The 288,358-nt window shown below is 40.3% G+C and overlaps 8 protein-coding genes, 1 long non-coding RNA gene and 1 pseudogene across 28 annotated transcripts in view; 2 read left to right on the top strand and 8 right to left on the bottom strand.

Annotated features, from left to right (window-relative positions):
- MITD1 (microtubule interacting and trafficking domain containing 1) overlaps positions 1–1,574 on the top strand; it is an 8,809-nt gene extending 7,235 nt beyond the window's left edge. For 2 of the 4 annotated variants that reach the window (XM_059675418.1, XM_059675417.1), the window contains 2 exons: positions 1,202–1,262; positions 1,358–1,574. In XM_059675418.1, the coding sequence (XP_059531401.1) occupies positions 1,202–1,262; positions 1,358–1,453 (157 nt within the window). In that variant the 3' untranslated portion in view covers positions 1,454–1,574. The other 2 variants (XR_009449927.1, XR_009449926.1) reach the window with 2 other exon arrangements.
- A 2,361-nt stretch (positions 1,575–3,935) lies between these two features.
- Positions 3,936–17,226, bottom strand: LIPT1 (lipoyltransferase 1). 5 transcript variants are annotated; one of them, XM_059675408.1, is made up of 2 exons: positions 17,111–17,226; positions 3,936–5,275 (listed from the first exon to the last, which is right to left on the bottom strand). In XM_059675408.1, exon 2 carries the CDS (start codon positions 5,110–5,112, stop codon positions 3,994–3,996), a length of 1,119 nt encoding a protein of 372 aa, XP_059531391.1. In that variant the 5' UTR covers positions 5,113–5,275; positions 17,111–17,226; the 3' UTR covers positions 3,936–3,993. The 5 variants fall into 5 exon arrangements, with proteins under 5 accessions (XP_059531391.1, XP_059531392.1, XP_059531394.1 ...); XM_059675409.1 differs by lacking the exon at positions 17,111–17,226 and adding an exon at positions 9,332–9,477; XM_059675411.1 differs by lacking the exon at positions 17,111–17,226 and adding an exon at positions 8,992–9,262.
- On the bottom strand, positions 11,160–17,228 carry C18H2orf15 (chromosome 18 C2orf15 homolog). Its single transcript, XM_059675424.1, has 2 exons — positions 17,111–17,228; positions 11,160–13,013 (listed from the first exon to the last, which is right to left on the bottom strand). The coding sequence occupies exon 2, from the start codon at positions 12,947–12,949 to the stop codon at positions 12,674–12,676; it is 276 nt and encodes a 91-aa protein (XP_059531407.1). The 5' UTR covers positions 12,950–13,013; positions 17,111–17,228; the 3' UTR covers positions 11,160–12,673.
- A 10,328-nt stretch (positions 17,229–27,556) lies between these two features.
- Positions 27,557–66,436, top strand: LOC132221092 (testis-specific gene 10 protein-like). The gene is given in 16 exon segments (XM_059675018.1): positions 27,557–32,222; positions 33,610–33,777; positions 34,758–34,910; positions 38,706–38,876; positions 38,964–39,041; positions 40,358–40,509; positions 45,203–45,318; positions 48,242–48,396; positions 49,006–49,061; positions 50,359–50,527; positions 52,552–52,662; positions 54,845–55,003; positions 59,669–59,878; positions 63,758–63,960; positions 66,026–66,130; positions 66,286–66,436. Coding segments are annotated over 16 exon segments (2,196 nt in total). The 5' UTR covers positions 27,557–32,183.
- A 4,628-nt stretch (positions 66,437–71,064) lies between these two features.
- On the bottom strand, positions 71,065–92,510 carry LOC132221255 (membrane cofactor protein-like). Its single transcript, XM_059675423.1, has 10 exons — positions 92,446–92,510; positions 90,014–90,199; positions 89,567–89,675; positions 84,544–84,629; positions 81,968–82,165; positions 76,950–77,132; positions 73,910–73,957; positions 72,300–72,350; positions 71,822–71,857; positions 71,065–71,135 (listed from the first exon to the last, which is right to left on the bottom strand). The coding sequence occupies exons 2-10, from the start codon at positions 90,165–90,167 to the stop codon at positions 71,065–71,067; spliced, it is 936 nt and encodes a 311-aa protein (XP_059531406.1). The 5' UTR covers positions 90,168–90,199; positions 92,446–92,510.
- Positions 92,511–93,890: 1,380 nt separating this feature from the next.
- LOC132221245 (complement receptor type 2-like) lies at positions 93,891–116,589 on the bottom strand. 2 transcript variants are annotated; one of them, XM_059675390.1, is made up of 18 exons: positions 116,397–116,588; positions 110,890–111,279; positions 109,259–109,447; positions 109,074–109,173; positions 108,761–108,843; positions 107,339–107,746; positions 106,589–106,765; positions 106,419–106,509; positions 106,060–106,136; positions 102,972–103,379; positions 102,426–102,602; positions 102,266–102,353; positions 101,631–101,713; positions 100,560–100,952; positions 99,752–99,775; positions 99,033–99,108; positions 96,371–96,465; positions 93,892–94,625 (listed from the first exon to the last, which is right to left on the bottom strand). In XM_059675390.1, the coding sequence occupies exons 1-17, from the start codon at positions 116,515–116,517 to the stop codon at positions 96,378–96,380; spliced, it is 2,973 nt and encodes a 990-aa protein (XP_059531373.1). In that variant the 5' UTR covers positions 116,518–116,588; the 3' UTR covers positions 93,892–94,625; positions 96,371–96,377. The 2 variants fall into 2 exon arrangements, with proteins under 2 accessions (XP_059531374.1, XP_059531373.1); XM_059675391.1 differs by lacking the exons at positions 108,761–108,843; positions 109,074–109,173 and having other exon boundaries at positions 93,891–94,625; positions 116,397–116,589.
- Positions 116,590–121,191: 4,602 nt separating this feature from the next.
- On the bottom strand, positions 121,192–246,694 carry CR1 (complement C3b/C4b receptor 1 (Knops blood group)). Of its 3 annotated transcripts, XM_059675377.1 has the most exons (40): positions 246,123–246,663; positions 241,243–241,419; positions 240,530–240,629; positions 236,181–236,266; positions 228,018–228,410; positions 226,960–227,136; positions 226,771–226,873; positions 224,893–224,978; positions 222,545–222,763; positions 220,249–220,428; positions 219,327–219,426; positions 215,580–215,665; positions 213,110–213,502; positions 212,350–212,526; positions 212,161–212,263; positions 210,797–210,882; positions 207,686–207,913; positions 205,290–205,469; positions 204,591–204,690; positions 201,783–201,868; positions 197,919–198,317; positions 196,062–196,238; positions 195,873–195,975; positions 194,866–194,951; positions 192,269–192,487; positions 151,810–151,986; positions 151,107–151,206; positions 149,467–149,552; positions 143,560–143,952; positions 141,503–141,679; positions 141,316–141,418; positions 139,071–139,156; positions 135,709–135,936; positions 134,578–134,754; positions 133,185–133,376; positions 131,397–131,420; positions 130,334–130,406; positions 129,514–129,618; positions 129,079–129,173; positions 121,192–122,164 (listed from the first exon to the last, which is right to left on the bottom strand). In XM_059675377.1, the coding sequence occupies exons 1-39, from the start codon at positions 246,238–246,240 to the stop codon at positions 129,098–129,100; spliced, it is 6,159 nt and encodes a 2,052-aa protein (XP_059531360.1). In that variant the 5' UTR covers positions 246,241–246,663; the 3' UTR covers positions 121,192–122,164; positions 129,079–129,097. The 3 variants fall into 3 exon arrangements, with proteins under 3 accessions (XP_059531360.1, XP_059531358.1, XP_059531359.1); XM_059675375.1 differs by lacking the exons at positions 121,192–122,164; positions 129,079–129,173; positions 129,514–129,618; ... (10 more) ...; positions 151,107–151,206; positions 151,810–151,986 and adding exons at positions 179,496–180,503; positions 183,657–183,751; positions 183,841–183,945; ... (2 more) ...; positions 188,256–188,447; positions 191,172–191,348 and having other exon boundaries at positions 192,260–192,487; positions 246,123–246,694; XM_059675376.1 differs by lacking the exons at positions 121,192–122,164; positions 129,079–129,173; positions 129,514–129,618; ... (10 more) ...; positions 151,107–151,206; positions 151,810–151,986 and adding exons at positions 179,496–180,503; positions 183,841–183,945; positions 184,661–184,736; ... (1 more) ...; positions 188,256–188,447; positions 191,172–191,348 and having other exon boundaries at positions 192,260–192,487; positions 246,123–246,694.
- On the bottom strand, positions 167,932–169,768 carry LOC132221257 (uncharacterized). Its single transcript, XR_009449928.1, has 2 exons — positions 168,282–169,768; positions 167,932–168,068 (listed from the first exon to the last, which is right to left on the bottom strand). It is a non-coding gene; the product is annotated as an uncharacterized LOC132221257 (long non-coding RNA).
- On the bottom strand, positions 169,772–173,441 carry LOC132221045 (UDP-N-acetylglucosamine transporter-like; annotated as a pseudogene).
- A 5,731-nt stretch (positions 246,695–252,425) lies between the features above and the next one.
- On the bottom strand, positions 252,426–282,196 carry CR2 (complement C3d receptor 2). 10 transcript variants are annotated; one of them, XM_059675379.1, is made up of 27 exons: positions 281,985–282,196; positions 277,047–277,226; positions 275,636–275,735; positions 275,136–275,224; positions 274,094–274,492; positions 272,998–273,174; positions 272,805–272,907; positions 272,047–272,132; positions 270,490–270,879; positions 268,755–268,943; positions 268,570–268,669; positions 268,257–268,339; positions 266,835–267,242; positions 266,083–266,259; positions 265,913–266,003; positions 265,542–265,618; positions 264,329–264,736; positions 263,772–263,948; positions 263,612–263,699; positions 263,171–263,253; positions 262,246–262,638; positions 260,997–261,182; positions 259,793–259,981; positions 259,113–259,136; positions 257,919–257,994; positions 254,845–254,953; positions 252,426–253,204 (listed from the first exon to the last, which is right to left on the bottom strand). In XM_059675379.1, the coding sequence occupies exons 1-26, from the start codon at positions 282,040–282,042 to the stop codon at positions 254,860–254,862; spliced, it is 4,425 nt and encodes a 1,474-aa protein (XP_059531362.1). In that variant the 5' UTR covers positions 282,043–282,196; the 3' UTR covers positions 252,426–253,204; positions 254,845–254,859. The 10 variants fall into 10 exon arrangements, with proteins under 10 accessions (XP_059531362.1, XP_059531363.1, XP_059531364.1 ...); XM_059675380.1 differs by lacking the exon at positions 263,772–263,948; XM_059675381.1 differs by lacking the exon at positions 277,047–277,226.
- Between the last annotated feature and the right edge of the window lie 6,162 nt (positions 282,197–288,358).

The following is a 288,358-nucleotide window of genomic DNA, read 5'->3' as shown; positions in this document are numbered from 1 at the left end:
AAACATTGATGTGAGAGAGAAACATCAATCATTTGCATCTTTTACATGCCCCGACCAGGGATCTTACCTGAAACCTGGGTATGGGCCCTGACCAGAAGTCGAACCCACAACCTTTTGGTGTATGGGATGATGCTCCAACTGAGCCACCTGGCCAGGGCTCAAGAGTAAGTTTTAATGTAATTGTTAAACTCTTTTATCACTTAATCAAATCAACCCTTGGTTTCTCTGAATGTTTTGTTTCATTGTAGACACAGCCCATGAGTTACCCCAGGTTGCCGGGAGCCGGTCAATCCTTGCTGTTTCAAGGGACCTGGCATATATGGCATACGGTTCTTAATATGTTTGCTCACCTTCTTGGCGCTGTGTTTTAACCAAGGTCACCTCTCCGAGAAAGGTTGAATCCCCAGGTAGGGATTTTCCCCTGAAGTTAGGGAGGGAATAAAACCCCTCAACTAAGTGCCAGGCGGGTAACTAATCACTTTAACTATGAACAATCATGCTTAAGCTACATAATCTTTACTCCCTGGAATGGAGATAAGAAACGCCCTAACCTTTGTAATAGAGATTGATAGGATTGAATCAACTGGTATAAATACAGATGTAACAAGACAGCAAGACACAGAACTTAGAAGACAGAACTTCAGAGACAGGGCTTGGAAGACAGGACTAAGAGAGACAGAGCCTAGGCACAGAACCTACACAGAACGTTCTCTAGAAACAGAAGGACTTCGCTGGAGAGAACATGGCAAAAGATCCTGGACTGAACCTGACTACAGAAATATGGCAAGAGAACCTGACTAGAACTTGGTGACCGAACATGGCTGGACATCTCAGACAGAACCTGGCTGGAGAACCTAGCGAGGGAACATGGCTACAGAACCTGACTGGAGATCCTAAGCAGAAACTCTCTGGAGATCCAGACCAGAACTTGGCTGGAGATCCGGGCTAGAGATCCTGGCTAGGCTGCTGATCAACTGAACGCTGTCTCCGTGTCATTCCTTCTTCGCCGACTCCGTCTACGCCTTTGGGGACCCCTGGACCCGCTGGGGTTGGACCCCGGCACCAGGTTTGGTTCAACTCATGCTACTGGAGGAAATGGTTTTCTTTTAGGGGGAGATTTGCTGATACTTCATACCCTACAGCTTTGATAATTGTCTGGCATAACTTTCTGGAATATTATACTATATACTTATTTCAATAGGTTCAACAATGGATGGATGATTAAGATTGGAAGGGGACTGGATTATTTTAAGAAACCACAGGTAGGATATAGCCTTATGGGTAGGTAGCACTCTTTTTGTATCATTTTAGCATGGCTTTGGTTCTTTGTTAAAAAATTCTTTTCTTCTCTTCTTAGGGTCGTTTTTCCCTTGGATATTGTGATTTTGATTTAAGACCATGTCATGAAACAACAGTGGACATTTTTCATAACAGGCACATGAAAAAAATATGATGGGCAGTAGCTTAATTTACAGTGTATATTTCTATTTTAAGTGAATATTAGTTTTTTATACTTTGGACATATTATTCCTATAAAATGTGAATTTAATAATAAACTTGTACATTCCTACTAATTTATGGATTCATTATTCAGTTGTGACCCATCTTAAATATCTTTGTAAATACATTACTTAGATTTACAGTGTTTTAAGTCATACAGTTAATTTAAACATTTTACCAGCTTTTCTACTACTTGGGTGTTGGAGAGTGAATCAACAAATAATGAGTACCTGTCATAAAGATGAACTGGATGTTATATTGCCCCTGGGAATTTAGAGTCCAGGAGGAAAAAATATGGATAAGAGTACTCTTAAGAGACAGATGGGCTTGTGGGTTTAATATCCAGGAAAAAAAGTACAATGCTAATTTTGTTAAAATTAAATGTCTTTGGCAGACACTCACCAATATTTACTTATCCACCATTACCTAACTCCATAAAGGCAAATCCACTTATTTAGTTATCCAGATACATTTTGCAGCTGGCACATTTATAAAGATTTGCAATTTAGAATCAATTGTTCTGGGTAAGCTCTTCCATCAAGATGCCAGTTGACTGGTTGGGAACAAAGACTAGGTTGTATGGCCCTAGCTGGTTTGGCTCAGTGGATAGAGTATTGGCCTGTGGACTGAAAGGTCCTGGTTTTGATTCTGGTTAAGGGCAGATGCCCAGGTTGTGGGCTTTATCCCCAGTGGGGGGCATGCACGAGGCAGCCAATCAATAATTCTCATCATTGATTGTCTCTCCTTTCCTCTCTGAAATCAATAAAAAATATATATATTTTAAAAAGCATCCTCTTTAAAAAAAAAAAAAGAAAAAAATTAGGTTATATGGAGTTAGACTAGGAGAGTGGGTACAGGTAGAAGCAATGGGCAGTCCAGAAGCTTACTAGTAAAGACTAAGTTAACCCAGAGTCTACAGAGAGAAATAGAAGTACTGGTGTTAAAGAGTGCTCATAGAAACATCAGGAGAAAAATTGAAGATTATATTCAAAATTAGTGTGGAAGCCCACAGCCAGGGGGGAGGAGCCATGGTACTAAGGTTGAGCATAGTAGCCCTGGGTGTCTTTAGATGCCAGGTTTGCTTTACCCATGTGAGCCAGCAGGCGCAGGATTGAGTTGGCATAAAAGAACAAGAAAAGTTCCTGATGTTCTTTGATGTTTTCAGGTTCAGGTACTGATAGTGCTGAACCTGAACATGCTCAAATTAGTTTTGCCCAACTTTATTATGTGTCACTGGTGAAGGGGTTCTTGTACCCCCTCTTCTCCCAAGATGGAAATCAAGAGAGGAGGTGAAATATTCCAAAAAAGAGGTTTACTGAAAACAAGGTGGAGGGAAAGGGGAGAGGGAGGGAGCTTGATGCGTCAAGGAAGCACACACTAATGAGGAAGGTGGCTTGCTGAACTGCTGTTGGGGTCTGGCTTATATAGGGCTTGGTTCTTCATTCAGGCACACTTCCCACTTATTTATGCATTCATTGGTCGATTCTTGTATGTTCCCTGGCCAGGGATCAAACCCACAAACTTGGCATATAGGGACAGCTCTAACCAACTGAGCTACCTGGCCAGGGAAGTGATGTTACTCTTTCTAGAAGTTTGGTAATGAAGAAATAGAGCAAGAGAGTTGTGTTCATTCACTATGGGTAAGGATCCAGTGAAAGCCGCGAGAAAATACCAAAAAAAAGAGAGAAATATTTGATAGTACAAGGCCCAAGTAGGCTGGAGAGGACAAAATCTAGGGTACAGTTAGAGGGGTTAGGTTTAAGGAAAAGGAGGTCTTTCTCTGAGATTGGATGAAATGAGAAATATTGAAATAGACAACATGGGGGACTAAAGGCACTCATTTCTGAAGACCTCTGCTATCACATCATGAGTCAAGGTTTGTGACAAGATTAAGAGTAGTGGAATTCTGAGCTCAAGTAGAGTGAAAACATTTAGGAATAATGCCTCTGAAAAATGATAGGGAGTCATCGGATGAGTTGAATCTGACACCACAGAAAAAAAGAAACACAAATTGAAAACTAAATATGAATTGGGTTCATGTGAATTTTCTTCCCATTTCGGCATAGGAGTAAAAAAAAAATCAATTGTTGGAATTTAAAACAGGCTTGATTTAATGGGAGAGGATGGAAGGATAAGATGTAACTAAAAGGGAGAATTTTAGAGTTTAAGGTATCAGAGGTGGCAAGAAGCCTGTGCTGTATTCCCCAGAAGTAAGAAAAATAATTAAGGTCAGAGTGTCCGATATGGTAAACATTCCCAAGATGGTAACAAGCAGGAGCTAAAATATAAATGCATGCCAGGTATTAAAATCAGTGCAGAAAGAGACAGAGTATCCTGGAGGTCACTAGGAAATATGGACAAGGATAGGGGATAGACACAAATGGGGAGAAGTTACTCAGAGAGACTAGACCCTTTTAGTTTTAAGAGACACATAATGCACATTGAAAATATTTATTTTCTCACTGAACCTGCCAATATTAACTTTACTTGCAATCACATTATTCCCTTAATTTTGTCACAGACAATATTCCATTTACTGTGTACTTCATCGTCTTCCGGACATGTTTCATGTAAGACATTTGTTAGCATAGTAGTTTCAATTGGGCAGAACTTACTGCCAATAAAAGTTGAATTTAATTTGTCACATAATTTCCGTGGCAACCAATGATCAGGGGCTTCAATGTTACAGATTTCAATTCTCCCCTTCTTTACATCTATGAGTACCTTAATTTCCAAGAGTGACTGTTCATGTAACACATTAAAGGAAGTTATTATACTGAATTTCGGAGTTGTGCCGTAGATCCATTCCCAAGTTTGTAGTTCTTTGGCTTTGCTATTTATTCCAGGAAATCGTGTCTCATCTGCTGGGTTTATCAAGGTGATGTGATTCTCAATGTGATGACAAGCAGCATACTCTGCCGCAATAGCATCTGTCAGTATTTCACAGGTCAGAGTGGGGTCTTTTTCCAACAGACTTTTTACTACGGAAGGTATGCTAGCAGTTGCATTGCTCTTGATCCCTTGGTAAGGGCTCTTGAGCAAAGACGACAAGAGGGTCTCATCAATACTATATAACAAAGTGCAATGGTGATAAGCAGTCGTCCGGCCAATCTTCGAAGCTGTTCCTGAGATTTTAAACTGTCCATCAAGTAAAAGGTCAAACCTTTTGGTAGGCTGCACATCCAGCTGGGGTTGGACAGCGTTCAGAGCTCTCACAACTAACTTTAGATTTTCCATCCTATTGTACATTTTTTTGGTTGTAAAAAAAGTCAAATTGATATTGCCCATATCATGGTAAACTGTGCCTCCTCCACTTCTTCTCCGAGCCAGTTTTACACCTTTTTCTCTCATCAGATTCAGGTTACATTCCTGCCAAGGATTTTGATGCCTACCAATGACAACAGAGGGGGAATTTCTCCAAAATAACAGAATCGGCTTGCTTTCTAGGTTCACATGGTCATGGATCCAGTCTTCCAGAGCCAGATTTTGGTAAACATCATTGGAAACTGACTGTAAAATGAGCCCTCTTTTCACTGTGTTTTTAAAGCCAGTTGCTGGGACCTTGAAGTTACAAAATAACTGTAAGCAGTTTTTTGAAAATGGGATCAGCATGCTTTTAAAGATGGGAGACAAACAAATTAATTGGTTGAGAAAAGGAAAACTGTTTTTCTTTCTTGGTTATTTAATCCAAACTTATCTAATTCTCTATCCAGGACAGTTGCTTTTCTTGCCTTTTAGCTTTACCATTTGTCTTTAGCAATTCGACAAGAGAGACCTAGAAATAAATGAAGACAAACCTCAAATCATTTCCGTTGAAATGGCATAGGGGCACAGATTTTGCAAACAATAAATTTTCAAATATATAATAATCTCAAAGCCAAACCAGTTATTTTGAATTTATAAGTTCATTGAGAAAAATGAGAATATTATAGTTAAGTAAAAAGAGCAAACTAAAAGACTCCATACTACCACCTGGAGATAATCACAATTTACAATTTGGTGTGTACTCATTTTTCTCTGTGCATGTGTAAACACACACACTTTTCTCCATAGAAGTGGAACGGTACTATTATTTCATTCAATGTTAAATCTGTTTTCACATCAGCTTTAATGTTGTGTAATATTCCATTGTCAGATATATCATAGTTTACTCAATCTTAGTTTGTAATTTAGGTTGTTTCTAGTTTTTCTGTTATCAGCAATGTATTTATGAACATCTCTGTGGAAAGCTTTATGCTATTATAATACTTTATTTGACTGATTTACTGGCAACATAACTCATTCAGATCAATATTAGATTAGGACGGACCCCCTGAGGTCAAAGGGAAAGGCAATCTGATTAGCAGGAACAATCTAAATATATAAAAGCCTAAGGGACCGGCCGACCCCCCCATTGGCCAGTAGCTATGACACGCAATGACCAACAGGGGGCAGACGCTCAATGCAGGAGCTGCTGAGCCACAGTGACTTGGCAGCTGTGGTTCTTGGATGATGCACCCAGAACCAGAGAAGAGGGAGCCTGATTCTGGGGTGCATCACCCAAGAACTGCCCTCTCACAATCTGGGACCCATCGGGGGATGTCAGAGAGCCGGTTTTGGTCTGATCCTTGCAGGCCAGGCCGAGGGACCCCACCGGTACATGAATCTGTGCACCAGCCGTCTAGTTTTATTATGTTTGGACACTATATATTTTTTTTTTTTAGCAGTGCTCATTAAATATTAGGTGGCAAAGGGCTGAAAATACTAGCTACACCAATGAAGTATTTTGACTAGTTATGGTCATAAAGAAACCATCCTGTCCCAATTCTGTTTCTTAGGATAGCCATAATTTTTCTTTAGGTCCAAGATAGAATGAATTATTAAAGTCCAAAAGTAGGCCAAAGTCTTTTGTAGTTAGGTAATGTCCTAGAAACACAATTCCCAAGTTAAGGAGTTTCAGATTTTCATCACTCTTGATATATTTTGATAAATTATGCTACAGAAAAGTTGGGCCAATTTACACCAGAGAGGTCAGGCTAGTTTAATAGAGGGAGAGATACTTGAACTATCTTGAAATCTGTTGGTGTTTACCAAGTGGATGGGAGTAGCATATTCCAGACATAAAAAGACAAGGAGTCATCTAAAAGTAAGGCATGTTTTGGAGACTCCCTCCCCAGGGATAGTTACACTTCAAGTCTTTTGGCTCCACTGACGTCTGTGGCTACATTGCCATAGGAAGTCCCTTCTTTGGTTAAACCCTTGTTCTTGGTTCTGTTTGACTGAGTTTGATATAGTCCCTCATTCACTCAACCAGTATTTATGGAGTGCCTACTAGGTACAAAGCAGTAAGGGAATAGAGGGAGGGAGGAGGCAAATTCATGTGATCCTAAAACATTTGGACTTTTTCTCAAAGCAGCTGCGATTTATTGAAGTGTTTTAAGCAGGCAGGAGATAAGTCAGGCATTAAACAGAACTACCACTGCCAGCAGTGTTGAGTATGAATTAAAGAAAAGCTAGATCAGGGGTAGGGAGACCAGTTAATAGACTCCTGAAGTTGTCCAAGTTAGAGATAATGAGGGCCTGAACTAGGATAGACATAAAGAAGGGGATGAATATGAGAGACATTTAAGGTCATACAGTGGTTCTTGTCTTCCAAGAACTCAAAATCTAATGGGAGATACTAAAAAGCAATTAAAGCAATGATTAAAATATATCTATACATATAAAAGCCTATGCAAAGCGTCCCCTCGGGAGTTCGACTGACCTGGAGTTCAATCGCTTACTATGACATGTGCTGATCACCAAGGGGGTGACACGGAACAAAAGAAGGCCCTGGCTGGCAGCCAGCAGCCGCTAGGGTTCCTACCTGTGCACGAATTTTGTACACTGGGCCTCTAGTAGTATCATAAGTGCTGTGATAGGGTATGTACACCAGAGGGCCATCTATTCCTCAAATTAGTGCAAGTGACATTGAAGCTGAGCTATAAAAGGGATAAGGAAAAGTATTACAACAAAGTATAACAGCCTGGAGGAAAAAAAGACCCATTCAAAGAATTCAAAAAATTGAATTCCATTGGCTTATACTTAAGATGCACAAAACTGCTGAACTTAAGAGTGCAAGAATCCTAGCCGGTTTGGCTCAGTGGATAGAGCAGTGGCCCTCAGACTGAGGGGTCCTGTGTTCGATTCCAGTCAAGGGCATGTACCTCGGTTGCAGGCTCAATCCCTGGCTCTGGTCAGGGCACATGTGGGAGGCAACCAATTGATACCGATATTTCTCTGTCTCTCCCCCCTCCCTTCCACCCTCTCTAATAATCAATGGTGGTGGTGGTGGGGGAGAGTACAAGAAAGGAGAGTTGCAAGAGATAGAAGGCTGGAGAAGTAGAGGTCAGATAAGGAAGAGACTTGAAATTCATGTTAAATGCATAACTTAATCCTGAGGGCCATGGAGGAGGTGCTGAAGAGTTTTAAGAAAGCAGGAAGATCAGATTTATACTTCAGAGACACACCCTAGAGATTTAAGCCTAGAGAATCTGTAATACTTGGTAAGTGGCATCAACTATAGGACAGGCATTGGTCTTGGCATGTGGGGTTCATTAGTGAACCAAATAAATAAAAGTGAGTAGGCTATAGGAAAAAAAAGCAAGGCTTGGAAAGGGAAGACTGTGTAAGTAAGAGGAACTGGGCTGATATTTAAATAGGTTTGTCAGGCTTAGCTTCATTTAAAAAGTGACATTTGGAAAAACAAAGAATAAAACAAAACAACAACAAAACAATAAACAAAAAATTTAAAAAGTGACGTCTGAGCAAGGATTGAGAGCGCTGAGGGAGTTAGGCTGAGCGCCTGTGGGCCAGAAACTGTTCTAGGCAACTGAACGCAACAGGCGGCCCCTGTGAGGAGGTAAATTCCCAACTGAGCCCTGGAGGATGAGAAGCAGAGGGAGAAAAAGTGGAAACAAAGGGATGTCTGGGAAACACACACAACTTGTAATCCTATTCATTAGTTACAAAGAGAACCGTAGGCTGTGGAAGGGATATTCAGATCAGCCTCTCCCACCTATCGTGATGTCGCTTGGTGAACACAGAATCCGAATAAAAGGAGTGAGTTGTGCGATCTCAGTGTCTGATGGGATGAGCCCTTTGGAAATCACATTCTCAACTCCCGGGCTCTGGAGAGCTCCCTGGATGAAAGCCAGGCCACCCTCCCTCTGGGCGGGGGTCGGGGGGGGGGGGGGGGCTTGGTTGCACCTCCCTTTCATTCCATCTTCAGTAATGGCGTGGTGCTCGGACTGAATGACACTCTTTCTTTAATCGTCAGGATATAATCAAGTCTTGAAGACCTGGTTTCTTCCCACCAACTTTGCATATCTCCACTCTCACCTTGCACTGATGGACTTTATAGTGTTTCCTCAGAGGACACTCTTATTCCCATGTTCCAGGGGACACTCTGCCTTGCCAGACAGGCTTCGTTTCATCACCAGCCAGAAAGCAAACAGCAACAGTCACACTTACCCACCCAGGCTGGCCCGGCTCCTGCAGGGCACGTCTCCGAGCTACCCTGCCCTTCCTGACGGCGGCACTGACCCAGAGCCTCAGGATGGTCGTGCGCACGTGTTATTTCGCCTCTCCGACTCTGGGATGGCACCCAACGCGTTTTAGTTTTCACCCTCCGATATCGGGGAGAGACGTTTTCCAGCCTTGGAGCTTACTACTCGCAGGGGCTGAGCGCAAACTGCAGCGCCTCCAGCAGCTGCGCGGGTCCCGGCCTGGGGCCTCCCATCTTCCCGCCCGCCCGCCCGCCCGCCTGCCCCGGCTAGCGGCGCCCCAGAACCACGCGGCCGGGGTATCCCACCTGCTGCTCCCCGCGCGCGGATTCGTGCCGGGGACGCACTGCCGTCTCCCCGGTTTGCAGGCTGCGCGCATGGCAGCCCCGCCCCGCCCCGGAAGTGGCGCTAAGAGCCACCGGAAGTGCCCGTAAGAGCTGGGCTTTACTCTGCCCCGAGCGTCCGGGCGGGCGGGTCTGGGTGACCCAGGAGGATTTCTGACGGACCCGGGAGTGGCCGAGCCCGCGCCAGACCGGACGAGAGGCCGGGACGCGGGTACGACCGGACCCCAGAGCCGGCAGCTCAGACGGACACGCGCTGCGTGACAGCCGGAGCGAAGGCGGGAGGGGCGGTCGTGCCTGGCTGGAGCGGGCACTTCGGGGGCGAGTGTGGGCATGGCGGCCAGACACCCGCGGCACCGGGTCACCCGCCAGGCCCGGTGCCAACACATCAGTCCTTTCCCTGCGCGGCCAGGCATTGCACCGGGTCCCTAACGGTCTCCTCGCCACGCCCCAAAGGCAGGCAACTCCACTTGGGAGGCGAGGAAACGAAAGTCAGGTGGGAAAGACATTGCATTTAAAGGAACAAACCCTGTACTATATATGTATATATATATATACACACACACACACACATATATACACACACATATGTATATGTACATATGTACGTATTGTATACACATATACAATAATATACATCTATATACATAATATACATATATAAAAATAATATATATATTTTTAATATGGAAAACTTACTTATCAGAAACAATAGCACTCCAAAAAGTGCTTCCTTGAGGATTCCACTTATAGAAGCCTCCCCCCAAACAAACACCTAAGTGACTAAACTTGTCCCGTTGTTCCCCTTTCAGGAAGTCTGGGGATTTCCCTTCCCAGGTGTGCTGTCCAATTCACGACTTGGCTGGGATTTGGGGATCCCAATCTTATGACGTCTTAGTAGCCGTGGTGCTGGATGAGGGTAATTAATGTCTGTCTTTTTTGTCATCTCAGTGACTGGGTGTGCTACTTACTACATTCGACATCCTGCAGGGCACTGGGCATCACACACAAGGAAAGATCACCCCCAATTCAACATCCGATACAAATATCCAATGTCCTGTTGGACACTGTGGACGTGGAACACCAGTCTGTCAATGCCTGAGTGAAGTCCCCCCCCTTTTTTTTTTCTAAGTGGTTTTGCTAAGGTCACTGGTGACATTCATGTTGTTAGATCCAATGGACTTTTCAGTCCTCCTCTAACCTTTCAGTTGACGCCCTCCACCTTAACGACTCCTGTGGGCAATCTTGACATTTCCCCGCCTTGGTTTTCCGCCAATCGCACTGCCCACTCTCGGCCCCCTTCGCCAGCTCCCCCTGCGATGACCAGCTCCTAAATCAGTGATGGCGAACCTTTTGAGCTCGGCGTGTCAGCATTTTGAAAAACCCTAACTTAACTCTGGTGCCGTGTCACATACAGAAATTTTTTGACATTTGCAACCACAGTAAAACAAAGATTTATATTTTTGATATTTATTTTATATATTTAAATGCCATTTAACAAAGAAAAATCAACCAAAAAATGAGTTCGGGTGTCACCTCTGACACGCGTGTCATAGGTTCGCCATCACTGTCTAAATGTTGGAGTTTTTCACGACTTGATCTCAAACTATACGTTCACCTTAAGCCATATCATTCATGCCTATGGCTCTAAATAGCATTTCTTTGAAACGTTTATGTTTAGCTCCATCCATACATACTTGCCTTGGAAACCCGGGATGTCCAAAAAGTGTACCCCTGAGCACACCTGTTCCCCAGGAACCTCCATGCATTTAGCCTTTTTTTTTTTGCTAGAAACTCCTTCTTTTTCCTCACTCGCCACTTTCAAACCATCTGTACATCCTGCCCAACTTCACCTGGACTACATACCCTTCTTACCACTTCAATCAGCACCATCATCTCACTTGGACAACCACGTCCCTGCAAAAGCTACCCCTGTCATGTCCTCAGGGAAGCCTTTCTAGTTCCATTATGAAAAATCAAGTTTATGTGTTACGTCTCCTCATCTGTCTCTCTGAACATTTTACTTTTTCTTCTTGGCATATCACAAGTTGTACCTTACATATTTACTATCTGATGTTCTATTTCTCCACAGCCAGACAGTAAGCACTGTAAAGGCCGTAGCTATTTTACTCGCCACTATATCCCCAGCACTGAGTACAGTGCCAGGTTAGGGGAACAAGTGAATGGGTTGTGTATTTGTTCTCTTTCAAACAATTCAGGTTAGGTGAACAAATGAATGATTTGTGTATTTTCTCTCTCCCAAAGAATTATGTTCTGTAAATGATAAAAAGCATCATCTTATTGGTTAGGTCGCATTCAACATCTTTTTTTTTTTTTAACTCCTGGTTTAGTACTGTTTAATTTATAAAATATTGCTTCCCCTTAAAGAAGCCTTTTCCTTTTGGTTTATTTTGAGAATATGAAGGAGATTACTCAATTGGGCATTAGAGATAGTCATTAAATATTAAAATACAGGAAAATGTTCAAAACATACATAATACAGTTACAACTCATTATATGTCCAGCTACAAAATGGTTTTAATTTCATCTATCATTATTTGAGACAGTACTGCCATTTCAAACTACTACATATTTCAAGAAGAATGGCAAAATGATATATATTAAACAATAATTTTAAGGCTATTTTCTTATATTAAATATTGGTGCTATAAAATGGTTGCAATTGTAAGATAAACTACTACACTTTGAAATAGCTATGTTGTCGTTCTGAAATGAATTCGATGTGGAGAAAATAACAACAGTTTAAAAGGATGATTTAAAATGTGAAATGCTTTTTAAAGTATGCAATTTACTGTGGGATTTTTTTTTTTTTGCATAGTTTACCTAGAGTGAATGTCTATATAACAGAAATGCAAAAATGTAGAAAGATAAAGTCCCCTTAAGCAAAATCCCAAACTGGAAATCTAACATACAAAATTGGTGCACAAGAAATAGTGTGACATAATGATGTCAAATTGTTTGGGTACTGTTTCATGTTTTTTGATTATTAGTTAAATACTTTATCATTAATATGGTTTAGTGCCATTTAAATACTTTTAGTCAAAACTCTGATTTTGACAAGGATAATACCAGAGAAATCTACTTTGAATTTTGGAAAGCTTTTTCTCCCTAAAGCAACTGTTTTGAGTAAAAAAATGCAGTCTACGGTGATTTATAAACAGTGGGGGGGAAAAAGCAAACATCTTCCTTCATTTTGTTAGGTTTTCCTATTGAGGTTAAGTTCTCAATCAATATGCCCTCTTAGTCAAAAGCAAGTTTTGATTTCTGTGGTAATAGGTACAAACAACTTCATTCCACATCTGTCATTTCTATTCCATCACTTTCTTTAACATAAACCACTGAACCCACGGCTTTCTCGGAAAGAGAGCCTGGACCAGACTCTTTCTCTCTTGTAAGGTTTTCTTGGTTTGGGTCTTCTAATCTTATTTTCTTAGTGTTTTGAAATAACTGAGTTACTGGTTCCAGCTTGCTTTTCTCAGCCCCTTGCATTAAGTGATCGTCCACTTTTGCATCCATACACATTGCAGATAACTGAGTAGCAGATTTACTAACAGAAAATCCCATGGGAAGAGCTGAATAAATATAGTAGTGGAAACGTTTCTTCAACTTGATTGCTTCAACTTGATTGCTTGAGAAAAAAAAAATGGAAACAAGTGAATACAATGGGAATTTCAACCAACTTCATGGCACTGTTAGTGTTAATGGAATATCATGGTGATGGATCCATAAATATAAAGTAAAACACTGCTACATCTCAGTGTTTACTTTTTCTCTGTGGGAGGGATCACAGATTCTATAGATTCTTTGAAAGTGTTTTAAAAAGAATTGATCAGATTTTATGTTTCAGCACCTTTCAGAAAATAGAACTTCTCTACTTAGCCCTTTCTATCATTCTTGCTGTCAAAAATTTTAATTATTAATGGGTTAAAGTAATAATTACTGAAGTCCAAACACTTTGCTAGTTGTTCTCTAAAAAAATAAAGATGGCCAAACAATTATAAACATTTACCAAATAATAACACACCATCAAAACATATGAGGCAAAAACAGACAGTACTGAAGGGAGAGAGAGTTCTGCACTAACAGTTGGAAACTTCAATACTCAACTCTTAATAATGGATAGAACAACCAGACAGAATACAAGAAAATATGAAAACCAATTAAAATAAGTAGATTTACCAACATATATAGAACATTCCACTCAACAACAGCATACACATTCTCCATACCCATGGGACATTTTCCAGGATGGACCACGTTTTAGGCTACAATATGGCTTTCAACAGATTTTAAAAGATAGATATACAAAGTATCTTCTCTGATTACAGTGGGATGAAGTGAGAAATCAACAACAGAAGTAAAACAGGAAAATCCACAAATCTGTGGAAATTAAACAATACACTCTGAAACAACCAATGGATCAAATAAATCACAAGGGAAATTAGAAAATATGTACAGATGAAACTAAAATAAATAAAAATGCAACATAAAAATTTATGGAATGCTGCAAAATCAGTGCTAATTTGGGAAATTTATAGCTATAAACACCTTAAACAAACAAGAAAGACCTCAAATTAACAACCTAACTTTACAACTTAAAGAACTATAAAAAGAACAAACTAAATCCATAGTTAACAGAAGGAAGGAAATAATAGAGATTAGAGCAGAGATAAATGAAATCGACACTAGAAAAATAATAGAAAAAAATAAAATCTTTGAAACAAAAGTGGTTTCAAATGACAAATCAGAAATGAAAGTCGGGGACTTAACTACTAATTCTACAGAAATAAGCATTATAAGAGAGTGCAAAAATAACTACATGCCACAAAATTGTATATACTTGCTGAAATGGGCAAATTCCTAGAAAAACAAAACCTACCGAGATGAAGTCATGAAGAAACAGAAAATCTGCCTAGCTGGAGTAGCTCAGTGGTTGAGCATCGACCTGTGAACCAGGAGGTCATGGTTCGATTCCCAATAAGGGCACATGCCCAGGTTGTGGGCTCCATTTCTTGTGGCAAGCATGCAGGCAAGAGGCAGTTGATCAATGATTCTCTCTCATCATTGGTGTTAATATCTCTCCCTTGCCTTTCGTCTCAAATCAATAAAAACATATTATATAAAAAAAAGAAAAAAAACCCAGAAAATCTAAATAGACCTATGACTACTAAGGAGATTGAATTAGTAATAATAAAAAATCTCTAAACAAAAACGAAAGCTTTTTTAAATTCTATTGTAACATTTAAAGAATAAATCATACCAATCTTTTGTTTTCAAAAAGTTAAAGAGGAGGAAACACTTTCTAACTCATTCTGAGAGGCCGGCATTACCCTGACACCAAAGCCAGGCAAACACAGTGCAAGAAAACTACAGACCAACATCCCTTATGCAAAATCCTCCACAAAATACTAACAAACCAAATATAACAGCATATTAAAAGTGTTATATATCATGACCAAGTAGGATTTATTCCTAGAATAAAAGGATGATTCACCATATGAAAATTGATTAATGTAATACACCACACTACAGAATAAAGAAAAAGAACCACGATTGTTTCATTTGATGCAGAAAAAGCATTTACAAAAGTCAGCACCCTTTCATGATAAAAACACTCAACAAACTAGAAAATGAAGGAAACTAAATAAAAACCATTTGTGAAAAAGTCACAGTGAATATCATATTCAATGGAGAAAGTGTTTGCTCTAAAATCAGGAATAAGGCAAGGGTGCCCACTTTTGCCACTTCTATGCAACATAATACTGGAAGTTCTAGAGGAAAGAAGTAAAAGGCATACTAATTGGAGAGGACGAAATAAAATTATCTGTCTTCACAGATAATTGGATCTTATATGTAGAAAACTCTGAAGATTCCACACACAAAAATTGTTAGAACTAATAAATGAATTCAGCAAAGTAGTAGGATACAAAGTTAACATGCAAAAACCAGTTGCATTTCTATCCACTAACGATGAACCTGAAAAGGAAATAAAACAATTTCAGCCCTTGCTGGTTTGGCTCAGTGGATAGAGCATCGGCCTGCAGACTGAAGGGTTCCAGGTTCAATTCTGGCCAAGGGCACATGCACGGGTTGCGGGCTTGATCCCCAGTGTGGGACATGCAGGAGGCAGCCGATCAATGATTCTCATCACTGATGTTTTTATCTCTCTCCCTTCCTCTCTGAAATCAATGAAAAAAAAATTCCTTTACAGTGGCATAAATACAATAATAAAATATTTAGAAATTAACCAAGGAAGTTAACCCAAAGATTATGACTATCCAATAAGAATATGAAAAGATGCCCACCAGACAGACTGGATGGAGCACTGCATAGAGTCCTCACAAAGATATTGGTTCTGTAATGGGGCCAAAACAGCAGCCCTAGGTAAAGACTGTTTTGGACCTAACAGCTTAAAAGCAAGCTTCTAAAGCAGCAGTGTCCAATAGAACTATTTTCAATGGTTATCCAATGTAGTAGCCAGTAGCTGGGTGTGTACATTTGAAATGTACAGAATACAAACGAGGAACTAAAGTTTAACTTTTACTTAATTTTATTAACATAAATTCAAATAGGCATTTGTAGCTAGTGGTCCCTATTTTTGACAGGGCAGCTCTAAAGGATCAAACTGTTTCCAAGTAAATTTAGCATCTCAGAACAAAGCCTAAATATACTTAAAGAAACACAAAAACCTCCAGCACCTAACAATGTATAATCTGCAATGTCTGTAGGCAATAAAAACTTATGAGCTATGGAAACAAGCATAAAATATGAATGATAAATAGGAGAGAAGACTTAGTTGACAGAAGCATAAGTAGGAATGACACAAATGATAGAATTAGTATGCAAGGACCTTGACAGCTATGTTAATATATATTCCACATTTCCATGAAGGTAGAGCAAACCGTGAGCATGATAAGGTAAGAAATGGAAGTTACTAAATGAAAATATACTTGATGTGAAAAAAATCCCATGTGGATGGGATTAACACCACCAAAGGAGAATAGTGAACTTGAATATATATAATAGAAACTATCTAATTAAAAAAATAACACACAGAGCACCAAGCAGCTTAATATATGTGCAACTGGAGCCTCCATTTTTTTTCTTTTTTTAGGCAACCAGGGGTCGGAAGAAAAAAAAGGCAACATATCGATTTTTCTTAGTAAAGTTTGTGAAATGATAGAGAAACTAAGGGAATAGAAAACTCAGACCTTAGCATTTCAGTCAGAAGGAAGGGCGCAGAGGTACTATGAAAGGGTTAATTGGGGCACTCTGGCTTTTCATTGAGGGAAGAACATTTTTACTTTCTTGGGCTGGGGAAGAAATTAATAGTCCTTAATATATTTTTTTTTTTAAAAGGAAAATCTTCACATCCTGGTTTGACCACAAAGTGATCTTTCCCCTACATTATTTCCTTAATTAGGTATAATTATATTTCAGAGGAAATGTACCTCTTGGGACGTCTGACTTCTTTATCTAAAATAGCAGCAACACTCAATTTAATTTTTAGTATCTTGCTATACTTACAAAGTATACGATATGGCAAAATAAATGCTACAAAATATGAGAAAATGTAACCACGCAAAATGATGAAAAAAGCCAGAGCAGAGAATGGAAAAATATATGGCACTTATATTTAAATGTACTTCTATGAAGAAATATGTTCTAACATGAAATTTGTTTATGCTCTGCAATAATTTATATTGGGAAGAAATGAGTACTTACCCGGCAAAAACAGGAACGGTTAGTCTCTTCAAATGTGAGGTTACTTTTGAAATACACAGGCGAATACTAAATCAAGATACTCAGAGCACAGCTTTAAAAACCTAGTTATCTATTCCATCTGTGGAAAAGACAGGGAGATAAAGCCACCATTAAAGTTCAGAAACCTGCGGGTTATTTGAGAAAGGTGGGGCATATTAAACATTAAGAAACAAAGACATTTTTTTTCAAGTTGGGCTCCCGATTCAACCCTGCCTGGACCGTGCCAGGCTGACCGGGGCCGCGGGTTCGCAGGGCTCCCCAGGCTGCAGGCCACCGGTACTCACCCATCAGCCGGCCCTTTCCCGGGTGCCGCTGCAGGACCCGACCTGGGAGGCGTCCCGAAACCACCGACTGCGGCAGCAGCGCGCCAACCTCCCAGCGCCCAAGAGCAGCTCTGGGGAGTAACGAGTTCACGGAACGTGGGTCCCGAAGGGTGCTTGATCTCCGGGAAAAGCGGCTCAGAGGCGTCGCATCAAAGAAGCAGGTGTTCAGAGCTCTGGGAAGGTGGCGGAAGGACGCACAGGCCTGCGCATGCGCCTCCCTTCCTGCGCGGTGGCCGCAGCAAGTACAGTATTAACTTTGAGTGCCAACCAATATCCTAGGAACTATGCTAAAATTGCCAATTTTAGCAGTTTAGGAAAAAAATTATGAATCGCAAGTAAATGAAGTTACATGTTCAATTTTAGAACTGCAAACATTCATCATCATGCGTAATCTGCACTTTAGGTGCCATCTGTCAATAAAGAGTGAACTACTAGCATCTAATAGTGACGCTGCAGCAGGAGCTCGGTCGCGCTCCTGGCACTTTTGGGGAAAGACAGGAGGAGCGCGATCGCGCTCCCCGGCACTCTAGGGGTTAAGAACTAAGTGGTGGGAAAGGGGTGGCGGCTAGTTACTAGGAGACGGGACGCTCGGTCGGGGGTGGGGGCGTGGTGGAGGGAGACGAAGAGGCTCTGCGCTGGCTTGAGCCTGCGCGGCCTGGCTGGACCGGGAAAGGGTAGCCTAGGGACCTGTGAGGACTGGGAAGTGGGTCCACGCGGGGCTAGGTGCGTGGGTGCGCGCGCAGGCCTCGCAGTCCCACGAGAGCGCGGGTGGAGGCAGGTACGCGTGCGCACAGGGCCTGCGGGCGCGGGGCTGGGAGGCGGAGCGAACGAGGGGAGAGGGGAGGACCAGCCCGGCTCAGGTAGAGCGGGAAGGCGGGGCCCTGCCGCCCGGGGCTAACCGCCCTCCCCCCCCCCCCCCCCCCTTCTGGCCGGGGCCGGGTCGATTTCGGGTGGGAAGGGCGGGAGAGGGGCGGAGGATGGAGGTGGGTGGGATCTGGGTCCCAGGCGGAGGTGGAGCTCCGAGGAGGGCGGCTGGCTGAGCACCGCGAGGGTGCGTTTGGAGCTCCAGGTAGCAGCCGGGTGATGCGCCCGGTCGGTCGGCGTCCAGCAGCTTCTGGGCGGAAGGCCCCCGAGAGGGCAGCTGCCAGAGGGAGTGTGTGTGTGTGGCGGGGTCGGGAGCTGAGGGTGACCCCGAGGCAGGTAGTCACTGCTGCAGCGGCGGTGGGGGCGGTTGCAGGCGGAGTTGGGGTCCGGGGAAGCCCTCCGGGAGCAAACTGCCCCTGTTGCCCTTTCGTAGGGGTTTAGGCTTGAGCCCAGTTGCTGTGGTGTCCGCTACGCTTCTTGCAGAAGCTCTCGGCTTGGATGTCGGGGTGGAGGGTGAGAGACGGGGGACTGTGCGGTTTAGAAACGCTCTGGAGTGGAGCTGAGGAATTTGCAAGTCAGATCTGTGAGTTCAACCTGGTTTATCCTGACTCCTATAAGACCTTGGGAGTTAGAGACGAGATTACAAAGGCATTTGCATGGAAATCTCCTATAATTTCAGTAGAAATTGTACACAGGAAAGGCAGGGTAAGCTGGCTTTTGTTGAAAAAATAGTTGAGACAAATGGACTAATGGAAGCGATCAAGGACCTGATACCTAAATACGTATAGGAACACCTTTTTCTTCTTCTTTTTTAAATAGTCAAGAATCGCAGCTTCAGGGAAAGTTTGCAAAGATGACGGCGTCCAGGAGTTTTCCTTGTTCCATGCATGCCGTTATATCTCAGAGTATTCGGTGTTTTAAATGTCCTCTACTGGCATTTCAACTACACTGTGTGTGTGTGTGTGTGTGTGTGTGTGTGTGTGTGTGTGTGTCTGTGTGTCTGTGTGACATTCCAGTAAGGAAATAAATAAAATAACATGCGGTTTTTAAGTAGAAGAAAATAGGTCAGTTATAATATATAATATAAAAGTGTCAAATCTGCCTCCAGGATAAAACTGATTTTTGTTTGCATTTTGATGAATGAATGAACGAAATCGGTCTTAATTGTGGGAGATAATTCAAAAGGTACATTAATGAAATACAGTGGGGCCTTCGAGTGTCCCGACTTATGAGTTTTTTGAGACACCAGCTGTCTCTCGGCCGATTTTTTGCATTGAGTTGATAGAGTAATTTGAGTTAAGGAGCTCCTTAACGAGTTCCTTAATAAGCTCGGTCTCGGAATGAATTAAACTCGTAAGTCAAGGCCCCACTGTATTTAATAAACTTTGCTGACATTATTTAATGGCAGCTTCCCAGGTATATCTTATTTTATCTTATGGAAAAAAAATCACCGCTTTAGTCCAGCTTTTAATCAGTTGTAGAGATTTTCTGGACTCTCTTCTTTTTAGTTGCTTAGTGCAGTTTTAGGTAATTTGCTTTTAAAGTACTCCAGATACAGAAGCAGTTAGAGCAGGTCTCACTTATTCCCTTTTCTCATCACACGCCCTTCTCCCCAGATGTAGGCACTCTGACAGGCACTTCCTTGATTTTCCTTATAGTTCTTCCCTCTTTGTATGTGAACATACACATTCTAGTTTGGCTTGCTTTTGAACTTTATATAAATGGAATTTTAGTAAGTATTTCTTTGCATTGTGTTCCTTTATTCGACATTTAAAAAAAAATGTATTAGGGAGCCATTGGTCAACATGAACATGTAGGTTTCAGGCGTGGGTTTCTGTTGTAAGATCTGTATATTGCACCATGTGCCCACTGTTAGAGTGGCCAAAGGAAGAATGCACGAGGCCGAAAGGGGTGAAGAATTATACATTTATTTTTTATTTTTAAAAAATATATATTTTATTGATTTTTTACAGAGAGAAAGGGAGAGGGATAGAGAGTTAGAAACATCGATGAGAGAGAAGCATCGACCAGCCGCCTCCTGCACACCTCCTACTGGGGATGTGCCCGCAACCAAGGTACATGCCCTTGATCGGAATCGAACCTGGGACCCTTGAGTCCACAGGCCGACGCTATTCACTGAGCCAAACCGGTTTGGCAAGAATTATACATTTATTGTTAACATCTGCGAGCAGAAGAGCTGAGACCAAGATGGCATCAGTGGGGCAGGGTAGGGGGAGCAGGATATTTATGTCTCTTGTAAAGGTCAGACCAGGTGCAGGTGGGGGTCAGGTGTAGATGGTCCACTGGAAAGTGGGTGAGGCAGTTGACAGGAAACTGAAGGCTGTTAATCATGAAACCTATAATGAGAATAACAGGAAAATGACCAGAAGGGGCTCTTGCCAAGCCAGGCATCATAGAGCACAAGAATGCCTAGCACCCACCACCCAAAGTCAGATCTTCTCCTATCGGCGTATATTGGGACCTCCTTCTTCCTCCAGCACCCACCACACTGCTGTTTATGTTCACAAGTGTCAATTTTATATCCCACATATGAGTGAAGTCAGCTTTTTCTGACTTATTCATTTAGCATAATGTTCTCAAGGTCCATTTATGTTGTTGCAACTGGTGCTATTTCATCCTTTCTTATGGCTGAGTAGCATTCCATTGTGTATATGTACCACATCTTTCTCCACTCCTCTATCGCAGGAGACTTTGGTTGTTTCCATGTCTTGGATACAGTGAATAATACTGCAATGAACTTAAGGGTGCATATATCTTTGCGCATACGTGATTTTGAGGTTTTCGGGTATATACCCAGGAGAGGAATTGCTGGGTCGTATGGTAGCTCTATTCTCAATTTTTTGAGGAATGGCCAGACTGCTTTTGGTAGTGGTTGTACCAGCCTACATTCCCACCAGCAGTGAATGAGGGTTCCCTTTTCCCCACAACCTCTCCAGCACTTGTTAGTGCTTGTCTTATTGATAATGGCTAATCTAGCAGGTGTGAGGTGGTATCCATTGTAGTTTTGATTTGCATTTCCCTAATTGTCACTGAGGTTGAACATCCTTTTATATATCTACTAGAGGCCTGGTGCACAGATTCGTGCACCAGTGAGGTTCTTTGGCCTGGCCTGCGGGGATCAGGACAAAATGAGCTCTCCAACATCCCTTGAGGGGTTCCGGATTGCAAGAGGGTGCAGGCCAGACCGAGGGACCCCACCAGTGCACAATTGGGGCTGGGGAGGGACTATGGGAGTTTGGCCCCCCTGGGAGGGACTGCAGGAGGGCTCCAGGGTGTGTCTGGCTCATCTCGCCCAGTCCCAATTGGCCGGACCCCAGCAGCAAGCTAACCTACCGGTCAGAGCATCTGTCCCCTGGTGGTCAGTGCACGTCATAGTAACTGGTCGAACAGTTGAATGAACGGTCGGACACATAGCATATTAGGCTTTTATTATATTGGATTGGCTGTTCATATGCCTTTTGGGAGAGGTGTATATTTTTAGCTCCTCTACCCATTTTTTGATTGGGTTGTTTGTTTGGTATTGAGTTTTATCAGTTCTTTATATATTTTGAAAATTAAACCTTTGTCAGAGCTACTATTTGCAAATATCATCTCCATCTGGTGGGCTGCCTCTTTGTTTTGTTGTCAGTTTCTTTGGCTGTACAGAAGATTTTTAGTTTAATATAGTCCCATTCATTTATTTTTACCTTTACTTCCCTTGCTTTTGGGGTCAAGTTCATAAAATGTTCTCTATGACCAAGGTCCATAGGTTTGGTATCTATATTTTCTTCTCTGTAACTTATTATTTGGGTCTTATACTTAGGCCTTTGATGCATTTTAAATTATTTTTTGTACACGGGGACAAACTGTAATCCAGTTTCATTCGTTTGCATATGGCCTTCCAGTTTTCCCAGCACCATTTACTTACTTACTTATTTTTAATTTTTAAAAAATATTTTTATTGATTTCACAGAAAAAGGGAGAGGGAGAGAGAGAAAACATCAGTGATGAGAGAGAATCAACCATTGGCTGCCTCCTGCATGCCCCACACTGCAACCCAGACATATGCCCTGACCTGGAATCACACTGCAGCCTCCTGGTTCATAGGTCAATGTTCAGCCATTGAGCTACATAAGCTGGCACCAGCACCATTTACTGAAGCAACTATCTTTACTCCATTGTGTGTCTGGCTAAATGAATATTGTATCTTATCAGATGCTTTTTCTGGATCTATTGATAAGATCATATGTTTTATATCCTTCCTTTTGTTAATGTGGTATATTACACTGATTGATCTGCATATGTTGAACCACTCTTGTGCCCCTGGAATGAACCCCACTTCTCCATATATATTGTGTCAATTTACGCTGCCGCCAGTGATATATAAGAATGCTAAGTACCTCCAACTATTTTATCTTTGCCAATGTGATGATTAAAAAATAGTATGCAGTGTTGTTTTAATTTGTATTCTTCTAAATGGTGAGATTGAATATTTTTAAATCTATTTAAAATCCATATATATGAAATATACATATTTTGCCAATTTTTCTACTAGGGTATTTCTTTTCCTTTTTTGTTTATAGGAATTATTTATATATTAGGGAAGTCAGCCCTTTGTGATATGGGTAGCAAACATTTTTGTTCATATCCCAAAGCAACAATAAATAGGTGGTGAACGGTGACCATTTTGGAAAACACAGGCCTAGCGGTAGACTACTTAATTTGCTGCTGACCCAGTGTTTCCTTAGTAGAGTGATTAACAAGAGGATGGGATGGGGTATGTATTTTTTTAAAGGCATGTTTAATATTATAGTTTTATATTTGAAAAACACAAAAAAAGTTTTATAACAAAATTTTAAGAAAGTAAAGCTTGCTGAAATCTTTGCTGGTGTGACAAGGTTAAAAACAATTGAAAATGTATCTAAAAATGTTAATTTTCAAAACTTGTGAGAAATCACAAAGCTGTTTTTTATTATTATTATTTTTACACTAAAATATATTTTAATCTCTATTGTTGAAAGTAATTCATGTCCCCTTTCCCCCCTCTTCTAGATGGCCCCTGTCCCCCGCCCCAGGCCTTCCTTGACTGAATGCCTCAGTATTATGCCCATTCTTTCCACTAGGTTGCCAACAAAGAACATGATTTCGGTCTAGGGACTCCAGTTTCTGAAACTATAAAACACCAGAACACTCTCCACTTGAACAAGAAGTCAGAAATCAAGATAAATTCATCTCTACACTGAAATTACAGGTTACATTTAATTTATTATATATGTATTTCTCAGAATTAATTTGGACTCGGGTGTATTTTAAATTAAGGAGATGGAGAATAAATATTAATTCAGTGCTGGTTTTATGTTTTTTTATGGGTCTAAAATGATTTCATTTTTATCATAACCATTTTGACACACATAGCTTCAGAGTCAGTGAGTGCAAACTATGTGCCCAGTGTTATATTAGGTGCTTTCAAGTACATAATCTTACTTCATCCCAGCCTTGTGAAACAGTGATGCTACTTCTATTTTTACAGACATGGAAGCTGAAGTTCCAAGAGGTTAAAGAATTATGATACTGGACTAATGAGCTAGGATTCCTCTGAACTCCCCAGTGAGCTAGGATTTGAACCCAGTTCTCTGAACTACAAGTTCGGTATTGTTTCTACTTTCCTGGTGCCTGATCTGTGGGGTAGCTCTTAATACATGCCATTTAAGGAAACGGCCTCTTCTAGGAAGAAAGAGTAGACTTACTTTTCCCTATTTTCCCTACTAAGTACAGCCAAAAAACCCTGAACATTATGCATAAAACATAGGACAGTGAGAGGTGAGAAGAAGGAAGTCGAGTTAGGGACCTCAACGCACAGTGAATGACACATTCATGAGTTCCTGGATTTTTCTGTTTGCCCCATATATTCCAGACAGAGTGCTGGAGAAACTGGCACTCAAAACAACAGGTGCAGACAAAGAAGGATATCAGAAAAGCTGTCTTTTTCTTTAGCCAAAGGACTCAGAAAGGGACAGCCTAGCAAGGCTGACTACTTTTAGACAATAACTGCCTGCCCTAAGCAACACAATGGAAAAAACGATTCCTGCCAGCAAGGGCTAAGTAAAGAGCCTAGACTTCCACCCTTGCCAGGCTGCAGTAAGGAGCTCCAGCTGCACCTCATAGCTGCACCCCAAGCCCTGCCAACTTCTCCATCCCGACAAGGTGGTATCAAAGAAGCAGGCGGAGTTGAGAACTAAAACTTTTGTGCCTACAAGGCAGTAAGGGCAGTTCCTAACTCCCTACTGCCAGTGGAAACGACATGGGGAGCCTGCACGTCACCCCCAACTGGCAGTACGAGGTGGCCCCTATCCTCCTTGCTGGAGTGGAGTCAGAGGAGACATAATGCAGAGTTAGGGCTTTTACCGTGACCCAATAGAAACAAGCTCACCCACCCACAGTGGCTGTGGAGGACTCGTCAGAGCAGTAACGAGGCATCCCTGTTCTTCCTGCTGTTGTGGTATCAGCAGGGGCCTAGTGAGGAGCCTGAACTTCCATCCCTGCCTCGCAGCATCAAGGGGCCTCACCTTTCCTAGGTGTCCCTGAAAGCCTCGGGTGGAAATTGGACTGCCACCCCACCCAGCGGGATCAAGGCAGTGTCCCTCTTTTCTAGCTGAGCAGTGTCCCAGGAAGCTTACTAAAACACAAGAGCCAGGTGGGAAGTGTGGAAACAACTCAGTTATTCTTCAATAAGTGAATGGCTAAACAAACTGTGGTACATCCATGCCATGGAGCTATAAAAATAAATGAGTTATCAAGCCACAGAAAGATGTAAAGGAACCTTGAAAGCGTATTGCTCGGTGAAAAAAAGCCAACATGAAAAGGTTACATACCCTGTGATTCCAACTTCCTGACCTAGAAAAGGTCTCTATGTTTTATCTCGTAGGTCTTTGCTGAGATTTTCTGTTTTTTTTGTGTGTGTCTGAGGCATGCCCCAAATTACTTGCTGTAGCGTTTATAAGATGGCCGATGTAAAAGCCTTGTCAGATAAGTGTAATACCTAATTCATCTCTGTGTTGGCATATCTTGATTGTCTTTTCTCATTGAAATTGAGATCTTCCAGATTCTTGGGGTGAGGAATGATTTTATTTACAGTGGGGCCTTGATTTACGAGTGTCCTGACTAACGAGTTTTTCGAGATACGAGCCGTCTCTCGGCCGATTTTTTGCTTTGAGTTGCGAGCTAAAATTCAGGTTACAAGCCAGCTTCAGATACCCCACCGCTAGTTGGCACAGCGAACATCACAGTAAACACCACAACATCAGCCCAGCATCACGTGTCTCACTCGTTCACTTTTTGATTTGACATACGAGTAATTTGAGTTACAAGCTCCTTCACGGAACAAATTAAACTCGTGAGTCAAGGCCCCACTGTAAATTGAAACCTGCTAGCTTTAAGGCTCTGGCTCTTGTCCTAAGGGACCCTGGAGACAGCCCTTTCCAGTGGACACTCATGTCTGACCGCATGCTGTTCCCAGTCTATATGGTGCTTTTGGGAAGCCCCAGGCCACAGTGACCAGGGTGCATATTGGCCAAGTCATGCCCATCATCACCATGCTGCAGAATAAGGAGTATGTGAATGAGGCGGCCCTCCACAGGGCCAAGGTAAAGTCCATATCTCCAAGAAGTGAGGCTTTACTAAATTTAATGCGGATAAATTTGAATACAATTAGATGAGGGACTTGCAATTTTAGATGCTTCTAAAAGACCGAGACTTTTTTCTCTCATATTTTTACATCTTCCAGAGAGTACTAAAACAGTGCATGGAATATAGTAGGTGCTCAAGAAATGTTTGTTAAATACACAGTGAGAGGCAAATACTATAGAGAAGGATCTCTGTGCCATTTATCTCATAGGTATTTCTTTTATGGCACTTAACGTATTTTATTGGTATTTTCCCAAGTAAACAATAAATTCTCTGAAGGCAGATACCTAACCTAGCTTTGTATCTTTGGAATTTAGCATAGTTCCTGACATATATTCATTGTTCAGTGGGTCTAATACATACATTTTTCCCCTTAAAGGCGTTTGGATGTCTTTGTGATAGAAAGGTCTTTTCTTCATTCCTTGGTGGTTTGATAGTGGGCTGGAAAGGAAATTTGTGATCTTCTGCATTAGTCACAAATATTTGATTGATTTGGTATTTAGCTTAGTCAAGTAAGTTATTGATGCGTTCAAAAGGACTTTTGTGAACAGTTAACATATTTAGGTAACAACAGAAATTTAGTTATAAGGAAGGCCTAATTGATGATACTAATTATTAAAATGAAATAATCTTAAGACCATGGTTTCTTTTCTTACAGATATAAATATTTGACAATTTTTCTAATAGCTTGTTTGAAAATCAAAAGTAATTAAGTTCTTTTTTATTTCTTCAGAAGGGAAAATATTCACATGGCATAAAATTTATAAAGCAAAAAAAGATAGATAGTTCAGTCTCCTTGCCAGGGAAGCAAACCTACATTTCTGGTTCCTGTCACCTGGTTGTTTTTAGAGGGGAAGCTAAGGAAATATTTTAATATGATTATTTTCTTTCTAATGTTAACAGATTGAAGATCTCAGACAGACAAATCATGGTTTGGAAGATATGTTAGCAAACTCTTGGATAGTGAGGAGGTGGTAAGCAGTCAATAGACAATTTAACGAGCCATAATGAGCATCTTTGTAAAGAATTGATTAGAATTGACCAACTAGCAGAGCAACTAGAAAAAGAGAAAAGTTTTGTGGTGGATATCCTCAACAAGGAAGCTGAAGAAGCAAAGGTATTAGATTTACCACTGATAGGTTTAAAAAATTGATGTATAATTGACATATAACATTATATTAGTTTTAGGTGTACAACATAATGATTACATATGTGTGTGTGTGTGTGTGTGTGTGTGTATATTTATTAGAGGCCTGTTGCACGAAGATATTCGTGCAGTAGGCCTTCCTGCTGGTACCAGTTTTCCTCTGGCACCCGGGACCCAGGCCTTCACTCTGGCTGGGCTCCAGCCAGAGGCCCCCCCCCCCCCACCCCCACCCGCCATCAGGCCTCGTGGCTCCGCTGATCCCGGGGCCGTGAGGCCTCGCTGCTCAGCCAGCTTCGGGGACGTTTGGCTTTGCTCCACCACTTGGAGCCTACGTATGCAAATTAACTGCCATCTTTGTTGGCAGTTAATTTGCATATCGCCCTGATTACCCTTTTTGTCTTTTATTAGATTAGATAGGATATATATATATATTATTGAAATGACCGCAGTCATTCTAGTTAACATCTGACTACTGATGAAGATTTTAATTCTACTTTACATCATGTAATTCTTAAATGCAATGGAAAAAGTGACATTCTCATATCATTTGAAAGTTTTTTAGGTTTGATATTATATTTAAATGTCTGTTCTGGGATTAAATTATATTGTGTCTTACATTTTATTTTAAAAATTTTTGCTAAGATAATTTCCTAAGTAAGATGTAGTAATGATAAAAACTTTAAGCAATAAGAATATTCTGTATACAGGACATTTCTCTTCCTCCCTAATCCTTCTCTCTGCACAGATGGCTACCAATATGATACATATATTCCTATTCTTTTTTTCTTTTCTTTTTTTGTGTTCACACCCAAAATATATTTTAGACTTTAGAAAAAGATTTTTAAATCAAAGTTGTATATTTCTAGGTAGTCATGTTGCCAATCTTTTAATTGTTTTATTCTTTTGAGGTTCTCTTCCTGTTTTTAAAATTTGAATAAACTTTATGTTTTAGAGCAGTTTTAAATTCATAGCAAAACAAAGCAGAAGGTACAGAGATTTCCCATATACTCCCTGCTCCCATACATGCATAGCCTCTCCCATCATCAACATCCCCCACCAAAGCAGTACATTTGTTACATCGATGAGCCTGTGTTGACACGTTATTATTACCCAGCATCCACAGTTTACATTAAGGTTCACTCTTGGTGTTGTCCATTCTGTGGTTTTGGACAAATGTAAAATAACATTTATTTATCCACCATTATACTATCAAACAGAGTAGTTTCACAGCCCTAAAAATCCTCTGTACTTTGCCTCATTTTGATTCTTGTTTAGGAAGGCTTTCTCACTTCAAGAACTACAAGACTATTTTCTAGTTTTCTTTTAATACTTTTTAAATAATTTTTAAACAGTGTTAATCCTCTGGGATTTCTTTTTGTTCTACTATGAATTTGGGTTAACTAGTCCTTTCTTTAGTCACTGACTTAAGTGCCATTTTACAGCTACTGAATTCACATATGTGTGTGGCTAAAAATTCTGTACTGTTTGGTTTCATTGATTCATGTGCCACTACTACCTTATTTTAATTACTGTAGCTCTGTGACATTTTGATAACATTTCATTTCTTGATTGAGTTTCTATTAGTACTCCGCCATGAAATTTAGAAACTGAGGATTTCAACACTATTATAAAGTGGAGACAGTTTCGTTTCTCATTGCTGATGGTTTATAAGGAAGACACAGAGTGGATTTGAAAGCTGAAAAGCAACCTATTGAATTTTTAACGTGCCTATTTGACTTGATTTCATTAGGCACCAAATTAGTAAATGTGTCTGTAATAAGGTAGTTTTCCCCCAAAGCTAATTGTCATTAGATGTTATTTCTTAAACATCATTTTAATGTACTACTGGTAGCATATGATAAAAACAATTAAATGATTAGGCTGAGAACATGAGTGTTCCTGAAGGTATTATTTGCTACAGTAATATAAGAGCTGAGTTAATGAACTTGAGGATGGTGTTTATATGCAGTAAACTCACTTATTTAGAAAGAGTAAGTAAGTTTAAATTAGTGGAAAGTCTGAATAATGGTATATTTACATATGTGAAGTTACCACTTTAATGTAAGGACACAGTCTTTTTTAACACTGCTGCCTTGAGGGGGTTCTTAGCCCTACTTGATAGCGTAGGTAAGAATGGTATGCTTTTAACTTGTGAGTTTTATTTATCTTGTCATGGATGCTACTAAAGTATTTGAAGGACGTTGAAAAGCAGCTTGAGGGATGCAAGATGGCTGCAGCTTAGCTGGAGACTGCGTGCACCTGCTCCCAGCGCAGTGCAGAGCAATCAACTTGAAAAACTTGAAGTGTAGCTGATCTGAAATATTATATCTCAGGAGCACTGAAGAAGCCACAGAGAGACTGGTAAGAGGAGCACAGACACGGAAAGGGCAAGCCCCTCTCGAGCAGGTGTGGCAGCTGAGGCCAGAGGGATATTGCAGCTGGAAAGCTCCCTCTGCCTGGGAGTGTGGGGTCTCAACCCCACTCAGGGCTCCCCAACTCAGAGTGAGAGACAGGAAGACGAGCCCGTGAAGCATTGGGCAAAGGGGATCAGAGGGATTCTGTCTGCCTGGGAGACTTGGACCTCACCTTTTAAGTGAAGAAGTGCTCCTGTTGTTAGCAGCCCCAGCCAGAGAAGCTGGCTCTAGACTCCAACTGCTGCACAACCATGTTTGGGTCCAGCGAAGAAGTCTATGGGCTGCACCCAGCAGTAACTTTTAGAGACCCTCTATTTTCTGGAAAGGCATTGGGCAGAGCCCTAGTCAGTGACTGAACTGTGTGGATTGGGGAAAAATGGAACAGTCTCTCCCACCTTGAGTCCAAAGTCAGAGCACCTCCCCCCACCTGTGGAGCCACCAGTCTTGCCCCGTTCTGCTGGGGACAGGAGCAGTGCAGGTCCGGGATTTTTAGCCTGCACTGTAGGGTTTGGAGCCCAAGCAGAACTGGGAATTTGGGCCCTGCTTCACTGAGAACAGCCACATAGAAATCAGAGTTGCATGCAGGGCTGATTTTCTGCTTGGTTTAGTGGCTCAGGGTCATTGTTGCTGTGCAGAGCTGGGCTTTTTGGACTGTCTACTGGGGAGGCTTCTGTCAGGGAGACAGATGGAACTAGAGTTGGAGACTGTGGTTGAGACAGGAGTTTGTCTTTGAAGCAGGGACTGATTTCCCTTCACTGAGTGCCTGGCTGTGTAATCCCCAAGCAGGGGCGTACTAGCCTGAGTTAGGCTCGCCTGGGTTAATCCTACAGACCTTTTTCAGAAGGCTCTGCAGGAAGACCAAGCAACCTCAGGGGAGAGGCAGAATAGCTGACAGGTGGAGAGTACCTCAGGTAACCTCTGTCTGACCACAGATATGCCCTGACTTCTAAGCTTGAAGAAGCTTACCCATTACACAGGTTGACCCCCCCCTCCCCCCACCGACCTCCATCCCAGGTCTAGTAGACATAGACACAAACAGAAAACAGAGTGATAGCTGTAGACAGGTAGTCCAAGGCCAGTGACCTTTATCTGAAACCTACCCAAGAGGACCCAGAATCAACACAACTAGTGATGGGCTTCAGACCACACCAGAGCTGACCCAACTAGACACACAAATGGCACACACAACGAGGGATCTCAGGCTCCAGACCCTCGGAGAACAACCTCACTTGAGTTTGGGGGGGGGGGAGGGGAAGTGCCTGCACAGTGTCTCCTACATGGTGATCAGGTTTACCTCTATAGACAACCAGCTTGAAGGGTTAATGATTGTGTCGCTGAGCCTAACAAGACACGTCAAGACTGCACCTGAACAGCAGTTTACATGCCGTGGTTGGGTTGAGACTCATAGCCAGCCTGACAGTTGATCCCACCCACAAACAGGCCAACAGCAACCAAGACCCAATTACAACAAGAGTTCCCAAATAACCTACACAGAAGACATTCCCTAGAGCAGCCAACTCAGGAGTTCAAGGAGACTGCACCACTGAGCCCTGGCCGGTATGGTTCAGTTGGTTAGGTGTCATCCCATGCACTGAAAGGTTGCCGATTTGATTCCCCATCAGGGCACAGTCCTGGGTTGTGGGCTTGATCCCTGCTCGGTGGATCAAAACATCTCACGTCGATGTTTGCTCCCTTTCCCTTTATCTCTCTCTAAAGGTTAATTACCTTCTTTTTTTTTCCCTTTTATTGAATAAGATATTACAAATGTGTCCTTATCCCCCCAATGTCCCCTCATCCCCCCAATCCTGCCCTCACCCACACCCTCACCCCCTGTTGTCCACATCCATCACTTATGCTTATATGCATGCATACAAGTCCTTAATTACCTTCTTAAAAAAAAAAAAAAAAGCAGGATAGTTGAAGGGAACTTTGGGACAGTATAAAACATAACATCCGCATCATAGGGGTACCAAAAGGAGAAAAAAGTAAGCAAGTGAAAGAGAACCTGTTTGAAGAAATGACAGAAAACTTCCCTAGCCTGATTCAGGAAAATATCACGTGAGTTCAGGAAGCACAGAGAGTCCCAAGCAAGATGAACCCAAACAGACCCACACTAAAACCATCACAATTAAAATGGCCAAGGTTAAAGACAAAGAGGAAATCTTAACGGCAGCAAGAGAGAAATAGTCATTCACCTGTAAGGGAGTTCCCATAAAGCTCTTCGCTGATTTCTCAACAGAAACACTTCAGGCCAGAAGGGATTGACATAAAGTATTCAAAGTAATGAAAAGCAAGTACCTGCAATCAAGACTGCTCTATCCAGCATGACTGTAATTTGAAATCAAAGATGAAATAAAGTGCTCCCCCCTCCAAAGTGCACACACACACACACAACTACTACTAACACCCCCTTCTCTCCCCTAGGTAAACATAAAGAGGTAGTGTATCTTTTCTTTTGTAAATTATTCACTGTCTGCATGTTTTTATTTTTAAGTGGCTTACTCTTTTGATGCTCTCTTTCCAGTTAAATCAGCTCAAATATTTAAAATCCAAGTATTTTTTCTTTTGGCTTGATTTTCAGATTGACTTGCCAACAAAATAATATGATAGTATTGGAAGATACAATAGGAAGATTTAGATCTGTAAGTACATTTTTCTTAAATAGATGTTAAGGAATAATTTTTATTTTGTTAGTATAGTAAAACTACAAAAAATTGTACATATGTTTTGACTCTCATGAATTTTGTGAGCAATAAAAAATGTTTGTGTTCTACAGTCAGCCTTCTCTCTGCCGGGTGCACAAGGGTACTCCCATCTGTAAGAGCAATGCTGTTCTTGCTTCGTGTCATCATTACTCCTAGAGGTGGAAAGAACTTTTGGTTGTTTTTTTTAATGCCCTTAGCTGTTAATTGATTTAGAATAATAACTGAGTAATTTAATTCTCAAAATATAACATGAGTTTGTCTACACATTAACTTTTTTAAAAAAATATATTTTATTGATTTTTTACAGAGAGTAAGGGAGAGGGATAGAGAGTTAGAAACATCGATGAGAGAGAAACATCGACCAGCTGCCTCCTGCACACTCCCCACTGGGGTTGTGCCCGCAACCAAGGTACATGCCCTTGACCGGAATCAAACCCGGGACCTTTCAGTCCGCAGGCCAATGCTCTATCCACTGAGCCAAACCGGTTAGGCTACACATTAAATTTTATTCTTAGTAATAAATTTCTGTAAGGCAAATTTTTAGTTTAATTCTAAGTAATATGTTTTCTTTAACAATGTGAAATGAAAACTGTTGTTTAGATATTTTAATGTTATTATTTAAAATATTTAAAACACCTCTGTAAATATATTTGTCATTTCCTCTCAATATAGCTTTGGAAAAATAAATGTTGTGAAAGAAATGTTTCCAGCATTAATTTATCCATCCCTTGAATACTTAGTGAAAAAAAAAACTTAGTTGCTATACAAGTTATTCTAAGTAAATTAATTTTACTTCTAGGATTTGCAACCATATCTGTGGACATTTCTGGCCTCTCTGAAATTTCTTTACCATTTTTTCTTCAAAATTATTGGATAAATTTTGGGGTATGTTTTAAGTTTAATAAAAATATAGAACATTTCGGGAGGGGGAGGTAAGAGATCAACCAAAGGACTTGTATGCATGCATGTGAGCATAACCAATGGACACAGACAGTAGGGGGATGAGGACATGTGCTGGGGGGTGGGAGCGGCCTGGGAGAGGTCAATGGGGGGAAAAGGAGACTTATGTAACACTATAAACAATAAAGAATTTAAATTAAAAAATAATGTCAAATGTTATGTCACAATAAAAAAATATATAGAACATTCAGAAAAGCTGGAGAAGATATCTAACTGCTTTTTTAAAATTATGATTTTTAAAAATTATTTTCAAAACTCACCACATTTATTGTTTTTAAGGATTCTTTTTGTGTTCGACTTCATGTAGTAAATGATGCTGAAGTTTAGCTTGAAATAATGGCTTAATTTTTTCCTTCCTGGCAAGATAATTTTAGAGATTGAAAAAGCACAAAATAAATCTCCTTCCAGACTTGATTCCTTTGTCAAGACTTTAGAAGCAGACAGAAATTACTACAGGAGTGAAGCTCAAAATTTGAGAAAGATGATCAAAAGTACATCTGAAGGTCCAAGCCGCCCGTCTCCATCTTCTCGGGTAGGTTTTGGAAAGTTATAAATAAATATTTTGGAGTTTGTTGCTCAAAGACTGACTTCTATTCTTTGGCTTATCTGGAAGTAATTCAGGTTGATTAGCATAACTTGCTATATCAAAGAGAGGTCTCTTTGATGGACAGTGGATCATTGAAATTGGTTCTCTGTCCCTAGCATTTGTCATGGTTGGGAGGTAATCAGACAAATGTGGAGCGATTTGGGGGGAAATTGTTTAAAAGAGGGGTAATTTGGCCTGGGCCAGCTGCTCAGTTGGTTTGAGTGTCATCCCTATACACTAGGGTTGTGGGTTAGATCTCCTGTCAGGGCACATATAAGAAGCAACCAATGAATGCATTAAATGGAACAACAGATTGATCTCTCCCTCCCAGCCTGCCTCTCTCTCTCTCTCTCTTTCTCTCTTTCTTTCTCTTCCCCTCTCCCTCTCCTTCCATCCCTCTATCACTCCTTCTTTTCTCTCTCTCTAATACCAATCAATCAATACAAATTTAAAAGAGATGAATTTTAAACTTTCTTTCATCATTTCCTTACCTTATATAGTCATTAGAGGCCCAGTGCTTGACATTCGTGAAGGGGGGGTGATCCCTCAGTCCAGCCTGTGCCCTCTTGCAGTCTGGGACCTCTCGGGGGATGTCCACTGAGGGGTTCTTAGTGCTGTGTGGAGGTGGGAGAGGCTCCCACCGCTGCTGTGCTCACCAGCCATCAGCCCGGCTTCTGGCTGAGTGGCGCTCCCCCTGCGGGAGTGCACTGACCACCAGGGGGCAGGTTCTGCATTGAGCATCTGCCGCCTGGTGGTCAGTGCGAGTCATAGCGACTGGTCGTTCCGCCCTTAGGTCGATTTGCATATTAGGGTTTTATTTATAGGATGTTTGCTTAAGTGGAGACTGTGTACTGCCATCAGTAGTACTTTTCTATTCATACTACAGGTCAAAGAAGAATTTCAAATTTCTTATATAATAATTGTAGGGTACAAACTGTGATGTAGAGGTTTGGAAGACAAGAGACCGTGAAGAACTTAAATGCATGCTGGAAAAATATGAGCGTCATTTGGCAGATATTCAGGGTAATATCAAGACTCTTACATTTGAGAGAGACAAGACCTTCCTTCTTTATGAACAGGTAAAGTTGTTTATAAGGAAACAATATATGTAAGTAATTACAGTTAATTGTAGAGATATATAATTCTTTGGGTATGCTTAAGTCTGTCAATCAAATTAATTTACCATTTGGAAATACCTTTGTTTTTAAGATATTTTTATCGAAATGTAATATATTTTTTCTAATACAGTATATGTGCACACACACATATATATGATATTCCCATGCCCATAAAAGATTGGGGATTAAAAATGCTAACATATCATTTTGATATACTATCAGTCACTTTAGAAACTGCCATATAATTTGTTTAATTTCAGAGAGTAAAATCAGTTTGTAGTTTCTCTATTTTTAGTTTAAAATTCATTTCTTCACTCAGCAGATATTAAACTCCATACATTACCAACATCATCAATTACAGCAAGTTTGTGCAGGTTATGAGCTTGCTACTCTAAGGGAATAAAGTGATAAGATGCAGATACTGTGTGTGTTTTTTTTAAGTTTTAGAGTTTGCCTCAGTGGATTTTACTTTAATTTGAAGTCAAGGTTAATAATCTGTTTTTAAATAACCAAAGTGACTTTGGATACCATGATTGTACGGCCTATTTGCTTCATATTATATATGAGGAGGTAGGGCTAATAAGGTTAACTGATTTGCCCAAGAACAGCAGGATTCAGAGTCCAAATTTTCTGACTCCTATTTGGGTCTGCTCTTTGCCATTTAGTTAAGCTTGTTGAAGATGAATTGGCCCATGTGGAAATGGATTATTCTAATATAATAAAACCCTAATACGCAAATTGACCTAATGGTGGAATGACCAGTCACTGTGACACACACTGACCACCAGGGGGCAGATGCTCAATGCAGGAGCTGCTCCCTGGTGGTCAGTGCGCTCCCACATGGAAAGCACTGGTCAGACAGAAGCTGGGCGGTGGCGGGAGCCCTAAGGACCCCTCAGGGGATGTCCGCCTGCTGGCTTAGGACACGGGCTGGGCTGAGGGACCCTCCTCCTCCAGGTCACAAATGTCGTGCACCGGGCCTCTAGTATCTTAATATATAAAATAAATGCCCAGTGTATACTATGTCATAGCATGGAATCCTTTTGGTTAAATCACAGTACTGTTTTCTTTCTAATCTTAGTCTTGTTCATTTCTTTTTCTTCTCAGCATTTTAATAAGATTTTATTATATTTACAATGTTAAACATTATATTAGCTATTTAATGGATATTCTCTTCTATAATTAGCTTTCTTATTTGTAGTTTGAGCAGTTTAAAAAGCACTTCTACCACTTCTAAGTGTGTAGGTGATTACTTTGCTTTGATTAGAACTCCCGGGTGTCTTTCTGTGCCATGAAACCTGAGCCAGTGTATGTATGCAGGATTATAAGACCACTGCTGGGAGGCAGGAAAGTCCCTTAATGAGAAGCCTGTGTGCATTAGTGTAAGGTGTGAGATTATTTTACTGAAACCTCTGCCTTGTAAATCCTATACTTGCATACAGTATAAGTGATTTTCAAATCGTTGCCATATTCCTTTTCTTCAGACAATTTTATATTGAGATTTGAAGTGTAGAATAGTTAATGAAAAGCTGCTGTGATCCATCCCACTGCCTCATTAAGCCATGGAGTACCATGGAGCACAGTTTAAAACATTCACAGACATTGTTTTCTATGTTGGCAATCTAGTTAGGGAGATAAAGTATTTTGCCTTGTATTTATTTTTTGTTATTTTAGTGTAAATAGTCTAGGACCGTGGTTGGCAAACTGCAGCTCGCGAGCCATGTGCAGCTCTTTGGCCCCTTGAGTGTGGCTCTTCCTAAGCCTTTGGAGTACCCAAATTAAGTTAATAACAATGTGCCTACCTATATAGTTTAAGTTTAAAAAATTTGGCTCTCAGAAGAAATTTCAATTGTTGTACTGTTGATACTTGGCTCTATTGACTAATGAGTTTGCCGACCACTGGTCTAGGAGATAATTGTAAAAAGAAAATAAGTGGATATTTTTATTTACGGTGATTAAGGAAATTTTTCCTAGACTCAGTAGAGTTTGAGTACTGAGGGATGGATGAATGGGGTTGGATTTGGCCTATGTGCCAGTGTAGTTTACCAGCTTCTGGACTATATAGAGAAGGCTGTTCACTGGGCCTTACAAAGGGTTTATACTTTGCTTTATAAGCAATAGGCAGTTTATATTTTTAAAGCAGAAGAAATATGACCAAAGTCACAGTTTTACAATTTCAACAATTTTGTATTATCTCATACATCTTTATATGTTATCTTCTTTATAACAATCTCTCCTTTAAAAGAGCTGGATGAGGGAGAAAACATGGACTTTTTAGAAGGCTGTTACAGTTATCCATGGGAGGCATCAGGAACTAAGCTAGAATGCTAACAAGGAAGACTTGACAAGATTTGATTTAAGCAAAAGGGGGGATGAATAGAAATGTTTGAAGTTCTGTTTTGAGTGACTGAAGAATTATGATAATAGAAAAAGAATGAGGAAAGTCACTGATGGAAAAGATGTGTTTGGTTTCAGAAAGATGGAAGACATTCAGGTAGTAATTGCCATCAGGTAGTAAGAAATGTGGGACTCGAGTGGGGAGAAAAGCAAGAGCTGAATAGGTAAATTTTTAAGTCACCTGCTTAGAGGTAAGGTTTGAGCCTTCAGAGGGGGTAAAGTCTCTGAATGAGAGCTAGGGAAGTTTTATTCAATGGACAGAGGAAACTATGAAAGAAGACAGGAAACTAAGGCAGAACTATGGTATAAGGCCAAGGGAGGAAGTAATTTCAAGGATTGTGTTGAAGACAATGTCAAATGTTGCCAAAATATTAAGAACCGGAACTGAGAAAGAACCATTAGATTTGATGAGGTCCTTAGTTGTAAGGACCTGCGAAGTGATGGGTGTGGGAGCCAAGTTAGAGTGGGATGAGGAAGTGTGTAGTAAGGGACAAGCCATGGTAGAGACACTTAAATGAGAGAAAAAGATAGTCATAGGATGGTAAATGGACACAAGAGGAGTAAGTGACAGTTTTCCAAGATATGAGAGCCCTTTGCATGGTTGAAGGCAGGGGAGAAAGAGCCAGGGGAGAGAGTGCTATTTGAAGTGAGTGGAAATAATCATAGTTGAGTCAGGGATATCTTAGAAGACACTTCAGGAGATGAATTCCAGAAATTGGGTGAAGGCTTATGGAAATTGGGAAGTAATTTATCTTCCTATGAGACTTGGAGACTAGCTGAATAGATAGTAATTACAATTGGGAGGAAGGAAGATAAGGACTTAAGCCACAAGGTAGGAAATATAATCATCTGCAAATGTAGAATAGATTTGAAACCGAGGATGCTTAAACAGTATTAGAGAATATGTTGGGTTGTCAGTAAGGATTGGTGGGCCTTTCTGTCAAGGTAAAGGTAGCTAGGAATGACTACGGTATGTACACTTATATAGAGAAAAACTAAAACACTATGATAATATTTTTAAACCAGTATTCTACCTGAATTGTACTGAATTCATGATTATATCACAAAGTGAATAGAGTATACCATATGTATTTCTTAGTAAATAATTTTCTCTTGCATTGACTGCCTCCAAATTAATTAAAACATTTTTTTTTTGCAAAGCAAACTTCTATTTGTATATATCCATTTGTATTTTGGGGGCATCTCTGGTATTTATTTGTATAAAGTGAAAATTATGCCATTATCCTACTCCATGCATATTGATAATAGGTTTGGATTTTAACTGACTGGATATAAGATAGCTATATTTATGTTTGTTCTAAAGCTTGTTAAATAGGAGTCTACCTATTTAAATAATAGGCACAGGAAGAAATTGCTCGACTTCGACGAGAAATGATGAAAAGCTGTAAGTCTCCTAAGTCAACAACAGCCCATGCCATCCTCCGACGAGTGGAGACTGAAAGAGATATAGCCTTCACTGATTTACGAAGAATGACCACAGAACGAGATAGTCTGAGGGAAAGGCTAAAGGTTTGAAAGAGTTTTATCTATAGGAAAGTGTGAAATTCAGTGCAGTGACATTGAAAGCACTGTGTTTTGTTTATGTTTTTTAACCAGATTGCCCAAGAGACAGCATTTCATGAGAAAGCTCACTTGGAACAAAGGATAGAGGATCTGGAGTGTACAGTTCCTAATGTAAAGAAAAATCACTTTTGCACTTTGGGCTCTAAACTGTCAGTGACTTTCCCCTTTTCCTTTTTTTTTCTATGTTCAGAGAAGTTATTTTATTGTTCTAACTAAGGTTTGTAATCCTAAAATATTGAAGGTGGTATATCTGGTGTAAATTGTCAATTCTTTGTTGTTTATTTTCTTTTAAAAATGTGAGCAAAATCTTTTTTATGTTAGATTGCAGAGTGAGTTCTTTTTAAAAAAATCATTAGGGCTGCATTCTCAGAGATTTTAGCAATTTTTTTATCTCCCTGTTTCATTAAAGATAACAATGCCAGATGCAGGGAATCTGGATTATTCTACCTAAAGAGTAGCTAGGATAGAAAAAATTATGATGAAATAAAAATTAAAGAGAAAAATATATGTAATGAACTTAAATGTGAAGCATCACTTTGTTTTAGTAATCAACGATTTGAGATACTATAAATATATATTTGAGATAGTATGACTATATAAACAATTAAGGGAATTTGATTTTCTGTTACCAAATTTAATTCAATATGTTTATAAATGTATCTATATTATGTTGTTATAATTGTAACTGAACAAATAAACGGAGGCTTGGCTGCCTGGCTCAATAAAAGCCAAATTTGTGAGACAGATGCTCATGCAAAAGGAAAGGGCTTTTATTCAGGAGCCACATGACCTGGGAGAATGGCAGACTCCCATCCGAAAGACCAATCTCTCTTCCTGTTCAAGCCCGGGGTTCTGATAGGGCTAGGAAGAGGATGGCTTTTTTTATTTTCCTATCTAATTATCTTGGTAACTTTTGGTGTGTTTGGGGCCCATGCATTCATTTTCTAGCTTGTGTTGTACTTGGGTTCTATCCATTCATATTTCTAGCTTTTGGTGCCTGGGATCCTCTCCATTATTATTTCTAGCTTTTGGTGGTTCAGTGTAAGAACCTCTCCCTGCTGCCATCTTGGCCAATGGGGGAGAATCTATGTAACATAATGATTAATAATAATAATGATAATAACAGATGGGGAAATTTTTTCATAATTCCATTTTATATCTATAATTAAGGTTAAGCAGCAAATAAGTCATTTCTGCAAATAGATATGTATGCTAAAGTCAAATTGAACCAGATTGAAATGTAGATGGATATACTATTCTTGGTCCTACTCCACAATACTTTGTCCATATAGCCTTCACAGTATTCAAGTCTAATCATTGTATGAATCTTGTCATATACCAGTTTTTACAAAGAGAGGATGTCTCTTTAGGAAGATCATTAAAACACTTTTAGTGATGGCAGTAACCTTGTCATTTTCCTTGTATAGCTTGATGATGAACTTATGGAACAAATGTCAAATATGAGTCTGACGAAGAAAACAATAACCACTGTGGGAAAAGAAATGAAATCACTAGCAAGAAAGGCAATAGATACAAAAAGTGAACTTGGCAGACAAAAAGCAGAGAATAATTCTTTGAGGTAAACTAAATTGCCTTTGAACAACTAATAGTTTATTATAAATAACTCTGCTTTTTGTAGTGTATTTTATAACGGTAATTAAGTTATTTGTTGACTTGAATTTTGGGGAGGATTATTATGAAACAGTTGTAGAAAACTCAGCATACATTAAATGATTTCCCCAAGATCAATCACAGATTGATAATGCCACACTTACCAAGGACTCAAACTTTTAGTAGTCTCAATCTTCCATTTGGAGAAAACCTCAATGTTTAACAAAAAAATAGCTTCTACAAAGCCATCCTGGGTACAAGCATGATTGACTTTGGTATTTGATTGTTAATTTACCTTTATAGCTTAAACTATGTTCTGTGGTCTGAGCAGTGTAAGAAGACATAAAGCACAGGTTTTACAGTAGCTTAGAAAATGGGTGGTTTAGAATATAATAAAAAGTCATAGAGAAATAGGAACATGTAATGGAACTTATTAACTGAATGTCAAGTACTGTGCTTAGCGCTTCCTACATACTGATATGGTAGCAGGAGAATTTCCAGGCAATAAGTGCAAGTGAATAAGTTTTTGAAGACCTCCATGCTAGTGGTTTTGTTTTACTTTTAGTATCTGTAGATGTGAAAAATAGAATTTCTATAGATTCAGTAAGGTTGAATTTCAGTGCATCTATGAACATTTGAAAAATAGTAATTCATGTGAGTGTGAAACAAATTACTAAGTTACAGAGAATACTTGGTTTACATGAGTTCCTGGAGTCTTCTCTTTGATCTTTCAAGGGTCTATGGTGCATACTTTGGAGTCACTATCAGGATAGACATTTACTCATCTTCTTTCCTTCATTTTTTTTTTAAATTGCTGCTTAAAAGGATATTGCAATCTTAGGTAAAATTTAAAAAGTAATAAAATAAAACAATCTCAACAAAAAAACCTTGGAAAATAGAGAAAAGTGTAAAGAAAATTTAAATCACCCACGATTCCATAACCCAGGGAAGACTTTTATTAATGTAGGTCTGTTTCTAACCAGAGATATTTTTATCTCTATGTATATAAGCTTTCTATGTAATTGACATCATATTGAGTGATATAGTTAAGTGATTTCACTTAATTGTATACAATAAGCATTTTCCCATGTCATTAGAGGTTTTTCAAAAGCCTTTTAGTAGTTTATTAAAATATTTTAGCAGATAGACATATAATTGGAGATTTTTTGGTGTACATTTGTTTTTTTGTTTGTTTTTTAAATTAATTTTAAGTATAAACATATTTTTTAAAATATATTTTTATTGATTTCAGAGAGGAAGGGAGAGAGAGAGAGAGAAACATCAGTGATGAGAGAGAATCATTGATTGGCTGCCTCCTGCATGCCCCCCACTGGGGATCGAGCCTGCAACTTGGGCATGTACCCTTGACCGGAATTGAGCCCGGAACCCTTCATTCCGCAGGCCGACATTCCATCCATTGAGCCAAACCAGCTATGGTGGTGTACATTTGTTTTTAATAGTATTGTTGAAGTATATTTGACAATGCATTTCAAATTTAATTGTTGTTTGTTTTTTTGTTAATTCTCACCCAAGGATATTTTTCCATTGAATTCATTTTCAGAGAGAGAGGAAGGGAGGGGGGAAACATCAGTGTGAGAGAGACACATGGATTGGTTGACTCCTGCAGGTGCCCCGACCTGGGTCGGGGATTAAGTCTACAACCGAGGTACGTGCCCTTGATCAGAATTGAATCTGTGACCCTTTAGTGTGTGGATTGGTGCTCTGTCCATTGAGCCAAAATGGCTAGTGCAAACTGCACATATTTAAAGTGTTCAGTTTGGTCAGTTTTGAGATATGTATATACCCATGAAACCATCACCACAATCATGATAGTGGCCCTAACCATCGCTCCCAGTAGTTTCTCATGCCCTTCTGTAATCTCTCCCATGCCTTGCTAATCCCTAGGCAACCACTGATTTGCTTCTGTCATAGAAATTTGTATTTTGAAAAAGTGTTATATAAATGAAATTCTACAGTATATATTCTTTTGTCAGGCTACTTTTATTCACCATAATTATTTTGAGTTTTATTCATGTTGTCACATATAATCAAGAGTTTGTTTCTGTTTATCACTGAGTAATATTCCATTGCGTGGGTAGTAGACATTTTGGTTGTTTGCAATTTGGGGCTAAAACAAAACTATTATGAATGTTCTTATATGAGTCTTTGTATGGATGTAAGTTTTTATTTCTCTTGGATAAATAAGAGTAGCTAGAATAACTAAGCCATATGATGGATATATGTTTAACTTTTAAAGAAACCATAAACTGTTGTATTGTTTTGTTCTAACGGTTTTATAGTTTCAGCTCTTACATTTAGATCTATGACCCTTTTTGAAGTAATGTTTACTAGTATGTAAGGTCTGAGATTAAAAGTAGAGGTTTGTTTTTGTATATGGGTATCCATTGCTTCTTACTTGTTAAGATTATCCATTCACCCTTTAAATTGCCTTGGCATCTTAGTGAAAAATTGACTGACCATATATGTGTGAGTCTATTTCTGAACTCTATTCTGTTTCATTGATCTGTTTTTCCATCTTTATGCTGATACCACTCTATCTTGATAATTGAAGCTTTATAATAAGACTTACTTCAAGTCTCTAAGTCTAACTTTATTCCATTTTAAAATTGTTTTGACTCTCCTAGGCCCTTTACATTTCCATATAAATTTTAGAATAACCTAAAATTAGAATCATTAGAAAATAAAAGTTAGATATAGAATCATTAGATTAGAATCTAATGATTAGAATCATTCATCTACAAAATATTTATTGGGATTTTGATTAGAATTATGTTGAACCTATAGATAAATTTTGGAAGAATTGTTGAACATATTGAGCTTTTGATCCATAAACACACAGAATATCTCTCCATTTATTTAGGTCTTTAAAAATTTCTCTCAGCGGTATTTTATAAATATTCAGTGCACAAATATTTCACACCCTTTGTTATATTACATCTAAGTAGTTCATATTTTAATGCTATTATAAATTTAAGTTTCCGATTGCTTTTTGCTAGTATATAGAAGCAAAATTCTGTATATTGCCCTTGTATTTTTCAATTTTGCTAAACTCATATTATTTATGATTAGAGGCCTGATGCACAAAATTTGTGCAAGAGTAGGCCTTCCTTCCCCCAGCTGCCAGCACTGGCTTCCCTCTGGCCGCCAGCAGGCACCTGGAACCCGGGCTTCCCTCCCAGCCCTGGCTTCATCTGGAAGGTCGTCCGGAAGGACGTCTGGTTTAATTAGCATATTATGCTTTTATTATTATAGTTTTTTTGGTAGATTATACAAAAATTATGTAGATAGTTTTTTTATGTAGATTATCATGTTGTCTGTGAATAAAGAGAATTTTACTTTTTCTTTTCCAATCTAAGTATCCAATCTTGTCTTATTGCAGTGGCTATTATTTCTGGTATAATGTTAAATAGAAAGATGAGAACAGTCATCTTTGTTCAGTCTTTCAATATTGTGGTCTTAGCTGTAGGCTCTTTGTAGATGCCTATTGTCAGGTTGAAAATGTTCTCTTCTGTTTCTAATTTGCTGAGATTTCTCATGAAGGGTGGATATTGGATTTTGACAAATGCCTCTTCTGAATCTATTGATATGATTTTTTTTACTGTTTATTTTTAGTCAGTTAATATGGTGAATTACATTAATATTCGATTGTAAACCAACTTTGTATATCTAAATTAACTCCCCTTGGTCATTATGCATTATAATTTTTATATATTCTTGAATTATATTTGCTAAAATTGGTTAAAACTTTTTACATGTATGCTTATTATTTCTCACCAAAGCATTATTGTTTTAGCTTTTGTGTTAGGCCTTTTATATATAGTGTGATCTTGGGGTCAAGATTCACTTTTTTCTTACATGGCAATCTAGTTGTTCCAGTACCAGTTGTTTCCTTTCTCATTGGATTCTTTGACATATTTGTTGAACATTAATTGACCATATATACACACATATATATATTCTGCTATTTGCATCATGTATATTTTTTTTATTTCAATTACTACATTTCTCATACTTATTTCACACTTATTATATATTTTTTCCTTGGTTCTTTTTTCACACTGTTAATATCTTTCTCTTTTAATATGTTTACTAGTCTAATTTAATTTTTGATGTATTTATCCTAATATATCTGCTCCTATTGCATTCTGTAGTCTGTGTCTACACAGACTATTGCATTCTGTAGCTGGTCTTTCAAATGTCTTATGATTTTGGCCTATGAACATATTTTTTTCCATGGAGATAAGATACTATGTCAAGCGGTGCTTTGGGGTAATCATCGTGTCAGCCACATTAACTTCACAGTATGGGGGACTGAAGTCACTGTCACTTTCTGCTTGTTGCCCCCCTGGGTTAGGCAGCATTAGGAGGCACTTCTTAACAACCTTGGCTGCACATTCGAATCAAATGAGGAGCTTTAAAGAAATAGGGATTCGCCTGGCCAGTGTGGCTCAGTTGGTAAGCATTGTACCATGCACCAAGAGGTCACAGGTTCAATTCCATGTCAGAGCACATGTGGTTTTATGAAAATGCTAAAAGGAAAATGTTTACTGTTGTTCTTAAAAGTTTTTAGATTTAAATAACTAAGAGATTGATGAAACATAAAAATTTCAGAATTAGTTTTATTATTAAAATATTTACAGACTTTTATATGAAAATACAGAAAAAGATCTTTCTAATACTCAGCGATACCTTGCAAAGAAAAAATATGAGCTACAGCCTACTCAGAGGAAAATTATACGCTTGAATGAAAAAATCGGTGAGTTTTTTTTTCTTCCTGATATTACTTTTTCTCTAAGTCTCGTAGAAAAATGTTTTATTCGCTTCAGTTATAACATAGATAAACTTGGAAGTAGGCCCTTAAATTAAAAGTTTATGAGTCAATCATGGAAATATGTTTTTCATTGATAGTAAACTTTTTACTTAGATTTAGGACCTTAAATACTTAGACATGGCTTCACATTTTTCAATGAGGAGATAACTAAATGAAGCAGCAACAGTTTATAATTTCTGACTTAGAATTCTTAAATATTAAGTGTAGGTAAAAATAAATCAGGATTCAATATTGAATTTATAGTATGGTTACTTTAAAATATGCATAATACTTGTAAATTTACAAGTTTTTGTATGATACTGTGGCTTGTTCATAGTTGTAATGAAACATAGCACACATATATATTACTTTTGGTGGAAAGTGTACATATATTTGGCTATATCTATGATATTACTTGGATTTATAGAGGGAAACATTTTTATAAAGTCTTATATGTATGTTTCTTACAATGATCTCAGAAAATATGGTTATAATTTAATATTTTTATAACTGTAAAGTAAAATTTTGATTAGGACTATAAAAGAGCCCATTTTAAAGCAGAGGGAACATTTAAGAGGATCCAGGATTGAGTAAGAAGAAGCCAAAGAAGTAGACCCATGAGTGAGTGTTATTTTGGGAACAAGAGAGCAAAGTGTTTTAAAAAGGAGGGTCGTGTCAATTAACAGATGCTTTCGAGAAGCAAAGTAAGACAAGGTTGAAAAGATGTTGATTGGATTTGGCACGTTGGAGGTTTTGGTAACACCCACAAAGTTTAGATAGAGTGTTGGATGTGGAAGATGGAATAGGTTGAGGAATGACTGGGAAGTGAGGAAGTAGAGAAAGGAGAGAGTAGAGTCTCTTAAAAAGTTTGGCTACTAAAAGTGGCAGAAAAATGGGGCGTAGCCTGAGTGGTATGTAAGATTGAGGATTTTTTTTTTTTTTTAAAGCTAGGAAGTACTAGAGCTGTTTCAGAGCTTTCATTTATGTATTTATCTTATGCCAGTGGGAATGACCTCAGATATCTGAACACTCAAAACATGTAGTACTGCCCGGAAAAGGGAATTGATATAGTCTCGGGTACTATATAGATCATCCTCTTGGCATATGATACTGCCTCTCTTAGTGCTGCACTAGATGGCCGTGGACAGGGATTAGCCTAGAGGTCCAATCTAGCAGAGCTTCCCTGGTAGAGCTCTAGACCAGTGGTTCTAAGCTTCGGTGTGTGTCAGAATTCCTGGAGAGCTAGTACAGACCACTGAGCCGGGCTCCTGGAGAAGGACATGGACAGGGCTTTTGTATCTTTACCGTTTTGCTCAAGTGGTTCTCAAGCTGTGTTGTGCATTAGAATCATGTGGGAGGGGTGCTTGTTAAAACATAATTGCTCTATCAAAACAACAATACGGTATCTCACACCTGTCAGAATGGCTATCATCAACAAATCAACAAACGACAAGTGCTGGAGAGGATGCGGAGAAAAGGGAACACTCGTGCACTGCTGGTGGGAATGCAGACTGGTGCAGCCACTATGGAAGACAGTATGGAGTTTCTTCAAAAAGTTAAAAATGGAACGCCCATTTGGCCCAGTGATCCCACTTCTAGGAATATATCCCAAGAAACCATAAACACCAATCAGAAAGGATATATGCACCCCTATGTTCATAGAAGCACAATTTACCATAGCAAAGATCTGGAAACAGCCTAAGTGCCCATCAGCAGATGAATGGATTAGAAAACTGTGGTACATATACACAATGGAATACTATGCTGCTGCTGCTGCTGCAAAAAAAATTCTTACCATTTGCAACAGCATGGATGGAACTGGAGAGCATTATGCTAAGTGAAATAAGCTAGTCAATGAAGGAAAAATACCACATGATCTCACTCATTTATGGATAATAAAGACCATTATAAACTGATGAACAAAAATAGATACAGAGGCAGAGCAGCATCGAACAGACTGTCAAACTACAGTGGGAAGGCTGGGGAGGGTTGGGGGGATAGGAGGGGGGCGGGTAAGAGATCAACCAAAGGACTTGTATGCATGCATATAAGCATAACCAATGGACATAAGACATTGGGGGGTAGGGGAGGCCGGGGGAATGTCAAGGGGGGGGGGAGAGGAAACATATGTAATACTCTTTGTAATACTTTAAGCAATAAAACAAAATAAAAAAAAATAATTGCTCTGCCCACTCAGAATTTGTCATACAGTGGGGCTGGGTTCCCAGATGATGTTGATGCTGCTGGTTGAGAAAACACAGCTTGAAAACCATTAAATGATGTACCTATAATGTAAGCCTTCGGCATGGACATTGGCTTGCCAGTGTTTCCACAAATCGAATTAGACGTCCTGGGTGATTTTCTTTTTTCTAGGACTTTTTAGAAAAAAATCAGAAAAATTTAGAAAATCAGAATATTAGACGAGATTTGATTCTGAAGATAACCTAATTGAATATTTTATTAAGCTCTATTAGTTACCACCTTATATGCAGCAGTGATTATAGTGTAGAGGGGAGGGGAAGTTAGGAGAGGAGTGGTGTTTTAGTATTCCACCCAACTTCATCCTATACTCTCCTCTCCCACCACACATGTAAATCTACTTTAAGAATTTGAAATATAGAGCTTTCCTTTGCTATTCTTATTCAAATGTGTTAATTGTGCTTTTACATTTATGAGACATTTAGAATTTCCTGATTCATCTTAGTTTTTAATCACTAACAATAAAAGCCATGTTTTTATTTGGAATACAGTACTTATTTTTAGTCATTGAATATAATATAGCAGAACTTACTTTGAAAAATATTTCAATCTGCTTGAACTGGAAAGAATGATCTTGATTTAAAATATGCCTTTATGATTACATATTTAGATAATTTTACAAGGCGAAGTATTGCCCGGCAAGAAGAAATTAGCACTCTTGGTGCAACCTTCAATAATCTGACTAAAGAAAAGGAATGCCCACATGCACGGTTGGCTAAAAAATACGAGAATATTGCATCCCGTGGAGAGAGCTTGACACTGAAAGTATGTCCTGAGAGCTGTGGTTTAAAAGAAATGTTTGCACTTGAATCTTAATCAAATAATAGGGTTCTCTCAAATGTTTTTTTTCTAGAGAGCTGAAACAAGATCTGATTTTGAAATATTTCAGGGTAGTCTTAAGAAATATGTGTCATTTCTCCCATCAGTTTGTGATTAACAGTCACTGACAATAACCAATTCAAATATCAAAATGTGAAACATGAAAATAAAGCAGTGAGACTGATTTCTTTTTAAAGCACACCAGAACTTATACCTCCAGGTAGCCACCATGGGAGTCAATATGTTTATTCTCTTAAAACTGCCCTTGTGGTTGTGTTCAGAACTAGATGCACATTTCACAACGTCCTTAGCCGTTGACCGTATAGACCATATAGAGTTGGTAAAAAAGCTGGATGATCATCTCCATCCCTCAGTTTTTGTTGTTCAAACAACACAAAAGGTGTGCCAAAAAGGCAGAGAAATGTTGATACCCCTTTCTAGCTCATAAACTGATTCTGAAGGCAATTCCAGCACTGTTTTCTATAAATGTTTTAAACTGAAATAACAGTTTAAGATAGATAATTTTTTTTATTTCATTTTATATTACTTTTCAAGGAAAAGGCCATTTCAGGCATGAAGAATATTATCCCTGAGACAAAACAGGCATCAAGGTAAACCACTTATTCAATAAGAATTTGGATACTTATTTTGCTCTAGGCAAAAGGTAGTAAAAAAACAAGGGGTTTAGTGTTAAGTATAGAGTTTGTAAGTTTCTAATATTGGAAGGAGGCCTAAGTATGTGTAGGGAAGTAAAGGATATGGTGTTTGCCAAGGAACGGGAAGGAAAGCACATTCGAAGTAGAAAGGATAGCAAAGAACCATAAAGAACCTCAGATAATGTTCAGGAGCCTCTTGAATGACAAATAGGTGAGTGTTGGAATCCAAAGTGTGAGGAGATGTGAGGGAGGAAAGGCTAAACACAGAGGCCTGTGTTACGGACAAAGGAGTCTTGACTTTATCCTTTGGGAAATAAGAATTCATGAAAGAATTTTGAGATTTTTGCATTAGAAAGATTACCCAGGCTGAAGAATGATGATAGATTGGGGTTGGGAAGTGGAGAGATGGGTAAGGTGCTTGCAAGGAAGAAAATCTAGGAAAGTGCCAGGTTTGGGGCTGGGAATGAATACTGGACATGTAGAAAGTATGGGAAAAGATGATTTTCCTCTGAATTACAAGACACCTGTAGATATGTCTTAGAAGCAGTTAAATATGAGTCTGGAGTCTAAGGAGAGGCTGAGGCTGGAGATAATGATTTCAGAGTCATCTGGGTATAGATGGGTTTTGGAGCCATGGATATGAATAGTATTTGTCTGAATGAAGGTTAGAATAAGAAGAATCAGAAGGCTAAGAGTTAAGCCAGCCGTGGATCCGCCCATTTGAAATGAATAAAACTAAAAAAAAAAAAAAAAGACTGTACCCTTTTATGTAATGATGTTTACTTTGAATTTATATTAGTTCACACAAACACTCCATCCATGCTTTTGTTCCGGCCCTCTGGTCCAGTTTAAGAACCCATTGTGGCCCTGGAGTCAAAAAGTTTGCCCACCCCTGACTCAGAACTATTAAGTTTTAAGAGGGCAGTGGAAGAGGAACCTGCAAAGGAGACTAAGCTATGGCATCTAGAAGTAGGATGTAAGCTTTCTTATATTTGAATGTCATGAGTTTTTAAATACTTAGCTAATCATTGACTATTATGTATATTTAGCATCCTCTTTTTCATTGTGAAATGTTGGCAAACATAGAGAAACTCCAATGCACTATCTTTGCCGTATTTATTCCTATAAATTTAAATGTTTAAAACTTTTTCAAATGTTTTCTTGCTAATTGTCCCTCTTCTGTCATGTGAGAATTTGTTGTTCTGTTTTGGTAAAATGTCTCCTCTTATGTACTATCTGATTCGTGCAATAGGCAGTCTACTGAAGTGCTAACTAAGCGTAAACAAGACATTTCCAGGATGCACCGCCAGTTGGATGAAACAAAAGATGAACTGGCTCAGATTGCCAGGAAAAGAGAGATCTTGGCTCGTAAGAATGACAATCTCCAAGAACAGTTTTCTAAAGCTAAAAAAGAAAACAAGGTATATTTGTTCCTAGTATCTTTTTCTCCAAGAGAATATATATTTCTTCTGTGGCTCGGTTCTCCTTTCATTCTGTAGAAAAGCTCAGGCTTTGAAACCAGCCATTTTTTACCTTTAGTACACAATATGCCACATAATTTCTAAATGAGATTCTCAGACACAAAGTGTTAAATATTAAGGAAAAGAGGGAACAGGAGATATAATAGATTTGTATTAAACCTTAGAAGTACTCAACAAATGAAGATAAAAATCTTAAGAAACTTTTGAGAAAATCATAGATTTGATAGACTATTATTCTGTCTGAGTGCATGAACTATGCCACACTTTTTGGTTCTCTTTATCACTAATTCTTTTCAGGAAAATTTCTTTTATAATTAATTACTTCCTCTCTAAGCCAATGCACTTTATCCACAGTTCTCATTTCCAGTATCATTATTTTAATTGACCACTAAAAGTGGTCAAATTTTATTTGAAAGCTTCCTTCCCTTCTGAAAATTCTTCAGTCCCAATTATTTCCCCCGTTTGCTATCACTCTCAGTATGTTTAGTTTGCATCATAAAAGTCTGTGTTTTTTATTTTTTAACCATATTTTTATGGATTTCAGAGAGGAAGGGAGAGAGAGAGAGAGAGAGAGAGAGAGAGAGAGAGAGAGAGAGAGAGAGAGAGAGAGATGGAAACATCAATGATGAGAGAGAATCACTGATTGGCTGCCACACACATGCCCCACACTGGGGACTGAGTCCACACAGCTGGGGCATGTGCCCTGACCAGGAATCAAACCATGACCTCCTGGTTCATAGGGAGGCAGAAGAGTGGGAAGTTTAAGACTCACATGAGTTTGAATCCCCTTGCCTCATTTAACTTCTCTGAATCTCAGTATATCATATGTAAAAATGGAGAGTAAATGAGATTATGTATAGAAAGCACTTATTAGAGAATCCAGCATAACCAGTTGATAAATATTTTGTAGGCTCTTGTTAGCTCACTATAGAATGATAATCACTTCCCTGCTTTCTTAACATTTTATAAACATTTTTTGTAATCAGAACAAAATTAGTATCATAACAAGTTTCATATGTTCAAGAGTACTTTTTTTCTTTGTTTGGGTCATAGGCCCAGGGTAGAAGATGGATCCCTCTGTAGACCACAGATTGAGAACCCATATCACAGATTTGGAAAACAGAAACTTTAAAAAATGTCACCCTCAATACCACGATTTTTAACAAATTGGGATGATGTATTTTTAGTATTTTATCCTGATTTTTCTTCACTAATTATAGATGGATATTTTTCTCTGTATTAAAAATTATTCCCAACATTCTTCATAGAGATGTAATGTTCTTTGTAGTTATGCCATTAGGTAGATACTATTATTTACTGCATCATTCACTTAATGTGAAAAGATATTGTTAATATAACAAACAATGCCTAATGAACATTCCTTTCCATTAAATTTTATTAGATTTAATTTCAAACTGAATCAAAACTTACGAAGTGTTTTTTAATTGGATATTTTCAAATGTAATGAATATGCAATTATCCATCTCCCATCTTCAACAAAAAGCAATATATTTGACTTTCTTGTTTTTATTAGTATTTCAAAATGTCTCTCGAGATATCACCAGATAGCAGATCACAGATTTGTTTTTTATAAATTTATGTTTGCTCCAATGATACATGGAAATGTCCATTCCTTTTATAACAGAATAACTTTAAATCCTTGCTAATTTGATAGATAAAATACTATTTCATTGTCTTAATTAGATTACTAGTACATTTTTAAGCTTTTTAAAGTATTATCCTCTTGAGCTTCCTTTTTGTGAATTATCTGTTTGGGTTCTTTGCCCATTTACTGTTTGGAATCATATTTTCTCACGTTTTATATGAGCTTTATATAGCAGGTATATTAACTTTAACTTTTCATATTATGATTATTTTAAAATTTATTTATGATGTATTTGATATAGAGCTATTTTAAAAAAAGGTTTTTTTTTTTGTAAAATCCAGCTATCTTTTTTTCATAGGCACTGTCTAAACAATTGAATGATACACATAATGAACTTAATGATATAAAACAGAAGGTCCAAGATACTAATTTGGAGGTTAACAAGCTAAAAATTACATTAAAGTCTGAAGTACGTATATATATTTTTCCCCTCTTTGCTAATGATACCCTAAGAGTGTTCACTAAACTTATTGATCAGTTCTACTCATGGGGAGAGCTGAATCGAGCCTTCCTTTCACACATACCGTATTTTAGGGTTGACAATGATGGGTTGACAATGGTGGGTTGACTATATATGTCCAGAAAGAAGCAAAGACATCTTGAAAGAGGAGAGAAGAGAAGACCAAAAGGCAGTTTCACTGTTTCTCTGTCGTTGCCTATCTTGGACCCAGGCTGCCCTGGCTGCTCTGAACAGACACAAAGAAAGGGTAAAATGTGGCTTCTTAGTTGCCACAAGGAAGGGGCACTAAATGGTTAAAGGGCAGGAGAGACGTTTTACGGCAATTATTTTTCATCACTTGAACTTTGAACCTATATCACCTAGTCACAAAACTAAATTTAACATAAAAATGAGTTCCTATCTTTGAGGAATCCTAGTTGTTATTGGGGAGACTGTACATCCATACCTAATTACATAAAGTTATAAGGCCATTTTAAGAAAATGACCTAAATAATAAGTGCTACAGAAACTTAAAGAGAGTAAAGATAGATATGGGTTATATTTAGTTATTGTATATTGTACCATGTACCTCCCAAGTACCTACTCTATATACAACTGTAATTTTAAGTAAAATGGAAAATACCCATCAGGTCCCTACTGGCACATTTGGAGTATCTGAATCTTGAAAGCCAAAACAGTAGTTTGGCTTGTTAACATATTAACAGTCTTCACATTAGTCAAGGTACATCAGGTCACAAGGTGGCGATATTAACTGACTTTCAGCCAGACTCACGACTTATTATATTTGTGAGAATTTAAATCTGTTTTGAAAGCCTTACAGAGTGGGATGTTGTTTGGTTATTTTATTTAGACCACTGTTTTTGATCGGGGAATGAACTGTTTGTTAACAGTAGGAAAGAAGGAGATCCAGTGCCTTTTAAATTAATTACCAAAATTATAAAATACTTTTTAGAATTGGCCAAACCATACTACTAAAATATGTTTTTAAATATAGCTTCAAAATTATTACTCAACATAGTATATTATTTGTGGAGTTGTTTTCTTCTAGAAATAAAATCCTACTTTAGTCAAGATGACATGTTAGAACTTTTAAGGTTTTAAAAATGTGATTCTATACCCAATATATACCAGGATGTATATTTATGAATTGTGTTTATTGACATAGGTTTGATATTGGTACTTCTGAGCTATTTAAGGCAAGTTATTAGAACAGTGAGTAAAAATGGATCATAGAACAGTCCATGATGAAGAAAATTAAGGCTGGGGTACTGAATTAAAAGAAGGATTCAGACAGGAAATGCACTAAGTCAAGAAAATTATCAGAAGTTGATGCTTAAGATATGCAGGCAGTCAGAAGCTCTGTAGCCAATACAACTCATAAAGTTGTCAGGAACAAGGGAACAGATAGATACAAATGGCCAGGCCAAGGCAGAAGCAAATATAAGAACACTAGAGGCCTGATTAACAAATTTGTGCACAGGTAGAGTCTGGCCGGCCTGCCCTGATGGGGGCCATCAGGCTGGGCTGGCAGGGGGGCGGGGACATGGGAGGTTGGCCCACTGGGCCAGCCAGGGGTGGAGCTGCAGGAGGTCAGCCATCCCCGCCCCCAATCAGGGTTGGGGGAGCCAATGGCAGCCCCTGATCAGGCCCATTGGTCGTTCTGGTCATTCCATCGTTCTGGTTGCTTGGCTTTTATATATAGAGATATTCATCTAGGTCCTGGGCAGATCCTGATCCCACTCCCTTTTGTTAATTACAGGAGGACCAGTTTTCTAAATTGAGAGGGTAGGTAGGTGGGATTGCTCAAGGTCATGATTCTCATGGCAAGCAAATTCCCAATAACCTGGCAAATAATGTTTAATTATATATTTTACATCTTTTTAAAATATTTTTTTTATTGATTTCAGAGAGGAAGGGAAAGAGAGACAGAAGCATCAATGATGAGAGAGAATCATTGATTGGCTACCTTCTGCACTCCCCCCACTGGGGACCGAGCCTGCAACCCAGGCATGTGCCCTGACTGGGAATCGAACCGTTGACCTCCTGGTTCATAGGTTGATGCTCAATCACTGAGCAACCCGGCCGGGCCATTTTATATCTTTTAAAGTAATACCTAAGATTTGCTTTTCAGGAATGTGAGAACTGGCAAAAGATGGGCCAACTCCCAAAAGCCAATGAAGATGCTAAAAACTTGGAAAATAAGGCTGAGCAAGCAGAGTCAGATAACAATACCTTCAACTTAGAACTTATCTCTAAAAAGGTAGATACCCTCAATAGAGAGGTCGAGCAGGTGAGTTTGGGAAAATGTGCTTGTAGTACATCTTGCATCACATTTAAGAGTTTTGTTTGGCTTTCCATAAATTAAATATATAAGCAAACACTTAATACGACTTAAGTATACTGTGAATGTAGCCTGGTAACTGTTCTTGTACCCACTCTGGTTCTCCTGTAATCTGCCACCTGCCCTACAACGAGAACAATCTGTAGTACGTATTAAAATTAGTAACTATTTCAAACATACCAAAAAAGTGCAAAAACAGGTAATATCAAACACATGCTTCTGCCCTCCTCCCAAGCTTAAGGATGCTACATTTTTCCTTATTTGCTTCAAGTCTCTCTTTATTTAAAGAAACAAAACATTACAAGATCCAACTCCTCATCTTTCCCCTTCTCCTTCCCTCACAGCTAGTGTGTATAAGGTTCCTGTCAGTTGTAGAACTTGTTTGCATATGTTTATACTTTTCTACATATCTATCACCCACAGGTAATGAATAATGTATGCTTTAAGTTTTTAAAAAGTGATAAAGTACTATAGCAATCCATTTGCAACTTGCATTTTTTGCTCAGTATTATAATTTTGAAGTTTATTTTGATACAGTGTACATCTAAACAATTGCATCTATATTCACTGTATAAATATTTCTTTTTAAAATGTATTATATTGAAGGAAATGTCAGATTCCTCTTTTATGAATTTTCTCTCAATTTTCTGGAACAAATTTTCTTAAACTCTATTTTTCTATTAAGTTGTTTATCTTTTCATACTGATTTAAAAGAACTATACATATTCTTTATAATAATCCTTTTAAAGATATTAACAGTTATCTTCTCCTTTTCACTGTGCTTGCAATATAAATAGAAGCTTTAAATTCTTGTGCTGCTGGAATTAGTCAACTTTTTACCCTATGTCTTCTTTAAGAAATTCTTACTATCCCAAGACCAGGAAGATATTTTCTTACATTATCATATAAAAGTTCTGAAAGTATGTGAAATTTTGCCCTTCACATTTAAATCTTTAATTTACTTGAGATTGATTTTGTATATAGTTTATCTATTATGGCTGTAGTCTTTTCCTGATTGCTGAGTATAAACCATGCATCTTTGTGTGTGTGTGTGTTTGCGCGCGCGTGCTTCTTTTTTTAAATTTATTTTTATTGTTGACACTATTCCAGATGTCCCTATCTCCGCTCCCACCCCCCTTGCCCACCTCCATCCATCCCCAGTCCTCCATTTCCTCTGGCCATCACCACACTGTTGTTTGTCTATGGGTTATGCATGTTTTTTGACAAATCCCTTTACCTTCTTTCATCTAATCCTCCCAGCCCCATCCTTCTGACAGCTTTAAGACTGTTCCATGTATCCATGCCTCTGTTTCTATTTTGTTCGTAAGTTGTGAGATCATACATTTGTCTTTCTCTGACTAATATTTCACTTAGCATAACAATCTCCAGGTCCATCCATGCCGTCACAAAAGGTAAGACTTCCTCTTTTATGGTTGCATAGTTTTCCCTGGTGTAAATGTACCAGAGCTTTTTTATCCACTGATTTATTGATGGGCATGTGGGCTGTTTCCAGATCTTGGCTATTGTAGATAATGCTGCTATGAACATTGGGGTACATATACTCTTTCATATTGGTGTTTAAGTAGATTATATTCCCAGAAGTGGGATCACTGTGTCAAAAGGCAGTACCATTTTTAAAGTTTGAGGAAACTCCATATTGTTTTCCACAGTGGCTGGACCAGTCTGCATTCCCACCTACAGTGCACTACGGTTCTTTTTTCTCCGCATCCTCGCCAGCACTTGTCATTTGTTGATTTGTTGATTCTGGCAGACGTGAGGTGACATCTCATTGTGGTTTTAATTTGCATTTCTCTAGTGATTAGTGATGTTGAGCATTTTTTCATGTCTCTTGGCCATCTGTATTTCCTCTTTGGAGAAGTGTCCACTTAGGTCCTTTACCCATTTTTTAAATTGATTGCCTTCCTGGTGTTGAGTTGTAGAAGTTCTTTATGTATTTGGACTTCTACAGCTCAACACTAGGAAGTCCTTTATCACATGTCCCATTGGCAAAATGTTTTCCCATATAGTGGGTTTCCCTTTCAATTTGTTAAGGGTTGCTTTTGCTGTGCAGAAGCTTTTTAGTTCAATATAGTCCCACTTGTTTATTATTTCCCTTGCTCAGTGAGACATATCAGCAAAAATATTGCTATGAAAGATGTCTGATATTTTACTGCCAATGTTTTCTTCTAGAATTTATATGGTTTCATAACTAACATTTAAGTCTTATCCATCCTGAGCTTATTCTTTGTGTACGGTGTAAGTTGGTAGTCTGGTTTCATTTTTATGCATGTGCCTAATTTTCCCAACAATTATTGATGAAATTGTCTTTATCCAATTGTATGCTCTTGCCTCCTTTTTCAAATATTAGTTGACCATAAAGGCATGGGTTGATTTCTGGGCTCTCTGTTCTGTTCCATTTATCTATATGCCTATTATGATGCCTGTACTAGGCTGCTTTTTTGAATTCTAGCCCAAATATTTATTAACATTTTAATCATAGTTTCCATATATTTATTCCTCTGTGTTTTGACCTTTATTTTATTCTTCCCTCTTAAGCTCTATTAGTCTGTTCTTAGATATATTCATTAATTTTTCACCTTTATGACTACTTTTTCTTTCTTTCTAGAAGTACTATTTGAGTTCTTCATATCTACTTTCCAATTTTTCTTTAATGTCTTTTAAACTGTTTTTTTTTAAAGTCTTCACTGAGGATATTTTTCCATTGATTTTTAGAGAGAGTCGAAGAGAGAGGGAAAGACAGAGAGAAATATCGATCTGAGAGAAATACATCTATTGGTTGCCTCCTGCCAAACCTTGATCAGGGCCTGGGCCGGGGAGGAGCCTGCAACCGAGTTATGTGCCCTGGACTGGAATCCAACCCAGGAACCTTCAGTTCTCAGACCAACGCTCTATCCACTGAGCTAGGGCTTTTCAATGTTTAAGCATGTTCATTTGCTTCCTGCTCTGGGTTAGTTTTCTCATTTTGGGCATGTGAGAATTTTTCTTCCTTGCAAGCACATTTATGAATTACAGAAATAATATTTTGTTTTATTTTTATCTTAGCCTTTAAGAGAAGGTTTTCCTCTTAATCAACTAACTTACTTAGAACTGGAAACATACAGAGTAATCTTTTCAAAACACAAAACTGATTGCATCACCTCCTTCTTTTAAGACCTTTCAGTGGATAAACACCTAATTTTTAGAGTAGCTTTCTGTCTTGTAAGTTTTGTATACCTTTTCAGTTGTATCCCCTATCACTCTTCCCAGTGGTCTCTAAGCTCCAGCCATACTAACCTTGTCTCTGTTCTTGGAGTATGTCATTTCCCCTCTTTCTACACACTCCCTCCAAAGCTTTGCACTTAGCATTCCTGACTTGAAAAGTGGCTCTCCCCGCAGTGCACACGGTATATGGTATATCTACTCACCTTTTAGATCTCATTCAGCTCAACTGCCATTTACTCAGGAAAACCTTTTCTGACTTCCCTGCTTCTCTCAGTTTAGGTCACTTTCCTTTCTTTATACACGTTTTGCTCTAGAAGTAGTTGCTTAATATGGATTAATATATTCACCTGTGTGATTATTTGACTGATGCATGTATGACCCCTTCATTGTCTGAAAGTTTTATGAGAGCAGAGATCATTTTGCTTACCCATTGGATATGCATTTAGGTACATTTACTGGAACACAGAATATATTCAATAAATAAAGAATGGATGGATAAATGGGTGGTTGGGTAAATGGATGAATAGAAAATTATTTTAAGAATGAGTGAGAAATAGAGTGAGTGAGGCAGGAAGGGAAGGGAAAGGTAGGAGTGAATTGTGACTAAATAATTTATTCCAGGAGAAATTTTTTTGAGCATAAAAGGAGTTGTAAAAGCAGGAAAATGTCTTTATTTGCCTCTCAGTTTTGTTATTTGCCTCTCAGTTTTGTTCTTCACATAATAGCAAATACTTCTCCGTAGGTGACAGTATACCTTACACAGACTTTTTATTTTCCTCTGAAAAGGTGCTAATTATCTTGAATGTTTGAAAGTGTTTATATAACTTGAATCTCATATTACCATTTTAAAAACATACTCTTGCTTTTCATAATATGGATATGTTTTTAATTTATATTTGCCCAGAGTCTTTTTTCCTTGGTATTATTAAGTACTAAAGTGGTATCAGCCCTCATTTTATGATATTATAGCTGATATCAACATGTTTTTCAAGAATTAGAAAATGAGTATTGTGCATGAAATACTGGCAAATGTTTTGTCACTTTGTTTTTTAAAAACAACAATAATATTTATATTACAGAATAATTGAAACTGGCAAATATAGACAGAACTGTAGACCAAGCATGTATATATCTCTACCAACTTTGGGACTGAGACTTATAAATGGGAAAAGTTATTTTCCAAGTATGACAGTTGATCACTTTACTCAGAGATTTTATATAGAGAAATGTGAAACCTCAAATTACGTTTCCCATAGTGTTTTGGACATATATTACTACCTATAGCATCTAAAATTCCTTATACTGTAAGTGTAGGTTCATTTAAAAATTGCCCCATTTTGTGTTTCATATCGTAGTCTTTTTCCAAGTTAAAAAATAATGTGGTTTTTGTAGCACTTGAATGCAGAAAGGTCTTACAAGTCCCAGATTTGTACCTTACATAAGTCTCTTGTGAAGATGGAAGAGGAGCTGCAGAAGGTTCAGTTAGAAAAGGTGTCTGCCCTTGCAGACTTGTCTTCCACAAGGGAACTTTGTATTAAACTTGACTCAAGCAAAGAAATTCTTAATCGACAGCTGGTTGCCAAAGATCAAGAAATTGAAATGGTATGTAATGCATTAAAAATTTTCATATTTCTGTTACTATAAAATTATTATAAGTTTATAAAGCAAGTTTTTAAAAATAAAATATTACATCAAGCCATGCCTTTCATCTTTAGATTCTATTTTTTAAGTCCAAGAGATTAATTTGACAGCTGTATTTGAACAATTCAAGTACAAAACAGAAATCCTCCTTTGAATATTTAATTTTATATTTACTTTTAGCCAGAAGAATTATAAAACACATTTACATACCAATCAGCTAAAAACTCATGAGGTTGAGGTTTATCCAGCTAAGTTATAACTTTAATGACATTCTTTTAAGCTAAATTTATTTACTAATTGGGTTCTTTTGAACTGTAATTCAGTTGATTATATCTACATGTCCCTGAAATTGTGCTTGCTGCTGTGAATATGCTGTGACTGTAACCTGCAAAAGATACAGGCTCCTGCCCTCAAGGAACTTTCAGTATTGACATGCAAGTAATTTGGGATGAAAGTTATACTAATAAATACTTGAGGTTTCAGACAGGGAGTTCCTATTTAGCCTGTGGCTGTTGGAAGGAGTTCACAAGGAAGTGCTAAGGAATGTAGAAGAGATGAAGCATTTCCTTCAGAGGGAACAACAACATAGGGAATATATGGAGGTAAAAAGGAATTCTTCAGTGAATAGTAAGTAATTTTCCATGCCAGTGTGGCATGCCTGGGAGGAAATGGCTGGAGAGATGCATCTAGACCAGTGGTTCTCAACCTTCTGGCTCTTTAAATGCAGTTCCTCATGTTGTGACCCAACCATAAAATTATTTTCATTGCTACTTCATAACTGTAATGTTGCTACTGTTATGAATTGTAATGTAAATATCTGATATGCAGTATGGTCTTAGGCGACCTCTGTGAAAAGGTCCTTCGACCGCCATAGTGGTCGCGACCCACAGGTTGAGAACCGCTGATCTAGAGAGCTAAATGGAGACCAGATCCTAAAGGAATATATATATATATATATACAAGTTGCATAGTGTAATTGAAGCATCAACAAATTTTGGTCACATTTACATTTCTGTTATTATCAAATCCTATTGAAATTTTAGTTTTGTTAGTCTACTGTTCGTTAGGAGGATATGTGGCATTTGAGAATCATGTAGCTGGTTCCTGTCAGAATGCATTGTTAATATTTTATTAATGAGGCATATGCCAGTATTGTCAAACTCACCTTAAATTATTTTTTATTTCAGCAAGAACATTTTTTTTAGCAATAACATTTTAATGATGAAAATAACTCATGAATAGATATTCACTGTAAAAATTCAAATGCTATGTCCTTAATTTTTCTTTAAAAACACTTTTTACCTGGCATTTTCAAATGGGAAAAGTAATGCATTTTATAATAACTGAAACACATATTATTTTTTAGTTTTCATCCTTCATTTTTTAAATAATAGCTATCCTAATGGGTAAGTTGTCAGGCTAATTCTCATTGTATTTTAAAATGCTTCTGGCATACATTTTTTGCCTTGAAAATCTATATATGTTTATCCCCATAATCTATAATTTTCAGGGCAGAGACCATCATACTTATCTTTGTATTTCTTTAGCTATACTATGCATGTAGGAGCACAAATACTTTTTACAAAAATTTATTGGGGTGACATTGTTTATTAAAATTTTATAGGTTTTCTGTATTTATACTTGGAGAGTTTTTTTATCATAAATTCATACTGGATTTTATAAAAAGCTTTTTATGCATCTCTTGATAAGATCATGTTGTTTTTATCCTTCATTTTATTTATGTGGTATATCAGGTTTATTGATTTGCGGATATTGTACCAACCTTGCATTCCTAGTATAACTCCCACTTGATAATGTTTTATGATTTTTTAGTATATTGATGAGTTCAGTTTGCTAATATTTTGGTGAAGATTTTAGCATCTATGTTCATCAGGGATGTTGGCCTTTAATTTTCCTTTTATATAGTTTTTGGAATTAAGATCATTCTGGCCTCCTAAAATGAACTTGGGAATCTTCCCTTCTCATGAATTTATGGAATATAGTTGGAAAAGGATAGTGTTATTTTTTATGAAATGTTTGGTAAAATTCAACCATGAAGGCATCTAGTCCAGGACTTTTGTTTGTTGGGAGTTTTTGATTATTGCTTCAATTTTGCTAGTTATAATTTTGGAAGATTGTATGTTTTTAGGATTTTATCCATTTCATCCAGTTTGTCCAACTTGTTTGCATATAGTTGCTCATAATATTTTCTAACATTCCTTTGTATTTCTTTGGTGTTAATTTTCTCTTCTTTCATTTCTAATTTTATTTGGATTCTTTTTTTTTTTCTTATTAAGTCTGGTTTGTTAATCTTATTTATCTTTTCAAAGAACCAGCTCTTGGTTTTATTTATCTCTTGTATTTTTCTCTCTATTTTGTTTCTTTCTGAACCTTATATTCCTTTCCTTCTACTCACTGTGTGCTTTGTTCATTATTCTTTTTCAAGTTCCTTTAAGTGTAAAGTTAGATTGTTTATTTGAGCTTTTTCTTATTTCTTGAGACAAGCCTGTAATGCTATGAATTTCTCTCTTTGGACTGCTTTCACTGTGTCCCATAGATTTAGGTTGTTGTGTTCTCATCTTCATTTATTTCAAGGTATTTTTTAAAATTTCTTCCTTGATATCATTGTTAGCCAATTGTTTAGTAACATGTTATTTAGCCTCCATGTCTTTGTGTATTTTTCAGTTTTTTTCTTGTGATCGATTTCTAGTTTCATACCACCACTGTGGACAGAATAGATGTTTACTATGAGTTTAATCTTCTCAAATCTATTGAGTCTTATGTTTTTTTGTACTAACATGTGGTCTACCCTTGAAAATGTTCCATATGTGCTTGAAAAGAATGTATATTCTGTTGCTTTGTGGTAAAATGTTCTAAAGATATCAATTGAATCTATCTGATCTAGTGTGTCATTTAAGGTGTCGGTTTCCTCGTTGATTTTCTATCTGCAAAATTTATCCATTGTATTGTTAGATATCATTTTCTAGTCTAGAAACTTCTTTTTGTATCTACCTTCCCTTCCCCCAATAATTTAATTTTTATTAAATTCTTTATTCTTAGAGTTTTATCTTTTCATATTTTACTTTTTAAGTGCATATATAATTTATTATAATGTGCATTATGAGGTAATTATAGGGGTGTTTTTAAAATAAATAGTAATCTCTGGTTTATTTCCTTTTGAAGAAACTTTGGCTTACAGAATGTATTCCAGGTTCAAGATAACCTTCGAAAAATGAAGCTTTCCATGGGTTTATGCAAGAGAGAGAATGTGTAATGACCTCTTATCTTCCTTAACAATGGAGTGCAATGGCATTTCATAAGGTGTTAGGTGTTTGTAACTCGCCTCAGTACAAAGTAGTAGTCACAGTATTACCATGTCAGTCTTACAGAAGTCTATAATAATAAAAGCGTAATATGCTAATTAGACCAGATGAAGCCGGGGCTGTGAGGGAAGTGGGGGGGAGGGGGGGCGGGGACAGAGGGAATCTCAGGTCCTGGGTGCCAGAGGGAAGCCACTGCTGCAGCAGGGGAAGGAAGGCCTACTCTTGCACAAATTTCGTTCATCTGGCCTCTAGTATATAAAAAAATACCAGAGCTGGAAATGGAAATTGTTTGTAGTTTGGGATTAATAACTCATTACTTATTAATGAATTTTCTGATAAAAGAGTTGGGGAAAGTGATACTGTGTGTGTATATCTGGTAAGGACGACAATATTTCTAATCAAAAAATTAAAAGGGGTTGTTAGTTTATAACAGAATACAAAAATTTTATAAGTCTCTGATAATCAACCAGTTAAGTGAATGAATGGGAGTAAGTATAGATATATTCCTATTGTACAGATGGAGAATGAGTTAGATTATGCTCATTCTGAACTAGAACTCCTCAGGAGTCAGATGACAAATGAGAGAATCTCCATACAGAATCTAGAAGCTTTGCTGGTGACCAATCAAGACAAAGAATATCAGTCTCAGATAGCACTTCAAGAAAAAGAATCTGAAATTCAGCTTCTTAAAGAACACCTTTGTTTGGCAGAAAATAAAATGTGAGTTTGTTCATGATATAATAACAAAGTTATATATCTTTAATTTTTGGTACTTTATAGATTAGTAGAATTTTAAAGCTGGAATTTACACAATTTAATAAAACATCCATAATCTGCCATTAATTAAACTAAAGATCAGAAATACTGTGATTTGACCAAGATTTAGTACTTATTTACATTATATGTTTAGCTAAATTTATTTAAATTTAAGTTTGACCATCTCTGTTGATTATTTCCAATAGAGCTTTGGCTATAATAGAATGTCTGATCTAAAAATATTGCCTTTAGGAAATATTATAACCAGATTAGACACAAAAACACTTTTGAAACCAGAAATTGTTTTCTATTTATGGACCCACCTGATATTGCTAACTAACCTTTCCATTTGTCACACAGTCTTTCCTTATGTACCTATCCTTGTACATACTAAGTACCTGGAAGAATTCCTGCATTCACTAAATATTGAAGACTTCCCTTAGAGCAGTGGTTCTCAACCTTCTGGCCCTTTAAATACAGTTCCTCATGTTGTGACCCAACCATAAAATTATTTTCGTTGCTACTTCATAACTGTAATGTTGCTGTTATAAATTGTAATGTAAATATCTGATATGCAGGATGGTCTTAGGCGACCCCTGTGAAAGGGTCGTTTGACTGCCAAAGGGGTCGCGACCCACAGGTTGAGAACCGCTGGCTTAGAGCATTGATTTTGGCTTTAGTTATTTTCCTTTTTATTGAATTTATTGGGGTGACATGGTTAACAAAATATACAGGTTTCAGGTGCACAATTCTATCACACATAATCTGTACTCTCTATTGTGTGTTCACCACCCTAAGTCAAGTCTCTGTCAATCACTGTTTATCCCCCCCTATACTCTCTCCCACCTACCCTGACCCCAGCCACCTCTCCCAGGCAATCACCACACTTTTGTGGATGCCCTTTGGGCTGCTGCTGCTTTATAATCCCTGGCACCATTAGCCACTTACTCCATGACCTTGGCTGGAAGTTTGGGTAGAAATGCCTGCCTGGATAGTGAATGTTCTGTTATTAAAATTGGTCGCCACTCACAAAAAGTTGGAGACTTTTAGTCCCTGTTCTTATCTATCTCATCTATAACACTTTTTCATCCAGACTCAATTCTGCCTTTCTGTCTGAGTTGGGACCTGGGGGAGGATAGGAATCAGCTCATAGGAGCCCCTGACTAAGCAAAATCTGCAAAGCCAAAGCCAGTTTTCCTCAGAAACTGTTTTCAGGTATAGCAGCTGTCATTGAATCATTCTTTTTAGTCAGTGCAGCTGGGTTGTTGTGGTATCTTCAATGGGTTATGCAAAACCACTTTCTCAAGCTGGTAGGTGGAACTCTGCCTTAGTGAAGTATGCCAAAACTTCACCTTAAAGGGTACATTCTATTTTAGACTGGCTGATAAGTCATATCACTTAGAACTGGTAAACATGATCAACTTTTGTGTTCGTAGCCTCTAAGTTTAGATATTTGCAGTCTAGAATGCAGTCCTGGGAGTGAGCAGAAAGGATAGAGCATTCTGTATAAGCAGCATTAATCTCCATCATTATCTTCCTAAAGATAGTGTGCCTTGTTACAGGGGTTGTGTGGCATTGTTTAGTCCTAAAGAAGATCCTGTTACATTGAAGAGAGTGTGTACAGGTATATAAAACTCTTGGTTAATTTAATATATATAACATCATAATAGTCATGGTGCTAACAAATTCCAGTTTTGATTGGTTGTACAATTTGCATATAATACTTCAAAGTACTTTTATAAAAAATAATTTGCAGTAAATAAATAATCTAGATAGATAATAGATAATATTACTTAATGTAAACGCAGGGAAACTGATATAGAGGAGTTTTAACTGATTGAATGTGACTGGCTCAGCTTAAGCTTTCCAAGTAGGCTCCTTTGTGCAGTTAGTACATCTAAAATTGGCAATACCTCCACAAAAACTACAATTTGGCTTGGATCCAGAAGAGAAAACGTTGCCACTATGGTTCAGTGTACCCTAAGAGTCCCAGGCATATTTTAAGTCAGTCTTACATTCTTTTACACAGGGCCATCCAGAGCAGAGATGTGGCCCAGTTCAGGAATGTTGTAACGCAACTGGAAGCCGACTTAGACATCACCAAAAGACAGCTAGGGACCGAGCGCTTTGAATGGTAAGCTCTGCAGTATTTAACCTGAGAAGCATTGCTTCTTAGATAACAACAGGTAATCCCGTGAGGGTTGAATTGATCTTCGGTTTTAGCACAGTCTTGGGAATGTCTCTGAATAGGAAGTTTAAAAACTTCTATTTTAAACTTTTTTATGTTAGGGAGAGAGCTGTGCAAGAACTTCGCTGCCAGAATTACTCCCTCAGTGCTTATCATTTGAGTCCTACAATAAAGCCAAATACAAAATGTCATTCACCGGAACGTGATCACCACTGATCTGACCGAGGCCTGGAGCGATCACTAGAAGGGTGAGTGGTTTAAAGATCCGTTCTGTGGGGAGCATATAGCAGTATATACAGTGAATATTTCACTGTGTGAAGGAAACTCAACAACAGTCTATCATTAATGGTATTATTTAAACACGATTAGTTATGTTCATATAAAAATATTTTGATAGTTTTACATAAATATTCTAAAGTGAAAGATCACTACTTTATTTACATAAAAATTGAAAAATCTGATAGTCTATTGATTTCTACACCAATTTTAAAATTTAATTTATAAATTAAATTTATTAACTAATGAGTAAAATATTGGTTTTTTTGTTGCTAGTTCATGTTTTTTATTAACCCATATACAATTCCTTGTCTGCTGGTTTGTTGAAGCAATAGGTCAGACAGCATTTGCCACAATGATGTGTCCAAGTGGCCGGCCATGGAAACTCCGGCACCACGTTCCTCTGAGGGGCACTCCCGATGATTTAACCATCGGCATAGTTGCTCAACCCCAGATGTCCCCAAAATGTTTCACAATTTCTCACCTATGAAACTACAATAAGCAGACCAAGTATTTTTTTTTTTTAATTCAGGATTTGTTTTCAACTTTCTTCTTATACCCATATACTGCCTTAGTGCCCAAGCCTTGTGGGCATATAGTTAAATATTGTGTTTATAAATTACTTGGATTAATTTTTTTTCTCTGTGGGTATCGTTTGTATATATTTGAAATTACATTAGATTTGTTACGATTTGCTTCCGTTTTTCATTTTTTCCCTTTAGTTTTTAAGTTTGTAGATTAATCAAAAGTCAAAACTCTGCAAAGTAAAACTCAGTGTCACTCCCCTGTATACTTTCAAAAAAAAAGTTCTTATTGATTTTAGAGAGACAGGCATCAATGATGAAAATTATCAGCTGCCTCTTGCACGCCCCCTACTGGGGATCCAGCCCACGACATGGAAATGTGCCCTGACCAGGAATTGTAAATGGTTTGACACTCAATCACTGAGCCTCATGGGCCAGGCTCTCCTACACTGGGAAGGGCTTTTTTTTATGTTTTGGTTCCATTTTCAATATCTAGTGTTAATTGCATAGTGAATAGAGAATATTGTTTATAATATTTCTATTTTATGGAAACTACTGATGTATTCTTTATACTTAATAGTTTTTGTGAACAGTTCATGTGCACTTAAGATATATTATTCTCAGGGTATAGTGTATATGTATGTAGAAGATTCACCTTTTAATTTTCATTTAACTTTTTTATATTTTTGTCCACTTAACCTGTTTTATAAGAATGGTGTTTTAAAATCTCTAAGGCTGTTTTCTTATTGTATCTCCTATAGATTTTGTTTTATGTAGATGGCTTGTGGTTTTATTTGTTGCATAGATATTCTGAGCTATCATATCTTCATTGTGGAGTGTGGTACTTTTATGAAGTGGTCTTTTCTGACACATTTAATTTCAGGAGGTCATTTGCTTTGTTATTTGAGTTACAACTCCTGTTTCCTTATTGTCTTCATTTGCTTGGTAAATCTTTGTCCAGTTTTTTACTTTTAGCTTTTTGAATCACTGCAATTTAAGTATCTTATATGTAGTATGGATTTATGTTTTGCTTTATGAGCCATTTTAAATGATTTTTCTAAAAAATAGACAAGTTCCTTCACATTACTGAGAGGACTATTAAATTTGGTCTCAACTCTGTCATATCAAAATTGTGTTTATTTTTAAAATATATTGTTATATTTTAAACAAATTCAGGGAGAGAGAGATAGAAAGGTCAATTAGAGAGAATCATTGATCACCTGCCTCCTGCACGCCCCACACTGGGAATTGAGCCTACAGCCAGACATGTGCCCTGACCAGGAATGGAACCATGACTTTCTGGTTCATATGTTGATGCTCAACTACTGAGCAACACCAGACGAGTGACAATGTTTATTAGGTGACATTTACTGTATTTCTTAATTTGTTTATTTTTCTTTGCTTTTGAACATTTCTTTTGATATTCAGGAAGGTATGTTTTATTAGGTTAATACTTCCAATAGTGTCCCTAACCCTTTTTCCTTTTTATTGTATTGGGATGACATTGGTTAATAACATTATATAGGTGTCAGGTGTACAATCACCACCCCAAGTCAAGTTTCCATACATCACCATTTATGCCCAAATACCCTCTTCTATTTCCCTAAATCTCCCTTTCCCTCTGGTAATTGCCATACTTTCGTCTGGCTATAAGGGTTTTTTTTCTTTTTTAATCCCTTCACTTTTTTAACCAGTCCTGCAACCCCACTCTCCTCAGACAGCTGTCAGTCTATTTTTGTTAGTTTATTTTGTTCATTACACATATGATTGGAATCATATGGTACTTGTTTTTCTCTGACCAGCTTATTTCACTTAGCATAATGCTTTTTTTCCCTTTCTTTCTTTCTTTCTTTCTTTCTTTTTTTTTTTTTTTTTTTACAGCTGAGGAGTATTCCATTGTTTTAATGTAACACAGCTTTTTATCCACTCATCCACTAATGGATATTTGGGCTGTCCCTAGATCTTGGCTATTATAAATAATGCTGCTATGAACATAGGGGTGAATATATTCTGATTGTTGTTCTTGGATTCTTAGGATATATTCCCAGAAGTGGGATTGCTGGGTCATAAGGCAGTTCCATTTTTAACTTTGAGGAAACTCCATAATGTTTTCCAAATGGTGGCACCAATTTGCATACAACCAACAGTGCACAAGCGTTCCCTTTCTCCACATCCTTGCCAACACTTGTTTGCTGCTTTACTGACAGCCATTCTGACAGGTGCGAGTTGATTATCTCATTGTGGATTTAATTTGAATTTCTTTGCTTAATGACATTGAGCATCTTTTCATATCTATTGGTCACTTGTACGTCCTCACTGGTGAACATGTTCTCCCCTTCAGTGGGCTTGTCTTTCCATTTTGCTGTGCAAAATCTTTTTAGTTGATTTTTTTCGTTTCCCTTGCCTAAGAAGTTATGTCAAAAAAAAAAAAGTTTGCTAAGAGAAATATCTGATATTTTACTATGGTTCCTTCTATTTTTTGTGGTTTTGAGTCTTAAATGTCTTTAATCCATTTTGAGTTTATTCTTCTTCTATAGGGAGTAAAAAGTGGTCTAATTTCATTTTTAGCATGTATCCAGTTTTCCCAGTACCATTTATTGAAGCGACTAACTTTACCCCATTGTATATTTTTACCTTCTTTGTCATAGGTTAACTGACTACATATATATGCTGTGGGCTTATTTCTGGAATCTCTGTTCATTGATTTATGTTTTAGTTTTTATGCCATCTTGGTTACCATAGCCTTACAGTGTATTTTGATATCTGGTGACATGACACCTCCAACTTTGCTCTCCTTCTTAAGATTGCTTTGGTTCTTTGGGTTTTTTGTTATTCCATATAAGTTTAAAAATTTTTTTTCCTAGGTCTCTGAAAAAAAATGCCATTGGTATTTTTATATGGATTGCATTGAATCAACACATTGTTTTTGGTATTATGGACATTTAAAAAATGTTTATTCATTCTATCCATAAGCATGGTATATGCTACATTTATTTTTATCATTTTCAATTTCTCTGAGTGTCTTAATTTTTTTGAGTACAAAATTCCTTGGTTAAACTTATTTCTAGGTATTTTTTTAAAAAATTTGTTTAGTGTAGATTTCCCCTTTGTTCTTTTCCCCACTGACAACCCCCCCTCCTCCCCCAGCTTTCACCACACTACTGTCTGTGTCCATGGGCTAGGCCAGTGATGGCGAACCTTTTGAGCTAGGCGTGTCAGCATTTTGAAAAACCCTAACTTAACTCTGGTGCCCTGTCACATATAGAAATTTTTTGATATTTGCAACCATAGTAAAACAAAGATTTATATTTTCGATATTTTTTTTATATATTTAAATGCCATTTAACAAAGAAAAATCAACCAAAAAAATGAGTTTGCGTGTCACCTCTGACATGCATGTCATAGGTTTGCCATCACTGGGCTAGGCACATAAATCCTTTGGTTAATCTCTTCTCACTCAACCCTGCCTTCCCACTGAGATTCAACAGTCTGTTGTTAATCCTCACCTGAGGATATTTTTAGGAAGAGTGGAAGGGAGAAAGACGTCCATTGGTCGCCTCCTGCACACCCAGACCAGGGCTGGGGAACCTGCAACCGAGGTGCATGCCTTTGACCGGAATCGAACCTGGGACCCTTCAGTCCACGAGTTGAAGCTTTATCCACTGAGTCAAACTGGCTAGGGAAATGCTTCTATGTCTGTGGATCTATTTTGTTCATCAGCTTCCGCATATGAAAGAGATTAAATTTAAAATAGTTCACGTCTGCATGTAGAGCAGTGAACTATTTTAAATTTAATCTTGGCCACTACTCCCTTTAGAAAATAGGGTATACCTAGAGTTGGAAAGGGCTCATCATGGTCCATGATTTGTTGCAGAACCTAAACTTAAAAAATTTAACAGCTGTAATACCTAAAATAATTCTCCACCAATTACTTTCGTTGCATTGATATTAAAAGCAGCTGAAAATAATTTTAGTAAAGAAATGTAATTTGGATGGTACTCTAATGTAGCACATTTTAAAAACAAAAGTGACAAAAGTATTTCAAGAATGAGAAGGACAAAGAAATTAGAAGAAACATGTTTAATTTACCCCTTTTGTTCCTCTTTGAAGACATTTGTACACACAGGTGCAAATTACTGCAATGCCAACAACTATAAGAAACCAGAAAACAAATGACATGTAACTCTCAATAATATCTAAGTTTCAAATTCTAGCAAAATAAATTACTGTCGGTTACATTTCAGTGGTCAGAAATATACTTAAGCACATATACATTCATATTCCATCTGGACTCTTCCCGATCTAAACGTAGTTCCCTGGAATCACTTTCAGCGGTTCTCAACCTGTGGGTCGCGACCCTTTCACAGGGGTCGCCTAAGACCATTGGAAAACACATATATAATTTCACATATTGTTTTTGTGATTAATCACTATGCTTTAATTATGTTCAATTTGTAACAATGAAATTGGGGGTCACCACAACATGAGGAACTGTATTAAAGCGTCGCGGCATTAGGAAGGTTGAGAACCACTGAATAATCCAGTTTAGTCAGAAAAGTGTCCAGTTTAGTTTAGAAAATGACCTGAAGAACACTTGAGATTAAAAGTAATATAACTAATTATCTTGAAAAATAATTAGGGTTTGTTATTAAGTGGACATATAGAATATAAATGAATGTACAGTCACCAACAAAAGGTGCATATCATATGGAAAGGTCAGGTTTTTTTCTACACTGGTTTGCTTCGGTTCAAGCTAGAAACACTAGAGAAACTAGAAAGTCATTAGAAAAGAAAGCACAGTAATATTTTAAGTGGTATTCATGTTTGAGATACTTACGTATAGTGAGAATAATTAGAGCAATGATTCCTGGATCTGAGAAGAAATGAAAAGTAATTTTAAAGATACTGAACATGTATGGGTCCCAGATAACAGTTTCATTTTACTTTTGATTTGATCATCTAAAATCTACAGCAAAAAAAAGCATCATTCTAGTTTTAGCATGACCGCTAATACATCCAAATCCCTTTGATTACAGAACACTTCAAATAGATTCCGGCTATAGGATGTGTCTTGTGAAACCCTTAATAGGAACCTCACTTGTCATTGTTTTGTGCTGTACTTACCACACCGGGTTAAAGATTAATAGGACAACTAAAATTCTCAAGATTAGAGAAAATTACATACATGTGTCTACACATACTATTGCTATAAATGTCAATTATTACTAATCATTTTTGACATCTTTTTTTCCCTAACCTGAAATAATTGGAGCATAATATATTTATGTAGGACTCTAAGGTCTCATGATAAATACCTATTTCGAAAATCTCTTCAATTGGTGGTGATTCAAGAGGCTTGGGATATCCTAGAAAAAAAATGGCATAATGGAAATAATTTAAAAAAAGGAAAGACTAAATAAAACTTAAAGATCTATAACTTCATTGATTTTTTTAACATTTGTATAAAAGTGCTTATAATTTCCTTATAAGTTGTTTCTTATTAAAGATAGAATTATAAAATATTCAAAGTTTATACTAAATGTCAGCAAACTTTTCCCTATGCACTGAAATTTCCTGTGACAATACTGTGGAATAGCAAGCAAGTTTATCATTACTGTAGTCTCAAATTAGCCTTGAATGAAATATGATTCTACCTAAAATTTTTAAAGGAGGAGGAATTAAAAATTAGAAGTTGATTTGGAATACAAACATTAATATAATAAAGGCCATTTATTTAAAAAAAGAACAATACCCATAGCTAGCATCATAGTCAATGGTGAAATACTGACAGTTTTCCCTAAGATCTAGAACAGTGGTTCTCAACCTGTGGGTCGCGACCCCTTTGGCGGTCGAACGACCCTTTCACAGGGGTCGCCTAAGACCATCCTGCATACCAGATATTTACATTAGGACTCATAAGAGTAGCAACATTGCAGTTATGAAGTAGCAACGAAAATAATTTTATGGTTGGGTCACAACATGAGGAACTATATTTAAAGGGCCAGAAGGTTGAGAACCACTGACTCAGAACTATTAAGTGGAGAACATAATCTAATTCCACATTCCATAATGAATTTCAGATATACCAGTGATTTAAATGTAAAGAATGCAATCAGAATAAATGATTAAAATGCTTATATAATTAGAACTTAAAGCTTTTATAAGAAAGACAACACTCATAGCCATTAGTGAAAAGATCAATACATTCAACTGCCTATTAATATAAAACTTCTGCACATATAACGGACTATTATAGGAGAATAGTTATTTAAGATATGGTGTATATTAAAGTTGTCTTTAAAAAAGGATGGGGATAAATCTAAATACAATCCCAATCTAAGATAGTAAGTGTAAAATGTGAGAGTTTTAGAAAAGTATGAACAATGTGATTCTATTTCTAGTTAAGAAAAAAAATGCCCAAATATGTATAACATTATAAGGATATTATGTATTCTTATACATTAGAAATGAATAAAAATATACCTAAATTACTAACAATGACAATGAACTAGAAAAAGAGATGAACTAATTTTTTGCTCTGTATATTTTTGTAATGTTTGAAAATATACAAAATACATTTGTATACTACTCATGTAACAAAAGATATAAAAAGGCATCTATATCCAGTAGTATAGTATAAAAATATTAAAAGAAAACTAGTAAAATTAAGGTTAAAAAAACCTAGAAAAATATTCACTATATATTAAAAGGTCTTGAACTTGTAATGAGCTCTCACAATCAACAACAAAAAACATTTTAGAAACCTAACAGAAAACTGAGCAAAGGCCATGAATAAATAAATGTAGACAAAAAAAGGTTCAGCCTCATTAATAATTAAAGAAATGCAAATTAAAGGAAGATAATACTTTTCACCATCAGCATACAAAGTTCTTAACAATAGAAGTAGGATAAAGAGTTACTGAACCTGGATATCTTGAAAGTGGAGGTTTGGTTGGATGAGTAGGCTTGAAACCTGGAAAAATAAATTTTATTCCATTCATCAGTTAATATAGATATGGATTTGATTTTTTTAAATTCTCACCTGGGGATATTTTTTCCATTGATTTCCAGAGAGAGTGAAAGGGAATGAGGACGGGGAGAAAGAGAAACATGGATTGGTTGCCTAATGCACACGCGCCTATCAGGGCTAAGGAACCTGTAACCACTGTAGTTCAATTGGGAATTGAACTCATGACCCTTCGATCCCAGGGCTGACCCTCTGACCACTGAGCAAAACCACTCAGGGCTGATTTTTTTTATTTTCCAGAAAGATTAATTATTCCTCAAAGTTAAAAATATGGATACTTTCCAAACTATGGGTTTCTACTTCTGAGAATATGACCTAAATATATTTACACAGGTATCTATATAAAAAAAGTTCACTACTATTTTATATTTTATAATGAAAACCTTAGACGTTAACTAAAAACAAATCATAAAAATATTGTGTTCAGAGTAAACATAATGTATTTAAAATATACCATCTAGGTAGTATCAAACCAAATAATTTGTATGCTTTTTTCTTCTGCTTAATATTTCTTGAACATTTTTTTCATAGCACAATCAGATCTACTTTATCACCATGATATGTTGGTATCGGTTCTTTTTTATAGTTTTCTCTAATAATAAAAATTGGTTAATAATACCTTGGGGAGTTATGATTTCTAAAAATGATCCTCGTCATTTTTCTCTTCATACGCTTTTTCTCACATTAATTCTCTCCTCTTCTTTCAAACATTAAACTATATGTGTTTTTAAGTCCTTTATGAGTTATCATGGTCAACTCTTTCAAAAGAGCATATCAACAAACACAGTATCCCACAGTACACATACCCACTAGGACCATGCAGGTAAACATGGATGGGTCAATGAGTATAAACTTCACGTGCAATCTTATATATCAATCCACCCCAAAACCATCTCTTTCCCACCCCCCCCAACCTCACAACACTCAACTAAGATACTCAAGGAGACTACCAGGTGCCAGGTATACAGGAATTATAAAAAGGTGTTCTAATTACCATGTTAACATGCATAATTCCCCTCAATTCTTTAAAGTCTTAGGACAACAGGAAATAAGCAAATTAGAAGCCAGTGATTGAGATTTGTGTTCAACACCCTCTTTAAACAATAGGAAATTAAAGCCCACAGAAATGATGTTCCATGAGTAAGTGAAACCAAATTAGGGCCTTGCGTGAGGTCAGCCCAGGCTAATGCTTTTCCCACTATTCCTCGTCTCTTGCTTTTCCTGAAACCAAAGAGAAGCCAGAGAACAGCCCTGGAATCAGGAAGACAACTCCTTCCACCTCATGAAAATAATTTCTCAAGTCTTAGGCTGAGTGGTTGAGTAGTCCCTGCAAGAAATCCTCCATTTCATTCCTATACATAATGACTTTTCCTGCCTTTAAGTTGGTATGAAATTTAGTTTCTGTTACCAAAGAGAAATGCCCAGTAAAGAGAAAAAGAATAATCGTATGAGGTAGTATAAACACCAGTCTTGTTCTAGAGACAACAGAAATTTCCCAGTTCAAATTGTACTGTATAAAAAGGACTTGCAGTCTGGGAATGACACAGAGTCCTGGACCAAGAAGATACTGTTAAATGGGGCAAATGAATTAAAATAGCAAAGTTAGCTCAGTGTTGAGTGTTGACCTATGAACCAGGAGGTCACGGCTCGATTCCTGGTCAGGGCACAAACCCGGGCTGCAGGCTCAATCCCTAGTGTGGGGCATGCAGGAGGCAGCGATCAGTGATTCTCTCTCATCATTGATGTTTCTATCTCTCTCCCCCTCTCCCTTCCTCTCTGAAATCAATAAAAATATATTAAAAATAAATAAAATAGCAAAATTGGTGACACAAAAAGCATACATGTTAGAAAACAAACGCCACAGATCTTCCTCTTCACTAATATCAATTAAGTCATATATTAACTTCCTTTAAGAGGCTACCAAGTGCCCGGCATTAATGCTAAGTGGTTTAAGTGCAACCAATTTAAGCTGTATTATCACCCAGTTAGGAAGGCATTAAGTCATTTTGCATGTAAGCAAACACATTAGAAATTTAAATAACTTGCCCAAGTATACATACCTGTTTATGGTACATGGCAAATAATTTTAGAATCAGTAAAAATAACAATCAAAATGGCTATAAATATGGTCTTTATCCTTTTACTAAAAGTGATGAATGAGTGTTAACATGAATTCAAACAATTTTTGTAGGATATAAATATGACTTAAAATAGGTTATGACCTTGGAAACATAATGTAGGATCAATCAACTGAAAATTATCACTTTTCATTTATATAAATTATGACTTCCGCCCTAACCGGTTTGGCTCAGTGGATACAGCGTCGGCCTACCTACTGAAGGGTCCTAGGTTCGGTTCCGGTCAAGCGCATGTACCTTGGTTGTGTGTACCAGTACGGGGTGAGCAGGAGGCAGCTGATCGATGTTTCTCTCTCATCGATGTTTCTAACTCTCTATCCCTCTCCCTTCCTCTCTGTAAAAAATAAATAAAATATATTAAAAAAAATTATGACTTCCCTTCTTATTTAGGTAAAAATTCCCATCATTCATTAAATTTATACCAAAAAAGGGTTACTAAACATTTTTATACATAAAAATATGAACAAGATAAATTTATATACTACGTGATATACTTAGTTATATACTTATATAATTTATAAGTATACTTATAAATACTTTTATACTTATATATACTTATATATTTATGTACTTATGTGATATATTATACTTAGCACATAATAATGTGCTAAGAGCCCTATGAACACATACAAAATCACAACAGCCAAAGTCTATATGAACTTTGTGTCATACATCTGTCATGGATAGGAATACAAGAGAGTTAATTACTAAAATTGCTTCTTTTCAATTATGGTGTATCACTGATATTTAATGTCAAAGAAATAAAACCTTAAAAAAGAAAGAAAAGATATAATATGTACCTTTAATACATGTGGGCATCTCAGGCTCCCAAGTACTGTTTCCACCACAGAACACTGGGTTGCTGCCATTAAGGTAGAAACCCTTCAGGCATTCAAATGCAACCTCATCTTTGTAGAAAAATTTTTCTTTCATTTCTGACAATGGTTTTCCATATTTGAGTACTGGCGGTTCACACTGTACCACTAAGAAGCAGAGAAATTTCAGAATTAATAGAAAGTTGCTTTAACCCAGTGCTAGAAAAGATAGTGCAAAGTAGAAATTTCCAGTGGAAAGAGAAGAAATGAAAGACAAGATGCTATTTTTTTAAAAAAAAGACTTTTTTATGTGCCCTGGCCAGTGTGGCTAAGTTGGTTGAACATTGTCCAATGCACGAAAGGTCGCTGGCGTGATTCTGGTCAGGGCACGTACCTAGGTTGCGGGTTCTATTTCCGGTCAGAGTACGAACAGGAGGCAGGTGATTGATGTTTCTTTCTTTCTTTCTCTCTCTCTCTCTCCTCCCGCCCCCTCTAAAATCAATAAAAAAATATTTTAAAAATCTAACTTTTCCCATCTAGAACAGTCATTATAGATCAGTGGTTCTCAACCTTGGCTGCACATTATAATCACCTAGGAGTCTTTTTTAAATCCTGATTTCTGGGCCTCATCCTCCGGAAATTCTGTTTCTTTGTTACTCATGTCGTGGCTCCACCCCATAACAAAGAAAAAGAATTTCCAGAGGATGAGGCCCAGAAATAAGGATTTTAAAAAGATTCCCAGGTGATTCTAATGTGCAGCCAAGGTTGAGAACCACTGTTATAGATTTTTTTTTTTATTTCAAACATTTTTTTTCTGCAAATTTTGAGAAAATCTACCAGGTACAAATTCTGGGTAAGTTCAAATGTCATTTGTGATACTTGTTAGCTCTAAAGATTTTTAAAAACTTCATGCTAACGCTGATTATGATACCCTGTGATATGTTTCATTATGATATGTTTCAAAGGGCCGGAAAGACTCTTGTGAAAAGAAAATAGTTGAGCGGAAATTTAAAAGTTGAAAAGAAGCTAGCCATGCAAAGATATGCAAAGAAAATATTCTCAGGTGGCAATATCACATATGAACTGGGATGTTCAAGAAACAGAAAGGCCAATGGAATTACAGCCCTGTTTTCTAAACATTTTAGACTGAAACCTAGAGACAAAAAAAACAAACAAATTTTAGGTTGTAAACCATTACATAAACACACAGGGCTGAGATAAAGTTGAAAGTTAATACTTAGACTTGTTTTTATGTCAGACATTTAAAAAGGTGGTTAGTGGCATCTTTGTGGGTTTTTTTTTTAAATTACATTTTTATAATTACTAATGATATTGAGCAAATTTTCATTTACTTTTTTGTCATCTGTATTCCATGTTTGGTGAAATAGCTATATTCAAGTCTTTTGCCTATTTTAAAAATTTGTATTGTTCTCTTACTGAGCTTTGAGAGTTCTCAATATATTGTAGACAAAAGTTCATTCTCAGATGTCTGCTTCGCAGATATTTTCTATTTATTGCTTTTGTTTTCATTCTCTTAGTCTTTTGCAGACCAGAAGTTTTGCGTTTGGCACACCCAATTTGTTAAAATTTTGAAAAGAATCATGCTTTATGGGCTGTATTTAAGAAGCCTTTGGCTAGGTCACAAATACCTAAGTTTTCTTGTAAAAGTCTTATCGTTTTAGGTTTTACATGTAAGTCTATGACCCATTTTGAGTAAATGTTTGCGAATGGTGCTTACATAGGTTCTGGTTCTTTCCCCTCTCTCCCCCGCTCCCCATATAGAAGCCAAATTGTGCCTGTACCATTTTTGAAAAGAGGATCATTTTACCACTGATTTTTTTGCATATCTGAGATGAAAATCCACTGGACATATTTGCACGGGTCTAATTCTGGACTCACTGTTCTGTTCCATTGTCCTATACAGCTATATACCTTAGAGTAGACTTTATATACTCTTGATATCCGGTAGAGTACATCCTTTAATTATGTTCAAAATTGTTTTGACTATTCTAGTTCTTTTGTCATTCCATATAAATTTTAGAATCAGTTTATCAACTTACAAAAAGTTCTGCTTGGCTTTTTATCAGGATTGTGCCAAATTTATACATCAAAAACAGAGAATTAATGTCTTTATTATGCTGAGTCTTCTAATCGATGACCAACGTATGTCCCTTCATATATTAAGGTCGTTCTTAATTTCCTTTATTAGTGCTCAGTAGTTTTTAGCATTCACATCTTTTCACATATATTGATAGATTTATGCGCATGTATTTTGGAGATGCTCTAAACCAGTGATGGCGAACCTATGACACACGTGTCAGAGGTGACACGCAAACTCATTTTTTTGGCTGATTTTTCTTTATTAAATAGCATTTAACTACGTATATAAAATAAATATAAAAAATATAAGTCTTGTTTTACTATGGTTGCAAATATCAAAAAATTTCTATATGTGACACAGCACCAAAGTTAGGGTTTTTCAAAATGCTGACACGCCGAGCTCAAAAGGTTCGCCATCACTGCTCTAAACAGCAATTTTAAAATTTCAATTTCTACTGGCTGTTAGTATTATATAGACATGTAATTGATTTCTGCAGGTGGATCTTTTCTTTCACAACCAAGCTAAAATTAAAGTCTTTGGAAGTGTCTACACAGACAATGTCATAAGTTTAGAGACTATTTTATTGCTCCTTTCATACATATAGCCTATTTCTTTGTTGCCTTGTTGAAGGACCTCCAGTAGGATGCTGACTAGAGTGGTGAGAGCGAATATACTTCCCTTGTTCCCACCTTGGGAGGAAATAAATTAGTTTTTACCATTAAAATTAATGTAAGCTCTAAGATTTCTATCAATGCCTTTTATCCAGTTAAGATTTCTAGTTTGCTCAGAAGTCTTATTATGAAAAGATGATGAGTTCTGTCAATTGCTTTCTGGGGGCGTCTAATAAGATGACGTTGTTTTCTTCTTTGCAGTCTCTTGATATGATAAATTACACTGATTAATCTTTAAATTTGGACCAACCTTGCATTTATGGGATAAATCTTAATAGGTTATGATGCATTATTCGTATTATATATCATAGGATTTGATTTGTTAATATTTTGTTTGTATAAAGTTTTGGTTCTATATTTATTAAGGCTATTGTTTGTAATTTTCTTGCAATGTCTTTGTCTGGTTTTGGTATCACTCTAATGTTGTCCTTATGGAATAAGTTGAGAAGTATTCCCTTCTCTTATATTTTTTGAGGAGTTTGTGTAGAGGTGCTATTGTCTATTCCTAAAATGTTTGGTAGAATTCCCCAGGTATGCCATCTGGGTCTACAGTTCTCCTTGAGGGAAGGTTTTAACTCTCTTTCTTTAATAAATATAGGACTATGCGGGTTACCTATATCTTTCAGTAGTTTTGGTATTTTGTGTCTTAAAAAAAGTATTTTTTTTGATCATAGGACCACCTTGTTGGGCTAATACCATTCTACTAACAAGAAAACTGAGCCTTAGAGAGAGAAGTAAACTTAGCCAAGCTAATCCAACTAAGTGGCAGAGCAGGGTTTAGAAGTTACAAAGTCCTTTTTAAAAAAAATATGGTCCCATGTTTAAAAGCATTTTACTGAAAATTTTGGGTGAAGATTCAAGGTCAATCTCATCGCACTCAGTATTTTCTTTTCACCCATCCCTCTACTCACTCCCCTCCCCTTTGGCAACCAATATCTGTTCTCTTTATCTATGTCTCTGTTTCTGTTTGTTAATTTGTTTTGTCGTTTTAGATTCCACATATAAGTAAAATCATATAGTTGTCTTTTCTTTTTGCTTTCATTTTTATAATACCCTTTACATATGTCCACCATGTTGTCTCCGTTGGCAAGATTTCATTCTGTTTATTGTTAAGTAATACTCCATTGTATGTGTATATGCGTTTGTGTATAGGTATCACATTTTCTTTATCCATTCATCTATCAGTGGACACCAGTAATTTGTGTCTTTCCAGGAATTTGTCAATTTCATTTAAGTTGTCAAATTTATAGGCATAATGTTTTTTGTAATATTGACTTATTATTCATTATTCCTTACATCTACAGGGTATTCAGTGTTGTCTTCTCACTTAAAAATGTTTTTATTGATTTTTAGAGATAGAGGAAGGGTAAGGGACTCATTCTTGATATTGATAATAAATATCATCCTTTTACTTGTCATTCTAGCTGTAGGTATATCTACTTTATCAATCTTCTCTAAAAAGCAGGTGTTAGTTTCACTGAATTTTCTGTACTATTATATGTTTTCAATTTCATTGAATTTTAGTTTTATTATTCTGTTACCTTGTTTTGAATTTACTCCCTAGTGCCTTAAACACTGTTTTTTTAAAAATGTGTGTACAGCCAGCACCGGTTTGGCTCAGTGGATAGAGCATTGGCCTGAGAACTGAAGGGTCCCGGGTTCGATTCCGGTCAAGGGCATGTACCTTGGTTGTGGGCACGTCCTCAGTGGGGGGTGTGCAGGAGGCAGCTGATCGATGTTTCTCTCTCATAGAGGTTTCTAGCTCTCTATTCCTCTCTCTTCCTCTCTGTAAAAAAATCAATAAAATATACTTTAAAAAAAGAATTAAACATTTAAAAAAATGTGTGTACAGAGTTTATCATTGTTTTCTGTAAGAGAGTCGGTCTTTTACAATTTATTCCACCATTACCTATTGTGATATATCTCAGACATTTTAATATAAAAAGAACTCATTTTTAAGCCAGTGTGTGTTTAGTTTTTGGTCCTTCCAAGAAAAACCCCTAACATACATGTACACAGTAGTTCACATTGTATAAACTGAAGTGCCAAGAACATGTTGGAGGTGGGGACTCCTACAACTAGAATTATTTTTGTTTCAACTTGTCATAAATTGAAAGTCAATTTAACAGGAGGAGGAAGCACATATGACTCTTTGTTTACTTATAGGTAAAACTATCTACAAAGTGTTTCTACTGTATTTACAAATGAAGAATAAATGGAAATATCATTACCTTTACATTGAGGAGGGCCACTACTCCATTCGCCAGGCCCAGAACAAGAAAGTTTGCTCTCTCCAACAAGTGAATACTCCTGAGGTCCATCTGAAGGGTCACAAGTATAAGTCACTACTTCATTAAATTCAAATTCAACCCTCCAGCTATTTGTGCGTTTTCCATTTTCTATTATTCCAGGTTCTCCACAGAAAATCTCTGAGAGGGAGGGAGGGAGGGAGGGGGGGAGAGATAGAGAGATAGAGAGAGAGAGAGAGGGGGGGGAGAGAGAGGGAGAGAGGGAGAGAGAACAGAGGAAATGAGAGGAAAATGAAAGATTAAGACAACATTTAGTAAAATAAATTCAATAAATCCATTAACATGTGATTTCTATAATCTAGTGGTGAATCTACTACCCATTTAGTATGTTTCTGTGAGAAAATGTTATTACCCCAAAGTCAAACCATGTAGAAATGAATTTTCAAAAGAAAACTGATTTTCTTAAATACCTAAATGAAATACCAATATTTATCTATAAGGCTATGCTAAGTTTTGTTCTAGTCATCATGAGGTTTGCTGAAAATTTGAGAAAATATGCATGTGATTAAAGCTTCACTGATAGTTGAGAAATGCTTTATAATTTATAAATATTTGTTAATTCATTGGTTCACAATTATACTAAGATATGTCTTTTTTTCACTTTAAACCTTACAAGTACAGTGAAATGTTCCAGAAGCTACAAAATGAGTTATTTCACAACAGGTTGAATCTAAGTGTCTTCCTTCAAGCCAGATTTTGAAGAGATTTATGAAAGTGTAAAACAATGCTACCATTCCCACAATTTGTTTTTGGACATTTTAAAATTTTTTATAAAATATATTTAAACATGCATCGACTTTACTGTTGTTTTTTTTTAACATTTATATTAATGAATAATTATTTTAGAAACTTGTTTTCATTCCAATATAATAAATATCAATAGACATAAATCACATAAAGTGAAGCTCTTTGGAATCTTTGTTAATTAAAAACATAAAGGGCAAAAATGTGGAGAAAAGGGAGCCCTCTTACACTGTTGGTGAGATTGTAAATTGGTGCAGCCACTATCAGAAACAGTTGTGAGGTTCCTCAAAATATTAAAATCTACGTACAATTTGACCCAGCCATTCCACTTGTTGGCATTTATCAGAAGAAAACAAAAACACTAATTCAAAAGATATATACACCCCTAGGTTCATTATAGCATTATTTATAATAGCCAAGGTTTAGAAACAACCTAGGTGTCCATCAATAGATGGATTAAAAAGGTGATACACACACACACACACACACACACACACACATATATATATACACATATATATATATACACACACACACACACATATATGTGTATATATATATTTATATAATACTAGAGGCTTGGTGCATGAAATTTGTGCACGGGGGTGGGGGTGTCCATCAGCCCAGCTTGCACCCTCTCCAATCTGGGACATGCCTCTCACAATCCAGGACTGTTGGCTCCTAACCACTCACCTGACTGATTGCCCCTAACCACTCCCCTGCCAGCCTGATTGATGCCTAACTGCCCTCCCTTTCAGGCCTGGTCCCTCCCAACTGCCCTCCCCTGCCGGCCATCTGATAGTGGCCATCTTGTGTGTTGGAGTGATGGTCAATTTGCATATTACTATTTTATTAGGATACAAATATACATCTATATGCAATGGGATATTATCAGACAAAAAAAAAATGAAATCTCATCATTTGCCAATAACATTGATGGACTTAGAGGGTATTATACTAAATGAAATAAGTCAGAAAGAGAAAGAAAATACCATGTGATTTTATGACATGTGGAATCTAAAATAAGAAACAAACCAAATAGAAGTAGACTTACAGATACAGAGAACAAACTGATGGTTGCAGAGTAAAGGGGGCTGGGAGGATGGGTAAATAAGGAGAAGGGGAATAAGAGGTATAGATTTCCAGTTATAAAATAAATCATGCCAGACCAGTGTGGCTCAGAGGCTGAGCTTTGACCCATGAACCAGGGAGTAATGGTTCAATTCCAGATCAGGGCACATGCCCGGGTTGCAGGCTTGGTCAGCAGTATGGGTTATGCAGGAGGCAGCCAATCAGTGATTCTCTCTCATCACTGATGTTTCTATCTCTCTCCCCCTCCCTTCCTCTATCTGAAATCAATAAAAATATATTTTAAAAAATGAATCAAGTCACCAGGATGTAATACATAGCACAGGGAACCTATAATAATAAAAGCATAATATGCTAATTAGACTGGACGTCCTTCTGGACGAAGCCAGTGCTGGCAGATGGGGAAAGGAAGGCCTCCTCTTGTATGAATTTCGTGCATCAGGCCTCTAGTACAATAATAATGTAATACATTTGAATAGTGACAAATGGTTACTATACTTATCATAGTGATTACATTGTAAGGCACATAAATAAACGAATCACTATGCTGAAACTAATATACTATTACATATCAATTATACTTAAAAAAATCAGCATAAGTGGGTCCCCCAGGCCAAAAATATTGAGAATTGCTGGTCTAAATTCTAAAGTGGAAATTTACTTACTTTCACATGTTGGGATATCACCGCCCCAATACACTGTGTCTCCAGAAAGTTTACAAGTTACAATTGGTTCACCTTTTAAATAATAACTAAATGAAGGGGGGAAAAAAGGTTACTGTTTTATTTACCAGTTAACAAGATGTACATAATAAAGAGGAACATTTCATATAGTTGTTTTCTGCACTATAATAAGTTGAGGGGCAATTTTCTTACATAGCACACTATCATGAAAGTTCTAACCAAATCTGGAATGTAATTAAACAGTCTCTGCATTTGCACATACATGGGCCAAGAGCAAAGATATCTAAATACATCTGCCATGCCTGGCAGGCTGGCCTCTTTGCTCTCCTGGGCATAGCATATTAATTTCCATGGCTTTGCTCCTCCCATTCTGCTCAGTCACACCACAACGCAGTACAGAGACAAGGCTCTGGAGCTTGCCTACTGGATTCGAGTCCCAGCTCTCGCACTGACTGGATATTTGAGCTTGGGCAAGTCCCTTCATGTTTCCCTTTCCACAGTCCTCATCTATGAAGAGGAGATAATAGTATATATGTCATAGGGCTGTTTTGAGTATTAGATGAGTTAATAGTGAGTGCTAGGTAAGTTTTAGCTCTTGTTAATACAGGCATACCTCAGCGATATCATGGGTTCGGTTCCAGGCCACCACCATCAAGCGATTATCACAAGAACTCGAATCATACAAAACTTTTGGTTGACCAGTGCATATGAAGTTATATTTATACTATAAAGTAGTTTATTAAGTGTTCAATAGCATTATGTCTAAAGACAGAATGTATATAGTTTAATTTAAAAATGCTTTATGCTTAATTAAAAAAAAAAGCTAATCATCATTGAGCCTTCAGCCAAATTGTGACTTTTTTGCCGGTGGAGTGTTATGCTTGGATATTGATAAAAATGCAATATATGCAAAGTGCAATAAAGCAAAGCACAATAAAATGAGGTATGCATGTATTCTTTAAATCAGGATGTGTTTCTTAGGATAGCTCAGACATACTACTTGATGAAATCTCTGATTACTTAAATTCACAGTACTCTCTTCCTTCTGGATTCTCGTTGCAATAATCATGCACTACTATTTGGTACTTCTCCTTTACTATTTTGCCGTCACATCTGTCTATATTGTGTTTCTCAAAAAAGATACAATTTCTGAGAGAAAAAAATCTGTGTCTTAAATGATTGGTTCCCCTCAAAATGCTTTAGCAGTCGCTCTGTATATAACTATTAAATGGATGTTCCATTATTTTTACTTGATCAAGTTTAAAAATAGTGAAACGGTTTGTACAGTTTCAGAAGGTTCACTCATTTTCTCCATATTTTAGTGTTTTCAGAGAGAATTCGGAGGAGATGGCAGAGTAGGACTTTGTCACTCCAACTAGACAACAATTTCAATAGCAGGATCTGCTTGATTTAACTATTTTTGAACTAGTCTATTGAGGGCTTGAAATTTCCAGGGAAAGACTCCAACAAGTAAACGTAATTTCAGCTCTTAGGAAAATAGCAGCTATACATCCCCCACCATCCACAATGTGGCAGGCAGCTGTGTCTGTATTCCTCAAGCAGCCTGCTAGAGCCAGGGGGGCAAAAAGGCCCTGCCCTACAAATATCAGAAAACTGTGTTCTGATTACTGCTGCGGATCACAGAGAAGTGGACAAAGAGATGGGAGGCCATTGTAGCATCTGTTTCTCTAGCTGACCCTTTCCTCCCCAGCTGAAACGACTTTCAGGGGATTTAAAGATCCTGCACCCTTTTCTCTACACTACATATTTTTCTTTACCTCTCTCAGGAGGCAAATATTAAAAACCAGGATCTTCAAAAAGAACTGCATATATATAGAAAATTAGAAATTGGGTGCATGTGCTCAGGGCAAGACTCAGAAACAACCTGAGAAGACCTTCAGTTTATATCTCGAGCTGATCCTCAGCACAGAGACACCAAACTACAATGAAAGTATCCAAAGACAATACCCCAAAATAGCAAGGTCTAAGGTAAAGAAGCTGATTTCTAGAGTTACCACATTATTAGATTCAATATAAATTCAAAAATAAAATAAATCACAAGGCATAACAAGAAAGAGGCATGTATGATCCATTTTTTAAAAAAATCAACAAACTGTCCCTGATAAAGGCATTGATGGCAGAATTATTAAACAAAGACCTCAGAATAACTCTGAGAGATGCACAAAGAACTAAATGAAAAAAAAATGAAGGAAGGTTAAGAAAATGATGTGTGAACAAACTGAAATATCAATAAGCAGATTAATAAAAAAAACAGAAAAAAAACAACAAAAAATTCTGGAATTCAAAAGTACAATATGCCTTGAAAAATTCACTAGAGGTTTTAAAGGTAGATTTGAGCAGGCCAAAGAATGAATCAGTGAACATGAAGTTAGGACAATAAAAATTGTCTAAAGAACAGAAAGAAAAAAAAAGAAAAATTAACAGAGCTGAAGGGACCTGTGGGATACCATCAAGTGGACCAACATGCACATTGTGATAATTCCAAAATGAGAAGACAGAAATGGGCAAAAAGAATATATAAAGAATATGAAGGCTCACAGCTCCCCAAATTTGATAACAGACAGGACTATAAACACCCAAGAGCTCAATAACCACCAGGCAAAATGATTTCAAAATGACCCACACCAAGACACAATACAGTAGACTCTCCAGATCTGTAGGTTTTACATCTGTGGATTTAACCAACCAAGAACTGGAAATATTCTTAAAAAGAAAAAGTACAGATTTCTTGTTCTTGTCATCATTCCATGAACAATACAGTGTAACAACTATTTTATACAGCCTTCACATTGTATTAGGTATTATAAGTAGTCTAGAGGTGATTTAAAGTACACAGGAGGATGTCTATAGGTTAAGGGCAAATACCATGTCCTTTTATACCAGGGACTTGGATTAGTATCAGCAAGGGGGTGGGGAGGTGTGCTGGAAATAATCCCCCAATGATACATAAGGACTACTGTAATCAAACACTCAAAAACCAAAGACAGAGAATCTTGAACTAGGAGAGGGAATAAATCATGACATACAAGGGGTTCTTAATAATATGATCAGTATATCATCAGAAAATTTGGAACCCAGAAGACAGTGGGTAGATGTACTAAAAGTGCAAAAAGAAAAGAACAACTCTAAACCCAAAATACTTTACCCAGCAAAACTGTCCTCAAAGTGAAGGGGGAATTAAAACAGTCCAGGGTAAACCAAAGCTGAGGGAGCCTGTGGCCACTAGAACTTCCCTATAAGAAATTTTCAAAGGAGTCTTCCAAGGTCAAATAAAAGGGCACTAGAAAGTAACTTTCACCCAGATGGGAAATAAACTTCTCACTAACGGTAAATACATGGGCAATTATAAAAGCTTGTATTGTTTTAAAAATAGCTTGTAACCATAATTTTGTTCTCTTCACAATTTAAGAGATAATACATTTAAAGAAAAAATTTTTAGTGTAACAACTTGCAGTACTGTAACTTTCAGAGAGGAAAGGGGAGAGAGAAAGGGATAGAGAGATGATGAGAGAGAATCGTTGATCGGCTGCCTCCTGCAGCCCCACCCTGGGGATCAAGCTTGCAACCCCGGCATGTGCCCTGACTAGGAATCGAACCTGTGACCTCCTGGTTCATAGGTCGACACTCAACCACTGAGCCACACCAGCCAGGCCTGTAACTTTGCTTTTTAACTCCAAATCTTGTTTTGTATATAAGTTAAGAGATAATGCATTTAAAAGAATATAAAAAGATGCAATTTTGAGACAATAACAACCAAATGGGGTGGCTATGACTCTATAAAGGAGTTAAGCATTGTGTATTAAACTGGTATAAATTCCAATTTAGATTGGTATAACTTTTGGATTTTAAATGTAAGCCCCATGGTTACCACATAAAAAACAGCGATAGAATATACTCAAAAAGAAATGAGGAATAATTTTTAACATTTCATTACAAAAAAGACAATTAACATAAAAGGAAGACAGTAATGCAGGAAATGAACCAAAAAGGCTACCAGGCATATAGAAAGCATATACCCCAAAGGCAGAAGTCCCTCCTTGTCACAAATTTACATTTAAATGACAAACTCTCTAATCACAAGAAGGAAGTTGGCAGAATGAACACACAATCCTACTATATGTTGTCTAGTATAGACAACTCATTTGAGATCCAAAGACAAAATCAATTGATGGATGGAAAAAGATATTCCATGCAAACAGTATCCCCCCCCCCCCCAAAAAAAAAAAAGCGGGAGTGGCTGTACTAGTATCAGGTAAAACAGACTCAAAATCAAAAAAGTTTACAAGAGACAAAGGACCTTAAGTATTATTAATAAAAGGTACCTAACAAGCAGATAAAAACGGTTATAAACATTGACACCCAATGACAAATCATCAAAATATAGAAAGCAACAGAACTGGAGAAACACACCTTTCTACATAACAGCCATTTCTACCATAATAGTTACAGACTTCAATACCCCACTCGCAATAAAGTATAGAGCCACCAGATAGAAAGTATGTAAAGAATTAAAGGACTTCAACAACACATTTCTGTGAGCCCTCCTTCAACTCTGAGACTTGTTTTGTTTTTAATAGGGTGCATGTTGTTGTCAAGGATGAAGTCACCATGATTACTACATTTGTGATGCTTACAATAAGCTGATTGTTACCTATAGCAAGGGTTATGTAATTCAGCTTTCCTTTAAGTTTCTATTAAGTCCATATGTTTTCAGTCTCCCTCAAAAGCCCGGGAGTTGATTGGCTGCAAGTGCAACTGGTCACACAGAAAGCAGGTGAAATCAACTTGATGGCAGTGTTTAAGACAGTGGTTCTCAACCTTGGCTGCACATTAGAATCACCTGGGAATCTTTTTAAAACCCTGATTAGTTTTTAAAAGATTCCCAGGTGATTCTAGTGTGCAGCCAAGGTTGAGAACCACTGGTTTAAGAAGAAAAACAATATTGAACCGGTAACCTTTCCCTTTTCTCTAAGGGGCCACTTACCCATAGTTGCAATAAAAGTAAGCGTCTTTATCAAACTGAAAGCCCGTTTGTGGTTCATACTGCTCATAGACTTCACCGTTAGGAACCTTGGGAGTTGGACATTGTTTTTCTAGAAGAAAATTTGCAAATTCATTTTTTTATACAAATTTCAAAACAGATTTAATAAAAATAATTCTACACCGCTGTTGTCAATTCGTGCAATAGTATTTGCTGGAGCAAACTATTATAAGGGAAAACATAAACTCACATTTACCCAAACCACACCTACAAAAAACTTCCCCGGGAGATTTGTCAAAGCTTAAACACCTGTCTTGCTATCTAAAACCTCGTTTCCCATGAGAAAATCATCATTGCCACAGTGGGCAACGAATCCAAGTTAAAAGCAACACCAGCACCACCAGAGCAAGCACACATGCATACAAAAAAAGAAAGGTTTTATTTACTTACTGTAACAAGCTTCATCAATAGGGTACCAGGAGTTATTTTTCTCACAATAGGTGCTGAGGCCATAAAAATAGGAATAATAATATCCTGGATTACATTGATAATATACTCTCTCCCCAGGTAAATATGCAGGTTGAGGGGGAACCTTTAACTTCATAGATTGGAACACTGGTGGTTTACCACAGAGACCTAAAAGTAAGGAAATTCAAGCATAAAAATGAAATATTTAATCTCCTTGACCAGCCAGGGACTGTGGCGTGGCAGCAGGTGGGTAGTCCAGAATAAATGGAAAGATACTTGGTAAGATTTTAAAGACTTGTTCCCTGCTTTCATCCAAGGGTCCTAGGAGTGGGCCATGTGCTGCCCTTGCTTTAAATAGCATTCTATTCCCTTTTGGTTTGTTGGGGAATGAGCTGGATTTTTATTCAACAGTAAATTTAGGAAGCAAATATCAGTGTTTTAGGTCTGAAAGATACACCATATAGGTATGCATCATTCCCCATTTCTTTTGAAATTCATTTCAAAACAATTCTTCTCTAAGAAGTCTTTTCCCCCCTCAGCCTTTTCATTTCAGTAATTTCTCTTCTTCTTCTTCTTCTTTTTTTTTAACCTGTGGGCTTGAAAATCTAAAAAAAAATGTGTTAGAACAATTATGTAAAATAATGTGATGGAGACACATCAAGTAAAGTCCTAAAGGGCTAAAAGAATCAAGGATCTTTCCTATTCGCGGAAGGATCTTTAAAAAAAGGAGATAGACCTATTGTGACCCCGAGGGAACCTTCCGCCTGTCTTACACCCTGGATTGTTCTCACTTCAGATGGTGAGACCAGTCAGGAGTATTCCAAACAAGTCAAATTTTACTCTTCTTTCGTATATTCTAAAAATCTTAAATTATATATATACCCAATCCAACATTTCATTGCCATCATGCCCTAAAGTCGACGCAACCCTAAAGCTCTCGTAATTAGCAGCATTTTTTACAAGAGGGTTACTTGAGAGGTTGGTTTTATTAACATTTACTGAATACCCTGAGCGAGACATTCCCATTTACAATAGGAAAACAAATACCTAGAATTTCTATATAATTCTGCTCTCATCCAAATGCATAAGATCACTCTAGAATTTCCTGGAACCAGCAAGAAAGAAAGCACACAACAGCATGATTAAGTTAGGCAAGCAACCTTTGTTTGATGCAATCGCAGTAACTGCAAGCATATAAAGAAAAGATTCCTAATATGTCTTTTTATACAATAAAAGTGCTTTTAATAGTGTTTATATAACAACTCATTAGATTCAATGAAACGTCGCAGACAGTGTATGGCCTCAGCGTTTAGTTTATGAGCTGTACAATAGTACCATTGCTTATTGTTCATTTCTTACGATTCTCATTTCTCACTAGGTTTAGCTACCAATGTTTTCTTCGGTTGCTTCCGAATCTTCCCTAGATAGGACGCAATCTAATAGGGGGGGGGGGCAGGGGGGGAAGGGGGAGCAAAATACCAATACAATACCAATACCAATACAATGAGCCTGTAACCTTTATGTACAAAAGGCACTGCGCGCCCTTCCCAATCCTAAATCCGAGGACGCAGGGCTGTTCTCACTCAAGGACTCCACGAGCGCTCCCAGCCCCGGTACAAAGCCTGCAGCGAGCTTCCAGGCGCCGCGCTCCACAAAGCGCACACCAGGCCACACCCAGCCAAGGCTCCCCCAGCCCCGCGCGGCCGGACACCCACACTCCACTCAGCCGGGCATCCCCACACCCCGGGAGCACAGCGCAAACACCCCTCCCGGGCACAGCTCGGGCCCCAGCAACATCCCCACGCGCAGGGCACTCGAGAGCAAGCCCTCGTCTGCAGCCCAGGTGAGGGCTCCCCATCCCGAGCGACCCCGTGCACAAACACCTGCAAGCTTCAGCTGGAGGCATTCCCTCGTCCCCGGCAAACACCCGTGGCGCCCCAGCATCCCGCAAAGCGCAGTGCCGACCACCCAGCAGCCTTCATCGCCGCCACTACAGGAACCCACCGCCCCAGCACAACCCGAGGATCTGTGGCTGAGCCTTCTACCCCAGCTCCGCACCAGCCGGGGCCAAGCCCTGCGCCTCCAACCGGACCCTCGACCCTGACCCTGACCCACCAAGAGAATCTCCTCCCCTGTTCCCCGCTCCCGCCTCCACCGCCACCCCCACCCCCGCCTTCGGCACCCTTCAGCCCGCTCCCCAACCTTCTCCAGTTCGTTTCCGGAGGGCACACCCTCTCCAGGTTCCTACCAAGGGAGGGGGGTAACTGGAGCACTAGGGTCACCAAAGTGATCCCCACGAAGCACCAAGAAGAAGAGGGACTCTCGGGGGGGCGGGGAGGTGCCCTGCGCGGCTCGCAGGACCGGGTCATGTTGCGGGAGGCCCGCGGAAATCCTCAGGGGCAGCGTGCACTCACCTTCCCGACCGCGGGCACCAGACGCAACAATCGCTAGACTCACAAAGTGCCAGCAACCGCAGGTGGGCGTGCCCGGCGCGGCGTGCGGGGCTGGGCGGGGCCGGCGCCCGCCTGGGCAGGTGAGCACCGGGGGCGGGGAAGCGGCTCGCCCCTTGCTTGCTGGGTTCTCGCCAAGCCTGTGGGGAGCTCTGGAAAGAAAACGAGCCCGAGCCGTGGGAACCCCCGGAAAAAAAGAATAAAGCGCATCGGCCTGAAAATAGAAACCCAGAGCCTAGTGGGCCGCCTAGTGGCCAGCACCCCTTAGGGCTCCGCTTTTGTCCTGGGGCCTCCAGGCACTCAGAAGTGCCAGGGCTCTTGCTCAAATTTTGCACGAACGAGGCATTATTAGGGACAGCACCGGAGGTTTCCGTGGTTGAATGTCTGCTGCGGAGTCCCATCGAAGCCTGTGAGATTTCAAATTCACCAAGATGATTTCACTGTTTGTGTACTAACCATCCTGCACTCACCTAAGTAAAAGAAGGATGTGTCTTATTTTATTTTTTATCCAATCCCAAAGGTGTTTTGTGTACTCACAGCTATAAATCTACTTTTGCCCACCCTTGTGTTTACTGTTTTCTACAATCATCTGTACACAGCGCTCTGTGTCAATTATATCTCAATAAAGCTGGAAAAAAAAAACCCTTTCCCATTTATTTCGAGGCTTGGAAATAAGTTTTTTTCTTGTTAGAAAACTTAAACGATAGGGAAAAGGTATGGCTTGAGTTTGGTAACCTAGTTACAGGTGCTAGATTAAAGGACTGGGGTTTTACTGGAACTTTCAACCAGTGAAATTTCTACACCTGGTGTCCATCAAGCCATTCTTAATATAACGGATTTCTTTAACTTACTTTGATTTGACCCATTTGAGGCTCCAATTGATATGTTCTGAGCCAAGTTGCCTAGTTTTCTGGACAAGATACATGAGGCCAGGGTAGAGTTTTCTTGCTTTTTCTCCAGTGCCCAGGCTGTTCTAGCCTGTAGTAGGTGCATAATGAATACCTATTATATACTGGGTAAAATAAGTGGGTGTCGCTGTCAACTGCATTTAACATGTCTCTGCCCATTCTCCACCAGCAAGGATGTGCCAAATCCTGGGAAATTTCTGAAAGATGATTACAATAATTTTAGACACTAGCAGGAACAAAGCGGGAGTTATCTCTAAAAGGAATGAGCTCCAAGTGTCTGCATAGAAAACTTTCTAAATCCGGTATTGTAAGCTAACCTGAGGTCCTCACAGGAGAAGAACCCATGAGCCACGCTGACCAGTGCTATATGACATTTTTGAAAGAAACTGGAGAAGATGCCAAGAAATGCAAAGATATTTCATCTTCACAGATTGGGAGAATCAACATTGTTAAACTATCTGTATTACCTAAAGCAATCTAAAGAATCATACAAGGTATTTTTTTAAAGATAAAATTTATTTGAAATGACATTTTACAAGCAACCAGATCTTCTGACAAAAGCACCAAGAATATATCTAAAGATTAAATTGTACACAAAAACTTTGGAATTAAAATTTCACTCCCATTATTAAAAGAAAAAACTTGTTTGAGTTGGAATTACTGAGTGATCATGGAAACAGAAAGTATATAGTGTAGAAAACCTCAAACCAAGTGGAAATTAAAATGAAATGTTTAACTCTATCTGAGAAGAAAAACCACTATTAAAATAAAATCAGACTTCTCTATAAAGATATGCCCATGAAAACCACAGGAAATCCTTCATACTATGACTAAATAATTAAAACCACACTATAACCAAAACTATGTGGTAACAGTAAGTATGCTGATTATAAAAAAGGAAGAGTCTGCATATAAAAACAGTTCACTTTAGTGCTTTCCTAGAAAAGATGACTCCTCAGAGCCACTAGTATGTAACTGCTTATAGCCAAAGCCTGGCTCCAGGCGCATCACAGGCGAGGCTTCAGAAAGTCCTTGGAGAGCAGGTGGCAGTGACACTGGGCTCCCGTCTTTCTCATCAGGCAAACGTTCCTTGTGTTGCTCGAGAATAAGTGCAAATAGGAAGTTACAGCTTAAGACATCATTTCGGTGATGGGGAGCCCATACAGATAGACTTGCTGATATTCAAATGGTTTCTTTCCAACCCGTGTTCAGCTGCATTCCAAGCACGAAGGCACACTGAAATAAGAGTTCCTGGTTAGGAGGCAGCATTGGTACAAATCAAAGTTTAAATAACGGGAATGTGAACATTCCCTGTACAGACCAATTGTAAGTACTATAACCAATAAGGCATCGAGCCTATTCAAAAATATTATCCCATTAAGAGGTCCTTCTCAGAGAATAGGATATGGAGCAATGAACAAATTTTATATTGATAAATATGAATAAAAGTGCGGGAGAAGCTGAAGCAACAGTCTCATTCTCCTTGATTCACACATTCACTGAACAGATACTGATGTAATGGCTTTACTTTGGATCCCTATAGGGTTGGATTTACAGATCACTCTGGCATGGCCTCCCCTCTTCTCCTCTTTGCTTTTCCTATGATGCACCAGCACCAAGCCAACATTTCTTTCCCCATTGCCACAGCAGTTCTTCTGCATCTTGTTCATGGTATATGTTCTTACTCCCTGATATGTATGTTATATGTATGTCAGTATATTTTATAATCTAAAATAAGCTCCAAGAAGACAGAGGTGGTATCTTTACCTTACAGATTATATACAATAAAGCATATAAGACATATTTGAGCTTGAATTCTACCTTTGCCTCTTACTGACCCCAAAACCTTGGCCAAGAGAAATTTTTAACCTTGGCTTTCTCATCTTGGGTTTTATGTGCTCACCCTGGTATTATCTTGGGGCACTCCTTACCGTTCAGTGTTGTAGTCAGGGCTAAATAAGATAAGGCATGAGCGACTCTCAGGATAATGCCTGGGTATAATAAACCTTCAAGTGTTCACTCCCATGTTCTCCTGACAACCATAGGGACTCTTGATGTTGCCTGCCAATGCATGGCGGCTATTTAATGCCTCCTTTTTCCTTAAATCCCTATCATCTCCTTTCCCAACCTTCTTATCGGCTGATCATTGTACTTTCTATTCACTGTGGGAACAGAATCATCAGAAGAGAACTTCCACAGATGCCCTCACCACCACATCTCCCCAGCTGCCTTCATCTGCACCCACATGTTCTGCTTTCCCTCTGGTTCCCAAGGCCACACTCCTACCTCAGATCTACACTCCCTGATTTAGCACTAGACTCTGTTCCTTCTAGCGTACCCAGACACAGCTCCCTGCTTTAGCACTAGACTCTGTTCCTTCTAGTGTACCCAGACACAGCTCCAGCCATTCTGCCCTTCCTTCCCTCCCAGTATTTTCCCACTTTCTCCCAGATCATTCTTAGCACACAGGAATCGCAGCATAGCTGTCATTTCTCCACTCTTAAAAATATTTACTTTGATTTCCTCCTTACTCTTAAATATTTGTTGCTTGACTATATTAAAAAAACAGGGAATTAATTGACAATATGACATAGGTAAATTCACGATTTATGTGCATGATTTTATTTTATTTTTTAAATATATTTTTATTGATTTCAGAGAGGAATGGAGAAGGGGAGAGAGAGAGAAACATCAATGATGAGAGAGAATCATTGATCGGCTGCCTCCTGCACCCCCCCTACTGGGGATCGAGCCCGCAACCCAGGCATGTGCCCTTGACTGGCATCCGAATCCAGGACCCTTCAGTCTGCAGGCCAACACTCTCCACTGAGCCAAATCATGTAGGGCTATATTCATGATTTTAAAATCTGTGCAGTGGAACCATATAAATTTAGCATTATGCTTTTTGATAAGTATGAATAGAAGGACATTTTTACATAGAAATTAATAAAATATTTCAATTTCATTAGATATCCATTTACCTTCTGGTTATCTTGCTGGGTTGTATGGATCAACAGAATATACTTCTCGTGTCTCTAAATGAAGATCTTCTATGAGGCTTTTATGTCTATAATTGCTAAATGGAAGAAGGAAGAAAAAGTAAAATTTTTACTCCTGCCATAATTGCTGTAAAGATATAGCAGTTGTTTTACTTCCATAATTCTCAACACATGGTAAGCACTTTTCAGGGATGAGTCCATTTTATTTTCCTAAGTAGCCTATGAAATAATCACTATAATCCCCAATTTTGGAAAGGCCCATAAAAACAATTTGCTAGGCTGTTAAGTATCTAGGTCAGAAGTTGACATTACACAGCTTTATCTCAGACCGAGAACTCTAAATGACCGATAACTATGGCCCCCAGTTTAAAACAAAAACAAAAGAAGCTTTTATTTTAAGATGTGATCATACATTTACCTACTTGGGACACAATCTCCCAATCTAACTTAAAAGAAAATGTTTATATTGGATGTTTAATTCAAAATCCTTACATGGTCCTACATGACTAAACCTTTAAATGATTTTTCCCCCCTCTTTGATGGCATATCTACTTTGCTTCTAAAACCAGTTTGCTAAAGTTAGCAAAAGACAAGAAAATGTGATAATCCTACCATGTAGAACTCTGAAATAAAGTATTACAAAATTACTGGGAAAGAACGCTTACTCCTAGGGTTACTTACAGAATGTCCCCAACTACCATATTTAAGAGGTAAAATGATAAATAATATATTAAGAATATAGAAAATGATACTTTTTAGTTATGATGTTCAGATTTTATTAAAATATCTTACATGGCTAGAAAAAGTTAGCAGTCTTTTCTTCAAATGTTAGGTGGCTTTTATAAATATTTAGTGTTGTTACTAAACACCCATGTTTAAATGATTATTCATCTCATTTACAAAAAGTCATTAAGGTGATTGAAATGTTTGTATCAACTATCAGAAAAGAAATTGAAGTGGGTTAGAAAGTAGAAGTAAAATGAGAGTGATGATAAGCAATTTAGTGTAACATATTTGGTTCATATCAATACAGGCACTTATATCCAGTATTGATATAATCATGTTAATAAACTTAATTATCATCAGTAGAAACAATTCAAATGAGCTTGTAGGCATTCTCAAAGTTTGGAAATTTTTCTCAGACGAGATGTTCTGAGAGCAAAGTTAGGAGATAGAAAAGACATAGAAACCACATTCTCTATTTATTTAAATTTATAACTACTCTCGGCTAACGTTATCTTCTAACTTCCTTCAAGGAAAAGCCATGCAAATGACATCCCTATTTTTTTCTTGAGACTCCCTTGAATTGTGTGAAACAGCTGTCTCTTAACTTTTCTCCTACTTCTGACTGCTCCTTCCCCTCCTGCCTTTTAAGCATTATGTCCTTCCGGGATCAGTTTTCAGTGCCACAAAGTGGCAAGGTCAGCACTGAACTCATCATCTTTCCCCACAAACCTGCCCTTTCCCTCTTTTGGTGAAACACCGGGACCATCAAATGACCTTCACTTGGCTCGTTCTCTGAGGTCCCTTCTCCCTCCTTTCCACATGACACTCAGTCCCGGAAATCCTAGGCTCTCAACAGTGAAGATGTGTCCTGCATCTGCTCCATCCTCTGGACCCCTACCACTGCTGCTTCGGCTGATGGCCCAACCCTGCCCCTTCTTTTAAAAATGCGAATCTGAACATATTTAAAAACAAATTTAATATATTTTATGGACTTCAGGGAGGAAGGGAAAGGGAGAGAGAGATAGAAACATCCATGATGAGAGAGATCATTGATTGGCTGCCTCCTACATGCCCCACACTGGGGATCAAGACCGTAACTGGGCATTTGCCCTCACCAGAAATCGAACCTGCTGGTTCATAGGTCAATGCTCAACCACTGAGCCACGCTGGCTGGGCTGAATATATTTTTTTTTGCTTGCTTAAGTTCCTATAGGTTACACCCTAATTCCTTGTTATGGCCTGAAGGCTTTTGATAATCTAGCTCCTAACCACCTTCCTAGATTTCCCAAATGTCTATGAAATGGAATATTAGTCCCAAGGGTTGTTAAAAGTATTATGTGAGAAGAAAAAACAAAACAAAACAATAGAATTGTGTAATCCAATTGGTTTGGGAAACACTGGCTTAAAAAACATGAAACTGGCTTTTATATTATCGGACTTCAGTTATTCTTTTGGTGACTGTGAATCTCCATGAGAAAAATACAGTATGCAGTATTTCCCAATCTTACTGTCACAGAATGCCCTCTCTCCTGAATTCATTCACAACACCATCCTCTGGTAAACACGACAGTCTAAAGTACATCCCAACTGTAGACCTTGCTGTGCTCAGGCCTAATCGGGCTTAGAACAAACTACTCAACTCATAGACGCCACCTTTGCATAATTTCAATGCAACTCTTTCTTGTTTGATGCCTACAGTCGGTATCATATAACTGTGATCAATGTAAGCAGATGGCACTTGGTGACTTGGTATTTTAAAGAAAATTTGCTGGAGTTTGTGGGTTACATGTTTGGGGTGACGTGACTTGGTCATTCCCCAGTAGAATCTGAGACTTGGTAAGACTTCACCTGATTATCCTCCCTAAAGCTGAAGAAGCCAAAACCTTTTGTGCTTTGGTGAAGCATGCATTGAACTTACTATTTTCTGTGTTTTAATATCATGTACAAGGTGACACTAACCAAGCAGATAAGAACCACGAAACCTGCAGAAAGACCTAGAAAACAAAACAGCAAGTATCAAATTCAAGAAAAATGTGACTTATATAGTTTTGAAGTGATTGTGGGGCCTATTTCCAGTGAAGGGGACTATGGTATGTTACTTTTATACTTATCCTTTCTGAGCCATGTAAATAGTGAATTCCTAAATAATGATACTTGGGCTTAAGGTTTTTCTGATTCAATCTAGTCCACATTTCCTCTAAAGCACCAAGCATTTGACCACAGGGTTCCAGTTAAGTTCTGTTGGGCTTTTCTGTTCCTTTCAGTTTTATTAGCAATATTCTAGTCACTGTAGTAAAATTATGATCTCAGGACACCAGAGTCCCATGACTTTGCAGAACAACATTTTAATTCTCAATTATGAAAGGTATTTTGCTACTGCAGAATAAGCCAGCCTAGTTTGATAGTACTAAATCATGCAAAAGATCAAAAGTTAACGTAAACCAAACTTTCAACTTAAAAATTAGAAATAGCTGTCTGTTCAAAACATTTATTTAACTATTTTCAAAAGTGACAGTTTGTAATGTAAAGGGTACATTAAAACATTCTTAAAACACCCTAGGTACTTTTCTATAAGTTAAAGTGAAGGGTGAGTTATAGGGCCATATATATATATTTAAAGTATTTAGGAAGACTTACCACCAAGAAGAGGAGCAAGTGACCCTAAGGAGAATCCAAAATCATAAACATATTAGTCTACTGGTAGCTGCATGATTCAATGTAGTCCAAAGCCCCATGGTAATGTCCCATTCAGCCCCAGTCCCTCTAAGTCTCCTTGAAAAGGTATATTGGAAGCCTGGATTCTACCCACTTTTTCTTTATTTCTTATGTAACAACTCACTGGACTTAAAAAAATTTTTGCTTTCAGTAAATTGCAGTAGCTCACCAACTAAAAAAAATAATACACTCAGTATAATCAGGGATTTCTCAGATTAAATGCAAATTATTAACTGTTATAACAGTTTGCTTAACATACTTTTAGAGGTCCCAGTCAAACTTGTAAGCACTTATAACTTACAAGTGTATAAAAGTGCCAAATGATAACTATATTATAAGAAAGATAATTCAATGAGCTTAAAAGTCAGCTTCACTCTAAAGAACATACTGAAATACTGGCTGGTATTTTGGCCTTAGATAGCAAATTACCAAGCAATACTATTGCCAACATTTGCCTCCAAATAAGATAGGTGCATTTTTCTTATTCTAAATTAATGAAAACAATAAATTTTGTAGACACATTATCCTCTCATGTACTTTTTCTCGCCTTACTTAGAAAGGAAAAGGGGGGGAAAGAATTGGGCAAAAAGATTAGGCAGGTGTCTTATAAAACAATATAACTGTCTTAGCAGTTACAAGCTTTTCTTTAGCTCAAATGGCAAATGCAGATTCAAAAAACATTTCCTTATTCTAAGCAACATCCCATAGTTAACTTCTTAAAATAACTTACCCTTTTTGATACACGTTGGTACACCTGGCACCCATTTGTTATTGGCATGGCACCTAACCAAGTCACTGCCATTCATGATGAAACCAGGGTTGCAGGCAACATGTACAGTGTCATTGAGGGAATATGACGAATGAGTTTTATTCAGCGTGTACCCATGTTTGACCTCTGGGTGAGGGCAGTGGGCCACAGGAGGAGGTTTTAAGCACTGTGGGGGAGGTGCACTCCAAGATCCATGTCCTTCAGAATCACTTATGCATCGTATGTTTCTCTCTCCCAGAAGAGAGAATCCTTGGTCACATTCATAAGAGATTTCAATTCCATAGAGAAAGTGTTCTGCCCTCACACCTGTGTGCCTCCCGTTGTTAATCACTGGTGGACGTGGACAGTGAGTAGCTGCAGAAGAGATTCGGGAAACGCTGCTTCAGCTAGTGTACCAAGGCGGACAGTCGTCATTCGGATGCAAATAAAACTATGTGACTGCATGTATGACACATAACCATACAATTATTTAGCTTTACAACCCGCATTGTTCTCATCAAAACAGCTTTATTAACATTTCTGAATAATATATATTCATTCCAAAAAATTTAAAAATAAGCTATAAATATAGGCTATATTTGTGTTTTTTAAATCTTGAGTAATTAGCAGATGTATGCAAAATACTAGGTTCCTACTTGACAACTTTGCTTGCCAATGAGAGTGTTGACCAAACTGAGAAAGGCATTTCTTATCTTAGATACATTGAGATAGAACATGTAGACTGTTGAGGTAGTTACAGCCTAGTTCAGCCGTGGGCAAACTACAGCCCACGGGCCAGATCCGTCCCATTTGAAATGAATAAAACTATTGAAAAAAAAGACCGTACCCTTTTATGTAATGATGTTTACTTTGAATTTATATTAGTTCACACAAACACTCCATCCATGCTTTTGTTCCGGCCCTCCGGTCCAGTTTAAGAACCCATTGTGGCCCTCGAGTCAAAAAGTTTGCCCACCCCTGGCCCTAGTTCTTAGGTAGCCTGTCCTCTCGAATCCCCAACTATCCCATTTACAACTTTAATTTTTCTCTTACCTTCACAGAGTGGAATCCTTCGGAACCAAACACCAGTCTCAGCATCTTCACACTTCTGATAAGTATGTCCAGTCAGCTGATACCTAGAGAGAGATTATCATACATTTCTTTTTCCCAATATCACGTCTCTAAAACCTCACCTCCTCATACCACAAATACAGAGGAACTCCTACATAAGAACTTCGGTATAGAGGAATGAAAACCCTAGACCCTCCCAGTAAGCAAACTTCTTTAGATGACAGCAAAGCTATTTCTATGTCAAAAAAGAACAGCCCTAACCGGTTTGGCTCAGTGGACAGAGAGTGGGCCTGCGGACTGAAGGGTCCCAGGTTCGATCCCAGTCAAGGGGGCATATCTCCAGTAGGGGGTGTGCAGAAGGCAGCTGACTGATGTTTCTCTCATTGATGTTTCTAAATCTCTATCCCTCTTCCTTCCTCTCTATAAAAAGTCAATAAAATATATATTTCTAAAAAGAACTAACAAGTCAGAGATGCTACTTAGACTTTTGGAACTTCATATTCTCTGTGAGTGTGGCAATGAGGAGCTTCAAAAAGAGCCACCAAGACAAGCTGAGGGTGCAACTAATGCACTAAACCAAGTGGGGACCCGCTCTGGATGGATCATCTCATACTCACCCATCTTGACAGGATGTATTAACTAGAACCACATGCGAATCAGCTGGAAGCTCGTGAACATCTCCTCCCTGGGGCTCACATGGCGCTTCTGGAGGAGCACAGCTGGAATTACTCACACATGCTTGCTATCAAAGGGAAGGCAACTCTGGAGCTAACGTACCTTCACACCGAGGGGCAGAAGGACTCCAGTTTCCGGAAGGCATACAGTGAATGGATTTGTTTCCCACAAGCGAGTAGCCGGGGTCACAGGTGTAGTCTACAGTCATCCCAGAGACAAAGAGGACCCTATTTCCGCCTGTATGCCGACCATGGTGCAGCCCCGAAGGTGGCTGGCAGTCTGAAGGGGAAAACTTCCCACATAAATATCAACAAAAGAACTTATACTCAAGAACATTCACAGTACAACATTTGACAACAAATAATCTTAAACATCTTAGCCAAGGATCATAAAGCTGTAATTCAATACTGAATGTTGTCTGCTCTTTAGACTTCTTTAAACAGGTCGTCTCAGTATCCACCTTGAATATATTCTGGATATAAGAGCCATTCACATACAGAACATACACAACACACATGGAACATTGTTACAGATAAAAGCAATAGGATAGTAATCTGTGTTGCATTGACTTTCTCCATAAGTGTAGTTTTGGATGGGAGATGAGAATAATAAGTAAATACCTTATTTTCCCCCCATTGGGCTGTTTACCTTTCTCACAAATGGGTATTTCGGGATCCCAGGTGTCATTGGCTTTGCAACGAATCTCACTGCTGCCCTTCAAAGTAAATCCATCAACACACTTGAATGTCACACTGTCATTGTAGACATATGGGGCTTCCTTGCCCGATATCTGGTATCCATTTTCAATGTAGGCATGTGAGCACTGAACAGCAGGGAGGGAAAGTTTACAAAGAGGAGCAGGGCCACTCCAGATGCCCCTCTCCTGACCATCTTTTGTACAACGGATGGTGCTCTCCCCGATGAGGTTGAATTCCACGCCTTTCTCTGGCCCAGGGTTACAGGAATAAGTGACTGTGGTTCCATATGGAAAGTCTTCTGAGGAACTCCCTGTGTGTGCCCCATTGTCGATAACAGGGGGCGGTGGGCAGGTGATTTCTGGAGAGATGAGAAGTGACTGTATCATTCTGTTTCAGTTTTAGACACCAAAGAAGAGAAAGGAAGTTGATTATGAATCTGTTATTATCAAATTTCCTGGAGGATATGGGTGAGATTTGATGATATGTGAGTTATATCAAAGCTCATTATGTGTGCAAAATTCAATTTAAACAGGTTCCATAGGAAATATTTTTTATAATTGATATCTTTGTTAAGTGTGAACATGTACACCAGTATTATACTGTGAGGCAGTAAAGACCAGTAGTAAATTATTAATTAAAATAAGAATTCTTTTTAAAATATACAACCTACACTAATAAAAGACAAACATGCAAATTGACCGTACCTTCACTATGCCTTAAGCCACACCACCAGCCAATCAGAGCGACTATATGCAAATTAACCCAACAAAGATGGCGGCCGGCAGCCATGGAGCTGGAGCAAGCAGGAGGCTTGGTTGCCCCAGTGATGGAGGAAGCCACGCTTCCCGCCTGCCGTGGCCAGCTCTGAGCTCCATTCAAGGCAACAAAGTTTCAATTTTAGAAGATAAATAAACCCCAGATACCTGCTTTTAGCTGGCTGTGGCCACTGAGCTGGAGCAAGCAGGAAGCTTGAGTTGTCCCTGGCGATGGAGGAAGCCAGGCTTCCTGCCCGCCCACCCTGGCTGGCTCTGAGCTCCACTCAAGGCTACAAACTTTCAATTATAGAAGGTAAATAAATCCCAGAACAAAAAAAAAAGAAAAAAAGGAGAGGCTGGGAGCTTCCATTGCTGGGGAGCTTGGCCAGCCTGAAAACGGCCCTCAGCCCCTCACCCAGGCTAGCCAAACCTCCATGGGGTGAGGGTACCCACTGGGGGGGAGGGGCTTGACCAGCCTGCAAACAGCCATCAGCCCCTCACCCAAGCTGGCCAAGCACCCCAGTGGGGACCCCCACTCTGAAGGGGGTGTGGACAGCCTGCAAACAGCCATCAGTCCCTCACCCAGGCTGGCCAAACCTCCATGGGATGAGGGTCCCAACTGGGGGGTGGGGGGCTTGACCAGCCTGCAAACAGCCATCAGCCCCTCACCCAGGCTGGCCAGGCACCCCAGTGGGGACCCCCACCCTGAAGGGGGTGTGATCAGCTGCAAACACCCATCAGCCCCTCACCCAGGCTGGCCAAGCGCCCCAGCAGAACCCCCACTCTGATCCAAGACACCAGCCAGGCCCCACCCATGCACCAGGCCTCTATCCTATATAATAAAAGGGTAATATGCAAACTGACCCTAACAGCAGAACGACTGGGAATGACTGGTCAATATGACACACACTGACCACCAGCGGGCGGATGCTCAATGCAGGGACTGTCCGCTGGTGGTCAGTGTGCTCCCACAGGAGGAGCTCTGCTCAGCCACAAGCCAGGCTGACGGCTGCCAGCACAGTAGTAGTGGCGGGAGCCTCTCCTGCCTCCTCAGCAGCACTAAGGATGTCCGACTGCAGCTTAGGTTTGCTCCCTGCTATTAAGTGGACATCCCCTGAGGGCTGTCAGGCTGCCAGAGGGATGTCTGACTGCCAGCTTGGGCCCAATCCCCCAGGGACCGGGCCTAAGCCAACAGGTGGACATCCTCCCAGAGGTCCCAGACTGCAAGAGGACATAGGCCAGTGTACAAAGCTGCCTATTGTCTTCACTAGCAGAGAGGTGTGGACAAGGAACCTGGGAGGTGACCCTTGAAACCCTGGCAAAGGTCAGAGCTGTGCACCCACTGTTAGTCCAGACAATGGTAGCTGAAGCAACTTCCCTGTTTATTATTATGTAAATCCTTGCTAAAGGGCAAGTCTGCCTGTTACTGGAAATTGCCTGCCTAAGGGCTATGGGTGTATCCCAAACCAATAAAAGGTTGGCGAGGCCTGAGCACCAGTGGAAGTCCTTCCCCTTGAGTTGGATTTGCCCGCCTGGCCTCCCAATATTTCCAAATTATCTCTTGTCTTGTATCTTTCATTTGTGTGTGGCCCCTCTTCCAGATCCTGAACCCTGAATTATGCGGGACGTGGGGGGAACAAACAAACAAATATACAAATCTACATAGGCCGGGCTGAGGGGCCCCCCTGAGTGCACAAATTTTTGTGCACTGGGTCTCTAGTAGTTGAATAAAAGGCATGGGAACACAGAATTGAGCTTCTTTTGCAGGCCATTTTAGTGCTGAGGTGATACAGTAGTTTAGCCAAGAATATTTGTTGTTGATTAAGTATATACTTTGGTAGGCAATGACTTTGAAGTCTGAAGTCTTATGCTGACTTTACAGATGAGGGGATAGATTTACAGAGAAATTGCATAAACCACCCAATTTCAAATGAAGCAGTAGATATAGAATAAGATAACAGATCCCACATCAATATCCTTTTTCCCCCCACTAAACTACAGTGTATGCAAAATTAAACATGGTGGCTCATATACTCACTGCTTTCATCATCTTATACACTTAAATCACAAAAGAGGGCCATTAACTGCAAACACTTAAATTAAGTGATTGCTATGCTTTGAAGTAGATAGAGGGGCCAGTAGAAAGACAGAAAAAGTGTTGACAAATTTAATGGAACAGAGGCTAATATTCTTATTCCCACAACATAGCCTAAAACAGAAATCTCCCAGGGCATGCAGAGGTATCACATTATCTCAGGTTCTCTGTTATTTTTTACTACTCACCTTTACAAAGACGAATCTCTATAAACCAAGGAATGGTGCCTTGACACAGCTGATAAACACTCTCACCTAACCGGGACCTAGAGATAGAGTCGTGTCATTTTGCCATCTAGTGACCATTAAACTAAGCAAGAGCTATTGGCTCAAAAGCAGACTCACCACGTTCAGGACAAGAAGCAATACGAACAGAATGCAGCCAGCATCAGCTCCATCACCCATTGCACAGGAGTAGTTCCCATACATGGAAAACTAGCAAGATTAGCACTTCCATGGACACAGGCTTTGAGGTAAACGCTTACACAGAGCTTGCAGTATGCGCTGATAACCCAGACCCAGTTCAGGCTGAGCCAGCACTCACTCACCCTTCATCACAAGAAGAGTTAACATCTGGTCTAATCACTCGATCCTGGGGTTTTTTGTAGAGATACTTTCCTATAGGTTCACACTCTGCCACTAAAAAAAAGAGACAAGGATGAGAAATCAACACAAGTAATCTCAAAACTACAAAACACCTGCATGCAAGTCCTGATACCTTTGCATTTGGGGACAGTGGGTGTCCACACCCCCTCAGAGGTGCAATGTATGGATTCTTCGCCCACCAGCACATAGCCAGGGTCACAGCTGTATTTTATGGATGTTCCAGGCTCAAAGCGCATCCCATGTCGATCTTCCTTTTGCCCATTGAGGATTTCAGGAGGGGCTTGGCACGCTACAAGAAAGAAAAAATTTTTATTGTCTAAACAACAGCAACAGGGAGAAACAGCCAAAAAAATGAGCATTAACGCTGTAATTCCTCTCTGGTGGCAGCTGTATGATGCAGAAGGTATCTTACAGCCCAGTTGGGGGTAATTTTGAATCAGTGTTTCTCAATCTTTTCCTCTTCTTTGCACTTAGGTTGCTGCAGATTTTGTTCAGTTTCCACTTGGTGCTTTACCTCCTCTCATTTCTTCCTTCTTAAGGAATCACCTCATATGCTCTCAATGGGAGATTCTCATATACCCATGGAATGGGGGCTTGGATGACTTCCCTTTTAAGAAATCAGTATTAACACAAACATTTTTCCCATAAAGAAATGGGCAACTTAGTGGTTCCTAATGTTATTTTTCCCAAGGATGCTTCTACAAAATGAACGAACAATGGGTGTAGTGTTTAAAAAGCCTTCTACATAATTTATAAACACTATACAAACTGAAAAATAACCCGCTTACACCCCAAATCCCTACCTATAATTCTTAGAAAAGAAGAAATCAGTAGAACCTTTTCTTGGTCCTGGAACACTCACCCTTTTCACAGACAGGTGCAGAGGGCTCCCATGTGCCTAGGGCACTGCACCTTATTCTCTCGCTACCTTTCAAGGTGAAGCCCAACGAGCAATGAAATACCACAGTGTCATTATATGAATATTGATCTTTCTGCCCAGACAATATTTGGCCTCTTAGGATCTGGGGAGGTGGACAGTGAGTTCCAGGAGTAGAAAGTTCGCAGCGTGGGGCAGGACCACTCCAGATCCCAGTCTTCTGACTATCAGTGGTGCAATGGATAGTGTCCTTCCCAATCAGGATGAAGTCCACTCCTCTCTCTGGGCCCGGGTCACAAGTGTAAGTGACTGTGCTTCCATATGGAATGTTCCCTGAAGGGTTGCCTGTATGCCTTCCATTGAGAATAGGACGAGGTGGTGGGCAAAGGATTGCTAGAGAAATTAGAGAGAAATGACAAGGTTGCAGCTGTACTACACACAAGAAAGCCTCAGACTTGATGCCACTCTCATCTCCTAGGTTCAGGGTCCTAGGATATATGAATCGCTGATGAACCATCAAGGCAGCTATCTCTCTATATAAAAGCCTAAGTGAACGTTATTATAGAACAACCGAACGATCAGAATGACCAGTAGCTATGATTCAACTGCCCCCCTGGTGGTCAGTGCATTCCCACAGCCAACCTCCCATGGCTGGCCAACTTCCTCCTGTCCCTCCCCGTGGTGGGCCAACCTTCAGCAGTCCCTCCCCCCATCTCTCCCCCTGGCCAGGAGGCCCTGATTGGGACTGGGTGAGACAGCCCCAATCGGCCCTGATTGCCAGCCAGGCCTAGGGTCCCCACCCATGCACAAATTCGTGCACCAGGCCTCTAGTTAACAATATAATTGAAAAAGTATATCTTGCTGATCCTTGGATTTCTGTTACTGAATACGCCCTCTCATTTATGTCCATGGCCTGGCTTACAAGTCTACTTAGCTTTAGAGAAAGAAAAGCCTAGGACAGTGATGGCGAACCTTTTGAGCTCGGCGTGTCAGCATTTTGAAAAACCCTAACTTAACTCTGGTGCCGTGTCACATATAGAAATTTTTTGATATTTGCAACCATAGTAAAACGAAGACTTATATTTTTGATATTTATTTTGTATATTTAAATGCCATTTAACAAAGAAAAATCAACCAAAAAAATGAGTTTGCGTGTCACCTCAGACACACGTGTCATAGGTTCGCCATCACTGGCCTAGGAAGCCTGTTTTACTTGAATAAGCAGAGAACAGAGAGGTAACTGAAGGATGCTTCTGTTATAACCCTTAAAGATGTCTAGGAGAGATGTTTGCTCTATAATGTTCTGTATAGTAATGACTGAATCAACATCTTTTAGTTAAAAGAATTCAGTGCTCTGTTGAGCCTCATATAAGTAACTAGGTTCAAACCACAGTTTGCATAACCTACCTTCACATTTTGGCATCTTGGTCCATAAAGCTCTCTGTCCAGCAATTACACACTGACTAGAAGGTTGGCCTCGTAATCGATATCTGGAGACAGAGCGTGGTCATTCAGAACTATTAGACAGTTGGTGATATGGATCAATAACCTCTACTTAAATACAAACTCATTTAATTTGTGTGCACTGACTCTTATTAGCATTATTTCTCATAACCTCACCCATGGCTCTCCACAGATCCTCACAGAGGAGCCTTCACAGGTCATACTACACATGGAGAAGCCCAATGAATTAAATCTCCTAGGTCCTCCAGACACTCACCCTTCGTTACAGGAAAAGGTTATAGTTGCGCCAACTTGACGACTTGCAGGCCCCTTTACCTGCCCATTGAGCAGTGGTCCTGGAGCATCACACTGGGCCTCTATGGAAACAAGCCAAAGATGCTCAAAGCATGGCAAATAACAGGATAGCCTAATTTCTGAAAACTGATTGTCAATTTGGGGTACCTTCACATTGTGGAATGACTGCACTCCAGTCTCCTGAAGACAAACAACGAATGGTCGTTTCTCCAACAAGCAAGTAGCCAGGCTCACAGCTGTAAGTCACAGACAGTCCAGGGACAAAGAGGCTGACATTCTCTGCTGTGTGATGTCCATTGGCGATCATGGAAAGTGGTGGACACTCCAGGGGGAAATCTTTACACACACACATTAGAGCAAAAGGCCATCAGATGATACATCCCTCACAACCTAGACTTTGACATAGTACATTCATCCAACTAAATGGCACATTATCTGTGGTGACCAGTCATCATGAATTTCAACTCAATCTTTAAAACAAGTGTGATGTAATATCCATTTTATACACCATATAGCTCATTATTTTCCATTTTTAGTTACACTTTATGATTTATTTTGTGAAAAATTTCATTTACCAAAAAATAGTTTATTTTCACAATTATTCTCATGCTACCCTTAAGGCTATTTTCTGCTTCAAAAATAACTATTATTAGGGCTTATCCTGCTAGATATTATTAATATAGTTTTATGGGATCCTATATGTGATACATATATATTTACATTGTGAGTATATGTGTACTCACATCTTATTTTATGCGAATTATTAGTTTAATACTGTGTTTATTATATCTTTCCATGTTAATACATATAGGTCTATCTAAGTCTTTCTAATGGCTTAATTATGTTCTATAGTCATCTCATATTGTGATTATCTTCAGATCTTATGCACCTCAAAGGTTATATATCTATTTATAAACACATAGATAGAATCATATTTTTCTAATAGTTTTCTCAGTTCGTTAATTGATTTAGGATAAATTGATATTGTTCTTCATTAATAGCTAATTTTGATGGTAAATGTTTGTTAAACATTACAGTCCCTGTAATTGTACGATTGGAATTCAGATTTATTTGAGCAACAACATAAACCTAAGTAAATAAAAATACGAGAACTTATAGTAATTCTAACTTTATTTTTCTGCTTTCTCACTTGTTATTTTTATTCTTAACTTTACTTTTAGTGCTGACACTATTACAGCCATCCCCATTTTACCTTTAAAGTTATTTGATTTGAAACACTGTGTCTGAGGAGATGACTTCGTAGAATAGTTCATCACTTCAGAAAGTGTTTATAGAGGTCTCAGAACAGGCATCATTTCTGCCAGATTGTATTAGCACCTATTTACAATCGAGTTTTATAGCCATTGGATGCATTTTTTCTAATAGGCCTCACATTTTTTCTCATTTTAACATCAATTTAGATATATAGTTTAAAACCACACAATTCACATAGCACCCCCTATCTTGTGGAACTTATTCAATTCAGTTATTAGGTATATTCAGTTATTTTTTCCAATCATACTTTAAAATTCTTTGTTTTATTGATGTTTGTTGAATGAATATTTATATCCTTCAGGACTAATGCCCCCCCCCCCAAAAAAAAACACACACAAAACAAAACAGGGAAATATACTTTTCACCCTTTGCCATGCCTCCTCCCTCACCCCTACCCTTTACACACCCACACTGCTCTTAGCTCAGAATGATACAAAATCCAGCCTGCACAGAAATGCAACGGTCCACCCTCCCGATTCAAGATGATTTTCTCTCTTACTCACCACTCTCACAGGTTGGTAGTGGTGTCGGCCCCCACCTTTTATTTGCTTGGCACCAAACGGTCTTGCTTCCTTTCATGGTGAAGTTGGCATCACAGGTAAAGGTCACAGAATCACCATGTATGTATGGTGGTCTAGATCTTTTATCTTTGTGTCCCCCTGCCACTACGGGCTCAGAGCAAATAGATCTTCTGTTGAAATATTCACATGTAGGAGCAGGTTTATCCCAGATTCCTTTCACTTGGTCTTTACTTATACAGAAAAGATTCTTTTCTCCAATGATGCGGAAGTTAGAGGGACAACTGTACCTCACCAAAGTGTTAAGAGGTATGGAGCCAGAAGTATAACTATTCCGACCATTTCGGATAGGAGGAGGAGGGTCACAAAAAATCCCTGAAAAACAGAAAAGGAAATATGTGGTGATATTGACTATGACAAGAAAAAGATTCAGATGTAGATTAAAGCTCCAAATATAGTTTATGTCACCTTATCAGAAACAGACTTAGAAATCTGTATAATTTATTTCTTAGGGACTCAGAATCCCTACCTATCCCCAAGCTCCTAAATTCTTACCTTTCTTTTGCTGCTCAGCAAACAAATCAATACAGGACTTAAAAGTACCATCTTGACCAAACAATGACAATGAAAGAGAATTTATTAAATAATTCAGAGTCTCATCAATTTTAATAAAACTGAAGGCAAACAGCTGTGAAAATAATATGTTAACAACATGCTAATCGCATGTGGGGAGGTACCATGGACTTAATGAAATATGGACTCAGACCTGGTCTCAGATTCCCACTGTCATTGAATAGCTGAGTGACTGTAGGCAAGTCTTACCCTCTCTAAGCCTCAGTTTCCCAGTCTATTGTATAAATTAAGCTACTTCATAAGGTTGTAATGAGAATCCAGAGAGATAAAAGTACCTAAAAGAAGAACAATCACTGAAACATACAAATTATTCGATGTCTATTTCAAACATACAATGGGGGCTACAAGTGGTGAAAGTACATTCTGCTCCTCTACTAAAGGGACTGCAGCCTCACTACAGTCATTTGTCATCCTTTGATGCTAAACCCCTTTGAAAAAGCCACAGGAAGAGAGCAAGAGTTTGGAGGAATGACCTGATATCCTTTAACTGGAATACCAAACCACTATCTGTCTTTCTCGTCCTCTTCTCATAACCACAATGTATCTGTACAACCAAAAGCCTCATTTTATTTCTAGATCACCAGATTTCCAGCCCAACTCACCCTTCCAGTACCTGGGTGGTGGAGGATTCCATTTATTGTTTGGTCAGAACCATGCGTTTGATGGTGAAACCAGGCTTACACTTAAACATCACAGTATCATTTAAGGAGGATGAATGCCTATACTCAGACTCCATGATTCCATTTTCAACTTCTGGAATTGGGCATTTGAAAAAACGTACAGTCACCATTTCCTTTCGGTACCTCATTCTTCATCCCCTGCCCTTCATTCATTTGGTTACCAAATTTTAGTGACTGAATTCCCCAAATCTCTAAACCAACCATGTCATCACTGCTGTAATCTCTCACTGGATCATTGAGTAACAAATGACTGGTCACTAAGACTGGTCACTGGTCACGACTGGTGTCCCTTGGTCTTCATCTTCTATGCACATCTACCACTGCACACGTTATCTTTCAGAATCACAAATGCGATCATGCCACCACCTACATTTAAAATCTTACAATGACTTACCATAGTTGATTGGAAAAAAAAAGTCATGGCCTGTCACGGTTAAGATCCAATCTACTATTCCTCACCACGCACCTCATACTGCAACCACACCGAATTTTTCTATTTTCCACAGATATGTTCTTTCATACCTTCATACCTCTACCTATAATGCCTGGATTTCCACAATTCTTTTAGATAGCATTTATTATGTACTTCTCTATGATATCATAGAAATTTATCTCTATGAATAAATGAAATCATATCATAGTACGGTATTTGTTTAAAGTTGGTCTTTACAATTAGTAAAGGAATTCTTTACAGGAAGGGACCAATAGACTTGTATGGTTCTCTCCAAGTCCATCATCTAGCTTAAAGCTTCAAACCTATTAGTTACTCAAAAATATCTCTTGAATTAAATGGGGTAAGAATGAAGTGAAAACTAATATTCCTTGCATACTAACTTACAACTCACTCTAATACAGTACAGAGAGCACAGAGCAAGTTCATGGAGATTACAGGTAAATAGAGTTGGCCAACTGTGAAAATTTAACCTCAACCCTCAATGCCCTTAGGAGTAAAAGAAAACATGCAGAACCCAGGATCCTTTTCATTAAGATAATTTACTAGCTTGCTGGTTATTTATCATGAACACAATAGGTTAGCTCACAGAGATACACTAATAGGCCCAAAGATGTCTCTGTTTTAGAATACTCATGTTTACAGTATTGCTACGTATCTGACCACTTGGAGGTCTCTAGACAGGTGGTAAAGAAAGACTTTTTTATATACCCAGGAAGGCACTCAGATTCCCAAGATGTCCCAACAGCAAACTCAGACTGATCACGCTGAACTTGAGGCTTAACAACAGGATACTTTGGCAGGAATTACCCTGACCTAGACACAAAGACCACAGGAATATCAAAGTAAGAGAGGCTAAACCTTGCACACTGCTTCTGCTTTGTCACTAATTTTCCTGACAACTTTAATCGTTAGAAAATAAACCAAAAAAATGGGTAGCAATCATTTCTGGGACAAAAATACATATCTTGCAGTTAGGGGTGCAAATACAGAGAAATAAGCTCAGAAGTGCAAAGACATTTTAGGATAAACTTTAGAGACTTTAGGAAGAGATGGAGGAAGTCATGTTTCATAAAGTTCCACAAAGACACTGGAGTAGTTTCATCTTCCTACAATCTAATAAATAAAATGTAAAACCTTATAAATAAAAAGTTTTCTGGGATAGCACAGGAAACTAAAGAATATCAGAGGCCTTATAAGCTCAGCACATGTATGATTCTCGAAAATTACTTTAATGAATTCACATTACTATCTTAGTCATTTAAGCTTTAGGTCATAGTATTAAAGTGTTTATGATTCTTTATTATTGTATTCCATTAACTAGAATGGGGAAGAGACTCAATCTTGATTCTAGACTTGTTGCATAAAGACTTCATTTTTTTTAACATGTATTTTGTATCAAATCTGACATCAACCAATTTCCTGTTTTCATGGGCAATAGGATTGAGGATATATTTTATCCTCATTTAAATAAAATCTAATCTTATATATGTTTTGGAAAAATTCTTGATCATTAGCCTTGGTATTACTGGTTTCCTACCCCCACCCCCCTTTTCTTTTTCTGTTTTTTGTTTTGTTTGTTTTTTTAAGCAACTATCCCATGGTGAAACTCTATTTCTGGGATGGTCTGCATACCATGGCTACTCTACATTGCATATAAAATGTTGGCTTTTTCTCCTTAACTCAGGATACATCCAAAGAGTAATTCCAGTTTCATAACTCTCCACAGAGTTGCCTGAGACCTTCATTGAGATTGCACTGACACTCAGCTTCTTCTTTTCCAGTTTTGATTTTTTCCTCCTCCTTTCCATAAATATTGAGCCTAAGAGCATTTCCTCATAACTGTCTTACACACCATCTCTGTCTCAGCATTTCCTTTCTGGCAACCTAACATGTGACCACCACAATCAGACTGTGGAGCAGAGGGTGCTTCTCCATTTCCAGCTATAGATGGTTCAGTGACTCCCAAGATTGTTCTAGCAAGGGCGGGTCCATGAACTGCAGAACGTGATGGCAATTCTGCCTGGAATGCTTACACTGGCAGGAACATTTTAACGCTGTTGCAATCACCATTTCCTCTTTTACTTTCTCTCCAGAAGCCCATGTTACCCTCCACCAGTCATGTGTTCATTAAATGCTGCCAGAGAATCCTCCTCCATCCCTCCAGAGCATCCCTCTTGGGTTATAACAGGGTAGTATTATGGTTTGGTTAGTGTCTGCCACTCCCAGTACATTATAGCAAATATTTACTGATTGCCTACTGTCTGCCTGCATCCAACAGTGGGCAAAACACAGTCCCTGCTTATATTCCAGTGAGTGTGTGTGTGTGTGTGTGTGTGTGAACCCACAATAAAAAACCATGAAATAAGGATCATGAAAATAGGAATGGTTTGTTATTGTTCATCAGTGTGTCCTTAGGACCAGCACAGGACATGGTACATGCAAGGCAACTATTTGTAGGATGATGGCTGCTTAGGACAGAATGCAGCATACAAATTGTATATGTGATAGAATTCTAAAAATAGAAACACAAGAGGGTATAAAGACAGAAGGACATAGACCTAAGTGTTAAAAATTACTGTCCGTTGATTGTGTATGTTTGATATGATAAGCATGCTTTCTGTGGCATATATATTTTAAATTGCATATCCCATTCAGTAAAACATCAGATAAACCCAGTGGATGGGCTGTCAGGTGTATTTTTGAGCTGTAGGGGAAAAGCAGATTAGCATTTCTTAGGGTGGTCATTTCTCATTGGTTGGCTGCCAGTGTTTTCTTAGGTGGTTTTGTATCTCCCCTCATATAGGACCCAACACGATGGGGGAAAAAAGAAAAGAAAAAACAATTCCAAGAAGCCATTTGGTAATAGAATAGTGTACTGTCTATAATTGATAGGAACACAAACATGACTCCATGCCCCCCACCCCCTAAAAAAAAGGAAGAAAGAAAATCAAAACAAAACCCTGCCCGATATTGGCCAACAACCAATCTATTTGAGTGCAAAAAGCACTGCGCGCCCTTCCAAAACCCGCTGAACCCAGGAACCCAGGCTTCTTTCCTGCAGCGCTCCCCGCCCAACACGCACTCCCGGCGCCCATACAAAGCCAGCAGGGAGCTTCCCGGCCCCACACCCTGCGCCGCTGCTCTGGGCACTTCCACCAAACACACTGCGGACAACGCCACACCCGCCCGGGACCCCCCAGCCCACGCCAGGGGGGCACAACAGCCCGCTCACCCAGGCGTCCCCCGGCCCAGGGAGCACAGCGCCAGCCCCGCCACGGGCACAGCAAGGGCTCAGCATCAACCTCGGGCACCAGAGCACTCGGGGGAGCCCGCACCTGGAGCACGTGCCCGCGCGGCTCGCCCTGATTGATCCAGGCCCCAGACACCTGCAGCTTTTGCCAGGGACGCAGCTTACTTAGCCCGGGACACTCTGGGGCGCCCAGCGCCCGCCCCGGCTTAGAGACACCACCAGGCAGCCTTCGCCACGGGCACTGAGGGCTTCCCCCCTTCCTAGATCCGCGCGCAGAAAGATCAGGGCATCTCGGGCCACGCCTTCACCCCAACTCCGCACCACCCGGGTCGACCCAGTCCTGTGCCTCCTCCCGACCCACCAAACGAAGCTCCGCTCCTCTCCCTCCCCGCCCCCGCCCTTGGCTGAGGACGGCCTGGGGGTCCCCGACCCGCTCCAGTTCGCCCCGGAGCGCACACCCTCTCCAGGCTCCTACCGAAGGATGTGGGCAACTGGAGCACTAGAGCCACCAAAAGGACCCCAACGAAGCTCCAAGAGGAGAAGGGGCTCTCAGGGCGCCGGGGAGGTGTGGTTCGCGTCCCGCCAAAAGCCGTCATTGTCGGGGAGATCAGTGGGAATCCCGACAGAGCCAAGGAGCAGGTGCCTCATTGAGTTAACTTATAGGATGCAGCAAAACCCAGATTCAGTTCCAGGTGCCGCCCCACAAGTGGGCGTGTCCTGGGCGGGCGCCAGGGCCAATCGGCAGCCTGCAAGGAGGGGTCTGGGCGAGGGGTGGTGTGCAGGCCTGGAAGGGGAAGGACAGCCCTGGGTGGGTTTGGCCTCTGCACTCCCCACACCTAATGTAAATGACTCTTGTCCCTTACTCTCCTGAGAGGACCCCTGGGAAGGAAAAATATTCAACAACCCTGTGCCATTAAGCATATTAAGCCTCAACTCTATGGGGCCCATGACCTTGCAGAACTAAATGTTTCATTTCATTGAAGAGGAAATGTACCTGCATGAAAAAGTAAGAATAAGGGTGTATTGAGTGGCAAATTCTTGGGAGCAATGAATGTCAGTAGAGTTAGAACGGGTAGGAATTGGTTAGAACGTTAGATGAAGCAGAAAAATAGAGCTTTCCTGCTGAAACAATCTCTCAATGCCAGACAATTGAGAATGAGCAAGATTTATTTGTAGGTTTGTAGGGTTGTGAGTTAACCTTGTGTGGGTAGTCAAAGGAGGGGGAAAAACCAGTAACATGATGGGTAGTAAAAAGAAAACAAAAGTTGACATTTTCTTCCCATTAGTTGTTGCCAAAGAAGAAAAATATCACCCAATGTGAGTAAAATTTTGAGGGAACAAGCGTCCCCAAACCTTTAAACCTCAGTTTTATAAATGTGAAACGTTTTTAAATGGAGACGGATTTTAAACCACCAGTTCCATTTAGAGCTTATCCTAAAGAAATCATGAGCACTGAGAGCAAAGGTAAATAATTTGGAAGAAATATAAACCTTAAGTGTCTAGTAATAGTGTTAAGGAATTGATGCTTGGTAGCATTTTAGGGTGGAATTCAATGTAGCAAGCAGTGTAAAATAATATCACTGTTAGAAACTAGAAGATATTCATAAATGAAAAGCAGAATTCAAATCAGTGTATACCTTTTGGTGTTTCTTTTATTGAAAAAAAAGGAGTATATTTATGCACAGAAAAAGGGATTAGTTGGAAATATACCACAATTATATGTAATTTTCTTTGTGATTTTCAGTTTTCTGTATTGACTGGCCTTATGTTACATTTGGATTCAGGTAAAGAAATTTGTTTTTAACCATCTAATATATATATCAACATCTATTTTGTTCATACAATGGTGGGGATTGAACCTGTACTGCTCCAGGTTAAAGAATGAGATGTTGGTGAGGAAATGGAAACAACCCGTACAAACCTGAAATGCTTCTTCTGGAATTACAAAACTTCATATACATTTACACAATTCTGCATCTGAGATGGACTGGAGGCTTCTGGGTTCCACAAACCATGGAATTTCCTCTTTCTCTCAGACCAACGTAATTAATATATGGATTATTGGCCAAGCATGTAAGACACTATGTGTGGAGATGATTATAAAATGAACACCAAAATATCTTGGGCTATTAAATCTAGATATCCTATGATGAGACAGATTAAATGAGGTATAATTAAGGAGACAGTGAATAGGAAACTCAATTATGAGGAATTATCATTTCTCTTCATTCTAACAGTGTAAAAGAATTTAACTGGTAGTTTAGTAGCTTAAGGTTGTCACTTATTAAAACAGAGAATCTATTCTCTACAACCACTAGTACACTATGTTCTATGTCAATTATATCTCAATAAAGGCGAGAAAAACCTTTCCCATTTATTTGGGGCTTGGAAGTAAGTTGTTTTTAATTGTGAGAATATTTAAAAGGTAGGGAGAAAATATGGTTAGTTTCTTAGTTACAGGTACTAGATTAGATTCAGAACTGGAAGTTGCTTTCAGTCAATGAAATTTCTACACCTGATGTTCAAAAAGCATTTTAAATATAATTTAAAATTTTCACATCGATTGCTTCAACTTATTTTGAGTTGACTCATCTCAGGATATGTCCCAAGCCTTGTTCCCTATTTTTATGGACAAGCTCTATGAGTCAGGAATAGAGTTTTGTTGCTTTTTCTCCTGTGCCCAGATAGTCCTAGGCCTGCTGGAGCTGTATGATAAATATGTGTTAAGTACTGAGTGAAACAAACAGGTGTAGAAGTCAAGTGCGTTTAACATGTCTCATTCAATGCTTCACTCTATGGGTTTACCAAATGCTAAAAAATTCTGAGAGATTTTGATTTTGATCATTTTAGACGCTAAACACAAAACTGGATTTGTCTCTTTTAAAAATAAGATATGAATTGTCTGCACTGAAAAGCTTTCTTAATCAGGCAGACAAGCTGACCTATGAAGTGGAGCTAATGTTTGTCCCTTAGCATTGAGATCATTTTAGTGACTGAGTTCAAAGGAGAATATTGATCGTGAACTTCCTAAGGTCCTCACAGGAAAAAAGCACAGAGAGGGTTAAGGCTTTGAGGGAAGTAGGGGAGTAAAAACGAGTGGTTCTGCCCTCGCTGGCATGGTTCCGTGGTTAGAGCAGCAGCCTACCAACCCAAGGGTCGGGGGTTCAATTCCGATCAAGGGCATGTACCTGGGTTGCAGGTTCCCCACTCCAGTTGGGTTGAGGTATGTACAGGAGGCAACTGATTGATGTGGCATTCTCTCATCAATGTTTCTCTATCTCCCTTCTCTCCCACTCCCCCACCCCCCTCACTAAAATCAATGGGAAAATTCTCCAGTGAGGATTAATAACAAAAAAACTAGTGGTTCCTCTAACTCCCCTTAAAGACTTTTTCAAAAGGCTAAAGAGAAAAGGAGAAGAGAGTGGTGAATGTGCATGAATGCCCAGGTTTTGAGCTGTGTGGCAGATCCCTTTTAAGGCTTTATGAATTGTGGTATGATGTTGTTGGTATGTGGGGATGTTATGGGAGTCTGACTTCTTTAAAAGAAAACAATGCTAGATGATTCTTTGCCGCCTACATTAGTATATTTACATGATGCTTTTCAGAGGTGGGGTAGCAGCATGAATGCCCCTGTGAATGCGCTCAGAAAAGGCCTTCGACTGTCCCGGGGAATGACACAGGTGTTTGTGGAAACCTGAGAGAGTGGCTGGCTGAACAGAGGATGAGCCCTGCTTCTGAGACTGGCCCTGAGAGCGATGCCTTCTCTATCTGCACCTGGTAAGCACCTGCCAGCCAATAGCTGTTACCAGCCAGAGCCTTGCTGTGGTAGGCCACACCCAAGCAGGCCTTTGGAAGCCAGCCAAATACAGAAAGGAGGGCATTTCTCAGAAGGAACACGTTTTCATTTTGTTTCCTCTTGTTGTGGAAGGCTCTAAAAAGTAGATATATTGCAAACCATATTTCCTAAGAGAGTTTCAATACTAATAGCTTTTATTTCTTTCTTATAATGGAGGAGACAAGATTTCATTGAAGCATTATCATTTAAAATTAACTTACATCTCACATCTAAGTGTACAAAAAAAGTTAGATTAGCATTGGAAATGGCTTTGGAGAGTAATTGTTTCAGCTGCTGCTTTTCATATGAAAAATGTGAGGCAAGAAATTAACAGAAGCCCAACGGGTATGGCTCAGTGGTTGAGTGTCCACCCATGAACCAGGAGGACACGGTTTGAATCCCTGTCAGGGCATATACCCAGGTTTTGGGCTCAATCCCCAGTGGGGGGCATGCAGGAGGCAACTGATCAATGATTCTCAGTATTAATGTTTCTCTCTTGCTCTCTTCCTCTCGCTTCCCCTCTCTGAAGTCAATAAAAGTATATTTAAAATAAAAAGGAAGTTAACAAAATTGCTCAATAATACAATTAAGTTAGGCAATATGATATTTTACAGAGATAACCAATGTTAAAAATATCTCATTTTTTTTAACAATTAAAAAGTCACAGGCATCAGTATTTCTTAATCACATTGTGCACCAACCTACTCCATTCAGAATGGGGGAAAAGAATTTAGAATTTTTTCTATGAAGGGATTTTTAATTCTAAGCAAGGCTAATTCTCAGTTAATTTCTATACCTCTTTTAAAAGATTCTATTCCCCAAACCCAAGAAATAATAGGAATGTGCTAAGCAAACCACTGAGCATATTTTTATATTTGTGGACTATTACCTGTGTGTGTGTGTGTGTGACAGAGAGAGATCTGGATAAATATCTCTTGCCCTTTTAGAGAGAGGTAGGGGAGAATTAGTCTTAGAATTACTAACTCTCAGTTAAGCCCATTACCCTTTGTCTGTGATATGTTGCAATTTATTTTCCTACTTTGTCCATTGACTCTTTGGTGGTTCTGCTGTGTTTTTTTTCCTCTTGTATGATTTGAAATTAACATTCTAGTTGAGGTCCAGTTCACTATTGATATTTATCAACATAAATATCAGAATATACTTCAAAAACAACTATTAAAACCAGAATTACACAGAAGATACCAGTAGTCATACACAAATCTATTCTTAAATATCCAGTAAGATTCTGCTCTTTTCTCAGGTGGCCCATAATATCACCCCAAATTCATTTTCGTCTATAAGGATTTGGATTTTTTAAGACTCTAGGGCTACTTGTTGAGAATGTGTCAATACATGTTATTAGTTTGATAAATTCTTAAAAGTCATGTTTCTTAGTAAATTTAGTGTATGCTGAATCCATCCAAAAGTAAACTAGTTACTTTTATATAAAAAATTTACTGTTATTTAAAATTCAGTATGTTTCTTAAACAGAGCATAGTACAAAGTACTTTTGAAATAGATTTTAGGAAATATCCAAAGTTTATTTTCCACCCAAATATTTCTCTTGAGTATTCTTAAGCCATCTTTTCTATAATCATCTAATGACTTTTTAAGAAACAGAAATGACATATATTTTTTGAGAAAGTGAAAACATACATATCTTTTACTCCAATCTGTCTAAAAGGAATGGATTCTGCTCTACAAACAGAAAAGAAGGTATTTAAGAAAGAAAGACATATGTGTGTATAAAGACCCATATATATGAAGAAAAATTAGCAGAAAGTGAATTGAAACATTAGCAGTCATTATCCCTGAGGAGTATAATTATATCTGACTTATTTGTTTTTTGTATCTTCCTCCTGCATTTTCCAAATTCTCTTTTTGAGTCCATTCCATATTACACTTAACACTTGAACAACAAGAGTCTGAACTGCATGGGTGAATATTTTTCAGTAACTATACAGTTGCCCCTCTGTATCCTGGGGTGTTACATGCAGGATTTAGCAAATGGCTAATCATAAAAAGAATTTTCATTCAGATGGCACCACTTAACCCCCACATTGTTCAAGATCACCTATATGAATAGTTAAAAATATGAAAGAAAAATGACAAACTTATAGACAGAAATCCTAGGTGACAACTCTTCCTTTAAGTAACTGAGATTGCTTCTAAGCCCTAAGTGCAGTCCTTCCCCTGGCTCGACAGGGCGTTCTTTCATTTCAGCACAAAGAAGGAAGATGGAGTGACAGCCAGCATCTCCATGTGCACACGCTGGCCGCTCTGTGAGGTCACTTCAAGGACTTTATGAGTCTCAGATCTTATTCTGTTGAAATGAATTGGCTCCTTTCCAATGAGCATTTTCATTTGAGATGTTCTTCAGTTTTATAGTATGTTGTCAAGGAGGGACACTGAAATAAAAGGAATTCTTATTTAAATGACAGCAGGGTCAACAAATTGCTGCTAATCATGATACTGACATCACATTTAAAAGAAGTGTTTATTGCCCTCTGTTTTGGTAGCCATGTAGGACACAAGACAGTATGGCATAAACTGAGACACTTAGTAGATAAGAGATGAATGAAAAACTTGACCATTCCCCATTTCTTTTTGTAAAAGGAAAAGTGTCCTCAGAGTTGAGCAATTAAATAAAAAGTGCCTTATTCCAGAAAACCTACAGGTCCATTGTAACCCGCAAAACCTTTCCTTTAGTCTCTTTTCTGAACCATGGTTACAGCAGGGGGAAGTAAACAGAATCTGACAGTTTGGGTGTGGGGCAGCTTCAGATAGCATGTCCTCCTGCCCTTATCACAGTCAAGATTGAAAGGAGGTATTGCATAGTCTAAGGCAGCGGTTCTCAACCTGTGGGTCACGACCCCTTTGGGGGTGGAATGACCCTTTCACAGGGCTCGCCTAAGACCATCGGAAAACACATATATAGTTACATATTGTTTTTGTGATTAATCACTATGCTTTAATTATGTTCAATTTGTAACAATGAAATTGGGGGTCACCACAACATGAGGAACTGTATTAAAGGTTCACAGCATTGGGAAGGTTGAGAACCACTGTAAGGTGTCCAAATGCTTCCTCGGCCACTTTTTCTTAAGGCTGGAAACACTGTGTTGTCACAAATGGACAGACTCCCCTCAGCTCACCTGGCACTCCCAGTAATTATTGCCACCTGACCCTTCATCATTGTCCCCTTTCTAGCTCACAAGTGTTCCCAACACCGTGTTACCTGCATCATCATTGAGCATTCTCATGTGTTCCAACGCGTGGCTGTGTCTTTGGAGTCTGTCTGCCTCATTACCTGTATCCTCTCTGACCCTGCACCTGACCTGAGTGCACAGCTTTTCAGCTTGGCACCGATTCCAGCTCACTCCTTGTCTACAAACAATTAACCTTCTCCTGTAGAACACCTGTTATCAGAATTCCAATCTTAAAAATGAAAATTTGACATAACTTTCTTAAGGAGTTCCTAGCTTTTTATAAAAAAGCTGCCAACAGTCAATAAACACAACTTGAGATGCACCTTGAGGTAAAAGAATGTCTCCAAAAAGTTGAGGATAAATAACATTTAGGCAAATTGATTCTCAAATATATACTGACCACTTCTCATTTGATTAAGTCTATACTCAGAAATTTGGGCAGTTTTACAGCGATGGTCTTTATGAATACGTAAGTTAATTTAGCCTGGGAGAGAAAACACACAAGCACAATGTGTGGTACATTAGGTTAGGGGCAGACAAAGAATATTGGGGAAGAGCTATAATGATAAGAAATATTAACCATGCTCTGTTCACCATGGTTGTTTTGTTCTGATTAAAGCACATTTCGAAGAAGCCAAGATGGCGGCATAGGTAAACACCGAAAATTGCTGCTTTGCACAACCACTTCAAAAATACAACTAAAAGACAAAACGGACACCATTCAGAACCACAGGAAGGCTGGCTGAGTGGTAATTATACAACTAGAAGGAAAGAGAAAAGCACACTGAGACTCAGAGGAGCTGCGGAGGTGGAGTGCAGAGGTACGGAGGCACACGCGGAAAGGCCTGGCAACTGAGGATGCGGTTATCTTTTTCAATCGGGAGGGAGACTCAAGCTCCCGGTCCTGAACTCCAGTTCTGGGCGAGTCTCTGGGGACCCAGACTCTACGGGGAGAAACTGGACTGTTTGGCATCGGGCAGAACTTGAGGGCAGCTTTCTCTTAGAGGTGCTTGCAGCGAATACCGAGGAACACTGAGAACCAGGGCCTCTTAGGGCAGAACTGAGGATCAGCCATAGCTGTTTGCTCCCCCCCCTGTTGATTCCTTGAGATCCCGCCCCACCCAAGCTGTGTGCAGAGGCTTTTGCATATGAATGACCTGGCCCTTTGCAATCTACAATTACCTAACAAACTGCAGCTAGGTCAGAAAGACCCAGAACTTCCAAAAGAAGGCCCAAGGTCCACAGCAGCTTGCATTGCTTCACAGCTGGGCCTCATCTGGGCACCTCCAAACCCCAAACAAAGAAGAGGAATCTGCAGATCTCTCTGTAGCTTTTACTGCATAGCCTCAGGCAGAGGCTAAATTAGCACTTCCTTAAAGATCCATGTGCCAGTGTACCCAGTGGTCAGAGTGGGACCATCCAGATTACAACTCCTCAGATCCATAAGGGACACACTCAGGGGGCAGACTCAGTGAGCACCAAAGCCGCACTGAAGCAAGTCTTGCCCATAAGGGTGTCTCCAGCACAGAAGTTCTTCCACCGTTGACACAGCTGATTCTCACAGCCAATTGGCCTGGAGGTCAATTCCTCCCAGTGATACCTACAACAATCAAGGCTTAACTACAACAAGACTGTGCACACAGCCCACAAAGGGGTGCACCAAGAGTGTCCATCTCAGGTAATTGGGGAGGCTGAGCCACTGGGCCCTATAGGATACCTAGTACAGAAAGTCATTCTATCAACACAGGGAAGCAGCCAAAATGAGGAAACAAAAAAACGGGTCACAAATGACAGAAATGGAGGAAAGCAAACTACTGGATATAGAGTTCAAAGCCACGGTTATAAGGTTACTCAAGAATCTTCTAGAAACCAACGATAAATTTAGTGAGACCCTCAAGAAATCTATTGAGACCCTCGAGGATATGAAAAAGGACCAACTAGAAATTAAGCATACACTGACTGAAATAAAGAATATTATGCAGAGATCCAACAGCCGACTAGAGGATCCCAAGAATCAAGGCAAAGATTTGAAATACGAAGAAGCAAAAAACAAAAAGAAAAAAGAATTCAAAAATATGAAGATAGTGTAAGGAGCCTCTGGGACAACTTCAAGCATACCAACATCCGAATTATGGGGGTGCCAGAAGAAGAGAGAGAGCAAGATATTGAAAACCTATTTGAAGAAATAATGACAGAAAACTTCCCCTACCTGGTGAAAGAAATAGACTTACACGCCCAGGAAGTGCAGAGAACCCTAGACAAAAGGAATCCAAAGAGGACCACACCAAGACACATCATAATTAAAATGCTAAGAGCAAAAGACAAAGAGAGAATCTTAAAAGCAGCAAGAGAAAAACAGTCAGTTACCTATAAGGGGGTACCCATACAACTGTCAGCGGATTGCTCAATAGAAACTATTCAGGCCAGAAGGGAGTGGCAAGAAATATTCAAAGTGATGAATAGCAAGAACCTACAACCAAGATTACTTTACCCAGCAAAGCTACCATTCAGAATTGAAGGTCAGCTAAAGAGCTTCACAAATAAATAAAAGCTAAAGGAGTTCATCACCACCAAACCAGTATTATATGAAATGCTGAAAGGTATCCTTTAAGAAGAGGAAGAAGAAGAAAAAGGTAAAGATACAAATTATGAACAACAAATACATATCTATCAACAAGTGAATCTAAAAATCAAGTGAATAAATAATCTGATGAATAGAATAAACTGGTGAATATAATAGAATCAGGGGCATAGAAAGGGAATGGACTGACAATTCTTGGTGGGGGAAAGTCGTATGGGGGGTGCAGGAAGAGACTGGACAAAAATCGTGCATCTATGGATGAGGACAGTGTGTGTGGGGGGGTAAGGGCAGAGGGTGGGGTGGGAACCAGGTGGAGGGGAGCAATCGGGGGGGGGAGAAGAGGAACAACTGTAATAATCTGAACAATAAAGATTTAATTAAAAAAAATAAAGAAAGCACATTTCAACCTGGATGGGAGTTGCATGTGGGACCTGGGAGCTCACCTGGAACTGTGGTCCATCCTCCACTTCCAGGAGCTGCCTGTTATCATTGAAAGGTTAACAACCTTGTTGCAGAAACCAGAGGCAGCCCCAGGCCTTTGCAGACCCCCAGCCTGCATGACCTTTAAACTGCCCATTTTGCATACCCATTCTTATCCCTTTTGCCTTCTTCCCCATGTAATCTTTGTCCATCTACCCAATATAAGCAGCTGGCTTATGGTGGGGGGTAAAGCAGAATTTTATGGATGACCTGCTGCTCTCCCATATTGCCGGAATTATTGGAATAAATGCTAATATATGATTCAACCCTGTCTGCTAAAATGGCTCAAGTAGTGACAGGCAGCCCGGATTCATTGGTTACAATTATAAGTGACTAATCAAAATTTGTAGAATCAATGAATGAGTGAGTAAAAGAATGCAATAGAGTTAATGGGTAAGAAACAACAAATGAAAAGCCGAATACTGTATGATGAATTCATATACAGTTTTTAACAATGAGAAGATTTGTTGTCATTTGTTGAAACCAAAATCACATCAACATAATCTCAAAGTATAACCTTGCAAATGTCAAATAATATGCAAAGTAGCTTAATAATACTAACCACTGGGTGGAGGGTTAGTACAAGTGATTTTTATTATTTTTTATGTTTCTGGGTATTTTCTGTTTTCAATGAGTATATATTATCCTTGAAAGAAAATAATTTATTTTAAAAATTTGGAATAGACAGGAAGTGCTTTGAGTTCCAAAGAGAGACATCACTTTGGACTAGAGTTATTTGGGGGAGCTTCTTGGGTCAGTGAATTCTGAGCTGGGTTCATGCAACTTAGATTGGAAGGAAGGTGGCAATATGTTTTAGGCAGGTAACCTGGCAGGAATAAGGTAAATGAAATGATATCTTAAGCAGTCTTCTGGAACATTTTTAAATAAAATTGTATAAAGACAAGCATTGCCCTCATGGTCTGGTTATTTAGTCTGTTTATATTTGGTGGTAGCATGGCTGGCTAAGAATCACTTTTGCACAATTTTTCCATCAAAGTTCCCTGATAATAGGGGAAAACAAATGCATCGCTGCTGGAGGTTAAGACCAGTAGGTCATAATAAATGCTGCAAGTTCACCAGGAGGTGGGTGGACTTTGATATGCAGCAGGGCAGGGCTGAGTATCAACATTATATTACCCTGCTGCTGGCCAAATAGCTGAGGGTGATCCCCTCACCTGATAAAATCTTTTACTGTTTATTAAACTTTACCTTTGATACGTGTGTTTGCTTTGCTAAAGGAAAAAATGTGAAAATCAAAAGCCGTGGGTCCGGAGATTCGGTGAGCCACTCCACTAGAGAGCTGGTTTCTGTCTGGCTCCTGCAAAATGCATTCCAAGTTTATATTTCTTATATAGTCTCTATCCATTATGTCGCAGCCCCTTCTCCAGATTCCTGAACCATTGCAGTGAAAAGACTGTGGCACATCACCCCTGCCTGGCCAGGTATCAGTGCTAATTGGCAGGGGAGAAAAAGATGAGAAAAATAGCTAAATTATATACATTTTAGTTTTGAAATGAGGTAGTCAGTGGCTTTCATTTTGAAATTTAGGGCATCACTTGTCTTAGGTTTTTGATATCTTTGTAAGATTTCTGATGGCTCCCACATACCAAGAGGTTACCTGTTCGATTCCCAGTCAGGGTGCCGGGAGCCGGTCCATGCTTGCTGTTTCAAGGGACCTGGCATATAGGGCATACTGTTCTTAATATGTTTGCTCACCTTCTTGGCACTATGTGTTTTAACCAAGGTCTCTGAGAAAGGTTGTTTTCCCCAGGTAGGGATTTTCCCCTGAAGTTAGGGAGGGAATAAAACCCCTCAACTAAGTGCCAGGCAGGTAATTAATCCCTTTAACTACGAACAATCATGCTTAAACTACATAATCTTTTCTCCCTGGAATGGAGATAAGAAACGCCCTAACCTTTGTAATAGAGATTGATAGGATTGAATCAACTGGTATAAATACAGTTGTAACAAGACAGAAACACTCAGAACTCAGAACACAGAACTAAGGACACAGGGCTTGGAAGACAGGACCAAGAGAGACAGAGCCTAGGCACAGAACCTACACAGAACGTTCTCTAGAGACAGAAGAACTTCGCTGGCGAGAGCATGCCGGAGGATCCTGGACAGGGACTGGCCTCGGAGCCTGGAGGCGGAGCCTGGCGAGAGAGCATGGCAGGGATCCTGGACTGAACCTGACTACAGAGATTGGCAGGAGAACCTGACTGGAACCTGGACATTGAACCTGACTGGAGAGCCTGGACAGAACCTGGCTGGAGAACCTAGCGAGGGAACATGGCTACAGAACCTCGCTGGAAATCCGAAGCAGAACCTCTCTGGAGATCCGGGCTAGAGATCCTGGCTAGGTTGCTGATCAACTGAACGCTGTCTCCGTGTCATTCCTTCTTCACCGACTCCGTCCACACCTTTGGGGACCCCTGGACCCGCTGGGGCTGGACCCCAGCATCAGGGTACGTGCTCAGGGGAAGGAGTTGAACACAGGGGGAGATGGGCGCATACACAGTGCAGTCAGGGTGATGTAGAAAAGGTGCTTGCCTGGCTTGAGGAACTATGGATTGGCTAGGGGGGTAGACACAATGAAAACTCAGGAAAATGTGGGAATACATGATCCCAGGACAAAGAGTTCCCTCTCTCGTGTGCAGTTCTGGTCTGGTGCTGTGGCACTCTCGCTTCATGGCCTGCACCTGCCCCGTGCGCTCGCCTGTTCTCTCTCCATAGCCATGTGGGCCTAGAAGCTGCGTGGCCCATGGCCATGTGGACCCCACCTGTGGATCCTGTACTGGCCTGTGCTTTACTATGGGGTGGAGACTGGTATCCCTACCTCTAGCCCTGCTGAAGGTAAGCTTGGACTTCTTCCATGGTGGGGCTGACATAGATGGGATCTTGGAAGGGAACCCCCTTAACTTTACATCATCAATAAAATTCTTTCCCCCAGGGCACCCCAAGAACACCACTTCCACCAACAACAAACACACAATAATACAGGAATGCTTAGGAAAACAGTGCCCGTGCACAGCACTGACGGAGTCCTCACCCCAAGTCACTGGAAACAATTATCCAAGAAAGACACCACCAGCAGCAGTGTATCCAGCTCCTGAAGTACTTTCCAACGGCTTTGGTATTAGGGATCTACCAGGTACAATGGCATATTTAAATCCTGTTTCCATTTTGATACTTGGATTGTTGAAAACATTTTTATTTTTTTATTTTATTATTATTATTTTTAAATATATTTTATTGATTTTTCACAGAGAGGAAGGGAGAGGGATAGAGAGTTAGAAACATCAATGAGAGAGAAACATCGATCAGCTGCCACCTGCACACCCCCCACTGGAGACATGCCCTCAACCAATGTACATGCCCTTGACCGGAATAGAACCTGGGACCCTTCAGAACTCAGGCTGACGCTCTATCCAAGAGCCAAACCTGTCAGGGCGAAAGCATTTTGATTTTAATTTGTGTTTGGTACCTGCTATGTTCCTCATTTGTTTGCAGACTTTTCCCATGATCACAGCTGTCTTCTTGGTGATGTAAATGGATATTGACTTCCTTAGGTTTTGCATCTGTATTACTGCTAATTGGCAGGGGAGAAAAAGATGAGAAAAATAACTAAATTATATATTTTTTCGTTTTGAAAGGAGGTAATCAATAACTTTCATTTGGACATTTAGAGCATAATTTCTCTCAGGTTTCCGATATCTTTGGAAGGCATCTAAAAAGAAAAAAGTAACCAAGTCACACTTTTCAAAACTGAGTAAAACCTTGGATTAGAAAAGAATACTAAAACCATTCTATAGGTTGTGTCGGAACTCTAACCCGCTTATAGACAAGTGCCCATGCCTTAGAACAACACATTTCTCTATTCCAAAGCTATATTGATTAGTAAATACTGGTACAACAGGATTGTGACATTTAACTGGCTTTGCGCTGCCATCTTACACAAGGCTTCCTTTCACCCCCATAGTGAAGATATACGTTCTGTATTTTGTACAATACCTATAGTAAGGAAAGTAGCAGTTGTCATGAAGGTACATAAGAACTGATAGTAAAAGAAGTATTTAATTACTTTTAAATATCAGTAATAGTAGTCATGTATAAATAACAAAGCTAACATTTTATGACATTCATTATAGGAGAGGCACTGTGTTGCCGTAGGAGCGACTATTATCTTATTTTTCTGGCAAGGAAAATGAACTTTAGAGAGACTAAGTATCTTGCCCAGGAATCAAAGCTAGTGAGTGAGTATGAACATAGGTCCTAGTGATTGCAAAGTCCATGGCTGTACTGACCATTTTTTGCGCTTTAGAATCATCCAGGAAATAATGACGAGTATAATAAAGATGACCACACTGGAGGATATGCCTAGGCAGTAAAACAAGGTAATTAAGTAGATGCAAAATACAACCCATAGCTTTTCATCTCTATCTTCATATCTAGTCTCTCTAAAGGTTGCCAATGATTTTTTAAAAATGTAACTAAATTCTGGTTTAAAAAACACTGACAAAGGCTTACCTTTAAGATTTTCCCTTTGGCTGGCATTTCTCAGTGGTTAGAGCTCAGCCCGTGTACCAAAGGGTCATGGGTTTTATTCTTGGTCAAGGGCACCTACCTGGGTTGCAGGTTCGATCCCTGCCCTGGTTGGGGTGAGTCTCCTCCCCCACCCCCAACTCTCTCTCTTTAAAAATCAATGGGAAAAAATATCCTCCGGTGAGGATTAACAACAATAACAAAAAGAGCTCCCCTCTGCTCCTTGTCTAATCCAGCTCTTTACTGTCACTTCTATAGGGTTAAGGGTAAGGAGTGAGCAGAGCCGTTTTGTAACCTGTAGCCCCACAGCAGCCTTTCAACAACATGTGAGAACAGCACTGAGACGCCTGGGTTCCACCTCCCAGGCCCTGCGCATCTCTTGTGTGAGGCACAGGAGCTATTCTATGCAACAAACTCTGCCAAATCCCTCTGAAGCCGACTCTCTCATAACACTATTCCTCTTCCATACTCAGATCCCAGAAACGGGCTTGGTGGTCTCTGTGGCTCCAATTTGTGCAGGTGAGCCTGACTGCCGCCCTGAAGAATATTCCCAGGTTGTATTCTCCAGCTACAATAAAATAAGACGAAGGACTGGTCATCTTTAATGGTTCAAAGACAGTGCAGAGCCTCTGATGGAGGACACTCTATAGGCAGGTGAGGATACCAGTTTCGTCACACCGTGGCCTGAATCTATCACTGTCTCCATTCTAAATGAAATCGCAATGTAAGATATGTTGACCTCTCTTTTTACATTTCATTCATTATAAGTGGATACTTACTGTTAAAGGTGCTGCAGTTTCTCAGCAAACCCTTTATAAAACTTACCAATAATGCGAGCATTGCGTCGGCCTAAAAGGAAGACAAAGATCACAAATGCATCAGTCAAGCCCTCAATGTGATGGAACAGGAGCCCTCAGCCAATGACAATTTAGCCTCATTTTTATCATCGCACAGTCCGATTTTGTTCTAATATAAAAAACCATTGGTTTTACTGAGACAATCTCATTTTATCTTCTGTACTCAGTGGTCTGTTTCCTTTCTTTTTAACTTACCATTTTATCGTAAAATTAATAGAACTACAGCAAAGAATGTATAAAACAGAACAAAGAAAAATATCACACATCATTCTACCACCAGGAAATGCTTTGGTACATTCCCTTCCAGAACATGTTCCCATACATGTAGGTTTTTACATATTTATAGCATCTCTTTACCTACCTAACCTTTGAACAGTGGAATTAAGCTCTCAATCAATATATGTTAATTTTTACCACCACAACTACCACTACTGCTACTGGTATAATAATACTACTAAATCCTCATTATATTTGTCCCATATTTCTCATCTGTCTACTGTTTTCTTACTTTCCAAAATACGCACATAAGCTGTAAGTCAAATTTGTTGATCTTTAATGATTTTCTCTGTCATATCAAAAGTTCAAAGAATGTAAGTCTTCTTCCAGAGGTTTGATAAATAAATATAATTTACGTTAGCTTTTCTATATTGACTTTAAAAACTTTAACTCTTGAATACATCTGGTACTTTTTATAAGATAAAAAGAAAAGTCCTAAATTTGTTTCACTGCTACCTTTGTTATTTGATCATCTTTACCATCTCTGTTATATTTCATCTGTAAGATACTTCTACTTTTATTTATAACAACCTTTATTTTATTAATATCTGTTCTGTTTCACTTATAAAAATGAGTCAATTTTGTGCTACTTTAAAGTGATTTGTGTATTGTGGCTTTATATTTCTTTTAATGTCTGGTAAGGTGGCCCTCCATCATGGGAATTTTCTGTCTTTCATGGCCACATGTTCAAACCCTCTAAAGCCAACTAGGCAGTGAGCTTTTTGCCAAAGTAAATATAATTTGATATTAAGTAGGTTACAGTTTATAATTTGGAAATATCATTCATAAGACAGATTAACTAGCACATATAAGGGATTAACTTTAAAAACATCTTGAACAATTTTGGTATTCACTTCCTCAAATAAGAATCATAAGAATGGGTGAGGGAGGCCTGGCACTAACTGAGATTATGGAAAGTTATTCATCATTAATTTTTCTCATTAGCTCCTTGATGTGTACAAGTTCAGGCTTTAGAATTTTCTATCTAGTTGCCAATACAGCTCAATGACACCTGATTTCTAAATCTGCTGATATCGTTTTACCAGTTTAGAATCCTGTAGCCAACAGCAGTGAGGGAGACGGACAGCTGGTCTCACAAACTTAGAAGGTGCTTCCTGACTCATGCTGAAATTCTTGAAGGCCTGCTCTATCTCTGATGGCCTTGACTTTTAATGCCCCGGGCTATAACTAAATCATTACTGTGGGATGCATGCAACAATAGAGTGATGCAGACCAAAAAGGTTCAGCGAGGTCCCCAAGGAAAGGTGAATGGGTTGAGAACTGTGGAGAGAGCAAGACTTGCTTGGCTGTCTTTGCTAAGGGCCTTTGGAGAAGAATTAGGAGCTCCTCTTGCACTCCTTAGTGCTACCACATTCGATGCTGTAACAATCACACCACATTCGATGACAGTACGGATGAATGAATGAACAGTGCATGATTGGGGAAGACCTGTATTCCCTGTACCTGCTCTTGTACTTACCAGATGCACTAGTACATGTGGCCAGAGGAGGGTCCCATGTGTGATCTGCCTGGCACTGGCTCCGGGGACTGCCTTCCAGAGTATATCCATCTTTACACACCAAGGTTACAGTATCTCGAAATCGAAATTCTTGCCTCATGTCCAACCCCTTCCAGATTCCATTCGTAAACTTTGGGAGGCTGCATTTTACCTCTGAAATTAGAAAATTGGAAGGAAATTGATATTTTATTGAGAACTTTAGTTGTAACTACCATAATGGAAAGACCTATGACCCCCCAAATCTATTTCCCTTCAGCAAAGATGGGTCATGTTTTCAATCAAGAAAAAATGATAGCCCCTCCCTAAATATCTTATGATTTGATATTCTCAAACTTTATTTTCCTAGGAATATGGAATGGACTGTAATCCACTTTTAATTGTGAGCAACTCTGAAACTGGAAAGCTGTGGAAAGATGAGGAGTCAGGATAAGCATACTCCAGCCTAGATCCACTTGGGTCATACCACAGGAAATAGGAAGATAACACAGTATTTGAAATACAAAAGAATAGAAGAGAAACAAGCAAAGCAAAAAGCCCTTAACTTATAGTTTTGAAAAGTCAAAAAGCCACACTTAAAAAGAGTCACTATAAAGTGCAGAGTTAGAAAGCAGGAGATGAGCTGGGGTCCAATCCTAGCACCATCACTCCTGCGCTAAGGATCATAGTCTAGTAACTGGATCTCTCTACACCTCAATTTCCTCCTCGGTAAGACAGCAAGAATATTCATCCCACCTCATCAGATTTTTCTGTGGACTAACACACATCACGTCTGTAAAAATATCAGTAGCATGCCTAGTCAGAGAATATGATTTTTAATTCCACATTTTGTAGCTTTTTAGAATATTGCCAAGAAAGGTTTTAAAGTGATATTTCATTATATATGAATAACAAAATCATTCCTGGCACTTGGTGCAGGTAAGAGGCAGTAAACTCTTTACCTTTGGACTTGGAAGTTATAGTGAGACTCCACACCTAGTCATTCCAGAACTAACTGCTCCGACCTCACTTCCACTGTCCTCACAACAAAAGGCTTCTAGTCTCTTATTGACCTTCTAAGGGTATTTGTGAGGACCATCTGTGATCCTTTAAAGCTGAAATAGTTTATTAGTAAAAGGCCTGGAAAGCATTTTGAATTCGTGGTTGATGTCTATTCTCTCACTGACAATTCCCTCTGTTCTTCCTACTTATTTGGTAGAGGTAAGGATATTTGTTCAGCCTCTCTTCCTACTGTTTGTTCTTCTTTTCTTCTCCTCTATTGATACTCATTTCACCATCCTCTCAGAGAAGATCTCCACCAGCCTTATTAGCCTCATGCAGAAATCTTCCATAAAAACCCAGCAAGAATAGAAGATACCTTTGCAATAATGGTAGACATGGCTCCAGGTTCCCTCATGTGTACATAAAATGAAGCCTTTCCCCACCAACAGGTAGCCTGGGTCACAGGTGTAGTTGACGATCATCCCAGGAAGATATGGAGATACACGTCCTCCAGTGTGACGCCCATTGTGCACCTTGGGTGGAGGTGGGCATGCTAAGATCAAGAAAGGACTTTCAGTTAAACATAGAAGTATGGACACACCAACACATCAAATAATATTTCTGACTCTTAGAGCCACATGAAGACCTAGGCAGGCAGGACTCAAGGTACTAAATGTTTGCTGGTCAGTGGGAAGACTAATTCTCTGAACCCAGACTTCTCAGCTTTTAAACAGGATCATGTAGTATGTCTTTACCTGCAGAGTGCACCAGACAGAAATACTACTGGCATCTACAAATCACCCAGCCAATGCTACCTGTCCTGTCTGGAGGACGGAGCTTGTGTGGCCACTCACAGCCACAAAGGAGCTTCTGGTTGCCAGGTACTGTCACTTAAAGCTAGAAATATATGGGAAAGGATTGAGCCAGAGGCCAAGAGCACAACCACCCACTTCACTTCTCCAGGGCATCCTGAGTTCCTTCTGCTAAAGGTGAGAAGAAGCGTCAACAAAATATAGTCATGGGCTGAGCAGAACTCTTAGAAGTAACAAGAGGAGCACAAATGGCTACATCAGGACTTGCCTAATTACTTCTAGAGCATTACCAATTTTGAAGGAAATTACTCCATCAACATGTACATTTTGCTCTGCACACCATCCTTGTATTATGGAAACAACTAGTAATAGAGATGGCATAATCAAATATTTTCACTGGTTTTATAATATTATCTATCAACTTTGGGCCTCCCTGATTCTCTCTACCCTCTACTGCTCCCTGTCCTCACCATCCTACATTCCTCACCCCAGTGGGCAGGGTCATCAGAATACCACCAGTTGGGGCACAGTGCAGCACCTCTTGAACCATCTGTTAATTCTCCTGGCAAGGTACTTCTGTGTCTGATATTCATAACAAAGTGATATTCAGAGGAACACAAACTGTCACAATAGAAATCTGGAGGTTCTTGCCAGACGCACTGACCCATATGGGAGGTGGGGAAATGGGTACTGACCGGCAGGACCAGAAAGTTCACAGCGAGGGGCAGGGCCGCTCCAGAGCCCGTTCCCTCCACTGTCACTTGTGCAGCGGATGGTGCTCTCCCCAATGAGACTGAAGTTCATCCCTCTGTCTGGTTGGGGATCACATGTGTAAGTTACTTCTTTTCCAAAAGAAAAGATTTCCAGAGGTTTTCCTGTGTGTCTTCCGTTAGGAATATCTGGAGGATTTGGACATAGGATTTCTGGAAAGAACGCAAGAGCTGTTAGTTTCATTGAGGAGGTTCCCCTGGAGGTATTCCACTGGCCCAGGATGCTGTGGATGGTGCTGCCTAGAAAACACCCATGACTGTATCTTCGCTGTAGGCCGTTGATGAGATGGGCTCAATGAAATAAGATCTCAATCCCATTTTTCATGGAAGAAGTACAGAAGAAATCTGCTTATCTTGAATCTTCCTGCTAGTTAAATCTTCTGGATAAAGCAAACTTAACACCCTTGAATTAAGTACCAAAACTTTTATAGAAGAATAATAACCCTTTAGAGCAGCGGGACTCAACCTGTGGGTCGCGACCCCTTTGGGGGTCGAACGACCCTTTCACAGGGGTCACCTAAGACCATCGGAAAACACATATATAATTACGTATTGTTTTTGTGATTCATCACTATGCTTTAATTATGTTCAATTTGTAACAATGAAATTGGGGGTCACCACAACATGAGGAACTGTATTAAAGGGTCGCGGTATTAGGAAGATTGAAAACCACTGCTGTAGAGGATAATTCATTCAACTACTTAATAAATATTACTTGAGCACATACTCTGTGTCAGTCACTCATTGGAGCCCTGGAATACAGAGATGAAGAGCACAGATAAAGTCACTGTCCTCCAAGGAAGAAATTTTCAAGAAATGTTTTTACGAAGTATTCCACGTGTGCTAATCACCTTAAAGATGAGAAACCTTTCGATACTGGCCGTCGATCTTGATTATGACAGTGTGCTGCCACAATGAATTGAAGCCTCCGCGGTCACTGTAAAAATGCTAAGCAACTCGGATTGCTTTGTTTTTAAAATGTATGGATCTGTCTGTGATAGAATTTCCTTCTTTACTTTCTGTCAGGCTTCCACTTGTTACCTCTTTCTAGGATCTGCTTGTCCGTATAAAACAGTCCCCTCCTCACTTCGGGTTGGCGTTTCTAACTAGGCTTGGTGTTTTGAGGAAGCTCCTTCAATAGTAAGAATCATGAAAATAAGATGTCCAATCAATGACTGAGCTCTCATGCACGCCAGTACGACAGCCACTTACTATTCTCATCAAGAAACACTGGATAGCAGATAACAGTATGTAAGCTATTTTCTCATAAGTTTTACTATAAAAAGCACATTTTGATGTCTGAGTAGATTTCTAGCAACATAAACATTATAGTAAAATGTGATTATTTTATATATATATATATATATATATATATATATATATATATATATATATATAATATATATATCTCCTATATAATAAAGAGGTAATAGGCAAATTGACCATCATGCCCTCACACAAGGTGGCCACCACAAGATGGCTGGCAAGGGAGGGCAGTTGTGGGCGATCAGGCAAGCAGTGGAGGGCAGTTAGGGGTGACCAGGCCAGCAGGGGAGGGCAGTTGGGGGTGACCTGGCCTACAGGGGAGGGCAGTTGGGGCTTCAGGCTTCAGGGGAGGGCAGTTGGGGGAGGACCAGGCCTGCAGGGGAGGGCAGTTGGGGGCGATTGGGCCAGCAGGGTCGCAGTTAAGTGTCAATCAGGCTGGCAGGGGAGTGGTTAGAGGGTGATCAGGCTGGCAGGCAGAAGCAGTTAGGGGCAATCAGGCAGGCAGGCAGGTGAGCAGTTGGGAGCTAGCAGTCTTGGATTGGAGAGGGATGTCCTAGATTGGACAGGGTGCAGGCTGTGCTGAGAAACACCCCTCCCCCATGCACGAATTTCATGCACTGGGCCTCTAGTATATATATATTACAATCTTTAAGGTCAAGCGATGAAGAAAAATCTTATCTTTTATTGGGCAAAATATAATTGGGTAGAACAGGAGAACTTGGTATTGACCCTATATATAAGAGACTCTTTTTATTTTTAAATCCTCACTGAGGATATGTTTTTATTGATGAGATGGGGGGGGGGGATGGAGAGATTGAGAAAGAGAATGAGAAAGATAGAAACATCAATCTGTGAGACAAACATCAATTGGTTGCCTCCTATACACACCCTGACCAGGATGGAACCTGAAACTTCGATATGTGCCTTGACTGAGAATCCAACCTGCAACTTTTTGTTGTATAGGTCAATGCTCCAACCAACTGAGCCACCCAGCTGTGGCAGGAGACTCATGTTTTAATCAGCTTATTACTTCTGAATCTTTCAACATAATTTATTTAAGTACATGTTTGGAGAGTTTAAGGCTGCAGTTCTCAACCTATGGGTCGCAACCCCTTTGGGGGTCGAACGACACTTTCCCAGGGGTCACCTAAGACCATCAGAAAACACATATATAATTACATATTGTTTTTGTGATTAACCACTATGCTTTAATTATGTTCAATTTGTAACAATGGAATTGGAGGTCACCACAACATGAGGAACTGTATTAAAGTGTCGCGGCATTAGGAAGGTTGAGAACCCCTGGTTTAAGGCATCTTAAACTGCTTACCCCATGTAATGTTGCTCACAACTTTCCCCTCATTCTTTCACTGCTCTGATCTGTCACTCCCATAACAATTACTTGTTTATTGTTTTTCCTGACCATCTCCCCACTGGGGTATAAGTAACATGGGGACAGGGCATTCACTTATCTTGTTCACTGCTATAATCCAGTGCTTAGGAAAATACCAAGCACATAGTATGTCCTCAATAAATAGTTGTTCGAATGAATGCATGTTTCATATTTACATATTAGCCAGTAGATAGAAAAAATGTAAAGTGGTTACATCCTGGTATTAGAAAAAGAAAAGAAAAGAAAAGAAAAGAAAAGAAAAGAAAAGAAAAGAAAAGAAAAGAAAAGGAAAGGAAGAATTAGGAAAGGAAGGAAAGAAGAAAGGAAGAAAACTGTCAAAGGCTTCACGTTATCTAATCTCTCCTGATCTAGAGGCCAACTGCTGCCGGATATATCACCCAGAACGAAGAATTCAAAATAACAGAGACAGACAAAATGGTTCCCAAAACACATGATGTACAATATGAGCATCACAACAAATTGATCACAAATAAATACTATTTAAAAAAGCAATTATCTCTCAATAATTCAGATTAGAAAATAGAAGAACCCTATTGGGGTTGCCATAAGTCAAAATACTAATAGGTTAAGGGAGGAATTGTCCTAAAGTGTTATTCCTTCTACTCACGTTCACACACAGGGACACTGCTATTCCAGAGGCTCTCCATTCCCACCCAGACACAATGGCTGGCAGAGCTGCCTTGTAGATGGAATCTAAAGAAGAAAATGGTAGTGCACAGGTGAGCTGTTTCAGTTTGCAAAACTCTGAGGCCCGGCTGAAAACCTTAGTATCTGAAACCAACAGGTGGCAGAAGTTTGGAGGCCATATTGATCTAGACCAGTGGTTCTCAACCTGTGGATCGTGATCCCTTCAGGGGTCAAACGGCCCTTTCACAGGGGTCGCCTAAGACCATCGGAAAACACACATATAATTATATATTGTTTTTGTGATTAATCACTATGCTTTAATTATGTTCAATTTGTAACAATGAAAATACATCCTGCATATCAGATATTTACATTATTATTCATACCAGTAGCAAAATTACAGTTATGAAGTAGCAACGAAAATAATTTCATGGTTGGGGGTCACCACAACATGAGGAACTGTATTAAAGGGTCGCGGCATTAGGAAGGTTGAGAACCACTGCTCTAGACAAATGACAGCCTCCAGTTAGGGAGGACAGTTAGTTGGTCACATAACACATAGTTCCAGGCTGAATTGAAGAAGACAGTCAGAGCGTAGCAGCCATCTCCTTGATCCTGGACCCAGTTTCTGAGAAGTGAATCTCTAGCTGATCATCCTATATAATAAAAGCCTAATATGCTAAGTGTCCAGTCATCCGGTCGTCTGTTCAACCAATCAAAGAGTAATATGCTAATGATATGCTAAGGTTGCTCAACCGCTTGCTATGACATGCACTGACCACCAGGGAGCAGATGCTCTGACTGGTGGGTTAGATTGCTGCTGCTGTCTGACTGATTGGGACAGAGCGAGATGGACTGGGCATGCTCTAGAGCCCTCCCATGGTCTCTCCCCGGCTGGCCAACCTCCCGTGTCCCTCCCTGGCCCCGATCATGCACTGGTGGGGGTCCCTTGGCTTGGCCTGTGCCCATTCACAATGCAGGTTGAAGGACCCCCTCCCTTCTGAGTACACAATTTCGTGCACCGGACTTCTAGTTCCCATGAAAAACCTGATAAATGTACTCATCTTATGGGAAACACAGTTTTCTAATGCAACAGACTCCTAATTCTGATACTGGAAAAGTGAGTAAAACAGTTCCAAGTTTGGATGGAAAGAGCAGAGAGTAACTGGAAAGAGCGCAAAGATTGTCCTTTTGTCTCTATGGCTGTGATGGCTGTGAAGAAGGCACGTTGGGCTATTGAGTAAGTTTGAGTGCTCTAGGGCAGTGGTCGGCAAACTGCTGCTCGGGAGCCACATGCGGCTCTTTGGCCCCTTGAGTGTGGCTCTTCCACAAAATATCACGTGCGGGCGCGCATGTACAATGCAATTGAAACTTCGTGGCCCATGTGCAGAAGTCGGTATTTTGTGGAAGAGCCACACTCAAGGGGCCAAAGAGCCGCATGTGGCTCATGAGCCGCAGTTTGCCGACCACTGCTCTAGGGGAAGGGAACGGAGATCAGAAATGACTTTTGTATGCGATCATCCACAATGGTCAATGCATGTGGGACCCCAGTGGCTCCTAAATCTTATTGGGTGCTGTCACTGGGTGCCTGCCAGGATTCTTTGAAAGGGTCTGAGGTCAGGTCCTTCTTTGCTCACACTTGATCCTTCCCATGCAGAGATGAGCACACTGGGAAGAGCACCAGCCTCACATGAACAATGTCGTTACCTAAAGCATTCACCAGCCACCGTGATCCCATTTCAGAGCCCTAAGCACATGACTAACCAGAAGATATGGGATTAGATTAAAATATCCATTCTTATGCTTTTACTCTTATGACAAATTTTCCTTTTGATGGTTAAAAAATGACCAAATAATTCTTAAATAATCTTAATTATTTTTAAGAAACTTTTTGTTGTATATCAAACTTTTCTTGGAACTCTCCAAATTCTTCTTCTCTTTTTTTTCTGCTTGGAAAATATTATTATTTTTTCAATCAATGCATCACATATATATTCATAACCAGTCATTGTATTTGTCTTTGTACCAGCCATTTCATATATGTCCCAATTTTTCCTTCATACCTCATGCTATTTTTTCCACCTGTTCCTTACTCTTACTTTTCTTACACACATCCAAGATGTAATCCCCTGAGTTCATTTTTTTTAGCCACACCAAACCTTCCCTTTCTGTTAACTTCTACCTCCAATTTTAGTGTCCAGGGGGCCTGGCAAGCTCACACTCACCCCTCATCACAAACGAAGGACACTTTTGCTCCAAGCTCGAGGGTAAGTGGAGAGAGCACACGGCCATTAGGAAGTCGGTCCTGGAAGGCAGCACATGGTTTCCCTGGAGAACAAACAGAGATGACACTGGCACATGGAGAATAAAGCCCCAAGCTAAAAATTTCAAACCAGACAAGAGTGTAGGCACCTGCGCATGTGGGGGCGGCCGGGCTCCAGTCCCCCTGGGGCGTACAGCGCAGGGAGGCGGCCCCTCTGAGGTCATAGCCGGGCTCACAGCTGTAGCGCACCTCCTGCCCAGGGGAAAAGCTGTCCTTGTTGCTGGGGCTGTGCTGGCCATGCAGGATTTCTGGAGGCCGCTGACATCCTGAGGAAAGAGAGCCAAGTGCTGTTAATAGTGTGAAAAGCACCTTTCCTCAGTGGTAAATTGGCCAACAGAATACTAACTATAAGTTTACCTATTTTTGAAAAACCTTGTAGACTAACACCCTCATTTTGTGAATGGTAATATGAGAGAGAGAGGCCACAGACCTGATTCAACACAGAGCTGTACTAGCACTGACATATCCTCAGTTCACTGTTTTCCATCTAAAATCCTCACCTAAGATTATGCTGCAGACAGTTCCCTTCTAGAATGATTCCCATTACTGGTTACCCAGATACAGTTGTTAAGATTGAAGGATTTTTTTAATATCTTCATACTACTTTCTAGAAAAGCATCACCAATTTATAGTCCACCTGTTAGGCCAATAGTTCTCAACCTGTGGGTCGCGACCCCTTTCGGGGTCGATGGGCCCTTTCACAGGGGTCGCCTAAGACCATCGGAAAACACATATATAACTACATATTATTTTTTTGATTAATCACTATGCTTTAATTATGTTCAATTTGTAACAATGAAAATACATTCTGCATATCAGATATTTACATTACGATTCATAACAGTAGCAAAGTTACAGCTATGAAGTAGCAACAAAAATAATTTCATGGTTGGGGGTCACCACAACATGAGGAACTGTATTAAGGGGTCGTGGCATTAGGAAGGTTGAGAACCACTGGACTAGTGTAATGACTCCCTTAAGGACTTTGAAGATACTCTGAGGCTCTAAAAACCCATTTTCAGGGCTCACTACCCCTCTGCCTCCTTGATTAACAATTGCACAGTGATGTGATATTTAAGTGCTATGTGGTCTAAATGTCTGTGAACTCCCAGCCTCACACCTTTGCATTCTCCTTTGACTTTTGGGGCTCGAAGCCTGCAAACTATAATTGCTTATCTCCCTTGACAGCTGAGTTCTGGTTAGACTCTGTCAACTGGTGGAAGATATAACAAATTCAAAGGTGGGAAAATGATAAAAAGCCATTTGTCTTCTAGAGGAGGCTCAGGAAGTAGCAGTGTTGATGGCTCTTATTTAGCAGTAGCGACTTCATTTCTAGCGATAATGGCTTTGGCTCCAGCGATCTCAGCTGCATCCTGGTCACAGGGGCAGCATTGGAGGGGAGGGCTGCTCAGTGTGTTTGAGCAGTGAGTGTGGGCATGGGCTCTTCAGTCCTGAGCCAACGGCAGATTCCGGTGCTCTGCAAACAGCCCTTCTCCTTTTGTTCTTTCCGCCCTGCCAATACCCTCTGTCCTGTTATCTGCTCTAAATCCTCCACTCCTTGAACAATCTAGAGTGGTTTTGATTTCCCTGGCTCTAGAGCAGTGATGGCGAACCTTTTGAGCTCGGCGTGTCAGCATTTTGAAAAACCCTAACTCTGGTGCCGTCACATATAGAAATTTTTTGATATTTGCAACTATAGTAAAACAAAGACTTACATTTTTGATATTTATTTTATATATTTAAATGCCATTTAACAAAGAAAAATCAATAAAAAAAATGAGTTCGCGTGTCACCTCTGACATGCGTGTCATAGGTTTGCCATCACTGCCATAGAGTCAGGCAGATTTGGGTTTCAGCCTTCAGTTTGCAGTTAGTATCTGTTTGATCTTGGACATTATCTAGCCTCTTTAAGAACCCTAAGGGAACTTCATATTCTGTGCCCAGATTTTGCTTTGTTTCTCAACTTGAACACACACACATGCACGCGCACATATACATACACACCTTCTTAGATTCATGCTTCACCCCTAGAAAATTTACTCACACTGCTCAGCACACACCTCCCTCCCAGAACAAACACTAATCTGGGGATCCTCCCACAGCTCCTGTCACCTGCAGGCCCCCTCGAAGCCTCAGTCAGACTCACCCGGGGAGCAGCTGGGCAGCTCGGGCTCCCATCTGTTTGGGGCCTGGCAGCGCACACTGGAGGAGCCTTTCATGACAAAGCCAGGCTGACACCTAAAGCTCACGATGTCATTTAAGGAGAACAAGCTTCTGTTCTCAGACTCCCTTACTCCATTTTCAACATGCGGAGGCGTGCACTTATTAGGTACGATGCACTGAGGGGCAGGGCCGCTCCAGAGGCCCACTTGATCTTTGCTGGTGCAATATATTGACTTTTCGCCCACGAGTTCAAACTTTTCCCTTCCTTTTCTGTCATTGCAGTGATAGGTCACCACTATTCCGTATGGAAAATCGTCTCCGCTGTAGCTAACGAAAAATCCGTTGGTGATGGTTGGTGGTGTCTTACATTGAATAACTGTGAAAAGGAAACGCCATTTAAATGATAGTGAATTGAAATAACTACTGAGAGCAATCCAATGTCACTAAACTGTTACCATTTTTACACTCGTTATTTGCTTTTAATCCTTACTAACATGTAGATTAGGTTTTCCAAAGTTGTAATTTAGATGTACATAATAAAAAGCATAATTCTGCGTTTCCTACTTAGATTATTTCCTATGAACATATCCGTATAGTAATACAATTCACATTCTTTTTAGTACAAATAACTCTTTGATTATATAATATCATAGTTTATACAGTTTCCCCCTACTCTTTTCCAACTGCCTTCTAATTTTTCATTTTTTTAAATAAATGAGACCAGTATAGCTTTAAAAAAAATAAAATCAAAATACCCTTAATAAAAAAAAAATGTATAAGGAGAAAAAGCTAAAGGAGTTCATCACCACCAAACCAGTATTACATGACATGTTGAAGGTATTCTTTAAGGAGCGGAAGAAGAAGAGGGAAAAGAAAAAAAGATTAAAAATATGAACAATAAAAGGCAAGAAATACATATCTATCAACAGTTAAATCTAAAAATCAAAATAAACGAACAAGAAATCTAATGAACAAAATAAACTGATGAAAAAAAATAGAATCAGAGGCATGAGAACATGGGACAGAGGAACCTCAGAGGAACGGGCGAGGGGGGGTGAAGGGGGGTGAAGGGATTAACCAAAGATCTTATATGCATATATGCATTACCTATGGACACAGACAATAGGGTGTGAAGGCCTGGGATGGGGTGGGGCAGGAACCAGGGGAAGAGCGGCTGAGGGGGTGAAACGGGGGACATCTGTAATACTCTCAATAGAGTTTAAAAAATCAATTCAAAAAAGTATGAGAGACAACACAGATATGCAACAGTAAGAAAGAGAATCTATACTAATAAAAGGATAATATGCTAATTAGACCAGACATCTTCCAGACGACCATCCGGACATCCTTCCTGACAAAGCCGGGCCCGGGCGAAGCCACCTGCCCCCAGTCCTGGGGTACCAGTAGCTGTGGCTGCAGCCCGGGAGAGGGAGAAGCTGCTTGCCCTGTGGTCCCAGGTGCCAGCAGCCGCAGCTGTGGCCCAGGAGAGGGAGAAGCTGCCCGCCCTGCAGTCCAGGGTGCCCGCGCCTACAGCCTGGGAAAGCCACCGCCCCCAGTCCCCTGCAGCTGTGGACGGCCCAGGTGGAGCAGGCTCGGAATCCAGGTGCCTGTGGCCAGCCGGAGGAGGGAATCCAGAGTCCCGGGTGCAGGGCTGAGGCAGAGGCGGTTAGGGGCGAGCAGGCAGGCAGGCAGGCAAGCAGTTAGGAGCCAGCAGTCCCGGATTGCAAGATGCAGTTGGACAGCCCTCATGGGGTCCCGGATTGGAAAGGGTGCAGGCCAGGCTGAGGGACACCCCCCTCCCTCCCATGCATGAATTTCATGCACCAGGCCTCTAGTTTGAACATATTTACATATACATGAGAATATTTATGAAACTGTAGACTGCCGGGAGCCGGTCCATCCTTGCTGTTTCAAGGGACCTGGCATATATGGCATACGGTTCTTAATATGTTTGCTCACCTTCTTGGTGCTGTGTTTTAACCAAGGTCACCTCTCCGAGAAAGGTTGAATCCCCAGGTAGGGATTTTCCCCTGAAGTTAGGGAGGGAATAAAACCCCTCAACTAAGTGCCAGGTGGGTAATTAATCATTTTAACTACGAACAATCATGCTTAAGCTACATAATCTTTACTCCCTGGAATGGAGATAAGAAACGCCCTAACCTTTGTAATAGAGATTGATAGGATTGGAATCAACTGGTATAAATACAGATGCAACAAGACAGCAAGAGACAGAACTCAGAACACAGAACCTACAAAGAACGTTCTCTAGAGACAGAAGAACTTCGCTGGAGAGAACATGGCAAAAGATCCTGGACAGAAACTGGCCTCAGAACCTAGAGACAGAACCTAGCGAGAGAACATGGCAAAAGATCCTGGACTGAACCTGACTACAGAAATTGACAAGAGAACCTGACTAGAACCTGGTGACTGAACCTGGCTGGAGAACCTGGACAGAACCTGGCTGGAGAACCTAGCGAGGGAACATGGCTACAGAACCTCGCTGGAGATCCGAAGCAGAACCTCTCTGGAGATCCAGACCAGAACTTGGCTGGAGATCCTGGCTGGAGATCCTGGCTAGGTTGCTGATCAACTGAACACTGTCTCCGTGTCCTTCCTTCTTCCCTGACTCCGTCTACGCCTTTGGGAACTCCTGGACCTGCTGGGGTTGGACCTCGGCAGTAGACAACTGTATGTTAAACATTTTGAAAACCTAAATGATATCAATGAAAACATAAATTACCAATAATAATTTAAGAAGACAGAGAAAGCTACAAGGGGGATAGAGGTGGGCCAGGAGGGAGGTGGGGGAAGGGGGAGAGAGGAAAATAAAAGTTTTATTTACCTAGTGGTTTTGTACAGTATCACCCAGGCTAATTGGAACCAGATTTCCCAGACTTACTTTGCCTGTACAGTGGGGCCTTGACTTACGAGTGTCCCGACTAACGAATTTTTTGAGATACCAGCAGTCTTTTGGCCGATTTTTTGCTTTGAGTTGACAGAGTAATTTGAGTTAACGATGAGCTCTTTAACGAGTTCAGTCCCTGAACGAATTAAACTCGTAAGTCAAGGTTCCATTGTATAACACTAGGAGAAGTAGCTCCTCCCCGCCTCTCCTCTCTTGCCTGAAGGAACTCTAATGGCCCCTTCTGAAATAGGGCTGCCAGAGGAAGTATTTGTAGTCCCGTTAAATTTGAATTTCAGAAAAAAGTAAACATTTCTAAGTATAATTATATCTCAGAATTGCATGGCATATATATATTTTTTAAAAATAATTTATTTCAGAGAGGAAGGGAGAAGGAGAGAGAGAGAGAGAGAAACATCAATGATGAGAGAGAATCATTGATTGGCTGCCTCCTGCACTCCCCCCACTGGGGATTGAGCCCGCAACCCGGGCATATGGCCTGACTGGGAATCAAATGCTGACCTCCCGGTTCATAGGTCAACTCTCAACCCCTGAGCAACACCGGTCGGGCTGCATGGCATATACTAGTATTTATAGTGCAAAAATACTTGTTGCTTATCTGAAATTCAAATTTAACTGGGTATAGAATATTTTTTATTTACTAAATCTGGCAACTCAAATGGTAACACTTGATGATCTTCTCAAGACCTACCCCTACCACCTCACATGGTTTCTAGTGCTCTCACCAGATTCAATTCCAGGCAGGAATGAGGGTGGAGTGCGGGTGGGGATGGGGAGAGAGATAAAAATTATAGCTCATGAGAGGTGCAAATGCACCCAAAGAAGTGAGATTCTGAATTCACTGTGTTAGAGTGTGGACCATGCCGAGTGAAGGTGAAAGACCAGAACTTTACTAACATACCTCAGGGGCAGAAATCCTATTCACATAGGAGAGGGGCATGAAAACGATATAAATGAACTAAATCCAAACAAGGTGAAGCCAGGGGCCTGCTCCGTGCTGCCTGACACGGAGATGCAAGCAGACCATGAGGGACCCCCGGAACCAAGGACATTCCTGCAAAGACTGATGACTGATGACTAGCTACTCAGCCACACCTTATCACTTACCTACTAGCATACCATAAAAGGGAAACAGACCACAAAATATACCTTGTAAAGGTGAAAGTTCATCCTGACTTTTCCCTCACTCTGTTTCCCCATCCCAGAAATTTCCCATAGAAACGACAAACAGGTATAGGCTCAACGTGCAGAGATGGCCGGGGCCTCTCTTCCTTCTCTCCTGAGGGGCGTCCACCCCTCTGTCTGTGGAGTGGCTTTTCCTGTGTGTCCTGTCTGCTCAATAAAACCCACTTCTCTGCTTTAACCTCTTCTCTCTGGGTCAGGTTTTGAATTCCTTCCTGCATGAACCCACCTGGCATCACAATGGCCCGGGGCTCTGAGAATGCTGGAGGGCATTCATTTTGTAAGACCCATGAATAGGCTCCTTAACTAAGTCCATCAGTGGGGCGTTGGGGGATGGATCCCTCTTTCACCCAAGGCTTTGAGAAATAAATTCATGTAGGAGTTCAGCATCTTTGAAGAACTGTGATGTAGGCCCTCTAAGTAGGCCAGGAATGACAGTGGGGATGGTTGCTATTGAACCAGTTTCCCTGAAATCAAGGGGGATGACAGGACCTCAGAATGGCAGAGGCCGAGTGGCAGCCCTTAACTGCCAGAGGCAATTGAAACAAATCACAATGATTTATCTGCAGAGACCTTTGTCATCAGTTAATTGATCATGGAGTCTCAAGAGATGAAGTAGAAGAAGAGTGAACTAAGGTTTGTATAAGCAGAAAAGATCTAGGTCTGGTGACCAGAAGTCTAACTTGAAACACTATAAAACAGAGTGTGGTTCTTCGTCAGCCAATTCCCAGACTTGAGAACCAGTTTACAGACACAGAGGAGCTTGAAGAAAGGGGAGTTTGAATCTTCTTGAAGAAGCAGCCTGCTACACAGCCAAAAGGTAAAGGACCCCGCCCCCTGTCCCACAGCCTTCACCAAAGAGGCTTAAAACTAGTTACCAGGGTCTGAATATAAACATGGTTACAGAATTAGCGATGGAAATGAAAATATAGAAATAGGCATAGATATGTGATCTTTTAATAAAATGAGCTATTGCCATACAAACTGTTTTGTCATCTGATTTTTTTTTCACATCAAATAGATATAATAAACATCTTTATATGTCACTAAGTGCTTCTCCAAGATGTTTTTCTTTTATGGCTGAATAAAGTTCCAGTGTACAGATATATTTCTTCTAATGCTGCATGGCTAATGTATGTTCCTTAGGGAATCCTATGTAGTCATTTTTATCACTTTACTGTCCTTCTGGCAGATTCTTTCTAAACCATATTTTGAAACAAGTAGTACATTTAGGTGACCGGAACCATTTCACTATTATAAAGAATGCAGCAATGATGCGTTTACAGTGAACTCCTTGCAGAAAGCTGTGCTTATTTCGTAAGTGTGAATTCTAAGAAGTAGGTCTTGTATGTACCCACTTTTGAGGCGTATAGTACAGGGTGCCTTTCAAGAGGGTTTGTTGAACCCTCGTACATGAGGGTGTTGATTCTTCCACAGCTTCATGAACCTAGGAGAGCATCACTTTATCGTTCTGTATTTATTTGCCAAGCAGAATGGTTATTATACTGGGGATGGTAGAACCAACATAATTCCAAATTAATTGAAGTAGAAATACATTTTAGAGGCGTTTATGCATTTAAGTCCTCAGATTTACAAAAGACACATCCCGAGATCAGGAAGAACTTAAACAGTTGCCAGGAAACCCACAAGTACTTTGAGGACAGTAGCGCTGTCTTCAACTATCTAAGGACAGAATGCACTAAAGGAATTCAATTCAAATTTTTATAAATTCAGGTGGAAACTTAGACTCTACTGGTAAAGGTAATAGAAAAGGTTTCAACTCACTCTGACAAACAGGTACTTGATTTTCCCAGGCGACAGTATTGCCTACGATGGCGCAATAATTAGACGCTTCACCAATGAGTTGGTATCTAGAGGCAAAGAATAATGAATGTTACATTCTAATGTCCCTGCTTAGATTGTTACTTACAAGAGACCACCATCTTGAAGAATTCAGAACAATTTCCTTTTGTAAAACTGTCAATTTCTCAAATCTTATGTCCGTATTAGGGCTTTAAAATTTCTCCTTTATACTTTCTAAACTGGATGGAATCTCTCTTCTTTATCAACTTCAGATACATTTTTATGTAAATCTAAGGTAAATAAGATTCATCAAATTAGAACCAAAGGAAATCCAAGCAGAACAAACTGAGTTGAACACTAATCTCATATTTTAAAAATTAAAGGCAGAAATTCTCAATTAGTATGCCCCAAACTGTTTAAATGGTGCCATAAAATTTGGAAAATTTAGTGACATTTATTTTTACTTCAACAGAGGCTTTGTATAGTGATGGAATGCTGAGGTGAGCCATTCACGAGAGTTGGTATAGCTAGGGTGAAACTTGATACTATTACAAATTGAGACAAATAATACCAAATAATTATCAAGTGTTATTTGGTATAGTTAGAACAATGCCATCTATCTATATATAAACCTAAGCGACGGGTCGACTGTTCAACCAGTAGCTATGATGCACACTGACTACCAGGGGGCAGGCACTCAATGCACAGGGATGGAAACATGGAACAGACTGATGAATCTCAGAGGAAAGGGGAAGGGGGGAGGGTGGGAAGAGATTAACCAAAAATCTTATATGTATACTAGAGGCCTGGTGCACAGATTCGTGCACTGGTGGGGTCCCTTGACCTGGCCTGCAGGGATCGGGCTGAAACTGGGTCTCTGACTTCTCCCGAGGGGCCATGGATTGGGAGAGGAAGCAGGCCAGGCCGAGGGACCCTCACCAGTGCATGAATCCATGCACTGGACAAATCCATGCACTAGGCCTCTAGTAAGCAAAAAAAACAAAGCAAAAGTGAAGTATAAGTTGAAGCAGTCCCCCTACTTCTTTCCTAAATGGGTGCCTCCCCCAAAGATACTCCAAGAAGATGTCCCCAGCATGATGCTTGCACTGTGAGCACTTCTGGAGAGGAGCTATCACAATTCAGATCTGCCCATTCCTCACATCTGCTCCATCCTCCCAAACAAATCACTCCCACTTCCCCTTGAATCCACCATCCCCAGCTCTTGGTGCTTTGAGGAGAGAATATATTTGTGGGTCAACTAGTGTTTATTCTATTTGCTTCTTTAGAGAGCTGGTCCTCCCCATCCAATGAATGCTTCACCTGGTTTTATGTGCATTAATTTGGTGTACAACAGGCACCCGCCCCCCACCCCCACCCCCAACACACACACACACATTTTCTAGATTTTTTTTTCTATTTTTGAAATATATGCTTAATCATTTCAAGGGTATTTAAATGCCTGGATTGAAGCGACCACCTCCACTTAGAAATCCTATTGGTTTGTTTTAACGGGTAGGTAGTTTGACTCTTCTCTCTAATACTATTTTTTATAAATTGATGTTACAATTTTTAAACCATCACCCTCCCCCAACCCCGCCCCACAAATGCTACTGCAAACTCACCCTTCATTACAAGAATAATTAATTCTTGATCCAAACTTGGCTTCTCCAGTTATTTCCATTTTGCCATTTATGGGCTCGGAAGGAGTTCCACATGATTTACCTATGGGAAAGAAGCAGAATTTGGGGACTGGGTGTAGAATCCCTTGAACTTCTCTTAGTAAAGACCCAACCTGGCTGCAGCTTACTGAAGAACATTTGTAGTCCTACAGGTTTTGCCACATTGGGGAATTTCACAACACTGTCTCAAAATCAGCCACCTACTAAGCACCACTTTCAAAAAGACCTCCCCTCCAGTTCTATCTAATCCTCACCTCATGCCTCCCAGGAAAATGTAAACTTTACTTGTTACCAAAGTGTTTACTCTGTGATTCAACCAGAGTAAAGGTCTGAGTCTGGGCTTTTGTTCTTGCACTTTTTTTTCCTTTCCTGAGTCATTCATCAGTTTCAGTTATGAAAATGGCAGATGACTAGTGAGTGGAGATTTTCCCTCAATCATGCTCTAATGACAGTTTCTTATGAAATGAACTTTTAATGAAGGTGCCAGGAACTCAAAGCAGTCGGAAGATATGACCTCTCGGTCCTCAGGTCCTAATGAGGCAGACTTACAAGTCATAGATGTTTTCATTCCCAAATCTGAACAATTGCACCAGTTCTTAGGGATGTTTCACTGAGACAGAGGAGTTCTCAGTCCAGAGTTACTTACGGGTACAGGTTGCAGGGCTTGACCAGACTGAGTTTTTTAGGCAGATGATAGAGAAAACTCTCCTCTGGTAACCAGGGCGGCATTTATACTGTAAAGATGTTCCAATGGGAAACTCAGCCTCATCAGTCAGTGTTGTGGGCATGGCAGATGGAAGATATGGCGGGGCTTGGCATTGACCTGAAGACCAAGATCACAGGGACATTAGGGTCAATGAGGGAACTTGTATTCCACCTCCTGTTTTTCTCCAATATGCTTCATAGATGTGATCGAAGAAGAAAATGAACACTTTAATGCTGGTAAAAGGATTGCTTCCCTTAGCAGCAAATTTAGAAAAGAGCTTTTTAAAACAGCATCTATCCATTTTAAAAATGCCTGCTATTTTGAAGGCAATTAAGATATATCTATATCAATATATATTTATATCAAATCTGTATCTATTTTATCTATATCTATATATCTAATCTACCTGCTCTTTCACTGAAGGAAAACTAATTCATAGCTTCACATTTTATCCATCAGAAAGTGCCTGGGCTCTGGCTTCCTTTACCCCATCCTCTTTCATAATAAACAGCATGCATGCATTTCACCATCTATCTTCATTCCCAGTTGACCACCCAGACCTAGCAGCACAACAGCTTCTTCTCTGGCCTTCAGTAGTGGTCACAACTATTAAAAGATGTTGCCAAGTCAATACATCAGCACAGAAAAATTAAGCACATGTTTTGCAGACCAAGCTCAACAACTAAACTTTATGAGGGCCTATCCTAATATATAAAAACCCAGGGGTCCGTAACAACCAAAGGCTCTAACAAACACCAGGAGTCAGTCCTGATGTTTGGGTGCTGGGTTGCTGTGGTGATCCAGCACTGACTGCCACCTGTTAGGGCATAGCGACCCAGCACTGACTGCTGAGGGGGCTGTGGATCAGGCCCAGAGAAAGGCTTGGAGAGAGAGGCAGGGTCTGATCCACAGCCTCTGTGGCAACTGTTGATCAGCTGTTGGCTCTCTTTCTCTCCGGGCTTCACCAGCAGCCATGCCTCTGTATCTCTCTGGGCCTCCTCGGGGGCTGCTCATGAGCCCCACCTCTCTGATCAGGCCCAGAGATAGGCCCGGAGATGCTGACTGGCATAGAAACTGACCAATCAGAACCAAATCTGGGTGAACTGTGAGGAACCAATGACTGCCTAGGAGGCAGAGCTTTTGTCACTGACTGGCATAGAAACCACCAATCAGAACCAAATTTGGGTGAACTGTGAGGAGACAATGGCAGCCTAGGAGGCAGAGCTTTTGATGCTGACTGGCATAGAAACCAACCAATCAGAACCAAATCTGGGTGAACTGTGAGGAGCCAATGGCTGCCTAGGAGGCAGAGCTTTTGATGCTGACTGGCATAGAAACTGACTAATCAGAACCAAATTGACTGGCAGGGGAGGGCAGTTGGGGGTGAGATCAGGCTGGCTGGGGAGGGCAGTTAGGGGTGATTAGGCAGGCAGGCAGAGGCAGTTAGGGGCAATCAGGCAGGCAGGCAGAGGGGTTAGGGGCAATCTGGCAGGCAGGCAGAGGCACTTAGGGGCAATCAGGCAGGCAGAAAGAGCAGTTAGGAGCTAGCAGTCCCATATTGTGAGAGGGATGTCTGACTGCTGGTTTAGGCCGGATCCCACAGGGATCGGCAGTCAGACATCCCCCAAAGGGTCCCTCATTGGAAAGGGTGAAGGTTGGGCTGAGGGAACCCCCCTCCATACATGAATTTTGTGCACCAGGCCACTAGTATTTTATAATGAATATCTTGAATTAAATATTAGACTCATTTACTTCTTAAGATCTAAAGCTTTAAGTTAAACTAATAAAAATACCATGTAGACTTAAACAATTTTATGTAATAAAAGGCTAATATGCAAATCGACCAAACAACAGAACAACCAGTCACTATGATGCGCACTGACCACCAGTGGGCAGACGCTCAATGCAGGAGCTGCCCCCTGGTGGTCAGTGCACTCCCACAGAAAGAGTGCCGCTCAGCCAGAAGCCATGAGTTAAGCTCATGGCTGGTGAGTGCAGCAGTAGTCGCAGGAGCCTCTCCCGCCTCTGAAACAGTGCTAAGGATGTCTGACTGCTGGCTTAGGCCCAGACTGCGAGAGGAATGTCTGACTGCCAGCCCCCAGGATAGGGTCTAAGCCAGGGGTGGGCAAACTTTTTGACTCGAGGGCCACAATGGGTTCTTAAACTGGACCGGAGGGCCGGAACAAAAGCATGGATGGAGTGTTTGTGTGAACTAATATAAATTCAAAGTAAACATCATTACATAAAAGGGTACGGTCCTTTTTTTCAAAAGTTTTATTCATTTCAAACGGGCCGGATTCGGCCTGCGGGCCGTAGTTTGCCCAAGGGCTGTAGTTTGCCCACGGCTATTCTGAGCCATCAGTCAGACATCCCCCCAGGGCTCCTAGACTGCGAGAGGATGCAGGTTTAGGGACCACCACTGTGTGCACGAATTTCATGCACCAGGCCTCTAGTATGTTATAAAGAAGAAATAGCTATTGGAAAAGTATTTTACATTAGAAATAGGTTCTGTTTTGTTTTGATTAAGCTTCTATTTCTTTCCGCACACCTTATTACTTAATTTAAAAAATGGAGGGTAGATTTTTCAATTTTATTAGGTTGTAAGTAATCAACTTTTGGATTTATTGATTTGTACTTATTTTTATTTTACCTTTTAAAAAATTTTATTGAGCCTATTTGATGAGTTTAAAAATAATTTTTTAAGATGGTAACTTAGATTTTTTTATTTTCAGCTTTACATAATTTCTGAAATAAGCATTTATATTATTATTTTATTCTGAGCACAAACTTAGCTGTATTCACAGTTTTGATGTGCCATATTTTCAGGTTTTGGGTTTCTTAATTTTATTAAATTTATTGGGGTGTCTTTGGTTAAAAAAATTATATAGGTTTCCAGTGTACAAATGCGTATTTTCAATTCAAAATATTTGGTAATGGCTATTGTGATTTCTTCATTGACCCATGGCTTATGTAGCAATGTTTTGCATAATTTATAAACATTTGAGGAAATTTTTAGCAGTAGATTTATTATCAAGTTTTGAAATTGATTGACACTTGTATGTCTCAGCATATAGTCAACTGATGTAACTGTATCAGATGTATTTTTTTAAAAAAGGTGTATCTGTGGTAGTGGGTATAGTGTTTTGTGTATGTCAGGCCCATTTAACAATTAATCATATTTGCTGAAATCTTCTAGATACTTATACTGTATATTACATATAAATAGAAATTTAAAGAAATAGGATAGAGATGAAATAAATATTATAAATGCTTTACTAACCATAAGATAATATGATCACTAACATTTAAACAGACAAATATACGGTAACAGAGTTTCTCTGTTAGTAAAGCTATCTATCACCTAGTTTCTTGATACTTTCTACATTTTTGCTTTTATCAACCTTTGGTCCATTGTGATTAGATTGACAGAGCTTGTATATGAGTTTGTGTGTCTGTGTGTGGGGGGTGGTTGTCAGGTATGCTGTTTTCTTACTTCCTTGAGTTGACCTTATTAGAATTATTCCACTCAGTGTTTCTATGCAAGTCAATTCTGAAGTTACTTGTCCAATGGTGAAGGTTACATTAGGTAAAACTAGGCAGCGGACACCATACACACCTTCTCATCTGAGCATATACATGTAAACTGAAATATGTCACAAAACACAGAAAGCGAACAGGAATGCCCCTCCTTCCTACCTTGCATCACTACACAGCAGGGGCCAAGAGTGAGAGCTGACCTGAGGCCCAGGAGAGGGCAACAGAGACCGCTTTATTGAACACTGTCATGCTTCCTTAGTGTGCTCCTAGGTATATAAACCCAATATCCCCGTGAATCATCCTGTACAACTGTTTTTTGGATTCCCTCCCTAAGTGCTGCTTAAGCTGTGCTCCTTCCACTCATTGACGCTGAGATGTCTCCATTTCAGACCTCCTGTGGCTTTGAGGTTGTCTTGAGTGACTTCCTAGTCAGGGTCCCTTAGATGTGCATGGGGATTTTCAGGTTCCAAAACACTATCACAGACACTACCTCATGCAATTTTTGCAATAGCCCTCTCAGATAACAGGATGTCAAATATGCTCATTTTCTACTCATGGACACTGGAAGTTAGGGATGTTAACTGACTTGCTGGATCCCAGACCCCCATTTGGTATGTAGCAAGACACTGGACAAACCAGAACCAGGGTCACCCAATGACAGAGATTTCATAAAACCTCACTACTCTGGGTCTATATGCATCCGCCTGGGAGGCATGGCTCTCTAGGACTTCTTTCCAACTCTAAAGTGCTGTGACATTGTCAGCATTCCATCAACACTTTCTTTATTTAAATTATTTTGGCAAGTAAATCACTAGTTAGCTAAGTTTTGGCCAGTGATGGCGAACCTTTTGAGCTCGGCGTGTCAGCATTTTGACTAACTTAACTCTGGTGCCGTGTCACATAGAGAAATTTTTTGATGTTTGCAACCATAGTAAAACAAAGAGTTATATTTTTGATATTTATTTTATATATTTAAATGCCATTTAACAAAGAAAAATCAACCAAAAAAATGAGTTTGCGTGTCACCACTGACACGTGTGTCATAGGTTCACCATCACTGGTTTAGGCTTTTTCACAATCGGAGGCTAGTATGGTGACCCTAGTAAAATAAGTTGGGGGGCAGTTAATGGTGTCTGAGATTGTTAACAGGGGGAAACTGTCACAATATTCTAATAAGAAGGGAGCCAGATGCTCACAAGGTCCATAGCAATTTCCAAGCACTGACAACAGCTGGCTTACCTCACTGGCGGCGCTTCTCTTCTGAAAATAAAACTTCAGGTTCTATTACATTTCCTCCCCTAACAGGTTACTTTCTGATGTCTAAGGAGATGAAACATTAACACCAACTTTTCTGAAAACCTGTTTTTTCTTTTCCCATGAGAGAGGGCGCCATCCAATAACGAATGTGAAGTGTCTAGTGACAGGGAAGAGCCCAGCTCAGTTGTCAAGAGGAGGCTGGGCAAACAAACAGAAGCAGAATGTCAGTCCAAATGAGATGTGGCCAGGGTCCCCCCGGGACTCAAAGGTCTTTTGGGAAAGCCAAAAATAAGAAGAGAAGGGCCCTCACTGAAGTTGTTTATCTAAAGTCAGAAGGAAGGAAGGAAGGAAGGAAGGAAGGAAGGAAGGAAGGGAAGGCATGACCTCAAAATTTCCATAATGGTTATAATGGTTTTATTTAGTTCTAAACTCATGGCTAAAACGGGTCCACTTTTCCAGGGTGCCTTCTCCCGGAGGCCAGCTGCGCTGAGGGTTCTGGGGTGTCACCAGTTCTCCTAACCCCAAGTGCCCTGCCAAGGGTATGCCCTCAAGTAGCTGCTCAATGAGTGCGTGTTGATGATGGAGGTGCTGGTTTGGGGAGGGCATGGGCTGAATATTGGCCGGATACAGGGCAGATTTCCGGGGAAAACCGCACCTCCCAGCGCTGCTGGTCCAAACACCCCCATGGACAAAGCTCAGAGCTAATGACTGGGGAACAGAAATGAAGTGACAGGCTCTGGGTTCGACCCTTGGCATGCTTTATGCCATTTAGATGGCAGCCCCGTGAGGTAAGGCTAAGGGCATTGCCATTTCACAGAAGAGGAAAGGGACGCAGGCAGGGCTCGTCACTTTCCCCACAGTTAAGAAGTTTCCAGGATTAGAACCCAGGCTGGTGGAATGCCCAGACCTCTTTCTGGCACTCGGACCAGCGCCCCGTCCTCACACAGCCAGTCCTGGTCAGCAGGGAAGGCAAGGACTTCATGCTGCGCCACCTGCGCATCTGCGCTCTCCCTGCGCTGGGGACGCTTAAGACCCTGCAGAGGGGAACCCAGCTCTACCCAGAAGCCAGGAGGGTCTGAGGACACAGAGGGGGTCGCAGAGACCCCAGTGCACTCGCCCTCTCGCAGCTGAGCCCACTGGAAACGAACCCCCAGGATGCGGGGATCCGGAGGCTGCGTCCCTGCTGGAGGCGCTCCCCGTGCCCGCCCGCCCGCATCTCACCCCAGGCAGCCGGCAGCGCGAGCAGCATCAGCACTGCCAGGAGGGCTCCTCTGGAGCCGGAGGGAGAGGGCGCTGGCGGCCACGGAGGCTCAGGGCTCCTCGGAGATCCGGCTCCCATCTTCCCCGGGCACCTCTGGAAGCCCGATGTTCGCGAGAAGAAAATCCAAGCCACTAGAAAGCGCAGCTCAGAGGATGGAGACCACAGTCCAGGCGGTGCGCCCAGGATCTGGGGAGCGCAGTTGCGGTTCCGGAACAAAAAGCTTTTGACCACAGCTTCCCCTTAATGGGCGGGGGAGGCCATGCCTGCTCCCAATTTGCATTGTTTCTAGCGAGTTTGTCCAAACTCCACCTGCAGGTCTATTAAATGGGATCACTCTAGCGGAACTTCAGCGCCTCTGTGTGCTCTGCCTGCCTGGGTGGGCAGGACCAAGCGGTGGTTTCTCCAGGCTCCACTCCCTTATGCTCCTGCCTGACTTTTGTCCTTTGCAAAAACGTGCGTGGGTAGGTCGGCTCCCTAAATGCCTGCTGTCTGTGTTGACAGTTACAGCAACATGTGCAGGGTACAGGGACGGTGAAGAACGCATTTCTCTATGCTGAATAGAGCCACTGAACGATTTTTTAAAAAAGAGTTACTAAATCAGATTTGAAATTTTAAAATATAATTCCGTCTGTAATAGGGAGACTGGATTGGAAAAGGCAATAGTGGTTGGAGGCGTTGCCATCACCGAGGGGAGTTTTGGTGGCGGCCTTGACTAGATAAAGTGGACAATTAGATGATATCGGATGTGGAATGAACCAAATTTTTGCATCGGAGTTTGGTTACTTCCCTTCTTAAGGTTAGTGGTGAGAAAAATAAAATCAGTAATTCGCCACAGGTTTCTAAATGAATGGTTTTACCATTCATTGGAATTAAAAAACACGGGGTGGGACATATTTTGGAGCATGGGGCTAAGAGGTCAAGGATGAAATGGGTGTGTGTGGTCGGCTGAATAATAGCTCCACAAAGATGTCCATATCCTAATTCCTAATTCCTGTGAATATGTTTTCTTATGTAACGAGAGGTTTTAGATGTGATCACATTGAGGAACTTGAGATGGGAGATTCCCCTGGGTTATTTGACTGGGTAATGTAATTACAGGGTCCTTGTTAGAGGGAGGCAGTAGGTCTGCTGGGAGAGGGTGATGACTGAAGCAGAGATTGGATGCTGCCAAAATCCAGGAATGACAGCCAACTCTAGAAGCTGATAAAGGCCAGTCAGGAATTCCCTGCCTGCAGAAGGCACCCGTCCTGGCAACACCGTGGTTTTAGCCCTGTCAGACTCTTTTTGGACTTCTGAACAGAACTGTAAAAGGATACATCTGTGTCATTTTAACCTACAAGGTACAGGTTACAACAGTGACAGGAAACTAATATAGAGGGGAGAGAGGGTTGCTGGATCAAGGAAAAGCATTGTTGTTATTATTATTTTTTTAACTGAGAAAGCCTTGGGTATGGGACAAATGGAGTATATTGAGGTCCCAGGGAAGTGGGAATGTTCTAGAAAAAGCTTAGGAATATAGGCAGTGTGCTGATTATGAAGCTGGGTTTTCAGAAAGGCCCAAGAAGAGGCCTTTTAAAAAGAAAACAATTAACATTTTTGTGTAAATCATAGATCTCTTTGCCGGTTTGGTGAAACCTATGGATCCTTTCTCAGAATTATTTTTAAACTAGAGGCCCAGTGCACAACATTCGTACACTTGGGAGGTGGGGTCTCTCAGCCCAGCCTGTGCCCTCTCACAGTCTGGGACCCCTCTGGGGATGTCTGCCTGCCCGCTTAGCACGGAACGGGCCTAAGCTGGCAGGTGGACATTGCACGAGGGGCCCTTAGATCTGCTGAGGGGCCCTTAGATCTGCCGCGGAGGTGGGAGAGGCTCCCGGGACCGCAGCTGAGCTCGCCAGCTGTGAGCCCAACTTCTGGCTGAGTGGCACTCCCCCTGTGGGAGCACACTGACCACCAGGATGCAGCTCCTGCATTGAGCACCTGCCCCCTGATGGTTAGTGTGTGTCATAATACCGGTCATTCCACCAGTCAGTAGATTTGCTGTTAGCCTTTTATTATATAGGATGCATAAAATAAACTACATGAGATTACAAAGCAAACCAGTTATATAGAGTCAGTTCTAGCCATGAACCTTTGAGGTCTTTAGTCTCTGAGACAAGGACCCCAGATTTCAAAATTATTAGGAACAAGAGTCAGTCATTTCTAAAGCAAGAGTTGGAATAGGTTGTATGGAGAGTGGAGAAATTCCAAATATTAAATACTGTCAAGCTGTATGAGGCTTGAAAAGATATTGTAGCAGATATTTCAGTAAATGTGTGAGGTCTTTTCTCCCCCATGCAAAGCTGTGACTCAAAGTGGAGCAAAGATACTCAAGGTGGAAAACTATACTCAGTGCAGTTTCACAAACAGAGACCCAAAGTCCAGCAAACCTATCTAACTCAGCATGCATAGCCTTAGCTCACATAAAGTTTCCAGAATACTGTCTTTATTGGTTCCTGTCTATTCAAGTCTCAGCACCTACCTTCACTCGTTGAGAAAGGACAGTGTCCTAAATGCGAAGAATGTTTTATATTTTCCATTACTTTCTCTTTTAAGACTCTACTGCAAGAAATACCTATATTGATCATATCACATATTATATCTCCTTTGTAATACATCTATTACCATTCTCTCAAGGACCTCTTATCATCCTTTCAAGCTATTCTCGACAGAGAAAAGGACGAAGAAGCCATATCGGAGTAGGCTGATGAAAGGGAATAGATGACTCAATTCCCCAGTCATACAGCACATGCTATCAGAATACACCAGTCATTACCACTTCCTGTGCATTAATCTCTAACATCTGCTTTCTCTCCTCATTGCTTGAAAGTTTAACTTCTAGCTCACAGCAACCTTCTCCATTCTCCCTGCATTAATAGCCCTCAGTGATTTGATATTCCCAGCGATGCTATTTTCAAACACCTGCCCTTTCAGGGCCTTCATCTTCTCTGCCAATGATCTTATCTTTTACTCTACTCTGCCACTTATGCCCATGGAAGTACCTTCGATTTTATTCTCATTAAGCTATATTACCTCCAGAATTTCAACCATTTCACTGTCCAACCACCAAATCTGTCCTTCTCGTTTGCCTGGACCCAACCATCTTTGTATTTCTCAGTACCCACAACCCATTGATCTCACCACCGTCTTTCAGTCTCAAACCCCCTTAGTGTCCTCACTTTCCACCTTACCAGGTTAAATTCCATGGTCCATCGTTGTAATCACTATCTTGCATACATCCTCAGCTTCCTTGTTTATTTCCCACTTTATTACATGCTTTAGACAAACAATAATCCTGGATAGAGTCAATTCTGCATTTTTCTCCTGTACCCAAGGCACTGAATGTGGCTAGAGAAAAACCTGTATCCATGATGCCTAATCTTACTTTAAAGATGGCTCCTTTCAAATGGACCACTGTGATGCTGCTAGTATTCCTAATGTACTTGCCTAGTCCATTTACTCCATCATTCCCCTAAGTGGCTATTTCATATTTTTTATATTGACATTGAATGCAGACATCTCCTACATCATTCTCAATCTCTGTTTATACCTTTGCTGCTTTTCTTCAGAGAAAAATAGAAGCAATCGAAGAGAATTTCCACAAACTTCTCTCATCACTTCACCCCAAGGCCTGTATCCGGCCTATTTAGCTTCCTTATCTCCCATTAGTATGGTTACACTGTTCACACCATTATCTAAGGCTCACCTCCATAGCAGTAGAGATCATCTGCTCTCACTTTTTCAAAAACATCACTCCAGGAATGTTCCTCTCTCTTCAGTATCACTGTTTCCCCCTTTCTAATACAGTTTACCTTACGCATGCAAATATGTCATTTCTCTAAAACAGCAGGCATAGTTCTTTGTTTTCCTTCTAATGGTCCTTTTGCTGGGAATACTTTTTGACCAGATATCTGTCTGCATGGTTACCTCCCTCATCTTTTGCTCAAGTGTGACTCTTTAATGAAGCCTTCATTGGCCACTATTAACAATGGCCTATCCACTGAACTTTCTTTCCTCTCTCACTGATTTAGATAATCTAAAATATTGTACTTATATCTTTTTATATATATAGATCTGCTTATTGTCTCTCTCCTCAGTAACATAAAGGCTACACGGGCACTGTCATTTTGCCACTGCTAAATCCCATGACCTAAAACATTGCTTAGCACACCGAAGGATGTACATAATTATTTGTTGAGTGTATGAGTGAAATGATTGAGGGAGCTATGGTTAACTATTTTCTTAGATAAAGCAGTGGTAAAGAGAAGGGTATATCAATTCTACCCCAGATCCAACTGTGGGCAGTGAGCTCAGGCCTTGCCATCTGCTAGTTCACAGCCCTGGCCCTAGTAAGTGGTTCAGTTGGAGATACGTGCCATTTTTTGACAAATTAGAGCTAATGAAGGGACTTTTGAAGGAGTTATTAGAGAGAAGCTCTTTGTGCTGGACTGCTAAGCCGACAAGGTGTGTGTTTGGCCTTGTCAGCAAATACTTTTCCAGTTTTTAGGGAGTGTAGACCACAGAATGAGGCCAGCATGGAAAAGCAGAACCGGAGGGTGGGAGGAGGTGAGGGGATGGGGGTGGAGGAAGGAATAGATTCTTGAGGATATGATTTGAATGTTTTCCTGTTTTGACTGAAGCCAGCAGCACCCGTGATCTTTTCTGTCATGTGATGTAGTGGAATTTTGGTCTAAGCCAGTGTGAGATAAGATTTCTGTGACTTGAAGATGAATGGGTAGTAGCTGGATCAGGTTGGCAGAGGGAAAGTAGCCAGTGATGAGAGAGGGTATAACTGATGGAGCCATGTCCTGGAATAAACAGAGAGAGAACAGTGTAGTCTGTGAAAAGTGGTCAGTGAAATTGATGAATGGATATAGATAAGCTTAGAGATGTAGGGAGAGGAAATTGAGAGAGATACCCTGTGATATTTTCATTTGCTAAGTGAAAGATGGATAATAGAGATGATGGTAGAAGAGAGTAGATGATCTGAAGTGCATGAACAGATAATGTGGAGAAATGAAAATGGCACTGTGAATGAATAATATATGTTGAACATCTCACTTCTGGGTATATATCCAACCGAATTGAAAGCAATGTCTTCAGGAGATATTTGCTGCACACCTGTGTTCTAAGTAGTGTTATTTCCAACAGCCATGAGGTGACAAGCCAAATGGTCGTTGAGAAATAAATGGATAAACAAAATGTATATACAGGCAGTCCTCGGGTTACGTCTGATTTGACATACGTCGTTTTGTGGTTACGTCACCATCTCCGATTTACAGTATTTATATAAAAAAAAAAGTTCCGCCATTTTGACGTATGTACATATGTGCTTTTTGTTTTTTATTATTTATTTACCACAAGTAAAGGTCAGGAATTATCTTTCTTTTAGATTTTTTTTACTGTTTCACTTCATTACTGCTGTGTATGTGCTTCATGTGAGTGACGTAGGTGCTTATGAAGGTGGTTTCCGACTTACGGCGAAAATCGCGTTACGTCGCGCAGTAGGAACGGATCTCCGACTTAACCTGAGGACCTACTGTACATGCAATGATCTATCTAGCCTGAAAAAGAAAGTACATTCTGGCACATGTTGCAATGGGGATGAACCTTGAGGACAACATGCTAAGTGAAATACATGTGTCACAAAAGGAAAATACTGTACGATTCTACCTATATGAAGTACCTAAATTAATGAAATTCACAGAAACAAACAGTAAATGGTGGTTGCCAGGGACTGGAGAAAAGGGGGAATGTAGAGTTTTTGTTTAAAGGAAATAGCATTTAATTTTTATAACACAGAAAAGTTCTAGAGATCTATTGTACAACAATGTAAACATACTTAACACTTCTGAACTGTACACTTAAAAAAAGGGGGTTCTGATGAAAAATTCTATGTTACATACTTTTTACCACAATTTAATAAAAGATGTCAAACAGCGTATATAGTCTGAGAGGAGATGGGAGAGTAATTATTGGTAGTCAGTGAGCAGGGTTTTGTTTTCTCAATGGATTAAATGCTGGAACAGAGAAAATCAACAGCTGGATTTAGAGAGTAGCCAGAGAGAAGAGGGTGGTGATGCGCTGGGGGAAGCTGATAGATAGTTGGACAAATGTGAGAGAAATTCTTGAGGATGAGGGAATTAAGTTTGTGGTTTAAGACTTGGCCAAAAAAATAAAACAAGGTGGTGGCATCTAGAATGCATAAATATTAAATCACAAACTCTAAAACCTTGACTATGTCTGTATTCAGGAGTTCATTGAATCCAGAAAAATCCTATATAATAAAGAGGTAATATGCAAATTGACCATCACTCCAACACACAAGATGACCGCCTCCATGTGGCCACAAGATGGCCAGCAGGGGAGGGCAGTTGTGGGTGATCAGGTCAGTAGGGAAGGGCAGTTGGGAGGGACCAGGCCTGCAGGGGACGGCAGTTAGGGGTGACTGGGCCTGCAGGGGAGGGCAGTTGGGGGTGGCCAGGCCTGCAGGGGAGAGCAATTAGGGGCAATCGAGCTGGCAGGGGAGCAGTTAGGCATTGATCAGGCTGGCAGGAGAGTGGTTAGGGGGTGATCAGGCTGGCAGGCAGAAGCAATTAGGGGCAATCAGGCAGGCAGGCAGGCAGGCAAGCGGTTGGGAGCCAGTAGTCCTGGATTATGAGAGGGATGTCCAAATCAGGGATCGGGCCTAAAAGGGCATTGGGACATCCCTCGAAGGGTCCCAGATTGGAGAGGCTGCAGGCTGGGCTGAGGGTCACACATACCTCCCCCCCCTGCACAAATTTCGTGTACTGGGCCTCTAGTATCATATAAGGCACACGTGATCTAGTATCATATAAGACCACTTTTCACAGACTACACTGTTCTCCCCGCCCCTGTTTATTCCAGTACATTGCTCCATCAGTGATTAGGGAGTGTTGACCACAGAAGGAGGCCAGCATGGAAAAGCAGAACCGTGGGGTGGAAGGAGGTTGGGGGGGGGGGGGGAGATAGATTCCTGAGGATGTGATTTGAATGTTTTCCTGTTTTGACTGAAGCAGCAGCACCTGTGATCTTTTCTGTCATGTGATGTAATCAAATTTTGGTCTAAGCCAGTGTGAGATAAGATTTCTGTGACTTGAAGGTGAATGGGTATTAGCTGGATCAGGTTGGCAGGGGGAAAGGAGGCAGTGATGAGAGAATTTTAAAGATAAATTTATTTTAATAACGCATGTACGTATTATTAAATGACATGTTATAAGCAACTAGGGCTTCTGAAAAAACTGCCAATGAAACAACCAAAGTGTAACTTGTACACCAAAATGTTACAATTAAAACTTGACTCTCTTAACCTCAACCCTCAATGCCCCTAAGGAGTAAAAGAAAACATGCAGAACCCAGGATCCTCTTCATTAAGATAATTTGCTGGTTATTTATCATGAACACAACAGGTTAGCTCACAGAGATACACTAATAGACCCAAAGATGCCTCTATTATAGAATACTCATGTTTACAGTATTGCTGAGCATCTGACCACTTGGAGGTCTCTAGACAGGTGGTAAAGAACGACTTTTTTATATACCCAGGAAGGCACTCAGATTCCCAAGATGTCCCAACAGCAAACTCAGACTGATCACACTGAACTTTAGGCTTAGCAACAGGATACTTTGGCAGGAACTTACCCTGACCTAGACACAAAGACCACAGGAATGTCAAAGTAAGAGAGGCTAAACCTTGCACTCTGCCTCTGCTTTGTCACTAATTTTCCTGACAACTTTCATCTTTAGAAAATAAACAAAAAAAAATGGGTAGCAATCATTTCTGGGACAAAAATACATATCTTGCAGTTAGGGGTGCAAATACAGAGAAATAAGCTCAGAATGCAAAGACATTTTAGGATGAACTTTAGAGACTTTAGGAAGAGATGGAGGAAGTCATGTTTCATAAAGTTCCACAAAGACACTGGAGTAGTTTCATCTTCCTACAATCTAATAAATAAAATGTAAAACCTTATAAATAAAAAGTTTTCTGGGATAGCACAGGAAACTAAAGTACATCAGAGACCTTATAAGCTCAACACAGGTCTGATTCTCTAAAACAGTGGTTCTCAACCTTCCTAATGCCACGACCCTTTAATACAGTTCCTCATGTTGTGGTGACCTCCAACCATAAAATTATTTTCGTTGCTACTTCATAACTGTAATTTTGCTACTGTTATGAATCATAATGTAAATATCTGATATGCAGGATGTATTTTCATTGTTACAAATTGAAGATAATTAAAGCATAGTGATTAATCACAAAAACAATATTTAATTATATATGTGTTTTCCAATGGTCTTAGGCGACCCCTGTGAAAGGGTCGTTCGACCGCCAAAGGGGTCGCGACCCACAGGTTGAGAACCACTGCTCTAAAATTAATTTTAATGAATTCACATTACTATCTTAGTTATTTAAGCTTTAGGTCATAGCATTAAAGTGTTTATTATTCTTTATTATTGTATTCCATTAACTAGAAAGGGGAAGAGACTCAATCTTGATTCTAGCCTTGTTGCATAAAGACTTCATTTTTCAACATTTATTTTGAATCAAATCTGATATCAGCCAATTTCCTTATTTTCATGGGCAATAGGATTGAGGATTTATTTTATCCTCATTTAAATAAGATCTAATCTTATATATTTTTTGGAAAAATTCTTGATCATTTACTCTGCTATTACCTGTCCCCCCCCCTTTTTTTAACAAAAGACCAGTTTATGTAGTTCTTTGAATTATGTCACAAAAATTTAATCATACAAATTATATTCCCAAGCCCAAAAGAATCTTTCTAAACAAATAAAATACATAGACATATAAACAAATTTAAAACCCAAATTATTTAAAAATGTTTAAATCACAAGAAATAAATTGAAAGCATGACCGTTCCATCCGACTGTCCAGGTTAGAGGAGATTAATGCCAGAGGACTGGGTGATTCTTTAAGTTGGTTCTGCACCCCCCTGCCCCCCCTCATCCCCCCCGCCCCGTGCCTGTGTAGGACACCCACCCTAACAGCCTGCAGTTCCGCCAGGCTGCCCACCAGTGTGTGTGCAGTACTCCCACCCTAACATCCTGCTGGGTGATGGGTTCATGAGCAAATGCTGAAACAGCCAACACAGTGGATTACAGTTATTCTTAAAACATCCTACTGTTGCCTAAGTGTCCAAAGCTGTGAGTTACAGTCATAGCCTCCAGGGAACAAAGTCAGGTGTTTTGGTAAAGCAAGGCACCCAGGACCAGGTTTTGAGGAAGGCGCTTTATCTTTGGTCCTATAATGACTTTAAATACACTACAACTCCTACAGATTGTTCAAGTGACTTCCCACAGAGCGAGCTAACTTCTGTAACCTTCCCTGACATACAGCATGCATCCACACGTGGTTACAGATGGTAACGATGAAAGTGTAAATAAAATGAGCAATGCGAGACCCTGTTTTTATAAGAAACTCAGTTGAATGACTACAGGGTGCATTTTAAATCTAATAATTTGGCAAGCAGGAAAAGTGTGCCGATTCTTAAGAATAGTCAGCATTAACCATGTCTACTGAGCACAAAGTTAGTTTCCTTTCAGAGTCTGTCTTGCAATCTAGTTTACATATCAAACTACCCCTCCTTCTATGAAACGTGACATTCAATATAAACGGATGTAAACATTTAAATTCTGCATCTATAGTACATGCTCCTCCATGAAACAGCCTACACCACCACGTCACCTCTTCCAGGACTGATCCCATCACGGCGAGGAAACATCCTCATGTGGCATTTCCGACTTTCATTCCCAAATACCATGTCCTTAATTTTTAATAGAACTAGCAACTGGCACTTTTCTCCCACGAATTAGCATATTTTTTACAATGAACAAAGTAGTGGAGAGAGAAGAAGTAGTGAAGGAGTAAATAACATTTAGCAAAGTCCATTAGAGCGACTTTTTACAGTTTTTATACTATTAGCACAGGAAGCTTTAAAAATATATTAAGTATGATGAAAAACATAAAGTAAAATAATTCTACTCCCTGGTAATCCTGGCGTCAATAAATAAACCCACATTCCAACTTCAGTAAGTATTTTGCCCACCATGTCCTCTGTTTCTTCTGCTTAGTCCAGCCGTGGGCAAACTACGGCCCGCACGGCCTGTTTGAAATGAATAAAACTATTGAAAAAAAAGACCGTACCCTTCTATGTAATGATGTTTACTTTGAATTTATATTAGTTCACACAAACACTCCATCCATGCTTTTGTTCCGGCCCTCTGGTCCAGTTTAAGAACCCATTGTGGCCCTCGAGTCAAAAAGTTTGCCCACCCCTGGCTTAGTCTCTCCCTGTACCACCTAGGGCAGTGATGGCGAACCTTTTGAGCTCGGCGTGTCAGCATTTTGAAAAACCCTAACTTAACTCTGGTGCCGTGTCACATACAGAAATGTTTTGATATTTGCAACCATCGTAAAACAAAGATGTATATTTTTGATATTTATTTTATATATTTAAATGCCATTTAACAAAGAAAAATCAACCAAAAAAATGAGTTCGCGTGTCACCTCTGACACGCGTGTCATAGGTTCGCCATCACTGCCCTAGTAAATAACTCATGCAATTTGCCACTTCGCCTGTGGTGCTGAGCACATGGAAAAGAAACCTTGTCAGAGGCTCAGGGGAGCCAGCGCCTCCTGCCTCGCCTCCGGCTGTGCTCAGAGCCCCTGGGAAGGGGTGTGAGCGCCTGGGAAGCACTGAGCGGCCTTGGGTGTCAGTCAGAGCGCCATTTATTTGAGGTGATGCCATAGCAAACTGGAATGTCTCCAAGGAAAATCGTTTTAGTCTCACTTTGTTGATGTCAGTCCTACTTTAGTGGTGGTTTTTCTCAACAGTTGTAGAGCTTACAGGTCAATGAGTAAAATACTCATTAAAAACATTCTAATGTGTACAGCTCATGCTTTGATAGTTCAAAACTCTCCAAATGGAGATATTAGACAAGAATTATTTTAAATTAATAAATGAGTTTTTAATCCCTTTAAATTATGTATTAAAACTTTAATGGAACACACAGGAATTAATTTAAAGCACCACTGAAGACTGATGTGATTTACAGAAAAGAAGCAGGTAGGGGCAGGACAGCTCCGCTAGCGCCCAAGTGCCCAGTGCCACCCGCACGGAGTGGGGATGCTTTTGAGGCACTGAGAGACCTGACAGGCAGATGGAGAAATGTGTGTGTTTCTCTACGTGGAATGTGAATGTGGACTCTGCATTTCATTCTCTGAGAAGCCAGACCCAGAATGGTACTTCACCAGTTTTTATGTAGTTGAATAACATTTAGCGATCTTTTGTTTACCAATCTTTTGTATAAATATAGAAATCTTGGGTCCGTGGAAATGTTTCTCAGGCTATACTTCTATTTCTGCACAGCTTTATAGGCAATAATCCTAACTGTCAAACTCTGACTATGCCATTGGCTTGCTGACCTGCACGGAGGAGTAAGACAGACACCAAAGAGAATGAAGTAGCGCGTCTGCAGACATGACAGCTGACACCTGCTGCGTGCGCTCTTGCAGCGAGTGCACAGGTCATCCCTGTGGTGGTCCAAACAGCCAGATCCCTCCAAACTCAGATCTCCAGTCCCTGCAGTGATTCTAAACCCCTGGCAATACTTTCAAGCTTGGATTTCTAGAGGCGACAGGCATGCTGTCACATAGACACATACTTGAGCTGCATATTCATGTTTTCCAACCATTTGGACAGTATGAAGAGCGGCGACACCCTCTTGGGATCTGAGCAGTCCTGGGGGTACGTCCCCCCCCCCCCCCAGCCCTGAACCTGCTGGCATGGCTGCGAGCAGCGCTCACTATGCTTTGGTGGGATTGCCTGCAAGTTTGGGGTCATAACCGTATAGGAAAGTAGCTGCTACTACAAGGATGGCTCCGAGGAAGAAGACACTGGTTGGCACAGAATCTTGTAGCCAAAAGTAGGATATCAGTGTCGATAATATTATGGATAAAGAGGTTGCAAATCCTCTTAAAATATTACCTGCATGCTTTCTAACAGCCGCTATGACACGGCCTCCCAGTGAAGCGCAACAACTGCCCAGGTCAGTCGGTTGCAGCCCTGGAAAAAACCCGTTCTGTGATACCAGTTCTCCGTCATACACGCCCATGGAGCCAAATACGCTCCCGAAGAAACCCAGTTGAATGTTTCTGATCCACACCGACTGCTTGATTTTTTTTTAAAGATTTTCTCGAAGCACACCCCAGCGAAGCCACTGGAAAAGCAGGCCGTGAGCATGGCCATGAGGCCCACGAACTGCGAGCCAGCCGCGAGCGCCTTCGGGTGCAGCTCCTGGGCATCCGAGGGCCGCTGTACGAAAGCCACTCCGGCCATCAGAATCACACACCCCGCTTCTCGCTCGGCAGAGACACGGAGAACAGCGCCCTGGTCAGGATCTTCAGCTGATCCGTGACCTGGTCGGTGGCTGCGTGGAGATCGGACAGCGCCACGTGGAGCAGGTGGTTCTGAAGAGCGGATATCCCGGTGGAACAGCGGGTTTGATCGCTCCCATCGGCTTGTGAAGGATCTCCTCCCGCAGGAGTCATTCAGTGCTCTCAGACCGCAGTGGCCGTCTTGGCAGCCTAACAGACGGCAGGCCATGATCTTCAGAATCTCAGCCACCACCCGGCCCTGGAGCAGGTACCCACGCCCCTCCTCCTTTAAAGTCCTGGAGCAGCGCCTCGGGAGCACCAGGCTGGTCGCCAGAAAGACCAGAACCCCCAAGGAAAGGCATTGGAGGTTGGCAGACAGGTTTTATCTGCATCTGCCTGCCCCGCCGGGTCCCCCAGCGCCCCCTGCCGCACGAGCTTCCCGTGCCAGTCCCGCCTCTGCTCAGGCCACAACCACGCCCAAGCCCCGCCGCCTCGGCCTCGGAACCCCCCCACCCCACCCCCCGCCCCGCCGCTCCCCGTTCCCCGGGAGGAAGAGCCGGGCTTGCGGGGCAAAAGCCTGGGGGCAAGGCCAGGCCACACTGCCTGCGGGGCCACAGCGCCGCCTAGCAGAGCGGGGCCGCACGCCAGGCTCCTCAGGGGCCCGGACCCGGCTCCCCCCTCCCTCCCCGTCCCCTCCCCCTCCCTCCCGGGCCCTGGCTCCCTCCCCCGGCTCCCAGACCCGGCCTGTTTGTTTTTTTAAGCAACTCTCCCACGGTGAAACTATTTCTGGGATGGTCTGCATACCATGACTAATCTACATTGCGTATAAAATATTGGCTTTTTCTCCTTAACTCAGGATACATGCAAAGAGTAATTCCAGTTTCATAACTCTCCACAGAGTTGCCTGAGACCTTCATTGAGATTGCACTGACACTCAGCTTCTTCTTTTCCAGTTTTGATTTTTCTTCCTACTCATTTCTGTAAATATTGAGCCTAAGAGCACTTCCTCATAACTGTCTTACACACCATCTCTGTCTCAGCATTTCCTTTCTGGCAACCTAACATGTGACCACCACAATCGGGCTGTGGAGCAGAGGGTGCTTCTCCATTTCCAGCTATAGATGGTTCGGTGACTCCCAAGATTGCTCTAGCAAGGGCGGGTCCATGAACTGCAGAAATTGAGGACAATTCTGCCTGGAATGCTTACACTGGCAGGAACATTTTAACGCTGTTGCAATCACCATTTTCTCATGTATTTTCTCTCCAGAAGCCCATGTTACCCTCCACCAGTCATGCGTTCATTAAATGCTGCCAGAGAATCCTCCTCCATCCCTCCAGAGCATCCCTCCTGGGTTATAACAGGGTAGTATTATGGTTTGGTTAGTGTCTGCCACGCCCAGTACATTATAGCAAATATTTACTGATTGCCTACTGTGTGCCTGCATCCAACAGTGGGCAAAACACAGTCCCTGCTTATATTCCAGTGTGTGTGTGTGTGTGTGTGTGTGTGTGTGTGTGTGTGTGTGTGAACACACAATAAAAAATGAAATAAGGAACATGAAAATAGGAATGGTTTGTTATTGTTCATCAGTGTGTCCTCAAGACCAGCACAGGACATGGCACATGCAAGGCAACTATTTGTAGGATGATGGCTGCTTAGGACAGAATGCAGTGTACAAATTGTATATATGATAGAATTCTAAAAATAACAGTGGCATAGAAACACAAGCGGATATAAAGACAGAAGGACATAGACCCAAGTGTTAAAAATTACTGTCCTTTGATTGCGTATGTTTGATACGATAAGCATGCTTTCTGTGGCATATGCATTTTAAATTGCATATCCCATTCAGTAAAACACCAAATAAACCCAGTGGATGGGCTGTCAGCTGTATTTTTGAGCTGTAGGGGAAAAGCATATTAGCATTTCTTAGGGTGGTCATTTCTCATTGGTTGGTTACTAATGTTTTCTTAGGTAGTTTTGCATCTCCCCTCATATAGGACCCAACACGATGGGAAAAACAAAACAAAACACAAAACAAAAAAAGAAAACAATTCCAAGAAGACATTTGGTAATAGAATAGTGTACTGTCTATATTTGATAGGTACACAAACATGACTCCATGCCCCCCACCCCCTAAAAAAAAGGAAGAAAGAAAATCAAAACAAAACCCTGCCCGATATTGGCCAACAACCAATCTATTTGAATGCAAAAAGCATTGCGCGCCCTTCCAAAACCCGCTGAACCCAGGAACCCAGGCTTCTTTCCTGCAGCGCTCCCCGCCCAACACGCACTCCCGGCGCCCATACAAAGCCAGCAGGGAGCTTCCCGGCCCCACCCTGCGCCGCTGCTCTGGGCACTTCCACCAAACACTCTGCGGACAACGCCACACCCGCCCGGGACCCCCCAGCCCACGCCAGGGGGGCACAACAGCCCGCTCACCCAGGCGTCCTCCGGCCCAGGGGGCACAGCGCCAGCCCTCCCCACGGGCACAGCAAGGGCTCAGCATCAACCTCGGGCACCAGAGCACTCGGGGGAGCCCGCACCTGGAGCACGTGCCCGCGCGGCTCGCCCTGATTGATCCAGGCCCCAGACACCTGCAGCTTTTGCCAGGGACGCAGCTTACTTAGCCCGGGACACTCTGGGGCGCCCAACGCCCGCCCCGGCTTAGAGACACCACCAGCCAGCCTTCGCCACGGGCACTACGGGCTCCCCCCAACGCCCCTCTCCTAGATCCGCGCGCAGAAAGATCAGGGCACCTCGGGCCACGCTGTCACCCCGAGTCGACCCAATCCTGAGCCTCCTCCCGACCCACCAAACGAAGCCCCGCTCCTCCCCCGCCCCACCCCCGCCCCCGCCCTTGGCTGAGGACGGCCTGGGGGTCCCCGACCCGCTCCAGTTCGCCCCGGAGCGCACACCCTCTCCAGGCTCCTACCGAAGGATGTGGGCAACTGGAGCACTAGAGCCACCAAAAGGACCCCAACGAAGCTCCAAGAGGAGAAGGGGCTCTCAGGGCGCCGGGGAGGTGTGGTTCGCGTCCCGCCAAAAGCCGTCATTGTCGGGGAGATCAGTGGGAATCCCGAGAGAGCCAAGGAGCAGGTGCCTCATGGAGTTAATTTAGCGGATGTACTAGTAGAAAAACAAAGATTCAGTTCCAGGTGCCGCCCCACAAGTGGGCGTGTCCTGGGCGGGCGCCAGGGCCAATCGGCAGCCTGCAAGGAGGGGTCTGGGCGAGGGGTGGTGTGCAGGCCTGGAAGGGGAAGGACAGCCCTGGGTGGGTTTGGCCTCTGCACTCCCCACACCTAATGTAAATGACTCTTGTCCCTTACTCTCCTGAGAGGACCCCTGGGAAGGAAAAATATTCAACAACCCTGTGCCATTAAGCATATTAAGCCTCAACTCTATGGGGCCCATGACCTTGCAGAACTAAATGTTTCATTTCATTGAAGAGGAAATGTACCTGCATGAAAAAGTAAGAATAAGGCTGTATTGAGTGGCAAATTCTTGGGAGCAATGAATGTCAGTAGAGTTAGAATGGGTAGGAATTGGTTAGAACGTTAGATGAAGTAGAAAAAGAGAGCTTTCCTGCTGAAACAATCTCTCAATCCCGGACAATTAAGAATGAGCAAGATTTATTTGTAGGTTTGTAGGGTTGTGAGTTAACCTTGTGTGAGTAGTCAAAGGAGGGGGAAAAACCAGTAACATGATGGGTAGTAAAAAGAAAACAAAAGTTGACATTTTCTTCCCATTAGTTGTTGCCAAAGAAGAAAAATATCACCCAATGTGAGTAAACATTTTGAGGGGACAAGCGTCCTCAAACGTTTAATTTTAAACCTCAGTTTTATAAATGTGAAACGTTTTTAAATTGGAAATGGATTTTAAACCACCAGTTCCATTTAGAGCAGCGGTTCTCAACCTTCCTATTGCTGCGACCCTTTAATACAGTTCCTCATGTTGTGGTGACCCCCAACCATGAAATTATTTTTGTTGCTACTTCATAACTGTAATTTTGCTACTGTTATGAATCATAATGTAAATATCTGATATGCAGGATGCATTTTCATTGTTACAAATTGAACATAATTAAAGCATAGTGTTTAATCACAAAAACAATATGTAATTATATGAGTTCCCTATAAATTTTGGAGATTAGGCCCTTATCAGATATGTCATTGGCAAATATGTTTTCCCACACAGTGGGTTTTCTTGTTGTTTTGTTGATGGTTTCTTTTGCTGTGCAGAAGCTTTTTATTTTGATGTAGTCCCATTTGTTCATTTTTTCTTTAGTTTCAAGTGCCCTAGGAGCTGTATCAGTGAAGAAATTGCTTCGGCATATGTCTGAGATTTTCTTGCCTTTGGATTCTTCTAGAATTTTTATGGTTTCCTGTCGTACACAGTATGGAGTTTCCTTAAAAAACTGAAAATGGAACTCCCATTTGACCCTGTGATCCCACTTCTAGGAATATATCCCAAGAAACCAGAAACACCAATCAGAAAGGATATATGCACCCCTATGTTCATAGCAGCACAATTCACCATAGCTAAGATCTGGAAACAGCCTAAGTGCCCATCAGTAGATGAATGGATTAGAAAACTGTGGTACATCTACACGATGGAATACTATGCTGCTGTAAAAAGGAAGGAACTCTTACCATTTGCAACGTCATGGATGGAACTGGAGAGCATTATGCTAAGTGAAATAAGCCAGTCAATAAAGGAAAAATACCACATGACCTCACTCATTCATGGACAATAGAGACCATTCTAAACTTTTGAACAATAATAGATACAGAGGCAGAGCTGCCTCAAACAGATTGTCAAACTGCAGCGGGAAGGCCGGGGAGGGTTGGGGGGCAGGAGGTAGGGGGGTAAGAGATCAACTAAAGGACTTGTATGCATGCATATAAGCATAACCAATGGACATAAGACACTGGGTGATAGGGGAGGCTAGGGGACTGTCTAGGGCGGGGGGATAAAATGGATACATATGTAATACCCTTTGTAATACTTTAAGCAATAAAAAAAAAAAACAATATGTAATTATATATATGTTTTCCGATGGTTTTAGGCGACCCCTGTGAAAGGGTCGTTCGACCCCCAAAGGGGTCGCGACCCACAGGTTGGCGGCCAACAGGTTGAAAACCACTGATTTAGAGCTTATCCCAGAGAAATCATTAGAGCTGCGAGCAAAGGTGTATGTATAATTTTGGAAGAAATGTAAACCTTAAGTGTCTAGTAATAGTGTTAAGGAATTGATCCTTGGTAGCTTTGTGGGGTGGAATTCAATGTAGCAAGCAGTGTAAAACACTATCAATGTGAGAAACTAGAATATATTCATAAATGAAAAAAAAGCAGAATTCAAATTAGTGTATACCTTTTGGTATTTCTTTTATTGAAAAAGGCAGTATATTTATGCACATAAAAAGAGATTAGTTGGAAATATACCACAATTATATTTAATTTTCCTTGTGATTTTCAGTTTCCTGTATTGACTGACCTCATGTTACATTTGGATTCAGGTAAAGAAAAACATTTTTAACCATAATGTATATATATATATATATATATATATATATATATATATATATATATATATATATAGTTGTTTTGTTCATACAATGGTGGGGATAGAACCTGTACTGCTCCAGGTTAAAGAATGAGATGTTAGTGAGGAAATGGAACTCCCCATACAAACCTGAAATTCTTCTGGAACTGCAAAACTTTATATACATTTACACAATTCTGCATCTGAGATGGACTGAAGACTTCTGGGTTCAACAAACATGGAATTTCCTCTTCCTCTCAGACCAACATAATTAACATTTGGATTACTGGCCGAGCATGTAAGGTACTACATGTGGAGATGATTATAAAATAAACACCAAAATATCTTGGGTTATTAAATCTAGATACCCCACAATGAAACAGATTAAAGGAGGTATAATTAAGGAGACAGTGAATAGGACACTCAATTATGGCGAATTATCATTTCTCTTCATTCTAACAGTTGTGAAAGAATTATACTGGTAGTTAAGTAGCTTAATGTTGTCACTTATTAAAACAGAGAATCTATTCTCTACAACCACTAGTACACTATGTTCTATGTCAATTATATCTCAATAAAGGTGAGAAAAACCTTTCCCATCTATTTGGGGCTTGGAAGTAAGTTGTTTTTTTCTTGTGAGAATATTCAAAAGATAGGGGGAAAATATGGTGAGTTTCTTAGTTACAGGTACTAGATTAGATTCAGAACTGGAAGTTGCTTTCAGTCAATGAAATTTCTACTCTTGGTGTTCATCAAAGCATTCTAAACATAATTTAAAATTTTCACATGGATTGCTTCAACTTATTTCAAGTTGACTCATCTCGGGATTTGTCCCAAGCCTTGTTCCCTATTTTTATGGACAAGCTCTATGAGTCAGGAATAGAGTTCTGTTGCTTTTTCTCAAATGCCCAGATAGTCCTAGGCCTGCTGGAGCTGTATAATAAATATGTGTTAAGTACTGAGTGAAACAAACAGGTGTAGAAGTCAAGTGCGTTTAACATGTCTCATTCAATGCTTCACTCTATGGGTTTACCAAATGCTAAAAAATTCTGAGAGATTTTGATTTTGATCATTTTAGACACAAAACACAAAACTGGATTTGTCTCTTTAAAAAATGAGATATGAATGTTTGCAATGAAAACCTTTCTTAATTAGGCAGACAAGGTGACCTATGAAGTGGAGCTAATGTTTGTCCCTTAGCATTGAGATCATTTTAGTGACTGAGTTCAAAGGAGAATATTGACCGTGAACTTCCTAAGGTCCTCACAGGAAAAAACAACAACATAGAGTTAAGGCTTTGAGGAAATAGGGGAGTAAAAACGAGTGGTTCTGTCCTCGCTGGCATGGTTCAGTGGTTAGAGCAGCAGCCTACCAACCCAAGGGTCGGGGGTTCAATTCCAGTCAAGGGCATGTACCTGGGTTGCAGGTTCCCCACTCCAGTTGGGTTGGGGTATGTACAGGAGGCAACTGATTGATGTGGCATTCTCTCATCAATGTTTCTCTATCTCCCTTCTCTCCCACTCCCCCCTCACTAAAATCAATGGGAAAATTCTTCCATGAGGATTAATAACAAAAAAACTAGTGGTTCCTCTAACTCCCCTTAAAGACTTTTTCAAAAGGCTAAAGAGAAAAGGAGAAGGGAGTGGTGAATGTGCATGAATGCCCAGGTTTTGAGCTGTGTGGCAGATCCCTTTTAAGGCTTTATGGATTGTGGTATGATGTAGTTGGAATGTGGGGATGTTATGAGAGTCCGACTTCTTTAAAAGAAAACAATGTTAGATGATTCTTTGCCGCCTACATTAGTATATTTACATGATGCTTTTCAGAGGTGGGGTAGCAGCATGAATGCCCCTGTGAATGCACTCAGAAAAGGCCTTCGACTGTCCCGGGGAATGACACAGGAGGGGTTTGTGGAAACCTGAGAGAGTGGCTGGCTGAACAGAGGATGAGCCCTGCTTCTGAGACTGGCCCTGAGAGCGATGCCTTCTCTATCTGCACCTGGTAAGCACCTGCCAGCCAATAGCTGTTACCAGCCAGAGCCTTGCTGTGGTAGGCCACACCCAAGCAGGCCTTTGGAAGCCAGCCAAATACAGAAAGGAGGGCATTTCTCAGAAGGAACACGTTTTCATTTTGTTTCCTCTTGTTGTGGAAGGCTCTAAAAAGTAGATCTGTTGCAAACCATATTTCCTAAGAGAGTTTCAATACTAAAAGCTTTTATTTATTTCTTATAATGGAGGAGACAAGATTTCATTGAAGCATTATCATTTAAAATTAACATATCTCACATCTAAGTGTACAAAAAAAGTTAGATTAGCATTGGAAATGGCTTTGGAGAGTAATTGTTTCAGCTGCTGCTTTTCAGATGAAAAATGTGAGGCAAGAAATTAACAGAAGCCCCACGGGTATGGCTCAGTGGTTGAGTGTCCACCCATGAACCAGGAGGACACGGTTTGATTCCCTGTCAGGGCATATACCCAGGTTTGGGGCTCAATCCCCAGTGGGGGCATGCAAGAGGCAACTGATCAGTGATTCTCTCTCACCATTGATGTTTCTATCACTCTCTCCCTTTCCCTTCCCCTCTCTGAAATCAATAAAAATATATTTAAAATAAAAAAGAAGTTAACAGAATTGCTCAATAATACAATTAAGTTAGGCAATATGGTATTTTATACATTATTTCCCAGAGATAACCAATATTTAAAAAATATCTCATGGGTTTTTAACAATTAAAAAGTCACAGCATCAGATATTTGTTAATCACATGGTGCACCAACCTACTCCATGGGGGAGGGGGGGAAGAATTTAGAATTTTTTCTATGAAGGGATTTTTAATACTAAGCAAGGCTAATTCTCAGTTAATTTCTACACCTCTTTTAAAAGATTCTATTCCCAAACCCAAGAAATAATAAGAATTGGCTAAGCAAACCATTGATCATATTTTTATATTGTGGACTATTACCTGTGTGTGTGTGTGTGTGTGTGTGAGAGAGAGAGAGAGACAGAGAGAGAGAGAGAGAGAGAGAGAGAAGGAAAGAGAGAGGGAGAGAGAGATCTGGATAAATATCTCTTGCCCTTTTAGAGAGAGGTAGGGAAGAATTGGTCTTTGAATTACTAACTCTCAATTAAGCCCATTACCCTTTGTCTGTGATATGTTGCAATTTATTGTCCCACTTTGTCAGTTGACTTTTTGGTTCTGCTGTGTGTTTTTTTCTCTTGCATGATTTTAAATTAAACTTCTAGTTGAGGTCCAGTTCACTATTGATATTTATCAATATAAATATAAAATATACTTCAAAAACAACTATTAAAACCAGAATTACACAGAAGTTAGCAGTTGTCATACACAAATCTATTCTTAAATATCCAGTAAGATTCTCAAATTGTCTAGGATGGCCCATAGTATCACCCCAAATGAATTTTTCATCTATAAGGATTTGGATTTTTTAGAGACTTTAGGGCTACTTGTTGAGAATGTGTCAATACATGTTATTAGTCTGATAAATTCTTAAAAGTCATGTTTCTTAGTAAATTTAGTGTATGCTGAATCCATTCAAAAGTAAACTAGTTACTTTTATATAAAAAATTTACTTTTATTTAAAATTCAGTATGTTTCTTAAACAGAGCATAGTACAAAGTACTTTTGAAATAGATTTCAGGAAATATCCAAAGCTTATTTTCCCCCCAAATATTTCTCTTGAGTATTCTTAAGCCATCTTTCCTATAATCATCTAATGACTTTTTAAGAAACAGAAATGACATATATTTTTTTGAGAAAGTGAAAACATACATATCTTTTACTCCAATCTGTCTAAAAGGAATGGATTCTGCTCTACAAACAGAAAAGAAGATATTTAAGAAAGAAAGACATATGTGTGTATAAAGACCCATATATATGAAGAAAAATTAGCAGAAAGTGAATTAAAACATTAGCAGTCATTATCCCTGGGTAGTATAATTACATGTGACTTACTTGTTTTTTTATATCTTCCTCCTGCATTTTCCAAATTCTCTTTTTTGAGTCCATTCCATATTACAGTTAACACTTGAACTACAAAGAGTCTGAACTGCATGGGTGAATATTTTTCAATAACTACACTTGACTATTTTTCAGTAACTATACAGTTGCCCCTCTGCATCCTGAGATGTTGCGTGCAGGATTTAGCAAATGGCCAATCAGAAACAGCATTTTCATTCGGATGGCACCACTTAACCCCCACATTGTTCAAGATCACCTATATGAATAATTAAAAATAAGAAAGACAAATGACAAACTTATAGACAGAAATCCTAGGTGACAACTTCTTCCTTTAAATAACTGAGATGACTGGTGCTTCTAAGCCCTAAGTGCAGTCCTTCCCCGGGCTAGACAGGGCGTTCTTTCATTTCAGCACAAAGAAGGAAGATGGAGTGACAGCCAGCATCTCCACGTGCACACGCTGGCCGCTCTGTGAGGTCACTTCAAGGACTTTATGAGTCTCAGATCTTATTCTGTTGAAATGAATCGGCTCCTTTCCAACGAGCATTTTCATTTGAGATGTTCTTCAGCTTTATAGTAGGTTGTCAAGGAGGGACACTGAAATAAAAGGAATTCTTATTTAAATGACAGCAGGGTCAACAAATTTCTATGCTGCTAATCATGATGCTGACATTACATATATCTTACACGCTTAAAAGAAGTGTTTATTGCCCTCTGTTTTGGTAGCTATGTAGGACACGAGACAGTATGGCATTAACTGAGACACTTAGTAGATAAGAGATGAATGAATAACTTGGCCATTCCCCATGTCTTTTTGTAAAAGGAAAAGTGTCCTCAGAGTTGAGCAATTAAATAAAAAGTGCCTTATTCCAGAAAACCTACAGGTCCATTGTAACACACAAAAGCTTTCTTTTAGTCTCCTTCTGAACCATGGTTACGGCAGGGGGAAGGAAGCAGAATCTGGTAGTTTGGGGGTGGGGCAGCTTCAGATAGCCTGTCCTCCTGCCCTTATCACAGTCAAGATTGAAAGGAGGTATTGCATAGTTTAAGGTGCCCAAATGCTCCCTCCGCCAGTCTTTCTTAAGGCTGGAAACACTGTGCTGTCACAAATGGTCAGACTCCCCTCAGCTCACCTGGCACTCCCAGTAATTATTGCCACCTGACCCTTCATCATTGTCCCCTTTCTAGCTCACAAGTGTTCCCAACATCATGTTAGCTGCATCATCATTGAGCATTCTCATGTGTTCCAACGCGTGGCTGTGTCTTTGGAGTCTGTCTGCCTCATTACCTGTATCCTCTCTGACCCTGCACCTGGCCTGAGTGCACAGCTTTTCAGCTTGGCACCGATTCTAGCTCACTCCTTGTCTACAAACGGTTAACTTTCTCCTGTAGAACACCTGTGATCAGAATTCCAATCTTAAAAATGAAAATTTGACATTACTTTATTAAGGAGTTTCTATCTTTTTATAAAAAAGCATCCAACAGTTAATAAACACAACGTGAGATGCACCTGGATGTAAAAGAATGTCTCCAAAAAGTTGAGGATAAATAACATTTAGGTAAATTGATTCTCAAGTATTTACTGACCACTTCTCATTTGATTAAGTCTATACTCAGAAATTTGAGGACATTTACAGTGCTGGTCTTTATGAATACGTAAGTTAGTTTAGCCTGGGAGAGAAAACACAAAGCACAATGTGTGGTACATTAGGTTAGGGGCAGACAAAGAATATTGGGGAAGAGCTATGATAAGAAATATTAATCATGCTCTGTTCACCATGATTGTTTTGTTCTGATTAAAGAAAGCACATTTCAACCTGGATGGGAGTTGCATGTGGGACCTGGGAGCTCACCTGGAACTGTGGTCCATCCTCCACTTGCAGGAGCTGCCTGTTATCATTGAAAGGTTAACAACCTTGTTGCAGAAACCAGAGGCACCCCCAGGCCTTTGCAATCCCCAGCCTGCATTACCTTTAAACTGCCCATTTTACATACCTTTTTTTTTTTATCCCTTTTGCCTACTTCCCCATGTAATCTTTGTCCATCTACCCAATATAAGCAGCTGTCTTACGGTGGAGGCGGGGGGGGGGGGGCGCTTTGAGCAGATTTTTATGGATGACCTGCTGCTCTCTCATACTGCCGGCATTATTGAAATAAATGCTCTTATATGACTCAACCCTGTCTGCTGAAATGGCTCAAGTAGTGACAGGCAGCCCTGACTCATTGATTGTCCCGTTACAAAGATCAGTGACTAATCAAAATTTGTAGAATCAATGAATGAGTGAGTGAAAGAATGCAATAGCGTTAATAGGTAAAACACAAGAAATGAAAAGCCGAATACTGTATGATGAATTCATATACAGTTTTTAACAATGAGAAGATTGGTTGTCATTTGTGAAACCAAAATCACATCAACATAATCTCAAAGTATAACCTTGCAAATGTCAAATAATATGCCAAGTAGCTTAATAATACTAACCACTGGGTGGAGGGTTATTACAAGGGATTTTTATTATTTTTCTGTTTCTGGGTATTTTCTGTTTTCAATGAGTATATATTATCCTTGAAAGAAAATAATTTATTTTAAAAATTGGAATAGACAGGAAGTGCTTTGAGTTCCAAAGAGAGACATCACTTTGGACTAGAGTTATTTGGGAATCTGGGGGAGCTTCTTGGGTCAGTGAATTCTGAGCTGGGTTCATGCAACTTAGATTGGAAGGAAGGTAGCAAAGTGTTTTAGGCAGGTAACCTGGCAAGAATAGGGTAAATCAAATGATATTTTAAGCAGTCTTCTGGAACATTTTTAAATAAAATTTGTATAAAGACAAGCATTGCCCTCATGGTCTGGTTATTTAGTCTGTTTATATTTGGTGGTAGCATGGCTGGCTATGAATCAGTTTTGCACAATTTTTCCATCGAAGTTCCCTGATAATAGAGGAAAACCAATGCGTCTCCCCTGCCTGGCCAGGTATCAGTGCTAATTGGCAGGGGAGAAAAAGATGAGAAAAATAGCTAAATTATATACATTTTAGTTTTGAAATGAGGTAGTCAGTAGCTTTCATTTTGAAATTTAGGGCATCACTTGTCTTAGGTTTTTGATATCTTTGTAAGATTTCTGATGGCTCCCACGTACCAAGAGGTTACCTGTTCGATTCCCAGTCAGGGTACATGCTCAGGGGAAGGAGTTGAACACAGGGGGAGATGGGTGCATACACAGTGCAGTCAGGGTGATGTAGAAAAGGTGCTTGCCTGGCTTGAGGAACAATGGATTGGCTAGGGGGGTAGACACAATGCAAACTCAGGAAAATGTGGGAATACATGATCCCAGGACAAAGAGTTCCCTCTCTCGTGTGCAGTTCTGGTCTGGTGCTGTGGCACTCTCGCTTCATGGCCTGCACCTGCCCCGTGCGCTCGCCTGTTCTCTCTCCATAGCCACGTGGGCCTAGAAGCCAGGTGGCCCATGGCCATGTGGACCCCACCTGCGGATGCTGGACTGGCCTGTGCTTTACTATGGGGTGGAGACTGGCATCCCTAATTCTAGCCCTGCTGAAGGAAAGCTCGGACATCTTCCATGGTGGGGCTGACATAGATGGGATCTTGGAAGGGAACCCCCTTAACTTTACATCATCAATAAAATTCTTTCCCCCAGGGCACCCCCAAGAACTCCACTTCCACCGCTAACAAACACACAATTAATACAGGAATGCTTAGGAAAACAGTGCCCGTGCAGAGCACTGACGGAGTCCTCACCCCAAGTCACTGGAAACAATTATCCAAGAAAGACACCACCAGCAGCAGTGTATCCAGCTCCTGAAGTACTTTCCAACGGCTTTGGTATTAGGGATCTACCAGGTACAATGGCATATTTAAATCCTGTTTCCATTTTGATACTTGGGTTGTTGAAAGCATTTTGATTTCAATTTGTGTTCGGTACCTGCTATGTTCCTCACTTGTTTGCAGACTTTTCCCATGATCACAGCTCCCTTCTTGGGGATGTAAATGGATATTGACTTCCTTAGATTTTGCATCTGTATCACTGCTAATTGGCAGGGGAGAAAAAGATGAGAAAAATAACTAAATTATGTACATTTTTGTTTTGAATGGAAGTAATCAATAACTTTCATTTGGACATTTAGGGCATAATTTCTCTCAGGTTTCTGATATCTTTGTAAGGCATCTAAAAAGAAAAAAGTAACCAAGTCACACTTTTCAAAACTGAGTAAAACCTTGGATTAGAAAAGAATACTAAAACCATTCTATAGGTTGTGTCGGAACTCTAACCCTCTTATAGACAAGTGCCCATGCCTTAGAATAACATATTTCTCTATTCCCAAGCTATATTGATTAGTAAATACTGGTACAACAGGATTGTGACATTTAACTGGCTTTGCGCTGCAATCTTACACAAGGCTTCCTTTCACCCCCATAGTGAAGATATACGTTCTGTATTTTGTACAATACCTATAGTATGGACAGTAGCAGTTGTCATGAAGGTACGTAAGAACTGATAGTAAAAGAAGTATTTAATTACTTTTAAATATCAGTAAGAATAGTCATGTATAAATAACAAAGCTAACATTTTGTGACATTCATTATAAGAGAGGCACTGTGTTGCCGTAGGAGCGACTATTATCTTATTTTTCTGGCAAGGAAAATGAACTTTAGAGAGACTAAGTATCTTGCCCAGGAATCAAAGCTAGTGAGTGAGTATGAGCATAGGTCTTAGTGATTGCAAAGCCCATGGCTGGACTGACCGTTTTTTGCGCTTTAGAATCACCCAACAGGAAACAATGATGGGTATAATAAAGATGACCACACTGGAGGATATGCCTAGGCAGTAAAACAAGGTAATTAAGTGCATGCAAAATACAACCCATAGCTTTTCATCTCTATCTTCGTATCTAGTCTCTCTAGAGCAGAGGTTCTCAACCTGTGGGTCGAGACCCCTTTGGGGGTCGAACGACCCTTTCACAGGGGTCGCCTAAGACCATCCTGCATATCAGATATTTACATTATGATTCATAACAGTAGCAAAATTACAGTTATGAAATAGCAACGAAAATAATTTTATGGTTGGGGTCACAACATGAGGAACTGTATTTAAAGGGCCAGGTTGAGAACCACTGCTCTAGAGGTTGCCAATGATTTTTTAAAAATGTAACTAAGTTCTGGTTTAAAAAACACAGACACAGGCTTACCTTTACGATTTCCCCTTTGGCTGGCATTTCTCAGTGGTTAGAGCTCAGCCCGTGTACCAAAGGGTCATGGGTTTGATTTCTGGCCAAAGCCACCTACCTGGGTTGCAGGTTCGATCCCTGCCCTGGTTGGGGTGAGTCTCCTCCCCCACCCCCAACTCTCTCTCTTTAAAAATCAATGGGAAAAAATATCCTCCGGTGAGGATTAACAACAATAACAAAAAGATCTCCCCTCTGCTCCTTGTCTAATCCAGCTCGTTACTGTCACTTCTATAGGGTTAAGGGTAAGGAGTGAGCAGAGCCATTCTGCAACCTGTAGTCCAACAGCAGCCTTTCAACAACATGTGAGAACAGCGCTGAGACTCCTGGGTTCCACCTCTCAGGCCCTGCACTTCTCTTGTGTGAGGCACAGGAGCTATTCTATGCAACAAACTCTGCCAAATCCCTCTGAAGCCGACTCTCTCATAACACTATTCCTCTTCCAGACTCAGATCCCAGAAACGGGCTTGGTGGTCTCTGTGGCTCCAATTTGTGCAGGTGAGCCTGACTGCCCTGAAGAATATTCCCAGGTTGTATTCTCCAGCTACAGTAAAAGAAGATGAAGGACTGGTCATCTTTAATGGTTCAAAGACAGTGCAGAGCCTCTGACGGAGGACACTCTATAGGCAGGTGAGGATACCAGTTTCATCACACCGTGGCCTGAGTCTATCACTGTCTCCTTTCTAAATGAAATCGTAATGTAAGATTTTTTTTAAAATATATTTTATTGATTTTTTACAGAGAGGAAGGGAGAGAGATAGAGAGTTAGAAACATCAATGAGAGAGAAACATCAATCAGCTGCCTCCTGCACATCTCCTACTGGGGATGTGCCCGCAACCCAGGTACATGCCCTTGACTGGAATCAAACCTGGGACCTTTCAGTCCGCAGGCCGACGCTCTATCCACTGAGCTAAACCGGTTTCAGCTCAATGTAAGATATGTTGACCTCTCTTTTTACATTTCATTCATTATAAGTGGATACTTACTGTTAAAGGTGCTGCAGTTTCTCAGCAAACCCTTCATAAAACTTACCAATAATGCGAGCATTGCGTCGGCCTAAAAGGAAGACAAAGATCACAAATGCATCAGTCAAGCCCTCAACGTGATTGAACAGGAGCCCTCAGCCAATGACAATTTGGCCTCATTTTTATCATCGCACAGTCCAATTTTGTTCTAATTTAAAAAACCATTGGTTTTACTGAGATAATCTCATTTTATCTTCTGTAGTCAGTGGTCTGTTTCCTTTCTTTTTAACTTACCATTTTATCATAAAATTAATAAAACTACAGCAAAGAATGTATAAAACAGAACAAAGAAAAATATCACACATAATTCTACCACCATGAAATGCTTTGGTACATTCCCTTCTAGAACATGCTCCCATACATGTAGGTTTTTACATATTTATAGCATCTCTTTACCTACCTAACCTTTGAACAGTGGAATTAAGCTCTCAATCAATATATGTTAATTTTTACCACCACAACTACCACTACTGCTACTGGTGTGATAATAATATTAACTCTTCATTATATTTGTCCCATATTTCTCATCTGTCTACTGCTTTCTTACTTTCCAAAATACTCACATAAGCTGTAAGTCAAATTTGTTGATATGATTTTCTCTATCATATCAAAACGTTCAAAGAATTTAAGTCTTCTTCCAGAGGTTTGATAAATAAATATAATTTACGTTAGCTTTTATATTGACTTTAAAAACTTTAACTCTCTAATACATCTGGTACTTTTTGTAAGATAAAAAGTCCTCAATTTGTTTCCATCTACCTATGTTATTTGATCATCTTTACCACCTCTGTTATATTTCATCTGTAAGATACTTTTACTTTTATTTATAATAACCTTTATTTTATTAATATCTATTCTGTTTCACTTATAAAAATGAGTCAGTTTTGTGCTACTTTAAAGTGATTTGTGTATTGTGGCTTTATATTTCTTTTAATGTCTGGTAGGGTAGTCCTCCATTATGAGAATTTTCCGTCTTTCATGGCCACATCTTCAAACCCTCTAAAGCAGTGGTTCTCAACCTGTGGGTCGCGACCCCTTTGGGGTTCGAACGACCCTTTCACAGGGGTCGCCTAAGACCATCGGAAAACACTTATATAATAACATATTGTTTTTGTGATTAATCACTATGCTTTAATTATGTTCAATTTGTAACAATGAAAATACATGCTGCATATCACATATTTACATTACGATTCATAACAGTAGCAAAATTACAGTTATGAAGTAGCAACAAAAATAATTTTATGGCTGGAGGTCACCACAACATGAGGAACTGTATTAAAGGTTGAGAACCACTGCTGTAAAGGCATTCATTCATCCAGATAGCTTTTTGCCAAAGTGAAAGTAATTTGATATTCAGGAGGTTACAAGTTTATAATTTGGAAATATCATTTATAAATCAGATTTACTAGCAATTCAAGGGATTAACTATAAAAACATCTTGAACAATCTTGGTAATCACTGCTACAAATAAGAATCATAAGAATATGTGAGGGAGGCCTGGCACTAACTTAGATTAAGGAAAGTTATTCATCGTTAATTTTGCTCATCAGCTCCTTGATGTGTACAAGTTCAGGCTTTAGAATTTTCTATCTAGTTGCCAATACAGCTCAATGACACCTGATTTCTAAATCTGCTGATGTAGTTTTACCAGTTTAGAATCCTGTGGCCTACAGCAGTGAGGGAGACAGGACAGCTGGTCTCAGCACCTTGGAAGGTGCTTCCTGACTCATGCTGAAATTCTTGAAGGCCTGCTCTATATCTGATGGCCTTGACTTTTAAGGCCCCGCGCTATAACTAAATCATTACTGTGGGATGCATGCAACAATAGAGTGATGCAGACCAAAAAGGTTCAGTGAGGTCCCCAAGGAAAGATGAATGGGTTGAGAACTGTGGAGAGAGCAAGGCTTGCTTGGCTCTCTTTGCTAAGGGCGTTTGGAGAAGAATTAGGAGCTTCTCTTGCACTCCTTAGCACTACCACGTTCGATGCTGTAACAATCACACCACATTCGATGACAGTACGGATGAATGAATGAACAGTGCATGATTGGGGAGGACCTGTATTCCCTGTACCTGCTCTTGCACTTACCAGATGTACTAGTACATGTGGCCAGAGGAGGGTCCCATGTGTGATCTGCCTGGCACTGGCTCCGGGGACTGCCTTCCAGAGTATATCCATCTTTACACTCCAAGGTTACAGTATCTCGAAATCGAAATTCTTGCCTCATGTCCAACCCCTTCCAGATTCCATTCGTAAATTTTGGGAGGCTGCATTTTACCTCTGAAATTAGAAAATTGGAAGGAAATTGATATTTTATTGAGAACTTCAGTTGTAACTACCATAATGGAAAGACCTATGACCCCCAAACCTACTTCCCTTCAGCAAATAGGGGTCATGTTTTCAATCAAGAAAAATTGATAGCCCCTCCCTAAATATCGTATGATTTAAGATAAACATTGTATGATTTAAGATTCTCAAACTTTATTTTCCTTGGAATATGGAATGTACTGTAATACACTTTTGATTGTGAATAACTCTGAAACTGGAAAGCTGTGGAAAGATGAGGAGTTAGGATAAGCGTACTCTAGCCTAAATCCACTTGGGTCATACCACAGGACATAGGAAGATCACATTAACTCTCTCTGGGAATACAACAAATACTGCTTTTTGCCTCTCGATTAAATGCCTGTTTCTGGCTCATTTCTACATATAGAACAAAGACATTAGTAAATCATGATTCTGAATTTGAAATATCAGTTTTCAGCTTAATTTATCTCACTTAGCTCAACCTTACTTTGCTGTCTTTCTCCGCCCAGCCACAACGTCTTCGATTTAAGCAAAGCCTGTTTTTCAGTTGTAAAAGTCTAATTTCCTTTGTAAAACCCAATCAGGTAAAGTGCTAATTCTCTCAGTATGGTCTGTGGTCTTTCTACACCAGAATATTCTAGTGGGTTTGTTAAAAATAGACCTCTGGACCCCAACTCAAACTGTCAGAATCAAAAGTTCTTGGGGATGTAGATTAAGAAACTGTCTTTTAAATAAGATTCCTGGCTAATTTTGCTAAGGCTAAAAATAGAAAATGAATAAGACATCTTTGAAGGGAACAGTTATTAAGACAAAAGCAATTTTATGTAAATGAAAAGAAAGCAGCTACTAGGAGAATGGGATACAATTCTCTTATTTTCCGGAAAACTATCCCAGAGTCCTAATCTGAACAGTTAATCCTGGAATGATTCCCTAAATCTTCATACTTCTTATGTAACTTCTAGAGGCCCAGCACACGAAATCATGTGCGAGTAGTTTGCTGCTGCTTCCTGCTGCTTGCCACCCTGCCCGCCACCGCTCATGGCTGGGAGGGAGAGGGACCAAAAGGTGGTCAATGCACCTCATGGCGACTGGTCGAGGGGTCATTCTGGTCGGTACGCTTATGGTCCCTGGCCTTTTATTATATAGGAAAGCAAAGAGGAGCCCTGGCTGGTGTGGCTCAGTTGGTTGGGCGTCATCCCATGCACTGACAGGGCACATGCCCGGGTTGCAGGCTCAATCCACAGTAGGAAGCATGCAGGACGCAGTTGATTGATTGATGTTTGGCTCTCGCATGGATGATTCTCGCTCTTTCCCTCTTCTTTCCTCTCTGTCTGAAAATCGATTTTAAAAATATTTTTTTTAAAAAAGGAGGGGTGAGCTTTTGGTTTCTGCGGAGCCACAGGGACTCTGTAAGTGCCATCCATTCTGGCAAATAACCAAAACAAAGTCACTTGCCATCATTGTGTTGGCCCACTTCTTCTGTGTCTCTCAAATTGAGGGGCAGGAGGCCAAGCCGGATTTCTGAGACTTTTAGGTCAGGGAGGGCCATGAAGTCCTGTAACCACAGCAGCCATAAGACTAACCAACCCTTAACATTACATAGTATTTGAAAAAATGAAAGACTAGAAGAGAAACAAGCAAAGCAAAAAGCCCTTCACTTATAGTTTTGAAAAGTCAAAAAGCCACAGTTAAAAGGAGTCAATATAAAGTGCAGAGTTAGAAAGCAGGAGATGAGCTGGGGTCCAATCCTAGCACCATCACTCCTGTGCTGAGGATCATAGGCTAGTAACTGGATCTCTCTACACCTCAATTTCCTCCTCGGTAAGACAGCAAGAATAATCATCCCACCTCATCAGATTCCTCTGTGGACTAGCACACATCACTTTTGTAAAGATGTCAGTAGCATGCCTAGTCATAGAATATGAATTTTAATTCCACATTTTGCAGCTTTTTAGAATATTGCCAACTAAGGTTTTAAAGTCATATTTCATTTTTGCAAATATAGACAGAATAACAAAAATCATTCCTGGGACTTGGTGCAGGAAAGAGGCAATAAACTCCTTACCTTTGGACTTGGAAGTTATAGTGAGACTCCACACCTGGTCATTCCAGAACTAACTGCTCCGACCTCACTTCTACAGTCCTCACAACAAAGTGCTTCTGGTCTCTTACTGACCTTCCAAGGCAGCGGTTCTCGACCTGTGGGTCGCGACCCCTTTGGCGGTTGAACGACCCTTTCACAGGGGTCACCTAAGACCATCCTGCATATCAGATATTTACATTACGATTCATAACAGTAGCAACATTACAGTTATGAAGTAGCAATGAAAATAATTTTATGGTTGGGTCACAACATGAGGAACTGTATTTAAAGGGCCAGAAGGTTGAGAACCACTATTCTAAGGGTATTTGTGAGGACCATCTGTGATCCTTTAAAGCTGAAATAGTTTATTAGTAAAAGGCCTGGAAAGCATTTTAAATCCGTGGTTGATGTCTATTCTCTCACTGACAATTCCCTCTGTTCTTCCTACTTGGTAGAGGTAAGGATATTTGTGCAGCCTCTCTTCCTACTGTTTGTTCTGCTTTTCGTCTCCTCTATTGATACTCATTTCATCATCCTCTCAGAGAAGATCTCCATCAGCCTTATTAGCCTCATGCAGAAATTGCCCATAAAAACCCAGCAAGAATAGAAGATACCTTTGCAATAATGGTAAACTTGACTCCAGGTTCCCTCATGTGTACAGAAAATGAAGCCTTTCCCCACCAACAGGTAGCCTGGGTCACAGGTGTAGTTGATGATCATCCCAGGAAGATATGGAGATACACGTCCTCCAGTGTGATGCCCATTGTGCACCTTGGGTGGAGGTGGGCATGCTAAGATCAAGAAAAGACTTTCAATTAAACATAGAAGTATGAACACGACAACACATCAAATAATATTTCTGACTCTTAGAGCCACCTAGGCAGACAGGACTCAAGGCACTAAATGTTTGCGGGTCAGTGGGAAGACTAATTAAACATAGACCTCTCAGCCTATGTAGTATGGAACATGTAGTATGTCCTTCACCTGCAGAGTGTACCAGACAGAAATACCACTGGCATCTACAAATCACCCAGCCAATGCTACCTGTCCTCTCTGGAGGACGGAGCTTGTGTGGCCAATCACAGCCACAAAGGAGCTTCTGGTTGCCAGGTACTGTCACTTAAAGCTAGAAATATATGGGAAAGGATTGAGCCAGAGGCCAAGAGCACAACCACCCACTTCACTTCTCCAGGGCAACCTGAGTTCCTTTTGCTAAAGATGAGAAGAAAGGTCAGCAAAATACAGTCATGGGCTGAGCAGAACTCTTAGAAATAACAACAGGAGCACAAATGGCTACATCGGGACTTGCCTAATTATTTCTAGAGCATTACCAATTTTGAAGGAAATTACTCTTACGTAGCATAAAAGCAGCTAGTAATAGAGATGGCATAACCAAATATTTTCACTGGTTTTAAAATATTCTCTATAAACTTTGGGCCTCCCTGATTCTCTCCACTCTCTTCTGCCTCCTCTCCTCACCATCCTACGTTCCTCACCCCAGTGGGCAGGGTCATCAGAATACCACCAGTTGGGGCACAGTGCAGCACCTCTAGAACCATCTGTTATTCTCCTGGCAGGTACTTCTGTGTCTGATATTCATAACAAAGTGATATTCAGAGGAACACAAACTGTCACAATAGAAATCTGGAGGTTCTTGCCAGACGCACTGACCCATATGGGAGGTGGGGAAATGCGTACTGACCGGCAGGACCAGAAAGTTCACAGCGAGGGGCAGGGCCGCTCCAGAGCCCGTGCCCTTGACTGTCACTGGTGCAGCGGATGGTGCGCTCCCCAATGAGACTGAAGGTCGTCCCTCTGTCTGGGTGGGAGTCGCATGTATAAGATATTTCTGTTCCATAGGGAATGACTCTCAGAGAAGTTCCTGTGTGTTTTCCATTAAGGATAGCTGGAGGATTTGTACAAAAGATTTCTAGAAAGAAGACAAGAGCGTAGAGTTTCAATCAAATGATTATGCAATATTGGTATCATGGGACTGTGTTATAAACACATTCTGTTTTGGAAAAATTTTTTAATTGATTTCAGAGAGGAAGGGAGTGGGGGAAAGAGAGATGGAAATATCAATGATGAGAGAGAATCATTGATCGGCTGCCTCCTGTATGCCCCCTACTGGGGATTGAGCCCACAACAGGGGCATGTGACTTGACCAAGAATCCAGCTGTGACCTCGTGGTTCATAGGTCGACGCTCAACCACTGAGCCACATCAGCCAGGTATAAACACATTTCTTTCTATGATAATATAACTAAGGTGCATGCAACTTATATATGTAGAACATTTTTAGAGAAGAAACTAAGGAAGATGAGACAAAGCTTGCAGTTTATTGCAAACATCCAAAAGACCCTCCGGGCAGCTAAGATTTTAATCAATTTGAAAGGTAATTAATTTGTTTTTTTCTTCAGCAACCATTTGATGTCCTACTTTATGTCAGACGTAGTAAGAGTCCTGGGCTGACAATGCAATACAAGATAAACAAGGTTTTGGCGCTCAGGTGTCTGAAGTTCCAGGGAAATCTCTGTGAAATTTGTGAAATGTGGGCTATCATTTGCAGCCGCTGTAAATGTTTCTAGATGACTGAGACCATTATCATCAGTGCCCACATCAAATACACCGTAATGCCATCAGAATGCATTGATTCCTACAGTCAGACGAAAAGGCACCGGGTAGCCTTTTCTTTCTTCTTCTTTCGCTTTTTTCTTTCTTCCAAGATACCAGCTGTCAATTTTTTCCGGCTGTTAGTGTACCTATTTTTAGCAATTCCCTCCCTAAAACTAATTTGATGCTTCTAAACTGATATAAATTGGGGAAGAGATACCCAAGCTTATCAGAATTGTATGTATACTAGTAAACAAGTGAAGGCTTTAGTACATCAAAGAATAATTGGTTTGTTTGTATTTATCCAAAGTTTAATCATAAATTTATTTTCAGTTTTATGTGTGTTGGGAAGGTTGAGTTTGATGAGTATCTGAGTTTTATACATATGGAATGTTCTCATAAAGTTCTACCATAATCACATAAGATAAGCAAATAGATTTCTCACAAGGTAGTTTATCAAAATCCAAATTAAAAATGATTATTTTTCAATCATCAAAAAATGGTATTTTTAAAAAATCTTTCTTTGCCGAAACCGGTTTGGCTCAGTGGATAGAGCGTCAGCCTGTGGACTGAAGGGTCCCGGGTTCGATTCCGGTCAAGGGCATGTACCTTGGTTGTGGGCACATCCCCAGTATGAGATGTGCAGGAGGCAGCTGATCGATGTTTCTCTCATCGATGTTTCTAACTATCTCTCTCCCTTCCTCTCTGTAAAAAATCAATAAAATATATTTTAAAAAATCTTTCTTTGCTTTAGTTAACAGAGTAGGCTAAATCAGTTATGTCTTGGTGAATAAAACACTTTTATCTATTTATCAGTTTCTGAATCTTCAGCATGTTTTATTTAAGCAAGTGGTTTGAATATTCAGGGCACCTCATCTCATTTCAAATATTGACTCACCTCCCTGTACCATACAAATTTATCATATAACACTGTTTTTTTTTAATTTATAACACATCAATTTTAACATATTTTATGTATTCAATTTTTCTGTTTATTTATTTATTTTCTTGTTCGTGGGCAGCCTCCCTAAGTAGAAAATGAACTCCATGCCCGGCCGGTGTGGCTCAGTGGTTCAGCATGGACCCATGAAGCATGAGGTCAGGTTTCGATTCCACGTCAGGGTACAAGCTTGGGTTGCGGGTTCGATTCCCCAGTAGGGAGCGCACAGGAGGCAGCCGATCAATGATTCTCTTTCATCATTGATGTTTCTCTCTCTCTCCCCCTCTCCCTTCCTCTCTGAAATCAATAAAAAAGTGAACTCCACGAGAAGAGGGATATGTCTTCCCTATTCATTACTCTCCCCACATGGAAAGTCTTGACATGTGGCCCTTCCTCAGGACTAAATAACAGGATAGATGAATAGTTTAGATCAGTGAGGGGATAAACGGACATATATATGTAAGAGAAACTAAAAAATAAATGAATAAATACATTTTGGCAGACCTTTGTGCCATCTGGTTTCTCCCTTCATATTCCCCACAAAATTCAGCACTGGCATTAACCTAGTGATTTATAGGCAGCAACATAAGCACAGTGTATAAGATCTGCATGACCTGTTGTGAAATTCTTCCAACAAAATGTATTTTTGTAAGGAATTTGGTGAAAGATCCAGATGACAGGTGAGACCATGAGACACAGCACACAGGAAATAGAAAGGAGAGCTACCCGGGTTGCATGATTGTTCCTTCTACTCACGTTCACACACAGGGACACTGCTGCTCCAACGGCTTTTCATTCCGACCAAGACACAATGGCTAACAGAGCTGCCTTTTAATCGGAACCTAAAGTTAAAGAAGGGGAGTAGCAAATAGGTAAGCAACTCCCATCTCTTTCTTCATCGCATCACTGATAGATACTCAGGTTGCTCCCTTACATCTGAATACCATTTGGCTCTTAGGTTGGGGCCCAGTTGAGAGTCTGTTTATTAGGGACCTGAATTCAGCAGTTGGCAGGAACTCAGAAGCCAAATTATGCTAAAGAATCACTGTATCCTATGATGGGCAAAGCCATCAGAGATGGTAACTCAGTGGTCCTATAGACATCACAGCCCAATGTCACCTCCAGAAGTCACTGAACACAGAGCTGGGCCCCTCTTGAGCCTGGACCCAAACCCCGTCTCACAGACAGCTCTGTGACATCCCACTTATTCTCATCAGTGAATCACGGGGAAAAACAGCTCTCCATCTGGGTGAGCAAAGCAGAGAACATTTACAGAGACTCGACATTGTTCTTCTTGCCACTACATTTGTAATGGCCAGAAAGAGGCTCACAGAAACACACTGAGCAAATGTTCAGGAACAAAAGGATGAGGCCAGGAGGCTTTGTCTCCCTGAAATGCCCAGATTATTGTTGAATCCTGCTGACTTTCTAAAATATGCTCACCTTGACTGGGTAGTAGACTTTGTACACATCAAAGATTCCTAGGAAATTGATAAAATTAACTGCTGTATTGCTCAATCTTGTTACCTCCACAGTGAGTGTGTATTACTTGGAGGCTACTGGTAGATGCATATAAACAGCTAATAATAGCAATCAAACCAATAACATTGGCCAGATGGTCCCAATGTCAATGATATTACCGAAGGGAAGACATATAATTGGATTAAGAGCACTTCTTCACAAACTGTTACAAATTGTACTACTGATTGATTTGAAAGTTTCCTGAAAAAATCCTTGTCTGACTTACCACATTACACACTCACCCCTCATCACAAACGAAGGACACTTTGGCTCCAAGCTCGAAGGTAAGTGGAGAGAGCACACGGCCATTAGGAAGTCGGTCCAGGAAGGCAGCACATGATTTCACTGCAGACAAATAAAGGAGGAGTAAGACCGCCATGTGAGGTGCAAAGACATTCATCTGCAGAAAGGGTGGGAGTGAGTGTAGGCACCTGTGCATGTGGGGGCGGCCGGGCTCCAGTCCCCCTGGGGCGTACAGCGCAGGGAGGCGGCCCCTCTGAGGTCATAGCCGGGCTCACAGCTGTAGCGCACCTCCTGCCCAGGGGAAAAGCTGTCCTTGTCGCTGGGGCTGTGCTGGCCATGCCGGATTTCTGGAGGCCGCTGACAAACTGGGGGAAGAACAGGCACAGAGTTCCTATCAGTTATGGGGGAATTTGCTACACCCTGCGCCTGCCAGGGAGTTTAAAAATCCTGATTACAGAGTACAGGACTGAAAAGAATGGGTAGTTTCACACCCACCTTTTACTGAGGAGCAGAGTAAGGCCACAGCTCAGAGCCGTGATTAAAACCAAAGGCTCTCTAACCCCTTGTCTGTGATTTTTTTTTCTACTAAAATGTTCCCAAGACAACAAGCAGAATGGGTTTATCTGCTTCCCAGGCATGGCCATCCAATCCAGCCGAGTGCTGGAGGCTTGTTCCACTCTTTACTTCATAGGAGGCAGCCTTTCTGGCAACAACAAAGGATACCTTTGCCCAAGTCTCAACTAATAGACCCATCAGTCAGGCATCCCCCTTCATGCTTCCTTCCATCTCCTCTTTCAGAACCATTAGCCTCCTCTGGATCCCTATGTGCCAGCCCGGATTCTTCCCACTCCATGCTAAGCCAGGCATTTTAGCACGGAAGACAAAAGAAGTCATTGAAAACAAAATCCCCTTAAACACACACCCACAAAAACTATACATTGTTTAAAGAGAGAAAATACTAGTACAGGGATGGGCAAAAGTAGTTTTACAATTGTGAGTACAAGAAATACAAGTATCCATATATGTATTATATATATATATTATAACATATATATATTATAATATATATATAATGATTTTAGAGAGGAAAGGAGAGGGAGAGAGAGAGTTAGAAACATCAATGATGAGAGAGAATCATCTATCAGCTGCCTCCTGCACGCCCCCCTACTGGGGATAGAATGCCCTTAACTGGATTCGATCCCGGGACCCTTTAGTCTGTAGTCCGAAGCTCTATCCACTGAGCTAAGCCAACTAGGGCTTATTCTTGTAATATTATTTATTAATTACTGTTGTATTCATTTGTATTACAACTGTAAACCTACATTTGCCCACCTCTGTCTTGCTTACTTAGAGCATATTTTGACTCAAATTTTGGCAATCTCTATCCACAGCCCAATTGGTGAATTTCAATCTGAACCATATAGAATTGAATACAAATTACATATACAGTATATTTGAATTTGAGCAAGTCATTTCCCCTCTCTGAGCCTCCAAGTTTTTAGCCAGAACATGAGAGAGTTGAAACAGAATGATTGAAGTCTAAGGTCTTTTTAATCTGATGCTATAATTTTGGTTCCCATCTGCCTCCTGACCCCCCCCCCCCGTAATAGATCTATGCCATTATTCTCATCCATTATTGTTCACCATACATTTCATTAGGCTTTGCAATCAGAAAGGCTCCTGAATTCCAGGCCTTTTAGTTTCCTGGCGCTGTGACCTGGACGGTAATTTAACAGATCTAGGACTCAATTTTCTCAGTGTAAAATGGGGATAAAAATAGTTCCTACCTCTTATGCTTGCTCTAGTTATTAAATTAAACAACACATAAAATGTGTGTATAGATGAGACAGAAAATTATTACTATTTGACTATTATTATCACAGATGACAGATAGTAGAGATAGTATTGTTTATACCATTTCCATAGCCCTTGTATACGCACACACACTTGCATACACACCCTTTCCTTAATTTCAGCAACTTCATTTACATGTCTCTCTCCCCGCCCCCCTCTCCCCTCAATAAGGTTTAGTGGATGAAACTTACCCCTGGAGCAGCTTGGCAGCTCAGGCACCCATGTATTGTTGGCCTGGCATTGCACAGTGTTGGGCCCTTTCATAACAAAACCAGGCTGACATCTGAATCTCACCATGTCATTTAAAGAGAATAAACTCCTATTTCCTGATGCTCTAATCCCATTTTCAACTTCTGGAATTGTGCATTTATTAGCAGAAATACACTGAGGAGGAGGGCTGCTCCAAACACCAAGTTGACCATCTTTGCTGATACAATATAGAAATTGTTCTCCCATGAGGTCAAACAGCTTTTCTCCATTCGGCCCAGTGCGACATCGGTAAGTTACCCGTGTTGCATATTGGAAAACATTTCTATTGCTGCTGTAGAAGTCTCCGTTGAATATGGCTGGGGGTGGCTCACAAGATATCCCTGGGATAAGAAAGAGTATGGTAAACAACAGCTCAATTTTTAATTTTTAAGATAATTGTATAGTGTTATTCTGGGTTCTGAGCAAAACTGAGGGGAAGGTACACAGATTTCTCATTTACTCTCAGCCCCTACACATGCATAGCTCCCCCTTTATCAGTAGCCCCCACCAGAGTGGTATGTTTGTTGCAATTGATGAACCTGTATAGATACATCATAATCACCCAAAGCCCATAGTTTACTTTCAGATCACTTCTGATGTTCTATATTCTGTGGGTTTGGACAAGTATATAATGGTAGGTATTGACCACTGTGGTATCATGCAGAAAACTTTTACTGTCCTAAAAATCCTCTGTGTTCCGCCTACTAATCCCACCCACCATTCCCTGGTGACCACAGTTTTTACTGTCTTTGTAGTTTTGCCTGTTCTATAATATTTTTTACAATGACTTTACTAAGAATTTAAATAACAAATAAAAATAATCAAATTATTTCCCAGAGTGTACCTAAATATTACTAAATAGCACTAAAAAACTATTATTTTCTTCTAATTTTGCTAATGATCAGACATGTTTACATAATAAAAATTTAGGTGTGTGATATTGATTCTATTTATAATAATTGTTATTGTAAAAATATCCATGTATTATTATAGTTTACATATTTGTGATTTTAACTGGATAATCTATATGATTTTTTATCATAGATTGTTATTAACTTATTGCTGGGCTATTGTTTTCTATTGGCTATTTAATAACATCTTTGCAGGTTAAATACACCACTTCTGGAACTACTCATCAAAAAGAGATTAAAATGGAGCATTTGAGACTTTGCTCCCCAGCATATGTCATCAAAGGAACTCTTATAAAGAATAAATTTAAAAAAAAAAAAGAGGAGAGAGAGAGAGAGAGTGATATCAGCATGTTGGTGGTGTGAGTTATTGCTTTTTTTCTCTCCTGTTTTATTTGCAACTCACCGGTCATACATAACCAAACAAAAGTGCCTCTGCACGTTGTACCAGAATACTCAGGAGATTTCACCCACCTGTCATTCAGAAGGTAAATGGGTAGGACCTTGGAGTAGGCAGTGGATCTATCTGGTTCAGTGAACCTACCACAAACTGACTAGTAATAATTGCAAAACAATGAACCTGGAAAGTGCAAAACATGGTGGAGGAAGAATGTGTGGAGGTCCAGCCAGCCTCAAGGGACAATAAGACACTCCATTGGAGCAGGGTGTAGATGAATCGGGAGGCAGAAAAGAGGAGTAGTTCAAGGACTCTTAGGACAACAGCACAACATACTGGGCTTTCACTGGTGTTGACAGTAGTGACCTCCCTCATAGAGGAGTGGTAAGGCAATAGTTGTATTTATTGAGAGGGTATTTGGATAAAGCAGCCAGTGACTGACTGCCCAGCTGTGCAGGTCTCATGGATTTCTGAGGGTAACGTCTGTCTCTGGGTGTAGGGCAAGGAAAGGAAAAGAGGCAGGCAAGAATGACAAAGGACATTGAAGGAACAGGCTCCCTGCTGTCACTTTGGAATTTCAGCAGAGGTCTGCCCTCCCACCTCTGGGATCCCCATACTGGGCTGTGGGTAGTCACAAAGCCTCAAGTGTTAGTCACATTTTCCCACTCTGCCACCAGCTTTTTATACACCAGGTTTTTTTCTTTCTTTTTGTTTTTTTTCCCTTTTCCCCATGCTCCCCAGTGCAGCCCAACAGCCAGGTCAGGTAAAGAGAAATTAAAAACATGAATTATAGTGCCTCTATTTGGAAAACAAAAGAATGATTTCTAATCATAGAATTGTACACCTGAAACCTATATACTTTTATTTACCAATGTCACCCCAATAAATTCAATTAAAAAGAGAAAATTATTTTAGAAAAGAAAAAATTATATAAAATGTAAGGCACGAGAAATGAAATAATCATTGATTCAGGGGTAATAAAATAATAAAAGAGTATTATGTCCTATTAGAAGATAAAATTTTAAAAATATTAGTATATGTGACTACACACACATTCATATATATATATATATATATATATATATATATATATATATATATCCAATATTGACTCAGTTAACTGTTTATTGACCTAAAAATACCATAGAAGTGGAAACATTTTTCATCAGAGATAACCCCCTACAAAACGTGTTAGGCCTAGAAAAATTTTTATAGTAAACGGATAATATCTTGCTAATTTATACTTTTTCAGAGAATTTCAAATTATGGGCAGGTTAAAGGAGGCACCTTGTATAACTTCTCATTCATTTCTTTGGATCTTTAAAAGCTAAAGTTAATTTGTGTGTATGTGTGTGTGTGTGTGAATACTTGTGAATACAATGAATACATTCATTGTAGGAATTTTACAAAATATGGACAAACCAAAATAAGAAAATAATAACGGTCCAAAAATAAATATCCTTAATTTAATGCATATCATTTCAGATATTTATGTATGCACGTGCTGAATTTATATTTTATAGAATATCATACTTGTTAGCTGGATAACATTTAGGCATGCCAGTAAATAGATATAGTGTTTATTTCTGCTTGGGTGAGGCATCTCAGTCTCTAATTTCATCTTACATCTTTCTTAAAACTATATAATCATTTTTAATAAGCCTTGTTTCTTCTATTAGCTATTTTCAAACCATGCTGAACATTTAGATTCTTAACATTTCCCACGATTATAAATATAATTGCATTGAATGTCTTTAGACCAAAATCATGGGAAAATTCCATGATTATGTTCTAGAAAATGGATTTGCTAGGTCAAAGGGTATTGCATTACGGCTTTTTATTTATTCCTCACTAGCCTTCCAGAAGTTTGTGCCCACTTTTACTGACATCAATTCTGTAGGTGATACTGATTCCTTAACAGCCTTAACACTCTATCCATTTGTACTCAGTCTTCCATGTTCATCAAAGTTTTGGAGGTTCACTTTACAACGTCCCATTGAATACAGAGTCAGCTAATCAGGAACAAATACAACTAGGGCTTGAGCATGGAGGAATTCGAAGGAGGAAGAAGGGGCCAGAGCCTTGTTAAGAAGTGTAATTTTTTTCTTTAGTTGTTCAAAGTAAGAACAATAAGGAAGAGAGTCATGTATCTCTTTCCTGGGATTTTTGTGTGCTATTACAAGGTGGCAGAGACAGGTTTAATTTTCTCTAATGTCTTTTGAATTTACTCAAAGGAGAATGATCTTTTCTCGGGAAAGAGTTTACTATAAAAGTAGGAGAGTAGGACAGTTTGACCGGAGGTCAAGCCCACAGTTTCAGATAAATGACCTCTTAAAATTAAAAACAAAAAGCCAAACTGGAGAACCATGTAACAATTGACTCCAATTCTCAAGTATCTCAGAGACTAGTCTGTGCATGAAGGATTAAATTTTTTCTTTGTAACTACAGGGTCAAATCAGGGTCAATTGGAGGGAATTATGGGGAAAGATATTTCCACTCACTTTCACAGACAGGCGCCTCCTGATCCCAAGTGACGCTATTGCCTGAGAGGTTACAAGCAGCAGATGCGGAGCCAATGAGTCGATACCTAGAAACAAGATGAAAAATGATTATATACTACATGTTTCCCACTTACATCACCACGAGAAAACAATGCCAAGAGGATTTCACAAATTATAGGACAAACTGACACATGGGAGACCGCAAAGAAGAAACCCCATTTCCACCTGCAAACCAGTTGTTTATTGCTAAGAACAAATATAAATTCGCACCTCTTTAATCCATCATTCCTAGTCCCTCAGAATTCAGTGCAATAACTGTGTTATTCATAATGGAGCATTTTTGAAGTTATCTTTAGGGAAACTGAGGTGTGTTTTTTTTTAATCCATGTGTACTGTCAAGGCAATTAGGAACTCCTCAAAGGCAGAAAATGTCATAATGGAAATATGTGCAGTCCCTGGCCCTAGTCAAAAGACACTTAAGCTCAGGGTGCTCAAAAAATATTTGTTGATTGAAGGAATGAATGATGGCTTTACCCTGAAGATTCAGTGAAGAGCCAGAAGCAGTAGTTAATTATTTTCATACTTTAATGGTGGAAAACTGTGCCATAAAACCATTCAAAAAAGGTCACAAACTTTGGAATATCGCATCTTCTTTTTATTTATGATGTCCTTATACTGTTACTGCAAGAAATGTCACAAAGGATACTTGCTAAGATAGTCAAGTGTTCCAAAATACAGCAGGACTAACCTGGATTAAGTGAAAGGTAAGGTGTCTAATGCAATGTCATGTAATAGTGGGATCGTTTCTGGATAGCTAAGAACTTTGCCTCTTGATTACGTAAGATACATGATCAGGGCAGTTAACCATTTGTAACAGAAACTATAGGTATTTCCAGTATCCACTTTTCTCTTCCTTATTAGTAACAGAATCCTGTGTTTTTAACTGGCCTATGCCCACTTCTAATTATCATTTTAAAGATGAAGTTAATTCATGTAAATTACTTGGTAGACTGCTTGGGACAACTGCACTCAATAATCATTCATTAGTGCTTTTTTATAGGTAATCTGCAATGGCTATTTAAATTTTCTCTTTGATCAAGATCCAAAACTTTGAATTTTAATTAAGTTTTGCTTATGAGTTTCTAGTGTTATTGTACTATACTCACATAGAAGATATCAAAACACATCTAGCATGGGAATTATTCTTTTTTTCAAGAATAATATAAAATTGGTATATGTTGTGAATACTTGGTCATGTAAGACTACACTTCTGCAACTTGGCTGAATACACATATTTTATAGCACAATATTTTCCCTCAAAACACTAATTTCCACTATTTAGAGTGTGAAAAAAATTTGATGGCAATATACATTTTTTTCTGTTTATTTTAGCTCTGGAGAGTTGCATATTTTTTTTGACATCTGAATGTCATAAATTTTCTCCATAGAGGGTAAGGGCCTCTTATCATTTATTCTGCGTTTGTTCAGTAAGCCTTGGGATTCCAACAATCTAATCTCTTTCTTTCTGACCTGGAAAAGTATCTTCCATTCAGTGCTAATTGATACTTCACCAATTTTTGCTTTTTAAATTTTTTTCTTATGTTTCAATGTGTGTGAAAATGTGTGTGAGTGTGTGTGTGCAATTTCCAGTGATGTCTTTACTTTATTCTGGAGAATTTAATTCAGTTTTCTCATGATCTATTTGGTTTCTTTTTCTTAGAATTCAATCTTAGATTATTGTTGCTTTTTTATACTGTGTGTTTACTCATATATAAACTTTACTGATATCAGATTATTAAATCTTCATACTGTTTCAGAGGTTCTATGTTACAAACAGATATGAGAGATTTCTAGTATCCTGTTTTAGAGTTCATTCCCTTATTTATTAGAGTACACTGATTTGTAGAGGAATATTTTCTCTGATTTCTGGAAGAAATGTCTCTTTTATTTTCAATTGCTGTATCTTCCTTCCCTTGTATTCATGGTGTTTTGTTTTGCTCATGAATGAAAGAGCTCTAGGCTTATTCACAATGGGAGGTGAGAAAGAACTGGTGAAGAGATTGTATGGAAATGTGTTAAAATCTCCAGGGTGAGCAGGGGTGAATGTGGATTTATCCTAGTTTAAAATTGCTGGATCATAGGTACAATACATAGATTCTACTTGAGTAGGACAGGGTGGGACCAAGGGCAGTTTATGCAGAAAGATGATATATTTAGATACCTTTTTTCCTCTAAATTTATTGTGGCAACTAAAAATTAATATACTTTCTTTAATTGCTCTAAATCGAGGCAACGGCTTCTAGCTCAGTTACTTTCCCAAAGAAAATTCAAGAGCAAAATTTCTATTAGTGTCCCTACACTGTGTGCATTTGAATGCTTATGTTTCCCAGAACTGATATTATATATGACTTGCCCTCCCACCTCCCTTTTTAGGGTCCTCCAACTCAGCTACAGTACTCATCGACCTCAGTTAAGGATGTCTGCATGGTTCAACTAGAATTTATCCTTCTATGGATTTGGCAGGCTAGTCCTTTTTATCTAGTGGCTATCTTACCAGGTTTCACGTGGGCTACCTTCGGCAAGAGCATGGTGCCCTCCCTGGTTCATCATGCAGATAGAGATTCAACTCTTTTTTAAGATTCCTTTGGTCATGTGCCCATGTTCAAGCTACCATCTCTGTTTAGAACTCCCATTGCTTACTTTTTAAAGTACAGGGGGCAGTCGTCTAGCTTGCCTCTCTGAGATTGGGACAGAGATTGACACTGCTGTTCTGGAACTCAAATTCCAAAGAGAGTGCTCCCAACTCACCCTTCATTACACGAATAATTCACTGTTGATCCAAAGTAAGTATCTGTGTTTATTTGCACCATGCCATTGAAAGGTTTTGGTGGAGATCCACATGATTTTCCTAGGAGAAAGCAGCAGAATTTGGGACTAGGTGTAGAGTTAAATTTACATTTGATTTAAGATTCAGACTGGAGTGTAGCACGCTTAACCTATATATTTGTGATTTTCCCCACAGAATTGCCACTTTGAGGATACTTACCATACGACCTTAGAATCAAGTAGCTACAGAGCACCTCTTTTAAAGGACTACCTTGCATCTCTCAATAAAAAATCATTCATGGCTAAAGAATGGTTTTCTCATCCCACCAACCTAAATCAAAGGCTTCATAATTTGAGACTTCCCTCCATCTTAGTTAGCTAAGCACAGTTCACTAGGACCCACATAATTTTCTTGGGTGTTCCTTTTTCATTCATTCATACCATTCAAGGTACCCGCCAGTGAATGGAAAGTTTCCCTACAATTCCGTTAGTGTGAGTCTTTCCCAGGAAATGAGTATCTGGTCAAGCTGCAGAATGCCAGACAATAAACAGGGATGTCTTACAAGTCTACCCTCCATGTAAATACCTTAGATATCTCACCTTCAAAATCAAAACAAGTTAAATCAGATCCCATAGATGCTTTCACATACAGAACATAGTTCCCAGGGTAGGGTTACTCACGTCTACAGACATCTTCCACATTTGACCAAACCAAATTTTCTAAGCAGGTGATAGAGAACATCTTCTCAAAATACCCAGGGGAGCATTTGTAGCTCAAAGATGTCCCCACTGGAAACTCAGACTCATCAGTTAGGGTTGTAGGCTTGGCAAACAGAAATGGGTCTGGAGCTTTACAGTAACCTGGAGATTAAAGCCACAGGAATATCAAGTGAGCAATGAGACTTCCACCCAAGCCTTCTCCCTCTCCCATTAAGTTGATATATGAGCACATAAACAGACTTATCATAATGGCAAGTATTTTCTTCTTCTGGAAGTTACCTTAGGATGGTGCTTTCCAACAACATCGACTCATCAAAAATTTTTGCCACTTAAAGACTATTTACCTTTCTGAACTTTCTCCTCTTATTTCACCGAAGCTAGACATTTAGGTAATGGTTTCACATGTCAGACCTCCTATCAGAATGCCTAGAGTTCACCTAGTTAATTCATATCCTCATTTATTGGTGTTAATGACCCTTGTATAGCAAGACATATTTTACCATCTCTTTCCATTTATTCCTCCCTGCCTCTTTCCCAGGAGGCTCATCAGAAGCTGCCCCTCTGGCACTAAAGAGAAGTCACCACTATTAGTGGGTTGAATGATGTTTTCCCCAAAGATACATCCACCCAGAATCTCAGAATGGGAACTCATTTGAAATAGGGGTATTTTCAGGTATAATTAAGGTAATGATAGTGAAATGAGATTATTCTATGTGAACAGGATGGTCCTAAATTCAATGACGGGTGGTGTACTGAGAAAAGAAAAGAAAGGAAGATTGGAGACACAAAGACAGAGCGGAATAGGCCATGTGAAGTCAGAGGCAGGGATTAGAGTGATGAGCCCACAAACCAGAAGCCACGAGAAGCTGGAAGAAGCAAAGAAGGATTCTCCTCTAGAGCCATAGGAAGGATTGGGGCCCTGCCAACACCTGGATTTCAGACTTCGAGACCCATTATCTATGAAAGAATAACTTTTTATTGTTTTAAGCCACCTAGTTTGTGGTAATTTGTTATGGCAGCCCTAGGAAACAAAAGACTATTCTTCTCATTCTGATGCTAAACCAGACACTTAAAGACCAGGACAAATAGATTAAGCCATTCAGCAGCATCCTGGCAGAAGCTGTGCCTTCTTTATGAGAGGGTATATTGTGTGCTGCATGTTTGAAATAGAGTCTGAACTCCATCGGCTCTTCTTTGGAGGAGACTGCTTCCGTTTGCCAGTTCAATGGGCCTGGCCGGGGTCTAGGCATCTGCATTTAGAGAAATGCCATTCGATTCAGATATAGAACACCCATTGGAGGGCGAGAGAGATCAAAGAAAGGCTAAATGCTTTTCATCACGTGGCCTTTTCTCATGGGATTGCTCTTCTCTCAGGCTTCCCTGCAGGGGAAGTGGTATTCCAAGGCTGGCCCTGCACAGAGTCTACTCCAGGTTTCATTCTTAGAAAGGCCTCAAGTCAGGCCTCAAGTACCAGGCCATCTTCTCCAGTTCTTAGGAATAGTCCCTTCCTTTTTGTACTATTTTCCTTGAGCTGATCTTTCCTTGCTTCTTTTCACTCCCAGGAGGAACGGAAGAGTTCAAGGAAAGATTAAGATGGGCCCCTAGGCAAGCTGACAAATGGGTGAACTTTGGGTTGAGGTCTTTAGATACAAAGGTATAGTGAGTTTATTTTGTTACATAACCTATTCAGCATAAGACTAGTGAAAGCCTTAGCTAAATAATATCAATATTGCCAGTTTTATCCTTTGAATGCCCATGACCTTGTAAAGGATAGCTTTATCAGTTATCCTGATATTGGTTAGTGTGCATAGGCCAGTGGTTGGCAAACTCATTAGTCAATAGAGCCAAATATCAACAGTACAATGATTGAAATTTCTTTTGAGAGCCAAATTTTTTAAACTTAAACTATATAGGTAGGTACATTGTTATTAACTTAATTAGGGTACTCCTAAGGCTTAGGAAGAGCCACACTCAAGGGGCCAAAGAGCCACATATGGCTCGCGAGCCGCAGTTTGCCAACCACTGGCATAGGCAATTGTTTTCCTGTCCTCTCCAATGAACATTTCTTTCTTCCTGACTTACACAGGTGCTTACTGTCTTCTCCCCACCCTTTCCCTTTTTCCTCTTCCCCTACTCTCCTCACCACTCAACCAGCAAGATGAGTTATTAGCATCTTCCCTATTCAGTCATAGCTTGGCACTGCTGGAACCATCTGTTTCAGCGATGGCATGTAATTTGACACTTCCACTTATGACAGTTAAACTCATAAGCAAACACTCTAATCTTATGATAGAAATATAAAAGTTCTGGTACAGATATTCTGAACCCACTTAGGGTGTACACAGGTGGGTACTGACCAGCAGGACCAGAAAGTTCACAGCGAGGGGCAGGGCCGCTCCAGATCCCGTGCCCTTGACCGTCACTGGTGCAGCGGATGGTGCGCTCCCCAATGAGACTGAAGGTCATCCCTCTGTCTGGGTGGGAGTCACATGTATAAGATATTTCTGTTCCATAGGGAATGTCTCGGAGAGAAGTTCCTATGTGGTTTCCATTAAGAATAGCAGGGGGATCTGGACAAAAGATTTCTAGAAAGAAGACAAGAGCCATAAGTTATATTATAATGTTTACATTTTAATCTGATTTGATTCTACCATTATGATGCTATGACTGCATTGCCAATTAAAGAACAATCAAGCTCTTAGGGAGCATATGGACTGTAAAATGAATATATTATCAGGAGGACTAATTATCAAATCTTCTGCCGAGATGCAGCTAAATGACAAGACACTTAAACCAATGTTTATTACAGAAGTCCAAAAGGGGTTTAGCATCCTGAGCTCTTCAGAGTTAAGACTTCTGGATAATTGAGAGCTTATTCATTTAAAGTAAAAGAAAAAAATCTTAACCATCTTAACAAGAAAATCACCAATAAAAAAAAAATCATCCATTAATTTAACAAACAAGTTTTTGAGCACTTACTATATATCAAGTACCATTTTAAGCACAAAATAGACATCAAGAATTTTCATCCTAGAGAAATCTTTCAAAATATATTATATATTTACTACTTCTCTGTGATTTAATCTTTTTGATGACTTGAGGCTGTTATTCTAAAAAACAAAATGAATGGGACAGTAATGTCACAATGAAATGCAACATCCTCCATACTCCTGTGCATGCGCCAAATGGCTCAGAAATGATAGGACTTTTGAGATATTTACTAGTTTTTACAGATTTTATTTCTTTTGAGTATAACTATCTGGAGAAGCTCCTTTCCCCTTCTGATTTGATCAGTATTTGGGAAGAGGATACTGCAACTTGATAGGATCATGGATAAACTAATCCCATCTGGCCAGTGTGGCTCAGGGGTTGAGCATTGACCTATGAACCAGGAGGTCACAGTTCAATTTCTGGTAAGAGTTCATGCCAGGCTTGTGGGCTCCATCCCCAGTAGGGGGTGTGCAGGAGGCAGCCTATCAGTGATTCTCTTTCATCATGATGTTTCTCTCTCTCCCTCCCTCTCTCTAAAATCAATAAAAACATTTTCTTTTTAAAAAAATTAATCTCAGAGTGGAATAGCTTAATCAACATTTACACTTTAGTAAGCAATTTTAAGTATATCTTTGGGTTGATGAGAGGATTTTTTTCCTTTTTCTTTTTTCATGTTTCTTAACTATACTTTCAGAAAGTTAAGATTTTCTAATAGGTGACTTCCAAATATGAAAGAGCTAATTATCAAGATTCATGATATAAATCAGTACAAGAAGTCCAATTTTAAAGCAGAGTACTCACATGAAAAATTCTATTGTAAACATGTATTTTTCAATAGTTATGATCAGAAGACGAAGCAATATTCTGTTTGATTTAGTAAAGAAATAAATGAATATATTGGTAGTGTTTCTGTATTTAACACACTATATTTCTGTCATCTTAAAAACAAACAAAAAATAACTTTCTTAATTCCACTTCCCTCTGCAGTTCCATTTCTCTACTCCTTTACGTTAGAGCTCCTTTAAGATGTTGCCTGTGACCTTTCGTTCCTCCCCTTCCTTCTTCCTTGAACGCATTCCAATCAAGCATATACTCCCACAACTCTACTAAAACTGCTTTTGTTAAGGTCACCCATTACCTCCAAGTCACTCAACCTGTGCATAATTTTCTGTCCTCATCTTATTTGACCTCTCTGTAGAATTTGAAAGAGTTGCTTGGGCTCATCTTCTTAAAATACTTTCTCCACTGGGCTTCCAAAGATACCCTCATCCTCCTGGTTTTTTGCTTAATGCACCGGCTGCTTCTTCATCTCTTCTACTGACTCCTCATAGCTCTGCGTTCTCACGTTGGATTTACAAGGCATGGCCCATGCACCTGCTCTATGGACACATTCCCTCACTAGGTGACCTCATTTAGTCTCTATTTTAATCTCTATGTGTAAACCACCAGCAACTTCTGTCATTTCTACCTTCCGAATGCATGCAGAATTTGAGCACTTATCACCTCTCCCACTGTTATTCTGGGCTAACATTTCTAATTAGGTTTTTACAGTAACTTCCTAGTTTGTACTCTCAGATGTTCTTGGCTATACCTGACTTTTTGGCCCCTCAGCTGTTCACTCTACATCAGCTACATAAGCTTCCAAGAAAATGTTAGAACAGGCTTTTTAAAGGAAATTCCAAGAAAACATCTGCCTTGGGCCTTTCTTTGCATTTCCTGTTCCATCTGAATGGAAGGTTCTTCCTCTATGTAATTCACATTGGCATCAACTAATTGCTGCCAGTGCTTAATTGTTGCTTCCTCATTAAGGATTTCCTTAATTACCTTATTTAAAATAGAAACTTTATTCTTTTTTTCCCCTGGCATTCCTTATTCCCATTCCCATAACTATTCTATTCGTTACCCCTTTTTCCCCTTTAATGACACTTAGTATTATTTGAACTTATTTATCCATGTGTTTCCTTGTCTACTTGTTATTTTTTAAAATCTTTCTTCCCATCCAGGAATATAAACAGCATGGGGGTAGGGACCTAGTCTATCTTGTTTATAGGGATACTCCTGGTGTCTAGAAGACTGGCACATAGGAAGGGCTAAAAAGTAATATATGGATGAATAGGTGATTTAGAAAAGGATAGAAAGCTGAAATGTGACTATCACTTTTGCCAGGAAAAAAGAGAAAATTTGATAAAACTCCAAGGCACAAATTTCTCTCCATCTACAAAGCATTTCTCCCCATTTATATATAACACATAGTATGCTACTAAATATTTTGTATAGTACCCCAAACACATGATGCTCAGGTTTATTTTCCCCAAAAAGCATTTTTTAACTAACCCACAAAGAAATATTTCTATTAAAAATGAAGGTAAACAGAGAAGCAGACACTTGATAATCTCATGGGGCAAAAACTCAGTAAGGAAGTGAAAAGAAGAAAAAGGAGAAATATTCAGACCTGAGCACATATTCCTTCTACTCACGTTCACACACAGGAGCACTGTTATTCCAAAGGCTCTTCGTTCCAACCCTGACACAGTGACTAGAAGAACTTCCCTGTAAATGAAACCTAAGGGACAAAAGCAGTAGTGACTGGGTGAGCGTACCCCTTCTCTCTTCCCTTCATGGTTAGATCTCAGCTTCTTCCTTTCTGCTAAAAGACAATTTAATTCCTCAGTTAAATCCCTGGTGAAAAAGATCAGCTCATTTGGTTTCTTGGGAGAAAGGCTCAGAAAGCAAAACATTTTGAAAAATGCTAGCTTCCACTTATTGAGTAAAAGTGCTGTACCAAAGAAGGAATAAAAAACATAGGCAGGCCCTAGCCAGTTTGGCTCAGTGGATAGAGCGACGGCCTGTGGACTGAAGGGTCCCAGGTTCTATTCTGGCCAAGGGCACATGCCTGGGTTGTGGGCTCAATCCCCAGTAGGAGGTGTGCAGGAGGCAGCCAATCAGTGATTCTCTCTCATCATGGATGTTTCTATCTCTCTATCCCTCTCCCTTCCTCTCTGAAGTCAATACAAATATATATTTAAAAAAACATAGGCAGGCATTTTCTTGACCTGGTCCCAGGCCTCCAGGAGGTCATTGTTCCCTGACTGTTCTCTGATAGCACCCTTTTTGTCATCAGGAGGAACTGTTTCCTCTAATACGAAATGTAGCATTTTCTTTTCTTAATGGACCAGAAGGAAAACAGCTCCTGAGGTTGGCAAGTCATAGAACATGAGGGAAGATATCCGAGACTGTACTTTTTGCCAATACACTTGGACTATTCCTAAATGAGGCTTATGGCCTATCTGGATTATTGAAGAACAGAGCCAAAATAACAAAAAGAGAAGAAGAAGAAGAAGAAGAAGAAGAAGAAGAAGAAGAAGAAGAAGAAGAAGAAGAAGAAGAAGAAGAAGAAGAAGAAGAAGAAGAAGAAGAAGAAGAAGAAGAAGAAGAAGAAGAGGAAAAGAGGACAGGATTCCTTGCAGTGGTTCTCAACCTATGGGTCGCGACCCTTTCACAGGGGTCGCCTAAGACCATCGGAAAACACATATATAATTACATATTGTTTTTGTGATTAATCACTATGCTTTCATTATGTTCAATTTGTAACAATGACATTGGGGATCACCACAACATGAGGAACTGTACTAAAGGGTCGCGGCATTAGGAAGGTTGAGAACCACTGTGAGCATAATTATCCTAAAACATCTGGTTTATTGTCAGAACATTGGTCTCCTGAACTGCCTCCAGATCTTCACTGAATGACTGTTACTCAATGCCTGTCAAGGAACCCTTGGACTTGTTAACCCCAATAACGAATGTCCCTGTTGAAGAGGGTCACTATCCCGGTCACACTCACCCCTCATCACAAACGAAGGACACTTTGGCTCCAAGCTCGAAGGTAAGTGGAGAGAGCACACGGCCATTAGGAAGTTGGTCCAGGAAGGCAGCACATGATTTCACTGCAGACAAATAAATGAGGAGTAAGACCGCCATGTGAGGTGCAAAGACATTCATCTGCAGAAAGGATGGGAGTGAGTGTAGGCACCTGTGCATGTGGGGGCGGCCGGGCTCCAGTCCCCCTGGGGCGTACAGCGCAGAGTGGCGGCCCCTCTGAGGTCATAGCCGGGCTCACAGCTGTAGCGCACCTCCTGCCCAGGGGAAAAGCTGTCCTTGTCGCTGGGGCTGTGCTGGCCATGCAGGATTCCTGGAGGCCGCTGACAAACTGGGGGAAGAACAGGCACAGCGTTCCTGTCAGTTATGGGGAATATTCTTTGCTAAATCTTAACTCATCCAAGGAGTCAGAAACTCATAAGGAGAGGGGTTCGGGTCTAACAAAGGGGCTGACACACATGCATTCTATTCCTGGCATGTGATTTGGACGATTTCTTTAACCTCTGAAAGACCAAGCTAACTTCTCTGTCAGATGGATAAGAGAATAGCACTATTTCTCAGGAGGATTGTACAGAGTCGATGAGATAAAGCACAGAGAGCGCTCATTACACAGCTGGCCAGAAGGCTCACATCCTTTTCAGTCTGAGAGCTGGTGCTTTGCCCTGCGAATTGCTCGGTAGGAGCATCCCCAACGTCCCCGTCCCTGATGGATTAGGCTCTTGCTCTCCAGGATGAAGGCACACTCACTGCAGTGAGGGCACCCACACACCTTCTTCCTTTCATGCTTCATGCTTCACCCCTAGAAAATTTACTCACACTGCTCAGCACACACCTCCCTCCCAGAACAAACACTAATCCGGGGGTCCTCCCACAGCTCCTGTCACCTGCAGGCCCCCTCAAAGCCTCAGACTCACCCCTGGAGCAGCTGGGCAACTCGGGCTCCCATCTGTTTTGGGCCTGGCAGCGCACACTGGAGGAGCCTTTCATGACAAAGCCAGGCTGACACCTAAACCTCACGATTTCATTTAAGGAGAACAAGCTTCTGTTCTCAGACTCCTTTACTCCATTTTCAACGTGCGGAGGCGTGCACTTATTAGGTACGATGCACTGAGGGGCAGGGCCGCTCCAGAGGCCCACTTGATCTTTGCTGGTGCAATATATTGACATCTCGCCCACGAGTTCAAACTTTTCCCTTCCTTTTCTGTCATTGCAGCGGTAGGTCACCACTATTCCGTATGGAAAATAGTCTCTGCTGTTGCTACTGAAATCTCCATTGGCGATGGTTGGTGGTGGCTTACAATGAATACCTGGCGGAGGGATGGCAAGTTAAACAAAACCTCAATTTCTTAAAGTTATGTTTAATTAGAAATGTTAGGAACCAGATTTTAAAAAACCCAAATTACCAAATATGATTGTTCACAACACTTCTGCTCTTGTTGAATCTTTTCTAACATACAGACTTTTTGCACAACTGAAGATTTGATAATCACAATATGATGGCTCCTGCTCTTCTCCATGACCATTATTTCAATAAATGTCCATATATAGTCCACATGCTTCTCATGTTACATGAGAACTTTTATGTTCCTTCACTATTCTTAATGCAGTTCTCTCACGATAGAAGGCAACTGGCTTTATTCTACTGCTGAATAATATAATGTGGCATTCATACTAGTATAGCATCTTTATCAAATAAATAAACACAAAGAGCTCTGGCCCAGCTAACAAAAAATATGCAATATTGTACATGACACAATAATCACAGACTCAGAAGTAATAAAAATATCTGAATATATGTTCTAGTGACTAGTCTATGCTAAAAATTTAGAAAATGTGAATATTAGGGATACAGACATTTTTACCAATATTGACTCAGGAAATAGTAGACTATTGAAGTGGAAAAATGTATCAAAAATGCTACTCCTAAAAAGATAGGAAGCACAGATAATTTTTTAGACAAATATGATCTAATATCTAAGTATCCGATAACTCCTATGCGTTTTGAAGCATTCCTGAGCACACAAAATTCTTTCTATCATTTCTACCTTATAGTAGGAATGACTATTTATTTATTTTTACTTTTAAGATGATATTTCTTGCAGAAAATTTATGAAATATAAATAAAATATCTTTAAATCTATTACCTAGAAAGAAACACTGTTAACTGTTTAATGTATAATTTTTAATATACATACATACCATATTTTTTCTAAAATATCCTTGTTGGCTTAATAATATTTCAGTGTAAGAATGTTCTATCTGATTCCACTTGGAAGAGCCCTCTTTCTTGGCTAACACATTCTGGCATATTTTAAACTTTTTCTTTTTCTTGCAGAACACATGCTTTGTTCCTTTATTTTTCCCAATATATGTGTATTTATGGAGTTGGAAATAATATGCATATGCAAAATACTAATGTATTAAGTGCTTTAAAAACAGATAGACAGATGATGAACAAATAAAACAAACAAACAAACAAAAAAACCCCCAGATAAACAGAAATTTTTAAAGCACAAAATAAAACTAAATATATTCAGAAATTGTGTTTTCTTCCTAATTTCCAAAGGATCATCTCACTCTTGTTTAAATACCATTATTTCTGAAGCACTGTTTGAAATATGCTCAACATTTATATTGTTTTGGCTTTTTCACCATCACAAACAATAATGTAGGTAAATATTTGTATAGCAATATCCTTGCAAGAAAAAAAAACATGGTAGTTGTTTCTTAAAGAAGAAATCAGAAAATATCAAATTTCTCAATTAAAGGCATGTAGACAGTTAAGGGTTTGACACCTATTGTATATTGGCCTTTTAGAAAGTTTGTTCCCACTTATCCTACCACCGTTGGCTGTGAGAGTGTTGATTTCTTCACATTATCACCAAACCCAGGGGTGTATCCTCTTTATATTCTTGGTTAATTTGGGATTGCTCATTGCTCTTCCTACTCAAAGTGTAGGAAGCTCACATTCCAAACAACTCCCAGGAAGACAGCATGTCACTGTTCAAAGAATAAGAAGGAAGGGAGACAGCCACTGCCTCGATATATGACCTGATACCAAGAGTGGGCAGAGAGGAAGCTGGGCCACTTTCACTAACTGTGTGTTGAGTTCACTGAAGACAACAATCTTCAAATTGGGAAGTGTTCCACCAAGAAAGGAGGAAGTTGGGGGCTGTTTTAAATTATACCCTAAGATAAGGAAAACCCAGGAGGAACTAGAAGTTTGGAACATTGTGAACGCTTTTCAGAACAGGACTCTTGGTTCAAATAGTGGAAGGATATCATTGCCAAGATGGATGAGACTGAGTCTCCATAACTCTAGGGGCACGATGCTAGGGTGCTAGGATGAACTGGTGGGATAGGTGGGAAGAGATGTTAACTCACGTTGACAGAGTGGTGGCTCTGTATCCCAAATGGCAGTATTGTTTGAGATGATACATTTGGCAGATGAGTCACCAATGAGTTGATACCTAAAGGCAAAAAGTGAAAATTATTCCATCCACCTCCCATTAACTTCCTCACAGCACGCATACGTGGCAGAATCGACAAAGTACAATCTGGGAGAAGCCCAAGGACTAGCCTAACCTCCACCTGTTCTATCTGGGTTTCCCTATTTCTCTTTTCCTACCCTCTGACTATCGAAAGGGATATTTCATCTTTAATTCCTCATGGCAGTACTCTGCTTCATTGGGCTTCATTGTGGATTGTATCAGGACCAAAAGAAAATAACCCTCTTGTAGACCAACTTGCTAATTTCTTAAATTGTTTTTTTCTTCTCATATTTAATTGACATTTAAAATTTGTTTGCATTTTCCTTGATATACACATATAATGAACCCTGCTATGCAATTTTAATTTAGGCAAGTTTCTTGTAAATACCCTATTCGATGCTTTTAATCCAATTTAGAAGCCTCTGTCTTTCAATAGGAAGATGAAACCATTCAGATTTACGGAATTAAATGGTATTTTTGGTCTTGCTTTTGTCATCGTTAGTTAGACTACCAGTTTCATAGTGCCCAAAGATGAAGACGCAGCAATGAATAAAACACATCTGCCACAGACAGCAGGGACTTATTTTGACAGAAGAGACAGATACACTCCCTACTGTTCCCTTTTCCTCCTTCTTATTTTCTATATCAGTGATTCCCAAAGTGGACGCTACCGCCCCCTGGTGGGCGCTGCAGCGATCGGGGGGGGGGGGGGGATGATGGCCACAGGTGCATTTGTTTTAACTTTTTTTGTATTACCTTTCTATTCTGAGTTCAATAAATAGTTTCATAATTTCAAACTTCAATGTTTCTAATTTACACCTTTACTGTATTTTACGAAAAAGGTAGAAACATTAATACATATATCTTTTTGTTTAATTGCTATTAAAATTTAAAAAAAATTAATTTCCAGGGGGCGCTGAGTAATATTTTTTCTGGAAAGGGGGCGGTTGGCCAAATAAGTTTGGGAACCACTGTTCTATATGAACCAGATAGGTGAACCTCATTTAGGTGTTCTATTAATTGGGAAGTTAACTATTATCCAATTTTATTCCATTAGAAATTTCATTTCATGTGCATATATAGTGCATGTACACAGCGCATATATTTAAACCTATTTGCTCAATTTTAATGTCAAAATATATAGAGTTTACCCATCCCCTGTGTAATAGAAGTCTAGTTCATCTTGTCTTACTTTCTTCCATTTTCTGGTTTTATGGATATATTTTATGGCTTTGGAGGTTGTTATTAAATTATTATTACATTGAAAAGTTTCACTTTTGAACACTTAGTTCTGTCATTGTATTTGGTTTCATAGCTGTTAAAAATATTTTGCCATGATTTTTTGAAATTTATTTTTACAAATTTTCTACCTCATTGATAGTACTTTTGTACTGTGTCATTTTCCCTTTAAAAAATTATCTCTGGACTGGCTGAATTTATGTTTTTTTTTTCTTCCCAGAATATGTACTTAAATAGTGTAATTACTTTCCTTCAATATATATTTAGAGCCTCTGGATATGAATACTATCTTGGCTCATTAGGACATTATCTTCTGCAATTTAGTGATGCAAAGGATCACTGTTATCCAATATGCATTCATTTCTTTTGCAGGTTTATAGTTTTTAATTTCCTTTCTGAATTCTTGAAGTTTTAAAAACATGTTATTATTTTTATTTTTAAAATAAATTTATTGGGGTGATATTGGTTAATAAAATTATATCGGTTTCAAGTGTACAATTCCATAATGCGTCATCTGTATATTGCATTGTGTGTTTGCCACCCAAAGTCAAATCTCTACTCCTGAAATAACAGACCTTTCCCTAGTGATGGCTAAGGTTTGGCTTATTATTCTCCCTTTGGGAATTTTTGTTCCCTGTATTTTTAATCCTCAGTCTGTCTGTTTTAAACATAGCTTCTCTCTTGGATTTTTCTTTATTTTTTTCCACTAAATTCTGGAAGAATTGGATTAATTTTTTCTTACTTTCTGCTTTAATTTTCTACATAATTCAGTGTGTTTATCACAGATTTTTTTTTTTTAGTTTGACAATTTTGCTTTTCATTCATGTGCAAACATTCCCAATTTCCAACTAGTTTTACAAAAGCAGTGTGCAACTGAATCTTGTTAAAAATTTAATCAGGCTATTTTCTAAAAGTTTTCCCTGACTCTTGGAAGTAACTGTAAGGGGAAATTCTTTCAGATTTTTCAGATTGGTCTCTTTTACACCATTTCCTGAGATTTAGCATATGCTCAGTGGTTTGCTGGTTCATACCATGGACAGTCCACTTCTATTTAGCAAAGCAACATGAAGAAGGTACAATCAGAAAATTTATTGACTGTACTTTAAAAAGCTCACAGAAGGAGATAAGTGTTTAGATTTATTCTAATTTTACTTTGTCAGATTACAGGTACTGCGGTCTGTGAGGCTTAGGGTGGCAAATACATATGTCAACGACCACAAATGATTTTTCAGTGCTTACCCAGCTCAAGTGTAGCCCAGATTCCCTGATGGGCTCCACTGTTCACGCAGAGAATGTGATCAAGGGTCCACTGTGTGCTGAGCAAGGGTAAGCACCAAGGGCAGGACCACTGACCCGTAGACACTTTATGACTGACATTTTCACAGGAGGCTCTGCTATAGGGTTGAACAGTGTCCCACAAAAAAGTATGCTGAAGTCCCCATGAGTGTGACCTTATTTGGAAATAGGGTCTTTGCAGATGTAATCGAGTCAAGATGAGGTCAATAGGGCAGCCCTAATCCAATATAACTGACAACCTTATAAAAAAGAGAGAACTTTGAACTTAGATCCACACACAGAGGAGACATGCTATGTAGAGACACAGATACAGAGGGACGATAGCTGTGGGAAAACAGAGGCAGAAATGGGAGTGATGCTGCCACTGCCAAGGAAGGCCTGAGGCTCCCAGAAGTGGGCAGAGGCAAGGTTTTGGAGGGAGCCTGTCCTGCCAACACCTTAATTTTGGACTTCCAGCCGCCAGAACTGTGTGAGAATCAGTCTCTGCTGTCCTAAGCCACCCAGTTTGTCGTACTTTCTTATGGCAGCCCCGGCAAACGAATGGTGCAATTACCTTTAAGATTTATTTTTGCACACAGCTGCTCAGTGGCCTTCCTTTTGTTCCAGCTGCGTTAGGGCTATTATATGGTTTGACTATGCCCTCCCCTCATTTTTTTCCTTTCTACCTGGAGAGAACCTCCCTTTTCTTATATGCACCACTGTGGTTTCCACGAAGATTACTGATTTCCCTCTGAATCTCATCAACACTTTGTTCATTTCAATCGGGAATTGAACACCTCTATTCGGACTTCTAAAGAGCAGATGGTCGCCTGGCCAGCGTAGCTCAGTGGTTGAGCATCCACCTATGAGCCAGGAGGTCACAATTCGATTCCCAGGTTGCAGGCTCAATCTCCAGTGTGAAGCATGCAGGAGGCAGCCAATCAAGGATTCTCTCATCACGGATGTTTCTCTTTCTCTTTCCCTCTCCCTTCCTCTCTGAAATCAATAAAAATACATATTTGTAAAAAGCAGATGGTCATTCTCTAGCTCTCCTTTCCAATAGTGACTAGAAGGGAGTATTGCTATTCTGCAAATCTTGAATCAAGAGATGTTTTTGTCAACTCACCCTGTATTACAAGAATAATTAATTCTGGATCCAAGGCTGATGTCTGTGTCTATGTGCACCATCCCATGCATAGGCTCTGCAGGGGTTTTACATACTTTACCTGTGGAAAAGAAACAGAATTTCGGAGCCGGGTAGAGTCATCTGAACTTTTGTAGTACAGAAGGTCTCAATGTGACTATAACTTACTAAAGAGTACGTGAAATTCTGATGGTTCCACAGATTTTCGCCTCACCAGATGTCTCAAGTTCAGCCACGTTCTAAGCACCACTTTAAAAAAGACCTCCCACCTACATCTGTCTTATATCTACCGCAAATTGCTCAATGAAATATAGAGGTTCATTATAGCCTCATATCCTACCAATATAATTCTTTCTTCCTACCTGGTTATTAAAACAGTGTATGTCTCCTCACAATTTTTTTTCCTGGTCTGAAGTTGTTCATTACTTACTTTCCCATAAGGAATAGGTTTTCTTCCCCTGCAAATATTTATTAAAACAGTTTCATGAGCCCTGACTGGTTTGGCTAAGTGGATAGAGCATCGTCCTGCAGACTGAAGGGTTCCGGGTTCGATTCCGGTCAAGGGCATGTACCTTGGTTGCGGGCACATCCCCAGTAGGGGGTGTGCAGGAGGCAGCTGATGGATGTTTCTCTCTCATCGATGTTTCTAACTCTCTATCCCTCTCCCTTCCCCTCTGTAAAAAATCAATAAAATATATTTGGGGGAAAAAACAAAAAACAAAAAAAAACAGTTTCATGAAATAAACATTTCGACTAATAATTTGGGATGACCTACAACACCAACTCTTATACCTGGACACTTTTGAGAAGTAAAGTTTTCTTATCTCTAAAATTTGAAAAAGTAGAAGAAGAGCTTATGGATAATTCGATCGATATGGAAAGCTCCAATACAGGTTTTACTCACGTTTACAGACATCCTGGGGACCTGACCACTCCAAGTTGTGTAGACACCTGATAGAGAATGTCCTCCTGTAGTACTCAGGCCGGCATTCATACTTTAAAGATGTCCCAATAGGAAATGCAGATTCATTGGTTTGGGTTTTCAACTCAGCAAATTGAAAATGATCTGGAGCATTACAGTAACCTAAAAACCAAGATATCAAGAACATCAAGTTTTAACATAGAGATACCCAATGCCCTTCCTCTCTCTCTCTCTCTCTCTCTCTCTCTCTCTATCTCTCTCTCTCTCTCTCTCTCTCTCTATCTCTATCTCTATCTCTATCTCTATCTCTATATCTCTATCTCTCTCTCTTAGATTTGATGCCAAAACAAAAGAAAGTTTTAGTTCTGGAAAGATAATTTCCTTGTAACCTTTGGAGGGAAAGTTCCATTAGCACCTGCCTATTAGAAAATATACTATCTATCTGGGAAAGTATTCTGCTATCTGGTTGTTTTGCTCATATAATTTGCTGTCAAAGACAATTTCAATTCAATTTTTCACATTTTTAGGGAGCCAAAAAAGGTTCTTCTGCTCAGGTTTTACCATTTCTTTCTGAATGCATGGGGTCTTGGGCCAAATAGGTAATTTCCTTGTACGTCAGTGAATCAAAACCCCAGTGGAGGTTTCACAAACATTAATGGAGAACTCAAGGTATTTCTTAAAACTAGGAAGGGGCCACACCACCTATTTTGTAGGTCTGATTCCTAAGTTAGCCATTTCAACACAAGGAGGAAATAAGTAGCATTTCCTTAAAATAAAACAAACAAAACTACACTTATTATTATAAGAAAACATTTGTTTGAAGTGTAAATTAAATCAAATTCTAGCTTTAGCTCCATACTCCTATGGCCTATTAGATTTAGGGTCAAATAATGTGAATCCAAAACAGTACAAAGCTTGGAAAAATAGAAAACATATGCACTTGGTTTGGGCAATACCTTCTATGTTAGCTTCTCTTTCAGATGCCCTCCGCCTCCTTTCAGGTTATTTATTCAAATAGTTATGGCTATACAACAGCCAGTTCTGCACCCAGAGCATTTTCTGTTGGAGGATTTGCAAACCAACTTCTCATCTCTTGAAAGTAATTCACTGATTTTTCTCAATTTAAAAGTGTGGCTTATTTGAAAGGTTGTTATAGGAAATTTATTCATCTATATTACCTGTTTAGTTTTATCTCAGAGCTTAAATATTAGCTCTACTGGCTTCTAGTTCAAAGAGTGCCCATCGGGACTGAAATTTATCACTAAGGCCAACTCACACACGAAGGTAGCCTGGTAGGTCTCCAGTCTAAAAATCTAGCTGATAAGACTAGAGTTGCCATCTTAGATAGGTTTCTAATGGAAAAAAAATCATAAAACTTAAGAGAAGATTGTCTCTCGCTATTGATTCAGTAAATATGGACCAGGTCTCTACCTTGGTAAACAAGCGTATAAGTGCATCCGAAATTGAAGCTGTGAAGGAGGAGAGTAGGGCCAAAATGACTTCTGAGTGACTAGCACAAGGTCCTTTTCCTTTTAGAATTGTTCTTTTCTCTCAGAGTTCCCCAGTGGTCAGTACATAATGTCCCTTCTACAATTTAGTTTTTCCTTCCCGAATTCACTCCCTCAAGGTTGATGTCTTGGGGGGGTGGAGGGGAGGGCGGGGAGGGTTGGGTGTCTTAGAAAACCTTATCCAGAAATTAACACTCTATTTTTTGCATTTTCCTTTGCATTTTCTTTGCACCAAAGTGAGAAGGTTTCAACAACTAAAATAACTGGGGGCAAAGGAGCAAATAAGCCTTATTTTAATGTAGAGTTTAGCCCAAATTGGCTACAGCAATCTATGTAGTTTGTCTACAATGCAGCTCCGTTTTCACAGAGAATGCACAGGGGTCTTGGGCCAAGTGGGTAATAAAAAGTGATTTTGCCTGGCCTTATTCTCTACTGACCTGTGCTCCCCTCCAAAAACTATAGATGGCATAACTTATGCTAGTTAAGGTCCATCGGTATTTGCTTTCAATTTTTATGCTTTGAAAACATTTTTCTTCCAATGCTAGCTATAATTAGAACTACCGCCCACCATCTTCTCTTTTCACCAACTCTCGAGCAACAAACGTCATCAGACTCCGATGTGTTAACACTTCGTAAAATCATTTATAACCAATTTTGCATTTAATTGTGTCAACTGCACAAATTAGCACGATGCTGTAATTGGAAGATTTTGGAAGATCTGTTTTAGATATTTCTGGAGCCATCTGGGATGGGGCATAGTATGTACTGACCCGGATGTCCACAGCGAGGGGCAGGGCCGCTCCAGATCCCATTCCCTCGACTGTCACTTGTGCAGCGGATGGTGCGCTCCCCAATGAGACTGAAGGTCGTCCCTCTGTCTGGTTGGGGATCACATGTGTAAGTTACTTCTTTTCCAAAAGAAAAGATTTCCAGAGGTTTTCCTGTGTGTCTTCCATTAGGAATATCTGGAGGATTTGGACATAGGATTTCTGGAAAGAACGCAAGAGCTGTTAGTTTCATTAAGGAGCTTCCCCTGGAGGTATTCCACTGGCCCAGGATGCTGTGGATGGTGCTGCCTAGAAAACACCCATGACTGTGTCTTTGCTGTGGTCCGTTGATGAGACGGGCTAAATGAAATAAGATCTTGATCTCATTTTTCATGGAAAAAGTACAAAAGAAATTTGCTTATCTTGAATCTTCCTGCTAGTTAAGTCTTCTGGACAAAGCAAACTTAACACCCTAGAATTAAGTACCAAACTTTTAAAGAAGAATAATAACCCTTTAGAGGATAATTCACTCATCTACTTAATAAATATTACTTGAGCACATGCTCTGTGTCAGTCACTCATTGGAGCCCTGGAATATGGTGATGAAGAGCACAGATAAAGTCACTGTCCTCCAAGGAAGAAATTTTCAAGAAATGCTTTTACAAAGTATTCCACGTGTGCTAATCACCGTAAAGATGAGAAACCTTTCGATACTGGCCGTCGATCTTGATTATGACAGTGTGCTGACACAATGAATTGAAGCCTCCGCGGTCACTGTAAAAATTCTAAGCAACTCGGATTGCTTTGTTTTTAAAATGTATGGATCTGTCTGTGATAGAATTTTCTTCTTTACTTTCTGTCAGGCTTCCACTTGTTACCTCTTTCTAGTATCTGCCTGTCCGTATAAAACAGTCCCCTCCTCACTTCGGGTTGGCGTTTCTAACTAGGCTTGGTGTTTTCAGGAAGCTCCTTCAATAGTAAGAGTCTTGAAAATAAGATGTCCAATCAATGACTGAGCTCTCATGCACGCCAGTAGGACAGCCACTTATCATTCTCATCAAGAAACACTGGATAGCAGATAGCAGTATGTAAGCTATGTTCTCATAAGTTTTACTATAAAAAGCACATTTTGATGTCTGAGTAGATTTCTCATAACATAAACATTGTAATAAAATGTGATTATATGTATATATGTTAAAATCTTTAATATATATTAAAATCTTCTCTATATATACATATATATATATATCTTTAAGGTCAAGAGATGAAGCAAAATCTTGTCTTCATTGAGCAAAATATAATTGGATAGAACAGGAGAACTTGGTATTGACCCTACACATAGGAGGGTCTTTTTATTTTTAAATCCTCACCTGAGGAAATGCTTTTCATTGATTTGAGAGAGAGAGAAAGAGAGAGAAAGATTAAAAGAGTGAGCGAGAAAGAGAGAAACATCAATGTGTGAGAGAAACATCAATTGATTGCCTCCTATACACACCCTGACGGGAGTGGAACCTGAAACCTAGATATATGACTTGACTGGGAATTCAACCCGCAACTTTTTGGTGTACAGGACAATGCTCCAACCAACTGAGCCACCCAGCTGTGGCAGGAGACTCATGTTTTAATCAGCTTATTACTTCTGAATCTTTCAACATAATTTATTTAAGTATATGTTTGGAGAGTTTAAGGCGTCTTAAACTGCTTACCCCATGTTATGTTGCTCCCAACTTTCCCCTCATTCTTTCACTGCTCTGATCTGTCACTTCCATAACATTTATTTGTTTATTGTTTTTCCTGACCATCTCCTCACTGGGGTATAAATAACACGGGGACAGGGCATTCACTTATCTTGTTCAACTGCTATAATCCCGTGCTTAGGAAAATACCAAGCACATAGTATGTCCTCAATAAATAGTTGTTCGAAAGAATGCATGTTTGATATTTACATATTAGCCAGTAGATAGAAAAAATGTAGAGTGGTTACATCCTGATATTAGAAAAAGAAAAGAAAAAAGAAAGAATTAGGAAAGGAAGGAAAGACGAAAGGAAGAAAACTGTCAAAGCTTCACATTATCTAATCTCTCCTGATCTAGAGGCCAACTGCTGCCGGATATATCACCCAGAACGAAGAATTCAAAATAACAGAGACAGACAAAATGGTTCCCAAAACACATGATGTACAATAATGTGCATCACAACAAACTGATCACAAATAAATACTATTTAAAAAAGCAGTTATCTCTCAATAATTCAGATTAGAAAATAGAAGAACCCTATTGGGGTTGCCATAAGTCAAAATACTAAATAGGTTAAGGGAGGAATTGTCCTAAAGTGTTATTCCTTCTACTCACGTTCACACACAGGGACACTGCTATTCCAGAGGCTCTCCATTCCCACCCAGACACAATGGCTGGCAGAGCTGCCTTGTAGATGGAATCTAAAGAAGAAAATGGTAGTGCACAGGTGAGCTGTTTCAGTTTGCAGAACTCTGAGGTCCGGCTGAAAACCTTAGCATCCGAAACCAACAGGTGGCAGAAGTTTGGAGGCCATATTGATCTAGACCAGTGGTTCTCAACCTGTGGATCGTGACCCCTTTGGGGGTCGATCGATCCTTTCACAGGGTTCGCCTAAGTCCATTGGAAAACACACATATATTACACATTGTTTTTGTGATTAATCACTATGCTTTAATTATGTTCAATTTGTAACAATGAAAATACATCCTGCATATCAGATATTTACATTATGATTCATACCAGTAGCAAAATTACAGTTATGAAGTAGCAACGAAAATAATTTCATGGTTGGGGGTCACCACAACATGAGGAACTGTATTAAAGGGTCGCGGCATTAGGAAGGTTGAGAACCACTGCTCTAGACAAATGACAGCCTCCAGTTAGGGAGGACAGTTAGTTGGTCACATAACACATAGTTCCAGGCTGAATTGAAGAAGGCAGTCAGAGCATAGCAGCCATCTCCTTGATCCTGGACCCCGGTTCTGAGAAGTGAATCTCTAGCCGATCATCTCATGATAAACCTGATAAATGTACTCCTCATATGGGAAACCTAGTCTTCTAATGCAACAGACTCCTACTTCTCCTAATTCTGATACTGGAACAGTGAGTAAAACAGTTCCCAGGTTGGATGGAAAAAGCAGAGAGTCACCGGAGAGAGCACAAAGATTGTCCTTTTGTCTCTATGGCTGTGATGGCTGTGAAGAAGGCACGCTGAGCTATTGAGTAAGTTTGAGTGCTCTAGGGGAAGACAATGGAGATCAGAAATGACTTGTGTCTGCGATCATCCAGAATGGTCAATGTATGTGGGACCCCGATGGCTCCTAAATCTTATTGGGTGCTGTCACGGGGTGCCTGCCAGGATTCTTTGAAACAGTCTAAGGCAGTGGTTCTCAATCTTCCTAATGCCGCAACCCTTTAATACAGTTCCTCATGTTGTGGTGACCCCCATTTCATTGTTACAAATTGAATATAATTAAAGCATAGTGATTCATCACAAAACAATATGTAATTACATATGTGTTTTCTGATGGTCTTAGGTGACCCCTGTGAAAGGGTCATTCGACCCCCAAAGGGGTCGCGACCCACAGGTTGAGAACCGCTGGTCTAAGGTCAGGTCCTTCTTTGCTCACACTTGATCCTTCCCATGCAGAGATGAGCACACTGGGAAGAGCACCAGCCTCACATGAACAATGTCGTTACCTAAAATATTCACCAGCCACCGCGATCCCATTTCAGAGCCCTCAGCACATGACTAACCAGAAGATATGTGATTAGATTAAAATACCCATTCTTATGCTTTTACTCTTATGACAAATTTTCCTTTTGATGGTTAAAAAATGACTTAAATCATTCTAAATCATCTTAATTCTTTTTAATAAGCTTTTTGTTACATATTAAATTTTCTTGGGACTCTCCAAATTCTTCTTCTTTTTGTCTGCTTGGAAAGTATTATTTTTTTTCAATCAATGCATCACATATATATTCATAACCAGTCATTGTATTTGTCTTTATACCAGCCATTTCATATATGTCCCAATTTTTCCTTCATTCCTCATGCTATTTTTTCCACCTGTTCCTTACTCTTACTTTTCTTACACACTTCCAAGATGTAATCCCCTGAGTTCATTTTTTTTAGCCACACCAAACCTTCCCTTTCTGTTAACTTCTAACTCCGATTTTAGTGTCCAGGGGGCCTGGCAAGCTCACACTCACCCCTCATTACAAACGAAGGACACTTTGGCTCCAAGCTCGAGGGTAAGTGGAGAGAGCACACGGCCATTAGGAAGTCGGTCCCGGAAGGCAGCACATGATTTCACTGCAGACAAATAAATGAGGAGTAAGACCGCCATGTGAGGTGCAAAGACATTCATCTGCAGAAAGGATGGGAGTGAGTGTAGGCACCTGCGCATGTGGGGGCGGCCGGGCTCCAGTCCCCCTGGGGCGTACAGCGCAGGGAGGCGGCCCCTCTGAGGTCATAGCCGGGCTCACAGCTGTAGCGCACCTCCTGCCCAGGGGAAAAGCTGTCCTTGTCGCTGGGGCTGTGCTGGCCATGCAGGATTCCTGGAGGCCGCTGACAAACTGGGGGAAGAACAGGCACAGCGTTCCTGTCAGTTATGGGGAATATTCTTTGCTAAATCTTAACTCATCCAAGGAGTCAGAAACTCATAGGTAGAGGGGTTCCGGTCTAACAAAGGGTCTCACACGCCTGCATTCTATTCCTGGATGAGCCACTTAGTGGCACGTGATTTGGGTGATTTCTTTACTCTCTGAAAGACCAAGCTAACTGCACTGTCAGATGGATAAGAGAACAGCACTACCGTGGGGCCTTGCCTTACGAGTGTCCCGACTAACGAGTTTTCCAAGATACGAGCCGTCTCTCAGCCGATTTTTTGCTTTGAGTTGTGAGCTAAAATTCGGGTTATGAGCTAGCCTCCGATACCCCACCGCTAGTTGGCGCAGCGAACGTCACAGTGAATGCCACAACATCAGCCCAGCATCACGTGTCTCACTTGTTCACTTTTGATTTGACATACGAGTAATTTGAGTTACGAGCTCTGTCACGGAATGAATTAAACTCGTAAGTCAAGGCCCCACTGTATTTCTAAGGAGGATTGTAAAGAGTCGATGAGATAAAGCACAGAGAGCGCTCATTACACAGCTGACCAGAAGGCTCACATCCTTTTCAGTCTGAGAGCTGGTGCTTTGCCCTGAGAATTGCTCAGTAGGAGCATCCCCAACGTCCCCGTCCCTGATGGATTAGGCTCTTGCTCTCCAGGATGAAGGCACACTCAGTGCAGTGAGGGCACCCACACACCTTCTTCCTATCATGCTTCACGCTTCACCCCTAGAAAATTTACTCACACTGCTCAGCACACACCTCCCTCCCAGAACAAACACTAATCCGGGGGCCCTCCCGCAGCTCCTGTCACCTGCAGGCCCCCTCGAAGCCTCAGACTCACCCCTGGAGCAGCTGGGCAACTCGGGCTCCCATCTGTTTTGGGCCTGGCAGCGCACACTGGAGGAGCCTTTCATGACAAAGCCAGGCTGACACCTAAACCTCACGATTTCATTTAAGGAGAACAAGCTTCTGTTCTCAGACTCCCTTATTCCATTTTCAACGTGCGGAGGCGTGCACTTATTAGGTACGATGCACTGAGGGGCAGGGCCGCTCCAGAGGCCCACTTGATCTTTGCTGGTGCAATATATTGACTTTTCGCCCACGAGTTCAAACTTTTCCCTTCCTTTTCTGTCATTGCAGCGGTAGGTCACCACTATTCCGTATGGAAAAAAGTCTCCGCTGTTGTCAACAAAATCTCCGTTGGCGATGGTTGGTGGTGTCTTACATTGAATAACTGGGAAAAGGAAAAGCCATTTAAATGATAATGAATTGAAATAACTACTGAGAGCAATCCAATGTCACTAAACTGCTACTATTTTTACACTCATTATTTGCTTTTAATCTTTGTTAACATGTAGATTAGGTTTTCCAAAGTTGCAATTTAGGTGGGCATAATAAAAAGCATAATTCTGCTTTTCCTACTTAGATTATTTCCTATGAACATATCCATATAGTAATACAATTCACATTTTTTTCATTACAAATAACTCTTTGATTATATTATATCATAGTTTACACAGTTTCCCCCTACTCTTTTCCAACTGCCTTCTTAATTTTTATTTTTGTTATAAATGAGACTAGTATAGCTTTTAAAAAAATAAAATCAAAATACCCTTAATAATAAAAAAAATTATAAGGAGAAAAGGCTAAAGGAGTTAGTCACCACCAAACCAGTATTACATGAAATGTTGAAGGGTATTCTTTAAGAAGAAGAAGAAGAAGAGGGAAAAGAAAAAAGATAAAACATATGAACAACAAAATGGCAACAAATACATATCTATCAACACTTTAATCTAAAAATCTAAATAAATGAACAAACTAAAAAAGCAATCCCATTTGCCATCGCACCAAAAAATTAAGATACCTAGGAATAAACTTAACTAGGAGTTAAAAGACCTGTACTCAGAAAACTACAGGACTGAAAAAAGAGTTAGAGGAAGACATAAATAGATGGAAGAACATACCGTGTTCATTGGTAGAATCAACATCATTAAAATGTCCATACTACCCAAAGCAATCTACACATTCAATGCACTCCCCATTAAAATACCAACGGCATATTTCACAAACCTAGAACCAACTCTCCAAAAACTCATCTGGAATAAAAAAAGACCCTGAATAGCTACAGCAATCCTGAGAAAGAAGAACAAAGTTGGAGGGATATCAATACCAGATATCAAGCTGTATTACAAAGCCACTGTTCTCAAAACTGCCTGGTACTGGCACAAGAACAGACATATAGATCAATGGAATAGAATAGAGAGCCCAGAAATCAACGCAAACCACTATGCCCAATTAATATTTGACAAAAGAGGCAAGAACATACAATGGAGTCAGGACAGTTTCTTCAATAAATAGTGTTGGGAAAATTGGACAGATACACACAAAAAGAAAATGAAACTAGACCACCAACTTACACCATACACAAAAATAAACTCAAAATAGATAAAGGACTTAAATGTAAGACAGGAAACCATAAATATACTAGGAATCCACAGGCAGCAAAATAGCAGACATATGCCAAAGCTATTTCTTTGCCGATACCACTCCCAGGGCAATGGAAACCAAAGAGAAAATAAACAAATGGGACTACATCAAAATAAAAAGCTTCTGCACAGCAAAGGAAACCATCAACAAAACAACAAGAAAGCCCACTACATGGGAGAACATATTTGCCAATGTTATCTCTGATAAGGGTTTAATATCCAACATTTACAGGGAACTCATACAACTTAACAAAAGGAAGATAAACAACCCAATCAAAAAATGGGCAATGAACCTAAATAGATACTTTTCAAAAGAAGACATAAAAAAGACAAAGAGACATATGAAAACATGCTCAAAGTCACTAATCATCCGAGAGATGCAAATCAAAACGACAATGTGGTACCATCTCACACCTGTCAGAATGGCTATCATCAACAAATCAACAAACGACAAGTGCTGGTGAGGATGTGGAGAAAAAGGAACCCTCGTGCACTGCTGGTGGGAATGCAGACTGGTGCAGCCACTGTGGAGAACAGTATGGAGTTTCCTTACAAACTAAAAATGGAACTCCCATTTGACCCAGTGATCCCACTTCTAGGAATATATCCCAAGAAACTAGAAACACTGATCAGAAAGGAGATATACACCCCTATGTTCATAGCAGCGCAATTTACCATCCCTAAGATTTTGAAACAGCCTAAGTGCCCATCAGCAGGTGAGTGGATTAAAAAACTGTGGTACATCTACACAATAGAATACTACGTTGTGGTTAAAAAAGAAGGAATTCTTACCATTTACAACAGCATGGATGGAACTGGAGAGCATTATGCTAAGCGAAATAAGCCAGTCAGAGAAAGATAAATATCACATGATCTCACTCATTTGTGGAATATAATGAACAACATAAACTGATCAACAAAAACAGATCCAGAGACAGAAAAGCATCAATCAGACCGTCAAACTCAGAGGGAAGGTAGGGGAGGGCGGGAGGAAGGGGGAGAGAGCAACTGAAGGACTTGTATGCATGCATATAAGCCTAACCCAGGGGTGGGCAAACTTTTTGACTCGAGGGCCACAATGGGTTCTTAAATTGGACTGGAGGGCCGGAACAAAAGCATGGATGGAGTGTTTGTGTGAACTAATATAAATTCAAAGTAAACATCATTACATAAAAGGGCACGGTCTTTTTTTTTTCAATAGTTTTATTCATTTCAAACGGGCCGAATCCGGCCCGCGGGCCGTAGTTTGCCCACGGCTGCCCTAACCAATGGACACAGACACCAGGGGGGTGAGGGCATGAATGGAGGGGTGGGGGGGCATTGGGGGGTTAAGGACACATATGTAATACCCTAATCAATAAAGAAAAAAATTTAAAAATAAACGAACAAGAAATCTAATGAACAAAATAAACTGATGAATAAAATAGAATCAGAGGCATGAGAACATGGAACAGACTGAGGAATCTCAGAGGAAAGGGGGTTGAAGGGGTGGGAAGAGGTTAACCAAAGATTTTATATGCATATATGCATTACCTATGGACACAGACAATAGGGTGGTGAAGGCCTGAGATGGGGTGGGGCAGGAAATGGGTGAAGGGGGGCAAAGGGAGAGGAAAGGGGACATCTGTAATACTCTCAATAATAAAGTTTAAAAAATCAATTTAAAAAAGTGTAAGGAGAGACAACACCGATATACAGCAGTAAGAAATAGAATTTGAATATGTTTACATATACATGAGAATATTTATGAAACTGTAGACAACCGTATGTTAAACATTTTGAAAACCTAAATGATATAAATGAAGACACAAATTACCAATAATAATTTAAGAAGACAGAGAAAGCTACAAAGGGGGATAGAGGTGGGCCAGGAGGGAGGCGGGGGGAAGGGGAGAGAGGAAAATAAAAGTTTTATTTATCTAGTGCAGTGGTTCTCAACTTTCTGGCCCTTTAAATACAGTTCCTCATGTTGTGACCCAACCATAAAATTATTTTCGTTGCTACTTCATAGCTGTAATGTTGCTACTGTAAATATGAATAAAATAGAATCAAATCGTAATGTAAATATCTGATATGCAGGATGGTCTTAGGCGACCCCTGTAAAAGGGTCATTCGACTGCCAAGGGGTCGCGACCCACAGGTTGAGAACCGCTGATCTAGTGGTTTTTGTACAGTGTCACCCAGGCTAATTGGAACCAGGTTTCCCAGACTGACTTTGCCTGTATGGCTCTAGGTTAGGGTTGGAGCTTGAGAAATTGGCCTGAAATTTGAGAGGCAGAAGTGAAGCAACAGCCATTCTCCTCTGAAGGTCATTCTTGGTTGGAGGTGACGAGGGGACAGATGCAGAGGAGCCAGGGGTCCCCGTTTGTTCTCGCTCTCCCTATGTTTGCATCCAGCTCTCTGAAAACGCTGGTCCCGCTCACCTGCACTGACTCCTCCCCAGGGTCACATGCGTCCCTGTTAACTGACAGCAGCAGCAGCTGGGAAGAGCCAGCCAGACAGCTCTCTGCAGGAGCCCTCCCAGCTCCCCGCCAGCAGCGAGGCTTGCTTAGCTTCCTGAAAGCTCCCACTCCCAGGCACCTGATGAGTGTGGTGTTTCTCATCATTTAGACCAGTGGTTCTCAACCTTGGCTGCACATTAGAATCACCTGGGAATCTTTTTAAATCCTGATTTCTGGGCCTCATCCTCCGGAAATTGTTTCTTTGTTACTAATGTTGTGGCCCCACCCCATAAGAAAGAAACAGAATTTCTGGAGGACGAAGCCCAGAAATCAGGATTTAAAAAAGATTCCCAGGTGATTCTAATGTGCAGCCAAGGTTGAGAACCACTGGTTTAGAGCAGCTCCTCACACAGCTAGGTCTAATTTCATAACAAATCTCTTGTTTCGTAACACTGATAGTAGTTCTGCTTCCATATTTGGACCAATATTTATCCCAGGGTAACAGAGGAATCTGGGATTGGTTCTTTAATATGATTATATTTAAGAATTCATATTGCCCAGGTGGTGTAGCTCAGTGTTGAACATCGACCTATGAACCAGTAGGTCACGGTTCGATTCCAGATCAGGGCAGGAAGAGGTGGTGAGGAGTGATCAGGCCGGGGCACCTGCCTGGATTGCAGGCTCATCCCCAGTAGGGGGTGTACAGGAGGCAGCCGATCAATGATTCTCTCTCATCATTGATGTTTCTGTCTCTCCCTCTCCCTTCCTTTCTGAAATCAATCAAAATATATTTTAAAAAAGAATTCATGTTAATGCTGATTGTGGAAAGGGGCACACAAATGGAATGCAGGGACAGAAGATCCCCTAGTTACCACCTGTAGCCATCTCTAAGGATAGGAGCAAGGCTTTGAGTGACTAAGTGGTGGCTGTCCTAGGAGAGTCTAGGGCATGGTGGCTTGTTCCAGAGAACCTGAGAGAATGAAAGTGATGGGTGCAAAGCTTGAAATTCCTGCTCAAGGTCTGGCTCTGAAAGCTTCTGTATCTGCCCTAAAAGAACACTTGTGCCCTGTAACCACAGGGCCAAGGTTTCTGAAAAAACTAATCCAGCATCTAATCCTGTGGCTGATTCTCACCACGTCTCAGGGTCTGTATGCTAAAGTCGGAGCACTGCTTGGAAGAGGATTCTGAAAACTGAAGTGGACAGATTCTAATGAAGCTGAGTGCCTGGAACCTGGGAATTCTGCTGGGTTGTCCTTTGCTGGGAGACGTAGCTCCTCCTCCCCTGTCTGAGGAGGCACGCCTCCTCTTGCCTGAAGGAACTCTAATGGCCCCTCCTGACATAGCTGCCCTGATAGGGCTGCCAGAGGAAGTATTGGTAGTCCCGTTAAATTTGAATTTCAGGAAAAAGTAAACATTTCTAAGTATAATTATATCTTAGAATTGCATGGCATATATATTTTTTTTAATTTTTTAAAAAACATTTTTTTATTTATTTCAGAGAGGTAGGGAGGAGAGAGAGAGAGACAACAACGATGAGAGAGAATCATTGATGGGTTGCCTCCTGCACACCCCCCCACTGGGGATTGAGCCCACAACCCAGGCATGTGCCCTGCTAGGGAATCGAACCCTGACCTCCTGGTTCATAGATCGATGCTCAACCACTGAGCCACGCTGGCCGGGCTGCATGACATATATTTAAAGTGCAAAAATACTTGTTGCTTATCTGAAATTCAAATTTAGCTGGGTATAATATTTTACTCACTAAATCTGGCAACGGAAATGGTAAAAATTTATGTTCTTCCTCAGGACCTACCCCTACCACCTCACATGGTTTCTAGTGCTCTCACCGGAATGGGGGTGGAGTGCATGGGGGGGGGGGGTGGAGGTAAAAATTATAACTCATGAGAGATGCAAATGCACCCAAAGAAGTGAGATTCTGAATTCACTGTGTTAGAGTGTGGACCATGCTGAGTGAAGGTGAAAGACCAGAGCTTTACTAACATACCTCAGGGGCAGAAATCCTATTCACATAGGAGAGGGGCATGAAAACGATATAAATGAACTAAAGCTAAACAAAGTGAGCCAGGGGCCTGCTCCGTGCTGCCTGACACGGAGATGCAAGCAGACCATGAGGGACCCCCGGAACCAAGGACACTCCTGCAAAGACTGATGACTGATGACTAGCTACTCAGCCACACCTTATCACTTACCTACTAGCATAACATAAAAGGGAAACAGACCACAAAATATACCTTGTAAAGGTGAAAGTTCATCCTGACTTTTCCCTCACTCTGTTTCCCCATCCCAGAAATTTCCCATAGAAACGACAAACAGGTATAGGCTCAACGTGCAGAGATGGCCGGGGCCTCTCTTCCTTCTCTCCTGAGGGGCGTGCACCCCTCTGTCTGTGGAGTGGCTTTTCCTCTGTGTCCTGTCTGCTCAATAAAACCCATTTCTCCACTTTAACCTCTTCTGTCTGGGTCAGGTTTTGAATTCCTTCCTCATGAAGCCAAGAACCCACCTGGCATCACAATGGCCCGGGGCTCTGAGAATGCTGGAGGGCATTCATTTTGTAAGACCCATGAATAGGCTCCTTAACTAAGTCCATCGGTGGGGCGTTGGGGGATGGATCCCTCTTTCACCCAAGGCTTTGAGAAATAAATTCATGTAGGAGTTCAGCATCTTTGAAGAACTGTGATGTAGGCCCTCTAAGTAGGCCAGGAATGACAGTGGGGATGGTTGCTATTGAACCAGTTTCCCTGAAATCAAGGGGGATGACAGGACCTCAGAATGGCAGAGGCCGAGTGGCAGCCCTTAACTGCCAGAGGCAATTGAAACAAATCAGAATGATTTATCTGCAGAGACCTTTGTCATCAGTTAATTGATCATGGAGTCTCAAGAGATGAAGTAGAAGAAGCGTGAACTAAGGTTTGTATAAGCAGAAAAGATCTAGGTCTGGTGACCAGAAGTCTAACTTGAAACCCTATAAAACAGAGTGTGGTTCTTCGTCAGCCAATTCCCAGACTTGAGAACCAGTTTACAGACACAGAGGAGCTTGAAGAAAGGGGAGTTTGAATCTTCTTGAAGAAGCAGCTTGCTACACAGCCAAAAGGTAAAGGACCCCGCCCCCTGTCCCACAGCCTTCACCAAAGAGGCTTAAAACTAGTTACCAGGGTCTGAATATAAACATGGTTACAGAATTAGCGATGGAAATGAAAATATAGAAATAGGCATAGATATGTGATCTTTTAATAAAATGAGCTATTGCCATACAAACTGTTTTGTCATCTGATTTTTTTTTCACATCAAATAGATATAATAAACATCTTTATATGTCACTAAGTGCTTCTCCAAGATGTTTTTCTTTTATGGCTGAATAAAGTTCCAGTGTACAGATATATTTCTTCTAATGCTGCATGGCTAGTGAATGTTCCTTAAGAAATCCTATGTAGTCATTTTTATCACATTTCCTTCCTTCTGGCAGATTCTTTCTAAACCATATTTTGAAACAAGTGGTACATTTAGGTGACTGGAACCATTTCACTATTATAAAGAATGCAGCAATGGTGCGTTTACAGTGAACTCCTTGCAGAAAGCTGTGCTTATTTCCTAAGTGTGAATTCTAAGAAGTAGGTCTTGTATGTATCCACTTTTGAGGCGTATAGTACAGGGTGCCTTTCAAGAGGGTTTGTTGAACCCTCGTACATGAGGGTGTTGATTCTTCCACAGCTTCATGAACCTTGGAGAGCATCGCTTTATCATTCTGTGTTTATTTGCCAAGCAGAATGGTTATTATACTGGGGATGGTAGAACCAACATAATTCCAAATTAACTGAAGTAGAAATACATTTTAGAGGCGTTTATGCATTTAAGTCCTCAGATTTACAAAAGGCACATCCCGAGATCAGGAAGAACTTAAACAGTTGCCAGGAAACCCACAAGTACTTTGAGGACAGTAGCGCTGTCTTCAACTATCTAAGGACAGAATGCACTAAAGGAATTCAATTCAAATTTTTATAAATTCAGGTGGAAACTTAGACTCTACTGGTAAAGGTAATAGAAAAGGTTTCAACTCACTCTGACAAACAGGTACTTGATTTTCCCAGGCGACAGTATTGCCTACGATGGCGCAATAATTAGTTGCTTCACCAATGAGTTGGTATCTAGAGGCAAAGAATAATGAATGTTACATTCTAATGTCCCTGCTTAGATTGTTACTTACAAGAGACCACCATCTTGAAGAATTCAGAACAACAATTTCCTTTTGTCATACTACCAATTTCTCCAATTTTATGTCTGTATTGGGACTTTTAAATTTTCTCCTTTATACTTTCTAAACTGGATGGAATCTCTCTTCTTTATCAACTTCAGATACATTTTTATGTAAATCTAAGGTAAATAAGATTCATCAAAGTGGAACCAAAGGAAATCCAAGCAGAACAAAGAGAGTTGAACACTAATCTCATATTTTAAATATTAAAGGCAGAAATTCTCAATTAGTATGCCCCAAACTGTTTAAAGTGTGACATAAAATTTGGAAAATTTAGTGACATTTATATTTACTTCAACAGAGGCTTTGTATAGTGATGGAATGCTGAGGTGAGCCATTCATGAGAGTTGGTATAGCTAGGGCCAGACTTGATATTATTACAAATTGAGACAAATAATACCAAATAATTGTCAAGTGTTATTTGGTATAGTTAGAACAATGCTATCTATATATATAAAAACCTAAGTGACGGGTCGACTGTTCAACCAGTAGCTATGACGCACACTTACCACCAGGGTGCAGATGTTCAATGCACAGGCATGGAAACATGACTCTCAGAGGGAAGGGGCAAGAGGGGAGGGTGGGGCCGAAACCGGTTTGGCTCAGTGGATAGAGAGTCGGCCTGCGGACTGAAAGGTCCCAGGTTCGATTCCGGTCAAGGGCATGTACCTGGGTTGCAGGCACAATCCCCAGTGGGAGATGTGCAGGAGGCAGCTGATTGATGTTTCTCTCTCATCAGTGTTTCTAACTCTCTATCTCTCTCCCTTCCTCTCTGCAAAAAATCAATAGAATATATTTTTTTTAAAAAAGAGGGGAGGGTGGGAAGAGATTAACCAAAAATCTTATATGCATACTAGAGGCCCAGTGCATGGATTCATGCACTGGTGGGGTCCCTCGGCCTGGCCTGCAGGGATCAGGCCAAAACTGGCTCTCTAACATCTCCCAAGGGGCCCCAGATTGCAAGATGGAACAGGCAAGGCTGAGGGACCCCCACCGGTGCCTGACCGGGCCTCTAGTGTGTGTGTGTGTGTGTGTATATATGTGTGTGTCTGCTGCTATATGTGTAGATAGATAGATAGATAGATAGATAGATAGATAGATAGATATAGCAGCGCAAGCTTTATTCAAACAGCAAAATAAGCCAATCAGAGATCAATGTAAAGTGTGACAGCAGTGGATGTCATTTAGTTGTTGGGTAGATTCTGTCCTCCTTTTGTTTTAGTTCCAATGAAAGCTCAGTCTTCTGAGCCTTGTAATGCCATCGGGTCTGCTTCCTTCTTCTGGCTCCGCTAAGTTCTGGATGTGTCCCTGCTGCCAGTGGGAGTGAAGGTGCTTTGCTGGCCTGCCTGATGTCACTAGATGGGGAGTGGGGGATGTCCAACCCTCGCGATGGAGAATAAACTCTCTGTCCTGTTCTCTGGCTTTCTGGTGAGGGTGAGCTTCCCACTCCTGGTGCCAACAGGAGAAGGAGACATTTATCTAGACCAGTGATGGCGAACCTTTTGAGCTCAGCATGTCAGCATTTTGAAAAACCCTAACTTAACTCTGGTGCCGTGTCACATATAGGAAATTTTTTGATATTTGCAACCATAGTAAAACAAAGACTTATATTTTTGATATTTATTTTATATATTTAAATGCCATTTAACAAAGAAAAATCAACCAAAAAAATGAGTTCGTGTGTCACCTCTGACACGCCTGTCATAGGTTCGCCATCACTGATCTAGACTGTCTTTCAAGAGGACCAGGAGACATGGGCAAGGGAGATTTCTCCGAGAAACCACCCAGGATAACCTGCTATGGACACAGCTGTTGGTGGAGTAGGCGTGGAGTGGACCTGCCCTTTTATATGTCTCTCCCTAAATCCACTTGCTCAAAGCATTTTATTTGGGGGCAGTTTTAGGGAGCTGTTGCCCTGGGGAATGGGTGCCATTTGGCATTTTATTCTCTTCCTCACTTGTCTTTCTATTCCTGCTTCTCTGCAGTAACAAGCAGCTTCTTCCCTTTGCCTTGCACAGGGCAGCCCCTTAGGAGTTTTAGGGGTTTCACCTATCCTAGAAAGAATTCTAGTTAAAACGTTTTTCTATCTGGTAGATAGTGTATGTATGTGTTTATGTATGTATGTCTCTCTGTTTTATATATGTGACTAATGATAATTTCAGTTGGAAATAATATTTAAAAATTTTTAACACACCGGGGTAACAGCGATTAAAAATACATGTGCCCCTCGGGCGGGGTGGGCTGGAGGAGGACAATGGGGGGAGGGGACATATGTAATACTTTCAACAATAAAGAATTATTTTTTAAAAATTTAAGCCCTAGCTGGTTTGGCTCAGTGGATAAAGCACCCGCCTGCGGACTGAAGGGTCCCGGGTTCAATTCTTGTCAAGGGCACATGCCCAGGTTATGGGTTCAATCCCCAGTAGGTGCCATGCAGGATGCAGCCGGTCAATGATTCTCTCATCATTGATGTTTCTCTCTCTCTCCTTCTCCCTTCCTCTCTGAAATCAATAAAAATTTGTGTTTTTTTAATTTAAAAAATATATATACCATTTAGTGTTGAGTGTTAGAGAAAAAAAATACTTCTATTCCATTGCTGGTATTTCCTGCTTTCAGATCAAACCAAAAATTTTGGAGTCACCCTTACTCCTTTTTTTAAATTTCAACTCAATATCTGGCCCATTCAGAAATTTTGCTGGCTAGAGCCCCAGTGGGGGGCATGCAGGAGTCAGCTGATCAATGGTTCTCTCTCATCATTGATGTTTCTCTCTCTCTCCCCCTCTCCCTTCCTCTCTGAAATAAAAAAATATACATATTTTAAAAATACATATACTGATTTGGATGATGCATGGGAGGAGATAAAAAAGAAACTCCAGCCCTGGCTGGTTTGGCTCAGTAGATACAGTGTCAGCCTGGGGACTGAAGGGTCCCGGGTTCGGTTCCAGTCAGGGGCACATGCCTGGGTTGCAGGCTTGGGCCCCACTGGGGGGCATGCAGGAGGCAGGCAATCAATGATTATCTCTCATCATTGATGTTTCTCTCTCTCTCTCCCTCCTCCTTCCTCTCTGAAATCAATAAAAATATTTTTTTTAATTAAAAAAAAGAAACTCCAGGGAATGAAAAACATAAAATTCAGAATGGTGCTTACTTCTGGAGACATTCTGGAGGTGGAGGAACGAGATTGGGAAGGGCACACAGGAGGCTCCAAAGGTCCTAGTAATATTTCTAAGGTGAGTGGTGTATACACGGGAGCTCATTTTTTAAAAAAATATATATTTTATTGATTTTTTACAGAGAGGAAGGGAGAGAGATAGAGAGTTAGAAACATCGATGAGAGAGAAACATTGATCAGCCGCCTCCTGCAGATCTCCTACTGGGGATGTGCCCGCAACCCAGGTACATGCCCTTGACCGGAATCGAACCTGGGACCTTTCAGTCCGCAGGCCGACGCTCTATCCACTGAGCCAAACCGGTTTCGGCTACACCGGAGCTCATTTTATTGTTACCGCTATGTTAAGTGTTCACAGATATTATTTTGTATGTGTTATAAGTGAGCAAAAAAGCAAAGCAAAAGTGAAGTATACGGTGAAGCAGTCCCCCTACTTCTTTCCTAAATGGGTGCCTCCCCCAAGGATAGGCCAAGAAGATGTCCCCAGCATGATGCTTGCACTGTGAGCACTTCTGGAGAGGAGCTATCACAATTCAGATCTGCCCATTCCTCACATCTGCTCCATCCTCCCAAACAAATCACTCCCACTTCCCCCTGCATCCACCATCCCCAGCTCTTGGTGCTTTGAGGAGAGAATATATTTGTGGGTCAACTAGTGTTTGTTCCATTTGCTTCTTTAGAGAGCTGGTCCTCCCCACCCCATGAATGCTTCACCTGGTTTTATGTGCATTAATTTGGTGTGCAACAGGCACCCCCCTCCCCCATTTTCTAGATTTTTTTTCTATTTTTGAAATATATGCTTAATCATTTCAAGGGTATTTAAATGCCTGGATTGAAGCTACCACCTCCACTTAGAAATCCTATTGGTTTGTTTTAACGGGTAGGTAGTTTGACTCTTCTCTCTAATACTATTGTTTAGAAATTGCTGTTACAATTTTTGAACCGACACCTCCCCTCACCACCCCCCAAATGCTACTGCAAACTCACCCTTCATTACAAGAATAATTAATTCTTGATCCAAACTTGCCTTCTCCAGTTATTTCCATTTTGCCATTTGTGGGTTCGGAAGGAGTTCCACATGATTTACCTATGGGAAAGAAGCAGAATTTGGGGACTGGGTGTAGAATTCCTTGAACTTCTCTTAGTAAAGACCCAACCTGGCTGCAGCTTACTGAAGAACATTTGTGGTTCTACAGGTTTTGCCACATTGGGGAATTTCACAACACTGTCTCAAAATCAGCCACCTACTAAGCACCACTTTCAAAAAGACCTCCCCTCCAGTTCTATCTAATCCTCACCTCATGCCTCCCAGGAAAATATAAACTTTATTTGTTACCAAAGTGTTTACTCTGTGATTCAACCAGAGTAAAGGTCTCAGAGTCTGAGCTTTTGTTCTTACTTGCACTTTTTTTTTTTCCGTTCCTGAGGCATTCATCAGTTTCAGTTGTGAAAATGGCAGATGCCTAGTGAGTGGAGATTTCCCTCAATCATGCCCTAATGACAGTTTCTTATGAAATGAACTTTTAATGAAGGTGCCAGGAACTCAAAGCAGTCGGAAGATATGACCTCTCCTGGTCCTCAGGTCCTAATGAGGCAGACTTACAAGTCATAGATGTTTTCATTCCCAAATCTGAACAATTGCATCAGTTCTTAGGGATGTTTCACTGAGACAGAGGAGTTCTCAGTCCAGAGTTACTTACGGGTACAGGTTGCAGGGCTTGACCAGACTGAGTTTTTTAGGCAGATGATAGAGAAACCTCTCCCCTGGTAACCAGGGCGGCATTTATACCGCAAAGATGTTCCAATGGGAAACTCAACCTCATCAGTCCAACTTGTGGGCATGGCAGATGGAAGATATGGCGGGGCTTGGCATTGACCTGAAGACCAAGATCACAGGGACATTAGGGTCAATGAGGGAACTTCTATTCCACCTCCTGTTTTTCTCCAATATGCTTCATAGATGTGATCGAAGAAGAAAATGAACACTTTAATGCTGGTAAAAGGATTGCTTCCCTTAGCAGCAACTTTAGAAAAGAGCTTTTTAAAACAGCAACTATCCATTTTAAAAGTGCCTGCTATTTTGAAGGCAATTAAGATATATCTATACCTATCTCTATCTCTATCTCTATCTCTATCTCTATCTCTATCTCTATCTCTATCTCTATCGATATATATTTATATCTAATCTATATCTATTTTATCTATATCTATATATCTAATCTATTTGTTCTTTCACTGAAGGAAAAACTAATTCATAGCTTCACATTTTATCCATCAGAAAGTGCCTGGGCTCTGGCTTCCTTTACCCCATCCCTTTTGCATAATAATCAGCATGCATGCATTTCACCATGTATCTTCATTCCCAGTTGACCACCCAGACCTAGCAGCACAACAGCCTCTTCTCTGGCCTTCAGTGGTGGTCACAACTATTAAAAGATGTTGCGAAGTCAATACATCAGCACAGGAAAATTCAGCACATGCTTTGCAGACCAAACTCAACAACTAAACTTTGTGAGGACCTATATTTTATAATGCACATCTTGAATTAAATATTAGACTCATTTACTTCTTAAGATGTAAAGGTTTAAGTTAAACTAATAAAAGTACCATGTAGTCTTAAACAATCCTATGTAATAAAAGCTAATATGCAAATTGACTGAACGGCAGAACAACTGGTCGCTATGATGCTCACTGACCACCAGGGGGTAGATGCTCAACACAGGAGCTGCCCCATGGTGGTCAATGTACTCCCACAGGGGTAGTGCTGCTCAGCCAGAAGCCCTGAGCTGGTTCCATGGCTGGTGAGTGCAGCGGTGGTCGCAGGAGCCTCTCCCGCCTCCACAACAGTGCTAAGGATATCCGACTACTGCCTTAGGCCCAGACTGCGAGAGGGATGTCTGATTGCCAGCGCTAGGGATCGGTCCTAAGCCATCAGTCGGACATCCCCTGAGGGCTCCCAGACTGTGAGAGGGCTCAGGCCAGGCTGAGGGACCCCACCAAATGCATGAATTTCATGCACTGGGCCTCTAGTATGTAATAAAGAAGAAATAGCTATTGGAAAAGTATTTTACATTAGAAATAGGTTCTGTTCTGTTTTGATTAATCTTCTATTTCTTTCCACACACCTTATTACTTAATTTAAATAATGGAGGGTAGATTGTTCAATTTTATTAGGCTGTAAGTAATCAACTTTTGGATTTATTGATTTGTACTTATTTTACCTTTAAAAAAATTTTATTGAGCCTATTTGCTGCATTTAAAAATAATTTTTTTAAGATGGTAACTTAGATTTTTTTATTTTCAGCTTTACATAATTTCTGAAATAAGCATTTGTATTATTATTTTATTCTGAGGACAGACTTAGCTGTATTCTCAATGTTTTGATGTACCATATTTTCAGGTTTTTGAGTTTCTTAACTTTATTAAACTTATTGGGGTGTCATTGGTTAATGAAATTATATAGGTTTCCAGTGTACAAATGCATATTTTCAGTTCAAAATATTTGTTAATGGCCATTGTGATTTCTTTATTGACCCATGGCTTATTTAACAATGTTTTGCATAATTTAGAAACATTTGAGGTAATTTTTAGCAGTAGATTTATTATGAAGTTTTGAAATTGATTGACACTTGTATGTCTCAGCTTATAGTCAACTGATATGACTGTATCAAATGAATTTTTTTAAGGTGTGTCTGTGGTAGTGGGTATAGTGTTTGGGGTATGCCAGTGAGGCCCAATTAACAATTAATCATGTTTGCTAAAATCTTCTAGATACTTATATTGTATATTATATATAAATAGAAAGTTAAAGAAATAGGTAGAGATGAAATAAACATTATAAATGCTTTACTAATCATAATATAATATGATCATTAACTAACATTTAAATCCACAAAAATACAGTTAGAGTGAGTTTCTCTCTTGGTAATGATGGATAAAGCTATCTATCACTAGTTTTCTTGATACTTTCTACATTTTTGCTTTTATCAACCTTTGGTCAGTTGAGATTGAGGTGATGAGATTGACAGTGTTTCTCTGACAAAGAGCTTGCGTATGAGTTTGTGTGTCTGTGTGTGGGGGAGTGGTTGTCAGGTATGCTATTTTCTTACTTCCTTGAGTTGACCTTATTAGAATTATTTCACTCAGTGTTTCTATGCAAGACATTTCTGAAGTTACTTGTCCAATGGTGGAGGTTCCAGTAGGTAAAACTAGGCAGTGGACACCATACACACCTTCTCATCTGAGCATATACATGTAAACTGAAATATGTCACAAAACACAGAAAGCGAACAGGAATGCCCGTCCTTCCTACCTTGCATCACTACACAGCAGGGGCCAAGAGTGAGAGCTGACCTGAGGCCCAGGAGAGGGCAATAGAGACTGCTATATTGAACACTGTCATGCTTCCTTAGTGTGCTCCGAGGTATATAAATCCAATATCCCCGTGAATCATCCTGTACAACTGTTTTTTGGATTCCCTCCCTAAGTGCTGCTTAAGCTGTGCTCCTTCCACTCATTGACGCTGAGATGTCTCCATTTCAGACCTCCTATGGCTTTGAGGTCGTCTTGAGTGACTTCCTAGTCAGGGTCCCTTAGATGTGCATGGGGATTTTCAGGTTCCAAAACACTATCACAAACACTACCTCATGCAATTTTTGCAATAGCCCTCTCAGATAACAGGATGTCAAATATGCTCATTTTCTACTCATGGACACTGGAAGTTAGGGATGTTAACTGACTTGCTGGATCCCAGACCCCCCTTTGGTATGTAGCAGACACTGGACAAACCAGAACCCGGGTCTCCCAATGACAGAGATTTCATAAAACCTCACTACTCTGGGTCTATATGCATCCGCCTGGGAGGCATGGCTCTCTCAGACTTCTTTTCAACTCCAAAGTGCTGTGACATTGTCAGCATTCCATCAACACTTTGTTTATCTAAACTACTTTGGCAAGTAAATCACTAGTTAGCCTAGTTTACCAGTGGTCCGCAAACTCATTCGTCAACAGAGCCAAATATCAACAGTACTTCTTCAAAATAGACTCGCCCAGGCCGAAAACTGACTTCTGCACATGGGCCACGAAGTTTCAATCGCACTGTACGTGCACGTCCGCATGGTATTTTGTGGAAGAGCCACATTCAAGGGGCCAAAGAGCCGCATGTGGCTCACAAGCCACAGTTTGCCTACCATGGGTTTCGGCTATTTCACAATCGGAGGCTAGTGTGGTGACCTTAGTAAAATAAATTGGGGGGCAGTTAATAGTGTCTGAGATTGTTAACAGGGGGAAACTATCACAGTATTCTAATAAGAAGGGAGCCAGATACTCACATGGTCCACAGCAATTTCCAAGCACTGACAACAGCTGAGCTGGCTTACCTCACTGGCGACGCTTCTCTTCTGAAAATAAAACTTTAGGTTCTAGTACATTTCCTCCCCTAACAGGTTACTTTCTGATGTCTAAGGAGATGAAACATTAACACCAACTTTTCTGAAAACCTGGTTTTTCTTTTCCCATGAGAGAGGGCGCCATCCAATAACAAATGTAAAGTGTCTAGTGACAGGGAAGAGCCCAGCTCAGTTGACCAGAAGAGGCTGGGCAAACAGAAGCCAGGATGTCAGTGCAACTGAGATGTGGCCAAGGAGCCCCCGCAACTCAAAGGTCTTTTGGGAAAGCCAAAAATAAGAAGAGAAGGGCCCTCACTGAAGTTGTTTATCTAAAGTCAGAAGGAAGGAAGGAAGGAAGGAAGGGAAGGCATGACCTCAAAATTTCCATAATGGCTATAATGGTTTTATTTAGTTCTAAACTCATGGCTAAAATGGGTCCACTTTTCCAGGGTGCCTTCTCCCGGAGGCCAGCTGCGCTGAGGGTTCTGGGGGGACACTAGTTCTCCTAACCCCAAGTGCCCTGCCAAGGGTATGCCCTCAAGTAGCTGCTCAGTGAGTGCGTGTTGATGATGGAGGTGCTGGTTTGGGGAGGGCATGGGCTGAATATTGGCCGGATACAGGGCAGATTTCCGGGGAAAACCGCACCTCCCAGCACTGCTGGTCCAAACACCCCCATGGACAAAGCTCAGAGCTAATGACTGGGGAACAGAAATGAAGTGACAGGCTCTGGGTTCGACCATTTAGATGGCAGCCCCGTGAGGTAAGGCTAAGGGCGTTGCCATTTCACAGAAGAGGAAAGGGACGCAGGCAGGGCTCGTCACTTTCCCCACAGTTAAGAAGTTCCCAGGATTAGAACCCAGGCTGGTGGAATGCCCAGACCTCTTTCTGGCACTCGGACCAGCGCCCCGTCCTCACACAACCAGTCCTGGTCAGCAGGGAAGGCAAGGACTTCATGATGCGCCACCTGCGCATCTGCGCTCTCCCTGCGCTGGGGACGCTTAAGACCCTGCAGAGGGGAACCCGGCTCTACCCAGAGGCCAGGAGGGTCTGAGGACACAGAGGGGGTCGCAGAGCCCCCAGTGCACTCGCCCTCTCGCAGCTGAGCCCACTGGAAACGAACCCCCAGGATGCGGGGATCCGGAGGCTGCATCCCTGCTGGAGGCGCTCCCCGTGCCCGCCCGCCCGCATCTCACCCCAGGCAGCCGGCAGCGCGAGCAGCATGAGCACCGCCAGGAGGGCTCCTCTGGAGCCGGAGGGAGAGGGCGCTGGCGGCCACGGAGGCTCGGGGCTCCTCGGAGATCCGGCTCCCATCTTCCCCGGGCACCTCTAGGAACCCGACGTTCGCGGGAAGAAAATCCAAGTCACTAGAAAGCGCAGCTCAGAGGACGGAGACCACAGTCGAGGCGGTGCGCCCAGGATCTGAGGAGCGCAGTTGCGGAACAAAAAGCTTTTGACCACAGCTTCCCCTTAACGGGCGGGGGAGGGGGCCATGCCTGTTCCCGATTTGCATTGTTTCTAGCGAATTTGGCGTCGGAAGTCCACCTGCAGGTCCCACACCCCAGGATCACCGTCTCGCAGAACTTCAGCTCCTGTGTGTGCTCTGCCTGCCTGGGTGGGCAGGTCCAAGCGGTGGTTTCTCCTGGCTCCACTCCCTTATGCTCCTGCCTGACTTTTGTCCTTTGCAAAAATGTGCGTGGGTAGGTCGGTTCCCTAAATGCCTGCTGTCTGTGTTGACAGTTACAGCAACATGTGCAGGGTACAGGGACGGTGAAGAACGCATTTCTCTATGTTGAATTGAGATATACCGAGCCACTGAATGATTTTTTTTTAAAGGGTGACTAAATCAGATTTGAATTTTTAAAATATAATTCCGTCTGTAAGAGGGAGACTGGATTGGAAAAGGCAATAGTGCAGTGGTTCTCAACCTTCCTAATGCCACGACCCTTTAATACAGTTCCTCATGTTGTGGTGACCCCCAACCATAAAATTATTTTCGTTGCTACTTCATAACTGTAATTTTGCTACTGGTATGAATCGTAATGTAAATATCTGATATGCAGGATGTAGTTTCATTGTTACAAATTGAACATAATTAAAGCATAGTGATTAATCACAAAAACAATATGTAATTTTATATGTGTTTTCCGATGGTCTTAGGCGACCCCTGTGAAAGGGTCGTTCGACCCCAAAGGGGTCGCAACCCACAGGTTGAGAACTGCTGCAATAGTGGGTGGAGAGACCAGCAAGGAGGCGTTGCCATCACCGAGGGGAGTTTTGGTGGCGGCCTTGACTAGATAAAGTGGACAATTAGACGATATCGGAGGTGGAATGACCCAAATTTTTGCATTGGATTTTGGTTACTTCCCTTCTTAAGGTTAGTGGTGAGAAAAATAAAATCAACACTTCACCCCACGATTCTAAATGAATGGTTTTACCATTTATTGGAATTGAAAAACACGGGTGGGACATATTTGAAGCATGGGGCTAAGAGTTCAAGGATGAAATGGGTGTGTGTGGTCGGCTGAATAATAGCTCCACAAAGATGTCCATATCCTAATTCCTAATTCCTGTGAATATGTTTTCTTATGTAACGAGGGGTTTTAGATGTGAGCGTATTGAGGAAGTTGAGATGGGGGTACCCCTGGGGTATTTGACTGGTAATGTAGTCACCGGGTCCTTGTTAGAGGGAGGCAGTAGGTCTGCTGGGAGAGGGTGATGACTGAAGCAGAGATTGGATGCTGCCAAAATCCAGGAATGACAGCCACCTCTAGAAGCTGATAAAGGCCAGTCAGGAATTCCCTGCCTGCAGAAGGCACCCATCCTGGCAACACCGTGGTTTTAGCCCTGTCAGACTCTTTTTGGACTTCTGAAGAGAACTGTAAAAGGATACATCTGTGTCATTTTAATCTACAAGGTACATGTCACAGCAGTGGCAGGAAACTAATATGGAGGGGAGAGAGGATTGATGGATCAAGGAAAAGTGTGAAAGTCTTTTGTTTTTGTTTTGTTTTTAACTGAGAAAGCTTGGGTATGGGACAGATGGAGTATACTGAGGTCCCAGGGAAGTGGGAATGTTCTAGGAAAAGCTTGGGAATATAGGCAGTGTGTTAATGATGAAGCTGGCTTTTCAGAAAGGCCCAAGAAGAGAGCTTTTAAAAAGAAAACATTTAACATTTTTGTGTAAATCATAGATCTCTTCGCCTGTTTGGTAAAACCTATGGATCCTTTCTCAGAATTATTTTTAAACTAGAGGCCCGGTGCATGACATTTGTATACTGGGGGTGGGGTTGGGGGAGCCTCAGCCCAGCCTGTGCCCACTTGCAGTCTGGGACCCCTCAGGGGATGTCTGCCTGCTGGCTTAGTGGGGAGCGGGCCTAAGCCGGCAGGCGGACATCCCCCAAGGGGTCCTTAGCGCTGCCGCAGAGGCCAGAGAGGCTGCCACCACTGCTGCTGTGCTGAGTGGTGCTCCCCCTGTGGGAGTGCACTGACCACCAGGGGGCAGCTCCTGCGTTGAGCATCTGCCCCCTGGTGGTCAGTGTGCATCATAGAGACCGGTTGTTCCACTGTTCAGCCAATTTGCATATTAGCCTTTTATTATATAGGATGCATAAAATAAAGTACATGGGATTACAAAGCAAACCAGTTATGGAGAGTCAGCTCTAGCCCTGAACCTTGTAGGTCTTTAGCTCTGAGACAAGAACCCAAATTTCAAAATTCTTAGGAACAAGAGTCAGAGTTGGAATGAGTTGAATGGAGAGTGGAGAAATTCCAAATATTAAATGCTGTCGAGCGGGAAGAGGCTTTGAAAAGATATTGTAGCAGATATTTCAGTAAATGTGTGAGGTCTTTTCTCCCCCATGCAAAGCTGTGACTCAGAGTGGAGCAAAGATACTCAAGGTGGAAAACTATACTCAGTGCAGTTTCACAAACAGAGACCCAAAGTCCAGCAAACCTATCTAAATCAGCATCATAGCCTTAGCTCACATAAAGATTCCAGAATACTGTCTTTATTTGTTCCTGCCTACTCAAGTCTCAGCTCCTACCCTCACTCGTTGAGAAAGGACAGTGTCCCAAATGCGAGGTATTTTTTTTTATTTTCCATTACTTTCTCTTTTAAGATTCTACTGCAAGAAATATATACATTGATCATATCACTTATTGTACTTCCTTTTTAATAGGTCTAGTACCATTCTCTCAAGGCCCTCTTATCATCCTTTTAAGCTATTCTCAACAGAGAAATGGAACAAGAAGCCATATCCTAGTAGGCTGATGACTCAATTCCTCAGCCTTACGTCACATGCTATCAGAATGCACCAGTCATTACCACTTCCTGTGCATTAATCTCTAACATCTGCTTTCTCTCCTCATTGCTTGAAAGTTTAACTTCTAGTTCACAGCAACCTTCTCCATTCCCCCTGCGTTAATAGCCCTCAGTGATTCGATATTCCCAGTAATGCTATTTTCGAACACCTGCCCTTTCAGGGCCTTCATCTTCTCTGCCAATGATCTTATCTTTTACTCTACTCTGCCACTTATGCCCATGGAAGTACCTTCGATTTTATTCTCTTTGAGCTATAATACCTCCAGAATTTCAACCATTTCACTGTCCAGCTACCAAAATCTATCCTTCTCGTTTGCCCGGACCCAACCATCTTTGTATTTCTCAGTACCCACAACCCATTGATCTCACCACCGTCTTTCAGTCTCAAACCCCCTTAGTGTCCTCACTTTCCACCTTACCAGGTTAAATTCCATGGTCCATCGTTGTAATCACTATCTTGCATACATCCTGAGCTTCCTTGTTTATTTCCCACTTTATTACATGCTTTAGACAAACAATAATCCTGGATAGAGTCAATTCTGCATAATTTTTCTCCTGTACCCAAGGCACTGAATGTGGCTAGAGAAAAACCTGTATCCATGATGCCTAATCTTACTTTAAAGATGGCTCCTTTCAAATGGACCACTGTGATGCTGCTAGTATTCCTAATGTACTTGCCTAGTCCATTTACTCCATCATTCCCCTAAGTGGCTATTTCATATTTTTATATTAACATTGAATGCATACATCTCCTACATCATTCTCAATCTCTGCTTATAGCTTTGCTGCTTTTCTTCAGAGAAAAATAGAAGCAATCAAAGAGAATTTCCACAAACTTCTCTCATCACTTCACCCCAAGGCCTGTATCCGGCCTATTTAGCTTCCTTATCTCCCATTAGTATGGTTTACACTGTTCACACCATTATCTAAGGCTCACCTCCATAGCAGTAGAGATCATCTGCTCTCACTTTTTCAAAAACATCACTCCAGGAATGTTCCTCTCGCTTCAGTATCACTGTTTCCCCCTTTCTAATACAGTTTACCTTACGCATGCAAATATGTCACTTCTCTAAAACAGCAGGCATAGTTCTTTGTTTTCCTTCTAATGGTCCTTTTGCTGGGAATACTTTTTGACCAGATATCTGTCTGCATGGTTACCTCCCTCATCTTTTGCTCAAGTGTGACTCTTTAATGAAGCCTTCATTGGCCACTATTAACAATGGCCTATCCACTGAACTTTCTTTCCTCTCTCACTGATTTAGATAATCTAAAATATTGTACTTATATCTTTTTATATATATAGATCTGCTTATTGTCTCTCTCCTCAGTAACATAAAGGCTACACGGGCACTGTCATTTTACCACTGCTAAATCCCATGACCTAAAACATTGCTTAGCACACCGAAGGATGTACATAATTATTTGTTGAGTGTATGAGTGAAATGATTGAGGGAGCTATGGTTAGCTGTTTTCTTAGATACAGCAGTGGTAAAGGGAAGGGTACATCAATTCTACTCCAGCTCCATCTGTGGGCAGACAGCTCAAGCCTTGACATCTGCTAGTTCACTGCCCTGGCCCTAGTAAGTGGTTCAGTGGAGATATGTGCCATTTTTTGACAAATTAGAGCTAATGAAGGGACTTTTGAAGGAGTTATTAGAGAGAAGCTCTTTGTGCTGGAATGCTAAGCTGACAAGGTGTGTGTTTGGCTTTGTCAGCAAATACTTTTCCAGTTTTTAGGGAGTGTTGACCACAGAAGGAGGCCAGCGAGGAAAAGCAGAACTGGGGGGAGGGGAGAATAGATTCCTGAGGATGTGATTTGAATGTTTTCCTGTTTTGACTGAAGCAGCAGAACCTGTGATCTTTTCTGTCATGTGATGTAATAAATTTTGATCTAAGCCAGTGGGAGATAAGATTTCTGTGACTTGGAGATGAATGGGTACTAGCTGCACCAGGTGGGCAGGTGGAAAGGAGCCAGTGATGAGAGAGGGTATAACTGATGGAGCCATGTCCTGGAAGAAACAGGGAGTGTGTGTGTGGTGGGGGGGGGAGGGGGGGGAGAACAGTGTAGTCTGTGAATGTGGTCAGTGGAATTGATGAATGGATATAGATAAGCTTAGAGGTGGAAGGAGAGGATATTGAGAGAGATACCCTGTGATGTTTTCATCTGCTAAGTGAAAGATGGATAATAGGGATGATGATAAAAGGGAGCAGATGGCCTGAAGTGCATGAACAGATAATGGGGAGAAATGAAAATGGCACTGTGAATGAATAATCTATGTTGAACAACATCTCACTTCTGGGTATATATCCAACCGATCTGAAAGCAATGTCTTCAGGAGATATTTGCTGCACACCTGTGTTCTAAGTAGTGTTATTTCCAACAGCCATGAGGTGACAACAAGCCAAATGTTCATTGACAAATAAATGGATAAACAAAATATATATACATGCAATGATCTATCTAGCCTGAAAAAGAAAGTACATTCTGGCACATGTTGCAATAGGGATGGACCCTGAGGACAACATGCTAAGTGAAATTCATGTGTCACAGAAGGAAAATACTGTATGGTTCCACCTATATGAAGTACCTAAATTAGTTAAATTCACAGGAACAAAAAGTAAATGGTGGTTGTCAGGGACTGGAGGAAAGGAGGAATGTAAAGTTTTTGTCTAAAGGAAATAGCATTTAATTTTTATAACACAGAAAAGTTCTAGAGATCTATTGCACAACGATATAAACATACTTAACACATCTGTAATGTACACTTAAAAAAAAGGATTCTGATGAAAAATTTTGTTATATACTTTTTACCACAATTTATAAAAAGCTGTCAAACAGCATATATAGTCAGAGAGGAGATGGGGAGAATAATTTTTGGTAGCCAGTGAGCAGGATTTTATTTTCTCAATAGATTAAATGCTGGAACAGAGACAATCAACAGCTGGCTTTAGAGAATGACCAGAGAGAAGAGTGTGGTGATGCATGGGGGGGAAGTAGATCGTTGGACAAATGTAAGAGAAATTCTTAAGGACGAGGGAATTAAATTTGTGATTTAAGACTTTGGCCAAAAAAAACAAGGTGGTGGTACCTAGAATGCATGTTAAATTACAAACTCTAAAACCCTGAGTATGTCTGTATTCAGGAATTCATTGAATCCAGAAAAATATCATATAAGGCACATTTTTAAATTTATTTTAATAACAAATGTACATACTATTAAATGACATTTTATAAGCAGCTAGAGATTCTGATAAAACTGCCTATGAAACACCCAAAGTGTAAATTGTACACCAAAATGTTACAATTAAAACTTGACTCTCTTAAAAAAAATTGTGCAAATGAGAATTACTGAGTGATTGAGGAAAGGCAAATAAATCAATAAATTCTGCCCAAAAAAATACCCCAATAACCAAAGGCAATATATTGTGAGAAAAATTCAAGCCAAGTGAAGAAGTGAAATATTTAATCATATCTGAGAAGGAAACTACTATTATAGTAAACTTCCCAACAAAGTTATGTGACTCATAACCACAGCAAATGCTTCATACTTTGCTTAATTAAAACCACACTATAACCAAAAGAATATGGTAATTGAGAATGCTGATTATAAAAAAAGAAGAGTCTGCATATAAAAACAGTTCACTTTAGTGCCTTCCTAGGAAAGGTGACTCCTCAGAGCCACTAGTATGTAACTGCTTATAGCCAAAGCCTGGCTCCAGGCACATCACAGGCGAGGCTTCAGAAAGTCCTTGGAGAGCAGGTGGCAGTGACACTGGGCTCCCATCTTTCTCATCAGGCAAACGTTCCTTGTGCTGCTCGAGAATAAGTGCAAACAGGAAGGTACAGCTTAAGACATCATTTCGGTGATGGGGAGCCCATACAGATAGGCTTGCTGATATTCAAATGGTTTCTTTCCAACCCGTGTTCAGCTGCATTCCAAGCATGAAGGCACACTGAAATAAGAGTTCCTGGTTAGGAGGCAGCATGAACAGCATTGGTTTGAGTCAAAGTTTAAATAATGGGAATGTTAACATTTTCTGTACAGACCAATTGTAAGTGCTAGAACGAATAAAGCATCAAGCCATAGTCTCATCCTCATTCATTCACACCTTCAGTGAACAAATACTGATGTAATAGCTTTACTTTGGGTCCCCACAGGTTTGGATTTAGAGATCGCTCTGGCCTCCCCTGTTCTCCTCAACCGCATTCTTCTGACTCACCAACAGCAAATAAACTTTTCTTGCTCCACTGCCACAGCAGTTTTTCTGTATCTTGCTCATCCTATATAATAAAAGGCTAATACGCAAATAGACCGAACGGTGGAACGACCGGTCACTATGATGCGCACTGACCACCAGGGAGCAGATGCTCAATGCAGGAGCTGCCCCCTGGTGGTCAGTGCGCTCCCACAGGGGGAGCGCCGCTCAGTCAGAAGCCTGGCTCAGGGCTGGTGAGTGCAGCAGCAGTGACAGGAGCCTCTCCCGCCTCCGCGGCAGTGCTAAGGCTATCCGACTGCCAGCTTAGGCCAGCTCCCTGTGGGACATCCCCGGAGGGCTCCCGAACTGTAAGAGGGCACAGGCTGGCCTGAGGGACCCCACGAACAGTGCACAAATTTTGTGCACCAGGCCTCTAGTGGTATATATTCTTATGTGTGTCTTATTTTTTATTTTACTATAAAAGTTCCAAGAGATCAGAGGTGGTATCTTTATTTTATAGATTATGTAGGATAAAGCCGTTTGAAGTCACATTTGAGCTTGAATGCTACCTTTGCCAATGAATGACCCAAATCTAATTTAAAACTGTCAGCAAATCCTCTGATCACTGTGAGAAAAATGTATGCAGAACCTGACCTCTTCCCACCAGCTTGGTGGTAGCCACTCACAGCATAAGCCTGGATAATTGTGATGGAGTCCTCAGTGATTCCCTATTTTCCACCCTTGGTGTCTTACACTCCATTCTTGACATAGCAGTAAAGGTGACCATTAGCTTTTCCACTTAACCATTCCAATGGTTCCCAGCTTAGAATAAACACCAAGTTCATTCAATGACCTAGCATACTCCACATGATGGATCGTCTCCTCCTCCTCCCCTTCCCTCTCTGATTTCATCTCTGCCACTTTCTCCCGTGGCCAGCCATAGTGGGCCACACTGGCCACTGCATGCACACCACACCTTATGATCTTTGCACTTGCTGTTCTTTCTTTCTGCAATGTTCTTCCCCCACATGGCTGGCTCCTTACTTCACTCCAATCTTTACTCAAATGCCATTTTCTTAGTGAAGTCTTCCCTTCCAACTACCCTGCCCTCTCTATCCCCTTTTCCTGCTTTATTTGTGTTCATAATAGTTCACTTACCATCTTCTTATTTATATTATTCTTACTCACTTTGCTATTTAAGTATTTGTTGAATGGATAAATGAATAAAACATAACAGGAATATTAATTGGCAACATGATCTAATTATATTCATTTCTAGGCATGATTTAAAAACTGCAAAAGAACAGTAAATACTTCACACTGTGCTTATTGATGAGTAGAATTTGAATAACATTTTGACATGGAAATTAATAAAACAATTTATTTTAATTAAATACCTGTTTATTTTCTGGTTAGCTTGCTGGGTTGTATGGATCAATAGAATATACTTCTCGTGTTTCTAAGCGAAGATCTCCTTCTGTAGGGCTTTTATTTGTATAATAATTGCTAAATGGAAGAAGGAAGAAAAAAGTAAAATCTTTACTCATTGGCTGTGATTACTACAAAGATCTAACAGTTGTTTTCTTTCCATAATTCCCAATGCATGATAAGTACTTTTCATGGATGATACTATTTTATTGTCCTAAGTAACCAATGAAATAATCACTAAAATCCCCAATTTTGGAAAGGGCCATAAAAATAAACGACTTGGTAGGTTGCTAAGTGCCCTGGTCAAAAGTTGACATTACACAGATTTACTTTAGATCCAGGACTTCAATGACTAATAACTATGACCCCCCATTTGGGAAAAAAAAAAAAATCAAAGCTTTTTTTTTTTTCGGACATCATCATAGATTTGCCTTTTTTGGGACATAATCTTCAAATCTAACTTAAAAGGAACATTTTATATTTGATGTTTAATACATAGTCATATACCACCGAAAGCTTTAAATGATTTTAAGTGGGTATTTTTATTTTTCCTCTTTGAAAGCACATATACTTTGCTGTGCTTCTAAAACCACCTTGCTGAAATTAGGAAAGGACAAGAAAATGTCACTATTCTACCACATAGAACTCTGAAATAAAGTATTACAAAATTGCTGGGAAACAAAGATTACTTCTAGGGTTACTTACAGCATTCCCCTAACTACCGTATTTTAGAGGTCAGATTACAGGAAGATACATTAAGAATGTTATAAAATGGTAATTTTAGGTCAATTTAACATTTAGATTTTATGAAAATATCTGAGACGCCTAGAAAAGAATAGTTTCTCCTCCAAATGTTTAGATGGCTTTTATAAATATTTAATTTTGTTACAAGACATCCATTGTAAAGTGATTATTCATCTCATTTGCAAAAAGTACTTAAGGCAGGTGAAATGTCTGTATCAACTATAAAAAAATATATTGAATTTGGTTAGAAAATGGAAATAAAACAAGAAGGTGATGCTTAGGAATTTGGTTTAATATAAACATTTGGTTCCTATCAATGGAGGCACTTAAATAATAGTATGTGTTGTAATCATGTTAATAAACTTCATAATCATCATGAACATAATTATTTCAGGTTGTAGCATTCCCAAAGGTTGCATATTCTCCTACACATGCTATGTCTTGATAGGAAATTTAGGAAGGAGCATGAAGGAAAAAGATAGAGACCACATTCTCTACTTATTTAAATGTGTTATTATTCTTGGCTAAAATTATCTTCTAACTTCCTGCGAGGAAAGGCATGCAAATGACATCCCTCTGTTGTTTCTTTGTTTGTTTTTTCTTTTGAGACCTTTTTCTCCCTTGAATTGTGTGAAACAACTGTTTCCTAACTTTCCTCCTACTTCTGACTGTTCTTCCCCTCCTGCCTCTTAAGCATTACTGTTCTGGGATTGGTTTTCATCATATTTTTACCTTTTAAGGTTTTTTTTTTGGCACCAAGGCTTCCATTGTGATGTAAGCGTCACCTATCTGAATTCAGGCCCCTCTCTTGAGTCCTACATCGCAAGTGCCACAAAGTGGCAAGGTCAGCACGGAACTCATCATCTTTCCCCACAAACCTGCCCTTTCCCTCTTTTGGTGAAACACTGGGACCTCAAATGACCTCCACTTGGCTCGTTCTCTGTGCCCCCTTCTCCCTCCTTTCCACAGGACACCCAGTCCTGGAAATCCTAGGCTCTCAACAGTGGAGATGCGTCCTGCACCTGCTCCATCCTCTGGACCCCTGCCACTGCTGCTTCGGCTGATGGCCCAACCCTGCCCCTTCTCTTAAAAATTCGAATCTGAACACGTTTTTCTCTTGCTTCAGTTCCTATCGGATAAACCCTAACTCCTTGTTATGGCCTGAAGGCTTCTGATGATCTAGCTCCTAACCACCTTCTTAGACTCCCCAAATGTCTGTTAAGTGGAACATTAGTTCCATGGGTTGTTAAACACATTATGTGAGAGAGGGAGAAAGAAAAAACTTGTGTAGTCCAACTAGTTTAGGGAACATTGGTTTAAAAAACATGAAACTGGCTTCTTTATTATAGGACTTTATGGAAAAGAAGCTAATTTCTCACAAATTAGTCTATAGACTTAAATGCAATCACAACATGTCTGTTTTTAGAAATTACAAATGATCTAAAATCACCTGAAAGAACAAACAGAAGAGAATAGAGGGAAAAAATCCTAAAAAAAAAAAAAAAAAGTGATAGCAAGGGAATTCCTGCCCTACCAAATATTATAAAAGTAGAAAGCCATACTTATTAAATACAAAGTGATTTTAATAAAATAGGTCAATGAAGGAGAAAAAGGAGCCCAGAAACACAAAATATGCAAATATGTTAATATTTGATATTTGATCAAGTTAGGACAAACTTTCTGGAAAGTCATTTGGCAATATTTATTATGCGTCTTAAAACATCATACACTTATCCCTAGAAATTCTAGAAATCTATGCTCTGGAAATAAGTACATGTATGTGAAAAGGTTTATTAAAGGCGTTCATATCTTTATTATCAAGATAAATATGGAAGCAACCGAAAATTACCACAGACATACATGAAACAGAACAATAATCTATTATATAATTAAAAAGAAAGCATGATTTCAAGACACAAAAATATGTACATACGCAAAATGAAAAAAAATTAAGGCAGGAGATTATAATGCCAAAATCTCAATTTTAAAAGAAAAAAAGAATGTAAGAAAAAGGTCAGATGGGATATACCAAAATACCTGCATTTGTTTCCACTAGGCTTTTTGTCTTTCTGCTTTCTAGAATTTTTGTGATGAGTCATCTGAATGATGACTCATGATTTAAATACGCGCCCGATATCATTTAAGATCTGCCAGTTAGGGCTTCCCATGTGTTACATAAAAGCCACATTACAGTTCTCACATTGCTATACTCCTTTCAGGTAACTTGTGCTTCCACGTTTAGTTTCAGGCAAGAAGCTGAAACCTTAGTGAACTTTGGCCAAGCATGCATTGAACTTACCGTTTTCTGTGTCTGGGTATCAGGTATAAGGTGACAGCAGTCAAGAAGAGAAGAAATAGCAAACCTACAGAAAGGCCTAGAAAATAAAACAGCAAGTATCAAACGCCAGAAAAATGTGACCTATATCGTTTAGAAGTGATTGTGGGGCCTAGTCCTAGTGGAGGGGAATATGGTATGTTACTTTTTTTTTTAAAAACTGTAACTGATTCTTTCTTAAAAAAAATATATATTTTTTGATTCTTTTACAGAGAGGAAGGGAGAGGGATAGCGAGTTAGAAACATCGATGAGAGAGAGAGAAACATCGATCAGCTGCCTCTTGCACGCCCCCGACTGGGGATGTGCCTGCAACCAAGGTACATGCCCTTGACCGGAATCGAACCTGGGACCCTTCAGTCTGCAGGCCGATGCTCTATCCACTGAGCCAAACCGGTTAGGGTAGCACCAAGCATTTGAAGACATGGTTCCAGTCAAGCTCTGTGGAGCTTTTCTGTTCCTTTCAGTTTTTGTAGTAATATTCCAGTCACTGGGGTAAAATTAGGAGCTCAGAAGAGCAGGATCCCACAATTGTGTATAACATCTGACTGTCAGTTGTGAAATAGTTTTTCTACTGTAAAATAAGCCAGTCTATTCTGATAATGCCAAATCATGCTAAAGACTAAGAGTTAATGTAAACTAAACTTTCAACTTAAAAACTGAGAATAGCTGGCTGTTCTAATTATTTATACAACTCTACCCAAAAGTGACAGTTTGTAATGTGAAGGGCACATTAAAAATTCCATAACCACCAAAAGAGGTAAATTTCTTATGAGTTAAAGAAAAAAAATTAGTAATACTCAGGCAGGATACAAGACCTCACATTTTATATAAATTTTTATAAAATATCATTTGATCAAATTCAAGTATTTAGGTGTAAAGGGTCTGAATCTCAAATTGTTTTGCAATGATAATAATAATGTGTTGGATGTACGTAGGTAGATATAAATGGATTAAAGCAAATGTAGCAAAATATAAACAATTGGTAAATATAGCTAAATTATATATCGAAGCTTTTATTACAATATTTTTGTAACTTTTCTTTAAGTTTGAAATTATTTCAAAGTATAAAGTTAAAAACAAAATAATGACCTAAAACTGTTCAAAGTTTATTTTAAAAAGATCATTAGAACATTCTTTAAGTAATTAAGAGAACTTACCACCAACAAGAGGAGTGAGTGAGCCTAAAAAGAATCCAAAATCATGAACATATTAGTCGAGTTGCATGATTCAATGAAGTCCAAAGACCCATGGCAATGTCTGAAGTTAGCATTCTCTCAAAGTTATCACTCTTATCTCTCTAATTCTATTAAAAATATTAATTGGAACCTTAAGTCTACCCACTCTTCCTTCATTTTTTATATAACAACTCATTGGACTTTAAAAATATTTTCACTTTAATTAAGTTGGAGTAGTTCACCAAATAAAAAAACCAATATGCTCAGTGTAACCAGGGATTTCTCGGGTTAGAAAGCAAATATTAAGTGTTATAACTGGTTTGTTAACATATCTTTTGAGGCCCCTGTCAAACTGTTAAGCACTGATAAACCAAGATATACAAAATGTAATGTTAGCTTCTTACAAAATGTAATGTTAGCTTCTTACAAAATGTAATGTTAGCTTTGCACCTTTTAAGTTAGTGTTCCTCTACTTTCTTTCTTTACTTCCTTCATCCTTAGAAAGTTCTGCTTCTTCTAGATTAGACAACCTACTTCAAATCTATCATATCACTGGTTACAGGCCTATGTCAATTTAAAATCCAGGAGTCCTTAATACTGAGGGATGCCCCTTACTGTCTTTCTCTAGTGAGACAAGTATCAGCAAAGTCCCTTGTACTTACCTTGTGATTTGCAAACAGCAAGGGGAGGGTTCCATCCGTGATCCTCCAGGCACTGGCTCTGGGGACTGCCTTCCAGGGTATATCCCTCTTCACACTCCAAATTAACAACTGCTCCATGCTGGTACTTTTTCCCAGACTCCAGCCCCTTCTGGATCCCATTCATATACTCTGGGGAGCTACAGTTTACCTCTGAAATGAAAGGAATCTAATTTACCCGTGAGGTAGACACTGCTCTTAATGGAAAGTTCTATGAAACCATTAACTTAGTTAATTCTCAGTAAAGAAAGCTTCCTTGAAATAACAAAATGATAACTTAGGTAGAGTCTTTCAGTGTCAGCCATCTATTTCAATAACCTCTAGGTAACTTAAGCCTGATTGTTTTCCTTACTTTTGCTTTAGCTTCTAACTAATAGCTGGTTAATGTTAATGACTTGTTAGGGCTAAATGGGTACAAATTCTAAATTACTGTTTTATCAGTACCGACTCTTCCTCTCCAATTCTTCATACACGTACATACTTCCTCTTTTCTTCTTTCATCTCTTCAGTGTAGGGGTCAGTACTGTGAGATTTTGGAGATGAATCCTGACTCTAGGACTTCCTAATGTGTGACCTTGGAAAAGTTATAAATCTCTTCATTCTACTGAGACTTCATCTCTAATATGGGAATAATAATGGCACCACCTTCATATGGTTCTCAAAAAGATTAAATGACAATGCACTCAAAATGCAGTGCACAGTATCAGACAGACAGCAAAAAGTGCTCAACAAATATTACATATTAACTCAATTCTCATATTGCATATGCTTAATGAAACATAAAAAATATACCCATAATCCTACCATCACTCAAAGGAAATACATTGAAAAAATCATTGTGCTTTTTCATTAGTATTTTGCCAGATGCATGCTTATAATAACTACAATCACAGTGTAACTCCAGTCTACACTTTGGTTGTTTAATTTACATAAGCATTTCAATTTTCTATATTTAAATGACTTCATAAGTGATCACTCAACAGAGACTACACTCTAAGTCACGTTTCTTATTCTGTAATATTTAGATCAACTACATGTATTCATCCAAGGAAATACATCTAATTAAATTATCTAACTGAGGCATTTATTTGGTGACTTTAAGTTGAAAGTACCTAACTGCATATATTTATTTGGGACAAATCTGAGTTAAAAAAGATAAATAATGCACCTTTACAAAAAGGGGCAGGGTGGCTCCAGGTGCCCTCGTGTGTGCAAATAAGGAGTGCCTCTCCCACCAGCAGGTAGCCTTCGTCACAGCGGTACATGATTGACATTCCAGGCGAAAATCGAGCTCTCTCGCCACCAGTATGATTCCCATTGGCCATCTTAAGTGGAGGTTGACATCCTACGACGGCTTAAACGCCAATAAAAAAGGGTCTTTCATTTAGTACAGAGGAACACATAGCCAACACTATCTGTGAGGGATGGCCATATAGGAAGAATGCAGGCAACAAGCCAACCAGTTGGTATCTAGTAATACCCATTCCACACAAACCCAGCAGGACTGGCCAGAGAGTTCTGCCTACATATGGGGGATATGACCTGAAGAAAAAGGTCAAAAGTAAGGTAATGAAACCTCAATGGTTGCAGCCCACAATTGTACTCTATCAGCCAATAGTATTCTTTCATTTTCCTTTTAAATAGCAGAAAGCTTGTGCTCTAAGGGTCACACAAGTAGCCATGGAGTGAAGCCACCAGATATGACAAAGGGGAAAGAACGTGCCCTTCTACAAATGACAGCCAAAGCCCAATTCAAGCAACTGTTGCCTTGCAGGAAAGCAGAGGGGGCCCTCACTGAATCACAGGTTCAACATTGATCTTGAGCTTGGATATGGGTTTCACTTAAAGAGAGACTACTGTGTTGGCCAAAGAGAACAGTTCTGGTGAGTTGAATCCAGTTCTTGGGTCATTAATTGCTAGTCCCTGTTGTACTTGGTCACCTAGTCACTGACAGGAATATAAGTGATGAATGATAACTAAAATGACAAGAAAGACAATTCACTGGGTCTGAAGGCCAGCTTCATGCCTCCGAACACCAAAAGTTCTCTTTCCAACTGGTATTATAGCCTTAAATATAAAATTATCAAGCGATATTACTGCCAACATTTACCCCCCAAAATGATAAGTGAATTTTTATTATTCTAATTTAAGAAAAATAATAAATTTTGTAGAAGCCATCACTTTGGAAGTTAACCATAATCCTTTCATGTACTTTTGCTCAACTGACTTAGTAAGGAATCGGAGGGGGGGGGGGGGGGGGAAGAATTCACTGAGAGGATAAGGCAGGTATCTTGGAAAACACTATCATTGTTTTAACATTTACATCTTTTTCTTTAGCTCAAATGGCAAATGCAGATTCAAAAAACATTTCCTTATTCTAAGCAACATCCCATAGTTAACTTCTTAAAATAACTTACCCTTTTTGATACACGTTGGTACACCTGGCACCCATTTGTTATTGGTATGGCACGTAATCAAGTCACTGCCATTCATGATGAAACCCTGGTTGCAGGCAACATATACAATGTCATTGTGGGAATATGACGAACGAGTTTTATTCAGCGTGTACCCATGTTTGACCTCTGGGTGAGGGCAGTGGGCCACAGGAGGAGGTTTTAAGCACTGTGGGGGAGGTGCACTCCAAGATCCATGTCCTTCAGAATCACTTATGCATCGTATGTTTCTCTCTCCCAGAAGAGAGAATCCTTGGTCACATTCATAAGAGATTTCAATTCCATAGAGAAAGTGTTCTGCCATCACACCTGTGTGCCTCCCGTTGTTAATCACTGGTGGAGCTGGACAATCAATAGCTGCAGAAGAGATTCGGGAAATGCTGCTTCAGCTAGTGTACCAAGGCGGACAGTCGTCATTCGGATGCAAATAAAACTATGTGACTGCATGTATGACACATAACCATACAATTATTTAGCTTTACAACCTGCATTGTTCTCATCAAAACAGCTTTATTAACATTTCTGATTATATGAGTAATACATATTCACCCCCCAAATTTTAAAAATACAATAAAGTAATAAGAAAGAAATACAACTATATTAATACAAAGTAGAAATATGACTATATATTTATATAGCTTATAAATACAACTATATATATATATATATATACATTATATATAATTAGCAGATATATGCCAAATATATAGTTCCTACTTGTCAACTTTACTTGTCAATGACAGTGCTGACTAAACTGTGAAAGATATTTCTTACTTCAGCTACACTGAGATAGAACACAGATAGTTGAAGTAGTTATAAGCTACTTCTTATGTGGCCTGCCATGTCTAACCCCCAACCACCTCACTTATAACTTTAATTTTTCTCTTACCTTCACAGAGTGGAATCCTTCGGAACCAAACCCCAGTCTCAGCATCTTCACACTTCTGATAAGTATGCCCAGTCAGCTGGTACCTAGAGAGAGATTATTATACATTTTTTCTTTTTCCCAATATCACGTCTCTGAAACCTCACCTCCTCATACCACAATTACAGAGGAACTCCTACATAAGAACTTCGGTACAGAGGAATGAAAACCCTTGACCCTCCCAGTAAGCAGACTTTTTTAGAAGAGAGTTGCTCACAGCAGAGCTATTTCCATGTCAAAAAAGAACTAACAAGTCAGAGATGCTACTTAGACTTTTGGAACCTCATATTCTCTGTGAGTGTGGCAATGAGGAGCCGCAAAAAGAGCCACCAAGACAAGCTGAGGGTGCAACTAATGCACTAAACCAAGTGGGGACCCGCTCTGGATGGATCATCTCATACTCACCCATCTTGACAGGATGTATTAACTAGAACCACATGCGAATCAGCTGGAAGCTTGTGAACATCTTCTCCCGCGGGCTCACATGGCGTTTCTGGAGGAGCACAGCTGGAATTACTCACACATGCTTGCTATCAAAGGGAAGGCAACTCTGGAGCTAAAGTACCTTCACACCGAGGGGCAGAAGGACTCCAATTTCCGGAAGGCATACAGTGAATGGATTTGTTTCCCACAAGCGAGTAGCCGGGGTCACAGGTGTAGTCTACAGTCATCCCAGAGACAAAGAGGACCCTATTTCCGCCTGTATGCCGACCATGGTGCAGCCCTGAAGGTGGCTGGCAGTCTGAAGGAAAAACTTCCCACATAAATACCAACAAAAGAACTTATACTCAAGAACATTCACAGTACAACATTTGACAACAGATAATCTTAAACATCTTAGCCAAGGATCATAAAGCTCTAATTCATTACTGAATGCTTTCTGCTCGTTTGAAAGAACTAGACGTCTTTAAACAGGTCCTCTCAGTATCTACCTTGAATATATTCTGGATACAAGAGACATTCACACAAGGAACGTATACAACACACATAGAACATTGTTACAGATCAAAGAAATAGGATAGTAATCTGTGCCCCATTGACTCTCTCCATGAGTGTAGTTTTGGGTGGGAGATGAGAATAATAAGTAAATACCTTATTCCCCCCCCCCATTGGGCTGCTTACCTTTCTCACAAACGGGTATTTGGGGATCCCAGGTGTCATTGGCTTTGCAACGAACCTCACTGCTGCCCTTCAAAGTAAATCCAGCAACACACTTGAATGTCACACTGTCGTTGTAGACATATGGGGCTTCCTTGTCTGATATATGGTATCCATTTTCAATGTAGGCATGTGAGCACTGAACAGCAGGGAGGGAAAGTTTACAGAGAGGAGCAGGGCCACTCCAGATGCCCCTCTCCTGACCATCTTTTGTACAACGGATGGTGCTCTCCCCGATGAGGTTGAATTCCACGCCTTTCTCTGGCCCAGGGTTACAGGAATAAGTGACTGTGGTTCCATATGGAAAGTCATCTGAGGAACTCCCTGTGTGTGCCCCATTGTCGATAACAGGGGGCGGTGGGCAGGTGATTTCTGGAGAGATGAGAAGTGACTGTATCATTCTGTTTCAGTTTTAAACACCAAAGAAGAGAAAGGAAGTTGGCTATGAATCTGTTGTTATCAAATTTCCTGGAGGATATGGGTGAGATTTGATGACATGTGAGTTATATCAAAGCTCACAAGTGAACATGTACATCAATATCATATAGTGAGGGAGTAAAGGCCAGTAGTAAATTATTAATTAAAACAAGAATTCTTTTTTAAATAAACAATAGATGAATAAAAGGTACAGGGGCATAGAATTAAGCCTTTTTTTTTTTTTTTTTGAGTTTCCTCCTTGTGCGGAGGTTATTTGATAGTTGAGCCAAGAATACTTATTGTTGATTGAGTATCTACTATTGACACACAGTTTTATCATTTAAAAAGTAGAGATAATACCATGTAGGTAAAATAACTTTAAAGTCTGTAATCTTATGCTGAATTTATAGGTGAGGGGATAGAATTTCAAAGAAGTTATATAAATCACCCAAGATCATATGAAGCCATAGCTACAGACCAAACTACAGCTCTTTTCACCCCAAACTACAGCTTACCCCAAATTAAACATGGTGGCTCATATACTTGCTGCTTTCATCACCTTATACACTTAAATTTCAAAAGAGCATCAGTGGCAGAACACATTTAAATTAAGTGGTTGCTATGCTGTGAAGTGGATAGAGATGACAGTACAAAGACAGAAAAACTGTTGACAAAGTTAATGGAACAGAGGCTAATATTTCTATTCCCACAACATAGCCTAAAAGAGAAATCTCCCAGGTCACACATAGGTGTCACTCACCTATACAAAGACGATTCTCCATATACCAAGGAATGGTGCCTTGACACAGCTGATAAACACTCTCACCTAACCGGGACCTAGAGATAGAGTCCTGTCATTTTGCCGTCTAATGACTATTTAAACTAAGCAAGAGCTGTTGGCTCAAAAGCAGACTCACCACATTCAGGACAAGAAGCAATAGGAACAGAATGCAGCCAGCATCAGCTCCATCACACTTTGCACAGGAGTAGTTCCCATACATGGAAAACTAGCAAGATTAGCACTTCCATGGACACGGGCCAGGGAAGGGCTTTGAGGTAAACACTTACACAGAGCTTGCAGTATGCACTGATAAGCCAGACCCAGTTCAGGCTGAGCCAGCACTCACTCACCCTTCATCACAAGAAGAGTTAACATCTGGTCTAATCACTCGATCCTGGGGTTTTTTGTAGAGATGCTTTCCTATAGGTTCACACTCTGCCACTAAGAAGAGGAGACGAGGATGAGAAATCAACTCAAGCAATCTCAAAACTACAAAACATCTGCATGCAAGTCCTGATACCTTTGCATTTGGGGACAGTGGGTGTCCACACCCCCTCAGAGGTGCAATGTATGGATTCTTCACCCACCAGCACATAGCCAGGGTCACAGCTGTATTTTATGGATGTTCCAGGTTCAAAGCTCATCCTGCGTCGATCTTCCTTTTGCCCATTGAGGATTTCAGGAGGGGCTTGGCACTCTAAAGGGAAGAAAAACAATTTTATTGTCTAAACAACAGCAACAGGGAGAAACAGCCAAAGAAATGGCCATTAACACTGTAATTCCTCTCTGGTGGCAGCTGTATGATGCAGAAGGTATCTTACAGCCCAGTTTGGGGTAATTTTGGATCAGTGTTTCTCGATCTTTTCCTCTTCTTTGCACTTAGGCTGCTGCAGATTTTGTTCAGTTTCCACTTGGTGCTTTACCTCCTCTCATTTCTTCCTTTCTTAAGGAATCACCTCATATGCTCTCAATGGGAGGTTCTCATATACCCATGGAATGGGGGCTTGGATGACTTCCCTTTTAAGAAATCAGTATTAACACAAACATTTTTCCCATAAAGAAATGGGCAACTTAGTGGTTCCTAATGTTATTTTTCCCAAGGACGCTTCTACAAAATGAACGAATGATGGGTGTAGTGTTTAAAAAGCCTTCTACATAATTTATAAACACTATACAAACTGAAAAATAACCCGATTACACCCCAAATCCCTACCTATAATTCTTAGAAAAGAAGAAATCAGTAGAACCTTTTCTTGGTCCTGGAACACTCACCCTTTTCACAGACTGGTGCAGAGGGCTCCCATGTGCCTAGGGCACTGCACCTTATTCTCTCGCTACCTTTCAAGGTGAAGTCCAACGAGCAATGAAATACCACAGTGTCATTATATGAATATTGATCTTTCTGCCCAGACAATATTCGGCCTCTTAGGATCTGGGGAGGTGGACAGTGAGTTCCAGGAGTAGAAAGTTCGCAGCGTGGGGCAGGGCCACTCCAGATCCCAGTCTTCTGACTGTCAGTGGTGCAATGGATAGTGTCCTTCCCAATCAGGATGAAGTCCACTCCTCTCTCTGGGCCCGGGTCACAAGTGTAAGTGACTGTGCTTCCATATGGAACGTTCCCTGAAGGGTTGCCTGTATGCCTTCCATTGAGAATAGGACGAGGTGGTGGGCAAAGGATTGCTAGAGAAATTAGAGAGAAATGACAAGGTTGCAGCTGTACTACACACAAGAAAGCCTCAGACTTGATGCCACTCTCATCTCCTAGGTTCAGGGTCCTAGGATATATGAATCGCTGATGAACCATCAAGGCAGCTATCTCTCTATATAAAAGCCTAAGTGAACGTTATGATAGAACAACCGAACGATCAGAATGACCAGTAGCTATGATTCAACTGCCCCCCTGGTGGTCAGTGCATTCCCACAGCCAACCTCCCATGGCTGGCCAACTTCCTCCTGTCCCTCCCCGTGGTGGGACAACCTTCAGCAGTCCCTCCCCCCATCTCTCCCCCTGGCCAGGAGGCCCTGATTGGGACTGAGTGAGACAGCCCCAATCGGCTCTGATTGCCAGCCAGGCCTAGGGTCCCCACCCATGCACAAATTCGTGCACCAGGCCTCTAGTTAACAATATAATTGAAAAAGTATATCTTGCTGATCCTTGGATTTCTGTTACTGAATACGCCCTCTCATTTATGTCCATGGCCTGGCTTACAAGTCTACTTAGCTTTAGAGAAAGAAAAGCCTAGGACAGTGATGGCGAACCTTTTGAGCTCGGCGTGTCAGCATTTTGAAAAACCCTAACTTAACTCTGGTGCCGTGTCACATATAGAAATTTTTTGATATTTGCAACCATAGTAAAACGAAGACTTATATTTTTGATATTTATTTTGTATATTTAAATGCCATTTAACAAAGAAAAATCAACCAAAAAAATGAGTTTGCGTGTCACCTCAGACACACGTGTCATAGGTTCGCCATCACTGGCCTAGGAAGCCTGTTTTACTTGAATAAGCAGAGAATAGAGAGGTAACTGAAGGATGCTTCTGTTATAACCCTTAAAGATGTCTAGGAGAGATGTTTGCTCTATAATGTTCTGTATAGTAATGACTGAATCAACATCTTTTAGTTAAAAGAATTCAGTGCTCTGTTGAGCCTCATATAAGTAACTAGGTTCAAACCACAGTTTGCATAACCTACCTTCACATTTTGGCATCTTGGTCCATAAAGCTCTCTGTCCAGCAATTACACACTGACTAGAAGGTTGGCCTCGTAATCGATATCTGGAGACAGAGCATGGTCATTCAGAACTATTAGACAGTTGGTTATATGGATCAATAACCTCTACTTAAATACAAACTCATTTAATTTGTGTGCACTGACTCTTATTAGCATTATTTCTCATAACCTCACCCATGGCTCTCCACAGATCCTCACAGAGGAGCCTTCACAGGTCATACTACGCATGGAGAAGCCCAATGAATTAAATCTCCTAGGTCCTCCAGACACTCACCCTTCATTACAGGAAAAGGTTATAGTTGCGCCAACTTGACGACTTGTAGGCCCCTTTACCTGCCCATTGAGCAGTGGTCCTGGAGCATCACACTGGGCCTCTATGGAAACAAGCCAAAGATGCTCAAAGCATGGCAAATAACAGGATAGCCTAATTTCTGAAAACTGATTGTCAATTTGGGGTACCTTCACATTGTGGAATGACTGCACTCCAGTCTCCTGAAGACAAACAACGAATGGTCGTTTCTCCAACAAGCAAGTAGCCAGGCTCACAGCTGTAAGTCACAGACAGTCCAGGGACAAAGAGGCTGACATTCTCTGCTGTGTGATGTCCATTGGGGATCATGGAAAGTGGTGGACACTCCAGGGGGAAATCTTTACACACACACATTAGAGCAAAAGGCCATCAGATGATACATCCCTCACAACCTAGACTTTGACATAGTACATTCATCCAACTAAATGGCACATTATCTGTGGTGACCAGTCATCATGAATTTCAACTCAATCTTTAAAACAAGTGTGATGTAATATCCATTTTATACACCATATAGTTCATTATTTTCTGTTTTTAGTTACTCTTTATGATTTTGTGAAATTTTTCATTTACCAAAAAAATAGTCCATTTTTACAAATACTCTCATCCTATCCTTAAGCCTATCCTCTGGTCCAAAGATCACATATTATTAAGGAGTTATCCCGCTAGATATTAGTAATATAGTTTTATAGGATCCCATATATGTTACATATATACATACATATTGGATGAGTATATGTGTACTCACATCTTATTCTATGTCTTTCTTTCTTTGCTTAATAATCTGCTTATGTTATCTTCCCATGCCAATACATATAGGTCAACCTAAATCTTTATAATGGCTTATTTTCTATAATTACTCATATTGTGACTATCGTCAAACCTTCCTTACCTCCAAGATTATATATATATCTACAAATACATAGAATCATATTTTTCTAATAGCTTTTCAGTTTGATTGATTTAGAATTAATTGATATTGTTCTTCACTAAGAAAAGAAATACCTACTTTTATTATAATAGTTTGTCAAATATGACAGTCCCTGTAATTGGACGATTAAAATGCAGATTTAGATTTCTGCAACAACATAAACCTCAGTAAAAAAATAAATGAACACCCTGGCTGGTTTGGCTCAGTGGATAGAGCATCGGCCTGCGGAATAAGGGTCCCGGGTTCGATTCCTGTCAAGGGCATGTACCTTGGTTGCGGGCACATCCCCAGCGGGGGGTATGCAGGAGGCAGCTGATCGATGTTTCTCTCTCATTGATGTTTCTAACTCACTATCCCTCTCCCTTCCTCTCTGTAAAAAATAAATAAAAAATATATTTTAAAAAAATGAAGGACTTATAGTAATCCTTACTTTCAAAGTCATTTGAAATGTTATGTCTGAGGAGATGACTTGGCAAAGTAATGCATCACTTCAGAAGGTGTTTATAGATGTCTCATAGAACAGGCATCATTTCTGCCAGCCTGTATTAACATCTATTTACAGGTGGGTTCTAAAACATTGGGTATATTTCTTCTTATTTTAACATTAACACATATAAGTTGTTTAAAACCACACAATTCACACAGCACCATCAAAGTCTCATCTTGTGAGACTCATTCAGTTCAATTTTTAGGTGTGTTCAATTACTTTTTCTCATCATACTTTAAAATTTTCTGTTCTATTGATGTTTGTTAAATGAACATCCATGCCCTTGGTGACAAAAACTAAAAATAAAACAGGGAACAATAATTTTCACCCTTTGCCATGCTTCCCCCTTCACCCCTACCCTTTACACTTCGACACTTTTCTTTGTTCACAATGATACAAAACGTTATCTGCAGAGAAATGCAAGGATACACCCGCCCGATTCAGGTTGATTTTCTCTCTTACTCACCACTCTCACAGGTTGGTAGTGGTGTCGGCCCCCACATTCTATTTGCTTGGCACCAAACAGTCTTGTTTCCTTTCATGGTGAAGTTGGCATCACAGGTAAAGGTCACAGAATCACCATGTCTGTATGGTGGTCTAGATCTTTTATCTTTGTGTCCCCCTGCCACTATGGGCTCAGAGCAAATAGATCTTCTGTTGTAATATTCACATGTAGGAGCAGGTTTATCCCAGATTCCTTTCACTTGGTCTTTACTTATACAAAAAAGATTATTTTCTCCAATGATGCGGAAGTTAGAGGGACAACTATACCTCACCAAAGTGTTAAGAGGTATGGAGCCAGAAGTATAACTATTCCGACCATTTTGGATAGGAGGAGGAGGGTCACAAAAAATCCCTGAAAAACAGAAAAGGAAATATGTGGTGATATTGACTATGACAAGAAAAAGATTCAGATGTAGATTAAAGCTCCAAATATAGTTTATGTCACCTTATCAGAAACAGACTTAGAAATCTGTATAATTTATTTCTTAGGGACTCAGAGTCCCTACTTATCCCCAAGCTCCTAAATTCTTACCTTTCTTTTGCTGCTCAGCAAACAAATCAATACAGGACTTAAGAGTACCATCTTGACCAAACAATGACAATGAAAGAGAATTTATTAAATAATTCTGAGTCTCATCAATTTTAATAAAACTAAAGGCAAACAGCTGTGAAAATAATATGTTAATAACATGCTAATCGCATGTGGGGAGGTACCATGGAGTTAGTGAAATATGGACTCAGACCTGGTCTCAGATTCCCACTGTCATTGAATAGCTGAGTGACTGTAGGCAAGTCTTACCCTCTCTAAGCCTCAGTTTCCCAGTCTATTGTATAAATTAAGCTACTTCATAAGGTTGAAATGAGAACCCAGAGAGATGCAAGTACCTGAAAGGAACAAGAACAATACCTGAAACGTACAAATTGTCGGATGCCTATTTCAAATACACAGTGGGGGCTACAAGTGGTGAATGCTCATTCCTCCCCTCTGCAAAAGGGACTGCAGCCTCACTACAGTCATTTGTCATCCTTTGATGCTGAATCCCTTTGAGAAAGCCACAGGAGGCGATTGAGAGTTTGAAAGAATGATATCATATCCTTAAGATGCTTGTCATATTGTTAATTATTTATAGCTGTGTTGGTATATGCACACCTTTCCTGAGTGAGTCTCAGCACAAAGGGAGACGTGCCAACCTCCAGAATGGCTAGTTGATTTCCATTTAGCTCCAAGAGCTGCTCATCACTAGAGGTACTGGGATAAGAACACACACACCACCCCATTTCAGCACAGCCGTGCTGCTCGGGTCCAGTGGGATCGGAGCCTTTCCCTTAATATAAATAGAAGATTCAACATGAAGTCAACTGAATAAATTCAGTTTTGGTCTGCATGGTAGAACATACCGAAGAGTGTCATGTACATGTTCAAAGTATACATATGGATAAGATGTGATAAGTGGTCAATGCACGAGAACACACCAAAATTCAAGAGGCAAGATTCGTACTCATTTTCGCTTCTACTCACGTTCACAGACAGGAAACTTATTATTCCAGAGTACTCTCATTCCTTCAGAGACACACTGACTAGAAGATTTGCCATTTAAACGGTACCTTAAACAATAAGGGGCAGCAAATCATCATCAGAACAAACCAGTTCTCAGTTGCATGGACTTAATCACTTCTATCAAGTAAGTGGTATAAATTAGCTCTATTATTTTCAGCATTTAGGGGTTAAGGAAAAAAGCCCAGCATTAAGGAAAAGGCCCAACATCAGACCAGGTGAAGACTTCAGACCAGGTGAAAACACAGAGAAAAATATCCTAACAATCACATATTTAAAAAAAAAAAATTCTCCCTTTTCTCTTTGGTATCCAAATGTCAAGATTCTCTTGACCATGTAGAATGAAAACAACCTCATGTTCAAAGTAAAGAAGACATCCAAGATCTTGTTCCCTAAGTTCACCCAAAGAGCCCCTCTTACTAAACCCCTATCATCTATTCATCTCCAAAAGAGGGGCCTTAAATTGTGACCCCAAACTTTGCTTTTTCAATTGATAACTGGGTAATTCCCAGTTTGGGCTGGCCATGCACAGTACGTACACTTGAAGAAAACCAGTAGGGTTTGGTTAATAAGAGAATGAGAATTCTTAGTCATAAAAGGGAAAGAGGGAAAGGCTAAGACGGGGGGGGGGGGGGGGACCGTAACTGTCTTTACAAATTACATTTTGCAATGCTTAGCTATGAGTCATGGTCTCAGTTTAGGCCCTGTCACCTCACACTCACCCCTCATCACAAACAAAAGAAACCTCTGCCCCAAGCTGGAGATTAGGAGGAGCCACCACCTGGCCATTGAGAAGTTGGTTTGGGATGGCATCACATGATTTCGCTAGGGAAAAAAAAAAAAAGACACAAGGCTAGCACACTAAGAGTCAGATAACAGTTGAGTTCCCTTAAGATGGAATAGAGCTTTAAGCACCTTCACAGTTGGGGGCTGTATGGCTCCAGGTTCCCAAGGATGTGCACCGTATAGGGTTAGCGCCAATGAGAGTGTAGCCAGGCTCACAGCTATAGGACACTTTCTGTTCAATTTCAAAGAATTCCTTATCCATTTTGTTATAAGTACCGTGGTGGATATGTGGAGGTGGTAGACACCCTGAGAAAAGAGCAGGACCAGAGGCTTTTTATTTCTGAAATAAGAACTTTCTTCTCTACAACCTAAGCCAACTTGGGGTTGGTAGGGGTGGCATGAAGATGGTCCTGTCACCTGTCCTCAATGTAAAGCAGAGACGCCTGTGGTGAGGTGGAGGGGGCCAACATGCATTATTGTTTTTAGACGTGATGAACTATACCACCACCTACTTTGTCTCTTTGGATCTGTACCAGGAAACATTACATCCACTCATCATTTTCCACTTCATTTAACTAAAATGACCTAGTTATCCTCTCACTAATATTGTAGTCAAGGGGTTCAAACGTTGGTAATACATAATCACTACCAAAACCGACCTCAATTTTCCTGCTCCCCAAACCAAAACGATGAAGGTTCTGAGTCACGTAGGAGGGGCTCCAAATGTTGCTTTTTTGTGTAAGTTAGACATTTCTCAGAAAGAGTAGGGGAGAAAGGAAGAACGGGGGAAGAGACTCAATCTTAATTCTAACCTCATTGCATAAAGGCTACGTTATTCAACATGAGCATGTATAATGTCTACAGTCTTTTGAATCAAATACTGACATTAGCAAACTTCCCCCAACCTCATGGCCAATAAGATTGAGAATTTATTTATCCCAATTTAAATAAAATGTAATCAGATGTTTTAGAAAAATCTCTGATCCTTGGCTCTGCTCTATCTCCTTTTTTTCCCCCCTTTAAGCACCTAAATTCCCCTGCACTGTCCCAAAATATGGTAAATTTCCTACCTCTTCAACATTAAGATGTTACTTGCAAATTCTTTAACAAGGATACCCAACCACCTCTACTATCTTTCTCCTCCTCTTCTCATAGGCACCATGCTATCTAGTCAATCAAAGGTCTCATTTCACTTATAGATCACTGAATTTTCAGCCCAACTCACCCTTGAAGCAACGTGGCAGTGGAGGATCCCATTTATTGTTTGGTTGGCACCGTGCCTTGTTGCTTCCTTTCATGGTAAAGCCAGGCTTACACTTAAACATCACAGAATCATTTAAGGAAAATGAACGACTAAATCCAGATTCCATAATTCCATTTTCAACTTCTGGAAATGGGCATTTGACTAACTTAATACACTGAGGAGGAGGGCCGCTCCAGATGCCAACTTGATTGTCTTTGCTGGTGCAAGATATTGACTTCTCACCCACGAGGTCAAAGAGCTTTTCCCCATTCGGTCCAACATGGCACCAATAAGTCACCACCATTCCATAGTAAAAGTTATCTGTACTGCTGCCAGAAAATCCCCCATTGGAGATGGCTGGGGGTGACTTACAAGGAATAGCTTTTTGGGGTTAGGTGGGAAAAGAAAGAAAACATTTTAATGTTATATCTTCTAGGAATTGTGTCTTCAGTCTTGCAAAATGAACTCTAATTCAACCTACAATTAACCCATTTTATTGAAATTGTGTTTCCTTATCTCAAAGATGGTTATAAACAGGAGGAGCAGGGTAGGAAGATGCATGATCTTCCCTGATGAAACCTCAAAAAAACCCCAAAAAACCCACACACAAATAAACACACAAAACACACACACATACATACACACACACACACACACACACACACACACACACACACCTATGATCTGGTCCATAGAGCCCATCCTTAGAATACAGATAAACTGTTGTAGGAGGCACCTGGGATGACCTACATTGTGCATGGTATAAACTTGGCAGTCTTTAATCTCATAGCATATTTTAGATTTAAACCCTTATTCACTATAAAATAACTTATCATCAAGGGAAAGTGCGGTAGGAATAGGAGGGAGTAGAATAATGTAAACAAACCACACCTCTGTGCCCAGAACTTCCCAAACCAACTATAACTTTCCTGGGTACTCATTTCGATATGTAGATGCCTAATTTCCCTCTAGAAGGATATAAGCAGAATCACATAGGGCGCAATACAGGGATCATTTTACTCACATTCACAAACAGGCATGTCCCTATTCCAGATTACAACATTGCTGTGTGAGATAACACATGTAGCAGATGATTCACCAATGAGCCGATATCTAAAGACAAAGAGATGAGTGATCATCTCCCAGCTACATGTACGTTTTAGGAAAGCTTAGTTCTTTGTCCACTGAAAGAATGGCAAAAATATGGAAAACCACATATGACAAATAGCAGTAATAGACTAAGGACTCATACCAAAGGCTAAAGAATCTTAAGCCAAATAAAAGTTTAAAGCTAGAGATTTAAAACTGGGGGAAGAGGGAAGACAGGGGAGTAGCCCAAGTGCCTTTTTATTTTCTAGGGATCCCTTCCAGTGGATAATCCTGAAAGGTAGTCTACAGAGCAGTTCAGGTAGGTGATTCTTTTTTTGCTTATCTATTTTGTAGAGTAGCTGGCAATTACTCAGACCTCTCTTGGAAGGCTGCTGTAAAACCCCTGTGCCCTGGAGATATCACCTGCCAACTCACCCATCATTACAAGAAAATGTAATTGTTGACTCAAACACGATACCCATGGGTGCGTGGACAGAGCCATAGAGGAGTTCTCCAGGACTCCCACATGATTTACCTACAGGGGAAAACAAAACGACAGGATTTGGGACTGGAATTTGAGGGACCTTTTGTGTTTTATATGAAATCCCAACCTGACTGGACTTGCTGACTAGCTTATTTATGTTTATTCAAAGACATTTTTGACATTTACAAAATTTCTATCACCCAAGGGAATAGTCAACTCCAGAACAGTATTTGTTTAAAGCACATAGTCTATATTTTGAGTGTGCACGCAAACATAATTTGTGGTCAACCATAATTATAATCTCTCTTTCCCCTTTTTATATTCTGTCAGGTGATGGCATCATTTACCAAGCCTTGTGGCTTAAAAAAGCACACCTACAGTCACCATTTCCTTTCTGTAACTCATTCTTTATCCCCTGCCCTTCAGTCATTTGGTCACCAAATTTTAGTGACTGAATTCCCCAAATCTCCAAACCAACTATGTCATTGCTGCTGTAATCTCACTGGATCACTGAGTAACAAATTTTCCCTTCCTAACTCTGGTGTGCCTTGGTCTCCATATTCTATACAGATCTACCACTGCACACGTTATCTTTCAGAGGCACAAATGCGGTCATGCCACCACCTACATTTAAAAACTTACAATGACTTACCATTGTTGATCGGGGAAAAAAAATCATGGACTGTCACAGTTAAGCTCCAATCCATTTAATCAACTACTATTCCTCACCACGCACCTCGAACTGCAACCACACTGAATTGTTCTGTTTTCCACAGATACCATGTTCTTTCATATATTGGTGCTTTTGCATATGCTGTTTCCTCAATCTGTAATGCCTGAATTTCCCTAATTCATCCAGACAGCATTTCTTATTTACTTCTCTATGATCCCACATAAATTTATTTCTATGAATGAGTGAAATTACATCAGAGTATAGTATTTGTTTAAAGTCAGTCTTTACAATTAGTAAAGGAATTCTTCACAGGAAAGGACTAGTAGACCTAAGTGATAGGGCTGGTTCTCTCCAGCCCTATCACCTAGCCTAAAGCTCCATACCTTTTAAAATATCTCTTGAATAAATGGGGTCAGAATGAAGTGAAACTAATATTCCTTGCATACTAACTTACAACTCACTCTAACACAGTACAGAGAGCACAGAGCAAGTTCATGGAGATTACAGGTAAGCAGGGTTGGCCTGCTGTGATGATTTAACCTCAACACTAACAGAAAACATGCAGAACCCAGGATCCTCTTCATTAAGAGGACTTACTAATTTGCTGGTTATTTACTGTGAAAAATAACAGGTTAGCTCACAGAGGTACACTAATAGACCCAAAGATGCCTCTTTTATAGAATACTCACGTTTACAGTATTGCTGAGCATCTGACCACCGGGAGGTCTCTACACAGATGATTAAGAATGACCTTTTGAAATACCCAGGAAGGCATTCATATCGCAAACGTGTCCCCACAGCAAACTCAGACTGATCACTCCTAACTTTAGGCTTAGCAAAAGGATAGCTTGGCAGGAACTTACACTGACCTAGAGACAAAACCACAGGAATATCAAAGTAAGAGAGGCTAAAACTTGCACTCTGCTTCTGTTTTTGTCACCAATAAACTGACAACTTTAATCTTTAGAAAGTAAACCTAAAATGGGCCAAAAATTTCTGGCACACAAAAAAAACCAACAATATATCTTGCAGTTAGGGGTGCATATACAAAGAAATAAGCTCAGAAGTTCAAAGACATTTTAGGATAGACTTTAGAGATTTTAGGAAGAGATGGAGAAAATCATTTTTCACAAAATTCCATATATATACCCTGGAGTAGTTTCATATTCTTTCAGCCTCATAAATAAAAATTAAAACCTTACAAATAAAAAGTTTTCCGGGATAGCATCGGAAACTCAAGTACATCAGAGACCTTATATGCTGAGCACATGTTTGATTCTCTAACATTATTTTAATGAATTCATATTACTATCTTAGTCATTAAAACTTTAGGTCCTACCAATAAAAAATGTTTATTATTCTTTACGATTGTATTCCATTAGCCTAGTGGAATAACATGCTCTCTAAGAGAGCTTAGTAATTTCTTCCTGAACTGTACTAGATAAAAGGAACTAGTCATTTCAAGTCAGTTCCTGTTAGTTAAATAATAATAATATTAATGACAAAACAAATTTTATCCTAGGAGATAGATTAAGAATCTGTGATACCCACATACTTGACTCTACGCTTGGAAAATTTTTAACTCCAGAATGGCAGTATATTTGAACATGAAATTTATTAATTATTTTTTTCAAATGAGTCTGAGACAGATACAGGCAAAAGTCAAAGAAAAATTATGGACTGACACAAAGGCAAACAGAGCTCCCAAGGCTGTAGCCAGACCCAGGCTTTTTGTAGCCCAACACTTCTATCGGAGAAGTCAGAGAGCCTTGGTTAAGAATAGCCATCATTGTTGGGACCCAGACCTCACAGTAGGTCTCCCTCTGTTTCTTCCCTGAATTGCTTTAGTTTCCTCTATTAACACCTACAAATGTTTCCTAGTGCATGCCTGTGCCAAACAGCAAGACTCTCTAGGAAAAGACAGGGTTTGACCTACTTCATGACCATGACATTACTTGTGCCAATGGATTCCAAGCAAGTGACTTAACCTGCAATTATCCAATTTAAATAAGGACAATCCCAAATAACTCACTACCAGTTGGAAAACCAATGTAAGTCCACACGATTTAATCAGCAGCAACGATATGGTGTAAGGTTCTGAAGTATTAAAAGCAGAAAGGATACTTTATATCATGACCTTCTGGAGTGAAAGGAGATTATAATAACACTTCCCAGATGGAAAATAGTGGGAAATTTTTATCCCAATAAGGACAATTGGGGACTCTTTCTCTTTTGGCAGACACTAGCTCTCATTAGTCATGAAACTGCCAAAATCCCAGATCAGAGCCAGAATTTCCAGCAATCATGTTCTGTTCCATATCAGAAAAGGGAAGGTTAGTCGATGAATCATTAAGTAATACAAATTTTCTTAATCCTGCAGGTATCTTCCTAAAACCCAGAGTAAAAATCAGAGTCGCTCATGACTGGACCTAAAATAGAAGATAGTGACAAGACATTGACATAGACATCCCTTAAACCATGGTGAAAACTAACGAGGTGAAGCAGTTTCTACAGAACCAAGATACATTTAACTTTTTATTTGGATCCAAGGGGATTTACCTAGAATGGCTTAGAAATCCATTTGAAATTAATGAAGAATAACTGTAGAGGATAATAAAAATAAAACCAAAAATTCAGTTGGAAAACAGGTAAGAGAAATTATCATTGCGAATTATTATAGTCAGATGCCTTAACACTGGCTACTTGACCATTTTTGAATGATGGTTATGAATATTAACCAAGGCGCTGTCCTCAGCACAGGAGATGCATCAATGAACAATCACATTTTCAGATAGAGACCTACAGCAGGGATGGATTTGCTACACTTTAGGATGGACAAAAGGCAAGTGTGGCAGGAATGCAGTGATCAGAACAGAGTGGCATGAGATCCAGAGAGAAGGCTCTGTAAGGATGGATAACGGGGCTCTTCAGGTCACAGGAAGATGTCTGGATGTTATCCTGAGTCGAATCCTTGGAGAGTTCAAACAGGAGTCACATGGTTTGATTTACTTTTTAAAAAGAATAGTCTGGCAATTGGGTGGAGAATGGACTGAACTTTTACTTTCAGGAGGGAAGAGCGCAGTCTGGAGGCTATTATAGTAGTTCGTTCTTTCCTTCCTTCCTTCCTTCCTTCCTCCCTCCCTCCCTCCCTCCCTCCCTCCCTTCCTTCCTTCCTTCCTTCCTTCCTCCCTCCCTCCCTCCCTCCCTCCCTTCCTTCCTTCCTTCCTTCCTTCCTTCCTTCCTTCCTTCCTTCCTTCCTTCCTTCCTCCCTCCCTCCCTCCCTCCCTCTCTTCCTTTCTCTCTCTGTAGGAAGAGCATTTCTACAGAGGGAACACCTAGTGCAAAGGCTAAACAAACGTTGAATGTATTCAAGGAATGGAAAGAAAGTCAATGTGGCTGGAGCAGAGGAAGTGAGGGGACAGGACAGAGAATTTCAGAGGGAAAGGCAGAGGCCTGGAGTCAAGGATAAGGGGCCTTGATTTTGTTCTAATGTGATGGGAAGCCCTTGGCAGGTTTTAATCAACAGAGAAAAAGGATCTGATCTCTGATGGAGGTAGATGATTAGAAAACAAGATAATTCCTAGTTGAGAATTTTGTCAAGAGTGAAATAGGAGCAGTAAAGGAAATGTGAATCAGGGTATGCAAATAGACAAAAGAAAGAAGTGGAGCAAGACTCTAAGACGGAAATTTGCTGCCCATAGAACTGCTCACAGCCATGTGCCCTATAGACACCTGCCTCAGAATTTTCCAGAGAGCTTGTTAAACCTCAGCTTCCTGGGCCACAACCCAAACCTATGAATCTCTGGGGGGTGAGGTGGAACCGAGAACCCTGCATTTTAGAAAGGCACCTTGAGAGTCTCCTAAGCATGTGCAAGGGCAAGAACTGGCCAGGAGTCAAGGGATGGTCTAGGGAGGGAAAACAGTAGGAGCAGGAGTCTGGATGGGGGTATGAGCAAAGCGTGAACGAAGAACCATGAAACAACAGTCAGCAGAGACAATCAATGGTACATTCATGATTGGAAGAATGAGGAATTTGGAGGGTCATGCTTAGATGAGATCCAAGTACAAATGGCCTGAAAGGCTGAAGACATTCGATTTTTTTTTTTTTAAATCCCACAGGCAGTAGGAAATCCTTTTAGATTTTTGAGCAAAGAAGTAGAATAAATTATATATATAATCACTATTCCACTATATATATATATAATCATATATATAGTTTCAAAATTCTGGTTTTCACTATTGGAAAAATTAAGGACAGAGATCAGAGTGCCCTGTGAGAGAGGAGGTTGTGTCTGGAGTTGAACGATAGGAGGGTCCCACTCTGGTACTGGGAGGGGATGCTGTGGCCTCCTTGGAAGAAAGGATGAGCTGGCAGGGCTAGGGAAGAATTCGATTTTCAATTGCTAATAACCTCTTTGAAACTTAGAAATGGGAATGCCATGCTGCTGAGAAGTCAGGTCTGCAACTGTGCCTCAGAGCGGGGTTAGGGAAAGTTGCGAAGGTGCATTCAAAGGGAGCTGATGGGCAGGAGAAAGTTAAATGTCAGGGAGCAGACAAAATCTGCTGTAATAGAACCAGTTTCTGTGGTTCTATTAACAAGCTGGAGGTGGCTAAGCTTAAATGCTGGCTCCATAAGAACGGTTCATGCAGTGCAGCCTTATTACTGATATTTAGTAGTAACAGCTCACACCTCACTCTCATTTGCCAATTTCACCTGCTACTCAGGGCCTTTCCGGAAGTCCGTTTTAACACTGGCATCATTTCACAGAAGAGGAAACTGAGGATCAGGGAGCTATAAGACTTGCCCAAAGTCACCCAGTTATTGAGGTCTGCCTATAATGAGCTTCTCAATAAACTAGGCATTCACTGTACCCTAGAGGTAGTTAGACCTATCTTCTCTCCAGGAGGCTCTAATCTTAAAAAAAAAAAAAATTAAAACATCTCTTTAAATTATGCCACTCTGGAGGGTTGGAGGTGGTACCAATAAAATTCAATGAGATCTCCTGGCACCCTCACCACGGCAGAAGGTGAATAGCATCAGGACAACTAGCTTGAACTCATGTCTCACATTTCCTAAGGAACTCCAGGAGTTTAAAGGTTAGGATCTCATTACCAATGTTACAAGTCAAAAATAAATAAATACACGGTGGGAACCATGCCTGGGCACTAGGCGTTATTCTTACTCGGGGAAGGCAGCGGGAGGACCTGCTGCTCTTACTGGGCAGGAGCGGATTTAGCTGCTGCAGAAACTCCCGCGCCCAGTGGAGCGTGGAGCGTGCGGCTGGCCCCGGGACCTCCGGTCTGAGAGCGAGAAGCACCTGCTGAGACAGGCGCGGGGGGAGCCAGAGGCACCCCGAGTGCACGCCACCGCCTCCCCAGGTAGATCACACCGTGCTCCCCGCTGCAGTGCAGTCTCCAGGTCCGGCGGTCCCAGCCCCGGGGACCTAGAGTGAGCACCTTCAGGACCAAGAGATCCCGGGGGTCCCCCCAGAGCGAGCGGGAGGCAGGCAAGCGTCTGGCATTGCCCCCGCCTTCCCGCTTTGGACTCTGCTTTGCATGGCGGCGCAGGGACCTCCCCTGACCCAGACAGTCGCGTCCCGACCTCCGTGCTCCCCCTCCCAGCTCACCGAGCACCCCCGGCGTGATGAGAGCCAAGAAAACCCAGAGCAGGCCCGCGGCACCCATGCCCCGGTGGCAGCCCCGGCGGCGGGATGTGTCCGAGACCCGCGAGCCTCTGGCAGCTCCGGGAGGGCAGGGCTGGAACCGGCGGCAGCTGCGAGCAAGGGAAGGTGGGCTCTTAAATAGAGTCTGACACCACGTGCTAGCTCTGCGCGCACACCTGCGGGCTGCCCGGGGGCGGGCCGCCCGTGCCGGCGGGGCGGGCAGAAGGAGGAACTGGGACGTCTGTCCTTAGCTCAAATCCACCCCTCAGTGCAGCGGCTTTCCAACTTTTTGTGCAACTCAGGGCATCCACTTTTGCCCCTTTGGAGAACTGAAACAAAATTTCACGAAACAGTAATCACCCTAATCTACAATTATCTAATCCACTCTTCCCCTGCCCTTCCCTTTCCCCTTCCATTCCCCTGCCCTTCCCTTCACTTCCCTTCCCTTCCCTTTCATTTATTATTATTTTTTATTTTTGGCTTGGATCCACGAAATTCATTTCAAACGTTTTTAATAATTCTAACTGTCGAAACAACAGTTTACTTAGGAAACGTATGGACAGCAGCAACATCGACTATTATGTCCTTTTAATTTTGAAATAATTTCTACAGAAAACTTGCAAGAATGGTACAAAGCATTTATATATATAAAATATGTATATAATTTTCCAAATGTTAACATTTCACTGTTTTCTTTATCATTCTCTTTCGCCTTGGATGGATGGATGGATATAGAATAGATAAGAATAATAGATATAGAGCTATATATATGGATATTTATATATATGAATATATATCTATAATAATAAAAGTGTAATATGCTAATTAGACCAGGCAGCCAAACGACCTTTTGAACAAAGCCGCCGTGGCAGGGGCCGATCAGGCAGGCAGGTGAGTGGTTAGGGGTGATCAGGCAGTCAGGCAGGTGAGCAGTTAGGAGCCAGCAGTCCCGATTACAAGAGAGATGACCCTGATTGTGAGAGGATGCAGGCTGAACTGAGGGACACCACCCCCCCCCCCCGGCCCCATGCATGAATCTTGTGCACTGGGCATATATATATATATATATATATATATATATATATATATATATATATAGAGAGAGAGAGAGAGAGAGAGAGAGAGAGAGAGATACTTGCACATATAATTGTTACTTTGGAACTATTTGAGATAAGTTACAGGCATGACACCCCTCCTCTCAATAATTCAGTGTGTATTTTCTAAAAATGAGAACCTTCTCTTACATAACTACAATGCAATGAGCAAAACCAGAAAATTAATATTGGTACAATACTATTACCTAAGCAACAGAAAGTACTGAAAATTTCTCCAGTTGCCTTGATGATGTTTATTTTAGCAAATACAAACACACACACACACACACACACACACACACACACTTTTTTTTTCCTAGTCCAGGATTGTTCTAAGATCACACATTTCATTTGACTGTTATGCATGTTTTTCTCTCAGTTAATCTGAAAAACGTCTTCAGGGTTTGTATTGTGTGTGTGTCTTTCATGACCTTGACATTTTTGAAGAGTACACACCAATTACTTTAGTAGAATGACCTTTTTAAAATTTGTTTTATTGGTTTCAGAGAAGAAGGAAGAGGAAGAGAGAGATAGAAACATCAAGGATTAGAGATAATCATTGATCGGCTACCTCCTGCACGCCCCACTCTGGGGATCAAGCCTGCAACCAGGGCATGTGCCCTGACTGGGAATCGAACCGTGACCTCCTGGTTCATAGGTCAATGCTCAACCACTGAGTCATGCCACTCAGCAGTAGAATGACTTTTAAAGTAGTTATCTATTGCATAGTAACAAATTACCCTAAACATATTGATTTAAAGCAAGAATAAACACTTACTATCTCACACAGTTTCTCTGTCAGGAATTTGAGAGCAGTTTAGGAAGGTAGTTCTGGTTTGGAATTTCTCATGAGGCTGCAGTCAACACATCGGCTGGAAGTGCAGTCATCTGAAGGCCTGACTGGGACTGGATGATCCTCATTTAAGATGGCTCCCTCACATGGCTTTTGGCTGGAGACCCCATATTCTTACCTTATCATAGGACTCTCTGAGTATCCTTTCAACATGGTGACTGGTTCTGGTTTCTTCTCCCATAATAAGAGAGTAATGCAGAAGCCAAAGTGTCTTTTAAAGTCTATCCTCCGAAGTTACACTATGTTTTTTTCATGATATCCTATTGGATACCATGATGATTAATGTTATGAACCCAGATAATGGTCAAACATTATTCTGAGTCTGTAAGAGCGCTTTTGAATGAGATGAACATTTTTTATAGTGGTAACTGACGTTTATTTCTATTCCTATATTTCCAAGTTTTATTGAGATACTAGAGGCCTGATGCACGAACTTCGGGCAAGAGTGGGCCTTCCTTCCCCCCAACTGCCGGCACTGGCTTTCCTCTGGCACCTGGGACCCGGACTTCCCTCCAGCTGCCCGTAGGCACCCAGGACCCGGGCTTCCCTCACAGCCCCAGCTTCATCTGGAAGGTCATCCGGAAGGACATCCCGTCTAATTAGCATATTACGCCTTTACTATTATAGATCATCCTACATAATAATCAAAGGATATGTTAATTAGCCCAGAGGCCTTAGCAGTCACGACCGGTCAGGCGCAGCGCCACCCAGCCCGGAGGCCACCCAGCTGGGGGCGGTGAGCAGGCCTGGCATCCCTGCCCTGTGCCGAGGTGGAGCGGCCACTGGAGGAGGTGCGCACAGGCCTGCCATGCCGCCTGGCCCAGACGCCGCCCAGCCAAAAGAGTCACTGGAGACTTTGCTTTAATTCAATAGTTAAAATCACTACGCTCTGTAAGAGCTGACATCCTCAAACACTCAGGACCCTCAATCGTACAAATTAATAGGAAACAATTGCATAATGCTTTGACCTAATTGTACACACTTTAGTATCATTTAAAACTTATTCTACATCCTTCAAGTAAATTCAGCAGCTGACTGAGGAGAGCCGGCACTGAGAAGCCGGTGGCCCCGGCTCTGCTATCTTGAGTTTGTGGTTTCCAAGGAAACAGCCAGAAGGGATGATAAACCCTACGAAGATGGCTCAGCCCGTGCCTATCTAAGCGGCAGCAAGCCGGGGCTTGGTTTAAATGGAGCCTTTCCCCGCAGTGAATGACCCCAGCCCTCCCTGGATCAGGCAGGGTCCTGTGGAGGGCAATCTCCACGCAATACAACCGGGCCCCAGTTTCGTCCTGGCGATCTCATGGGCGTTAGCTCGGGGCAGCTGGGAAGGAAGGGAAAAGGCATCAGGTGGGGCAGCTCTGGCGAGCAAGCAGAAGGAAACCATGTCTGGCAGACACTCCCCTGCCACCCCCTTCAACGTGTAAGAAGAATGAAATAAACCAATACAAATAGCCCTCCCCCGCCCTGGAGAGATCCGGGACTGAGGCGCGGCGGGCCCAGGCATTGTGTACCTGCTTCCCACCCGCTTCATCCAAATGGATAGGTTGGGGGTTAAGGGGAGGAGGAGGAGCCTCGCAGGAAGGGGGTCCCGGAACCGCACCCCTGCCCTCCCTGCAGACCTGACCTCTCAGAGCGCAGGGCCTGACCCCGCCCCCAGCAGATTTGCATATCCCAGACTCTCCAGTGCTTCCAGGCGCTGGGCATTCCCACATCTTCCCTGCCTCCCAGTGGCTGACCCTCACTGTCGCCTACCCCAGAAGCCCTCTGTCCTCCCCAACCTTCAGTCTTTGTAGCCTAAATGCATCGTGGGTGTAGTTGCTTATCTAGGGATTTTATTTGTTAAGAACCCAGCAAAGTCGCTTAGCAACTGAGCTGCTCAGACCTCATCAGGGACAATGAATGACACACCTTACTTGGCTTTTATAGCAAAGCAATCTTATTCTTTAATTTTTAAAAATAGATTTTTATTGATTTCAGAGTGGAAGGGAGAGGGAGAGAGATAGAAACATCAATGATGAGAGAGAATCATTGATTGGCTGCCTCCTGCATGCGCCCTCCTGGGGATCGAGCCCTAAACCCAGGCATATGCCCTTGACCAGAATCGAACCTGGGACCCTTCAGTCCTCAGGCTGAAGCTCTAGCCACTGAGACAAACCAGCTAGGGCAAGCAATCCTATTCTTAAAGACTTGATTTTTGTCATAAACAAGTGGATTTGAATCATATCAAACGAATATATATATTTTAATGACATGTCTCATTTCTACTAATGCAATTCTACCTTAAAGCTTGTTGTATAATCTATACTAATAAAAGGGAAATATGCTAATTAGACTGGATTTCTTCCTGACATTCATCCAGATGTCCTTCCATGCAAGGCCATGGTGGCGGGGGCCGAGGCAGCGGCGGTTAGGAGTGACCAGGTCTGCAGGGGAGGACAGTTAGGAGCAATCAGGCTGGCAGGCAGGTGAGCAATTAGGAGCCAGTGGTCCCGGATTGTGAGAGGGATGTCTGACTGCTGGTTTAGGGATCGGGCCTAAACCAGCAGTCAAACATCCCCCGAGGGGTCCCAGATTGGAGAGGGTGCAGGCTGGGCTGAGGGACCTCCCCCCCGCCCCCCGCATGAATTTCATGCACCAGGCCTCTAGTTGACAAATAATATTGTATTAGTTTAAGGTACACAACATAATGATTTGATATATGTATATATTGTGAAATGATTACCACAGTAAGTTTAGTTAACTACCATCACCTTTTTTTCTTATGATGAGAACTTTTAAGATCTATTCTGTTAGTAACTTTCAAATATACAATACAGTATTGTTAAATATAGTCAACATGCTGTACATTATATCTCCAGAACTTACTTATTGTCAACAGGAAATTTGTTCCTTTTGACCACCTTGATCCATTCACCCCACTCCTTGGCTCCCACCTCTGGCAACCTTCAACCTGCTCTCTGTTTCTATGTGTTCAAGTTTGTTAGAGTCCACATATATGTGAAAGCACAGAGTATGTGTCTTTCTCTATGTGACTTATTTCACTTCACATTATGCCCTCTCAAGGTTCATCTCTGTTGTCACAAATGGCAAGTTTTCATTCTTTTTAATGGCTGAATGCTATTCCTCTGTCTCTGTGTGTGACATTTTCTTTATTCATTTATCCATCTATTCCAGGTAGTGATTTCTTTTCCTTTGGATATATACCCAGAAGTGGAGTATATGGTAGTTCTATTTTCAATTTTTTGAGGCGTTACCATACTGTTTTCCTAGTGGCTGCACTAATTTACATTCCCAACAAAAGACTTCCACATCCTCTCCAACACTTGCTATCTTTTGTCTTTTAGGTGATAGCCATTCTAACAGGTGTGAGGTGATGTCTCATTGGGGTTTTGACTTACATTTCCCTCATAATTAGTGAAGTCGAGCACCTTTTCTTGCTCACTGTGCAGAAGATTTTTAATTTGATGTAGACACACTTGTTTATTTTTGCTTATGTTGCATTTGCTTTTGGTGTAAAAAAAAACAACAAAAAAACTCCCCCAAAAACCTGTCAATACCAGTGTCAATAAGCTTACCCTCTATGTTTTCGTCTAAGAGTTTTATGGTTTCAGGTCTTAGGTTTAAGTGTTAATCCACTTTAAGTTAATTTTTGTGTATGGTATAAGACAGGGGACTAGTTTCATTATTTTGCACATGACTATCAGCTTTGACCACCACCATTTATTGAAGAGACTATCCTTCTCCTATTGTATATTCTTGGTTATTTGTCATATATTAATTGACCATATATGTATGGATATATTTCTGGGTGCTCTAATCTATTCCATTGACCTATGTTTCTGGTTTTATGTAAATACCATACTTGTTTTGATTTTTATAGCTTTGTAATATAGTTTGAAATCAGGAACTGTAATGCCATCAGCTTTGTTCTTTCTCAAGATTGCTTTGGCTACTTGTAGTCTTTCTGGTTCATACAAATTTTAAGATTGTTTTTTCTATATATGTGAAAAATGCCATTGGACTTTTGATAGGGGTTGCATTGGATCTGTAGATTACTTTGGGTACTGTGGGCATTGTAACAATATTAATTCTTCCAATCTATGAGCACAGAATATCTTTCTATTTTTTGTGTCTTCTTCATTTTTTTTCATTGTCTTATAGTTTCTAGTGTACAGACCTTTTACCTCCCTGGTTAAAGTTATTTCTAGATATTCTATTCATTTGATGTAATTATAAATGGTATTGCTTTCTTTTCTTAAATGTTACCTTTAATGTTTTAAAAAATATACATATATTTTATTGATTTAAGTGAAGAAGGGAGAGGGAGAGATAGAAAATCAATGATGAGAAAGAATTATTGATTGGCTGCCTCCTGCGTGCCCCACACTGGG

This window comes from Myotis daubentonii, chromosome 18 (genome assembly GCF_963259705.1).
Source record: "Myotis daubentonii chromosome 18, mMyoDau2.1, whole genome shotgun sequence".
Lineage (NCBI taxonomy): Eukaryota > Metazoa > Chordata > Mammalia > Chiroptera > Vespertilionidae > Myotis > Myotis daubentonii.
The sequence above is the reverse complement of the archived record's forward strand: the minus strand, read 5'-3'. Positions and strand labels throughout refer to the sequence as shown.

Excerpts from the sequence above, each read along its gene's own strand:
- LOC132221245 (XM_059675390.1), bottom strand. The coding sequence starts at position 116,517 with ATGACGGCTTTTGGCGGGACGCGAACCACACCTCCCCGGCGCCCTGAG. Across the intron at positions 106,766-107,338 it reads TGCACCTGTCTGTGAAAAGG|CGTGCCAAGCCCCTCCTGAA; the intron begins GTGAGTGTTCCA and ends TCTTTCTTGTAG. Across the intron at positions 102,354-102,425 it reads TTCTGCCCCTCGGTGTGAAG|AAGCGCCATGTGAGCCCCAG; the intron begins GTACGTTAGCTC and ends GTGCTCCTCCAG.
- CR1 (XM_059675377.1), bottom strand. The coding sequence starts at position 246,240 with ATGGGAGCCGGATCTCCGAGGAGCCCCGAGCCTCCGTGGCCGCCAGCG. Across the intron at positions 201,869-204,590 it reads AATTATTCGTGTAATGAAGG|GTATCGACTCATTGGCTCCG; the intron begins GTGAGTTGGGAG and ends TCTTGTTTCTAG. Across the intron at positions 151,987-192,268 it reads CCCTCGCTGTGAACTTTCTG|GTCAATGCCAAGCCCCGCCA; the intron begins GTCCTGCCGGTC and ends CTTGGTCTTCAG.
- LIPT1 (XM_059675408.1), bottom strand. The coding sequence starts at position 5,112 with ATGCTGATCCCATTTTCAAAAAACTGCTTACAGTTATTTTGTAACTTC.
- LOC132221255 (XM_059675423.1), bottom strand. The coding sequence starts at position 90,167 with ATGAAGTTAAAGGTTCCCCCTCAACCTGCATATTTACCTGGGGAGAGA. Across the intron at positions 84,630-89,566 it reads TACTTTTATTGCAACTATGG|TTATTATTTAAAAGGTGAAC; the intron begins GTAAGTGGCCCC and ends CCCTTCATTTAG. Across the intron at positions 71,858-72,299 it reads TGAAGAGATTTTCGAAATAG|ATCCAGGAATCATTGCTCTA; the intron begins GTATTTATCATG and ends ATTTCTTCTCAG.
- C18H2orf15 (XM_059675424.1), bottom strand. The coding sequence starts at position 12,949 with ATGGGATTTTCTGTTAGTAAATCTGCTACTCAGTTATCTGCAATGTGT.
- CR2 (XM_059675379.1), bottom strand. The coding sequence starts at position 282,042 with ATGGGTGCCGCGGGCCTGCTCTGGGTTTTCTTGGCTCTCATCACGCCG. Across the intron at positions 274,493-275,135 it reads GGACATGCCTGTTTGTGAAT|CTATTCCTTGTAAGTCACCC; the intron begins GTGAGTAAAATG and ends AACCCCAAAAAG. Across the intron at positions 259,982-260,996 it reads CCCTGCCCCTTTTTGTAAAG|AGGTAAACTGTAGCTCCCCA; the intron begins GTGCATTATTTA and ends CTTTCATTTCAG.